The 243,793-nt window shown below is 51.6% G+C and overlaps 2 protein-coding genes across 6 annotated transcripts; one reads left to right on the forward strand and one right to left on the reverse strand.

Annotated features, from left to right (window-relative positions):
* Positions 1-4,862: 4,862 nt before the first annotated feature.
* Positions 4,863-8,867, reverse strand: FABP5 (fatty acid binding protein 5). The gene is made up of 4 exons (XM_079796660.1): positions 8,711-8,867; positions 6,322-6,494; positions 5,851-5,952; positions 4,863-5,105 (listed from the first exon to the last, which is right to left on the reverse strand). Exons 1-4 carry the CDS (start codon positions 8,787-8,789, stop codon positions 5,052-5,054), a joined length of 408 nt encoding a protein of 135 aa, XP_079652786.1. The 5' UTR covers positions 8,790-8,867; the 3' UTR covers positions 4,863-5,051.
* Positions 8,868-123,478: 114,611 nt separating this feature from the next.
* PAG1 (phosphoprotein membrane anchor with glycosphingolipid microdomains 1) lies at positions 123,479-239,993 on the forward strand. Of its 5 annotated transcripts, XR_013814916.1 has the most exons (9): positions 123,479-123,858; positions 190,168-190,255; positions 219,651-219,866; positions 220,616-220,667; positions 223,165-223,261; positions 225,985-226,565; positions 228,738-228,797; positions 232,887-233,986; positions 238,514-239,993. XR_013814916.1 is itself a non-coding variant. In XM_079795891.1 (8 exons), exons 3-8 carry the CDS (start codon positions 219,745-219,747, stop codon positions 233,229-233,231), a joined length of 1,257 nt encoding a protein of 418 aa, XP_079652017.1. In that variant the 5' UTR covers positions 123,479-123,858; positions 190,168-190,255; positions 219,651-219,744; the 3' UTR covers positions 233,232-235,493. The 5 variants fall into 5 exon arrangements, 4 of the variants coding, with proteins under 4 accessions (XP_079652017.1, XP_079652019.1, XP_079652018.1 ...); XM_079795891.1 differs by lacking the exon at positions 238,514-239,993 and having other exon boundaries at positions 232,887-235,493; XM_079795893.1 differs by lacking the exon at positions 238,514-239,993 and having other exon boundaries at positions 190,173-190,255; positions 232,887-235,493.
* The last annotated feature ends 3,800 nt before the right edge of the window (positions 239,994-243,793 follow it).

The following is a 243,793-nucleotide window of genomic DNA, read 5'->3' on the forward strand; positions in this document are numbered from 1 at the left end:
GTAGAAGGAGCTCGTATATCCTACCACCCATGATTCCAAACAGGAAGACAGTACCTTGCACCTCCAACAGGAAGGTGATTTACTTTACTACCCCAGCAGAAGGAAGATTTTCTTCTTGTCCAGCCACAAGCCCAGCCAATGGAAAACGCCACAGCTTAGCCAATGAGAAGGCATTGTTGTCACCCTGAACTCTTAATTTCCTCCAATGAACTTTCGTTTTTCTTTTGCTAATGACATCCTTGCCTAACCTTCCTTTCTAGAAAAGCTTTCCATTTTGTATAACTCCTCTTCTTGCTGGATTAAATGCTGCCTGAATCATGAATCATTTAATAAAGCCAATTAAACCTTTAAAATTTACTCAGTTGATTTTCGGTTTTGTAACACTTCACTTTCAATAAGTTTCTGTCACTCCGCCATGCTGTCTCCACTCAGGTCTTTTATAGTTGCTAGTCCCTCTTCCTAGCACACAATGCCCGCCCCCAGATGTTGCTCTCTCACATTCTGCTCATTTTCAGGTCTCAGTTCAAACATTACCTCTCTGAGCGGCTTCCTGACCATCCCACACAAAGTAGCTTCAACTCTACTCACTCATATCACCAGCCTTGGTTTGATTTTTTTTCTTGCTGCTTTTGTCACTCTAGGTCACTTGTTTGAATCATGCATGCTCCATCGTCTCATACTAGGATGTCAGTTCCAGGAAAAGGGACCCTGAGCCTGCTCTACGTTGTTTACCATATCATGTGTCACCAAAACTTTAAAAAAAGGTTCTTCAGAAATATTAAAATTCTCTTTTCAGACATTTTCAAAGTGTAGTGTGTAAGAGGAGGAGGGGGAGGTGGGGGAGGAGCAGGAGGGCTTGATCTTGGGTATTGCTCACAGCTGGTGACAGCTGACTGACAGACCAGAGATCAGGAGACCGTGATTTTCCAGTTGCTGCAGGTCAGTGACGCATCACACCACTCGCCTTTCACAATATTTTAAAACACGTGTCTCTCAGCTTTTTACACCAGCTCACCCACTTTATTAGTTCTTCCTACTAACTCACACCACACACGAGCACCAGTGGCAGGTGCTTTCTGAGAGGGGACACTGGAAGAAGGGAGCTGGGAGGAGCAGCACCCAGAGAAGAGCTGTGATGATGCTCAGAAACTTAAAGCTGAATTTCAAAGACAACAGACATTCAGAAGCCTTGACTGCTGAGCAGCAGCCTGGCTGAGCTGGCACTGTTAAAACCGAGGTGCTGAAAAGATGGCTCTCAAGCTTGTTAGGGTCATGGCACCAATTCAAATGCCAGAAATTTGAGAAAGCAGTTGAAGAGATGAAGACTAAAGGAAGCACCGCATTAGAATAAGTGCAGCCTATTCACACAGCAGGTGACAAAGGCTCGTACTGCTGGGAAGATCTCCCGGGGTGGGTCACCATCTCCACCTCCTTGGCCACTCCTGCTGTGCTCCAGGGCAGAAACCCACTGTTGCCAGCACATTTTCCTTTTGTGAGCGTTTGATATATGTTAAACCACCTCCCTCGCTTGAAGTAAATTGTTTCTAATCTGTGCCATGTTCCTCAGACAACTCAGGTCAAGTTCTGACAGACCTCGCCTGTGGGCAGACTACTCAGCAGTAGGAAAATGAGGTGCATTTGTTGACTGGAATTGGGCAAGGATTTCCTGGTGGAGCAGAGTGTCCCACACACTTGCTCAGGGACAAGGCTAAACCCTTACTCCCACGTCAAACATGTGTGTTCTATAGTCACACACACACTCTCCCCCTCCCCTCCCGCCCCGCCCCGCGTCTGCGCTGAGTAAAGGACTGACCGAACTGCTTAAAAAACACATTGAAGCAGAATTATAAAAGGTCTTAAGTGATATTAAAAGGTGTTAAACAGGCACAAAAGAAGCCATTAATTTATTAATGAATTTATTTAACAAATATTTATTGAGCATCTCCTGTTTGCCAGGTTGATTCCTAATTGAGTGATGGGGAGAGAGAGTGCTATAAAAGCAAAGTCCCTTCTTCACGGAGCTTCCTTCCCCCTGGGAGACAAATAATAAATAAAACACAAACAAGTAAATATACAGTCAGTCAGGACTAGTTTCAAGGGCAAGGGCGGCATAGGGGAATAGTGAGTCGGGGGAGGGTGTAGCCCTGATACACACTGTGGTCTGGGAATGACTCACTGCCAGGATGACATGAGGACAGACCTGCAGGAAGTGAGAGAGCTGAGGGAGCCTGGGCTGCATTTCGCCAGGGAAGTTCATCACAGGCCGAGGTGGTAGGAGGCGCAAAGGCCCTGCGCAGGAGCACATTTGCATCATCAGTGGCCAGTGGTTGGAGGAAAATGTTTGTGTGAGGAGAAAAAATCAGGAGGGGATGCTGAGATGTTGAAGACATGGGCAAGATCAGATCAGACCTCGGTAAAGATTTTGGCTTCTACTCTGAGAAGCTAATGGAGATTCTCACCAGGAGTGACATACTTTACGATGCTCGCTCTGGGAGAATGAACATGCAAACAAGGAGGCCAGCGGAGAGATGCTGGTGGGTTTTGAACCAGGATGGCATCTGTGGAAGAGATGAGAAGTACTCAGTAATTTCTAAATATATTCCGCAGATAAAGCGGAAATGGTTTGCTAATGGATTAGCTATGGCGTGGGAAAGAAAGATAAAAGTTGAAGATGACTCAAGGTGTTTAGCCAGGGAACTGGAAAAATAACATTCCCATGGATTGACATGGAAAATACAAGAGGTGTAGGTTAGAATAAAAAATAAGAAATTTGATTTTGGAAAACAAGCTATTAGTGTCTTGTGCTGTCCATCACTAACCATCAGTGGGATTCAGATTTACATTTTAATTAATGAAAGTTACATCAAAGTAAAAAATTCAATTCCTCAGTTGCACTCACAATATTTCAAGTGCTCAATACCCACTTGCGTGTGGCTACTGCCGCCAGATTGGACAGTCGGTGTCACCGAGCTTTTCGGTCACTGAGAAAGGCCCACTGGGCGCGCCGGAGACACGCAGCCTTCGCTGTGCGCTGGGCCCTGTGCCACGTGCTTCCTGTGCACATCGCACCGAATCTTCAGTCAGCTCCTCAGGTCAGGCAATGCCATATATTTACAAAGGATGTGACTAGAATTCAGAAGAGTGAAGTAATTTGCCCTGAGTCACACAGCTCTTGAAGGGCAAAAAGCCAGAATTGGATTTCAGGACTGCCTGCTTCCAAAACCCAAGCACATAAATCATCGCGCTCTGGTTTAGAAGGCTAAGCCAGTTTGAAATTAGATGTGACATCCACGGGGACCCGCCCACCAGGCTATGGGCGGCAAGTGTGGAAGCCCAAGAAGGAACCGGGAGAGCTGGGAGATCTGGGGCAAAGGGAGTCTCCCAGAGACCTGCGTGCTCAGAACCAACAGGACACGTTCCTGCGCTCACCAGTTCAGAGAATACAAAACACCCTCTGCAGGCCCTAGTTCATACCTCTGCCTAAGGGCCTATGGATGTTAAAGGGTTGCTTAGCAGAAAGAAGGGCTTAATTGACTCCAGGTAATATAAAGTTCAGATCCTATTCTACCCCATGATTCTCAATGGTACCACTTAGAAGACATCTGGAATGTACAGGGTGCTCGGGGTAGGCTGAGGGGGGCCATGGGCATTTTGTGGCAATGACTTTAAGACGCTGACCCCACAATGCTGCTGCAGCCCAGCACAACTTCTCCCCCACCGAGTCAGGGCTCCACATCGTGGGAAACATGGCCCTCGAGCAATGCCCGCTTATGACCATGAGCTGAAGGATAGAAGTGAGAACGTGGTGGGAGGCAGTGGCCCAAGACTTGTCAGAGAAACTGCTCCCCATTCTGCCGATGTGGGCTTGCCGTGTGGCTGGGGGCCGCTGCCTAGACTCACTTTTCTCAACTGAATCATGCAGAACACAATGGTGAACACCCATCTTGGGGGGCTCTGAGCACCACAAAACTCCGAAATATTGGCCCGGGGACATAAATATACTCTTGTCAGAAGCAGGACGAGGGGACGAAAGAGGAACTCTAGGATGGAGACTAAAATAACCAAGATGGAAAGTCAGATAGAGAAGCCGGTTGAGAGCAGCACGGTCCCATAAAAATATTGCAGGTTCAGTTCCCGACCACAATAAAGCAGTGGCGTCTGTCCTTAAACCTCATGAGCAACCTCTGCAGCTTCACTTTCAGTCCCACTTTCCGTCTGCAGCCCCCGCACCTCTCAGCCTCCCCAGGACTGAAGTGAGGGCCTTGCTGTGGTGAGGCTTTGGCTTGAGGGAATGCTGGGGCTGGGTTGATGGGTCCAGACCACTAACACGGCTACATACCGGCAGTCGGGCCCCTTCCCTTTCTTATCATTCCTATCAGCACCTTCAGTGCCCTTCAAGGGTGTTTCCTTTGCTTTCACAACTTGACTGTTTGGTACAAGAGGCCTCGCTTTCAGCTTATCTCAGCTTCCGACCTGCCTTCCTCCCTAAGCTTGCTCATTTCTAGCTTTTCATTTGAAGTGAGAGACGTGTGACTCTTCCTTTCACTTGAACATGTAGGGGCCACTGTAGGCTTATTAATAGGCCTAATTTCATTATTTAAATTACAAAGTGTATGTGGCTATTTTTCCATGACAACTGTCTCTGCCATGAATTTAAGATTCTTGAGTTGACACAAAGATCAAATAGCATAGGGCAAGCTTAAGTGATGGGTAGTATATCTGTCACAGAAGTAGCTCTCTAAATTACTAGAATGTAATTTTTATAGTACCCTCAAAGACTACCCCAGAATTTATGAAATTCATTATTAAAACTCATCCCTAATTTCCTATAAAGTTTTTTTTAAAAAAACATACAACAGCGGTATAGCATAAACACATTTATTTACTAACGAAATGGTCGATCTTAATTAAACCAACTCAGAAACAGCTGCAGGTAAAATGGTTGTGATAACTGAACACAGTAATGGGAAAAAGGCGTGGAGAGATTTGCTCATTGAACTGAGCTCGTTTATCCTCATGGCTAATTCCCGTCTGGAAGGATGATGGGATTTTTATTCCACTTTCTCATAGACCCGAGTGCAGTTGACATTGTTCATGACGCATTCCTGGGAGAGAGAATGATATTGAAGAGTTAGATTTTGCATCCTAGGGCAATGGTGGAAGTTAAGTGCTAGGATCAGAATCCTATGAAACATGTCATCTGTTTCACAGATGAAGAACATACATGTTAGGATTCCTGGGTTTGAAAAGCTAGAACCTGTTATTTTGCTTAAGACATGCATGTGTTTTGCTGAACGAATGTATAGATCTATAATATCTAAATTACTCATTTGGTCTTGACAAACAGTATTCCTCATTTTTAAAGTGTGTGTTTTTTTAAAAATTGATTTTAGAAAGAGGAAAAGGGAGGGGGGTAGAGAGAAACATCAATGTGAGAGAAACATTGACTGGCTGCCTACCATGTGCACTCCGACCAGGGATTGAACCCCCAACCTGGGTATGTGCCTGACCGGGAATCAAACCCACAACCTTTAGGTGTACAGGACGATGCTCCAGCTGAGCCCCACCTGCCAGGGCAGTATTCCTGTTTAAAGAAATGGAAAATGTATGCCCCAGAGGGCAGTTTGGTGTGTTGCCTCTGATGCTGGATAGTCACAGCAGGGCCCGGACTGGACCCAGCCCAGCAACACCACTGTCCATCACCTCTCTTTGTGGTTTTCAGTGTTCAGTGCTTAACTTGTCATGGTGCACTTTCCTACCGGCCTCGCTGCCCTGCTCATGATCAGCGACACACAGTTCTGCGAACTATGAACGCAATGCGATGCCCGAGAGGCCAGAGCCGGCACTTACCACCACTAGCTTCCCGCCCTCCAGCCGCCGCGTGATGGTGCTCTCCTTCCCGTCCCACTCCTGGTGCTGGACCAGCGCGCCGTTGACGAAGTTGCAGACGGTCTGCGGAGATAAAACGCACTTTTTAATTTTCCAGAGGACGTTACCGGGCAGTTCCCGTGACGCATAACCTCCTTGACCAACATTTTTTCAGCTTTTCCATTCTGGGTCTACTTCAAGCCAGTTTTACTCATAATATAGTTGATGCTTGTCAACCTAGATACACATAAGAGACACTCAAATGCTCATGTTCCTTAAACTAGTTTTACAAAGTAGACTAAGCTTTGGTCCTTTCACACTAGTTCATTAACTCAAGTCATAAAATAACTTGAGATGTATTTTATTCAGCAGCTCCTGCCTGTAAATGTGAGAATGTTATTCATACAATCTATCATTCTAGAAGCTTCTGTATCTGTGTAAGTGATGCCTGACCTGAGTTTTCCTGCCATCTGCTGTAGTCTCTTCAAACTTCTCTCCCAGGTTGCATGAGAACTGGGTGGTCTTCAACGTGCTCTCGGTTTTGACGGTGAGGTGTTGGCCGTCGGAAGAGATGACACAGTCTGGCTTGGCCATGGCGCCCATTTTCCGCAGAGCCATCCCCACGCCTGTGAATGTCAATCACACTCACTGTCAGGAGGACCAGAGTTCCGGCTTACAGAATGCAAGCTGCGAGCCCATTGCAATCACTGTGCTGGGTGTACCTCCACTTACTCACTTCCAAGAACTATGGTAAACACAGACCCCGTGCTCACCACGCGCTAGCACCAGACGCATACGGATTCACGGAAGCTTGAGACCACCCTGTGAGCGGCGATAGCACTGTCTCCGCTCTCAGATGACAAAGTGAGTCACTGAAGTCATCCACGCAAGCTCGCTCAGCTAGGAAGCGCTGAGCTGGGAACCAACGAGGCAGGCCGCATGGCTCCGAATCTCAGCTCGCGGCCCGTGCTCCGATGGCCTCCGGAACGCGCGGAAGCACCCGGACTTCTAAAACTGACTTCCTCAGTTCTGCTGGCATCGGGTGACAGGACTCCAGCACACAGTCCGGCACAGAAAGGCCCCTGGTAAGCCTGTGGTCGATACACTACACAAATAGCAACCGATGCCGAGATACTCCAACAGCGCAATGTTTTAAGAGGTAGAACAGCACAGTCGTGGTGGTAACAAATGAAATCTTACCCTCAGAAACAGAACATTTCATAGCTATGCAACTCAATTGCTACATCGGCATCATATCCCATTTGTAACCGGTGTCCTTCATTTACATGAAAACTCAGACCAGGACCAAGGCCCTATTTCAGATGAGGAGACGATAACCTACGCAGAAACGCGGGCTTGATGATGGCCATTCTGCCGGGCCTGAACCGCCCCCGGGAGCCCTCTCGAGCCCTCTAGTCTGCGGGCTGAGTTCCTCTCCATTCTCATTTTGGACACGGGCAGGGCTCTGCTCTCCCCACACCTTGACTGCCTTCCAGTGAACTGAGTGTGGCAACCCTCATGCCTCTAGAACCTTGGAAACACATTCGCGTTCAATGGACAGAGGATGCTTGGCCCTCAGACAGGGAGCACGCAAACGGCGTATTTCTTGGGTCTGAGTGCGGGACCCAGGTCACCTTGGTCTAGGTTTACGAGGAGAACAAGAAAACGCCGGCCTGCTGTTTCCCTCCCAGTCCCCTCAGTGCGCTCATCCCACCGAAGCGGCCGCGCACACTGTCTTGCACAGAGACTGCCGAGGGAGTTTCTGAAGGCCGCAGGGACGGTCACCCAGGGCTCTGAAGCCCTCCTCATCCCGCAGTGGCTCAGGGCTGGGAGCCCTGGCAGACAGGGCCCAGGCTCCGCCACTGCATCTCGCTTCCTGCTGGCTTGTGACAAAGACCCATTTTTGTTTGCTCATCTACCCAATGTCTCCACCAGCATGCAATCCTCGTCACTGGCTTAGGAAAGGGCAGGATTACGCACTGTTTGAGACAGTGAACTTGAACCTTCTCCCAGGCACCCGTTCGCCTAGGCTTTAAGGAGTCTGGGGCCTTTTGCAGGGCCACGCCCATCTGCATGCTGGTAGGGAGTCGCAGCGCTTCCCCAACAAAGACCACTCGCCCTCCACAAGCAGGGGTCCAAGCAGCGGTGCACGGCCACCCTCAGCACGTTTGGCCACCTGCCCGCAGTGGCCCCAGACACGCACCGCCACACGAGGTCAGCACTGCTGGCGCCACGCCTCTGGGGTCGGAGGGAAGGATGCCCCATGCCCCAGGGAGCTGCGCCGCGCAAAGAGCCGGGTGGGGGCGGGAGCTGAGCGGAAGCTGGGGCTGTATCGGGGTCCAGACCTTCTACAGGCACCGGCCGGGGAGAAGAGGGAGGGGACCGGCGCGCCTTGATGAACAAAAGATGCGGCAGAGTAGCAAAGGGTGGGGAAGGGGAAGGGGCAGTGGGTGCAGCCACTATGGGGCGAGCCAGGAGGGTGGCAGGAGGAGGGATTAGTGGTGGGGATAAAAAAAAAATAGCGGAAAAGGGTACGTAGCCGAGCGGGGTGCACCAGGCGGCGGGACATCCCCGGACTCCCGGGACCGCCGGGGCGCGCACGCCCTCTCTCCGGCGGCTGGGCCGCGTGGTGCAGCGCAGCGCGGGGACCAGGGCCGCGTGGTGGGGGCTGCGGGAGGGAGGGAGGTTGGCGGTGGCGGCCCAGCAGGTCCGCCCTGAGCCCGGAACGCCGAAGGGGACCCGGGACAGACGCGCGCGCGTCCACACACACACACACACACACACACGCACACACACACACTCGTACGCCACGTTGCGGACCCCGCCGGGCCCGGTGCCTCACCTAATTCCTTCATGTACTCGTCGAAGCCTTTGCTCTCCACTAAGCGCCATCTCCCTACCAGCTGCTGGATGGAGGCCATGGTGGGCGCGGAGTCGTGCGGGACGTAGGCGGAGCGGAGTGCGGTGATGCGAGCGTGGCGGGAGCCGGCGGGGAGCGCGGCTGCTTTATATCCGAAGCGCGGGGCGGGGCGGCGCCGAAGGGCCAATGGGAGGCGCGCCTCGCCGCCCCTGCCACGCCCCCGCCACGCCCCCGCGCGCTCTGGGGTCGGAGGTGTGGACCGGCTCCACCTGCCCCAGAGCGGGCTCCTCCCGCGGCGCCTGTAGGCGCGGCCCCGCTCGGCGCGCCCCACGCGCCCCGAACGCGGCGCCTGTAGGTTCTCGCTCCCCTTCACACCCGGGAAGCCAGAGGGTCGCCCGAGCGCGCCCGCCTCTCCCGGGCCCCAAGTCTCACCGCCAACCCCTTTTCCGTTTAAAATACCCGACGCGTGGATGAGCCCTCCGGCTGGGGCGCTGGAAGGGATCGATCCGCGGATTGGCTGCCTGATGGATTGACAGAGGTATTTGCCTCGCTCATCTCGGCTCCTCGTCACTGAACAACCCACATGCCACACCCTCCCGAAACACCTGCTCCCCCACCCGCAGGCCACCCGGCCCACTTAGGACCTCAAGGTGAGTATAGACCTGAGTGAGTAGGTGATTTTATCAGAAGGTGCGGCTTGGGTGGAGGTGTCCCCGGAAGTTCGATTTCCAAACGAAAACTCCGTAGGAAGTTTTAGCTTAAGTGCCTGTAGTTGCAATTAAATGTCCCCACGCGAGCATGTTTCCTTAGTGCACATTCCCAGAAGAGCGAGCCCTTCCATTTCTTCTCAACCCAGAGGCGTCAGACCCACGGCCTCTCCTCTTCCCCGGTGGCCACCACCATACCCTGTATCTGCAGGGAAGTCATACTGTTCAAGGTGTACGTGTCACCGGAGCTGACCCTGGGTCTCCGTGGGAAGGGTGGGGGTCAGGCGAGGGAGCTGCCACGCAGAGAGGCGGCTGCCTTGATGGACATTTGGTCCCGGCACTGCGCAGCCAGTAACGCTCCTCCTCCGCCCAGGTTTTGCTAACAAGTGTTACCCCAGTTTTTTAAAGAGGAAATGAGGCAGGGAAGGCTTGGGGAGTGCAGGGCCGAATCCCTGTCTAGTCCTTCTCGCCGCAGATCCTGTGAGGTAGGACCACACCCGGCGGCCCCTGGGCCCTAGCTGGTGTCATCTCCCAGCATGCCTCAGGGCATTTTCTGCCCTCCCCGGGCTCCCTTTCATTTTAAGTCCCTGCCCTAATTTTAGGTCACCCCAGTTTTCCTTTTGTGCTGTTTCCATAGTTCAGGCTTGGTTTCTATTTGTGTAGTGATGTTAGGTACCGTCTTGGAACTGAGCGCGCAGTGTGCACTTGTCTCAGGGCCTGCGCTGTGCTCTGCTGCTCTGAGGGCAGCTGAGGGTCATTGCTCAGTGTTGCTAGAACTGGCTTCCAGACGCCTGGGGGATAGTGGCTGCCCCACACACCACCACCCCCCCCTGCGCCCCTCCCCCCCCACACACAGGCAGCCACTGTGGGCTTGCACTTGCATTCTTAATGTGCCCATCCAACATTTTACCTGTTTTTGTATAGAATCCTATATAATAAAGAGGTAATATGCAAAATAACCCTCAGGCCCTCACAAGATGGCTGCCTATGACCAGGCCAGCAGGGAGGTTAGTGATAGAGAGGAAGACCAAAGGACTGAAGAAGCAGGCTGCGTGGGGCAACCAGGCCAGCAGGGGGGTTAGTGAGGGACGACCAAACAACTGAACAGCAGGCTGTGTGGGGCGACCAGGCTGGCGGGGGGTGGGGGTGGGGCATTAGGGTTGACCAGGCTGGTAGGTGGGGAAGTTGAGGGTGACTAGGCTGGCGGGGGGGGGGGCAGTTAAGGGGTGACCAGGCCAGCGAGGGGGGGGCAGTTAGGAGGGACCAGGCAGGGAGGGAGGGGGCTGTTGGGGGCAACCTGGCCAGCACAGGGAACAGTTAGGGGCAATCAGGTCAGCAGGCAGAGGCAGTTAGGGGCGACCAGGCAGGCAGGCAGGTGAGTGATTAGGAGCCAGCAGTCCAGGATTGTAAGAGGGATGTCCCAGATTGGAGAGGGTGCAGGCTGGGCTGGGGGGACCTCCCCCCATGCACGAATTTCGTGCACCGGGCCTCTAGTAAGGTAATAATAGCCAGGACTCAGCACTGAAATACTAAATTTTAAAGACTCATAATCAATCATGTTCCAGAAATATCAAAAGGGAAATGTCACTATAATACTAAATATTCAGGTGCTTAAGAAATAGTTTTTAAGCAGAGGCATAACCTGAAACTGAACTTTTAAACACACTTTTTGATGTGATAAGTGGAAATAATCCTTTTGTGGTTAAAACATACCCACAAACAAAGATAGAGGCCAACATGCCTGTGAGTGTCTCCCTGGGACAAAGGGCCTGGTGAGGGCTTTGCTACTGCGGGCCCTGCGCTCAGTCCCGCGCTCCGAAGCCTCTCATCGGTAATATGTGCACCGACAGGGGCTGGGGCAGATCATTTCCCATGTCCTGCAAACTCAGGTTCCCTTTCTTCTTAAGAGCAATGGCAATGGATTTCAAGCTCCAAAAAACAGCAAGCACTTCCTGGACCTGCTAACGAGAGTCCTGGTCTAGGCCACTTACCTTGAGCCCCGTGTAAGGCATAAGAACACAAAATGTGAAGACAAATCAGGTGACGGTCCTGTATGACTTGATGGGATGCTTGAGTGCTTCTTCTCTGGGGAAAGGGGGAGCATTTTCACCTGATTGAGATGAATTGCATTACAACCCAGGGCACAAGGAGCCGCCTGGTGGCCTGCCTGTCCTTACACACAGCACGGGGCATCTGGGTGTGAGGCCCTGCCTTCCTCCCCGCTGCAGGACAGTCACGCATTCTCTTCTGGATGAGAGTGGTTGAAAATCAGGAATTACCAGCAACTCTTCCCCTGGTCTCTCTAGAAAGTTTCCATTTATAAGAAGATGCCGTTTTACTTAATATCACCGAACCTGAGTTTTCTTGCCTGTGAAATGAAGATGGTAAGAATTACACTAAATGATTTCTTAAGTCCATGTCCCATGGCACTAAAAATATGCTCAGAATTGCTCTATTTCCACCTAGTGGCAAAGCGGAACATTCCCCGTAGGTTTTCTTTGATAGATGTTAGGAGTGTCCACACCGCACAGTCGCACACACAGCTTTGGTGTGTATTGTGTGGTTTTATTGAAAGACAGCTTCCCAGGAACAGCCTGCGTGGGTAAGTGTGCCTTCCACGCAGGTGGTTATGGGATGTAATCAGTCCCTAAGGACAGCAGGCGTGCAGCTGGTGGAGCAACAAACAGCAGCCCATTCAGCAAGTCACTGCAGCTCATCGTTCAGCAAATCTTCTCTCAGTACTTGGCTGGATTAGTCCAACGAGGGAGAAAATGAAAACGATCACTATAAAGCCAGACTTCTCAAATTCCAGTATGCAAAAACATCACCAGGGGTCTTGTTAAAACGTGGGTTCTGATTCAGTACATCCAGAGAAAGGAGCAAGATCAGCATTTCTAACACACTCCCAGGGATGCCAGTGGTCCCACTCGGGTCCGTGCGCTGAGAGCAAGGCTGTAAAATGCGCACAGGGCCCTGCTCCATCCGCTGGCTCCACTTCAGTGACCAGTACTTCCTGGTTCTACTCCAATGTAATACTATCTAATAAAAGAGTAATATGCAAATTGACCGTCACTCCAACACACAAGATGGCTGCCCCCATGTGGACACAAGATGGCCGCCACAAGATGGCCAGCAGGGGAGGGCAGTTGGGAGGGACCAGGTCTGCGAGGGAGGGCAGTTGTGGGTGATCAGGCTGCAGGGGAGGGCAGTTGGGAGGGATCAGGCCTAAAAGGGAGGGCAGTTGGGGGCAATCAAGCCTGCAGGGGAGGGCAGTTAGGGCTGACCAGACCGGCAGAGGAGAGAAGTTGGGGGAGACCGAGCCTGCAGGGAAGGGCAGTTGGGGGGGACCCAGGCCTGCAGGGGAGGGCAGTTAGGGGTGACCAGACCTGCAGGGGAGGGCAGTTAGGGGCAATCAGGCTGGCAGGGGAGCAGTTAGGCATCAATCAGGCTGGCAGGGGAGTGATTAGGGGGTGATCAGGCTGGCAGGCAGAAGCAGTTAGGGGCAATCAGGAAGGCAGGCAGGCGAGCAGTTGGGAGCCAGCAGTCCTGGATTGGAGAGGGTGGAGGCTGGGCTGAGGGACACGGACACACACACACACACATACACACACAAACACACACACACACCCAGTGCACGAATTTCGTGCACCTGGCCTCTAGTGTATATAGAAAAGACAGGAAATTGGATAAATGCTGCAAACACTATCTGACCCAATGCGTGGACTTTTAAAACATCAGCCTTAGGTCGGTATTTTTCTGTCTGCTCACCTGTCCCGAAGCCTGGTAGGAAGCTTCGAATGGGATGGGGAGGGCGGATAATATGTTATTGAAACCTAGTCTCTCCCTTAAATTTTATAACCAGGTTTTGGATCCTGACTCGTTCGGGCTTGTCTTGCTCTAGACATGCTTAGTATCCAGCTTGAAAACGGATCTTCTTTAAGACATTCCCACGTGGAATCAGTTCCAAAAGAAAACCCTAGTAAGGAGCTAGAGCCCAGATCTGCGTCTGGAGGGTTGCCTGTAGCAGCAGAAGCCCCAGGGGAGACAAGGGCAGGGGCCCGAGCTGAAGGCACACCCTGAATTCACTTCTAAATCCAACAAGGTCCGCAGCCACAACGAGGACTGGCAATAGCCACCAGCCATCAACGGAAGCTTGCTTTGAGTCGTTTGTGGTAATAAAATGATTTCTCATTAAAGGACTTGTAGAAATGGGGTTATTTTATGAACTTTGTTCTTTTCTTTAAAGCAGTTCAATTCTTACACAACAGGACAGTTGCCTAAATAATCCGTCCTAAATACACGCTTGCTAAATGACCTGGACTAGAGGCCAGCTACAGGGGAAATGAGACATTGCAAAAGTTACAGTAAGATGTGATTGGTTTCGCAAGAAGGCAGAAGGCAGGAGGCTCATCTGCATGTAAGATCAATCCATTGCCCTCACACGGATCTTCCCACTGTCCAATTTCCGTGTTATTATTAAACTTGTTGTTGGCTCATGGAAACACAGTGCAGAAGCATGTAGTGTGGGCTGACCTGTTCATACCTCATGTGGACAAGTTCAAAGTGTCTCAGGTCTAAAAACACAGCAACACGACACCTAAGGGGCACCTTGAAATGGAGCAGGACGAATTCTTAAAGGGCACCTTTGCCCTAAAAACACTGTAAAAGCAAAAAAACCTCCAAACTCGATTTTTCACTGGAAGAAACCAAATTCCTTTCGTCCGGATGGTACTTTCCCATTTTCAGCCTCCCTCCCATGCAAGAGTCCACGACTTAGCATTCTTTCCCCCAGATTTCTAGCACCATTTGATCATTTTTCTTTATTGATGTTTAGCCACAAGAATGAATGAATTTTCCAGTCAAATCTACAAAACCACAGGCTTGCTTGCTTCCGTGCTTTCTATCCTGATGGCTGGGCCTGCAGTTTCCTTTTGCCTGCATGAGCTTGTGAGAAGCGTCCTCAGAATGTAACAACCTGCCTAAACCCAACGTCAGACGTGGCTGCTCCGATCTCTGGTCCTCTGGAGCAGGTGGTGGGGCCCTATGATCCTCAGAGGCGGGCATGGAGCTTCAAAGGCGGTGTGGGGTGTTCTGTGTGCTCCCCTCACTGAGCCGGGAGGTGGATCCTACCTTCTGTCCACCCACCGCAGGCACCACAGCTCACGTCTCATTCACCGGCTCATGTCTGCACTGAGCAAACGCAAAGGGAGAAATTCCGCAGCGTGGAGTAAGGCTTTGTTTTACCCACCATGCATTTCCCCACACGCTCCTGCCTCTTGTATTCCTGAATTCCTCCTCTGACAGCAATAATTTCTCAATTATGTGACTCCCTGTTAATAACGAGAAACCAGTGTGAGGTTCCGATAAAGCACGTCTGTCTTCTAGGTTGGCTAAACACTGGGTGTTACTAGAGAGTGACCGTGGCCTTGGTGCGGGTCTATCTCCGAAGTGGGATGGAAGTATTTGTGCCACAAGTCCCACGTCTTGTCACCTACCCTGCGGCCTCAGGATTCCCGGGCCAGTGCCTTGCGCAGGGAGGTTGCAGAACTGAGCCTCTGATGCTTGCATGGCGGAAGCCGGGGGAGGAATAAGTGGTCACGGCGGCCAGTTCGCAGGGACAGGTCTGGGCAGTGCTTTCTCCCACTCAGAGCATCTTAAACTGAACGGTGTCGGATGAAGAGTGGTGAATTCAGTTCTCACTCATCCGGCAGCTCCAAAGCCTAAACTTCAAGTGAGGCATTAGGAGGGCACTCTCGTGGCATCCAGCGTAAAGGCTGGAGGCTTCCTTTCCCTCCCCACACGGCATCCATCACATGTGGCCCGCTCCTCTTGCCCAGCAGGACAGATTCCTTCCAGTCAAGGCGACCTGCAGCGGGACCTCCCAGTGATGATGTGGAGTCGGATCCAGCCCTCATCTCCAAGGGTGTGTGACCTGAGCTGCTACCAGCACGGCATGCATTTCTTTTGATTTTTCTTCATTTCACAAACATTAACATTTTTTCTGTTCTAGTTCAGCACATTCTGAAAATTCCCAGTATTAAATGTCTGAAAATATCAGATACATTTTATCTCTATAATGTTAAGTGAATTTTCCAAGACAGTACCACAGATAATTTGGGGGGGGGGGGGGTAGACGAGGGGGAGAGAGAGCAACTAGTCCTACTGCATTCAACTGGATCTGGAAACTCGAGATTTTGGTTGGTGTGATTGGACAGGCCATCTCTCTAGCCGGAGCCAGGTGTGTACTAAACGGATACAAAGTGACCTTCAAAACGGCGCCAAGCGCAGAGCCGCCTGAGGGGAGGCCTGCTGGGACGGGAGATCTGCTGGAAGAGGCCCTGGGTGAGACCGCGAAGCCACAGCCACTTCACACCAGCGGCCCCCGGGCTTTGGAACGGGCTCATCACCAGGATCCTGGCCGTAAACTGGCGCCTGGCTGTCCCCAGGTTTCTGGGATACAACTTGCGTTAGAATCACCTCCGCCAGCGCACAGGTCAGAACAGGGGCTCTCCAGCTCCCCAGAATTTAACAACAATAAAAATATATAGTTTTTTAAAAAGCAAGTGGGAATATAAATCTGAATTGGAAGAAAATACAGTAAGTCACTTCAGAATTGAGCAAACCCTTGATTTATTCCTTTCCAATAAACTTGAGTAGTGGCCCCCAATCTTGTGGAAACTCTCAGGTCCCCTTTGCTGTGAGCGGCGCGGCTGGGCAGGGCGCGTTGTGGAGGCCAGGCCTGGTTCTTGCAGGGCCCTCTCTCTCAGCCAGGCCTCCAGGGCTTGGAGGGAGCCCAACCAGCTCAGGTCACCGGTGCTTATTCAGAAGTGAAACGCGATCCCTGTGCCCACACCCGAGTCACACCATTGGTAATTGCATATGTTGGCAGTAACTCCTGCCCAGACCTGACCTCGGCCTAATTAGCTGTCACTTGAGCAGGCCTAGTATTCGTGCATCTTTAAAAGTTATGTAGTTGCATTGCTGAACATAGATTTGTGACTTGGATTCAGAACTGAAGGGGAATCTGAAAGCCCCGGTGTTTGGAGGGATTATAGATGTCTGCTACTTCGGCCAAAGCCCACAAAGGTCCCTCCATACAAATAGATCCAGTCCCGCCGTCTGGGGTTAGAGGCCTCCCTTCCCGTGTTTAGCAGCTCTTGGGGTGGCGGGGGACCCCAAGTCTATTGGAGAAGTCTGCTGCCAGTCATTTCTAGCTACTGGGCATAGTTTGACCCGCTAGCACAGCATAGAATGTTTCTGCTCACTAATTCCCCCATGGTGAGCCTGTAAGTATTGAATGATGATGGCTTATCTAAATAAAAAATTGCTTAGAGACCCAAATATATGTAAAATACTGAGAGAGAGAACTGTAAATAAATTCTGTAAAATATCTGTATACACACTTTGAATAATTACTAATTCCATGGGTTAATTCTGAAAAGAAACATCAATTGAGCTATCAACTGTTAAGTGTGTATACATTTAAAAAATATGTTTTTAGTGATTTCAGAGAGAGGAAGGGAGAGGGAGAGAGAGATAGAAACGTCAATGATGAGAGAGAATCATTACTAGGCTGCCTCCTGCACACCCCCTACTAGGGATCGAATCCAAAACCCTGGCATGTGCCCTGACCAGGAATCAAACAGCAACCTTCTCGTTTATGGGTCAACACAGCCACTGAGCAATACCAGCTGGGCGAGTGTATATACATATTTTGGGACACCTGTGTGTGTGTGTGTATGTGTAGAGAAAGAGAGAGAGAGAGAGAAAAAAGTGGTGTATCAATTATAGCAAAAATAATAGTGAAAAAGATCAATAACTCCAATCACATTTTGAATTTAGAACAAGCTGGATGCTTGGAAAAACCCAATCATAATGACCGAACCTTGGTTAACAAGGTTATTACAAAACATTCTGAACAAGAATCATTTCCACTCTACTTAGCATAATTAGAATATTTGCATAATCCAACTGTAGGTGTCACCTAAATGAAATCTTTGCAGAGTAAACAAAGACATTATCCCAAATTATAGGTTCACCAAGAATACCACAGATATTCAGTAATTATTTAAGTATTTTTAAATATACATTATAGGGAGAAATATTAAAATGAAAAATAAGGCAAGGGGAGTAACCTAAAAATGAAATGATTTCTATCTATTGGTATTTGGCCTGTGAAGATAATAGTTAATAAGTGATGATTATAGCAATACTAGTGTTTGGATTTTAAGTAGTTAGGGAGAAATTTAATACTGATTAATTATGCAATTGTTTGGCCTCAACCCTCCCTCATTCCTCAGGAAAACCATGTATGGCAGCCTCCCACTTTCTCCACAGTTTCAGTTACCCACAGTCAACCTGGTTGGAAAATATTAAATGGAAAATTCCAGAAATAAGCAGTTCATAAGTTTTAAATTGTGGGCCATTCTGAGTAGAGTGATGAAATCTCGCTCCGTCCTGCTCAGTGCCGCCCGTCCCGCCTGGTGTGACTCATCTCTTTTCCACCGTCTCCAAGCGGTAGGCGCTCCCCAGCGGTCCCTCTCAGCCAATGGACCATCATGGCACCATCATCGTGGTACCGCAGTGCTTGTGTTCAAGTCACCTTGATTTCATTTAATGACCCTGAAGCGCTCTAGCAGTGATGCTGGGAATTCAGACGCCACTGAGAAGCCTCCAAGTGCTTCATTTAGGTGAAAAGGTGAAAGTTCCTGACTTAATTGGGCATTTTTATCATCTCACATTATCACAAGCACAGTAAGATATTTTGAGAGAGACCACCTCCATATAACTTTTACACTGTTATACTTGTCCTATTTACTTACTAGTTGTCATAAATCCCTTACTGTGCCTATTTTATAAAGTAAGCTTATCATAGGACTGATGATAGGTATGTATGATGAGGAAAAGCATAGTGTATATCGGATTCAGTACTATCCACGGTTTCAGGCATCCACTGGGGGTCTTATCTCACAGGTAAGGCGGGATGACTGTACCATAACACTATGTGTCACATAAACCCACAATTTGCTCACTATTTAAACTGTAACAGGGCCTTTTAGGTTTCTCAGAGAAACTTTTTAAAAAGATGTCATAATCTTTGTGGCCTTAATCCCCTTTGTCTTTGCTTGAATTGAAAAAGATTATCTTAGAAAGATTATTTAAGCCTGGCCAGTGTTGCCCAGTGGTTGGATATCGACCTCAGTATTAGGAGGTCACAGTTCGATTCCCAGTCAGGCAACATGCCTGGGTTGTGGGTTTGATCCCCAGTTGGGGGCGTGCAGGAGGCAGACAATCAATGATTCTCTCTCATCATTGATGTTTCTATCTTTCTCTCCCTCTCCATTCCTCTCTGAAATCAATAAAAATATATTTAGAAAAAAGAAACTGAAAAGACAAAAATAACAACAAAAGCAAACAAACCCTAATGGTGCCCTTTAATCATTTGTCATCGAATTTAAAATGAATAATGTTATAATGAAAATATGTGCCATGGGCTGTTTTCAGACTCAAACTCCTGGACAAATTTTGCAATATAACCTGTACTGTGGCCCCACCCCTTCTGCCAAGCAGAGAGATGGAAGATTTCCCAGAATAAGGAAACTGTGAGAAATTCTCAGTAAATGGAGGTGGGGTTCTTTGAAAAATCCACTGTAACATCTCATGACAAAATATAGTCAGCTTTAAATATCCACAAAGTGAAAAATAAATTTCAGGTATATTTCAATTATTATTCAAGTGTAAATGAGTTTCCGGTTAAGCCATTCCAGACAAATAAGACTTTTTCTACCCTGAAGAAGTAGCCTCCTAGAGGCAGGGAGAGGCTGAGCCGCCCTCACCTTTCCTAGTGCAGGTTTTCCCACCTGTGCAACATCGAGGGCGGGGAGGGAACGGCTCTCTGTGTGCACAACCAGAAGGCCCACTCTTTCAGCCTCCCGTTTACACACGTGTTGCCCTACCCCTGTGCACACGTGCAGGAGGGCTCCTGTTCTCCTACCCAGCCTCCACTCTCGCTCTTCTTTTCCCCACCAACCAGGGATTTCTACCACTTCTTGAAAAAAATTGCCAGGGTCTATATCAAATGTCATCCTACAAGTCAATTAAGTCAACTGGTGCATTGAAAGCAAGTGGCAGAAGACAGCTTCAGTAGACTTGACCGTGAAAACCTCCCTTACGTGTCCTGGTTCTGTTTGGTTTTGGTTTTGGTTCACTGTCATCAGACTCCTGAAGGGACAGCACCATTCTGCATGTGACTCCATGGGCTGAAGAAAGGGTAATTAAGAATATTGGTGCTCTATTAGAAATTACTGACCATTCTTATAATTAAAAAACAGCCGAAACCGGTTTGGCTCAGTGGATAGAGTGTCGGCCTGTGGACTCAAGGGTCCCAGGTTCGATTCCGGTCAAGGGCATGTGCCTTGGTTGCGGGCACATCCCCAGTGGGGGTGTGCAGGAGGCGGCTGATCAGTGTTTCTCTCTCATCGATGTTTCTAGCTCTCTATCCCTCTCTCTTCCTCTCTGTAAAAAATCAATAAAATATATTTAAAAAAAAAAAAAGAAAAAACAAAGACCCCCTAGAGGTTGAAAGTGGACATTGTGGACAAAGAAACGTTGGGCACTGGAAACAGCATGGAGGCTCAGCCTCTACTGATCTTCTAAGTATGATTCAGTGATGACATCACCTCCACCTCCTGGAGGTCCCTGAGGCAAGTTGGAGGATCTCTTTGAAGGCTACAAGTTTAACTTGCTGGGTGAGTTTCTCCTTAACATAAGTAGGAAGAAAAATTATATATCACAAATAAATTCAAGGATATCAATTCTCTTCCATTCTCCACACCACCTCCACACTCTCACTGAGCCTTTCAAAAAAAAAAAAAAAAAAAAGTAAAAATAATGGATCTATTTCATTTTGCAAACTTGTTTCCGGAATTGTCCCTGGCAGCCAGGGTTATCGTAGGTAAATGATCAACTCTCACAGGTTTTCACTTAAATAACTATACTGTAGGTAGAGTTTACAAGATTTTCTGAAATAGGATGATTAGGATGCATAAGGCACTTTTATAAACGTTTCTGACCTACTTAAAAGAAATGGGTCAGAAGTCCTAGGCTCCTGTGTTCAGCTCAATCAACGCTGCCTTCTGGGGTGGTGCCGGCAGCAGTGCTGGTGCGTCCAGATGCTGTGATAAGCGCGCGACCAGTTAGGAAGATCCCAGTGTTCCTTTGGCTGTGACCACAGCACAGTGTCCAGTGGCACCTTCTCAACGGCTGACTTCGACCTGCTCTTTTCAAACCAACTGACCCAACAACACTAAGATTTAAGATTTTTAAATAGTTACCCATGCGAGCATCATGCTGGTGTCCTGCCACATGATGTTAAATGGTCTCAGTTCACAGCAAATTCCAGAAAACGCTTCCAGCCAGAGGGATACCCTGGCAGGAAGGGCGGGCTTCACAATGAGAAGAGTCTGAGAACACAGCTGAGCCATCGTGGTGGGTCGTATGCAATCTCGACGCGGGACAGGACAGAGGTGCCGCTGCCTGAGCTCCCGCCCTCATGAACAAACATCCAAAGTTCGGACTAGAATGCTGAGCAGGAGCCCTCACTCCGGGCTGGTAAGATTGTGAATTAGAACGACGACTCTGGAATTCGGCTTGGAATTATCTACTAAAGTTGAGCATTTACACCAAGAGACCAGCACAAGATCGTGTTATTGGAATAGCCCCCCAGTAGCACCACTCATTGTTCAACCGTAGAATGGACTTCCCAGATGATGCATTCATACCGTGGGATAGCACCTGGTAATGGAAATCAAAGAGACGGCTACTTGCAACCACTGGGGTGAATTTCGTAACATAATGTTGAGCCATTGGATCCAAACACAGATTAGAAACCTGAATGCTCCACTTATAAGAAATTCAAAAATAGGTAAAACTAATGTATGGCGTTAGAAGCCAGGAGAGTGGTTTCTTCTGGGCAGGAGAGAAGGAGAGAAGGAGGACCACTGGGAAGGGACGGAGAGTGCTGGCCAAGTTTGGGGTCTGGAAGATGACCCCTCGGGGTTCGTGCTGTGATACTCCCGGGCTGTCCTCACACGGTTTGCCCATCTTCTCCGGCTGGGGCTAGGCATTCATTAGGAATGTTGTTTAAAAAGTACAAGCGTTAGTGAAAGAACCATGAAATGCCTTAACTGTCTCAGGACAGACAATAAATGGCTCAGCAAAATTCTACATCTATTACTAATCCTGGCTTATAAAGCTCCTCTTAAAGGGTTTTAATTATCTAGGGGATCTCTCACTTAGAGGAGTTTTCACTTTGTCCATTTTAACCCGGCTGCTGCGTGCAGAGAGCGTAGGTTTTTATTTCATTCTCAAGGTTCTTATTCTGTGTTCAAATGTTCCAAAAGCAAAGTCTTAGGCCACAAAATGACTGGTTTATCTCAAAGTGTCTGACGCTGCGATGTTTTGTGGCCCCTGATATGTTCTGACGCTAAACTAGCCGATATGCCCCTAAGGCATGCTTGGTACTACAGTGCAATGGAGGGCATCAGACCCCTCCAATGACTGCACCCGAACTTGAGCAGAGGATGCCTGAGGAAAAGGGAGAAGAGGGAGCCAGGCATCAGGTGGGCCAAAGGAGCATTACTATGAACAAACACAGGGACAGGAAGGGAAGTACAGCCTTCCGCTTACTCAGATAATCCATGGAAGGCTCACATAGAATAGGAATCAGTGTCTAGCGTGTTATAGGTGAACTTGGACGTCACCTGGATAGCCAGCAGGACACGGCCTGAGCATTCATATCTTAAAGCTTCAGTGTCTTAACTGTAAAATGGATATAATTAGAGTTTTAAAAAATTTCTTTGAAATAGTTTAATTCTAAAAAAGATTTTCATTAGTTTCTCTCTGTGTGGTTTATCCATTGGTGGTTGTTGTTTTTATTATATATGTTTTATTGATTTCAGAGAGGAAGGGAGAGGGAGAGAGAGATAGAAACATCAATGGTGAGAGAGAATCATTGATTGACTGCCTCCTGCACGCCCCGCGCTGGGGATCAAGCCTGCAACACGGGCATGTGCCCTGGCCAGGAATCGAACCGTGACCTCCTGGTTCATAGGTTGACACTCAACCACCGAGCCACACCGGCCGGGCTGTCCATTCGTTTTTTTACATCTTAAAAAAAAAAAAATCACTCTGCAGCTACTGGTGGGGGTGGGGATTGTGGAATTAATACAAATTACTTTCCCAGAGTATCCTTGCAACCATGTCATTGGTCTTAGGAGCTCTGAATTCCATTCCAATCACTCCCTGTTACAACCACAGCTTTCCAGGTAAAAGAGATTTCTTAAAACAAAGAATAATCTTACCTGTTCCTAAAACTTCCTCCAGATTTTTTTTATTTTTTTTTTACCTAAAGGTACTGACATAATTTAATTAATGTGTGTGAAACTACAGTGCTCCAGAATCTGAAATGAAAGTAATTAAAATAAAATACAATACCATTTTTTAATGTCATACTCTATCACTTTTGTTTAATGTCAAGTCACAAGAGATATTTTTCGTCTGTTAATTGCATTTTACATGCCCCTCATCATTGGCCTTGAAGCAATTACATTTTAGAGAAAAACTACTGAAGCAAGGAGTAACGTCCAAAATAGTCCCTTTCCCTCAATGACATCTCCAACAGATAAATGGCTACTCACAGTTTATTCTCCTACAGCCATTCTACTCTCAGAAATTTAGATAAAAGACTGAGGGGTTTAGAGAAAGGTTTGTATTTTCAGAATATTTATGAAAATGTAACAAAAAAAAGCTGCTTGTTTCCAATACTGTGCTATAGAAATGATCCTTTACACAGAGCTTACATTGTTAGCACACACTCCTAGTACAACGAACTAAACAATTCATCAATCTTTGTTACCCTTCATCCATGTGTCGCATGAACCACACTGTACTTGTCGGTTTGTGGCTCGGGGATTCTGCATAGAGTTAGAGTTCGCTGTACTGACAGAGAGGAGCTGAGAGTCTGACTTCTAGTGATAACTCTAACCTGTGATATTCCTGAATGTTGGGTTGAGTCACATGAAACCGCCATATGTGACATTCAAAATGGCCGGGCCCAGGCAGCTTCATACACCACAACCAGACAGCTGTGGGCTCCAGGGCGGCCTTGGGCTTCCTGAGAACATCACAGGGCTCTTCCCCTGTTAAACTGATGTGAGTAGATGTTTTGCAGCCATCGTCTCGCCCAGGGCCATCTGCTTACTATCCTCACCTTCACCGGCCCACTCCTTTATCCTTCGACGGGACAGTGTCTATTACATCCACCCAACAGACACTCTCCAAAATTACTGAAGACCACTCAGGAAATCGCCAAATCCAGCAACCCTTTCCTGTCTGTCGCCTTGGAGATGTGGTCACTCTCTCCTTTCACAGTTCCTTCTTTCATGACTTGTTTATCTTTTATTTATTTATTTTTAAACACATTTTTATTGACTTCAGAGAGGAAGGGAGAGGGAGAGAGAAATAGAAACATTAATGATGAGAGGGAATCATGGATCCTCCTGCACGCCCCCCACTGGGGATTGAGCCCACAACCCAGGCATGTGCCCTTGACTAGAATCGAACCCGGGACCCTTCAGTCCGCAGTCTGATGCTCTATCCACTGAGCCAAACCAGCTAGGGTCATTACTTATTGACTTATCTCTACATTTTCTTGTCCATTCGTCTCCACTTTCTTTTGCTCACCTCATCTTCACCCTTAGCAAATGACCCCTTTCTGCTTTCTAGCCACTAAGACACTCACATGTGACCACTCTTCTCTGTCCCCCCTCCCCCATTCCTTCTTTTCTGGTACTCAGTTTAGAGGGGCCCTGTTCCTCCACCATTGACCCCACCTTGCTCTATCCCCTGCTTCCACCTGTCCCAGGGACATTGCCCCCCTAGCTTGTCACTTGTCCACACCCTCAACCCCTTCCTATAGGTTCTTTCCCCTCAGTATAGAAACTTGCTTGATTTTCTCCTATGATACAAAGAAAATAACCCCATGTCACCTTCTAGCTACTGCCCTGTCTCTCTTTTTGTCATTCAGAGTTAGGCTTAGGTATTCTAACTTTTCATCTTCATCTCTTATGACTGTTACTACCTGATGTCTCAGGTTGGGCCTGCCCAGAAACAGAACTTGATGGGAGTCTTTTATTTGAAGACAATCCCAACTAGGGGCATGGGGATGCGAGCCAGGCACAGAGAGCCCATATGGATGTCAATGCACTACTACTGTGGGAAGCTGGGATTTGAATCTCATTGGGAGCGTTTGAGAAACCAGGTTTCCCCTCTTCAGGGTGGGAATACTAGGTACTTACCCATCGACTCTCATCCTGCATCACTGATGGCTGCTTTCGGGGTGCTGACCCTGGTGCTTCCAGCCAGCTTTGGCTTGCATCTGTCTGTCTGATGGGCATCTCCCTGCTCACAGGTGCAAACAGGACTATTGACACCTACTCCCTCCCAGGGACCCCAACTCTGGCTTCTCTATGCCTGACAACACCAGGCTTCCAATTGCTCAGAGCAAAAACATCGGGTCATCTTTTACTCCCCTTTCCTCTCACGCCACAATCAATCAATCAATCAACAAATCCTATTGTCTCTACTTTCAAAATAGATCCAGAGTGCGGCCATTGCTGTCCACCCAGCCCTCGCCACGGTCACTGCTGGCCCGAATGAGCCTTCTCAGTGCTGGGAGCTGGAGCGACATGGCTGGAATATGTCAGGTCAGGTCGCTCCTGCACAAAACCCCTGAAGTAGGTTCTGCTCTCACTCTCCGTGAAAGTCAAAGTCACGTCATCCGCTCGCATGGCCTGTGTGAGCTGGTCCCTGTGGCCCCTGACCTCTCTCCTTCCACGCTCCCTCACTTATCTGCCGTGTTCCCGGGGCTCTGGGCGCGTCCCCACCCCAAGGCCTTTGCTTTCCCTGTCCCTGCCACTCGCTGCCCTGCCTGCAGCACTGGCCTCCTACACACCCCGCTCCTTTACCTGCATCTGGTCTTTGCACAAATGTTATTTTCTCAGTACGGACTTCCCCGAGCACCCTCTTTAACATTGAACGCTCCTACCTCTGACCTTCTCTGTCTTGCTTTTCATCCTTACTTGTCTCCATACCACCACCTAAGTATACATTTTATTTCTTAGTTTTATGATCTATCTCTCCCCACTAGGATCTGGCTTTCAGGTAAGTCGGCTGCTTCAGTCCCAGCACCAGGCAGTGCCTGTTTATAACTAAGTGCTCCCAACAGCTTCCTATCGCTCTCCTCAGCCTGCAGCCCAGACCTCAGAACAGACTAGGCGTTTGATAAATGCTGTTGAACGGATCAGTAAATCTGTGATTGATCAGATAGCTAAGCTATTCTAAAATCTCTGTAAAGGTAACTCCACTCTCTATTTCTGGTCCAACCCTTCTTCCAAACCTTAAACTTGCAATGCCAACAGCTGCTCGTCTCCGCCTGGTGGTGTAGCACCTCCAACTCAAACGGCCTAAAGTTCACCTCATCTCTGGCCACTCCCCCAAGCTCAGCCAGCTTTCTAACTTTTAAATTCATGCCTAAGACTTCCTCGTCCCTCGGTCCTGTTATTTTTGTATCCGCTGGCTTCTTTACCGCTAGTGATCAGCCCTGACAGTGTGCCCAACAAGGATCTCTGTTTGCCTTTCTCCTGTGATTCTCACGGCAAGGCCCTCACCAGACCTTGGCCATCTCTTATTCTGTCAATTCAGTCATTCAGTTCTCCGTCCTGCTCTTCAGACATCAGCAGACCTTTATCGAGTCCCCATGGCCCTGTGTGCCTGCTGGGCCTGTGTTGTACAGAATGTGCCATAGAAATGGTTTCCTTGATCAGGACAAATGTCACTTTGTAGGACACATTGATATGGTCTCTATGTTTCAATGCTTTAAGTGTATTATTAACAGGAGTTTGTACAACTCGGTTACCAAAGCCAATTTTTTGAATCCAGGCCAGTCAAACCCATTTCTATCTTCCTGGGTTGAAGGCAAGTGTCTAACACAGTCCACTCCCACAGTGGGCTGGCCCTTAAGCCTGGGAGTGCATTCCACTGTGTTTTGTTAACGCACCTCCTTTGCTGACAGTCTGGACAATGACGATGAACCGTCTGTATGCCTTTTGGTGCTGTGGTGAGGGACATCAGATCAGTGACTAATGTCCCTCAGGTCTTCCTGTGACCACCTATGACATGTACCCGAAGGCCAATTTCAAGAAACGCACCAAAGTATCCATCTGTGGCCTCATAGTCTATATTATTAGATTTATTCACATGCTTCTCTCCCCAGAAGCTTATATTTAATGAAGCAGGATCTGTGTTGTAGTAATTGTGTGTGCCTTCAACATTGCTTGGACATATTGGGGAGCGGGAGTCGGGGGGGGGGGGGAGGTCTGTGAATGTTGAAAGTAATAGAATCAAGTTACAGGCTACACTCATTTCAAACATATCATATAGCTGTTTTGCATTAGAAGGAACTGTACCTAACATGGACAGTAGGGACTATACATGCAAATCATATTTTACTCAGGAATGAGTCAAGAGGCCATTCTTTCTTGGATTCAGCCAAGGAGGGAAAACATTCCCGGAAATTTAAGAATTAGGATTAAAACACCAGCTCCCTCTGTTGGTCACTTTAGAAAAGGCATCACCTCCCAGAGTAAACTATTGATTAAACTGGGAAAAATCAATGAAGACACATTTGAAATGTAACCTATCTGAGACTGCTCTTCTGAATATCTAAGAAGAAGTAAAGCACACGGCATGGACTGGCATTTCATACAGTGTCTCCTTCCCGCTGATTACAGTGCCCGAAAGCATCTGTGTTTGGAGGACTGGTGATAACGGAGCCACAGACAGAGACTCGGGGCTCTTTGAAGATAAGGGCTATGGAGTTCAGGCTGCAGGAGCCTGGCGGCCCGAGTCACCGGAGCGCTCAGAAAGGTGGCCGCTGGCTGCAGCCCGCGGCACGTGTGAGGCAGTACGCCGTGTTGGAGCCAAGAATTCGCATTTATCACATCCTGGGAGCCAGAACCCTGGAGCATGCTGCCACATGCGATCTACCAGACAGCGGCCGGAGGTGGGAGAGACGGAATCTCAGCCTCCCAGACCCACCTGATCAGAATCTTCTCTCTGCAACAATCCCTCCGTGATCCGCGTGCCTGTTCTAGCAAGAGGCATCTAGCCCTCCGGCTTTTTCGGGAAAGGGCTAGAGAGTAACTTTAACCTTACGGACCCTACAGTCTCTGCCACAACTGCTCACCGCTGCCATCTTAGCACTGCGGCAGCCGTGGCTGAGTGTGGCTGTGCCCATAAAACTTTATTCACAAAAACCAGCAGTGGGTCTGGTCCACTGGTCGCAGTGCAGTAACTTCTGGCTTAGAATGTGTGGGGGCTGTTTTAAAGGTAGCTTTACCTCCTACAGCTCCTGTGTCAGCAGCTCTGGGATTGGCCCTGCATTTGCATTTTTAACAAGCACCTGAGCAAGTTTGGGTTCAGGTGGTCAGCAAGCCAGACCTTGAGAAACACTTTCAGCCATCCTTTCCCCTTGCAGTATTTCATCATTTTACTGGGATTTGTGATTTTCCTTTAAGTCGCGCATAGAAAGAAAAATTTAATTGTTTGATCTATTCTTCTTTTCAGCAACACCTCCCAGGTTGTTCCTCGTGCTTCTCACACGAGGGTTGGACGGGTACGAGTTGTTTGTTTTTCCCAAGCGAGCAAACTGAGCACTCTAGGGCAGTGGTCGGCAAACTCATTAGTCACAGAGCCAAATATCAACAGTACAATTGAAATTTCTTTTGAGAGCCAAATTTTTTAAACTTAAACTTCTTCTAATGCCACTTCTTCCAAATAGACTCGCCCAGGCCGTGGTATTTTGTGGAAGAGCCACACTCAAGAGCCAAAGTGCCGCATGTGGCTCGAGAGCCGCAGTTTGCCGAGCACGGCTCTAGGGAAAGCTGGCTTCAGAAGCGGTCCCTGCTCATATGTCCCAGAAGGAAGGACAAACTGCAGGCACCTTTGAGCATAAAAACTCATTACAGAAGAAATTAGAAGCTCTGCGAAGAACGATTCCTCTCCTTTACTGCTTCTCTAATTTCTTCAAGCCCAAACTCAATGTCTCTAGCTCAGCTCTCCAGGGAATAGTTTTATGATTAAAGAAAACAAACAAACACCGGGCAGTTACTGTCTTTCGAGTCTCTATCAAAGGGGAAAGGGAGGGATACAGACAGCTGTGAAGGAGCTTGGTCCTCTTTCTCTAAATGGCTAGCTGTTTCTTTTATAAAAGTAAGGTTTGGATTTACCTTTTCATCCCAACAATCCATCCCTTCTCAGTACTGGAAATTGTTGACAGCTTTAAACTTCGCAATATGTTTTGGGTTTTTGTTTATGCTCTTTGAAGAGGGAGCATTTTAAAGACTTGGATTTCTTTTTAACAACGTGTGCGTTTCTTTAACAACTCTGGATGGAGCGTATTATAGAGCTATCCAAGTCTTAGAGCATGGAAACAATACTTACACTTTAGGAATCCAAAGTACAACTTTTGAAGACTTAAAAAAAAACCTCAAAAAAAATAGAAAAAAAACTTCAACACACTAAATTTATTCAAAAAGTTGATAAAGTTTACATATGCAACTTTAACTGTAATTTGGGGAAATATTTCAATGAAATAGTAAAAAATTGCAGACTCCTGAGTCTGATAAATATGAAAAACACTTTATTATCCTAATATTTATTTATGGAATAAATACAGGGAAAATTCAGATAAAAATTAATGAAATATGAAACAAAGGCAATAAAGGTGAGAACTATTCTGAAATTTAGAAGCCAATTGTAATTTTTTAAAAATTCCAAATTAATTAAAATGAAGAGGTAAATTTTTAAAAGAAGTATTGAATAAACTTTTGGATTATGTAATAATCAAATTAGTGAAGAGGAGTAAATTATATCAACACGCTGAAAAGAGATATAAGTTTCTTGTTGATTTTACAGGAAATACCAACATTGACTAAGATAACAAGATCCATAACATGCTACTACCAAGGGGTCATTGATAGAAATGAATATTGAATATTGTAATGAATATTGTCACTGCAGGAGTGTTTGAAGTTGGTCACTGGCTGGGTGAAATGGCCGTGCCCAGGAAGCTTACATTTGTCATATAAAGAAGTAACAACGGAGCCATGACTGCATAATGGGGAAGGACAGCCTCCTCAGTAAATGGTGTTGAGAAAACTGGACAGCCACTTGCAAAGCCATGAAACTAAATTACCATCTTACCCCACACTAAAAATTACTCCAAATAAGTTAGACTTGAGTGTAGGATCTGCAATTATAAAACTGGAAGAAAACACAGCGATGTGCTCCTTGACAGCAGTCTTGGTGATTATTTTTTTTTTTTTTAGATCTGACTCCAAAAGCAAAGGCAACAAAAGCAAAAATAAGTAAGTGGGACTACACCAAAGGCTTCTGGACAGAGAAGGACACTATCAGCTAAATAAAAAGGCAACCTACTGAATGGGAGGAAATATTTGCAAATCATATATCTGATAGAGGGTTAATATCCAAAATATATGAAGAACTCATACAACTCAACAGTAAAAAGCAAACAATTCAATTAAAAATGGGCAAAGAATCTGAATAGATATTTTTCCAAAGACATAAAGATGGTCAACAGGTACATGAAAAGTTGCTCAACATCACTAATCATTAGGGAAGTGTAAATCAAAACCACAATGAGATGTCACCTCACACTAGTTAGAATGGCTGTTAAGGAAGGAAGGAAGGAAGGAAGGAAGGAAGGAAGGAAGGAAGGGAGGGAGGGAGGGAGGGAGGGAGGAAGGAAGGAAGGGAGGGAGGGAGGGAGGGAGGGAGGGAGGGAGGGAGGAAGGAAGGAAGGAAAGAAGGAAGGAAGGAAGGAAGGAAGGAAGGAAGGAAGGAAGGAAGGAAGGAAGGGAGGGAGGAAGGAAAAGTATTGGTAAAGATGTGAAGAAAAGGGAACCGTTGGGCACCGTTGGTGGGATTGTAAATTGCTGTAGCCACTATGGAAAACAGTATGAAAGTTTCTCAAATAATTAAAAGTAGACCTATCATATGATCCAGCAATACCACTTCTGGGTATTTGTCCAAAGAAAACAAAAGCATTAACTTGAAAAGATATATGCAGCATTCCCACAATAGCCCAGATATGGAAATAACCTAAATGCCTATTGATGGGTGAATGGATAAAAAAAAGACGTGATTTATATATATTATTCAACCATAAGAAATAATGAAATCTTGCCTCACTGGTGTAGCTCAGTGGTCGAGTGTGGACCTATGAACCAGGAGGTCACGGTTTGATTCTCCGTCAGGGTACATGCCTCGGTTTTGGGCTCGATCCCCAGTAGGGGGTGTGCAGGAGGCAGCCAATCAATGATTCTCTCTCATCATTGATGTTTCTATCTCTCTCTCCCTCTCCCTTCCTCTCTGAATTCAATAATAATCCTCTCTAATAAAACGGTAATATGCAAATTAACCATCACTCTGCTACATAAGCCACGCCCACCAGCCAAGCCATGCCCACCAGCCAATCAGAGCAAGTATGCAAATTAACCCCAATCCAAGATGGCTACAGCCACAGAGAACAAGGTTTCCTAGGTAACAGAGGAAGCCAAGCTTTCTGCCAGCCGTTGCAGGCCTAAGCCTCCACTCAAGCTACAAAGTTTCAATTATAGAAGGTAAACAAATTCATGTGACCCAGTAATCCCACTCCTGGGAATATATCCGAAGAAACTAGAAACACCAATCAGAAAGGATATATGCACCCCTATGTTCATAGCAGCACAATTCACCATAGCTAAGATTTGGAAACAGCCTAGGTGCCCGTCAGCAGATGACTGGATCAGAAAACTGTGGTATATCTACACAATGGAATACTATGCTGCCATAAAAAAGAAGGAATTCTCATCATTTGCAGCAACCTGGATGGAATTGGAGAACATTATGTTAAGTGAAATAAGTCAGTCAATGAAAGAAAAATACCACATGATCTCACTCATTTATGGATAATAAAGAACATTATAAACTTGAACAAAAAGATAGATACAGAGACAGTAAAGCATCAAACAGACTGTCAAATTACAGGGGGAAGGTTAGGGAGAGGTGGGGGAGATAAGAGATCAATCAAAGGACTTGTATGCATGCATATAAGCATAACCAATGGATGCAAAACTCTGGGGGGTGAGGGCATATATGGGAGTGGGGTGGGGGGGCAATGGTAAGATATGTACACATATAATACCTTAATAAAAAAATTGAAAAAATAAAAAAATAATAAAAATATGCCCATCAAAAAAAAACACACAAAAAAAAACCCCAACACATTCAAACAAATGGTGGCAGAATGGAGCTTGAGAGAGCAGGCCAGGGTTGCCGGCGGCAACAGGAGAAGCAAAGCTTTCCGCATACCCTGGCCGGGCCCACCTGCTTAAGGCAACAAAGTTTCAATTGTAGAAGGTGAATTAACTGCCACAGAAATAGCTGCCACCCTGGAGGGAACAGCAGGCTTGGCTCCACTCCAGGCTACAAAGTTTCAATTGTAGAAGGAAAATAAATTCCAGATACCAGGGCCTCCTCTTGGGTCGCCAGGGTGTGTGGCTGGCCTGCAAACCACCACAGGCCCCTCGCTCAGGCCGCCCCACACCCCAAGGGAACCCCCACCCTTATCTGTGACACCCTTCAGGGCAAACCAGCTGGCCCCCACCCCTGTACCAGGCCTCTATTCTATCTAATAAAAGAGTAATATACAGATTGATCATCACTGCAACACACAATATAGCTGCCTCCATGTGGTCAAAGATCCTGCCCCCATGTGGACACAAGATGGCCACCACAAGATGGCCAGCAGGATAGAGCAGTTGGGAGGCACCGGCCTGCAAGGGAGGGCAGTTGTGAGGGACCAGGCCTGCAAGGGAGGGCAGTTGAGAGGGACCAGGTTTGCAAGGGAGGGCAGTTGGAGGTGATCAACCCTGCAGGAGAGGGCAGTTAGGGGTGACCAGGCTGGCAGAGGAGGGAAGTTGGGGGCAAACAGGCTGGCAGGGGAGCAGTTAAGCATCAACCAGGCTGGCAGTGGAGTGGTTAGGGGGTGATCAGGCTGGCAGGCAGAAGCGGTTAGGGGCAATCAGGAAGGCAGGCAGGCAAGCAGTTGGGAGCCAGCAGTCCTGGATTGTGAGAGGGATGTCCGACTGCCCGTTTAGGCCCGATCCTGGTGGGATCGGGCCTAAACGGGCAGTCGGACATCCCTCCAGGAGTCCCAGATTGGAGAGGGTACAGGCTGGGCTGAGGGACAACCCCCTGCCGTGCACGAATTTCGTGCACCGGGCTTCTAGTAATAATAATAAAGAATAAAATCTTGCCATTTGCAACAACAAGGATGAATCTTGAGGGCACTATGTTAAATGAAATATGTCAGACAGAGGAAGACAAATACTATTTGATTTTTCTCATATGTGTAATATTTAAGAAACAAAAAACCAAGATCATAGAACTGGTTCGTGGTTGCCAGAGGCAGGGTGGGGTGGGCAAAATGAGTAAAGAGTGTTAAAAGGCGCAAGCTTCTGGGTATGAGGTAAATGTGCCACGGGTTGATTGCACATACAGGGTGGTGACTACAGTTAGCAATACTGCAGTTCATATTTGAAAGCTGCTGAGAGAGTAAACTTAGAAGTCCTCATGACAAGAAAAAAAAATTTTGTAACTGTGTGTGGTGACGAACGTTCAGTAGTGTTATTGTGATGATCATTTTACATTATTTACAAATAGCAATCAGTATGTTATACACCTGAAATTAACATAATGATATATGTCAATTAAAACATATATAGAACCAAAGAGTATGCAGCCAGAAATAGTAGGCAAGTATTGTTATAGAGTTGTATCACAGTTAATTAATATGAGAAATTATATTATTTTGTGAATTTTGCGATGCTTGAGGTATATGTCAGCTTTCTAAAATGTGTACTTTGTTGGGATAGTTTTCCTAATTGAAATAAATATTCATTTTTGTAGCTAATTTTGTAATTTTACTATTTCTCCCCGGTTGTATAAGTTTCAACCCAGAGAACCTGGATCTGCCCCGGGGTCTGAAGAATCCAGATACGAAGGGTCAAGAGAAGGAAGTTGAGGGGCCTCACTTTTGAGGGACATGTCAGATGCCAACTGACCCCTTCTGGCAGCTGCTGGCCCCCTTCCGTGGCCCATTGGGTCAGGAGAGAGCTGTGGGCCTTTTCGTCGTATTTGCTACAACTGAAGGTGGTTACAGCAACTGCTGTCTGCCTGACGCGGGACAGGAGAGCCGCTGGCTGCAGGTAAGGGATGAGCACAATGACCGGCCAAAGGACGAGTGTTGAGTAGATTGTGAGGGGATGTTGCCTCTTGAGCTTATAGAAGAGCATGTGCGAGGCAGAGCAGCAGCATGCTAAGGCGTTAAGAAATAGGTGTTAGCGGTCCCCAGTGGGCCGTGGTGACAGATTTTCTGTGCAGCTTGGTTATCTACTTGAAAGGTGAAGCCAGGAGACATGTGGTCGGAGTTTGCATAGCCAGGTCCAGCTCTTCTGTAAGCTGTCTGTTCTTTGGGGTGGCTTTCGGCAGAGGGGTTGCTGATGAAGGTGACAGGTGAGGTCAAGCACCTCCCTGCACAGGCCGCCCCAGCAGCCTGCCCTGACCCCCTGATGCCTTGCTGCAAAATAGTAGCTACAGGCTGTATTTGTTGCTAAATTATTTCGCTTGTTTTGTTTTGTTTTGTTAATCCCTTAACATGGGCCACCAAAAATTTAAGAACTATAAAGTGTGTATAAACACCAACGGCTGAGAACCACAACACTATGAAGACACTCTTTTGAGTTCAAATGTAAGATTTTACTTTGTTTGGAGAAATTATCTCGAGATGCCTTCAGTCCACGGTTCTCTGTTCTATAGTAAATGCTGAATTTTACAACATCACCCAACACAACACCATTTACCACACACTGCCCTGTAAACCCTGAGGTTTGTTTTCTTATCTTTTTGTAATTCCAGTGCCAGACTTAAGCTTTGATTTCTGAGGCATCCACTTCAAAGAGGCACCCGCTTCAAAGCCAGCTACCTCAGTAAGCAGGTGGCCAGCCCAGGGCCAGAGGCAGTCTCCCGCGTCCTGGCCAGGCACCTTTGCTGCAGACGTCCTGGTTGATCTCAAAACTGACCCTCTGGGCTACTTGGTTTTCGTCTCTTCCTGCAGTTTAAATTTCTGCTCTTAAATTTACCATTAAATTTGAAATTTACCACTAAAGAGTGAGCCCTCAGAGGCCTGGCCAGATGGTACAGTTGGTTAGAGTGTCGTCCCAATACGCCAAGGTTTGCGGGTTCGATCCCTAGGGCACATACAAGAATCAACCAATGAATGCATAAATAAGTGGAACAAGAAATCAATCTCTCTCTCTCTCTCTCTCTCTCTCTCTCTCTAGTCAATCAACAAGCATTTAAAAGAAAAGAGGGAGCTGGCAGAAACCCTCGGCCCCCAGCCTCCACCCCAATGAAAGCAGAACCCCAGGCCCATGCCATTGGTCCCTCTCTCTCTACCTGGGGTCTCGCTATGTGGTCCCAGTGACAGGGGCAGAAATAGAATATTGGGAACCAGCTAGAATTGTAAGAAATATTAATCATGCTCTGTTAACTGTGACTGTTTTGTCTGATTAAAGAATGCACATGGGACCTGGGAGCTCACCTGGAAATGCGGCCCAGCCTCCCCATTTGGAGCTGCCTGTTATCATGGAAAGATGAACAACCGTGTTGCAGAAACCAGAATCGCCAGCCCTTTGAAGACCCCAGCCCTTTGCATATCTGTGAACTGCCCATTAGCCCTTTTGCCTACTTCCCCACGTAATCTTTGTCCTTCTACCAATATAAGCTGCCGGCTTATGGGGCTGAGAGCAGATTTGTGTGGATGACCTGCTGCTCTCCCCTGCTGCCGCCAGGATTGGAATGGATTCTCATATAGGATTCAACCCTGTCTCTGCTGAATTGGCTCAAGTAGTGACAGGCCGCATGGACCCTGGATTGTCAGTCACACAGCTGTGCTGTGATTGCCCGGCCTTGTAAGTGATGAGCCTGCATCTTCTCAGTGTCCTGATGGGTGCAGCTGAAAAAGACTTGCAATCATAACCAGAACCACAGGGCTCCACTGGTCTTTAATAGGCTGAGCCCAGTGCAAAACTCACACCTGGTAGGTCAGGCACTGGGCAGTGATGGAGCTTTTTTATCTGAGCTGGTCAAGCTGGTCTCAGTCAGCACCCGATGGCCAGTGCTCTGGGGCAGACCAGGCTGAAGGAATGCAAGTATGTTGACTCTTCTGGAAAGGACTCGTCTTTTTATGGAAGTAAAATCACTGCCTAAGAACAGGAATGGGAAAGAGAGAGAAAAGAAAAAAACAAAACGAAAAGGAGCCGAAGAGGGAATGCCCGCAAGGTAAGCGTGCAGGCTAGTCGCCTGTCCTTCCTCTGGGCTGCTGCTGTAAAGCACGCGGTTCTTTCTCTCCGGGGACCTGACACTTCTAACTGATTGACACCGTCATCCCGGTGCGTTAATGTATTTTTTCTGCTGATAGAAACAAACATGCTTTGCAAGTGGCTTGGGGCCACATTGGGAACAAAACCAGAGCGTGGCTAGGACCTCAGGGCAGCTGAGAACTCACTGGTCTCACTTCATGATTTTGCTGAGAATCAGGCAAGATCTCATCCTCTCTCTCTAGTTCATTAAAATGTTTTCTGTCCCATTTTTTAAAAAAATCATTAAATAAGCAACACCACACTTTTATTTATTTAGACAAAATCCTCTGAAGTTATTTTTGAAAACCGATGAAGGTGTAATTGAAGCTCCTACTTCTAAGAGACAAGCTTTGCTATTCGTAAATCTCTTCGAGGTGAGCACAGCAGGAGCCGGGCCCAGTTGCTGGAAGCTAATTCCAGCATGTCATAAATGCAAGAAGTTTCATCAAAAGGTTGATGGAACCTTGAGGATTGCCTGCTGGAAATGGCCAAGGGCATTTCTCCACACTAAAAGATTTGCATAGATGATTGCTTGCTGCCAGACAGCTGAGGGCATTTTAATCTACATGTTATTGCCTCCTACTGGCCAAACACCTGAACAGCTGTAGGCAGTTCCCCCAATCTGACAATGGATTCTGTATACTAAACCTTGCCTTTGATATGACTATCTACCTTGCCTTAGGACAATTTGTGTTAATAAAAAGCAAGGGGTCTAGAGAGACAAGAGGACTTGGTTTCTTTAGCTAAATCTTCTCTGGCCCCCCCAAATGCCTTCCAAAATTATGTTTTGTCTCTGGACTCTTGATTAATTTACAACCACCCTTTTTCCAGATTCCTGAACCCTTCTAGATGCTGGACAAGACCCCCAGCACCCAGTCTCCGTTTACGTGTCATTTTCTGCGCAGCTAATAGCCTGCACCAGTTACGAGCACGTCACTGCAGCATGGCTGGCCGCTGTTCAAAGCTGATGGAAGATACTTGCAACTTAAAGTGTCAGGAAAGAGGGAGAGAAGAATGAACAGCGTTCCCTGTGGGAGGACAAGAACCCTGGTAGGAAAGAATTCTGCAACTATGCCCTCTGCATTGCTTACCGTGCCTCAGTGTCACGCGGCTTGAAGTGGAGGTTTTGCTCATGACTTAACCTGACAGTTAAGATGCACCACCTGCTGGCTCTTCTCAGAAAATGAAAGTCACTGACTCTCCTTTCAAGGATGGGAGAGGAGGAAACTGTTTATTGAGCATTGCATTCCTTCGGCCTGGGAAGTCCAGCCAAGCAGAGAACCCACAGGAGGAAAAAGGGGGCCTTTCCCAGGAAGTGGGGGCACAGGTCCCCAGGGCTGGCTGCAACAAGGAGCAGATGGCCTGGCAGCATGGGGACCGGGCCAGCAGGCAGCTAGAGAGAGTGCTGCCCATGCCTGCCGTGGAGAAGCGGTTCCGATCGGTTAGGCAAGGCAGAGTGGTGACTGTGATGCCGTGTGCAGCTCCGGGATGAAATGAAATGGCAGAAGGCGGAGGTGAGGGTAAGGTGGAAAGATCTCAGAAGCCTGAGAAAACAGCTATGGTTGCTAAATGATCAAGACTGTGGATATTTAAGATATAAGGACCCAAATAGTATACGATCCAGTGATTCTCATTTTTTAAAAAAAGTCTGAATAGCCACTTTTCCAAACAGGACATTCAGATGGTCAACAGACATTTGAAAAATACTCAACATCACTAATCATTAGAGAGATGCAAATCAAAACCACAGTGAGCTATCACCTTATACCTATCAGAAAACTTATCAATAAATCAACAAAAAACAAACAAGTGTTGGCATGGGTGTGGAGAAAAAGGAACCCCCATGCGTCACTGGTAGGAATGAAGACTGGTGCAGCCACTGTGGAAAACAGTATGGAGTTCCCCCCAAATTAAAAATGGAACTGCCTATGACCTAGCGATTCTACTTATAGATATTTATCCAAAGAAAACAAAAACACTAATGTGAAAAGACATGTGCAAACCAGTGTTCACTGAAGCATTATTTACAATAGCTAAGATCCAGAAACAACCCAAGCACCCACCAATGGATGACTGGATAAAGAAGTATTGGTAGCCCTAGCCGGTTTGGCTCAGTGGATAGAGCATCAGCGTGTGGACCAAAGGGTCCCGGGTTTGATTCTGGTCAAGGGCACATGTCTTATTTGCAGGCTCCTCCCCTGCCAGGGCCCTGGTCGGGGCTCATGCAGGAGATAACCAATCAATGTGTTTCTCTCACATCAATGTTTCTCTCTGTCTTTCCTCTCTCTTCCACTTTCTCTACTAGTAAAAAATCAATGGAAGCCCTAACCGGTTTGGCTCAGTGGATAGAGCGTTGGCCTGTGAACTGAAAGGTCCCAGGTTCGATTCTGGTCAAGGGCACGTACCTTGGTTGCGGGCACATCCCCAGTAGGAGGTGTGCAGGAGGCAGCTGATCGAGGTTTCTTCTCATCGATGTTTCCAACTCTCTCTCCCTCTCCCTTCCTCTCGGACCCAGACTGGAGAGTCTTTCTTTAAAAAAATCAATGGAAAAATATCCTCAGGTGAGAACTAACAACAACAAAAATTTTTTTAAAAAAGTGGTGGTATATAAATGCAATGGAATATTGCTCAGCCATGAAAAAGAAAGAAATCTTGTCATTTGCAACAACATAGGTACAAGGTATTAAGCTAAGTGAAATAAGTCAGACAGAGAAAGACAAATACTATATGATTTCACTTATATGTGGACTCTAAAATAATTATAACAAGCTAAATGCCTAAATTATAATAATGCTAAGTATGCCATAGCATATTTATTCAGTGAAATTTAGCCTTTTTAGAATTATGTTCTTAGTGTGCATGTAGCATAATGTGAAAATATTTATAATATGTTAAATATAAAAACCAGGGTATATAACTGCAAATAGGATCACAGCCACATAATAAAACAACATTCAAAGTACTGAAAAAAATACATCAAATGGTAATAATTTTGGGGTAGTGGAACCATGATTTTTTTTTTACTTTTTAGTCATTTCCAAATGTTCTTTAATGAAATCTATTCTTCTTCTTATGAAAATACTAGAGGCCCAGTGCACAAAATTCATGCACGGGTATGGTCCCTAGGCCTGGCCTGCGATCAGGGCCATCTTTCCCAGCTGCCCGCAGCCGACCCGGGCCCCCGCTGCCACCCATCCCCAGTTCCCCGTTCATTCACCATTGGGTGATTGGAGCCTGCTGGCTGAGGGGAAGAACCGAGAGGTCGGCCGTTCCCGCTCACTCGCTGGCCCCGCCCCCACCACGGGTAGCCCTCTGTGTGTGGGGTGATTGGTGGGGCGGGGGCCTTGGCCCGGCACCACCCACGTCTCCTACCACCCACCCCCAGTTCCCCATTCGCCATCGGGCGATCGGAGCCTGCCGGCCAGGGAAAGGGACCAAGAGGTGGTCAGTGCGCCTCTAGTGACTGGTCAAGCGGTCGTTCTGGCTGTTCCGCTGTTAGGGTCAATTTGCATATCACCCTTTTATTATAGAATAGAGGCCTGGTGCACGGGTGGGGGCCAGCTGGCCTGCCCTGATGGGGCCTCAGATTGGAGTGGGGGCCCCACTGGGGGGCCGGACTGGCTGGGGCAAGCAGCTGCGGTCATTTTAGTCTCTGGTTGTTCCGCCGTTTCGGTCGCTGGGCTTTTATTATATGAGATTACTTAATTTTTTAAATCCAAAACATGAGGCCAATTGAGTCAATGTACAAGAGTAGCTGCTAGGGGTCACTCAGCTTTTCTTGAAGGTTGCTCTAAGATACTTGCTAAGCTTCCGTTTCAATTCAGCAGGCTTTGGTGGGGCACCTTCGGGTGTGGCGGGGAGACACAGAGACAGAGGCCAGTCAGTCAGTCATGTGGCTGCACACCCCGTTCCCACGGCATCCACCTCGGACCCGGACTGGAGCTAAGGCCACGTGGGACTGAACTTGGCCTCACACCACTGGAGGAGGGTGGGCGAAGCCATGTGAACTGGGAGTTAAAGACTGGGAAGTGTGCAGATGTGAGGGAGAATATTCCAGAAAGAGGAAGGAAGGCATTAAAGCGCATGTGGAGAAGTGATCTGTCCACTGTGATGGGAACCGTCCATGCGCGGCGAGGACAGACTTGAAGTGAGATGCGTGTGATTGCAGTAATGCACTTGTTGGCCCCTACAGAAAGCCTGACTACACCTGACCCTCTTCCAAACTTTAAACAACACACACTTAACAAACCCTCAAATGCTCAAAGGTCCATAATCTGTTTCCCAGGCTTTGGCCTATTTTTGTTTGCCATCCTGGACTTGCATAATTACAGTTATAAATATAACAACAGCATCAAATCTTTACCCAGGGCGGACCTGGGCCAGGCCCTCTGCGAAGCCTTTGCCATATATTATCTCCCAAGAGCCTCATGAAAACCACAGGAGGTCGGTCCTTATCCCCATTCAACAGATGGAAAAACTGAGGCACAGAAATAGTAAATGATTTTACCAACGTCACAAGGATAATAGGGAAGAAGAAAGGACTTGTCCAAAACTAATCACATGATTCATTAAAATTAACTCAGAGGCTGAGGCAACCAAACGAGGTAGGGCCCTATGGTGTAGTTCAGCAAGATGGTCACTAGGTGGCAGAACCAGCCTAGTTTGCACGTGTGGACTGGGGATGATGGGTCTTGGAAGCTGTTCTGGGATCCAGTAATGGTTAGAAATAGCCCTTTCCCTTCAAATTAGGCCGTTTGGGACAGGAAGAACACTCTTCTCTACACAGTGAAGTCTTGAAAGGAAAAATTTCATTTTCAAAATCCAGAATCACAAAGTATTTCCCACGTTACAGAAACCTATAATCTACAGAAGAAATCTGGAGAGGGTGTGTCTTCTCATGTTTTTCTTCCACAGAAGAGGGAGCCACAGTCAGCTTGGTTTACTTAGCTGAAGTTCTCTCTGCTTTTAATGGCCATGCCTTTGCCTGCTGCCATAAAGTGGATGGAACAGCTTTCTCTCCAGGAAAGGAACACGCTGCAGGGCGGACACCATTTGTCTACCCTGGGTTGACTTTTCCACTTTCCTTCACCTGTCAAATTGGCAACTACTTAACTTAGGTTAAATAGGCATAGATATATAGCAGGGAGAGTTAAAGAGGAACATTGTCCAAAAGATCAATTTAACAGGCAGAACCCGACTTTGTCCTTTGTCATCTGTTATTCAGCTCAGTCTGGTTGAAGTCAAAACTCAAGCAATCAGTTGCTCAAAGACCCACAGTCATTCTATCTGTTAATAGCCCTGACCCTGATGAAGGTCACAATTACAGGATTTCCTGCCCGACTTTTCGGGGTGTAGAGATCAGAGGGATGGCCCTACAACCCTGGTAATGAAACACAGGCTGTCCCCAGATCACCGGATACTGGACCTCGTGAGAAGAAAGGGTTCATGACGGGGACGCCCTCAACGTCTAAGGGACGTGTCAGGCCAAAGCGCATCATGTTCAGATCACAACTGACCCACCCGAACCGTAGCAGCCTTGACTCCCACTTCCTGTGTCATAGACAGACCCTAACCCTGCGGGACTCACACCCCCGCTCTTGCCCCCAGTCCTACTTCAAAGGAAAAATCCTGGTCAGAACACATGCCACTGAAGGACACAAAGAAGAGCTTGTAGTTCCAACATGTGGAATGAGGAGACGCATTCAGAGCCGCGCAGGGTGCAGCGGGGCCTCTGTCACCCACATCCGGAGGCTGTGCCTTCAAATGGGAACAAGTCCCTGGCCTCCTCCTTCTCCCCTTCTTCCAGCGGGAGGGGCACCTCCATCTCCGGATCAGATTCCAGGGACTCATGGGGATGCGTATGTATTTATCACAGTATATACCTGATCAGCCTTAGGGAGTCTGATCCATATAAAATGAAATTGTGTGCACTTTGATGAGCTCAGACAAATGCATATGATTGCAAACCCACCACCAGGAGAGTGAGAATTTTCAAGACTCCCAAAATTATGCATTCTCATTAAACGCGGACTTTCTCCCGCCCCTGCCCCAGGGTCTCAGCTCCTGATAACAAATTGTCTGCTTTCTGTCACTCTAGGGCTTCTCTTTACAGACAAAGTAATGAAGTCATCCCCCATGTAGACTTTTCGCCTGGCTTTTTCACTCAATATAGTATTTTTAAGATTAATCCGTGATAGCGGATATATCTGTGGAGTATTTTATTGTTGTGCATATTTTGTTGTATGAACATGCTACAATTTGTTTATCCATTCACCAACACCAAACATTTCCTCCTTTTAATTACATGTAGGAGGGTGACATTGGTTAATAACATCATATAGGTTTCAGGGGTACAATCCTATGATACCTCGTCTGTGTATTGCATCGTGTGCTCACCACCCACAGTCTAGTCTCCCTCCATCACCATACATCTTCATCATCCCCACCCCCTCCCCTCTGATAACCTCTGTGCTACTGTCTGTGTGTGCGGGTTTGTTTGTTTGTCAAACATTTTCTTATTTTTGCTTTTCAGCTGGTTTCAGTGAAGTTGCTGGAGACATTGGAACAGAGGCCGGTGATAGCGCGTTTTCGTCTTGGGTAAATTAGGGCAGCGAGGAGGCCAGGCCACCTGGTAAACGCCAGTGTAACTTCGAGGGCCGAGCCGCAGCTCAGACAGGGATGTGGACGAGCAGGTAGCGCTTCATTCTAAACCCCCGTGGCCGGAATGTCTGAGGCAGGGCCTCTCCCACACGAGGGCGCGGAGCCCGGGCCTCCCCTCTGGCCAGTCGGCTGTTTACTGTGCTTTGTGTCCCTCCCAGACTGTGGGAAGGGTCCCAGCTTTTCATCTGAGCCTGAGAAGATAAAGCCGCCGAGCGCTGCTCCCCTCACGGTCCCAGCCCAGGAGCCCCGGCCGCTGGCTCCCCTGCGCGTTCCCCGCAACTCTGCCTGGGCCCCCGGAGCCGGGGCCACTCAGAAGAAGGCTGCCCGGGGCTTCCCTCCGTCAGTGTTTTGCCCAAGGGGACGTCAAGGTAGAAGGAATACTCACGGAACCGGATCCCCTCACCACGTGTTCCCAAGGACACCCTCAGACCCCAGCGGCCACCTGCCTGAACCAGCGTGCACGCAGGGACTATCCTTCTGTAGTTCCAGAAAGCAGAATCTGCAATATCTCAGGCTGAGTTCAGAATCTGGACTATCTGGGACTGAGAAGAGAAGCTAACAATAAAACAAATGCATAGGAAGCTATGGGCTTGATGACATTAAATATGAATTTCCCAGCGTCCACTCGGTGATCCTGAGAACTGCTCCCGCCAGGTGTGCAGCAGCGTGACAGTACAGACATGGCCTTGTTTTCACGGAGCTTCTTTTCTAAGGGAACAGGCGGTGACCAGTTCATCCATCCATAAGTGGGACACACACACACACACACACACACCAAGAAAAATGTTAGTGTCGGGCAAAGACTAAAACCAGGCTGCTGCGCAGGCAGGGGCTGGGAGGCCTCTCTGAAGAAGCCGCGGTAGAGAAGGTGCCTTCCTAGGACAAAGAGGCGGCTGGGGCACAGGCTCCAGGTCAAAGGAGCCCGGGAACAGAAAGACAGCTGCGAGGTCCTGGGCTGGGAGGGGCGTGTGAGGCGCGAGGCAAGACCGCCTCCACCAGGGCACTGCACACGCCACGCGCTGCCTCCAAGGCCGGCTTCTTGCCCTCGCAGGTGAGAAACACAGACCTTCGAAGAAACCTGAAGTTAAAGGGATTGAGACTGAGAATGAATTTATGGAAGTCGAGTGAATATTTTTATGTTCGATGAGCAAAACAGTAAAACTGAGAACGCTGTCTGGACTTCTAGAGACATCCCTGTCCTTGCCCCTCCCTCTCGCCACCCTGCGATTTTCTTATCCAGCCCCTCAGCTTCTCAGAGCTCTTCCATCAGGTTTATTTTATTTTATTCTATTCCATTCTCATTGCTGATGGAGTAGTTCATGAACTTTTGTCTGTGTTCCAATGTTATGCTAATTTATGCAAATGATAATTATGTTTTTGAGAAGTTGCATCCTGGGTGATACACAATATCAACATGTGAAATTTGAGACTAAATCACAACATAAACAGCACAGCGATGATTGATTTTCACAGGGCTGCATGACTACAGATCTCGCTGAGTAGAGTAAGCTGAAGGGCGTGTCCAGTCTCCTGGAGACAGTGGGTGGGGCCACAAGCTCAGATGGCACTGATTTTATTTTATAAGTTGGCCCTCCCAGCAATTATCACATATTTAATATAAATCATCATGGCTTACATGTGGCCCACAGAAGTCAATCTGCAAATATTAAACTGTAGTAGGGAATTTCCTGCTTAGAAGGGCTTACTTGATTGAAATTCCTAGAACAGAAATGTTATAATAGACAAGAGGCCCGGTGGACAGATTCGTGCACCTGTGGGGTCCCTCAGCCTGGCCTGCGCCCTCTCACAATCCTGGACACCTCAGGGGATATCAGAGGCCCAGTGCACAGATTCAGCCCAATCCCCGCAGGCCAGGCCGAGGGACCCCACTGGTGCATGAATCCATGCGCTGAGCCTCTAGTATGCATATAACATCTTTGGTTAATCTCTTCCCACCCTACCCTCTACCCCCTGCCTTCTGAGATTCATCAGTCTGTTCCATGTTTCCATGCCTGTGCGTTGAGTGTCTGCCCCCTGGTGGTCAGTGCATGTCATAGCTACTGGCTGAACGGTCAAACAGTCACTTAGGCTTTTATATATATAGATGGATCTCATTTCAAAGGAATATAAAATTACAAGATAATTGAGTCTGTAAAATTTCAGTTTATTCTCAATTAATCCCAACAAATTATAATTTTATTATAATAGTGATTTACTATAAACTGACATAGTCAAACAGTAGACTAGGAATATTCTTTCTATAGATATATTATACATATTAGTAAATATCAATTATATATTATGTAATTATGTTATATAATTTATTATATGTATTTAATTATGTATTATTAAATAATTATATAATAATATATAATTTAATCCTCCCAACAATCTTATGCAGAAATTGAGGCTTAGGAATATCAATTAACATGTCTAATACCACACTTTCCAGCGAATCCATGGCCAGGGTTTTAACCAGGTTGTCACAGTTCAGAGCTTCAGTTCTTAAGCTCCACACACTAGTCTCTCACTGTGGGGACCACCGGAGGAGGCTCTCTGGGCAGACGATTGCACACAGACTTGTAAAGCTGCCCAAGAAGGAAGTTCCATCTTCTGAGTGGGCTGGAGGTCCAGGTCCCTGTCTCTACTGTCTGTTATCCAACATGTTGGTTGAGCGCTCACTACATGCTAGGCACAGGAAACTACAGCAGCAAACAAGACACAGCCTCTGCTCTCCAGAGTTCACAGTAGGCAGACACGTGCGTTTCCAGGGCTGTCAGAACAAAAGACCACAAACTGGATGGTTAACACCAACAGAAATGTATTGCCTCACAGTCTGGAGGCCAGACGTCCAAAATCAAGGTGTCATTAGGCTCTGGGGAGGACCCATGCCTGTGGCTGCCACTCCGGGCTCTGCCTCCTCCTTCCAGGGCCTGTCCCCGTGTCTCCTCCCTTCTCTCCCCTGTGAGGACACGTCCCCGGAGTCAGGACCCACCCGGTAATCCAGATCCTCAACTCCCTGATGACAGGCTGGGTGTTGTACTGCATAATGACTGGAAGGCGGCGCTGGGAAGGTGATATTTAAGAAGAGACCTAAAGAAAGTGGCAGAGAAATCCTTTGGTCCCTAGGGTGTGGCGAGGAGCTCAGCTGCCTACCAGAACGTTCTGCTCCCCTGGCCCGCACTGCACCACATTTCCGTGCACCCTGATGGAGGTGAGGGCAGGCGCAGCCTGAACCACTCAGAGCGCCCACTTCTCCCCTTCGGCTTGCTGTGAGGGCGCACCCTCCCCAGCACCTTGGAAACCGCGTGCTGAGCGTGGCAGACCCCCCTTAGCCGGGCTTCAGAGTGCCAGCAGAGGGCAGCCCCTGCACTGCTGGCCTGCCCACGCCTCAGAGGAGGGGGAAGCTGGCCACTTGGGGCATCGTAGAATTTGGCATCAATTCGTCACAGCAGTTCTCATTCCTCGTGGAAGACACGAGGGAGGAGCAGTAAGGCAGCAGGAACAGCACGTGGTGCAAGGGCGTCGCTGATGTGAAGGGCAGCAGGACAGCCGGTGTGGCCGGAATGGAGCAGGCAATGAGGAACGTGCTAGAAGATGGGCCAGGGAGGCCTAGGAGCCACACCCTGTACCACAACAGGTCACCGTGGACTGTCGCAAGTTTGGAAGACGTTGCAGAATTTAACTGAGGGTGATGCAAGTTGCAAGAGTTGCACTGGAAAGAAAACCAGTTAGCGGAGCGTGGGCTGGAGCAGGGAGACCAGGGAGGAGGCATCTGCAGGAACCGAGCCAGAGCTGAGGGGGGCGTGGCCAGGCCCGCAGGCAGGTGATGGATTCGGTTTCAAAGTGGAACCTCCTGACTTCCTGAGAGATTGGGCATGGGGTCTGAGAGGATGAGAGAACTCGAGGGGACTCTAGGGTTTGGGGCCTGATTCACGGGAAGAGCCGAGATCCGCATACCCTGTCCAGGGAAGGCCGCTCTGATGCCAGCATCTCCTGTGCACAGCAGGTAAGGACACAGGCACCAGAGCCGGGGCAGCACCTGGCTGAGGAGTCCTGGAGGACCGAGAGCCGAGGCCGCCTGCTCCGGGCTGTCCCAGAGGGTGTGTTCGTTTTCCTTTAAGCAGTGGCGCATCTCGTCTATGCTGACACTGCGGGTTTTACTCTGTTGTTCTAAGTGCAATTAGTAGCTCCTGTCGGTCTCAAAAACAGGTCAGCCAGAGGCCGGCGCCATTGCTACCTAAGTATCCACGTGCTGTCTACTTAGGTATCTATGCCGTTAACTAGGAACTTAATATTTTCTGGAAACGATTTGATGCATAAAACATGTCTTCGAAGGAAAAGGCCGGTGGTAGTACCCACCCAGCCTAGAGCGTGGTCCCCGCAAACAGAAGGAACCGCAGGTTGCCACGACCTTTTTAGTGTAAACAACAGATTTTAGAAATAACTATCGGAGATGATTCCCTCTTGGTTCCCAGAAAGTGAAAACTCCTTGCAGATAAACACTGGACCCAATGTATGTTTCATCAGGAATTCTTTTCTCCAGATTCCTAGCCAGGAAACGGACATTATTCCCAAATAAGTGACGTTAGCCTTTTCTTACTGAGAAATTAAAATGCCCTTTAATATGTTTTTAAAATTTTTATTTCAGAGAGAAAGGAAAGGAGAGAAAGGGAGAGAAAGACCAATGTGAGAAACATGGATCGGCTGCCTCCTGCACGCCCCCCCACTGGGGCAAACCCACAACCTGGGCATGTGCCCCAGCTGGGAATTGAACCCGCAACCTTTCAGTGCACGGGATGACCCGCAACCAACTGAGCCACACTGGCCAGGGCTAACAGTGCCCTTTAGGTTTCAACACAAGATGGTTACAAAGTACATATATTGACAGGTGAGTTCATTCAGAGCCCTACTTTGCAGCAGGTGTAGCAGAGTTTTAAAAATGGAATCGCGCCAGGGATGTCCGGACACAGGGCCGAGCGGGAAGCGGGCTCTTGGGCCGTCATCCTCTGTGTCGCTGTGTCAGGAAAAGGAGCAGGGCCGGGCGAGCAGCACCTCATTCAACTCTTTCCAGCAAATGTTTACGCCGCAGCTAGCGGTGCAAGGCAAACCGCCAGCCACGCCACGCTGAGGACCAGCCCCCGCCCCGTCGCCGTGGAGAGAGTGGACACAGGCCCGGGTTAATGTCCTTTTCCCACCGTGTTGTTTAGGGCGGGCGTAGTGCCTTTCAAACAAGCCCCACGTGCAGAATGAACGCCTCCCAGCCACGGAGGCCCCGTTTTCTCTGACTTGACAGCCCAGAGTTGAGTTTCCTTTCCAGATCACGTTCTCCGTGGTCATGTGTGGCTACCGTGGCTTCCAACCGTGGCTTCTCCTCTCAGCCTCTTGTCCTCTCCAGGCGGCCACGAGAGGGGACAGCTCGTGTCGGCTGGCTGGGAGTGTTTGGTGACAGCTTTAGAAACGGAACACAGGACACATCTGTCCCCGCGTTCCGTTAGCTAGGGCTCAGCCCCACGACCACACCTCCCAGCGGGGTGAGACAGGCAGAATTGGGTGCCTCGGACGAAAAGGAAATGGGTTATGGACACCCCATCCCAGACTGAAACGTGGGAATCTCTGGTGTGGGCGGGACCTTGGCGACTGCCCTTTGCATGTGCTGTTGTATTTATAAGGACTCATGGCCCAGGTGCAGATAATGAACAGAAACAGAAGAGCATCTTGAAGCACTCGTATGAGTGTTTGCAATGGAATCTTTGTGTTCTTTCGCCAGCCCCTCATCACTCATTATGTCCAGGAAATGTTAAACATCCCTTCGATTCTGTCTTCAGACAGTAACCTTCTGGGCCCCGCAGCTCTGGGTTTTGTTCACCATCCCCAGTCTTTCCTGCCTCCCTGCTCTTCCTGGGAAATCCGTCATCTGGAGAACAAAGCAGAGGAGACCGGAGTGTGGGGGACGAGGTGCGGGTTCCTCAGCCACAACATCTTAGCTAAGTCTCCAAAACCAGGGCTGCCGGGGCCCTGGCTGGGTAGTCGGGTGGTTAGAGCACCGTCCCTGTACGCCAAGGTTTCGGGCTCGATCCCTGGTGAGGGCGCATATAAGGTAAGTGGAACAACAGTGAATGCATAGATATGTGGAACAACAAATGGATGTATCTCTCCTCCTCTTTCTCTAAAACCAACAAATTAAAAATAAAAAAGCACATGGCTGCTGAGAAAACTATCATCTTGAACCAATACTCGCTCTCACAGGTATGCTGGTTTCATTTTGTTGCTTTACCCCCCCCCAAAAAAAAAAATTTATGTAGATAATTTTAAGGTTAAACAAGGACAAATTCAATGTAAAGGTTTTGATTATGAAATTTCAGTAGGATAATAAAGTTCTTTAATTTCATTGTATTACAAAGGAGATTTTTGCGGTCAATGAGATTGGAAATGAAAGCTTCCGTCCATGGTCTGGAAGAAGCCCCTGCAGTCTGATCCCAGTCATCGCAGGTGCAAGTCCACACGAGGGCACGCACGAGGGCACACACGTGGGCACACGCACACATAAAGAGCCTGGCGCAGCACCTAATGCCCTCACCCCCGTGTGAATCGCCCTTTCTGACTGTGTCTACAGCACGTTGAGGCCCACACATTCCACTGTCGCCATCACCCAACAATGCATTTCAGGGTGAAATCAGCACCAGACGCTCTCCCTGAGCTCAATCCAGGACAGTTCCGGCGGCGGAATAGCAGGGACAGAGGCAACCTGGTAGAGTTTAGGTTAGAAGGCCTATCTATATCCCGGGCCATTGTTCCCATTTCCTTGGGCTCAACAAAAGGAGGCAGCTCCTCTTTGCGAGGTTCGGGGACGATGTGCCAACCCACAGCACTGACACAAAGAGCGAGTGGTGATGGATTGATGCTATAAACTTGTGTTCAAAGCTCCCTCTCACGCCAGCAGCATGCACGTCTCCGGAGAGCTGGTTGAAATGACCAACCTCGGGCCCCTCCCAAGAGCGACAGAATCCAGGTTTCACCGAGTTTGCACGCACCTTTGACCTGAGGATCGCTGTTCTGTGCGGCTCTGTCTTTGCCACCACTTCGTCTATTCATTTCTTAGCATGATCATCCTGGGAAAACCCGGCTGCGTTATGTTGCTATCCCTTTATTAGCATCACTCAGGGAGCACGTCGCTTGCCATGTGATCCACTCTAATTAAGTAGATCTATTAATTAGGACACAGATGCTCCAGCTAGGATGAATCTGGTTGATTTCCTGGGTGCAGAGAACTGAGGTGATTTGCGAAGGATAAAAACGTGGGGAGGAGGGCAGAGCTGGTAATCCTGATTTTTTTTCAAAATCCACTTGTGCTAAATATTTTCGAATATTTTCCTAGTCAATAATTGCAGCCAGTAAAATGAAATACTATCTTTTTGCTAAAAATTCAGTTTTTGAAGTTATGAAGGCAAAATTATAAATGAATACAGCATGGATAGTTATTTATTTGATTGGAAAATCCTACGGCATATACAGTAAATATATTTCCTAGAGGAATTAATACAAACTCTCCCAGGTACCTATGCATTTGTGTAAACCAACTTATGAATGCCAAGGATTATCAAAAATACATTAAAAAAATTTTTAATATTTTTTTGTTGTGATTTTCATGGAGAGCAGTATTCAAAAATTATAGACATACTTTAGTTGGCAGAGTACAACCCCAACCCCAACCATTATCCTGAGAGCTCTTTCAGGTCCCTAGCACAAGCCTAAGGCAACGCTACAATTAGCAGGAGTAAACGCTACTCCTTAAAAAATGGGAGCCCATTATCCTCATGACTGATGAAATCCCAAATGACCTGAGTGTTCCCACAGTACATCAAGGACGTTTCCGCTGTGAACGTGCCAAGTCCTTACCCAGGAACGTCTGAGGGAAAAGAGAACGTTCCCACAGTGGAACAGAGGAAACGCATGCTGAAGGCGAAGTCCTCATGTGCACTACGAAGCATGTGACCCACTTAATTCTGCGCCCTGGGGACATGCAACGCATCCGCAAAGCAGCAAAGGCCTCACAGGTCATACGTGTGGGGCGCAGATGGGATGTAAGGAGGAGGACGGAGGAATCCTGGCTGCGTGGCATCTTAACGAGATGAAACATCCTGTCACATCCTTACAGTTTATGGCTGTTGACGAGGACCACAGCCCCCGAGGGAGGAGGCAGAAATGCGTATTAAAGCAGCAGAGGCAACTGCATTTCCAAATGAAACCGCTGCCAGGGAAGGCTAGTAACAAAGAGCCGGACTGGCGTCCCCTCTCTTCGATTATAAAATGTATAAATGACGTCAAAGGACATTTTCTAATCGAATGATTTTATGAGCATAATCTTCAGGCACCTTTGTGGGCCGAGAGGCAAGGATCAGAGTTCCTTGTAAATTATAGCCTCTACGGAACTGTCCAAAGATAAAATCCTTAAAGGTCTCTCTCAGGTGGACAACCTGGGCAGGGAGTCTGAGCACCTGGGGGGACAGAAGGCACCCCCCGCCCCGCCCTGAGCCCCGTGGGCACTGATCCTCTCTCTCCATGTCTCCGACGGCACGAGTGATTGCCCACATTAGTTGCCTTCTCTGATGTGGGTGGGACCTTGGCGATTACCCTTTGCATGTACTGTGTGATTTATTTATAAGGAAACATGGGAGTTCGATGCCCATGTCTCTGAAGTGGCACTTCCCAAAACGAGTGTGTGTTTCTAAGGGGTGACGAACGCACGCACCGAAGATGCGCTTCGTGGAGGCCGTCCCAGGAGTTATAAACGGCACAGCCCTAATGGCTGTGGAAGGCGGCCCGCACTCATGAAATAATAATACCAGGCACTTAGTGTTCTCTGAGGAGCTCCGCGCACTTTACAAGCATGGAAATGCTTCTCTTTTTAGCAGAAGAGCCCTTTAAAAGTCTCCTCCTGAATGCTGAGCGAGATAAATTGCACTCGGTTCAGCAACTATTGCGTAATGCTCTACATTCCGTTCACTGTGCATCAAGCTGTTCATCTGAGCACATCTCTTTAAGGAGATGATGAGAATGTTTCCTGTTTTGCTTTCAGGGTATCTTAACTCATCCCTGAATTCTTATATCTAATTAAAATATCCTTTTTGCACGTGTTGCACGGATTAAGTAGACCACACAAGGAAACAGGCCACCGTTGAATTTTAGTGCGTGAGCAGTCATTGCAAGCGTGGCACCTGCGCGGGTTTCTGCCCTGGTGTCGCCCTGTATGTTCCTGAGAGAGACTGCGTTTGGGAGGTTGGCCAGTCCCTCCTTTCCTATGTACCGTGTACTTATTTTCTTTTGGGGGAGGGAAGAATCTAATCAGGTTTGTGGAGGTAACTTCATATACAAGAAATTTTTCCCTTTAACTGTACAGATCAGTGAGCTTTTATAAATGTTATAAAGTTATAGAGTTATGTTACCACCGACAAGGTATATGATGTTTTTATCATCCCCCAAAGTTCCCTCATGTCCCTTTGCAGTCACCTCCCCCACCCCCAGGGCCTGGCAGCCACCCCTCTGCTCTCCATCATTACAGTTTTGCCTCTTCTAGAATGTCATATGGAATCTGCGGTACGTGGTCATTTGAATCTAGGCCTCTTTCACTCCTTTCACTCATAATGTTCTTGAGATTCACCCATATGGTTGCAGGCGCCCATTCGTTTCTTTGGGTTACTGACTGGCATTGCGTTGCATGGATGCCTATCCAGGCACTCGTGGATGGAGTGTCTGTCTCCAGTTCCGGCAGTTATGAATAAATCGCTATAATCATTCACATCCAGATCTTAGTGTAGACATATATCTTTTTTCTTGGTTAAGCAGGAGTGGGATTGCTTGGCTACGTGGTATTTGTTCAATTTACAAGAAATTGAGAAACCATAGTCCGAAGTGGTGATACCATTTTGTTTTGCACCAGCAACGACTGCGAATCACAGTTGCTCAACATCCTCGCTCCCACTTACATTATCACTGGTTTTCATCTGAGCCATTCTAGGTCCATAGCGGCATCGCATTGTGGCTTCCCTGTGCCTCTCTCCGGTGACAGTGATGCGAGGCATACTGTCATGTGCTTATTGGTCATTTGTATTCCTTCTTTGTATTCCCCCTACCTCATTCATTGCTATGGAATTGTGAACTTCTTTGCTAAAGTATCTCTTGAATTTTTTCCCATTTTAAGTGTATTGTCTTATTATTACTTCTGAGAGTTCTCTAGAGTCTGGGTACCAGTCCTGTATCAGATGTGTGTTTGCACAAATTTGCTCCCAGTCTGAGACTTTTTTTATTTTCTTAAATTTTTTATAAGAACGAAAATTTGTAATTTGATGAAGTTTATCAATGTTTTCTCTTATGATGGATGTTCTCGTTTTCTTTTCCCATGTGCTCGCGTTGTTTAAAGACTGTCTGTCTCTTTACTATTATCTAAAACAGACCAACATCACTGCACTCTCCCTCTCTACCCCTCGCTAATTTACCTCACGTCAGGGAAATTCAGGCACTGGCCTAGCTTCCTCTCGCAGCTAAACATAGTCCCATGGATTGGTTGGCTGACAGCCACGCAAACTTTTTATTTTATAATTCTGGAGGTCAGAAGTGCAAACCAAAGGGGCTAACATCAAGGTGTGGCCAGGGCCTGGGGCCTTTCTGGAGACTCAGAGGAGTCCGTTTTGTTGCCATTTCCAGCTTCTAGTTGCCCCCACATGGGTTGGCTTATGGCCCCCTCCTCCATCGTCAGGGCTGGCAATGACCTGTCGAGTCCTTTTCACATCGAGTCACTCTGACCTCTTCCACCGCTCGCTTCACTTTTAAGGGTCCTGGTGAATACATTGGTTGTACCTGGGTAATCCCAATTCCCTCCCTCTCTCTCTCTCTTTTTTTAATTGATTTCAATGAAGAAGGGAGAGGAAGAGAGAGATAGAAACATCAATGATGAGAGGGAATCATTGATTGGCTGCCTCCTGCACTCCCCCCACTGGGGACTGAGCCCACATCCCGGGCATGTGCCCTTGACCGGAATCGAACCTGGGACCTTTCAGTCCGAAGGCCAATGCTCTATCCACTGAGCCAAACCGGCTAGGGCTCCATCTACATTCTTAATGTTTCCTTGCCACGTCACACAATATATTCCTAACAAGGACATCATTGGGGTCACTATCCTGCCTACCACTGGCAACTATAAGCATCTGTTTCACCATAACCTCTAGACTATCTCTTACAGCACTTAAGAGACACAGCACTTCCTGACCCACTTGCTCATCTGCCCCCAACCCTACGTTGTGAGCTCTTTGAGATAAGGGAGTACTTAAAACACACACACACACACACACACACACACACACACACACACACACACAAAACACCTCTGAGGCTGGAAATGAGAAGACATTTCCAACGGAGATAAACATGCCCCAAAAAGGTAGTCAAAAAATATTTGGTAGTTGAATGAATGAATGAAATTTCTTCAGATCAACCTGGTCTTGCTCACATGTATTTGCATCACACTATTTTATGCTGAATGGATTAAATCTAAGATCCATTGCTTATTTTCTCTATGACTGAGTTTCTGCATCAGATTTCCATTTCTGCTGTAACAAATAGCCCAAACTCAGCAACTTAAAAGGACACCCATTTATTATCTCACAGCTCTGTCGTGCCGAAGTCTGGGCCGTCTGCTCAGGGTCTCACGAGGTCAAAATGCAGGTGTGGGCCAGCCGGGCTCTCCCCGGCGGAGGCCAGGGAGAATCCATTTCCGAGTTGTGGGACTGAGGTCCCGGTTTACTGGCTGGCTCTCAGCCAGGATCTGCCTCTTCTCAGAGGGGCTGCCTGCACTCACATGGTCCCTCCGTTTTCAAAGCTGCAAGAGCAAGTCTGGGTCCTTCTCACATTTAATTCTCTTGAGATTTCTGAACCTGCCTTTTAAAGGCTCATGTGATTAGATCAGGCCCATCTGGATAATCTCTATGTCTTAAGGTCAACTGACTTGGGACTTTAATTACAACTGTGACATCCCGTCCCTGCACTGCCTAGATTAGTGTCTGATTAAATCACCAGGCTTTGGGCGGGTGGGGGAATCTTTAGAATCTGCCTACCCTGGTTTCTCACTTAACCTCGCTGTACCTCGTCTCCCCTTATAAAAAGTGAGGGTGGGGTTCCCCCTACCTCATTCATTGCTATGGAATTGTGAACTTAGAATAAAGGGTCCCAGGCATAATCTAAACAAACAAACAGATAAACAAAAAAACAAAACAAAACACAGTCTTACTTGCTTTACCACCAGTAAAATTTTCCAATTAATTTTTATTATTTGCTTCCCTCGTTACAGGGAAACCAGGGCTGTGGCATGCATTCTCTTTACACCAGGACCTAATCTCATTCCTGATTTACTAAGGAATCTTCCTGGGTCTTCGACGGGGAGAGACCGAGGACCGAAGATGCTCTCACCAGTCGCTGACCTCCATGTGTGGGCATGAGCTAATCTACAAGACAATTGACCTGCTGATGGCGAGGTTGGAGCTTTAGTAGGTAAAAACCTTATAAAAGAATGAGTTGGATAGTTCTGCCTCCAGAAACAACCTCATTTTCTCATAGGCCTCTGGGTTCCTAATTATTCTGTTTTTCATGCAAAATGAGAAGACATTTCTAACCAAATAACTGTGGTTTTCCCAGTAGTCACTTTACATTCTGTTTTATGAAAGGAGATTTTAAATCACAAATAATTCATCCATTTATATATTAACAGTGATGAATTTATTTGGTAACTCTATATTTATGTAAAAATATTCAGGTTGATTAAAAATGTTAATAACTCACCTAGAATCTCTTTTTATTATTTGTTTGTTTATTTATTTATTATTTATTTACTAGAGGCCCGATGCACGAAATTCATGCAAGAGTAGGCCTTCCTTCCCCCAGCTGCCGGCACCGGCTTCCCTCTGGCACCCGGGACCCGGGCTTCCCTCACAGCCCCAGCTTTGTCCAGAAGGTCCTCCAGAAGGTCGTCCAGTCTAATTAGCATATTACGCTTTTATTGTTATAGACTAGGGGCCTGGTGCATGAAATTCGTGCACTGGGGGTTGGGGGTCCCTCAGCCCAACCTGCCCCCCTCACATACTGGGAGCCCTCAGGGGATGTCCTACTGACGGCTTAGGCCCGCGCCCCACAGGGAGCATACCTAAGCCGAAGTCTGGCCTCCCTTTGTGGGAGGCAACCGGGCTGGTCAGGGGAAGGCACCAGCCCCATCACCCCACTGCTGCAGCCACTGTCAGTCACCGCAGCCACCAAGATGATTTCATCAACACGGACTCCAGTCCCTTCACCAAGAAAAAATGACAACTTTCTTTAGGCATTTTCAAGATGTGTCTTTCATAGGATATGGATTTCTTTATTTATTTTTTATCCTCACCTGAGGGTATGTTTCCATTGACTTTTAGAGAATGTGGAAGAAAAGGGAAAGACAGAGAGAAACACTTTGATTGGTTGCCTCCTGCATGAGCCCTGATCTGGGCCCCGGCCAGGGAGGAGCCTGCAACCTAGGTACATGCCTTTGATCAGAATCAAACCCAGACCCTGCTGTCTGCAGGCTGAGGCATTATCCACTGAGTCAAACTGGCTAGGGCAGGATACGACATTTCTTAGCCCTCCAGCAGCGGACCTTCATTTTTTTCTCCAGAAGTGTGGTGGAAAAACCCTAGATCAGCTTTTTGGATTCTTATTACCCAAGTTACTAAGAATATTACCAGTGGCATACAGGGAGCTTAGCCAATGTGCAGTCAGAAAAGGTGTTTCCTCTATAGTTCACACCAATCAACGGCTGGGCCCTGCCCAGGCCTAAAGCCTCTGGCCGAAGCTTTAGGCCTGGGCAGGCCTCCCCAGCTCCCTCTGATCACCGGCTCAGCCCCTGCCCAGGCCTGCCCAGACTGAAAGCCTCTTGGGCAGGAGCGGACCCCCAGCTCCCTACAATCAATCGCAGGGTGTCCCTTCCTGCCCAGGCCGAAAGCAGACCCCCAGCTCCCTGCCCAGGTGATCAATCGCAGGGGGTCCGCTGGTGTACCAGGCCGAAGCAATCCCCAGCTCCCTGGGATCGATGGCAGGGGGTCTGCTCATGCACCAGGCCAAAAGCCAAGGCTTTTGGCCTGGTGCCGGAGCAGACACCCAGCTCCCGGCTTTCGATGGCAGGGGAGCTGGGTGTCTGATCGTGCACCAGGCCAAAAGCCTCTGGCGCCTCTTAACGGCCTGTTAGGCCCGCCCCCCGCGCCTCTCAACAGCTGGATAGGCCACCCCGAGTCCCGCCCCCCAGCCTCCCGCTGGCCCAATCGTGGGCGTAGTGGAATGATGGTTATTTGCATATTACCCTTTTATTAGGTAGGATTGCTTCTGTTTTGTTTTCAGAAAGGACAGTTGTATACCTCCATTTGTACAGGTTTTAAAAGGATTTTCCATTATTTCTTCTGGTCCTCACCACAATCCTTTGAGAAGTCCGATGACTCCTATTCTCCCCTTGTACCAGTGAGGAAATGTGCTTAAAGATCTCCGGGCAATTAAATTGGTTATCTCCATGTTAGCTGCCATGTGTTCTTTACTCAATGCAACGCAGCAGTTATATTTTAAATATCTCTAAGTTGGTGAACTCCTCTTTAAGTATAAATTATTTAGCCATGTGTCAAGCTATACTAATTTATTAATGTACTCTATTCTAAAAACATAAAAAGATAAAAGCCATACTATGGTAAACCTAAGAGATTTCATGTCTCCATGTAAAATTTTAAATTTCTATTTGTGATATATGTTATGATTTAAAATGCCATTATTATTATTAATATCTTCTTGTGGTAACTTGCAATATCTATTTCTTAATCCCCTGCTATGTTTAAATTCTAATTCTGAAAGCCTAATTTTCCTCCCGAAGTCCAGAAAGCTATCTCAGCCACACTAAGTAGTAGCATGCTGTTTTTGCAAGTTAATAAAAACTAGAGTGATTATATAATTTATCATGCAAACCAGGACACTTTTGTGATCGAGAGAAATGCTATTAATAATTACCCTGGAACAGCAGGCACAGCCCAGGATGCCCAAGGAAGCCAGGGAATGGAGTTCACTGTAAAAGAACCCAGTCAGCCCCTGGCCGCAAAGATTTTCAGTCTCCCCTTAAACCACCTACATTAAAGACGGGGAATTGTTCCTTCTCATCAGCCTAAACGGCCTCATCTCCAAAATTCTGAGCTCCATAATTTTCCTTTCCCTCTTTCCCACTGCCTCCTGGGAGACTTATCGGCCCCCTGGGGTCTGTTGAGCTGTCAGCACTTTGTCCTCCAGCTCCTGGGCCACCTCCAGGCACAGCCACGCCGCAGACCGCAGGCCCTTCCCCTGCCACACAGACTGCTCCCCACGGCTCACCGTTTCACAGAACTCTCAGTAGATCCTTGATCTCTCTCTTCTACACGGTGCCCTTCCATTGGACCAGCCTTTTTGTCCGTCACCCTGAATCCTTCCTATTATCTCTTCCCCTTCTAGTATGAGGCTGCTGAGCATCCATGAAAAAAAGCCACAAAACCAAGTTTGTTTTGTTTTTAGATTCAAACTGTTAATCACCGATCCCTCCTTCTATTTCCCAATCTTCCTTTCATCATTAATTAACGTGCTTTTTTCCCAGGCTCCTCAGAAATAAATCAGACGCAATCTCTGCCTTCCAGGAGAATACAGAAGCAGGACAGGTAGTCCCGGCACAAAAAGTGCAATTAGGAGTTACAGGAAGCTGGGGCCCTGTGGGGTCGTGATAAAGAACAGGACGACTCGAGAGGGATGAACAAACCGGAAAGACCGGAACGATGAATGGGCAGCTCCAGGGGCAAGGGGGTGAGATGGGGAGATGGCGGAATCTTCCAGGCAGAGGAGCATCGCCCGAAGGCAGGGAGGCAGGAAACAGCTGATGCCCTTGGCGGCCTGCAAGCGTTTCTTGGCTGAACTGCGGGCTCCGGAGGAAGCTGGAGAAATTTCACGCCGTGACAAGAAATTTAATCATCACACAGATGACAGTGGGGAGCCAGTAACAGCACGGAAGACCAATGTGGTTAGCATCGCCTTGTAGAAATATCGCTTTGGAGGTGAAGTGGAGGACAGGTGGAGGGAGGCAAGACAGGAAGACAGGAGCCTGTGGTAGGAATTGAGAGACTGTTGCAGATGTTTACCTGACAGGAAATGTCTGCAATAGGCCCCTACCAACAAGGTGGGGCAGAGGAACAGAGCAGTGGAAACTTCAGCATAGAGGACGGGGCCATTTGGGTTTGAATTAGCTGTGAGGGAGGACTAAGTGGCAGACTCATTGGCCCCCTAGGATCTGACCTGGTTTACTGGATAGGAGAGCGATCCAACAAATGTAGAAATGCAAGAGAAGTAACACACTTATGCGGGGGGGGAAGATAAGGGTTATAGTTGTATAGATACATTGGGTGCCTGTCCTAAGCACGGTGATGGGATGCTCAGATTCCTCTGCAGGGCTCTCGCCCAAGTCCAGCCCCCTTTCCACGGGCAGCCTGCACCCAATGTTGGTTAGTTGAGGTGTATCAACTTTTAAATAAGTTGTTTAGGGGAAGACGAGCTAAGAAAGAAGCCTGAGAACAATGTTTAGAGTGGTGATGGAATCAAGAGAGGGTGCAATTCAGGAGGCCAAGAAGGAAAGAAATGGCCAACAACGTCGAGAGAGAGAGAGAGAGAGAGAGAGATCCAATGAAATCAAGACTTGAAAAGCCTTTGGTGATGGTAATGATTAGGGGACCAGGTGGCACCTGGATGGACCATTCATACAGAGGGGAGATCAAACCTGGCTGCAGCGGGGTCATGGTTTGAAAGCATCAGCTTGGTTATGGGGAGGAGGCATTTGGGTAGTAGCTAAGAGGAACGCAGTACTGTGATTTCTGTGTGAATCTGTGGACATGCACAGTTTGTTTTAGTGTGGGACACAATTGACCTTGACCTCCAGGAGACCACTCCTACCCCCTCTGCTGAGTTGCTTCCTCCTCTGGCTCTTAAGATTTCACCTGTCCCTGTCTAATGTCCTATCATTTTCTTGCCTGTATAATATTCATGGACATGGTTTTTATATACTGTATTAGTGTCTAACACTTTTTGGGGAAATTTCATGAAGAAATTGCCTTTGAATCCTTGAAACTATCTTGAATCCCCTACACAGGGTACCCAAGAGTGGGTGCCCAATGAATATTTATAAGAAAAGATCATGAGTGACTCAACCTAGAAGAGAGGTGGATGTGTTGAGTCACCAAGGCGCCCTCCACTCTCACTAAGACCTTAATTTGAGGAAAAGTTGGAGAAATAGAAAAAGGAATTGTCACCTGTAGGGAAAAAATCTTATGGGACCAAGAGTCAGTAAGGTTGAGAGGCAGGCAGGTGTGAGAAGATTGCTTCTAAACGAAACAATCTTCAATTTATTTGGGTTCAATTTATTTTTTTTTAATTTTCCTAAACCATATTACATTTCTAATATAGTTGTTTTTTTTTGTTAAAAAGATGTGGTGGGACTCAGAAAATAATTGCAACTTTAGCATTCAGCACAGCCTCTTGATATTTCCTTCCAAAAGCAAATTCCAAATGGCCAGCGATAGTAGAAGGAAGAAAAAAACGTTTATATTCACTTTCTAAAATCAATGGTTCAATTAACCAGAAGCAGTACCTCCACTGTTTTACTAAAGAGTCTTTTCAATCATTTCATAGCACGCGCGCACACACACACACACACACACGCAAATGCACACACTCTTCAGGGAAATTAAAATTTCCTGTAGGTGGGTTCTCTTATTCACTTTTCTGCTAGGGAGAATAAATTTAGAATGATCTTGCAAATTTTGGAGTATTTCACACTGAGTTATTTTATTAGAGTTCAAGTTCTCTTCTGTATTTGGGCCTTCTGAGGGAAACAGAATTTATGAACCTAATTAAGTGTGCATATCTCCCAGACATAGTGGAAAAGAGGGGAAAATACAACATTTTATTCATTTTGTGATTCTCTTATCTGCACCTTTCCCTTGGCTTCGCATTTCTAATGGGTAAAACAAGAGTGATATTTGAAGCGAGCAGTTGTGACAAGGCTCAGCTGATAAATCAGGCAGTTAGGATGTGTAAAGAATATCAGGTAGATGCATTAGTTAGAGATACACGCTTGTACATGTAATTTTCAAATAAAATGAACGATTTTTCCAAATATTTTCGGACAATTTAAAAAGTTCCTCATCAAATATAATCTAGAGCCATTTTAAAAATTCACAACCTAAGCCAAGATTTATAATATTAATTTTTCTTTGTGATATTTAGAGAACACTAATAAAGTCAGAAATGATTAATAGTTATATTTTTGGTCTTAGGAAAAAACATAAAATGCCAAAATCTACTCTATTTGAATTAAAATATTTATGAAGAGTATGAGCTTGGAAGGCATAAAATTTGGCTGTAAGATATAGCTGCATGTCATAAAGCATGAAATATATAAAAGCATTTAGAATCTTTCAGAAGGAAAATAAATTGAGAGACGTTCCTTTACTTTGGGAAGACTTTGCCGGAACAAGTCAGAGGAGCGATGGTTATTTGAAAACATGTTACCAGCCTATCTTTCAAATCACCCGTTTATGTTGGTTGGGTTCAGATTTAGGCTGAAGAAAGGCACGCATCACCCCCTTTTTTCTCTCCCCAAATGCTGGACACCTTGCACTAGCCCGACATGGCCATCAGTGACCTGCAACCCCTCTAAAGCTCGAGACCCAGCTGATTTGGAGACACGTGTCTGTCCCAAATGAAAGCAACCTGCACACAGGCATGGCCGTGTGCCTTACTACCAACTGCAAGGGCCACAGCCCTGTTTCTATGGCGGCGTCCGTGGGCACTCTGACGGGGCGGGGGAAGGGTATGGGTGTGGGGAGGCAGAGGCTCTTCCATGGGAGGCAGCATCACGTAGACTTCCTCTGGGTGCAGAACCTCTATGCTGGCACATGGATGGGAATCAAGAAGGCAATTCTTCTCCAAAAGTGGGGGGGGGGGGCACAGCAACTGGTGCTTGACCCCCCAGCAGATCCATGTCCACTTATACTTGAGGAATTGTTCTCACTCTGGCTCCCACCACACGATCGACACCCCCTCTCTGAAAATGAGACCTTGGTTTATTTTCCTGAAACAAACAAAAAGAGTCAGAGGTGCAGTGGGGACTGGGGGACACTCAGATTCTGGGGTCTCAGTGGGCCAGAGCCCCTTTTTATCCCGAGTAGCAACAAGCAGCATTTTAGAGTCAGGAGGCCTTCAGAGGTCAAGTCCCTTTTGTCTTCACTGTGCCTGTCAGCTGGGGTAACTTAGCTCTGAAGAAGCTATCAGCACAAGCATATGTTAATTCACAAGCTGTAACAATTTCCCCATCCTTATTGTCATTTCCATTTTCCTGGCTTTTTTCACTGAATTTTTTTTCCTTATTCAAAATTTCTGTACCTCAAAATAACAGGCCTAGGCAAATCAATGTTTTAATCCATTCAGGCTATCTTCCAGTTTGACTATATATTTAATTTTTAGAGTGTGAACCAATAGTGCAGATTGAATTTTATGTTCCCTAAATCATATCTACTTTTCCAATGTGCTGTAGACTCTTACTTCTCATCTTCCCTTCCTTCTTCTCATTCCACTGGAACCCGATCCTTGGGCAGCTGTAAAGACCGCCCCGCCCCCACACTTTCCCTTTATCAATGCTCACACAATCATGGCAAATATCTACATACCCAAGCGCTCAGATACCCAAGAGCTTTTTACCCACTTGGTCCTACAGAAGTGGAGTCATTCTGTAAGCATGTCTCTGCATCTTAATTTTCTCACTGAATAATGAACATTTACCTCGGTGGGTATAGATTTAACTAATTCTTTCTCACGTTGCATAAAATCCACGCACAAATGTTCCACACTATATTCAATTAATTCCTATTGATGAGCAGTCACTGGCTTTGCTGACCTTCTACAAAAAGTCCCCCAGGAAAGACTTTTCTGAGGTGCATTCTAAGGTATCAAGGCTTTGTTTCTATATGCCATGTTCACAGAAGTAGAATTTCTAGGTTGAAGGGTAGTATCTGGGATTAGACTTTACCAGATTGCTTCCTCCAAAAAAGGGTTAGAATTCACATTTCCACCAGAAGTCTATGCTAATACTATTTCACCCATATCCTTGCAGGCACTGGATGCTGTCACTTTTAAACTTGACTAAAAGAATGAATAAGAATTAGTATCTCATGGCTAAAATTGATCATCTTTACACATGTACGCTGTTCAAGTCACTTGTATTTCCTTTTCTATGAATTGTTCATTTATAACTTGTTTTGCCTACATATAAACTTGGTTATTTTTTCTTATAAATGCTCTCTGTATATTATAAATATTAACCCTTTATCAGTGTGCACTGTCAAAGTTATTTTTGTTTTAAAGACATAATTTGCCATAAAGTATTATAAACTTTTTGTAGTAAAAATATTTTATCCTTTCTTTTTGACTTTTCTAGATTTCCTACCTTATTTGAAAGACCTCCCATTCTTTCTCCCAAACTTTAATTGTTTTATTATTTTATATAATTAATCCATCCCGACTTAATTCTTCCAGATAGATCTAAAAATTGACCATATTGTAATTGGGTAAACATAGATTTATACCAATAATTTGTTGAAATTAACAATCTATAACATTGTTTGTCTTATTATCCAGGATTATGGTATATGCCTTCATTTATTCAATCTTCGCTTATGCCTTTAAGGAAAGAAATACATAACTTTACTAATATAAGCCCTTCTTTTTGGTTAGATTTATGCCAAGATGATTTATAATTTTGTTTGCTATTGTAATTGAGATTTTCCCCCATTATATTTTCAAACTTGCTATTACAGGTAAATAGAAAAATGAATGATTTGGTATATTTCTCTTATAATCAGTCACCTTAATGAGCTCTTTCACTATACCTAATGATTTTTTGTTATTGCTTTCTTGCATTGTCAAAGTAAACAGCCATGTCCTTAGCATAAAATGATGATCTTACCTCCTCAAATTTCACAATTGTATCTCTTCTATATTCATTTACTTTTTTATCTTACTAGATTGGCAGACCAGTGAAAATACAAATGATTATGGCCATCGTTGTTTTGCTGTTTACTTGAAAGGGAATGCTAATTGCTTAGGCACTAAGTACCTTTGTTAAGAATGAGGTTGGCTACTGCTTGAGCAGAGCCAGATAAAGATAAAGAGAGGCATTAAGTGTGAAAAAATTATAATGCTGCCATTCAATATGTTCTTCAGAACAGAAACAGCATAAACTGTGGAAATACGGGCAAGAAATGCAACCATTCTGTTTTCTACAGATGACTACTTCAGTGGGTGTTTTGGAAATACTAAGTGCACTATCAAATTCTTTGGTTCTCCACATACATATTTAGTTGGCCTATTGAAAAATTCTGTTCTGAACTTGATAATATTCTGTGTCATGTTAAGAAAGAGTCCCTCTATTCCAAAATAACTAAGTGCTGTTGTTCAGAAGTTGATTTTGAATCCTTTTAAATGCCTCTTTAGCATCTATCAAGTTTATCACCTTTTTTACCTTTGATATTGATAAATTATGCTAATATATTTCTTAGTAGTCAACAAATGCCACATACCTTAATTAATAAACTCCATGTAAATGTCATGATTGTTCACAGTAATTTCAGGGTCAGTTACTTAATGACTTTACATCCAAAGAGAAATGGGAGTCTCTAGGTTAAATGCCCTTCCCCAGATAAACCAGGAGCCAGCTGGGGGCCCATGGCTGGGGTTGCTCCAGGACCCTTCAGAAGGTATAATGTAGTTTTCTGGTTGTGGGCTGAATCTACACTAATAAGAGAGAAAGATGCAAATTGATCATACCTCCACAATGCCCACCAGCCAATCAGGAGCGAGTATGCAAATTAACCCAACAAAGATGGTAGGTTAATTTGCACACACAGGCGCGGAGCGAAGACTGAAGGCTCCGGCCCAAGCTAAGACTGAAGATGACTGAAGACTGAAGACTGAAGAGGCTTGGCTTCTCCGCTGCCGCCAGAGCGAAGGCCTGGGTCCTGGGTGCTGGAGGAAAACCAGTGCCGGCTGCCAGGGGAAGGAAGGCCTATTGCATGAATCTTTGTGCAACGGGCCTCTAGTTTAACTATAATAACAGTAAATGGGCATGCTTGTTCTTTCTAGGTGACCCATTGTTGGGGCTTGGTCTTGCGACTTGGATTCACATTAAGATTCCCACCAGGACAGAATCTAGGGCATCGCCTGGGACTACAATGGTGAGAGCCAATCTGTCTGTAAGCATTCAATCATCATTAATGTGGAAAACTCAAAAAGAACACTTCTTGCCATATTGGAGCAGAGTTCATGACTATGGAGCTTGTCGCACTGGCACGTGAGCACCGTTGCCCATAGTCCCACAAGTTTCAGTGACCCTCCAAGGTCAAGTTTTGTCAACTCATAGATGGAAGTCATTCAAAGGAAGCCCAGGTGTGGTCAGAGCTTTATGGCTGAGTCGGTAGTTGACATGCACCCTTCTGAGTCAATAATGAACTCCAGCGGGCTGTTATCGGCATTCTAAGACTTTTGCAATTTGCATGGCTTGCAAATGAGACTCAGTCCAAATGATCGGTTGTAGTGGAGAGAAAACACTGAGCCCAGTTGTGACTACTTTTCAGAATTAATTGGCTACATAAGTTCTGTCAAGTTCTCAGGATTTTCTTGAGAAAAGATTTCTTTGGCTTTAATTTCTTCATAAAATTATATCTCCTTAATGTTATATTTTAACAACTGCTATTCATGCTTTAACCCCATACTTTTTAACTTAAAAAATAAAAATAATTTTTTTTATTACTTCTGTCTCCTTGGTAACATACAGGAAGAGAGAACAGGCCATGGTAGTGATCACATTGTGGGCTCAGATTTTACTTCTATGTTTTTGAAAAAGTGAATAGAAAAAATCATGGGCTATTCATTTAAAATAAGCTTCCTTAAAAGCCACCGTACATTAGTTAGTCTTACAAGCTTTTTATTTAAGCAAGAAAGTAAGGATGTGGTAGTATGAGTGGGAAGGAGTAAGGAGAAGCATCCGAAGGAAAAGGAAGTGTTGAATAAGAACCAGGAACAGCGCCATTAGGAAAGGACAACATAACTACACGTAGTGAAGCAGAGCACCGTTCTTCTAAAGAGAAGAAACATTCAAGAGCTTGCCTGAAATTAAGAAACCCTGTAGTTAAAATTAGTAAAATAATAGCTCTCTGACCAAACTTTCCCTTATTGCCCAGTAGACAGGAAATACCTCTGACGGAAGACCACTATGATTTCACAGTGCTGACCCATATTACCACTAACCGTTATCTATTCCTCACCTACTTCCATCTTGCAAAATAATAAGCCTTCCTTAGCCAATGATCTGTTTAAGCCTTCTAATAAATGCTGTTTTCATAGAATAACTACTGTGGACAATGTTGGAATTTGCATCCACATTTTTCCTTTTCTTGAAGTTAGTACTCATCTGAAATTTAATGTCTTAACCCATATAAGGTCCTTTGGTGCCTCAACAGTATTGGAAATGGGACTGGAGATAAATCCTTGATGAAATACAAGGAAGATGGAGGAAATTAACCTGGTTCCAAGATAAACCTCTGCGAAGTCAGGTAACAGAGCAAAAGGAGTGGAGATCTCAGATGAGGCCCGGACGTCCTCGGGGGTTAGATCCCTTGGGAGGGCCCTAATATCCAAGTGCTAGAGAGCAGGCGGAGGGTGAGGTCGGGCACAAGGTGGACACTGCTCTCTGGGACATCCATTCCTTGCAATAACCGCACAGGCGTGGTTAGTAAATGAAACAGCCTAACTCTTTCCTCCCCTCGCGGTGACCTGCGGAGTCTGTGACGTAGTGCCTGCTTTTCAGGATCGATTCAGGAGGTGATGGGAGGCGTGGAGGAGTGAAGACTGGCCTTCACAACTGGCCTCCCTTTTAGAAACGGAGAGTCTTCCTTCTGGGACAGTCCTTTCAATTCCAGACGGTGCATGTCACAGCATCTGGAGACACCAAGAGTCTTAACAGACGTGTCGGCGGTTAAATAAAAGATCAGGGTGGCAATCTCACAGAGGAGAGAGAACAAGCTTATTTTAAGTGGATATTTTTAAAATTTCAGCTACTGGTTCCACTCTTTTGCTAGTATATACCACCTGCATCAGTAGGAATTAACTCAACTATGCCAAAATTAGCAGAGCCACAGTTAACACATTTCTATGGCTCTCTCCAGTACCTATTCACTATGCTTCCTTCATCGGAATTCTGAAATTGGTCTGAAAACACCTTACAACTAGACTCTAACACGATGCAGCTTATGATGTGGTTGTAGATCCACCGGGAACAGAATTAAAGCATCAAACCCATTTTCTAAGTCTGGGGTGAAAGGTTAAGGGATTTACTAACATGCTAAACAAATCTGAGTAGTACGCCTTGGACAGAGAGATGAGGAAAGGCCTCAAACACCTGTCAAATCCTTTCCCCATTCCCAAAATGTTCTAAATAGCGTCAAGGAACTGCAGGAAAATTGTGAGGCTACACGAATAGCGATGAATCCATCGTGCCTGCCTTCCACTGAGGGTTTCCTAGCAAACACAAGTTTTCACGTCACTTCGTGGAAGGCGGAAGAGTAAGCCCAGAGTGTAAGCTCTCTGCATGCAGCAGATGGTGGAGCTGAGGTTCTGCAGAAAAAGAGATGGGCCCAGCTTCTCACACCAGCGGGAGAAGGGGGGTCACATTCACAGCCGGGAATCCAGCCACACTGCACGTTACCTGCACCGCTTTCTCTCTCTGAGAATGAAAAGTACGATATTGTAGTGGAATACAGAAACGTTGAATTTCTTCGGGAGATCTGGGCGCCCCTCTAGACGGTGTGGTGGGCCCCGTCAGTGTTCGTGAGAATGTCCACGGTCTCCGTGTCCATGGGAACGCCCTGCCATCTCCAGACGCTGGGCTCTGACCAAGGGGCCGATGGCAGCTATGCCATCAGCAAGAGCCCACATGTGCTCCTGCCGTTGTCTCCCCAGGCCTCTGCCGTGAAAACCAATTCCTCTGCCGACCTCATCCCCACAGTAAAGACAGGTGAGCCCACCGAGCCGGGCCTGCGCCAAAGCAGAGCATCCTGCTGCATCTGTCATATCGACCAACCCCGCTGGCCAGCGGACTGTCCATTGTTGGACAGCACCGAGATCTGGTGCTTGCGCAGTCAGAGCCGACCGGGCCAGAGAATTCTGTGGTCTAGTCTCGGGTCTGAAGACGGCTGACTTCCTTTCATGTCTGTTTCCTGAGCTGCTTTTGCTATGTTTAACCCACGAGCCTTAATCCCCCCCTGGCCATGTGGATTTGTGCCAGTCCCGATCCATTTCTCCAATTTTTCACTCGTTTTAGTTGTCTTTATCACGACTCCTACATTTGCAGCTTCCATTACCATAACGGCTGGGTCCCGCGTGATCGGCTCCTGCAATCGCCAGGAGCAATGCACGAGGCCCCGGGAGTGTGCACCGGGAGGCGTCTACAGACTTGCTGTCTGCACATTTTCTCCCTCCGCCACATGCAGAGGAAGACAGCTCAGACGCTGTTTGTTGAGGACAGAGTTATCCCTGTGAAAACCTAAGTTCCATGTAACATTTAGCAAAGCAACTGTTTTTTAAATGATGGAATCGGAGTAGAACCCTATCTGAACGAAGCTGACAGGCTACAGAAATTGCTTTATTACGCTGCAACTCACAGAGATGTGTCAAGTGAGGAAATGTACGTCAGGGGGTGTGATTCACACTTCAAACTGCAGGTCCCAGTCTCAGCAATACTGACATTTGGGGACAGAAAATGCTTTATCGCGAGGGTGGTTGGCACCATCCCTGGCTTCTTTCCACCCACAGGTGCCAACAGCTTATGACAAAACATCACTCCAGTTCACTAGCGTGGTCCGAAAATACCGCCCACATTGCCAACTGCCCCGGGCAGAAGTACCCCCGCCCGGCACGGCGGTCCAGGCTGTTTATTTTCATGTATCAACCGAAGATCCCTAACTCAGAGACTTCTTCCTTCCCTTCTCTCCCCGGTGACTTTGCTACTCCACCTGCTCCGCACACCCTCTCCGAACCAAAGCTTGTCATCTTTCCTCATGTCCGCCAGAGCCTAGGGAATGTTCCACTGCATTGAAGTCCAGTCACAGTGCAGTGGCAAATGCCACAGGAAGACTTAGGGAAATGAACTCTCATGCAGACAGGGCCTGGTAAATGTAGCATCAATTAGGCTAATGGTTTGGGTTAACAGTAGCTCTTGATGCCAAATCTACACAACGCAGTGACGATGGGTCATGTGTCTGAACCTGCATCTAGTCTTATTACGTAGATCTGGGCATCATCATGGTATGCATTAAAGTGATGTTTACCTGAATTTTATTTTTCTCCGTTGCAGAGTCCAGATGAGGGAGTTTCTCCACTGATTTTTGGAAGCTTGCACTCCACAGCAGCTACAATGAGAATGATGCGTGTAGACAGCGTAGGGTTTCTTGAATGCAAACACCATGATCACGTTTTGTTTTCCACAAAGACCCATCTCTTTTCTAAAGGACGCCTCCCGGCACGCAATATTTCATGCCGACATCACGGCTCTGCTGCACATTCTCTCCCACGGGAAGTACGGTCCTTGCTCACGTACAGCCCCAGGTCCTGTGGGGCCGTGAGTCCCTCTCCTTTCGCAATGTCAGCTCTGAGGCAGGTGTCAATGTTTTACGCACAGAGCGACACCACAGTTAAAACTGCTCATCTGGAGCCACCTGTCCCAGCAGAGGGTGGGCCCTCCTTACCAGCAATCTCAAGCCGGCAGACAAGTCAAGGGTGTTTACTGGAGAGCCTATTGGCGAGCTGGTCCCCACTATTCCCTCCAAGTCTAATTTTTAAACACTTTCGTTTTATTCAATTAAACGTTGACTTGTTCTTGCAAGGTGAGTGGTATGACAGCAATGCCTAACACTTATCACATACATTATCTCAATTTATCCTCCTGAAGGCCTAATAAATTGGGCATCACCCATTTTACAGACGAAGAAACTGAGGCTTAGGAAGATAAAGGTGCTCCTCCAACTCAGTGTCAAGGCAGAGATGTAGGGCCAGGTCGAATCTGCCTGCATCTTCCCTGCCCTGAGTGGTGGGGCAGAGCTCAGAGACACGGACATATGCTGAGGCTGCAGCCAAATCAAAATATACGGCCACAGGTGTTGCCGCACAACAAACACTCTCAAAACCCTGTGCCTGTACCACTTATGACAAAGTTCTATATTCGACAAAAAAACTGATAGTCAGTGAAGAGGACCATGTCAATGCCTTGCTACATACAATGAAACGGTGTACTCTAGTTCTTAAGTAATTATGCTGGTTTGAAACATAATTATTTTACATTAAAATACACAGTTAAATGAAAGAATAAAGCTTGATTTTATCTCTTGTAAAACAGCATATGCCAATTAGTGACATGGTTCGTGTGTATGTATTTGTGTGCATGTTTATGTATTTGTGTGTGTTACATGTGTATGTGAGCATGATATGATTAATAAGGTGTGAGCTTTGAGTTTTAGCTTTCAGATTCGTGCCTTTCCTTTCCATACCTTCTGAAAGACTTACAGAGAAACACACGGGACATAGATCCAGGACCTTAACTGCAGTGCAACAGTTCCCTGTTGGAAGTCAGAGAACTGAAAAGGAGATGGGTCATTGCAGGACATGTACCACTTGAGAGCTGGATGAGAAAGTGCAATGCTGAGGACAGCGCTAGAAACGCTATCCTATCTAATAAAGAGGGATTATGCAAATTGACCTTCACAAAGATGATGGTGCCCATAGTCACAAGATGGTGGTGCCCAGTCCCCTCAGCCCTGCCAGAGTCCCCCAGTCCTTTAAGCCCTGCCGAGGGGGGGGGGCGGGTGGCGGCAGGTGCACGGTGTGGCCGGACCTGCCCTCAGCCCCCCAGCCACCCAGGGCTGGCCCGAGAAGCAGGCAAGCCTTGCATGGCGGCTGCCCAGCCGCCCAGGGCCACCCGAGGCTCAGGTAACCAGGGTTGGCTGAGGCTTGCACTGCCGGCAGTGGCAGCAGCAGAGGTGTGATGGGGGCGTCGCCTTCCCCTGATTGCCAGGTTGCCTCCAGTCCCTGAGGGCTCCCGGATTGTGAGAGGGGGCAAGCGTTGCTGAGGGACCCCCCCTCCAGTGCATGAATTTTCGTGCACCGGGCCTCTAGTATCTGTATAAAAACGATGAAATGTCAGGATCCAGAGGAATTCCATAAAGCACCATCATTCACTCTGTGTCTTAGTTTATTGCATGAAATGCGTGCAGCTTCGGATCTGAGGCCTTTCCTCCTATTAAACCTACAACGGACTCACCTGGCCACAAGGCCTCTCTCCCATAAAAACAAACAAACAAACAAACAAAAAACCCCAAAATAATAAGCCTCCCCGTCCAAATTACATGGGTTAGCTTTCTCCATTACTTGGCCTCTCCTTAGCCCATATTTCCTGTTTAGTTTCAAGCTTTCGAAAGCAGCTTGACTGAGACAAGTACGTTCCTTATGGAGAACACAGAAAGCAGCCAATTCCCTCTGAGCACTTTACTGTATTAAATCCCATCCTGTTCCCAAAGAGATTGGAGACGACTTACAAAGTGATGTGCAGCCTTACAGCCGTGTTCCAAGAGCTACAGCGTCCGAGCCACAGAAAATACCAACAGCAAGAGGGAACTTTGTCGTGTGAGTTACTGGGAAAGTGAAGCTCCTCGGCCCTGATACTGAAGACTGTCAACAAGGGAACCACCTCCGGACTAGCTCCGCGGGTCCGGCTTTGTCTGCTGCAGCCCCTCCTACTGAGCCACCTCCAGTCCTCCCCGAGGAGCACGGGAGGAGCCACACAGAGGACCAGGTTTTGTGTATGGAGCTCGGCCCCGGGCCCACCCGCTCAGCCCCGCAGTCACACCCTGAGCTGAGGTCGCTGAGGTCGCTGAGGTCGCTGGACCAGCAGACCCTGGGAGGTGTCACTCCATTTCTCTCCCCGCGTTTACCCCTGGGGGAGGGTGTGGCTGCAGCCCTCCAGGGCAAGGACGAGATTCTTCGCTGCCTGATGTTGCTCACTGTGCCAATGCCAGCAACACCCCCCCACCCCCTCACACACACCAAATAAACACGTTTTATTACAAAAGCAGTCTGTGGGGAGAGCAGTCTTTGGCCATCCTTGCTGTGTGTGTGTGTGTGTGTGTGTGTGTGTGTGTGTGTGTGTGTGTGTGTGTCCTATTCTAAGCCTACTCATTGGAAACCCCCAATCCCAATCCCAAAGCCTGTAAATAGAATGAGACCTTGCAGGGTGACTTTGGGAAAGAGGTTGTTATGGGTGAGACCATTTCCCTCCCCAAACCCATGTGCTGAAGCCCCAACGCCCAGTCCTCAAACCTCATTGAGAGGCTGTCGTTGCAGAGCTAACCCAGCGAAGATGGGACGTCAGGGCTGGCCTCTCCAGGACCACGGGTGTCCCGATGGGAGGCAGAAATTGGGACACAGACATTCGGCGTGGAGGCACAGGGAGGAGCGGCCTCTCCTGCCAGGAGAGAGGCGGCGACAGACCCTCCGTCCGGCCTGGAGGGACAGACACGCGGGCGCCTGAGCTCAGACCCCGCCCAGAGCTGTGGCGATGCTCGGCCGCTCAGACCACCTCATGGGCGCCTCTCGGCCAGGGCAGCCCAGGAGGTGGCCTTGTTTGTGTGTTTTAACTTGCAGCAACCAAGTGCCTTTTGAGGTTGTCCGGACTCGTTGGGGTAAGAGTTGTATACATTTACTCTCCGTTTCGGTGTGCAGCAAACTATGAAAACTATAAACAGAGGAGGCTCCGAGGTCAGTACCGAGTTCCTACTCACAGGCTCTGTAGCGGGGTTTCCAAGGCAGCAATGTAAGCGCCGGTCCGTCTGGATGATAAAACGTATAGTCTCACGATCATCAACAGCGTTGTCTGAAGGTCCACTCAGTGGCTGTTACTGTTCTAGGCGCTTTGTGTTCAACACTAATCCTCTCAGTTGCACTCGGAGACAGAGGTCCTCCCCATCCCTTCTGCTTTGCTCACCGCCCTTCCTTCCTCCGCCCTCCAGCCCTTCGCTGGTAACCACGGGGAGGCCCAGGCTTCCTCGGGCATTTGCCTGAATTGCATCCTTTAAAAGCTATTTTCTCAGAAGCCTCTCATTCTCTCCAGTTTCTTCCGCAAAACGCTGCATGTTAAAGATGACGCAGCCTGAAAGTCTTTCATGCATGCAGGTCTGTATCTTCCTACAAGTCACGTATTTCAGAATCACCATCAATGATCTTTTAAAATTCTGATGCCAGAGCCCAATTCCAGGCCTGGCGAGTTAGTCTCTGCTGGTTGGTCCGGGAGTCTGCATTTATAAACAAGCTTCCTGGAGAATCTGCCACACACTCAAATTTGAGAACCAGGGCCTATTTTGAAAATGCCATCTGATTTTCCTAAATAGTAATTTAATTGATGCATTCGTTAACTAATAGAGACCTTGTGTATTTATCTTATTGGAAGAGCCTTTAAAATGACAAAGGAAAAAACATAAAATTACAATAAATGTTTAAAAACCAAGGCAAATGTTTAAAAACCAATGTTTACAGCTGACAGTAAAGGAAGACAAGAAAGCAGGCCCTGCACTCAACACCGGCCGGGACCACCGCCCGTCACCCTACCGCTCGCCCCTTCCACTCAGTGTCTCCTCAAGGAGGATAATCCCGGCGCGTGGTTACTGACCCTGTGGGTTTCCCCGGTTACTTCACAACGCTGCAGCCCAAGCTACACGCTCAGGTATTGACAATGAGGTCTAATGGGCCAGGAAGAAGAGAAGACTTCATTAGAAAAGACAGCTTATTTCCATTATTTCAGAAAATCTCCCGTCTGACTTCTTGTAGCTCAGTGGTTCATAGGAAAGGCTAAATAATGGTGAGTTCCTGATTGGCGACCCGAGGAGGCACGGCGTGGTCCCCACCTCCAAGCAGCCTCCGGGAACCTCACCCCTGGTGTTCACACCGGCGTCTGGTCCCCCCGGGCACTGGCCAGGCTGGCATGGCTGAGCAGCCGGACAGACAGGAATGATGGGGCATGACTTTGAGGTCATAAAGGACTGGTTTTCTCTTGCTGCCACCTGGGGTCCCTCCTCTGGAGGAGGCCCTGCTGCAGGATGCTGAAGGAGTCCCCGGAAGGATCCAGGGGGGCAGAACCGAGGCCGCCTGCCCACAGCCAGTGCCAACGTCCCCCTCCTGGGAGCCAGCCCTCTTAGAAGCACAGCCTCCAGCCGCCAAGCTCCCAGATACTGCATCTCAGCCAGCGTGTCTGCAAGCCCGGGGGACCTCAGACCAGGACTCCGCGGCTCAGGGACCCTGAAGTCCTGGCCCACACAAATGGCAAATAAAATGAAATGCGTATTACTGCTTTCGGACATTTGTTACATAGCAACAGATAATCAACTCGGGCATAAATGCAATGATCCCAGCATCTGCAAAATGCTGCCATAGCATTTGACATTATTCATCCATCCTCGCTCAGCCCTCCAAGTCCGGGTCCCACTCTCTCTTTTCCACCCTTTTTTCAGACAGCCCCTTCTCGGTCCCCTTTCCTTTCTTCTTTCTCCCATGGCTCAGCCATGTCCCCTCCCCAGAGGCCTACGTTCCATCCTCATTGGTTCATTCATTTCACATCGAGCACCCATTCGCTCTGTGAGGATGGGTTTCAGATCTCCGTCCCTGAAAGCACCACATGTGCCATCTTGTCTGTAAACTCGACTCTCTCTGATTGCACCTCCACGCATGGGGCCGCGCTTCTCTCTGTTAATAAACCATCAGACTACTGGTTCTCTAACTCTTCGTCCAGTTTCTCCTAACTCCCCTGTCTGATCTCTAAATTTTGTGAATTCGTGATTTATAATATCTTCAAAATTCCCTGCTTCTTCCCATTCCTGTTACCGTGTGATCTCGTAAGTGCAGTGGCCCCGTGAGGCGATGCCTGTGGTCACCAACTCCTGCTCTTCGTGACCAGGAGCCCTTCATTTGCACTCCTCACGCACGTGGCTGTCAAACAAGCTTTCCAGGCCCGACAGCCACTCCTCCTCCACTCACTGTCCATGGCAGTCCCTCCTCCCCACCCTTATTCCACTCCTCCTCCACTCATTGTCCATGGCAGTCCCTCCTCCCCACCCTTATTCCACTCCTCCTCCACTCACTGTCCATGGCAGTCCCTCCTCCCCACCCTTATTCCACTCCTCTTCCACTCATTGTCCATGGCAGTCCCTCCTCTCCACCCTTATTCCACTCCTCCACTCATTGTCCATGGCAGTCCCTCCTCCCCACCCTTATTCCACTCCTCCTCCACTCATTGTCCATGGCAGTCCCACCTCCCCACCCTTATTCCACTCCTCCTCCACTCATTGTCCATGGCAGTCCCACCTCCCCACCCTTATTCCACTCCTCCTCCACTCATTGTCCATGGCAGTCCCTCCTCCCCACCCTTATTCCACTCCTCCTCCACTCATTGTCCATGGCAGTCCCTCCTCCCCACCCTTATTCCACTCCTCCTCCACTCATTGTCCATGGCAGTCCCTCCTCCCCACCCTTATTCCACTCCTCTTCCACTCATTGTCCATGGCAGTCCTTCCTCCCCAACCTTATTCCACTCCTCTTCCACTCATTGTCCATGGCAGTCCCTCCTCCCCACCCTTATTCCACTCCTCCTCCACTCATTGTCGATGGCAGTCCCTCCTCCCCAACGCTTATTCTACTCCTCCTCCACTCATTGTCCATGGCAGTCCCTCCTCCCCAACGCTTATTCCACTCCTCCTCCACTCATTGTCCATGGCAGTTCCTCCTCCCCAACCTTTATTCCACTCCTCTTCCACTCATTGTCCATGGCAGTCCTTCCTCCCCAACCTTATTCCACTCCTCCTCCACTCATTGTCCATGGCAGTCCCTCCTCCCCACCCTTATTCCACTCCTCCTCCACTCATTGTCCATGGCAGTCCCTCCTCCCCAACGCTTATTCTACTCCTCCTCCACTCATTGTCCATGGCAGTCCCTCCTCCCCAACGCTTATTCCACTCCTCCTCTACTCATTGTCCATGGCAGTCCCTCCTCCCCAACGCTTATTCCACTCCTCCTCCACTCATTGTCCATGGCAGTCCCTCCTCCCCACCCTTATTCCACTCCTCCTCCACTCATTGTTCATGGCAGTCCCTCCTCCCCACCCTTATTCCACTCCTCCTCCACTCACTGTCCATGGCAGTCCCTCCTCCCCACCCTTATTCCACTCCTCCTCCACTCATTGTCCATTGCAGTCCCTCCTCCCCAATGCTTATTCCACTCCTCCTCCACTCATTGTCCATGGCAGTCCCTCCTTCCCACCCTATTCCACTCCTCCTCTACTCATTGTCCATGGCAGTCCCTCCTCCCCACCCTTATTCCACTCCTCCTCCACTCATTGTCCATGGCAGTCCCTCCTCCCCACCCTTATTCCACTCCTCCTCTACTCATTGTCCATGGCAGTCCCTCCTCACCAGCCCCTTTTTCCATTCCTCCTCCACTCATGGTCGATGGCAATCCCTTCTCCCCAGCCCTTATTCTCGCCAATCCCTTCTCCAGTTACTGTGTTATCTTAATACTCCTCAGCAGGCTGGAATTTCACTCCCACCCTATGTGCCAAATACAGATGTTCTTCCACATTCCTTGCCCAGTCCATCATTAATGACCTCTCTCTGCTTAGGCACATTGCCTAAATCTCTGCCATGGGTCATAACACACTTCAAATCTCACATTTCTAGTAGATTTTCCCTGATTGCTCCAGTTCACAAAATGTTGTCAGCGTATGTATTTAAAGGTACAATGAATAGAAAGGTAATATTTGTCTGGAATTAAAAGAGAATGATACCAGGCCCTGGTCATGTAGCTCAGTTGGTTAGAGTGTGGTCCCTGTAGGCTAAGGTTGTGGGTTCAGTCTCTGGTCAGGGCACATACAAGAATCAACCAATCAATACATAAATAAGTAGAACAACAAATCGATGTTTCTCTCTCTTTCCCCCTTCCTCTTTCTATAAAATCAATTGATACATTTTATTTTAAATTATCTTTAAAAAAGGGAATGATACCATCTATGACAGTTCCATTTTACTTGCTACTTGATGCATTCTACACTAATAAAAGAGAAACATGCAAATTAAGTGTCACTCCGCTACGCCAAGCCACCGGCCAATCAGGAGCAAGTATGCAAATTTACCCAACCAAGATGGCATCAGGCCACAGAGCTGGAGCAAGCAGGAGGCTTGGGTTGCCCTGGCAATGGAGGAAGCCAAGCTTCCCTCCCGCCCTGGCTGGCTCTGGTCTCTACTCAAGGCTACAAAGTTTCAATTATAGAAGATAAATAAATCCTAGATTCTTGCTTCCAGCTGGCCCTGGCCTCCGCTCAAGGAGGCGCTGAAAAAAAAGAAAAAGAAAAAGAAAAAAAGGAGGGGCTGGGATCTTGGGTCACCAGGGGATGATCAGGCCAGGATGGGATGGCAGGGGCCATTGGGGGTAAGCAGACCAGCAGGGGGGCCATTTGGGGGTGAGCAGGCCATCAGTGGGTGTCAGTTGGAGGTGACCAGGACAGCGGGGGGGCAGTTTGGAGTGAGCAGGCCAGCAGTGGGGGCAGTTGGGGGCAAGCAGGCCAGCATGGGGGGGCAGTTGGAGGTGATCAGGCTGGCAGGGGGGCATTTGGGGGCAAGCAGGCCAGCAGGCAGAGTGGTTAGGGGCAATCAGGCAGGCAGGCAGGCAGGCAGGCAGGTGAGCGGCTGGAGACAGCAGTCCCAGATTGTGAGAGAGATGTCCGACTGCTGGTTTAGGCCCAATCCCTGTAAACCGGCAGTAGGACATCCTTCAGGGGGTCCCAGATTGGAGAGGGTGCAGGCTGGGCTGAGGAACACCCCCCTGCCCCGTGAAAGAATTTCGTGCACCAGGCCACTAGTAAATAACATATACCTTTGTATTTTCAACCAATGAAGATCTAGCTTAGCAGAAATCAGCTGCAGTAGAATGGCATCACTAGAGACCACTGGACATTCCATAATTCTATCTGCAGTTGTGAATGAACGATGGTCATTAATAAACCGGTCTGACCAGATCATGCCCAGATAACTGTGTCAGAGTAAAACTGTTATAATTTAAAATAGAAAGACTGTGGCAGGTGTGTGTGTGTGTCTTGCTTAAAATACTTTATCAATAAGAAAGAGCACTGTTATCCTTCTCATAAAGTTAAAATAATTTCACATGTCTCTGCAATCCCTAAATGCTAACTCTAAGGGCCAACCCCACATTACAGTGTTTCTCTGACAACACCAACACAGGACATCAACCAAAGTGCAGCGAGCACCTCAAAAAGTCATTTATAATTCATCCAACCCCAAAGGACTTTGTCACATTTACGAGTCTCTTCTCCCTCCATAGATGGCGTGCCCCTGGAAGTCAGAAACCAGGTTCAATAATTCATTCGATACAAGTTTACTCAACATTCGTTCATAAATGATTCATTGAAAGATGTGAAGCCAAAGTGTTTGACGCACCGTTCTGAGTTGCAAGCAGTAGAAATCAACCCTGACCAATTTAAAGCGAAAACGAAGACTTTATATTGAAAAGCCATTGCTTTTAAATGCACTTTATATAGATCTCATGCTTGTTACTCAATATTTTATCTTTCTTGCTGAATGGAGTTTTTTCCTTCCCTTTTATCAAGTACATAAAATTCATTTCTGTAGACTATTTACCCAAAACCTAACTATGTTATCTTATTTTGGTTGGTCTCTGAGTTTCTGTCCTGAAACCTGACCTGTGTCTGTGTTGAAACTTAACTTGGATGGATCCAGTGTTCCTTGAAGTCAAGAGCGACAGCAGGCCTTTGCGTTTCATACCTGATGCAGCCTGGACCCAGACCACATCTGCTCTGAAGCACCGTCCATCCCAGTCAGGGGGTATGGAGCAGCGCTATGATTGCTGTTGACTTGTCCAAATCTTTTCCAGAATTGAAAACAATACTCAGCTGTTGTTTTTATTATTATCATCAAGCAATCCGTGGGTATCCTAGGAGCAGATTTACTATAGTTTCAGGAAAGGAAATATGTGGTTTTTTAAAAAGTTTCAATTATTCTGGGAAGTGACCGCCACACATACCTCACACTCCATCGAGTCTTTGAGCAGCTGGGATCAGAGGCACTAGCCACAGGGAGCCAGGAATGTACATATCGGAGAGAGGCTGGAAGAATCAGACAAGAATCATTGATCCGAGCTAAGGCAGATCGGTGAATTGATGACAGCATGCACTTATAAATCACCGTAGTCTGAAACCAAGCAAATAGGCAATAATCCAAGGGCAGTGGGGCAGTATTTAATAGAGGATGAAAAAAACACACACACATCCGTGGCAGAAAGACTAGGCCTCAGAAACATCATAGATAACTCATGAATGATGAGAAACAAATTGCCCACCAAAAGAGGAAGGAACCAGCAGGAAGTCTGATGGGCCAGTATGCGCTGTTAAAATGATAACTGAGAGTTAGGGAGAAACATGGAAATGTATTTATGAAATGATTCTAAGTGAATAAAATATATGACAAGGACTACATAGTCAATATTATTTTTTATAAAAATCAACTACACATGGACAAAATACTTAAGAGGTTGTGAAGAAATAAATATTAGAGAGTTAGGATTAAGTTAAGATGAAGAAAATCAATGTTTCGTTCACTTGACAAAATTTTAAAATTCTATTAAGATGTGAGTTTAAGAGAAGGGCACAGTGATGGCAGCTGGAGCCTCGATAACTGAGGGTGGTGTCACGCCAAGGCATTGACACGCCTCCTGGTATCACGAGTGACAGAAGCGAGGACTGACTTACTCCTACGCATGCTAAGTCCTTAAGCACACCCAGTCCTCGGCCATGACCTTTTACGTGCATGTGTGTGATTGCATGTGTCATTTCTTACATGCAGGAGGAAATGGGTGAAATGAGAGTAAGTGCTGTCTATGGAGAGAGAGACAGAGAGGTGTATTTGCACCGTTCTCTCTGGGAGGATGTGAAAGAAATACACGTGGCAACACCTGCCCTCAGGCACGGAGACTCTCCTGAGACAATGACGCTGGGCGTTCCTGGACTGGGAGGCGATTCGCTCTGCTGAGCCACGAGGACTGCCTAGCGGGGGGCTGGCTGGGGGCTAACCACGGAGGCCGTGAGGAATGGCCCAGGGCCTGGGGAACAGCAGCACTGGGAACAGAAATGTGATGTCACCCGTAGAAGGTGCGTGGGTCGCCCAGAGGGTGAGAGTAGGAAAGGACAGGAGTCAGGCTTGGCCTGGATGGAAGGAGGAGGAACAAGAGGTGCTAGGGGTGAAACAATGAACAGCACACGTGGCGGGACCCAAGGATAAGGTGACCAGATTTTAACATTGGTAAAGCGGGACACCATTGACCAGAGGGAGGGGGGGCGTTCCTTGATTAAAAATTTGGTCTATATGGAGCAATAAAAATTTTCATAGAACGTAAAAATAGTATTGTAATATATATTTTTTAAATTTCAACATAAGTACAATTTACAAATATAATAAATAAAAAATTATGTATAGTATTATTTTATTCTTTGGCATATTTCTCATTTGAGTGAATTTTTTTTTTAGTAGATTGCTGTCGTTGTTTAAAAGGTCATGAATTTGCCGTAACGTAAGTCGTAAGTGTCACTTTCAAGGCCGGCGCTAGGCTTTTTGCCGCCACTATAAAATATAAATAATACAAGTACTGTCTGCTAAATTCAAGAAAATGTATGTATTTATGAAATAAATAAATTCCTTACCTAAATTATCTGAATAGCTGATTTGTAATGACATCACTTGTTTAACTAGCTTACTAGCACGCAGTACGATGTGTATCGTCTGAGAGACAGTTACAAAATGTTTTCGTCGTTGCCAATCCCAAAAAATGCCATTGTTCATTAAGTCCAAACAATGGTGGTCGAATTCTAACAACTATCAACAATGCGATAATCAGTTCTCAACAATTATTTATTATTAAAGTTTAACATTATAAAATTAACAAAAATAATATAAAACTCATTTCCTGGCTAAATAGCCACATGGTCTCCGAAAACCGTCTATTCCCTTCCCGTTCTCCCGCTGTTCCCTAGCTTGTCGTGCATTCTTTCCAAAAGTCGGGACTTTTTAAAATGCCAAGGGACGCGGGACAAATTGTTAAAAATCAGGACTGTCCCGCCAAAAGCGGGACGTCTGGTCACCTTACCCAAGGAGCAGTCCATGCAGGACAGGCAGGGACACGGGCAGAGGAAGCCAGGCGGGCGCGGAGGGGCCGGGGACACGTGAGGAAGTCGGTACAGATTCAGGCCAGGTTCCAGCAGGAGCCACGGCCAAGCTGAAGGGCTCAGCGCCTCCGAGCAGCTCCTCCCACGGCCAAGGCTCCCGCCGGGCACACCGCAGGGCTCCCACTGGGGCACGCTCCTGGGTTGGGGAAGGTACCGGGGAGAGAGATTTAGGGTCCTGGTACAGCCACATCATAGTGGAGAGGGGCCCGCGGCCCTGGGCGCCCAGGAGGGACTGTCCCCCTCGGCGGCTCCGCGCCTGGTTCTGGTCACTGGCTTGGCAGTGGGACGGGCAGCCGGGCTCCGGGCTCCGCTCAGCTCCCGGCCGCGCAGCTCACAGCACGTGAGAAAGCTGGTGAGGAAGAAGAGGGTGTGTGGGCCCAGACAGGGGGTGACAGCTGTCCCCACGGCGGTCCCCACGGCTGTCCCCACGGCTGTCCCCACGGCTGTCCCCACGGTTATCCCCACGGCTGTCCCCACGGCTGTCCCCACGGCTGTCCCCACGGTTATCCCCACGGCTGTCCCCACGGTTATCCCCACGGCTGTCCCCATGGTTATCCCCACGGCTGTCCCCACGGCTGTCCCCACGGTTATCCCCACGGCTGTCCCCACGGTTATCCCCACGGCTGTCCCACGGTTATCCCCACGGCTGTCCCCACGGCTGTCCCCACGGTTATCCCCACAGCGGTCCCCACGGCTGTCCCCACGGTTATCCCCACGGCTGTCCCCACGGCTGTCCTCACGGCTCTCCCCACGGCTGTCCCCACCGCTGTCCCCACAGCTGTCCCCACGGCTGTCCCCACGGCTCTCCCCACGGCTGTCCCCATGGCTGCCTTCACGGCTGTCCCCACGGTTATCCCCACCGCTGTCCCCACGGCTCTCCCCACAGCGGTCCCCACCGCTGTCCCCACAGCTGTCCCAATGGCTGCCTTCACGGCTGTCCCCACGGTTATCCCCACGGCTGTCCCCACGGTTATCTCCACGGCTGTCCCCACGGCTGTCCCCACGGTTATCCCCACGGTTATCCCCACGGCTGTCCCCACGGTTATCCCCACGGCTGTCCCCACGGTTATCCCCACGGCTGTCCCCACGGCTGTCCCCACGGTTATCCCCACGGCTGTCCCCACGGCTGTCCCCACGGTTATCCCCACGGCTGTCCCCACGGTTATCCCCACGGCTGTCCCCACGGTTATCCCCACGGCTGTCCCCACGGCTGTCCCCACGGTTATCCCCACGGCTGTCCCCACGGCGGTCCCCACGGCTGTCCCCACGGTTATCCCCACGGCTGTCCCCACGGCTGTCCCCACGGTTATCCCCACGGCTGTCCCCACGGCTGTCCCCACGGTTATCCCCACGGCTGTCCCCACGGTTATCCCCACGGCTGTCCCCACGGTTATCCCCACAGCGGTCCCCACGGCTGTCCCCACGGTTATCCCCACGGCTGTCCCCACGGCTGTCCTCACGGCTCTCCCCACGGCTGTCCCCACCGCTGTCCCCACAGCTGTCCCCACGGCTGTCCCCATGGCTCTCCCCACGGCTGTCCCCATGGCTGCCTTCACGGCTGTCCCCACGGTTATCCCCACCGCTGTCCCCACGGCTCTCCCCACAGCGGTCCCCACCGCTGTCCCCACAGCTGTCCCAATGGCTGCCTTCACGGCTGTCCCCACGGCGGTCCCCACGGCTGTCCCCATCGCTGTCCCCACGGCTGTCCCCACGGCTGTCCCCACGGTGGACCCCACGGCGGACCCCACGGCGGACCCCACGGCGGACCCCACAGCTGCTGTGGAGTCTGTCCCCCGAGGTGCTGTGACCAGGGCACCGCATGCAGCTGCTGCCTGGGCATCTGAACCGCAGCTCCTGGACATTGGGAACCAGGGAGTCTGTTTGGGGCTGCCCTGTGCGTGGCAGGGGTCAGCCTTCCGCACTCCAGGCCGTTGCCTTCGCCTGGCCGTGGCCATGAGGGATGCCTGCCAGCACCGCCGACTGCTCCTGGGGCCACCCCCTTCCGCGGACACCAGTTCAGCCTTACCTGCGAGCAGCACTTCACTTCCATCCATCAGCTCCTCGCCCACATCGAGGACAGCACCCCCGCCGTGGGCTCTGGGCTTACACGAGATGGGGAACACCAAGCACGGAGCAGTGCCTGACACCAGCGTGTTCACTGACGACACCAGGCCTGGCCGGTTTGGCTCAGTGGATAGAGCATCAGCCTGCAGATGGAAGGGCCCCAGGTTCGATTCCCGTCAAGGGCACGTACCTCAGTTACAGGCTCCTCCCCAGCCCGGGCCCTGATCCGGGCACATGCAGGAGGCAACTCTGTCTTGCCCTCTCTCTTCCACTCTCTCTAAAAAATCAATGGAAAAATATCCTCTGATGAGGATTAATAATCCTATATAATAAAAGGCTAATATGCAAATAGACTGAATAGAGGAACAACCGAACAACCAGTCGCTATGATGTGCGCTGACCACCAGGGGGCACACACGGAACATGGAAGGCATCGGTGGCAGGCATCTGTAGCCGGCAGCAGAGCGCAGAACATCGCGGGCATTGGCCGTGGCAGGATGGTAGAGCAGGTGAGCGGGGGTGCCAGAACAAGGTGGGGTGCTGGTCACTGTCATCAGGGTGAGCCTCTGGTGGTTACTGAAAATTCTTTGCTCCCATGCGCTGCGGTCCCGCCTGGCACTCGCACCTGCTGCTGGCACCAGCCCCACTAGCACCCACTGCTGGTGCTGTAGCTGCTGCTCGCAACCACTGCTGGCACCTGCCGCTGGCACCGATCGCCCAGCACCAGCACAGATCGCTCAGCCCGATCAGCAGGTGCAAGCGGTGGCTGCTGGCTCTGATCACCCCTCAGGGCTTCTCCACCTCCCCCTGCTCCTGAGGGGTGATCGGGGCCAGCAGCCACCTCTCACATCTGCTGCCGGCGACAGCCCCACTCGCACCCACTGCTGGCACCAGCCCCAATTGCTCTGCACCATCAGTGGGAACAGCGGGGCTGGTGCCATCAGCGTGTGTGGGAGCGGCAGTGGCGGGAGTGGGGCCGCTGGCAGACAGGGGACCAGGGGCCATGGCGGGAGGGGCCGGGCAGGGGTGCAGAGGTTGGGCCAGCCGAGACCTGTCCCTGTGCTCACCGCAGCCTCATGGCCCATAGTTCCTTTCAAGGTGCACGAATTCATGCACTGGGCCCCTGGTCCTATATAATAAAAGGGTAATATACAAATTGCCCCTTAGGGCGGAATGACTGGGAACAACCAGTTGCTATGATGCGCACTGACCACCAGGGGCAGATGCTCAACGCAAGAGCTTCCCCCTGGTGGTCAGTGCACTCCCACAGGGGGAGCTCAGCCACAAGCCGGGCTGACGGCTGCGAGCGCAGTTGCAGTGGCAGGAGCCTCTCCCACCTCCTCGGCAGTGCTAAGGGGGAGTGGGCCTAAGCTGGAAGGTGGACATTCCCCGAGGGCTCCTGGACTGCGAGAGGGCACAGACCGGGCTGAGGTATCCCCCCCACACCGAGTGCACGAATTTTCGTGCACCGGGCCTCTAGTAATAATAATAATAATAATAATAATAATAATAATAACAACAACACCAGCATTAAGAATAATGTCAAAAACTTTGTACTTTACAGTGAGTCTTTTTATGGCTCAAATTCAAGGTTTATTTTCCCTTTCTCTGATGAAAAATAATGATAATAAGGTACTTATCCCTAATATTTGTTCCAGCAAATGGATCCGAGGTTGGTCTCAGTGTGGTTAACCTAAATGCAAAGGGCTGCTATCAGTCACTTTGATCTTCTTCCATCACCAAACACCAGTCAACGCTCTGAAGTTCGCGGTGACTGCGTGTCATTTCGTTGTAGCTACGTGAACGCAGGGTGTGAGGGGGATCAGAGAACTCTGCTGTGAAAGAGAGAAGGAAGGCAGGATGCTGCACTTGAGAGGAGTCTTGCCGGATTCACCCTTCAGTGTTCTGCAAAATGCGGATTTCAAGTGCACATTTCCTAAAACCAGTCCTTAGCATAGTCTGCCGCCGCAGCCTTAGAGGCATGAACGCATTGGGTTTATCAGCATACACTGAATGCCGGCATGCAGACACCGAGATGGATTTAGGAGATTGTTAATGACTCGTCATGTAGAGTAATTAGATCTCTGTGTGATCACAGCAACTGCATTAGCAACAAGAATTAGGCACCGATGCCGATGCCGTGGAAACCTCTCAGAGACAGTCATCGGTGCATAAAACGGGCGTCTGCAGGCTTCTTCCTGGCCTTCCTGAGCCTTGGGCAGCAGCTGCGGCCACCTGCCCCGAGGGCGGTTGGCAGGCACGGACGCAGCCCTGCCAAGCCCTCATTTGTTTGCACTGTCTTGGCCGGAACTCCCAGACACTGAACATCTTTGAAACGTGCTTATCTCTCCCTTCAGGGGTTGTAAGAGAGAAGTAAAACAAGATAAGCATGAAAAGTACGATCATGAGAAATGGTTTGTGGCTTCTGCTCCTGTGGGTTGGAAACTTCTAGAGGGTGTGTCCTTCTGCCCACAATGGAGTCATTGTTCAAGCGACTGACGACTGTTTAATGTGTCTTCCGACTCTTCAAGTGCTGGTGCCCGGACTGGTCCCTGTCCATCCCAGGGCCCGCACAGAGCAAGCACTGAGAAATGACCGGCGAGGGCATGAGTGTGTGCATGAGTGAGAACAGCAGCCACTCCAGCCCCCCAGGACTGGGGGGCCAGGCCCCAAATCAGTTATGAGCTTAAAATACCAGCCTCAGTGTGACAGGCCGCCTCGGTGAGTGCCACGCCTCAGAGCCGCAGAGCCTCCCAGCGTGGTGCAGCCGCACTAGAATAGACGCGCCCTGATGCGGCAGGAAGCGAGGCAGTCAAGTGTAGACCCTGCGATGCTCAGAGCCATGGGGCATGGACCAGGTCTGCACCAGGGAGGCCAGGCAGGCGTCCAGGCCCCGAAGCGGAGAAAGATGCTGCCAGAAATTTCCAGATAACTAGGACAAAGGGCTGGTGTGTTGTTTTTCCACTTAAATTAATCCTATAATTGCCCCAGTTCTCCATTTGTCTCTTCAGGTTCAGATAGAGCTTCGGGTAACGTGACGGGAGGTGGAGGCCCGGGGGGAGAGACGCGGCCAGGCACACGGAGGAGCCTGTGCCAGAGCCCGGGCGGCGGGCGGGAAACGATGAAGCAAGCGGGCAGCCACGGAAATGATGGGGAAATGCGTGTTAGGACCTTACAAATGAGATGTTTGCCATGGGAAGCATTTGGTTTGACCTTTATCAATATTTCAAAAGCAAATCCTTGTAGATCAGCAATTTTCAACCTTTTTCATCTCATGGCTCACATGCACTGATTAATAAAATTCCATGACACCAAAAAAATACATTTTTTGCCATCCTGACCAAAAAAAAAGTATAATTTTGATTCATTCACACCGGATGGCCATTGTTGTGTTGGCTGCTGTCATTGTTTATTTGACAATCTAAGGGCAAAGAGTCTGGTGCCCTCACTAAACAGGCAGGAGTTGGGTGTTTGAACAATCCGGAGGCTGCCATTGGGAATGCGATGCAGACCCCGGCTCCGGGGCATTTCTGCGGGTGTTGGCTGCAAAGAGGCTTTGCTGTAAGAATGCACGCTGGGAGCTGAAGGGAAACAGCGGCGAGGGTGAACTGCTTTTAAAAGTTAAGCTTAAGTAAGACGACTGTCTCCCAGCAAATGGTTTTGCACAAGAAGAAATCAAATTACGGACAGCAGAGCCCCACGCGGGCCCCTCTGCTCTGAGCTGCGCTGGACGTGGGGAAGCTGGAGCCTTGCGGCTTCCACTCTGTCTGTCATCTATCATCCCGCGTCCGTCATCCCGCCTCCGTCATCCCGCGTCCGTCATCCCGCGTCCGTCATCCCGCATCCGTCATCCCGCGTCCGTCATCCCGCCTCCATCATCCCGCCTCCATCATCCCGCCTCCATCATCCCGCGTCCATCATCCCGCGTCCATCATCCCGCGTCCGTCATCCCGCGTCCGTCATCCCGCGTCCGTCATCCCGCGTCCATCATCCCTCGTCCGTCATCCCGCATCCGTCATCCCGCCTCCATCATCCCACCTCCATCATCCCGCGTCCATCATCCCGCCTCCATCATCCCGCGTCCGTCATCCCGCGTCCGTCATCCCGCGTCCGTCATCCCGCGTCCATCATCCCTCGTCCGTCATCCCGCATCCGTCATCCCGCCTCCATCATCCCACCTCCATCATCCCGCGTCCATCATCCCGCGTCCATCATCCCGCGTCCATCATCCCTCGTCCGTCATCCTGTGTCCATCATCCCTCGTCCATCATCCTGCGTCCATCATCCCTCGTCCATCATCCCGCGTCCGTCATCCCGCGTCCATCATCCTGCATCCCTCATCCCACATCCATCATCCCGCATCCGTCATCCCGCGTCCATCATCCCGCATCCATCATCCCGCGTCCATCATCCCTCGTCCATCATCCCGCATCCATCATCCCGCGTCCATCATCCCGCATCCATCATCCCGCGTCCATCATCCCGCGTCCATCATCCCGCATCCATCATCCCGCGTCCATCATCCCTCGTCCATCATCCCGCGTCCATCATCCCTCGTCCATCATCCCGCGTCCGTCATCCCGCGTCCATCATCCTGCATCCCTCATCCCACATCCATCATCCCGCATCCGTCATCCCGCGTCCGTCATCCCGCGTTCATCATCCCTCGTCCATCATCCCGCGTCCATCATCCCTCGTCCATCATCCCGCATCCGTCATCCCGCGTCCGTCATCCCGCGTCCATCATCCCTCGTCCATCATCCCGCGTCCATCATCCCTCGTCCATCATCCCGCATCCGTCATCCCTCGTCCATCATCCCGCGTCCATCATCCCTCGTCCATCATCCCGCGTCCATCATCCCTCGTCCATCATCCCGCGTCCATCATCCCTCGTCCATCATCCCGCATCCGTCATCCCGCGTCCGTCATCCCGCGTCCATCATCCTGCATCCCTCATCCCACATCCATCATCCCGCATCCGTCATCCCGCGTCCGTCATCCCGCGTCCATCATCCTGCATCCCTCATCCCACATCCATCATCCCGCGTCCATCATCCCTCGTCCATCATCCCGCGTCCATCATCCCGCATCCATCATCCCTCGTCCATCATCCCGCATCCATCATCCCGCGTCCATCATCCCTCGTCCATCATCCCGCGTCCATCATCCCTCGTCCATCATCCCGCGTCCATCATCCCTCGTCCATCATCCCGCGTCCATCATCCCTCGTCCATCATCCCGCGTCCAACATCCCTCGTCCATCATCCCGCGTCCATCATCCTGCATCCCTCATCCCACATCCATCATCCCGCATCCGTCATCCCGCGTCCGTCATCCCGCGTCCATCATCCCGCCGCCTGCCGGCCTGGGCGCGGCAGCCAGCGTGCGCTCCAGATCACAGCGGAGCACAGCAGACACCTAAACCCGACAGAAAAATAAACAGGGAAAGGTCTGTAAACCGCAACCCCACTGCCAGTCCGAGGATCTGGCACACGAGGCTCACTGGCGTCTCCATTTTTCCTCTTCACAGAAAGATGTGGCCGATTAGGAAGATCAAACCTCATTAAATCTTTAACCTGGTTTTCCTTTTTAATCACTAGAAGCCTGTCTATTTTCTACGTGTGCTTTTCTCTTCTGGAGCGAGGCCTGTCCCTGCTGTGAGATGTCAGAGACGAATGGGGATATCGCTTCTGGAGGTGCTTGAGCCACAGGAAGATGGGCTCAGTCTGCCTGCCTTGGAAGAATTCACCATGGAAGCCAGAGAGCAGGAAAGAAATGAGTGAGAGGAACCAAATCGGACTCAGGGTGGACGCCTGGCCACAGGCAGGGCCGCTGGCTCACTCGGGCCCGGCTCCTGGGCCCAGGAACGCCTTCACAGACTGAGCCAGATGAGGGGCAAGCATAAACGGCTGTTCCATTAGCTAAATCACCTGCCACGTGCTATTTTCCCTCACACTCGTCTCTCCCCCAGGCCTGAGTTCACACACTGTTTGTAAAGCTGATGGGAAAAGCTCACGCATGTAAAAAGTGGTCTTCAGAGTCGGGTCAGTGAGACTGTGTGAGTGACTTTATACACCAAATCGCCAACGGCATTCTTTACTTTAAGTTTCTTTTCATTGCCCAGGAAACGCTTTTTCCCTTCAAAGTTCTCTGTTATGAGAAAGGAAAAGTGTGCTTTCAGAGGTTTCACAGGTGGAATAATTTACTGCTAAATTCTGTTGAAGAACTGGTACCAGAAGTGTTTAACTCTCTCAAAATTTTGTTGAGCATGCCCCCACTAGATCTATATAAAAACATTTATAAACATAGACATTTTAAAGATGGTTTCATAAGAGAAGCGGCATTGCATCCTCAGAAGAGGTAACCCCGTATCTAAGAGGAGTTGTTTATGGTTACCATTGATGGACGTGAGCCGTAGCTCCATCACCTGCCTCTCCCTCCCGGGTGCCCGGGGGCTCTCGTGCCCGCGTCCGCCTGGGAGACGCTCACACTTGGACCACCAGATGCTGTGTCTGTGTAATCCCATCGCACTGGGGCTCGGTGTTCCCCACGAGGGCCTGGTCACGTTCAATGTGAATGAAATTGAGGGGGTTAATCTAATTCTCTTGACTAAAACTTGGCAGAACTAAGTGTTTTATAAAATGAGTGGTCTATTTTTACACACTTGAATTTCTTTATTTGGGAATTTGGGTCACAGTATTGCTCCAATAAGCAACATCTTGGGAATATCTCTTTTCATTCTTGCCAGTTTCTCTTTCGCTTTGAGTTTTTAAATAAACGAGCAGATTAAAGGACTCACTGTTGTATTGCTACTACTGCTACAGTTCCCCAAATTTCCTTAAGACGGGGATTATGGTGAACTAAAATTGAAAACTTATTATCTTTTTAGTTATTATTGTTGTCTACATTTCAAACACTTTAAACCATACTTCCTAAAATAAATCCACTGGGAAAATGTTTACATGTGTAGATGCTCTCTGTTACTGTATGGGGAAATTATTTTTCAGAATGATTCTGAATGATCACACACACACACACACACACACACACACACACACACACACATACACACACACACGGGACTTTTTCCGCAGCCTAAGAGCCTGTAGCAGGCTGTCCGCCCTATACCTAAGAGTTATCTTACTAGTGAGTGCGAAGGACGGGAATGCGATCTTCCGGGCACATCTCCTTTAACTCCAAACACGTCCGTCAGCACCCATCCTGCTCTTGCAGTGAAAACTCTGTGATATATTTAAAAACCAGACACAAGCAACTTACAGAATCGTGTAGTCACTGCGACGTGACCCACCGTATTTCTGATTAGGTTTAGTCCATCCTGTTCGAGGCGATTCAGTTCATGCCCGTCTTGGAACGGCTTCGTTTCCTTCCACGTTTCAGAAACGGCTGCAGCGGGGGAGGTTTTCAGCGGCTACTCCCCTAACGGGAGAAAGTACATTCTCTAACGTTCAAAGGGGCCTATTCTTGGTTTCATTCTAACTAATTTAATGATGTTAAGATGAATCTTCTCCACTCCTTAGAGAAGTGGACATTGCAGATGAGGGAAGACAGATGTATGCGCGCATTTATGGAGCTGTCAATCCGGCAGTGAAGGCGCTGGGCCGGGGGCATGTGCAATGCATGGCGTTAAGCCTGGGATTACCCAACAGCCTTGTCGTAAGCCATTTCCCAGGGGAAGGGAGTGCCCTTTCTAAGGGTGGAGGGTGGATGTCACAGGACTTCTGCTCCAGGCCGTCTGCTAATGGTGACACAGCGTTGTTACCCAGGCACCGCCCGTCCTCGTTGCTGACCAACCTCTGCGGATGTAAGAAGAAACCATCAAGGGAGAGCATCTCTCTTCTTCAGTGTTACCTGCCTCTCCCTTCCTGCCCTACCAACTTCCCCCTTTCTGAGGCACCTGCTGCCGACACCTCCTTGCCGGATCCCCCGCCGACCACAGAAAGCTGTCCTGGCAAAGCCTGATGCCCTCAGAGGTGCCTGGATGTGGCCTCACCTCCCGAGCTCCACAATCACCCCCAATGCACAGCAGTCCCAAGCTCAGGTCCCAGAATGACCCGGGGTAGCATTTCCTCTTGGGGTTAAGCACATTTCCCAGAGGCCAGTGAAGGAAGCTGGATTGGGGTCGCCGCCCGGGCATTAGAAGCCAGAAGTGGGTCTGGGTTCGGAGGAATTTTAGCCACTGACAGCAGCAGGACTGGCTTGACTTCCCAACTGTTGTGAGTCAATAGTGAAGAGAAAGGTCATAAAGATTAATCATTCCTGACCATAAAGCAGGCGCCCTGTTCATTGGCAGCCAGATCCTTGCCAATTCTCTCCCCTCCTCGCTTCCTTCACTCGCCTGCTGAAGAGTGAAGGCATCAGAGGGGAAAGGGGGTGGAGGGGGTGGGGCAGAGGCTGGGACACTGAAAAAGCTAGTTTCATATTCTCATCTCCAGCTGCCCGACTTCCGGTTCCGCTGTCTTCCACCAAACACTTCCCTATTTTTACTGAATGAACTGGAACGTTCTTGAAGGATCTTTGCCTATTTCATAGTATCTCACTCTTAATAGAAAACTGCATCATCATTTTAAAAAAGAAGCAGTAAAATTATCACTTTAAACTTGGTCCCTTTTAGAGGTTTTGTAACACCTTCTCCAGTGGCCTCCCCATATTGCATCTGATTTTTGTTGTTGTGCATCAAAACGGAGGGAGATCATTCTCCATATTCATTATTCAGACAAAAAATAATAATTAGTGGCCTATTCATGGCTGAAAATGGTGGCCCTGTAGGAGAAGGAGGGGAGGGGCTCATCGCCCCAGGGTCCTGCATCCTGGCAGGAGGAGACGGGGTGACCCCGGGCTGTAAGAGGGCCCCCCCCCTTCCATCTCGAAGCACCTGACTCAGGCGCTAACTCTGTGGGGGATTTGGACAGGCACCAGCACAGCAGGGACAAGCAGCACGCCCATTCTGGCCTTTTAGCCGCACACAGGGACGCAGCAGCCAGGCGGGGGGCGGGCGGGCGCCCAGTGGCACGAAGCACATGTGGTCACGGCCATCCTGGCCTCTAGTCCGTTGCTCTGCACGGTTCTCTGTGCTGATTAGGAGATTGTTAATGACTGAGCGCTGCATGTTGATGCGGAGAGAAGCAAGAGAGAGTCTGCATACAGGCCTTTCCGGGCACTCAGAACACTTCACTTCCCCTTTGTTCTTTTCTGGTTTATTTTTTCAACTTCAAAAGTCACGTGACTCACTTATTTTAAACTTTTTTTTACATAATATTTTAGGCAGGATATTTGATGGGGTAAGCACGCGCGCACACACACACACACACACACACATTTAAATTAAATTAGGAATGAATTTCTTCTTAATCGAGCCCGATTCAAACACTCACAGTGCTATGTTCCGACTGGGGTGCAGGTATTGATGTAAATGGCCCAGCAGACACAAGAGGCAGGGGTTTTGCTGAAAGGCAGCACTTTGATTCAAACTGAGGCTCTTCAATGGCGGAACCTCCATGTTCTCTGACAAGAGACTTGGGTTGTGGATACGCCTGAGACACCGAGTGTCACGCTCACTGCCACTCCCAGGCCCCTGGCATTTTTGCTTCTGCCTGCCGCCGCCAGGCTCGGTGGAGGGAAGCCTGTGCTGTGATGAGGGCCACCGGGGGGCTCCTGCACCGTGGACAGGGCTGGAGCGGCGGGGCACCCGTCTTGGGGACACTCGTACATCAGTGTCCCCGGCCCTCCGCCAGCTAGCTGCAGCGGGGCCACCCCTCCACTCTGGGCGGGTAGGGCGAGCTGGTGGATGTGCCCAGGCACCTGCATTCTCCCCACATTGATTGAGTGCCAAGTGTGCCGGCACGATGCTGGGGACTTGATAGAGAAGCGTCTTGAATCCTTCAGCAACACTGCGAGACAGGCTTTATGACTATTCCCATTTTAGAGACCCTGAGACTGAGGCTGAGGACAGTAAGTTACTGGCCCAAGCTCACGTGGCCAGAACAAAAGTTACCCTGAGATTTTAATGCTCTTAACCTGGGTAGCCGTCCCTGCTCTGGCCTGGTCCAGGCTGCCCCCCATGCGGCCACACGGCTGAGCAGGTGGTTGGTGCCTCAGGAGGCGGCCCAGGGCCTGTGGGCAGAAGGCCTGCGTTCACACCACCGCTCCATTTCTTTCTAATGTTCCCTAGAAAATGGGGAAAGTTAGACTTAGGGCCAAGGGCCCCTGTAGGAATTGTATCAGCTGAGCGCGTGGTATGTAATAGGCGCTCCATTAGTCTGATTCTTGGGTGACTGACTTCTACAAAGAAGGCACGTTTGTCTGTTTTATACTCCTAGTTTCTCCTTAGAGAGCAAGTCGGGGACATCTCAGCTCGTCTGTAATTGCAGCTCGGCCACGTCTCGTCTGCCGTTGACAGCCATTCTCCACTTTACTCTGATCTTAGCATTGGCCCCACGCCGCGAGCTCACGCTCTCAGCCAAACATCTGCACCGTGTCAGGAAGCAGGCGCTGGGCCCAGCGCCCCAGCAGGAACTCGGGGCGGGTGGTTGGTGTGCCCTCGCTCGTCAGCGAACCGTGCCCACGCTCACGTTGCAGGCCCCCATTTCCTGGGCCAGGCCGCGGGGCCACACTGGCTTCCTGCGTGTGGCGGTTTGGGGCTCCTCCCAACTTCCAGCGCCCATCTCAAGAAGGAGGAGGCGGGGAGCTGGGGTGCAAAGAGAGGTTGCACATAACGGTGCAGAGGTAGGGGTGACGACGGGAGAGACAGGAGATGCAGCAAGCCCGGACGACCCGGGCTTCCCGGAACGATGGGCTGCCTCTGCAGCCGGGAGGCCCGCGGGGGGCCTGCTGTGGGAAGAGGGGCCACGAGGCTCCCCAGCCTTTGTGCCGCCTGGGAAAGAAAGCTGCACGGACCCTCAGAGCAGGCCCTTTGCACGTGCTCTCTCCAAATGCTCTCACTCGGCTGTGCCGCTGCTGCTGCTCCAGCGCCTTCTCTGACTTCCCTATTTAAAGCCTCGTTATCACCCCCACATATTGTGACATCTTTGTAGCACCTTATCGCCACCCGGACTCAGATTGCTCATTGAGCCACTCTCCTCTGATTTGTCCCCTCCCTCCGGAGTGCAGGCTTTGCTGCCGCCTCCCCAGCCCTGGGTGGCCCAGGGCATCTTTATGAACTAAGTGAGCATTACCAGTGACGCTTCACTCCCGCTTAGGCTGTTAATTTCCTCCTTATTCTAGAGCTCCACTCAGATATCTCATTTTTATTCAAAACCAAATCTCAAAACTTCAGTTACAAACCTTCCCTTCGGTTCCCAAGAGAACCAGGATGGTTCCCATCTCAAGGTGTCTGCAGGCGGTCCCCTCTGCCCGGGACAAGCAACCACCGCACAGCCCTCCTTCCCGAACCAAAGTCAGTGTCAAAGGACTTCCCTACCACCCGGTCAACCCACCTCATTATCTCCTATCAGAGCAATCTGGATGTTTTCTTTTTCATGTAACACTATGTTAGTTTCGGGTGCACAACATAATAATCGGATATACGCCTGTACTATGGAAGGATTACCACAGTAAGTCCAGCTAACATCGGTCAACGTACATAGTTACACACTTTTTGTAACAAAGGTTCACACTTCCAGTTATAAGTACATCCTGGGGCTGTGATGTACAGCACGGTGACTACAGTTGCCCAAAGCATAGATAGAGCTTAAGAGTTCTCGTCGCAAGAAAAGATTGGATTCCTTTTGTTTTTCTTTCTTGACTCAGCTGTTTGTTTCTTATTTGTCTCTCCCCACTGGATTCTAAGTTTCATTAGGGTGGAGACTAAATATTTTATGTTGTAACACATGTTTAGGATATGGCACAATGCCTAGAACAGAGTGGGTTCTAAATGAATTCTTGGATGGATGCATGCATGCAGGGAGAGATGGATGGATGAATGGATGGGTGAATGAGTGGGTGGATGAATGGGTGGATGTATGGGTGGGTGAATGGATGGATGGATGGGAGGGTGGATGGATTAAGGGAGGGATGGATGGGAATGGATGGATGAATGAGTGGGTGGATGAATGGGTAGATGTACGGGTGGATGGATGGGTGGGTGGATGGATGGATGGATGGATGGATGAATGAATGGGTGGGAGGATGGATGGGTGGATGGGTGGATGGATGGATGGATGGATGGATGGATGGATGGATGGATGGATGGATGAATGGATGAATGGATGAATGGATGGATGGATAAATGGGTGGATGGATGGATGGGAGGATGAATGGGATGGATGGATGAATCATGGTCTAAGTCAATCTGTCCACATGTGGATTAGGAAACAAATCTTACTTCCAAACTTATTAACAGCTATAACTCCTCACCTCTTTTAATTTCTAGATAGACTATCCCTCTGCTCAAGGACCAGTTAAAATTCTTCTTCCCCCCTGAGGCTTCTCTAAACCCTTCAGCCACAGTCATCATTGCCAGATTCATTAAACTCACAAACTGGTGCTAACTGGATAGAAAGATGGATGCAGCAACTGACCTCAAAGAGGTCTGAGTATTTATCACACACTTCTGAACTGGAGTGTAATTTACATGTGTGAAGTGAATCAATGAATGGGCCTCATCAGAGCTTTGCTGACCTCTCAACTCCTCTTTTGTCATGCTACCAACCTCAACACATAGTTTTTCCCCATAATCTTACTGGGAAGGCTCGAGAAAGATCATTTTTCCAGAAGAACCCAAAGAGTGATTTCTTCCCAGAACAGAATTGGTGCTGGGAAGTGAAGTAGCTGGATTTGCCCTCTATTGATTCATTACATTTAAATAAGCTTCCCTTTTACGGAAACATAACATTTTCTAAGCCAAAGGCAGTGTTTTTAATTAACCACCCTGTGCAATGACATCCTTTCATGGGCTCACATAACTAAGTTAGTCTGTGTCCTCTTTCTCCTGTTAGGCTCTCCTGGTCATACATGGCCACACTGCATTGGTGTCCTCACTAATTTGAAACCAACTTCGAAATCAAATCTAGATTCCTCCCCCTGACCCTTTGCTGCAGCCATTACACCTAATTCTTGAAAAATAGTTTTGTGTCTGTAGTATTCAAACAAATAGCTAACATGTGGGAAACGCAGTCAACATGTTGGCGGATTTGTCTGTATGATGCTCCAGCTGGGTTTGGATGCTTTTTCCCTGTGTTAGAGACAGGGCGCAGTTGTTTTGGCTGTGTTTTGGCATAATTGGTAAGCTACCAACTTTCTGTAATGTCTCCCAGCGGTTTTCTTTCCAACGCTATTTTTATCGCCTCTGTTTCAGGCTCCTGTTCGAGCTTCTCCTCCTCCTCTCCCCCCTGCCCATCCCGACACAGTGACCAAAGGACTTCATCTGTGGAGGCTCCCCATCCGTCCACCTGCAGAGAGCAGACTTTAGGGAGCTCCTATCCACCCTCAGCTCCTGTAACATGCTGTTCCATTTCCCACCGAACTGAAACCAGCCTGCTGGTCACTCTCTGCATCCACTCTGACTCAGCAGGCCAGTGTCCTCGTGAAATCCTCCATCGAGTCCCGTGCATTCCCCCTCCGTCCCCTGCCCAGCCCTAAGCCCGTCTCACCGTCCCCCCGGACAGTCGAGTGAAGACGCAGCCACGTCTCCCCTGTACTTAAGTCCATGATGACTGCACCGCTCTCCCAAGTCAGCAGACAGAGGTCTCCTGAGCAGTGCTTCTAGTGTATTTCAACATAGGAACAATAAAGGGCTATAAGCCCTTTGTATTTTAAAGAATTCGTTCCCGGATTGCATCTTTGATATGACTACAGAAGCTAAATTAAGGAAATAATAAAATCTGACTCTATATCCATAGGAAGGATATAAAAAAGAAAATTCAGTTTTTCTCAAAGAAAGTGAATGTTGGGAGAGCATGTCAGGAGGGCATGTGCTCGGTCCATTTCACTCTAAAGCTGCCTCGTGTCCCCCACCAGGGGGGAGAGAGAGCCCATGGCTCTGGTAAATGAGCATAATGACTGTAGTTACAGGACCCAGCGGAGGAGGAGGTTTGGTTGCATGTTGGACCAGATCTCAAAGTGCATGTGGTTTCCTGCTAGAAACTTAATTTCTAGTTTCAGAACCGTGCAGGCTGGGCTGCCTAGACTTCCCGTGTCCCTCTCTGATAGCATGCATGTGAAAACAGAAAGCAGGAGACACGGCTCAGCCGAAATACACTGAGTGGCCAGGTTATTAAGATCTTTTTTTTTTAAAATATATTTTATTGATTTTTTACAGAGAGGAAGGGAGAGGGATAGAGAGTTGGAACATCGATCAGCTGCCTCCTGCACACCCCCTACTGGGGATGTGCCCACAACCAAGATACATGCCCTTGACCATAATCGAACCTGGGACCCTTCAGTCCGCAGGCCGACATTCTATCCACTGAGCCAAACCAGTTAGGGCTTATTATGATCTCTGAGTACATAATAATCTGGCCACTCAGTGTATATCCTATATAATAAAAAGCTAATATGCAAATTGTCCTCTTGACCAGGAGTTCAACCAGCAGATAGGCTGGCCAACCGCCCATGTCCCCTCCCCCTGGCCAGGCTGGCCGGACCCCACCCATGCACGAATTCATGCACCGAGCCTCTAATACACACACACACACACACACACACACACACACACCACACACACACACACACACACACACACACACTGAGTGGCCAGATTGTTATGTGTTCAGAAATCATAATCTGGCCACTCTGTGTATATCATATTGTGTTTCAAGTGTCAGGGAAGAGAAAAAGGGGTGCCTGGCAGCGTTTCTCGCTATCAGCCACTGGTGTGGCTAGAGACGCTTTGAAATGAGCACCTACTTGGCAGGCATGATCCAAGCATCTGGAGAAGACTGATGTCCTACAAACGGCCAGGGAAACATCCACACACTGCACAGGCCACACGGACAGTGATGGAACCCTTAGTTTCAGGCAGTTTAAGGACAGCCATTCTGAGGTCCTGGAAATGGGGTCTTTCCACCAGGCTGCCCTGCTGCAGGGGGGCCAAGGGGAGGTGTCCCGTGAAGCATGATGGCTGGCTCATCAACGGGTCCTTTGGAACGCTGAGCAAATAAAGCCTGGACCAGCCACTGCACACGGTCCAGCCCTTGTTTGCTCTGCCTACGCAGGGATGAGCACGACTGTTAAGAATCTCCCGTTGGCTTGGAGCTTTAATTATCGCAGGTTCTGGTATTTGGAGAGGGGGTCAGAGGTGGTCAATGCTTTCTTCTATTCTGTAGGTCACAGAGAGGGGCCCACATGTGGAATAAAATTGCATCAATTTGAGTAGCAATGTTTTGGCAGCAAGATACAGCTAAAGGTTATGCTGGTGTTACACGGAGAACATCACATGCGATTTATGACGGCAGCAGAGGCATGACCTTGAATTACAATGAATAGAGTCGGTTGGCTATTAAACATGTATAGTGGTTAGCAAAACTGCATTTGGTTAGACAAAGATTTGGGGATCATTTCTAATGGATCGTGGATAACGGTTCTAATACAGCCAAGGGCATTTTTTAAACCTGGTTTATAATATCCACTCTAACAGGCCCTCCGGGCATATGGAGGGCAGCCCACAGGATTGGAATAGGTCAGATTGTCAAGAGAACCCATGTGGATGTTTATCGGGAAAACCCTGATTTAATGGAAGTGGTTTGTGTCATGCCCTGAAAGACAACAGGTTTAGATTTTTCTGAATCAAAAGGAAGCAACGTTCCAGAGCTTTCCGTTTCTTTATGAGACTCTGCCACTTCCGGTCCTTAACTACAAGACAACTCCTCAATTCCCAATCTTGACGTTAGAGTAAGATATCCTTCCTTATGCCTGAAAGGCAATTAATGGCAATCCCAGAGAATGGAGAGATGTTATTGTCACTGTCTTTAAAGTGTTTTTATAAGAGTGTGTGGGTGGGTTTGAAATGGGTTACATCAGATCTGAGAGACGTCCCGGGGATCAAACAAAAAGAAAATAGAAGTAATTATCATACTAAGGAGTAACGATGTGTTTTCAAAGCGTCCTAGTGTCTTTTTTTCTCAATGTTCAAGATACCTTTTTAAAAGAAAAGAAAATTTTATCCCCATTTTCAAAACTAGGAATCAGATATCTAGATGTGGAAAAAAACTTCATAATCAGGGAGTGTAAATGATCAGAGATTAAACATGGTGCTTTGAAACATTCTTTTGTTACCATTTCAAACAAGCATTTCTTTCCAAAGGCCTTCATCATGAAATATTTAAGGGACAGCTCTATGAAATAGTCTAGTATAGCCCCAAGGTCCCCTTCCCACGGTACCAACACCTACCTCCACGTTCATTCTTCCCCCAACACTATCCACCCTACTTCCCATGTCACATAGTAGGCACAGGTGTCAACTAAAGAAAAGGTATATTTATGTGACATATTGAGGAAACATTTATGTTAAGGTCATTAAATATGCAAGAAATGTTCCTCAATGACAACCAAAACATTGCAAACAAATGAGATAGTTCCCACTATCAGAATCACAACATTGTTTAAAATTAATAATAATCAGTTTTCACAAAGTTGTGAGTAAAGGGAGATCTTACACCATATGCTGGTAAAAATATAAGTCAGTATAACTCCCTATTGGCAGTGTCCATTTAAAAATGTAAGTATGCTGTGTGTATGTGTGTACATATATATGCATATATCACATGTACATATTTAGGCATATAGGTACACAAACATACATACATACTATGCAGTACTATCATATGTACACATTTAGGCATATATGTACACAAACATACATACTCTGTCGTACTGTTTTCCTCAGGGGGAAAAGATGCACGAATACAGAAGGTATTGCTTTCTGAAAGGATTTGCTGTAATATATTTTTAATATAAAAAGTTGCCGACTATTATATATGAGATTATACATTTAGTAAAAAGCTATGTATGTTAAACTAATAACTACACATATCCAGGACCTGTTCATACTACAGTGCTAATAGAAGGGTAGTTATCTGAAGGGTTATGTCATACTAGAGGCCCAGGGCACAAAATCGTGCAGGTAGGGTCCCTAGGCCTAGCCTCCATCTTCTGCCCGTTCGACAGTCCCCAGGCTGAACACCGCCTTTGCCGCAAGGCCGTTGGGATCACCAGCTCATCTCCAGCTGCACGGGGGCTCAGGCCTGTGGGAAAGTGGGCGCCGGTGACTTCACCTCCATGCACGTGTGCCGGGCCAGCCACTGATGGAACACGCTGCCTGCTTGGGGCGCTCATGCGGGGGCCACCCACCACCACCACCACCACTGCCACTGCTGCTGGGGCTTGAGGCGCTGACAGAAGCACGGGGCACACCCAAGACCTACCCACCCCAGCGTGAGCAGCCCCGAGTGGGCAGCGCGTTCTATCAGCGGCTGGCCCGGCACACGTGCATGGAGGTGAAGTCGCCGGCGCCCGCTTTCCCGCAGGCCTGAGCCCCCGAGCAGTCGGGAATGAGCTGGTGATCCCAACAGCCTGACAGCCAGTCTGGTCCTCCCACCATTCACCCCGATTCCTCCGTTCACCATCGCTGATCCCTCGGAGCCTGTGGGCTGGGGGAAGGGACCAAGTGGTCAGCCATTCAGCCTGCTCACCAGTCCCCAGTCCCACCCTGCCCCGCCCCACTTGCAGGCAGGGGGAATGGTGAGGGAGGGAGGGAGGGATCGAGAGGTGGTCAATGCCACCTCATGGTGACCGGTCATTTGGTCGTCCTGGTCGTTACGGACACTGGCTTTTTATATATAAAGATTACTTTACATGGTAAAAGCAAGGTTAATTTTAACTTTTTTGTATGTGCTTCTCTATGTTTCTCAAATTGAATACATATCCCAAACCATATTATGTCTTTGAGAAATACGTGGATAAGGAGTGTTGGCATCAAACAGGCATGTTTGGGCCCTGGGTCCATCACTTGATGCTCTTTAGGTTTTCTCAGCCTTGGTTTCTGCTATAAAATAATGGTAAGCTTAGTTCTTATGCCGTGAAATTGTAAGAGTTAATTTGCAGGATAACTCCTGAAAATGCTTAGTGCAGTAAGGGTTGCATAGGAAGCTCACAAGGTATTAGTTTTGGTTATTATGTTGCCTTCAATGTCCAAGTTCAGCTGGCCGATTGGATACATTTTAACCCTTTGCACTCGCTTGCTTTTTTCTCGATTCCTTTATTCTACTCGGGATTTAATTTTTTAAATACCCCAGATTTTACAAAGCGCGGCAGTAGAATAAAAAACTGGAGTTTCTTTTCATACAAACTTATTTATTTGGATTTTTTTAATATTTCAAATTATTGATACATTCAAAGAGTATAAAAAGAGCTGCTACCGATGCTAACCGTGTCGAGTCACACTCGATATCTGAGTGCAAAAGGTTAATCCCAGTCAGTTGTTGAGCCAGGTAGCATGCCAACCCCCTAGTTCTCTTAAATTTGATCTGCTCCTTTGTCTCCCTTCTTCAGTGGAAAACGCTTGTCTGGTCCCTATTCGATGGCTCCGCCCCCTACGCCACCTGCGCTCCCCAGTACGGCTCATTGCCCTGGAAGTCTAGCCAGAACTCAGAACCACGCCCTCCTTGCCCTCCATCGTCCTTGCCCCCTAAATGCAGGCTGAGTCTTGCTTTTTGCTGGAGATGGACCGAGGAACGCCTATACCTCCTGGAACGTCTATGAAATGGACATGACCATTTTTTAATTGCACAGAAAGCGTCCTGTGACCACAGAAACATGCCCAGGAACCCTCATTGAGCTGTTTAGGGCTGACACAGGGAGATGGATCCCATTTTGGAAAGCATTTGAATATGTTCCTTAAAATAGGGAAAGGAAGAGTCTCACTGTTAGTTGGAACCCAGAAGGGAAGACCCCCCCCACCCCCCCACCCCCCCACCCCCGTCCTCGGCCATCGCCACGGCCGCCTCAGGAGCGCCCAGAAATTGCTCTTGGTCTGCCTCTGTGGAGACCACCCATGCTGACGCGAGAGGAGCACGTGGGGGACGGGAGGAATAAGTGCTCTCTGAATGACAGGGATTTAATTCTCGTGTCTTCTGGGCAAACGTGATTGACGCTACGTGATTGACTGCTCAGCTGCCATTCCTCTCAGCAACCTGTGGGCTTGGAGCATCTTCACGGAGGACCTGGGCGATGGCAGACAAGCATGTTTGCTTCCTGGCTGCAGCGGGAAATGATCCCTGGGATCATAAGACGGAGCATCTCATCGCAGAAAGGAGCCAGGAGCCGGGCTGCGGGCTGCGTCGGGGCCCATGATCCCGGAGCTGTAGAGGTCACCGTGCCTCCCCCCCTCCCCTGCTCCCCCCGCCCCCGGGCTGGGAAGCGCCTGCTGGTAGCCAAGTGCTTTCACACAAAGGACTTCATGCAAGGAAAGGAAGGCAGCCATGAGGCCCTTCCTGAGAGGAATGAGTGTCACAACATGGAAACCACCCCTCGGCGGGTCCCCGGGAAGCGGGAGCCAGACAAGGCAGCCACCTCAGTACCAACGCCCACTGCGCCCGCCTCCGTGTTCTCAGCACCGCCTGGCTCGGGGCAGGCATTGGCCCGTATTTGTTGAAACTGGAATAAGATGATAAATGGACCTTCTAGCTCCCAGGTGCCCTGTGCCATTTCAACGCTTTGCCACCTGAGGCAAAAGGCTTATGACTATTCGGGGCGTAATGACTTCCCTTTGCCTCCGATTCCATCCATCCCGCCGCCCAATGTGGTTCTGCCCCATCGTCCCCTCTGTCCGGCACCCGCCGGGCCGGGCCCTGCCTGCGACACAGCCCTGCCTGAGCCCCTCCCACACCATCCTCCACAGCGAGCACCCTGCTTCCCCCAAGACCTCCCCACGGCGGAGCACAGTCTTCTTGTTTGTCTTCCAATAGCTCAGATTTTCAATTAAGTGCTTATCCAGTGACGAGGACCAGGCCCAAGAGCCCAGCGCGGTTCTAGCGGAACCATTCCTGTCCTCCAGATCTTTGAAGAAAGACAAAGCCAAGTAGAATGAAATCCAGGCCAGGAGCCATGTGCACCGTGTCAGGGGGAGCACGTGTCTGTACGGCTCGAGTCAGATGCTTCAGGGCGTCTTCGTGGAGACGAGGAGGTGGGGAGCATGCTGAGAGCCAGAGGAGGGGCGGCCGGTGGGCGGGACCCGCTGGCGGAGCGGGGAGGCCCACAGAGCGGCGTGTGAAGACGCCCTTGTCCAGGTCAGCAGCCTGGGGGTGGGGGGTGCACATCCTTCTGTAGCCCCGGGGGGCTGCGGCAGGCTTCCAGGCGGGAGCGACAGGGCGGGCGGGTAAGGAAGACCATCTGGTGTGGTGGCCCCAGGGAGGAGCCCCGTAGAGCAGAGACGGTTGACAGCCTCCAGCGGTCATGCCGGGGCTCACCCCGTGGGGACCCCCCCCCTCCCCCACCGCCCTTCCTGCCTCAGGGAGCTCTGCGAGGGGGAACTGCGTCCCGGATTTCCCGCCCGTCCTCATGCCCGTCCTCCGGGCTGAGACGGCCCCTTGCTTCTCATTCTCGTCCAGGTGTCAGGTCTGCCGGCAGCCGGAAGCGCCCCGGCCCCTCCTGCTCCCCCTCCTGTGTTCTCCCTGGACAGCACCCCAATCCACGCGTGCACACCCCTGCTTCCTGGGGGACAGGAAGGTGAACAGCCTGACACTTTAGGGGCAATGCCCAGATTGGCACATCCGGGCAGAAGGGGGAAGGGAAAGGGGTGGGAAGACTCTACAACAAAAAGAGAACAGCTTTGCTTCCTCTCCCGCAGCGTCCTGGGGGAGCGGGGATGGTGCTGAGGCCTTGAAACCACTCAGTGTCTGTCACCCGTGTGTGTGTGTGTGTGTGTGTGTGTGTGTGTGTGTGTGTGGTGGTGGGGGGGGACCGGTGGTCTGTCCCCGCTGAGCGTCGTGGTGCCGTGTGCCTGTGGCCGTGCTTACAGTAACTTAGTGGGATTCACGGGTACCTCAGGTCCAGGGAGTGCTGCTGAAAGTGGGAAACGTTCGGCCCTTTTACTGACCTGAATGGCAACGGGAAATAACATTTCGCACGGTGAAGGTTTCCTAAGTGACAACGCCAAGCCACTCAGTCACAGGCTGTGGCGCGACCCCGACGCGTGCCCAGGAGTGCAGCTAGACTTTCAGGCCTTCCACTGATATTCACACACGAAATCATAGCTGGGAAGCCATCGCTTTATGATCGTGTTTAGTAAAATCAGGAGCAATCGTTTAAGAATACTGTGGATGTTTGACAAGAGAATGGTAGTTATACTAATAAGGCCAGTTCAGTAGTTTCCGAGCACGCTCTCTAAGTTTTGACAGGATACTTTTAATATCCGACCTGAGCAGCATTCATCGCGGACTTCCTCTTCTGATGTCCTCTGTGCCCATTTGTTTCCCTATAAACACACACATATCAGCGATCAGAGTGAAATAATGTGAATTTATAGGCCAACAACATGGGGTCTTGAGCAGATCTCAGCTACTCTGATTTGATGAGAACAAAAATAATTGTATATTTAAGAAAAACTGTGTGGAACCACAAAAACTACGGCACATCCAAGCTGACTGTCTGACAGCGTAACTAAATGTTTCGAAATCCACAAGAACTTGATAGTAATTACCATTTCTGCTTAAATATGGCTTTTTTTTTAACTGAAAAAGGGGGCTTTCTGTTTATGCCTATGATTCTTCCTAACTCGTGGCGTTCACGTTGGCTTCCAGCTTGTCTCCATCCTCACATCCTGCCAAGGCTCCTGTTTATCATCTTCCTTTGAAGTGAAGGGGCCTTGCAGATGAGAGAGATGGCACGGCCTTGTCCTTCCTGCTGCAGAGTAAACACGGTGGGGGGGGGGGTGCTCATCTGATCAGCCTGTTACTCTGAAACAGCGGCCCCCACGCCCCAGATCCAGGTTCTCTGGGAAAGAGCAGGCCTCCCAGCCGCTTCGTGAACGATGCGGGAAGAGGAATGGCGGGCTGCCAAGTCCACATTCCAGCAGAGAGAAGCCCTTCAGAATCCCACCCGGACGGGTGCTGTTATCTCCCGCTGTCTGCTTCCTGTCTGTGATGAGGGTCTGGTTCCCAGCCGCGGCCCTCACCACTGGCTTCCGTCCTGCTCGCTCCAGCGGCTCTGGCAGCAGCGCGGGCCGTTGTCCTCCGGGGCAGGGGACGAATGTGGATGTGGGATCAGAGGTGCAGGCAGCCGTTTTGTCACCACGAGACAAAGGCTGGGGGAACTACAGGACACCGGCCTTGACACCATTTCGCGTCTGAACTCATCCCCGCAGCCGCGCACCGTTAGTGAGGAGAATGAATTCCTGTGTATCCCACCATGGCGCCCCCTTCAGAGCCTGCCTTCCCAGCCTCGTGGCCTGGACCTTATGCCTCAAGTTACAAAGCCTACTCACCGTCCTGCAGGCCCGCGGCCGTTTCACGATGGACACAAAACCCTTCCCTCCCCAATCCTGCTCGTCAAAATGACAGCTCATATGAAAAACCTTCCCCAACCGCCCCCCCCCCCCCAGCCCCCACGTTCCCTTAATGCTTTACGTGAGCTCATCCTTCCCAAGGGCCCAGGGATCCTTGAGAAAGTGGCTCAGCTCCTAGTCTCTGAATTACCCAGGACCGTCACTCTGCTCCCAGAACCTAACTCGGGCAGGAAGCACAGGGCACGTGTTTCATTGTGAAATTTTACATTTTCCTGACTGCTCTGACAGACAGACTGCTCTGACAGACAGACGGCCTCAGCCATCTCAGGCCCCCATCCCCCAACCCCCAAGGCTTCCTTTAGTTCTCTCTGAAGTCACGCCCTCCCTCGACCAGGTGGGGGAAGACACACACTGCCACAGGGATTCTGAAGGAGAGATTTATAATAACAACTAGGGGCCCAGTGCATGAATTTGTGCACCTTGAAACGAACTGTGGGCCGTGAGGCTGCAGTGGGCACAGGGCAGGTCCGTGGCGTGCAGGAGCAAAGAATTTTCAGTAACCACCAGAGGCTCGCCCTGATGGCAGCGACCGGCACCCCACCTTGGTCTGGCACCCCCGCTCACCTGCTCCACCACCCTGCTGCAGCCAACGCCCACCATGTTCTGCACACACCCCCTGGTTGTCAGTGCACATCATAGCGACCAGTTCTTTGGCTGTTGGGTTGTTCAGCTGTTTGGTATATTTGCATATTAGGGTTTTATATATATAGGTTACAATTTTAAGTTTGTGTGAATTTTGATCTGGCAATTCCACGTGTGGAGAGTTGTCCCAGAGACATATCATTCCAGTGGGTTAGAGCATTGCTTATAACAGCAAAACCTGAAGACCACTATGTAACGCTATCAAGAGGTTAAAGGAACCATGGCATCCCATTGAAAAAGCGGGTACTGTACCACTGCTCAAAGAACCAGAAAAATCTATGTATGGTGGCATGAAAAAAAATCAAAATGAGCTCCAAGCTGTGAGCATCGGTTCGTTCTGAGGCTGGGACTCTCCCTCTCCAATTCAGGTGCCATTGGTGTGGGTTTCTATGGGCCATTCAGCTGAGTATTCATTCATGGTCAGGGACAAGCTGCCTGACAGACAGTCCTTCGCCGGTGTGCGTCCGGTGATGGGCCTCCACAGGGTAGCCTCCGCACAGAAACAAGAGGCAGAGTCGGTGTGAAATGCGGGGCAGAGGCTGGGGGTGGCGCCGAGACTGGAGGTTCAGGGGAAAGATGTGATGAGAACCGTCCAGAGCCGGGGCTAGCTGCCTTGTGAGAGAGTGAGCTCCCCCTTCGTCCGCCTGTGCAAGTGAGAGACCTCAGTGTCCCTTTACACGTCTCCTCCCTCATCCCCGAGGTTCTTGAATGCATGCAGTTTCCTCTGCCTCCTCAGCACCGCTCTGGTCCAGGTAACCAGCCTCTCCTGCTCACCTAGTCGCTGCATCCCTGTCACCTGGCAGGCAGAATTTTGGCCCCCATGACCTTTGCCCTGATAGCACACCTGTGAATAACTTACCGTACGTTACAGTAAGGGCCTTTGCAGATGTACTGAAGGTTATCGAGGAATTGGACTTTAAGACAGTGGGGTTATCCTGGACTGTCCGGGGACGCCCGTGGCCGTCACATGAACCCTCAGAGGCAGAGCTGCTGGCCCGCTGAAGGCAGGAGAGGGGCTAAGAGAAAGGGGCAGAGATTAGCGGCGAAGAAGGACTGGGCCTGGCAGCCTGGAAGACGGGAGAGGCCGGGTACAGACGAGAGAAGGAAGGGGATCCTGCCAGCGGCCCATGAGCCTGCGGAGAGCCTCAGCTCCAGGGCTGCCACGGCTCCTACCTCGTGAGACCCACACGGAGAGCCCGGGGAGCCACGCTGTGCCCGGGCCTTTCCGCTATGGAAGCCGTGACACTGTTTTAGCTACTTAATTGATGCTCATTTGTTTCAGCAATAATAAAAAAAACTAGCGCAACAACCCCAGCCCGCCTCTCGCCTCTCCTTCCCAACACAATGAGAATAGCATCTTTTCTCCAAAATACCAATCTGCTCAAGATGCACCCGTTAATTAGCGACCTACAGCGCGCTGGAAACACCGTAGTCTCCTTGCTGTAGCCTTCAAGTCTGGCCTGGTTTCAGCTCCCATGGGCCTCTCAGACCCAGCCCCGAGCCCCACAATTCATCCACTTGGCCTCCCTTCATTAACTCACACTGCCAAGCCCCCTCTTGCCCCAGGGCCTTTGCACAAGCTGTTGCCTCTGCCTGGAATGTTCTCCTCTCTCTTCACATTCTGGCCACTGCCCGAAGTCTCTCCCGACCCCTCCGGCTAAATCAAACATGGAAAGTACAGGTTCCTGTGGGATTACACGTCTCTCTTTCCAAGCAATTGTCATGGTTACAATGGTTTGTGTGATCGCCTGACGATTGCCTGGCTCCTACACGCTGCTGTGACCTCCACAATGTCAGGAGTGTGTCTGCATTTCTCACCGGGGTATCAGCACACATGGATACCTTCCTGTGTGTCTAAGACACAGTCAGTTCTCAGTAGTTGTCATAATGAGTTCTAAATAACTGAACCAACGAGTCACACCGAACCGATGAGTTGGTGCTCCAGGACAGAACAGATGAGGAACCGCAGCCCCAGTAGAAGCTGAGTCACGTGACCACACGGTATTCTACCTGCCACAGGACTGCATGAGGTTAAGCGCTCTGTGCCTATGCAAAGTGTGACAACTGTCTTCTGGTTTTACATCACCAGGGAGCCTGGGTTTCTCAATGAAAATGCCGGCCAAAATGAGCGCATCGTTTCATCATAAATATGTCCTGTCTCACAGGTAATTTTAAGAACTATTTAATGGACGATAACCAAGTGGAAGACACTATACTATGTGTCCCAAAGGATATAAACATGTCCTTGATTATTAATACATCCAATCTGTGTACTGAGCTTCACACTTCATAAAAATATAGTTCTGTGCACATTACCTCCTCTCATCCTCACAATAACTTTGTAGAGCACTTGCATGCTTTTTACTGCTTTTTTCCATTCAGCAAAGATCAAATCAGAGATTCACTGCTCGGAAGTTAACTGACATGTGAAAGTTCGAGAACGTGGAAGTGACATCACTCCATCTCAGGTCTTCCTGGTGCACGTCCAGTTTTTAACAGCACAGGCTTCCCAGGTAGGAACTAAGCTTGCACTTCCCTGTGTATTTCCTCCTCTCCAACCCTACTTCCTGGTGCCCGGCATGTGAATGCCTCATGGGCAACCATCAACCACACCTGGAGTAATTTCCGTTTATGTCTGCCGCCGCTCATTCCAAACAGAGACCACAGCCATGGTGGGCAATCAATCATGTGTGCACACAGACTGTCTACGTTACTCTCACACTTCACGTGCCACGTGTAATCCGTTACTTATGTTTTAAGCTCCTCAGGTTGGAGAATATAAATTTCTACATAAGAAGCATTCTATTTATTATTTTTGGATTGGCTTTAGAGTATGCTCTTGTTAAGAGGTTAATAGCTACAGGGGAAATTCTGAGAGATGCGGGGGTTTTCCTATGAATTTGCATCATGATACCACAGATTAGCATGGACAGGGTCTTACCCAGAATGACTAGGATGTGGTCAGCACGTCAAGATGAGCTGAAAGACAAACTTTGTTCAGTAGGAGCGATGCTGGATGAGCTGGGAAATCCCACAGGAGTTCCGCAGGCTGTTTTAGATCACTGTTCCTGGGACAAGGACATAGTCTTGCCTTATAGTTACTTTAAAATAAATGATTTCATTTGGGTTCTTCTAGTATGTTCTATTTTTAAAAAGAAACGTAAGAGTAAAATTAACAAGTCAAAGGGCACAGACACCTTCTTTATAAGTTTTACTTTTCCCTGATTGTTACATTCATGCATGCTTCTGTAGAAAATACAGAAAGTACAGAAGAGTGTCCCGAGGGAGGGAAGAAATTTACTTATAATGGCCATTGTTCTGCCCGGAGGCAAATATTGTTAACATCCTGAACTTCCATCTCCATAATACTCCTGTTTATTGTTATCAGTTGAGATGAAATCTAGATTTTGTCTACTTAACATTGTGTATTTTTTCACCAGCCTTTGTTTCAATGCTTTTAGTTAAAGGTGCTACTTGTCTGCATTTCAGTTCAAAGTTTGCCCAACTGATGAAGCCACTGTCACAAGTTTGGCATGGCCTCCCTTCCCTGGTCCTTCCCTTAAACCCGCAGATGCAGAATACATATCAATCCCATTGCTACTATCGCTGCTTTTACAAAAATAGAAGCATACACATAACTCTAAACAATACATCATCACATTTCCCAATTCCCTTCATATAGATCCACCTCGTTTTATCAATTAACTGCATAGTATTTCATAGAATGGACATACAATAATTTATGAAGCCATCTCGATGGACATTCAGGATTCTTTCCCGTGATAAAAAGCAAAGCAATAGAAATAAGAGTGTATATATGTATTTAGATAATGGCACTTCAATTTGAGAAAATATTTCCTTGCTAACAACTACACATTTAACTAACAAATATAATTGGGTTCTTTCCATTGTTCTCCATGAGAGCAGATCCGTGTTTTCCAGCGTTTTACTCTTTTGCCCAAACAGCACACCGAATGTGGCAAATAGAAAGTTGGAGTCAAATAACCACGTGCTGAATGGAGCTGAACAGACGCTCCTGTGGGGCCTGCAGTGAGAAGGGGTCAGTGGGAGCCGTGCCGCGTGGCGGTCAGGGGGACACCAGAGTCCGGGCCTGGCCAGGACACCCAGGAGCCGCCCCTGCACCCGCTGGACCAGCAGTGGGCACCCTTTCCCCTTCCTTTTTTCTTTACTTATAAACTGAATAAGTGGCTTGCTTCTCATGTTGCCTAGACATGTGTTTGATTTTGATTTGCATTTTATTCTTATCAGATGCCTGGTAGTAATAGTATAATAAGACCCTTTAACATCAAAGTCATATATTAAAGTCTGTTTGTAATTGTGAGAGTGTTCATTGGCATCTCTTTAGAGCCCATTTCACATGCAGAGGATGAAATTAGTACTGAGTTAAATTCTTCCCACTCATTGCCCGAGTCCAGGGTACTCAGCGTCCATGTGAGAATCAGCTGTGCCAGTCCACAGCACCCCCGGGGGGCACCCACAGCGGCCGATGAACACAGGTGCTGTGGGGAGTCAGCAGAAACCAACCCAGAGGCCTGGGGGTAGGGTCTCCTACTTCTTGAAAGCCTGATATGAAGGGCTCTCAGTGACTAAGGCCTCTTTTCCCTCCCTTGAATTCCAAATACATTAAAATGTAGAGAAGTTAGGCAGATGGAGGCCACGACAGAACGTCCGTTACCGATAAGGATGTTATTGGAGGATTTGACTCGACAAATCCATGGGCAAGTAGGCATCACAATACAGCCCTTCCCCCCCCCCCCCTGCGCTCTAGAATGAGGGGTTCCCTCTCTCTACTGCGGGGGGGGGGGGATGCTGGGCCCCCCAGCACCTCCACCTTTGGGAGCAGACCAGTCTCTGTAACCAAACCCCAGAGGCCGAGCCCTCGCTGCCTACTTGCAGCACACGCCTAAGGGAAGAGCAGGGCGCTGTCCACCCGGCTCTGCCTCTGACCTCACCCGCTGGGGAAGGCCCTGCCCTCCCGCTGGGAACCAGTACAGGGGGAAGGGAGAGCAGACAGGTCAAGCTGGTGGAGCCCCTCTCCAGGGAGGAAATTGCCAGGAATGGGACAGAGGAGCCCCCACCCCCACCCCAACCTGCCCACTCCTGGAAACACCCTTTAGTTGTTGTTTTGCTTATCTACACATCGTTGCCTTCCACGGGACTCGGGTTTTGAGAGAGCAGACCACCATGCATCCAGCAGCCGCCTCCACAGAGACATGCTCCTCACCGCCCCCCCTCCACCTGTGAGCACGAACACCCGCCAAGCTGAGGCGTTTCCGGGGGTAGGAACTAGAGGCCCTTGCTGTAAAACTGGGTTTGGGGTCTAGATGTTAAATCCTTAACCAGTTTACAGTGCATTTTGGAATAAAGCCCCTTAGTTGATTTAGAAGACAGCAGGGACATTCAATTAGTCCATGATTCCACGCACACTTTTTAAGTTTTCACCACATGATATCTTTTTCCTGCTGGCATACGTTTTAGTAATGTATTTATTCAAAGCATTTGTTGAAGACTTTCAATGACATTTATGAGTTTCGGCAACGATCCAAATCTTATAAGGAAAATATTATCCAGCCCATTTTACAGACGAGGGAATTAAAGTTCAAGCAGATCATGTGATGAAGGTGCTACACAGACAGGGAAGGAAAGGCGCACTTGAACCCGGGCTCCGCAGCTCACGCAGGCGCCCCCGGCATCCTGGCTCTTTACGCAGTGTCTTCGCTGAAGTTACTCGTGGCTGGAATCCTGGCTTCTCTGTAGTCAATTCTCTTTATACCCACAGCAAAGGACACACAGTAGGTGTCAGTAAGCACTGAAATTCGGGTAGGTAGACTACTGTAAAGTTCTAGGTAGGGAAACGCATAGAAATGGGCCCGTCTGAATGTGTCATTTTATAATTTAGGAAATGAAGGCTCTACAGCAGTGGTTCTCAACCTTTCTAATGCCGAGACCCTTTAATACAGTTCCTCATGTTGTGGTGACCCCCAACCATAAAATTATTTTCGTTGCTACTTCATAACTGTAACTTTGCTACTGTTATGAATCGTAATATAAATATCTGTGTTTTCCGATGAAGACATCTAGAGAACTGCTGCTGCAGAGCCTAAGACCATCGGAAAACACAGATATTTACATTACTTGTGGACCTGAGCCACGGGGCCTGACTGCAGCGTGTGGAGGTGACCTGCTTCTTGCTAGCCCTGTGGCCTCGGAGGAGTTGCTTGGCTGCGTGTGCCTCGGCTTCTTCATCTGTAAAGTGAGGAAGCGGGGTCTCACACTGTCTTGTGAAAATTAGTTATCGACACGAGACACACAGAGAAAACATTATTGATACTGGTTGTTATTTGACCACTTTCCAGGTTCCTGAAACTGTGCCAAATACTAAAAATCAGGAGCTTTATTCACCTGATTATTAAATACTAGAGGCCCGGTGAACGAAATTCGTGCATGGGAGGTGTGGTGTCCCTCAGCCCAGCCTGCACCCTCTCCAATCTGGGACCCCTCGAGGGATGTCCGACTGCCCATCGGGATCGGGCCTAAACGGGCAGTCAGACATCCCTCTCACAATCCAGGACTGCTGGCTCCCAACGGCTCGCCTGCCTGCCTTCCTGATTGCCCCTAACTGCTTCTGCCTGCCAACCTGATCACCCCCTAACCACTCCCCTGCCAGCCTGATTGATGTCTAACTGCTCCCCTGCCAGCCTGTTTGCCCTCAACTTCCCTCCTCTGCCAGACTGGTCACCCTTAACTGCCCTCCCCTTCAAGCTTGATCTCCCCCAATTGCCCTCCCTTGCAGGCCTGGTCCCTCCCAACTGCCCTCCCCTGCTGGCCATCTTGTGTCCACATGGGGGCAGGATCTTTGACCACATGGATGCAGCCATCTTGTGTGTTGGAGTGACGGTCAATTTGCATATTACTCTTTTATTAGATAGGATAGAGGCCTGGTGCATGGGTGGGGGGGCAGCTGGTTTGCCCTGAAGTGTGTCCAGGATCAGGGTGGGGGTTCCCTTGGGGCATGGGGCGGCCTGGGCGAGGGGCCTATGGCGGTTTGCAGGCTGGCCACGCCCCCCCCCCCCCCCCCCGACTCAAGCAAAGGCCCTGGTATCTGAGATTTATTTATCTTCTACAATTGAAACTTTGTAGCCTGGAGCGGAGCCAAGCCTTCTGCTCACTCTGTGTCGGCAGCCATTTCTGTTGGGGTTTATGTATCTTCCATAATTGAAACTTTGTAGCCTTAAACAGAGGCCTGGGCTGGCCAGGGTGTGCAGAAAGCTTGGCTTCCTCCATCGCCGGGGAAACCCAAGCCTCTCTCCGTGGCCGCAGCCATCTTGGTTGGGTTAATTTGCATACTCGCTCCTGATTGGCTGATGAGCGTGGCTTGTGAGTGTAGTGGAGTGATGGTTAATTTGCATATTACTCTTTTACTAGATAGGATTAACTAAGATGAGTGGTTGCTACATTTTACAAATGAGACAGAGAAAATTCACAACTTGACCCATTCCTAGCACGTGGCAGTGGAGGAATGGACATCTGGTGACATTCCCCAGAGCACACCCTGCTGACCCGATGGAGGGGCTAATCCCACTGTCAGCTCCATCTCCTGCCACAAAGAAAAGCTGCTTTGGGGTCCTGTATGTAGACCATCTGACCATATCAGCCCTATTTCAGGAAGTCTAGATGGGATACTGCTCTGACATTCCAAAAGCTTGCATTTACTCTAAATGGCTTTCAAAGGAGAACCCCTGGCCTCCCCTGGAATTAATTGTTGCAAAAACTAATGCCAGGCCACATCTGCAGCCTTCTGCTGGAAGGTCGTAGCACGCAGGTGTCTCCCATGCAAGAGCACGCGCAGGGCACACGGAAGCTTATATGGCACTGACGCCCAGGGTCCGGAGGTGCGTCGCTGTCTGTCGGGCGTCTCCAGGGGCCTCTCTTTGCTGCACAATGGCCACTGCGTCACCTGATCTGTCTCGCTGAGAAAGGGTCCCAAGTAGTGGCTATGGCAGTCTCCGGGAAACAACCATTCCTGCAGTGTTTGCAGTGTGCATTGGTCAAGATGCTCGGGAAACGTGTGGGGAACCAGCCAATCAGGCCACGCTTATCATTGGGTCCCTGAAGTCCTCGGCACTGGGCTGAACCAACCTGCACGTTCCCTCCACGTGCTTGAGGGGAGTTGAAAGCTCTTAAAGGGCATGATCACACGCCGGCAAACAGGATGGTACAGTGACGGCCGCCCCCTGCCTCCATTTGTGTCATTTCCAGATATTCTGTCAGTAATAAAGTAAGAGTTTGGTGGTTAGAAGGGTGAGTAATTGCTTCTGCAGAGTAACATTAAACCAGATCAAATGAAACGAGATTCTTCTCTCTGTTCTCCCATCTGAAATTAATTGTTGGCTGGTATCCCCATCGCCATTAGCAAGTCCTCCGTCTGTGAAGTTCCTGCTGCGATTCTGATTTATAGCACGAAGAAGACTCCAAGAGAGAGTCCAGCGACAGCCCAAGGGGGAATTCCATTTTAACCTGCTGGATAAGCAATACAGCCATTATCACACTCTTGAGATTGTTTTTTTTAAATGTTTCTTGTTTCCATTTTAGCCAATACTGCAAGTCTATTTCTTATCCTTTTTAGGCGTGTGTATCTTACATTGTTAAATTCTTAACCTTTCCTATCAGTTTGAATAATTCACTGACTCAATCCGTCGAGAAGCACTGGGTTAACTGTTAGTGTAAGCCCAGGCGACATGAGCGATTCTGAGACGGCGACAAGCACGCCGTGCGGAATAGAAGCTGATGGAGCCCCAGTGACAGCCTCGCTGTCTAGCCTCGTCCACACGGTGGCTGCACCTGGAAATGACCAGCAGCCCTTGGAGCCTGAGGAGGCTGTGGTCAGTGAAGGGACGGGCTTGGACACCCAGGCGGGACGGGCTTCTAACCGCAGGTCTGAGCCTCACGTGCTCTGAGGCCTGGGGAAGATGCTGACCCGCCGCGTGGCTTTGCCTGCTTGTGATATAAGGAGCTAAAGGGAGCATTAAAGGAATGTTCAGGGAGATAAGGCTATTAAATCGGCATGAAATGCAAAGTGTGTATCATCATCAATAAGTAGTTATTTATTTGCACATTGTTATATTAACCATAAAACAGGTCATTAGTACTTAGGGTTTTTAAGGCAATTCATTACGCATCATTTGAAATACGAAGACTGAGAAAATGTGGACTTGACTCCCAGGAGCCGACAGTCCACCTGGCCGATGGGATGCACATCCTAACACCTGTTGATTCCTTCACCGACCGTCAATCCACGTTGCAGGCTGACTGATACGGCCGCCATCACCGGGTATAATTGCTCTCTTCATCTTGAGATGGTGATGTCACTTCTGCTCTATGCTAACAACACTATAAACAAGACAAAAACGTGTGTGTGTTCTGAAATTCACCTGATACTGTGTTCTGAAACCAATTTGCTGACACCAACTAGGCGTCCTGCAATTCAACTCAATTCTGAAACTAACTAACTGGAGTTCGGGTCAGATCCCACAAGTTAAAGGGCGAGGCCCCCAAAGACTGCGCGGACGCGCGGACCTCAGATGCCAGGGGCAGCGGGTCCTCGGGCTTCCCACGCTGCTGCTGACTTGGCTACACATTCGGAGGTTCCGGGGCCGTCCTGCAGATTCAGTGATTCCCCGGAATGACTCCCAGAATGCAGGAGGCGCTGTGCTTACGGGTACCGTTTGATGTAAGGAATACAAATGAGGCACGTGAGGATGTCCGCAGGGTGAGTCTGGAAGAGGGCTGAGTGTGGAGCTTCTGTCCCTGTGGGTCAGGCACACACCTGCCCAGTACACGGACATGTCCACCCACCAGGCAGGCCCCCCCCACCCCCCGCAAGCCTTGGTGTCCTGGGCTATGGGGGTTTCATTACGAAGGCTGGTTGATTAAATCATGGGCCCCATGACTGACTCAGTCAACCTCCAGCCTCCTTCCCAGCCTAGAGGTCAGGGGTGGGGCTGAAGGCTCCAACCTCCTCCTCGCATGGCTGGGTCCCCTCCACGTCGCAGTAGCATGAACTCGGGTGTGGTCCAGATTCATTAGTGAGGAATATCATAAGACACTGCCATCACTCAGAAATCCCAAGGGTGTTGGGAAGCCTGTGCCAGGAACCAGGGGCAGCTGAGGAGCAGAGCCACGTGGGTGACAGAGTAGGCATCACAGAGGCTCACAGGAGGAGAGCCTGCAGCAGGGGGGCTGGGACCATCGAGGTCACCTTCGTGAACGGGGTGAGGTCTGAAGCAGGCATTAGAGTATGGCTGGTATTTTCAGGACAGAGGAGAGAGAAGAGCTTGAGTTAAAAAACAACAGTGAAATGCAAAATTAAGAAAGTACAAAAGGAAACGAAGCAATGAAGAGCAAACCATTGTGAACAAAGTAGGAAATTCAAGGTGGGGTGTAGTGAAAGATAAAGCAAGTAATAATCACTCCCAATTAGCCAAGCCTCCTTTAATCAAAAAGTCCAATCATGGATTTTCAGAAAAATTCTAATTAATATGGACAAAGAAAACTACTACCAGATTGCCTGTAACTGGGCTCACATTGCTCTTAAAAACAACCCTTTAGAATGGTACTGTCGTTGGTTGAATACTGAACATTCCTTGAATATGTGATTTGGACAAAGTATGTCAAAGGAATATAAATAATGCTTTAAATTGCTGTTACTAGCTCTACAAACCAAAATAATGTCCCGGGCCCAGCAGTCCCCTCGCATACATAAACAACACGCCTCTACTCGGCCTTTCTTTTCCCGCCAGAGAAAGCAGCTCCCACGGCTTCAGACAGCTGTCCCGCGAGTGTGAGTGTGACTGACAGACGCCACCGGGAGCACTGGGCCCACAGATCACCGCCAGCGCCGACATCTGGCTCTGCTCGCCCTCTGTCAAACAGAGCTTCATTTTCCTCGGACTTTCCAGAAACAGGAAATACCACACGCTCTTCGGTGGAATTCAGGGCTGGATATTTCTAAAACCAACGGCTGCTTTTACAAGACATCTTGGCGCGAGGGTTTACTTTATGGCTTTGCCTCTGGGAATTCTTCTCTGTCATGAGTTGCTGTGAAATCGCCAAGGTCCCCTGCTTCTCTAGGATGGCGCTTTGACCCCTCCCCCAAAGGCTGTGGGTGAGACCCCGAGGGTCTGACCACCACCGCACAAGTAACATCGCAAATGCCAGGAGCTGTGTTGCTGCTCACAGCAGGGGCTTGGCCCCCTGCCAAGTGTGTGGACACTTCACCAGCCAGCGCCTCACTGGCCTCGGCCAGCTGGCCAGCCGCCCTCTCCAGAAAGGGTCCTCCCTGGGGGAGTGGGGAAGGAGAGGGTGCAGCCGAAAGGGAATGCTTTCCTTCCTGGGGACAGAAAGGGTGTGCTGGCGATTCTCAGAGAATGGAATAGCTGCTATTGTGATGCCCGCGCCGCAGGGCGGACCCTGTGCGGGCCAGACCGTGGGCAAACAGAGAGCAAGCCTGTCCTCAATGTCCCTCCAGGAGGCACGGGACCGAGAGCAGGAAAGTCCATTTGCCGAAGAGCGGGTGGGAATGGAAGAAGGAGGTGGAGGACCGCGGGCGGGAAACGGCAGGAACGCTCTGGCCCTGGACCCTCTCACAGCTCTAGCTTCAGCGGCTGCGCCACCAGCTTCTCTGAGGAGGAGACGCTCTTAGCGTTACGCATCTTCCCTCCTCCAACCTGAATGTTGGTTTGTTAGCTGGTAAATGATTTGTGATTGATGAAACAGCTTTCTCAGATGCTTACTTACAATTCAGGTTTGCAAGGATCACATCACGTGGAAATGATAAAGGCGGAATGAACAGGGGGCCTGCGGACTCTCCGCCCTCACATGAGCACCACGGCAGCCGGGCAGCCACGGACCACGGCAATGACTCAGGCACCAGTGTAAGGGGTGCAGAGGTCAGGATGACAGGAGAGTGGGCGCATCCATTCCTGTCTGCGATGTGGAGACATTTCCTTAAGGGTTCTCTGTCTTCACTTCTGTAAGCACAGCACTGCCTCTCTTCCCAGTATCATCTCTGCCTCCAGGAGAAAGATCTGGAAGGGCCACGTCCAAGCCTGCCTTCTCCTCGGCAGAAGTGTGAGACCACGGGGTCACATTAACAAGCTTTGTCTTGATCTCCCCTGAAAGCCTTTGCGATGTGACCTCCGTCCCCAGAGAAGCCCCGAAGTGACCCTTCCGCCGCCTGCCGGGAAGGAAAGCACTCTCTCAAGCACTACAGTGACCATGCTCCCGTGACACTGGGAGTGAGCACCCGCAGACGTCCAGCTGCAGGCCAATTCCGGGAGAGAAGAAGAAAGCTCCCCTGACAAACAACATTTGTTAGGCACCTACTATGTGCTGAGGCTACTATCACTCTGTAATAGGTCATCAGAGCAGCAGCCATGTGATTCCAGTGACAGATGGAGATGCTGGGAGAAAGCCAGACAACTCTGTCTGGTTCCCTCTTTGCCCCTGGCCTCCCCCAGCCGCTGCCTTCTGCTAGTGGGCAGCTCGGTTGGGAGGGAGGGGTAGGTAATACATGTGGATTAGTATTGAATGTACATTTATGTAGTCGTTTTTAAAGCATTTATCTATTTACAAGGGATTTGTAATCTATGTATTAATCTCTGATCATTCTTTCCTATAGATTAAGTCAGGCATGGGAGGAGCCTTAAGACTTTAAGTATAGAAAGTGCTAAGCCACAGGTACAGTTTCAACTGCTATTTCTCATCCTGGTCACAGTCCCTACTTCTCCCACCCGTCTCAGAGGCTGAGCCCAGTGCTCAGCAGCTCTGCTCCTCGCCAGCAAGGCCACGTCTTCCTCCTCGGGCCCCCAATCCTGCCTTTCCCACCCCCAGCCTGCTCTTGCCTCAGCACCACTGGCTTTCAGGCTTGGAGTGACAATGGTCACTAGAATAACTTATTTGTGGGATTTTAAACATATTTAGGCCCTAGCTGGTTTGGCTCAGTGGATAGAGCATCAGCCTGCAGAATGAAGAGTGCTGCGTTCGATTCCGGTCAAGAGCACTTGCCCGGGTTGCAGGCTCTATCCCCAGTAGGGGGCGTGCAGGAAGCAGCTGGTCAATGATTCTCTCTCCTCATTGATGTTTCTCTCTCTTTCCCTCTTCCTTCCTCTCTGAAATCAATAAAAACATAATTTTTAAAGAAACATATTTTGGAGCAGGCCTGAAAACCTAGGTCATGTATGATACTGACTGCTCTAAGTTCTAAGCAAAGTATTTAGAACAAATAATGTAGAAGTGAACATTTGCCATTCAGGCACTTTGTAAGTGTCCTGTGCTAGGGCAGGAGAAGTTGGGCTTTCCAATAATGCTCAAAAGTCTCCCAGGAGAAAAAGACAATGCCGATCTCCCTACCCTCCCAACCCCAACCACATCCCACCACGGGTTTGCTTACGGGATCCAGAGAAGTTACGGGCAGCTGCAAGTGTTCCAACAAGGCAAACTTTGTCGTGAGCCATGTCCAGAACCAAGCACAACTGTATGAACATGTATGGTGGTTTTTCCCCCAGAAAAATCAAATCCCAGTCTCCACTTTGGTCTCAGCCTTGCCAGCCACCTTGGACTCCCCACAGTTCTCTTGTCTGGGTTACGCATAACTATCAAATAGGCAGAGGTTGGAAGATTTCATGTCAAAGAATCACTTTGAGTGAAATGGATGAAGAAATGTAATTAACAAACAGGGAGAAGTTAGGGGCCAAACTTCTCCACTCAGTGATAAGCCAGTGACTATTAGCAGGAAGAGTTCAATAAAATTCTCTGCTAGGCACAGCTTCCTGAATGAGCAGAGAATGGGTTCATTGAGTTACTAGCCTCTGTACACTTGAAATTGTATAAAGAAACTAGAGGCCCGATGCACGAAATTCAAGCAAGAGGCTCGGCCCTCGCAGCCCTGGCTTCATCGGGAAGGTCGTTCAGCTGTCCGGTCTGATTAGCATATTACCCTTTTATTATTATAGATTCTCAGCCAAAGAGCAGGCTTTGCTGACCCATAAGCAATACAGACCTCAGAGGGGGAAAAAATGTAGCTGTTCTTCCAGACAATATAGCGGCTAATGAGAAACAAATTCAAAATCAGACACAGTCAATATTGACACAGTCAATATGAATCCAATTGAACACATTTTGTGTGTTTAATGCAAATAATAGTGGCTCAAAATACAACGGCAGTGGGACATACTAATTCACTGTTTATATAATTCAGTCATGGATCTCTTAAAGTCAACATGCAAATGAATTCCTATACTGGACAGGTAAATATTCTCATTGGAGTTTCTAATACCTAAGCAAGCAGGCTCAATTCTTCTCCCAAAAGTTCCGGCAGGTCTATTACACACTCTTTGACTCTGAAAAAATTTTTTTCTTATTAAAAACGAATAAAATTCCAGACCCAGCTCCCTTGTCTACAGAGATTCTTTAAGTTAGGCATTCTTTCATTCGTTTTTAATTTCCTAATCACACGGAAGAGCAGCTCTAACCGAAGCGTTGCAGTGGCTGCAGAGATAAAGGGAGGAGGGCATAGCTCACAGTGCAGCATCCCCAGCCAGCCTCCCGATCCGGAGATTGCACGGAGACAACACCGCTTTCCTCCGGACCCTCACGCAGGCTGGGGGCAGAGGCCACAGCGTTTACCACTCCCGCCACTCTGCTTCTGCCCAAGGGGAGGCTGGGAAGTACATTTGGTTCTCATTACAGTGGCAACTGTTGGTATGAAAACTCGGCAGTGTGAGTCTCCAGTAGGTGGCTGGGAGGGGAGAGCAGAGGAAAAGGACGGAGGCCTGAGGTTTCTGTCTGGGCTTTTGGCCCAGATTTTTGTCTGCATCATTTGGCTTCTCTGGGCCAGGATCAAATGAGGATGGCAACGACACCTGACTCTCGGAGCCTCTCGGAGAAGCCTGCGCGAGGAAGCTGTGGCTGCAGGACCCGATGCTCTTAGGCGGACACTGTGCCTCCCAATTCGTGGAGCTGCGAATCTAGGGTGAAGACACAAAACGCTCTTCCTCCCTACAAGAATGAAAGCCTTTCTCACTCACAATATAGGCACAGCCTTGAAGGATGTGAACCGTAAACGCAGAAACGATCTTCTTTGTAAGATCCGAGCCACGGTTCTCCTTAGTTATAGAAGCCATACCCAACATCCAGATGTGTACTCTTGTTCAATTCCACTGTCTGTGCAAGCCAAATAATGTGCAGAGCGATCTTTTTTAAATCTGTAAAATGGGCATAACAACTTTTTAGCTAAGTTGCAAGACGGCTGTGAGACTTCAGTGAGGTGAGGTATGTGACGGGCCATGCATTCATAAGCTCTTGGACCTTGCATTTCACCCTGTGCTGCGAGGAGAAGGCCCAGCCTGGTCCCTTCTTCTCCAAGGCGTCTCTCTAGGCTCCAGGCTGAGTCCAAGCTTTGTTTCCTCCTCCATCCCCTCCCCCCTGCAATGCACCCTGTCCGACAGTACAGCCGACAGCCCTACTCCGTCCCTCCCTCCTAACCAGCCTTCTTCTCCAACCAGCTCTCAACTCCCTTTAATGATACGTATAATGAATGGATGTGTTTAATATAACATATGCTTTCCTAAGTAATGCATAATAGCTGTAAAAATTTTGGCTAGCCAGATAAAGCATCTGTTGGATGCGGACCTGGCCTAAGTTCCACACCTGGCTCGGCTCTTCTCGCTGCAAAAGCCTATTCCAAGTCCAGGTGGCTGGTCTCGTATCCTGAAGTTTGGTGCCAACAACACCTACAACAGACTCATGTACAATGGAATTCCAGAGCCCCACCTTTGCCCCGAGTCTGAACCGCAACCACTGTGGGTAGGGCCTGGTCATGTGCTCTGCATTTTTGAAAAACGACTCAGGTGATTTTCCACAGACCAAGGCTCAGAGGCTCTGCTCCGATTCCAGAGCTCAATTCAGAAGCGAGGATGGGGCAGTCCCGGCCTCAGTGCGGGTGCAGGCTGAGAGCCTGTGGGAGATGAAGACTCGCCGCTTACACCCAGACCTACTGACTGGAACCTGCAGTTCTGCCACAGGAGGTTCTGCCACATGAACTGTTTCAGATGCTCTGCTGTATCCCCTGGGAAATTTTACAACCTACCGATACCTGGGCCCCCCCCAAAGATTTAGGGGGTCAGCCAAGGCAGCGGGCTCTTAACAAGCTTCCCAAGATATTATTATGTACAGCCATAATAAAGGGCCACTGAATTCTAAATTCCAGCCTTTTTCTACTTTAAATAATTTTTATTTTTCAATTAGAGTTGACCTACAATCTTATATTAGTTTCAGGTGTGCACCCCAGTTATCAGATATTATGTAACTTACTAAGTGATCACCCCAATAAATCAAGTACCCACCTGGCACCACACATAGTTATTACAATATTGTTGACTCTATTCCCTATGCTGTATTTTACAACCTGTGATTATTTTGTAGCTACCAATTTGTACCTCTTAATCCTTTCACCTTTTCACCCATCCCTAAATTCCAGCTTCTTATTTTTAATCTTTATTGTTCAGATTATTACAGATGCTCCTCTCCTCCCCTCGCCCCCCCCCCCCATAGCTCCCTTCCACCCTTTTCCCACCCCACCCCAGGCCCTCGCCCCGCCACTGTCCTCTTCCATAGGTGTAAGATCTTGAGTTAAATTGGCCTCTGTGGTCTTGCCCAGGTCTAAGGCCCACTTAGAGTGCTTTTAAGGGACAACAGACTCTGGAGACAAACAAGTTCAAACACACAGTTTCAAGGTCACCAAAACCAACGCCACACGTGGTGCGCCCCGCGCCCCTGCCTTTCCTATCCTCGGATCGCCCCTCCCTCTCGGTAGCTCCGCCCCTCTTTGGTAGCCCCTCCCCTCCCTGGTAGCCCCACCCCCGGGTAGCCCCGCCCCCCGGTGACGTGCCACCTGGGTCCGGCTCATGCGCATTCGCGCCCGCGCCTCCCGGCCGCTCCTCCCCGGCGCTGTCATTCTCCGCGGCGCGGCGCCCAGTGCGGACTGCGGTGCCCGCTGCCCCTCGCCCGCCCCTCGCCCGCCCGGGCCGGCTGGCGAGCTCGCGATGTGACCGAGCCTGGGAGCGGGCGGGCGGCTCTGCGAGCAGCAGCGCCTCGGCTTCTGTCTGGCCGCGTTCCCTGCGGAGCCGCGATTCCCTCGGAGCAGGAGACGCACACCAGGGGCTCGGAGCGCGCACCCCGGGCCCGGTGCAGCCGCCGCCGCCGCCGGGCACCGCGGAGCCGAGGCGGCTGGTGCAGAGCGGGGCCACCGGCCGCGCGCAGCCGAGCGCGGTCCCCAAGAAGGCGCCCAGTTCGCTGCGTCCCCGCGAGTTGACTGCAGTTTCCGAAGTTGGAGGGAGCCGTGCGGAGGCGAGGTTGGTTGTTATCATCTTCGGGGTGTGGGAAGCTGGGGTGGCATCTCTTGTTAGCCGGGCGCCAGCTTGGGGAGGTCAGGGTGCCAGACGCGGACACACACACGCGGGAGAGGCCGAGGCGCAGCGGCCGTGCCAGCTGGACACGTGCAGCGCGAGGACAGGTGCTCGCGGGCACCGCGCCCGCTGCCCAGGGCACATTCCCAGCTTCTCCGCGGTGTGTGCGCGGGGGAGGGGCGCAGGGGCCGGTCACCTCTGTCCTAAGTCCTGGGGAGCCTCCTGGTATATCCCTGGGTGCCCTGGGTCTTTGGGGATGGGAGCTAAGCCCCAGGCTTCCCGCGCACCCCACTTCTCTCTTCCCCTCGGCAGAAGTTGCCAACGTCTCCAAGAACAGCCCAGGTTTTTAAGGGGGAAACAGCTTGTATGTCAGCCCGGCGTTTTGTGCTATAAGGCGAATGACATGGGAAATCTGCTGTGTTCTGTGATTTCATGCCCTTTAAGAATGTGAGCAAGTCTCAGAGGAGCAGCTTACAGATGACACTTGGGTTTCTCTCCGACGTCCTGCGCCTCTTATGTAAGCCTCCGCGGGGCAGCCCTGGCTCCCGGGCAGCAGCTGTGCCGCCCGCTGCATGTGTTCTGGGGTCCAGCTTGAACAGCGTTTCATGAAAACCCTGACAGACACTCAGCGCGCTCTTCAGGTTGGCGTGTCTTCCCCTGACAGGGAGCAAGCGAGCAGAAACCCAGCACATTTTTCAAGGCAGCTCCAGGAATTAGACAGCGTCGTGTTTTAAAATAGCATGCACTGCCAGAGAGCCCGCGGAGGCCTGTGCACACTCCCCTTTGTTTTAGAGAAAGTGAAAATTGGTCCTGCCAGACAAGTGTGGAGTCTGAAAGTTAAGAGCTCTGAAGGGCTTAATTATCCTAATAAACAAAGAGCATGATTTAGAGGTAGCTGCCTTGTGCGCTTTGAAGGATAGACTTTTTAAACCTTTCTTTCTCATCTCTTCCCTAGAGATTCCTTCTAAGCAGATCAGTAGATCTTCATCATTGATGTTTAATATTTGAGTTGATCAAATTTGTAAAAGGATACTCTGAAGTACCATATAGTACTGTGGTGACTAAGACAGTGAGTATTAGAAATAAGGAGACTATTCAGATTATTTAATTTAGTAGTCATTAGTTTAACCAAACAGATAGCCTTAATACTGCCCTAATATCTATCTACTAGTATCTATCTATCTACTTACCTACCTACCCACCTATCTATATTTTTTAATTTGGACTTATAATAATTGTTTAAATCAAAACTCATGGGTACATTTTAATGTAAGACTTATTTGGGTAATCTTTAGAAAAAGAAGCACATTTATTTATGGTATTCCAGCATAGAACAAGATGAACTAGTTATAGATACTTCATTTAAAAACATATAGTTTCTTTGAAGAGTTCTAAGAAAATACACAAAGTATTATTTCAAAGCTTGAAAAGTTGGTCTAGTCAACACACTGTGGTTGTGAGACCATCCATGGCTTATATCTGAAAGAGATACACCCAGGATTGGGATCCCAAGCAGGTCGACCCCCAAAGCAACTGCATTCTTATGGGGAGGACGGAGCGGGGCAGGTACCTAAATTCTGTGCCTGTCATCGTCTGTGAAACGGGATGACAGCAGCTCCTCCCTCACTGACTTGGGTGAGGATTCGATGAGTTATAGACGTGAAGCTGTTGAACCAGTGTCTGGCCCATGAAACTGGGTAAAGCGGTCAGTCTTAGGAGAGGAAATGGGCACCTTGGACGACACTGAATGACGGCTGACGCAGGTGAACAGTCAGTTCACGTGTATAACAAGGGGAGGGTATAAGCATTTACTAGACACCTCTCGGCGAAGCAGACTGGCTGGGGTTTGACTCGCCGTCTCCCACGATTCCTCTCGGAGGTAGGTGACTCCATGTCCGCTTTAGAGATGGGGAAACGGAAGCTCAGGAGATCAAGTAGTAGAACTCAGAGTGGGGATCTTAGCCCGCGTCTGTCGTTTCAAACCCTGTTGTCCTAAAGCTGGCTGCCTCAACTTGCCCAGTGCTGCCTCCATCTCCCCTCCTCTCATCCTCGCAAGAACATAATGAAATAAGTGCAATATTATCTTCACTTTACAGGTGAGGACATTGAGGTTGCACATTAAAGTATGCAAAGTGCTAAGCAGCAATCACAGCCTCGTTCTCCGCGACGGGGAGCTTTGCTGTTATCATAATCAGTGTTTGGTGACTGGCCCCTCGCAGGCGAGCGAGGTGCCAGCAGGTGCGGGGGTGCGCCCTGCAGTGTGAAGTGACTCTGTGGCTTTTTACTTCCTTCTTGGTCTGTGGGGCAAGTCAAGGAAAGAAAATGAGTATGAGGTTGCAACTCACAGTGGAGGATGGGGCCCCGGTTGGTTTCCTGCCTGCAGATGGGGCTGCGCTGGTCCAGGTGGGCTAAACCGCGACGGAAGCAGCGATGCACCAGCAGTCATGCCATCTCCGGCGAGACCAGTCCCAGCGGAGAACTCCCAGGGCAGACCGGGAGCCCTGGCCGGTGCCGCACTCTGCACTGTTTGTTCAGAACTGAGATGGCTGCGCCTCCCCTTAAATAAGCTTCCTCTCGGCCTTTGCACCTGGTCTGGGAGCAGCGGCGGGGCCCGGGGGAGCAGCGCTGTGTCGAAACTGGTCACAGCCCGCTGGCCATCCTACCTGAGCGCCCGCGGCTGGGCCTGGTGGGCAGGCCCGGGCTTCGTGGCTTTCTTCCCTGACCATCCAGATCCTACATCATGTTCTGGCCCTTGGTCGACACTGCCTCTCTTTTCTGGGCATTAAAATTGAATTACTGTATGAGGCACATGGCAACAGACCACTCACAGACTGATCTAATATTAATTACCCCTCTGAGCTGATGCGACCCACCCCTGGGAGTACTTCCGGAGAAGTTCCAAGCCGGCTTTCTCTGTCAGAAATCAAAACGCTCCGTGCGGTGGCGGCAGTTGGCGATGCTGTGTTGCAGGCCTGAAAGTGGCTAAGAGAGTAGCCCTCGCAAGTGCTCAGCACAAGAAAGGAGGATCTGTAGCTGCGTGGATGCTACCTAGACTTGTGGTGGTGTCACTTCTCAGCAGATACAAGATCGATGCATTAGGTTGCACGCCTGAAATTAATACACGTATGTTAAATACCAATTATATCTCAAAATAAAATAAAAGACAAGCTCTCTGGGAGGGAGCTCAGGGGAGGCCTCCGTGTGCTGGGGCCGCGCGGCCGCAGGGGTGCCCGAACCCTGGCTGAAGCCGCTGAGGCTCGCCGCAGCTCTCTGCTTGCCCCTTCTCTTCGGAGTGCGCAGACCGCGTTTCCTCGGTCAACACTTAGGGTCCGATGCTCCTCTGTTCTGGGTGGTTCTGTAGTAAAATCTCCCCGGCCCCTTTGTCACTTCAGCCGGACCCACCCTGACTTTTAACCAGCTCCTCAGAAAGTACATGTGGTTCTGTGCTCTTTCTTGTCTGGTCCTCGCCTTGTTGGCTTCTCTGTGGCCACCTCCAGACTTCCCACTCGCTCTCCCCGGCGCCGCTTCCTCTGTGTCAGCATGGACGGAGCGCCGGCTGCCCTTCACGCGGACATAAAGGCACGCCTTGCTCCCTCTCTCCCCCGTCACCTACGACTCTGAATTGTCTGCACGGTGAGCTCAGGGAGTCGGGAGCTGATTACATTGCACACATCCCTGAGCTCTGTGCTGGTGTGTGTGTGTGTGTGTGTGTGTGGGGGGGTGCTCTATACAGGTTTCTGATTATACAGGCCAGCAGTTCCTGTGCACATGGCAGCGCGGCCCTCAGCCGGGCACTGTGAGCCTGAGGGCACAGGGTGGGTGTGGGCGGCAGGCAGCTCCGAGTGTGACTTCTCTGCCGCATGTCCAGGCCTCCCTGGCTGTGCCTGGATAGAACGGGAGTGATCGCTGACATGGGACTCACCCGGCCGGCTGTCGTGCTAAGAACTCTACCTCAGCATTTACTTCCGTTCTCAGAGTGAACCTTGTATAGCAGTGACTTTATTGTCCTCTTTCGCAAAAGTGGAAATTGAGGCCCAGAAAGGTCAGCGCACTTGTGCAAGGTCACACTAGTGGGTTTTGGAGCCGAGGATGGAGTCCGGGCTGTCCGAGAGCCCTGGGCTCCTTACACAGCACCTGTTGTCTCCGGTTGTGGAGCCTCCGTGGCATTAAACTGTTCATGGGTGTCCTAAGTCGTGCTCCTAAGTGGTCCTACACTGTCTTAGTCCCTGCATTCCCTGGGACAGGGCCGTGCCCACCGGCCTGCCCACGGCCAGCAGCGGGCATTGACCGTCATCGCCTGTCTCCGTGGAGGAAGGGTTTAAGCTCAGTCCGTGCCATGAGCTTAGAAGAGAAACCCAGAGGTGCGTGCTGTGAAATCGGAAGCACCAAGCCAGGGGCTGGTCCTGGGACACCCCGGAGGGCCGTGCTAATTGAGCTGTTTATCTGGGTTTGGGGTCACATACTTGCGTCACTCTCCTTAAAGGAATGGAGAAGTGTAGAGGCCTGAGATTTTCTCAAGTGACTAAAAAAAAAGGGGGGGGGGGAGGTTATGTAAGTGAAAAAAGGTCACAACCAACAGTGCCATGAGTCATTCCCAGGGAGACTGAGGCCTTTGCAGTGAATGAACGCGCGTGTCTGGCAGGTACGGCTGCAGGGTGTTGCTGGGACGGTGCCTCCCTCTGACGACAGGCAAACACAGAGTCTGAAACCCACCGGGAATGTTCTCAGAACCCGGGTCCTGAGCTCCACCCCCCAACTTTTTTTTAAATTTTGCTCAGGAGCCAATATCCATTCAGTCAGTGATTCCTATCCCAGGGTTTGAGTTACTGTTGTTTGATTGGTGTCATATTTTAGCGTATCTTGTGAGGTCTCATGCACTCGCCCTCCTTGATTCTTTAGGGCTGTAGAGTGACTACTGAGGGAAAATTCCGTATTCTAATTGCAGGCTATATTCGGAGGACAGGGAGGTTGGCCTGACTGGGAGCCTCCCCGTAAAATGCAGAGCCCTGGGAACCTTATGGAGTAGCCGGGTTAAAAAAAAGGTTTTATTTGATCAGCAGCAGCTTTGCACGTTCCTCTCTGATCAGCCGCGTTCTCGGGCGTCTGGTCCCACTGTGTTCGTGACGGGATCCCCGTGTTCACGCCCTCGGCTCGCTCAGCCCTTCTCCCCACTCTGCTCCCCCTGTGTGGCTGCTGGTCAGCCGCTGCCTGCACTGCTGGGAACCTGACGGGGCAGCTCACGTTGTAAGTCAGTCAATAAAGCTGCACACAAACCATGTTTAATTAACAAAAATTCCAGTCCGTACCATGGCTGCCCTCAGGACGCCGCCACCTCTGCGTTCCCTGTGGGAGCTGCCAGCCGAGGGCCTCACTGTTCTCCCCACACCTGCCACCCGCCCAGGGGGCCGGCCTCTGCTCCCCTCCTCAGTCCTCAGCCACCCCCCCGCCTCTGCTCCCCTCCTCAGTCCTCAGCCACCCCCCCCCCCCCCCCCCCGCCTCTGCTCCCCTCCTCAGTCCTCAGCCACCCCCCGCAGTGCAGGGCAAACCCAGGGGCAGTGCAGTGTCTTTTCTGCCCGCACCAGGTCCCTACCCGTCTGCAGATCTGCCACCAGGCGTGCTGCTGGGCGAGGCGGCCTCAGACAGGAAGGTCCCCCCTGCCCTGGGAACCTGGGTCTCTGGAGGGGAAGAGACCAGAGCTGGGTGGGCACCAGGGCGGGAAGTGCTGGCTCCGTGGGGTCCCTGGCCCCAAGGGGCTCTCCCTGAGGCTTTGGGGCTGGCTGAGGGTGGAAGGGAGGTCGGAGGGGAGCAGGCAGCGATGGGAGCGGCTGGCGGACACTGTTCTTACCGAGGGAGCGAGTACAGTGGCGTGAAGGTGCCAGAGAGGGCGGCTGACTGCGACAGCTGGTCCATGTGGCTGATGCGCGTGGCGTGGCGGGCGAGGCTGGAGGTGCAGAGTGAGGCTGCAGCCACTTCAGGAAGGGGCGTCGATGGCTGTCCTTTTAGAACGATCACTCTGGTGTTTTGTAGAGAATGGGGGCCGGGGGCAGGTGGCGGGGGGGGGCGTGCAGAAGAGAGAAGCCTGCGGGAAGCTGTGGAATCCCCATGCAGGGTTAAGGTCTGAACTCAGACTGGTGGGTGGGGGAGAAGGAGAAGGGGTGTCCACTTTAGGGGGACTCCCAGGCCTCTGGCTTGAGGAGTTAGATGGACAGAGGGGCCCTTGGTCCTGGACGCAAACACAGAGGCGGCACGGTTTGCAGGGGAAGATGATGAATTCACCTGCGGATGCGTGGATGGGGCGCCGGGGCTGAGCCAGGCGGTGGCACCAGCCTATGGCTCTGGAATTCAGGACCCAGGCCGAGCGGAATCGGGCTCACTTGGGGGGGGGGGGGGGGAGGATGCTGTTGAGACGTGCCCTGCCGGGGAGCATGCACGGGCGCAAAGGAGATGGGAGGGTCACGTTCACTGAGCGGGGGTTCTGCCAGGTGCGTGGACACGGAGCGCAGGAGCCCAGGCAGAGCGGCTCCGTGGGCTGGAAGCCGGCGCCGGGAGCGGGGCGGGGGGGGGGGGGGTGGTGGTGGTGGTGGTGGTGGTGGTGGTGGAAGTGACAGGCAGGGCAAAGGGGAGGGCTGACTGCTCCCTTGCTTTGTCCCCACAGGTGATGGCTGTTTCTCCGGTGGCTTTCCGTGTCTGAGACTGTGTGGAAGTGGGGGGCGGGGGGTAAAGGAAAGGAGTGAGCAGCACAATCATGAATGGAGGGCGATCTCAAGCTGCTTATAGGACAGAATTGCCATTTCTTGTTTTTTCACTCATTTTTTCTCTTTCGTGGAGAAAAGTGGGCACTTGGTAAACTGGGAAGAATGCAAGAGTCACCTCCGCGGTGCCCCAAATGCTTGGTTCTCCGAAGCCGCCACATCTCACTGCACGCGTGCATGCGCCCCCCGAGAGGGGACGTGGCAAAGGGCGATATTTGACAGTTTATGGAACCTAGGCTTCCCCAGGCCATAGCGTCCTTGGAGGTTTGGACCTTTGAACCAATCCTTGTATCGTTATTAATGCGCGTCTTGGCCCGTCGGTGTATCTGGGGTAGATTGAGCGCAGTGTCCTATCATTTTCACTGCCTTAAAAAGCGGCCTCGTGATGTTATAGACAGACTGGCGCGTGGGGCTGTGTTCTAGCTGACACCATGCCTCTCAGTCCTTGCCCACCTGGCCCTTTAATTTGACCCAGGGAGCTGAGGCAGGTTCAGGTGACTGCGCAGAGACGACAGCGGAGCGGCCGAGCTCCTGGGACCCCCCACGGCGAGGTCGGGGTCTTGCCATCCCATCGCAAGGCCTGTGTCTGCGTGAACAGCTGCTCAAGAAAAACCAGGGGGTGGAATATTTAAGAGACTTTTTGATTAGTCTTCTTGAAGCACCAGCATCTACCTGCGATGGGCCAGAGGTTACTTATGCAAATGTATGTGATTAAGTCAGACTGGGGGACAGTCTTCTCACAGATGAGCATCTTATTTTTTCATTATCTTAAAAGCTTTAAAAAAGCATCTGAGTTATAAAATAAAAGGATTGCATATTCTGAACTGCAAAATTACCGCAGCTAAACTTGCTGTTTGTGCTACAAGGGAAATTGATTTTTTAGTTTTTGTGATAGGTGCTGTGCATGAGAAGCATGGCGTGTGCAAGTGTGTGTGTGCGTGTATATGAAATAAAAACCAGCCCAATCAAGTTTAATCTATCGGCTCTCCTTTTGTGATATTATTCTCGAATTCTCCAAATACATTAAGTGGTGGAGCTTGCTTTGTCTTGCCAAAGCAGCTATCATGTTACCCACTTAATGCCAACGAGTTCAAGCATTTGCCTTTTTCTTAAGCAGTATAAAGTGATACAGGGCAAATCTGAAGGGTTTATTTTAGTTTTATAACTTGTATTTGGCTCCTGATATCCTATAATTTTGATTTAAGTAACGTTGCTACTGTTGAAGCAGAGATTAGCTGTTCATATACAGTAGTATTAGAAGCATGAAATGTAACTTGAGTTTTGTGACTGAAAAGTTTATGATGCTACATTTTATTTATTTATTTATTTATTTTTATAAATCTTTATTGTTCAGATTATTACAGGTGTTCCTCTTCCCCCCCCCCCCAATAGCTCCCCTCCACCTGATTCCCCACCCCACCCCATACCCTTACCCCCCCCCGCCACTGTCCTCATCCATAGGTGTAAGATTTTTGTCCAATCTCTTCCTGCACCCCTCAGACCCCCTTCCCCCTGAGAATTGTCTGTTGCCTCCCTTTCTATGTCCCTGATTCTATTATATTCACCAGTCCATTCTGTTCTTTAAATTTTTTTTATTCACTTGATTTTTAGATTCACTTGTTGGTAGGTATGTATTTGATGTCTTTTTGTTGTTCATAATTTTTACTTTTACCTTTTTTTCTTCTTCCTCTTCTTAAAGAATACCCTTCAGCATTTCATGTAATCCTGGTTTGGTGGTGATGAACTCCTTTAGCTTTTTCTTATCTGTGAAGCTCTTCGTCTGACCTTCAATTCTGAATGATAGCTTTGCTGGGTAGAGTAATCTTGGTTGTAGGTTCTTGCTGTTCATCACTTTGAATATTTCTTGCCACTCCCGTCTGGCCTGCATAGTTTCTGTTGAGAGATCAGCTGACAGTCGTATGGGTGCTCCCTTGTAGGTAACTAACTGTTTTTCTCTTGCTGCTTGTAAGATTCTCTCTTTGTCTTTTGCCCTTGGCATTTTAATTATGATGTGTCTTGGTGTGGTCCTCTTTGGATTCCTCTTGTTTGGGGTTCTGTGCGCTTCCTGGACTTGTAAGTCTATTTCTCTCACCAGGTGGGGGAAGTTTTCTGTCATTATTTCTTCAAATAGGTTTTCAGTATCTTGCCTCTCTCTCTTCTTCTGGCACCCCAAAAATTCGGATGTTGGTACGCTTAAAGCCGTCCCAGAGGCTCCTTACGCTATCCTCACACTTTTGGATTCTTCTTACTTTCCGCCTCTCTGGTTGGGTGTTTTTTGCTTCCTCATGTTCCAGATCTTTGGTTTGACTCTTGGGGTACGGTGATCTACAGTCGAGTTTCTGTATATTCTTTATTTCAGACAGTGTATGCATAATTTCTGACTGGTCCTTTTCCATTTTTTTGGTATTCTCATTAAGGTCCTTGAAGGTCTCTTCAAGTTTATCAGCGGTTTTTAGAAGATTCTTGAGTAACCTTATAAATGTGGTTCTGAACACTGTGTTGTCCATTAGTTTACTTTCCTCCATCTCTTCTATTCGTGACCTGCTTCAGTGTCTCCACATTTTGGCTGCCTCCCTGTGTTGATGGAGTGGCTTTGTGTGGTCAGTGACCTATAGGGGCTGGTAGCTCAGCTTCCCCAATCTCCCTAGGTGGTTGCTCTTGGTACCCCCCTTTGTGGGCTGAGTGCAAAGTCTTGGTGTTGTTAAGCCTTGATTGCTATTGGTACACTGGGAGGATTTGACCTCCAGGCCAATTGGCTGGGAGGATCAGCTGTGTCTATGCCGGGAGACAGCCTTATTCAACTAGACTTGCAAAATTGTAAAAGCCTCTGTGCTCAGCTTGGATGGGGCGGAGTTTCAGGGTGGAGCCTACAGCCTTGGCTTCCCGTCAGCCCCGCCCTATGAGGTTCCTGGGTCTCAGTGTCCCTCTGTACTCCCTGCAAGCACCTCTGAGAGAAAGGCGCCCTGGAGTTTCACCTGCTGCCAAACAGTCTAGTCTCTCCCCCAATGAATCTGGATTCCCAGATTCTCTCCCGGAACTGGGTTTTAGTGCACTCGGAACTGGGGCTCAGCGCAGTCCAGAGCTTTTGTCTCCTTCCCGCTAAGGCAATTCAGCGGCACAGTCAACAGTCTGTCCTCTGCGTGCATTCCCGTGCACGCCTCCGGTGCTCTGCCTTTCGCCGCTCCCCTGAGTTTCCGCCTTACAGACCAGATTCCCCCAGTATGAGCCTGGGTCCCCAGGGTCTCGTCCGGAACTGGGTTGCAGTGCAGTCGGAACTGGGGCTCAGCGCAGTCCAGAGCTTTTGTCTCCTTCCCGCTAGGGCAATTCAGCGGCACAGTCAACAGTCCGTCCTCTGCGTGCATTCATGTGCGCGCCTCCAGAGCTCTGCCTTTCGCCGCTCCCCTGAGTTTCCACCTTACAGCCCAGATTCCCCCAATATGAGCCTGGCTTCCCAGGGTCTTGCCGGGAACTGGGGTTCAGTGCAGTCGGAGCTGGGGTTCAGTGCAATCTGGAGCTTTTATCTCCTTCCCGCTAGAGAACGCCGGCCAGTCACTCAGCCACCCCGTCCTCTCCGGCTCTGTCCTCCCCGCACGCGGTCGTGCCCATGTCTCTGCCCGTGTCTCCGTACCTCAGGCTTTTACGGCTCCTCTGATTTTCCTTGTGGCTTTCTCTTTCCTTCTAGTTGTGGGCGTTTCAGTCAGCCAGCTTTCCTGTGGTTCTGGATGATGTCCGTTTTGACTTTTAGTTGTATTTTTGGTTGTGCGAGGCTGCAGATTAGGTGTTTACCTATGCCGCCATCTTGGTTTCTCCTACATTTTATTTATTTTAAGTTCATCTTTTGCTTCTTTATTTTTATATTATATTTATTTCACACAAAAAAAACACCTACGAGCCTTACTAAATGGCAGTTTCCGGATGAAAGCAATTTCTAGCAAGTGGCAACATGCTGGTACCCAGCGCTTATCCTTAAACCTCAATTTCAAGCTTCGTGGCGCCAATTATGCATTTTAGCTTTATTAGGAAAATTTGAATCCACAAGGGCTTATGCATTTGTGACATTCAGTGGTTTGACTTTTTGTTATTAGTGCTGACTTTTTAAAATAATCACACATTTGCACATTTTATACAGTTTATTAAAAATGTTAGGGGACCATCAGAGTTGTAGTAATTACCTTTACACATGGTATATTGTGGTAGCCTCGCTCCGTGTGGCTGGGAGATCACAGTATAGGTGTATGCAATTGAAATAACAATATAAAGTAATGTGGTATTTTAGATATGATTTTGTATTTATAATAATATGTGAAGAAACTCAAATGAAGTAAAATGAAAATTAATTTGGTCATTTCATGCCTCATGTGTCCCCATTTCATCCAAAAGCAAATATGAGCATCCAGGGCTCAGTGGTGTTCGGTCGAGGCTCACGGTGCTGACATTCCTCTCAAGATGAAAACCTAAGCTGCGTTTTCTACTAACCTGTCCATGAGTGTGTATTTTAATATTATGTCACAGGAGTTCTCACTCTCTAAAAAGAGTAATTAAACTGCCCTTTTCTCTTCCTATTGAAGTTTATTCAGACATTTCTGTGTTGTGTGTACTTGACATGAGAGAACGTCTAAATTAGTCATCTAATTTGAATATCATAATTATGTGTGCAGTGAGGGCTTGATTGACTAGGGAGCGTTTGCATTTTAGCTCTTAGTGGATTTAGGAATTACATGCTTCATATTTCAAAACCTGCTTCTGTTTACCAATAGGCACACGGAGACAAATGTAATCATTTTAACAAAGAGAATTTAAAAAGATATGCTCCCTTTTCCAGTGTTAGGAGTTGGCACATACCTGTCTACTGAAGCGTTTTCTTCCATGTAACAGATCGATAAGAAATGTAGAAATGCCTGGAAGCTAGCATGGTGTCGCTTGTAGTGCCCAAATGGTTGGTGTTGAGATTAGAAATATATGCCTTTGTTTTTCTTTTTAAATTTTATTATTTTTAAATATATTTTTATTTCAGAGAGGAAGGAAGAGGGAGAAAGAGATAGAAACATCAATGATGAGAGAGAATCATTGACCGGCTGCCTCCTGCATGCCCCCTACTGGGGATTGAGCCCTCAACCCAGGCATGTGCCCTTGACTGGAATTGAACCCAGGACTCTTCAGTCTGCAGGCTGATGCTCTATGCACTGAGCCAAACCAGCTAGGGCTACTTCTTTGTTTTTCTAAATAAAAAAATAAAGATGCTTCTGAGTAAAGTATTATGAATCTTGATAGACATTTAGACATCAGGATAGTGCCAAGAATATGTTCTCTTTGCTTTATTATATAACTGTAGGCCCAGTGCACGAAATTCGTGCACGGGTAGGGTCCCTAGCAGCTGCCAGCTGGGGCTGCTGCTGCCAGCCGGGGCATGGCTGGCCAGGGGGAGGGGCCGCAGGTGGTTGACTGGCTGGCCCCACCCCCTAGCTGAACTGCTGGTCCAACTCCCAGTTGAGGGGACAATTTGCATATTAGGCTTTTATTATATAGGATAGTCACTCTGCCCAAATTATACATCTTGAACTTTAACCTCAGTGTGAAATGCTCAATATCGCCAAAGTAGAATTGAAACCAACAATGTGGAGTCTCGTGAAAAGCATGCAATTTGGGTAACAGCTTTTCAGGCTCTGGGCTGGGGTGTCTGAAACAGGGTTGCTCAACGCGATGGCTGCAGAGGAAAATGAAACACTGAAGTGTTCAACTGATGCTGAATGTAATGGTTTCTGCCACCACAGTTCTTAACCTTTCCAATGGGCTGAGTTATTTGCTCACAGTAGCAGGTCAGGAACTGAATTATTAGAGAGCTTTTCTTTTAACAAATATTCAGTAGCATTTTCCAGCTTGTGCTCCTGGATACAACTCATAACAACGGCCCAGTGTTTCCCTCTGCTGTCTGGCAGCCCCGGGCTGTTTGGCACGGGGCCCCTCCTTCTCGTATGTATTGTCCCAGCTCCTCACATCCTCACAGTGGTCAGCCTTGGCTGAGAACGAGCCTTAATGTTCACAGTTACAAGGAGAAGGAACCAGTTTCTCCCTGTAGCCCTCCCTGTCATGTGCCAAGGCCTGTGGTCACAGTCACCACTTGCTAGCCGTACGCTTTTCCTTTCTCGGTGTCTCACTGGCTTCCGGAAGCGGAACAAGGCTTCGCTGAGATGTGAACCCGTCAGTTTGGTTCCATCTGCCTTACACTCTCTTCAGAGCTGTGGTTCTCAGCCAGGGCGATGTGCCCCAGGGATGCTGGGCCCTGTCTGAAGGCATCTTTGGGTGTCACAGCTGGGGAGGTGGGGGCAGCTGGCAACCGGTGGGGGAGGGAGGGGTGCTGCTTTCATTCTGTGCACAGAACAGCCTCCGGGGAAGAGGCTGGCCCCGAGGACTGAGGTTGAGAAGCCTGATCTAGAAGGTAGGGAATGTCGGTTAAGTTTGCTGTATACTGTTTAAGCAAATGGAGATGTGACAGGTGACTCTGGTGAAGAAATCATTGCACGCGATGCATTCGTTTATTGAACACCTACTAGGTCCTGAATACATGATAGTGAAGACTGTGGCATAACCCCAGAGCCCAGGAGTTTACACTCTTTGCAAGATGACTGGAAAATAAAATACTGCTGCTTGATACAATAAACCCTTTGAGAATTCAGCTTTTAGAAAGGTAATAGGTAATTAGAGGGCCTGCATAGTATGTTAAATAGAAATCATTGAGATTTCATTGGCTAGATATGGGGGAATATCTGAAAGAAATCATGTTCTCTGTCCAGATGTGATATTAGTCATTTGTGGGTGAAATTGCTCATTTTTCCTTGTAATCATTAATAGGTCCCATTTCTTGCCCACCTCCTCATTTCCACTGGTATTAATTTGAAATGTCAGGAAAATACCAGGCGGTGTTGACAACTGGGTGTTACTTTAGAAATTTAGGATATTCATTTCTTTTAGCATCTTCATTGAGGTATAATTTACATGCCATGGGTCTCCCGTTTTAAGTGTATAATTCCATCCGTCTTACGCTCTCTTTAGAGCTGTGGTTCTAATGTGATTTTTAATAAACGTACAGAATTGTGGAACTATCAGCACAACCCAGCCGTAGGATTTTCCCATCGCCCCCAAAAGATCCGCTGTACCCATGTGTGGCACTGTGACGCCCACAGGCAGCCCGGGCCACACTGACTTTCCTGTCTTTTTCTCTTTTATGTCTACACTAGAGGACCGGTGCACAAAATTCGTGCAAGGTGGTGGTAGTGGGGGGGAATCCCTCAGCCCAGCCTGCATCCTCTTGCAATCCGGGACCCCTCGGGGGATGTTGGGCCTAAACGGGCAGTCGGACATCCCTCTCGCAATCCAGACGCTGCATGCACCAGTGACCATACTTTTCATGCAGGTGAAAGGCATCTTGCTGTTGTATGGGCAGCTACATTGTTCTGCCCTGATGATAAAAAGTAGTACATAACATGATCCTTCTGGGGCAGTAGTACCATTTTCCCCATCTGATGGGTGGAAAAACTGAAGCAGAGAGAAGTTAAATAATTGGCTTTGTCACACAGTTGTAAGTGTCAGAATCAGGGCTGACCCCAAAATGTGCAAGCCAGAGTCCATGCATGTCATCGCTGCATCATCCTGTTTTTTCAGTGCTAGAGTAGCCTTGCCAGGTTTTAATTGTTAAATCTAAGAGACTGTCCCCAATGTATAGGGTAGGGTCCCTCGGCCTGGCCGGCGATCAGGGCCATCTGTGGGCAACCGGCGGGCGGGGCTATCAGAGGGCCCCCGCTGGCACCTGCCTTGGCTGGCTGCCTGGGGCTACCCACTGGCCGGCCCTGGCCCCTGCTGGTAGTCAGTGCGTATCATAGCGACCGGTTGTTCTGCCATTTGGTCGATTTGCTTATTAGAGTTTTATTATATAGGATTTCCATCCCTATAGATCTGCCTTTTAGAAAACCTGTGGACATTTCACTTGGAACATTAATTTTTACACTTAAATATAGTTAGCTACCTTCTTTCTGAAGCTCAGCACCACATTCACATTTGTCATGTAACCTGTGCCACAGCCACGCTGCGGTGAGGCGTGGGCGTGGGGAGCTGTTGGAGCCACAGGATGGGTCAGGCAGGACACGAAGAGGAGAAAGGCCACGGGGTTAGGGCAGCATCGGGGCCACGTTTCGTGTGCGGCATAGGAAAAGCCTTCTGCAGCTTTGTCCTGTTTTGTTGCCGGTGAATCTGTCCACGGAGATAAACTTATAGAAACGAGTGAGAAGCAGAGGCCGGGCGAACACCTGCCCGATGTGCGGAGAGAATAGACGATTAAAGCCAGAGCGTTTCCCTGTCTGGGGATTGTGTCAGCTCAACAGTCCCTCAGCCAAAAGCAAACCCTTTGGGGCCAAATGTCTTTGAGAATTCAGCTCTTAGAAAGGTAATAGGTGTGTTTACTGGACGTTCGGTAACACTCCCACGGGATTCAGGAAACACAGTAGTTTCTGTGGCGAAGGAGATGAATATTCACATTTTGTTGGATAGAAAAAGACCAAATATCCTCATGTCCGTTCAGGTCCATTTTTTGGAGCAAATTTATTTGTTAGCAGAGGAACAAAGAAACTCTGTTTTCAGAAAGTTTTGCATTTCAAAATTGTGGATAAAGGTTTGTGAACCTGTCCCAGTTTATCCCAAGATATTTCATTTCTAATAATCGTCCCATCCTCTTCCTGTCTCCTGCCCTCTGCTCTCCCGTCTCCTCTGCCTCTCCTCACCTCCCTGCCCCTGCCCTCCCTACACACTTCATACAACTTAGCCATCGGTGCACTTGTCTTTCTTTCACATCATTACCTTCCCATCCGACTTCACAAATGCCAGGTCTGCTGTCCCGTCTGGGTGGGAGGAGGCAGGTGTGGATGATGGCCAGGCCCGCATGCCCTGTGGTTGTGGTTTCACCCTGCTGTAGGCTGCACTGTAGCCTGCTCACCTCCTCCAGCCCCCAGGCCCAGGGCCCCAAGAGACGGAAGGAGTTTTGTTGGGTCAAAAAGATGTCCTTGAGCCCAGCCAGTGTGGCTCAGTGGCTGAGCATCATCCCATGCGCCAGGAGGTCACCAGTTTGATTGCCAGTTGGGGGCACATGCCCCGTTTGGATCCCTAGTAGGGGGAGTGCAGGAGGCAGCTGATCGATATTTCTCTCTCATCAATGTTTCTATCTCTCTCTCCATCTCTCTAAAATCAATAAAAACATATTTTAAAAAATTAAAATAAAAAAAAAGATGTCCCTGAAGAAAATTCCTCCGGTAACGATGATAGCTGTCATTCTAGGTAGCCCCAAACACGTGCGTGGTAACCTTCACACCCATCACAAAACCATGGGCTGTGAGACTGAGCAGCTACAGGAAGAGATAAAAACCAAGGCGGAGAACCCACGAGAGTAAAGTCTCTTGAGATGAAGATATTTAGAATTCAAGGAAGATAAGGACATGCAGAAAACAGCACGGGCTCACAAATTAGAAGCAGGACACCCGTCCAAAGCAAGACATTTCAGACTGGTTCCGAATTGTTAAAAAGTCGGCATGATCGCGTTCTATAATTTGCCCAGTGGTAATTCAGCAGGCCTCCTTCATCTTCGCCATAAATTTCACCTCCTGGTTAACTTTCAGATTCCTTGGTGGCACTCCGCAGACTGTAACTGAGGTCATGGGTGTTAGCTGGTTTCCACACACTCCGAAGTAGCTACACACCCACCGAGAAGGGGAATGCGTATTTCAGCCCATGTGTGGAATTCGCTTTTGTTTGCACGTGCGTGCTCACGCCCTTGGGCCCTGTTCCTTAGGCAGAACACAAACAGGTAGGGGACCCACGTGCCAGCAAGGAGACACAATGTCCGCAGATTGGAGGGAGCTACAGAGATGTTGTGGCGCCAGCGTCAGAGGACAATGGTGCGCTTACAGGGACACCAAGAAGTGCCTTAGGAGGGCTGGGACCTCGCCAAGGCCAGGAGAAGTTCTTAAAGAGCGTGAGTCGGAAGTCAGCCAAGTGCAGGGGTGGTGGTTCGGATGCTTTAACGGGCACTCAGGTGTCGGTCCTGGGGTGACACTGAAAGTTCTTAATTGCTTCAAGTGGGACACCAACATTTCTGTCTAAAGACGACTTGTTGCCATGGTCGTGGAACAGGACTTCATCTCGGGTGTCCAGGCCACCTCCTGCCCCAGCCGCAGCGACAGTGCCCTCTCGGGTCTCACAGCCTCTTCGCAAGCATCGTTCTCTCTCCTAGCTCCCAGCTTGCAAGACCTGTGCTCGCCCTATCTTGGTTTTGCACCTGTCTCCTCTCTTCCTGAGTGTGCAGACATTTCTTCTCGTTACCACGTTTCCTGCTGACAGCCCACAGGGCCTCCTCGTGGCACAGTGAACGTTCCTTCTCATTTCCAGAGCCCCCACCCTCTCCGTGCCCTGCTGGTGTTTTCCCTCTGTTGGGGCTGGGGAGACCCCTCATCCCTGTCCCCTTGGTCTCTCTCCCTCTTTCTCTCCAGCTGCCTTCCCAGCCCTGGTTCTCCATCCTGGCCCGTGAGCCCATCACTGGCAGCGTGGATACACAATGATGCCAAGGCCCGCCCCGTGATTGTGACTGACGTGCTCTGGGGGCCTCGACCTTCGTGGTTTTTGAAAACTTCCCGGCGATGCAGAACCACCGGTTTAGAGGTCATGACCCCTACCCACCATCTGTCGTGTAGACAGTGTGTCCTTGGGGAAGGAGGCACAGGGAAGTCAGAAGAGGAAGGGTGGGAAGAGATTGGATAGCTTCCTCATCCCTCTGTTTACTTCGTTAGTGACACCGACACCCACTCACTGGCGTGGCACCCTCTCCCCCTTGGCCTGGGCTCCCATCAGTAGATCCCAGGCAGTCACGGTGGCCCTGTGCCCCATCAGATGTACTTCTGTCGTGAGTGTCACGGCTGGGGAGCCACCGCTCCTTTTTGTGGGTCGCCCAGCCTGTGTGGAAATGGGAAGATCTCCTGCAAAGTCAGAAAACCTCTGTGGCTCACGTGTCTTAGGAGTGAACATGGCCCTACTCTCAAGTCCACGGCCCAGGACCTCCCAGCTCAGGACCAAACCACGCATGCTTACTTCTGCGGGCTCTTCTGCTCTGAACGAAAGTTCAGTTTTGTTCCTTAAAGGGAGAGGTGAAGCCGCAGGGGGAAAACCCACATGCAGGGGACAGACTTGGCCTCACAGGTCTTCCTGGGTCTCCCTTCGCCTTGTTTCCATAGAGAAGTTAGGAGTGTTAGGGGTAGCTTTTCCCCATCACCCACAGACCTAGAAAACCATGCTAGGCCTCACAGGAAATTAGGGTGCTTTCAGTGGCCATGAATTATTTATTTCTTAAGAGCCTCTTGAACCAAGAGTTGCAAAAATGACGTTGAGGAGGTGGCGGGGGGTTGCGGAGGGAAAAGCACCCGGATAATTAGAAATCTTATTTAAAAGCTGCTTGAGAACACATTTGCTTCAATCAATCACCTGCCCGCCCTCGTCCGAAAGTGCGGGGAAGGTTCGGCTTTATTTTCTTCTGTTGATAGGATACTGGGTGGATTTATCTGGAAGCCTTAATTCCATCGGAGAGGTGCTGTTGGCCTGACGTCTGCCCGTGTTCGTTTGTCAGGGCTCCCGGAACAGAATGACGCGGGCTGCGCTGTGTCCCACACGACGGTTCCCCACGCTCTGGAGGCGAAGGCTCGGCAGGGTCCTCGGGCCTCTGTCCTTGATGCGCAGAGGGCTGTCCGCTGCTCTTCACCCCGTCTCTGTGTGTCCTGGTCTCCCTCCCCTCAGGACACCTGTCGCGGTGAATTAGGGCCCGCCTTGCCTTTATGACCTCATTCTACTTAATTACCTCTTTAAAGTCCCCTCTCCAAGCACCCTCCCATCCTGACATGTATGAATTCTGACAAAACAGGTTTCAGCTCTTACACCCCCAACCCCCTAGGGAATATGTAGGGGGAAGAGCATGAAAAAAGGGCAAGAAGAAACTCTCCCAGAGCGGGGTGTCCTCCGCCCTGCGCGGCCACCCTCTGTCCGTCCCTGCAGGAGGCCCAGGGGGCCGGGGGGGCACAGGTGGCATCACCCAGGCGCCAGCCCCCACACTGCACTCAGCTGTGAAGTCCCTGAAGAAAATTCCTGACTCAGATGTGTTTGGACGAGCTTCCTGGACAGGTGGAGGGATGTCCCCTGAACCCGATGTCCCGCGGCGGTGGCAGGCCCTTGTGTCTGCAGACCCCACCGTGACGTCCCAGTGTAGATCGCGGCTTTGGAGGCTTCAGAACGAAGGGGAACACCGCTTCCCGGGGTGATTCTCACCCGCAGCTCCCGCGGCCTCCATGGGCTGCGTGTCCAGGGGTCACAGCTGCGGCTCCCACGGACCCATGGGGCTGCGTGTCCAGGGGTCACGACTGTGCACAGGTTCCCCGGCCTCCATGGGCTGAGTGTCCAGGGGTCACGGCTGTGGCTTCCTGGCCTCCATGGGGCTGTGTGTCCAGGGGTCACGGCTGAGGCTTCCCGGCCTCCATGGGGCTGCGTGTCCAGGGGTCACGACTGTGCACAGGTTCCCCGGCCTCCATGGGCTGAGTGTCCAGGGGTCACGGCTGTGGCTCCCACGGCCTCCATGGGCTGCGTGTCCAGGGGTCACGGCTGTGGCTTCCCGGCCTCCATGGGCTGCGTGTCCAGGGGTCACGGCTGTGGCTTCCCGGCCTCCATGGGGCTGCGTGTCCAGGGGTCACGGCTGTGGCTTCCCGGCCTCCATGGGGCTGCGTGTCCAGGGGTCACGGCTGTGGCTTCCCGGCCTCCATGGGGCTGCGTGTCCAGGGGTCACGGCTGTGGCTCCCATGGCCTCCATGGGGCTGCGTGTCCAGGGGTCACGGCTGTGGCTCCCATGGCCTCCATGGGGCTGCGTGTCCAGGGGTCACGGCTGTGGCTTCCCCGGCCTCCATGGGGCTGCGTGTCCAGGGGTCACGGCTGTGGCTCCCACGGCCTCCATGGGGCTGTGTGTCCAGAGGTCACGGCTGTGGCTCCCACGGCCTCCATGGGGCTGCGTGTCCAGGGGTCACGGCTGTGGCTCCCACGGCCTCCATGGGCTGCGTGTCCAGGGGTCACGGCTGTGGCTCCCACGGCCTCCATGGGGCTGTGTGTCCAGGGGTCACGGCTGTGGCTTCCCCGGCCTCCATGGGGCTGTGTGTCCAGAGGTCACGGCTGTGGCTCCCACGGCCTCCATGGGGCTGCGTGTCCAGGGGTCACGGCTGTGGCTCCCACGGCCTCCATGGGCTGCGTGTCCAGGGGTCACGGCTGTGGCTTCCCCGGCCTCCATGGGGCTGCGTGTCCAGGGGTCACTGCTGTGGCTTCCCGGCCTCCATGGGGCTGTGTGTCCAGGGGTCACGGCTGTGGCTTCCCGGCCTCCATGGGGCTGTGTGTCCAGGGGTCACGGCTGTGGCTTCCCGGCCTCCATGGGGCTGTGTGTCCAGGGGTCACGGCTGTGGCTTCCCGGCCTCCATGGGGCTGTGTGTCCAGGGGTCACGGCTGTGGCTCCCACGGCCTCCATGGGGCTGTGTGTCCAGGGGTCACGGCTGTGGCTCCCACGGCCTCCATGGGGCTGTGTGTCCAGGGGTCACGGCTGTGGCTTCCCGGCCTCCATGGGGCTGTGTGTCCAGGGGTCACGGCTGTGGCTCCCACGGCCTCCATGGGGCTGTGTGTCCAGGGGTCACGGCTGTGGCTTCCCGGCCTCCATGGGGCTGTGTGTCCAGGGGTCACGGCTGTGGCTCCCACGGCCTCCATGGGGCTGTGTGTCCAGGGGTCACGGCTGTGGCTTCCCGGCCTCCATGGGCTGCGTGTCCAGGGGTCACGGCTGTGGCTCCCACGGCCTCCATGGGCTGCGTGTCCAGGGGTCACGGCTGTGGCTCCCACGGCCTCCATGGGCTGCGTGTCCAGGGGTCACGGCTGTGGCTCCCACGGCCTCCATGGGGCTGTGTGTCCAGGGGTCACTGCGGTGCACAGGTTCCTAAGCCGATGCTTTATTACTTGGTGCCGGCGGTCAGTCTCACCCTCCGTTGATGTGCGGGGCTCAGGCCACCTCTGGGGTGTAGCCTACAAGACAAAGGCTACATATTGAAGTAAAATGTCCCCGTCTGTACCTGAAGTTGCATGGGAGTGAAAGAGGAACTTCGGGGCAATCCTGACAGGAAAAGAAGGCTGGAGGTTTGAGTGCAGTTTAGAGCGTGGCTCTGTGGTGTGGTGAGAGCACGTGGGGATGCTGTAGGAATCCGTCTGTAAGGTCTGGGACGTAGACACACGTGGCCTAGAGGTAGTTAGTGCGTGCTGCCAGTTCCTATCAGCAGCCATCTGTGATGTGGAGTCACTGATTTCTAGACGTTGGGACCCCCCTCAGGCCTTTGGAAAACGCTCTGTATGAGGTGCCCCGCTTTGCCTGCCTCCCAGCCCGTGGGCTCCTGGCTCCCCAGGGAGGGCGGGCCGAAGAGAAGGGACGGAAATCCCCAGAGATTGTGAAACGTTTGCTTAGCCGGAGCTCGCTGGGAGAGAAGCGGTTGGGGAATTCAAGATCACTGACAGTGATACCTCGTTGCAGTTCACGGAACGGCTATGACAAGTGTTCCACTTGCGCTTGCTACGTGTGTTTGTTTGTTTGTTCGTTTGTTTGCTTTTGGCCTTAAACTTACAAATCACTCGGGCAGCTTGGGGCCCTTAGGAAGGAGTTGGTATGTGACTGTGCAGAATCACACCCAATTGGAAGCCCTCTGCCATAGGAGATATCGAGGAGTTTGTTTTTTATTTAAAAATGAGGTATTCAGGCAACACAAGCATCTTCGTGTTTAAGGAGATGGCTGGTACTGAGGACTTCGAGCTCCACATGTACTTCGTCACGGACTGTCGGTATGTCTTCTTAGGAGCCCGGGCCCTGGATGACTGTCCACACGGCTTCTCGCACTCGTCCTCTGTGAGAGTCAAGTCCGTAGCACGTTTCCATTGCTGAGCCGAATCCTGCTGTACGAAAATTCCACCATTGGCTTAGCCCGCCTCCTGCTGAGGGACATTCGGGTTTGTCTCGCTGTTCTCTTAGGAACACTGTACTACGAATACTTAGGGGTTTCCTTTAAAACAAGAGTCAGCAGACTTTCTCTGTAAATAACCAGGCACTAAATACTTTAGACTTTGTGGGGCAGGCGTGATCTCTGTTGCTTGTTCTTTCTTTTCTTTCTTACTTACTTTTATTTATTTATTTATTTATTTATTTATTTACAACTCTTTATAAAAGTAAAATCCTATGCTTAGCTTGTGAGCCATCGTCTGCGGACCCTTGCTCTGAGCTCCATGATGGGGCATGGAATCGCTCACCATCAGTTATGCCACAGTCACTTTAATGGGAAACGAGAGACTTTTTAACACAGTCCCATCCGTTTCTCCTTCGACCAGCAGTACCTTACAGTGTCCAATGAGCCTCATCCCCACCGCAACCTAACGCTGTTATGTTGGTTAAATTGCTGTCAGGTGGGTAAGAAGCGGGATCTCACTGTGGCTCTCAGCCAGCATGTCTGGGTACCTGCACAGCTGGGCACCTGCACATCTGGGTACCTGCACATCTGGGCACCTGCACGTCTGGGCACCTGCACGTCCAGGCACCTGCACATCCGGGCACCTGCACGTCTGGGCATCTGCATAGCCAGGCACCTGCATGTCCGGGCACCTGCACGTCCGGGCACCTGCACGTCTGGGCATCTGCACGCCCAGGTATCTGTATGTCCAGGTATCTGTACATCCGGGCACCTGCACGTCCGGGCACCTGCACAGCTGGGCACCTGCACATCTGGGCACCTGCACGTCTGGGCATCTGCAACGTCCGGGTACCTGCATATCCGGGCATCTGCCCAGCCGGGCATCTGCACATCTGGGTACCTGCACATCTGGGCATCTACACAGCCGAGCATCTGCATGTCCGGGTACCTGTATATCCGGGCGTCTGCCCAGCCGGGCATCTGCATGTCCGGGTACCTGTATATCCGGGCGTCTGCCCAGCTGGGCATCTGCACAGCTGGGCATCTGCACATACGGGTACCTGCACAGCCGGGCGTCTGCACAGCCAGGCACCTGCAGCAGAGACTCCTCTGGCACACGAGCCACGCTGCCAGCTTGTGGAAGCCTCTCTCTACCTTTTGCCGGTTCTTGTTGGACTGTTTGCATTTTCTTGTTGATATGTAGGAGTTTTTACATATTCCAGATACTATGCCATGCTATTATGTGGTTCAGATATTTTCTCTTAGTTTTTTTATCCATTTTTTCTTTTTTTTTTAATGGGATGTCTTTTAAAACAACACAGCTTTATTGGGATATAATTCAAATATCATAAAGTTTTCCCCTCTAAAGTGCACAGTTCTGTGCTTTTTTAGTATATTCTTAAAGAACAGCTTACCTTTAAAGTAGTTCAATTTAGTAGTCTCTTATAAAATAATATATTTTTAAAGAATACATGTTTTTATACATAAAATATATATACGTAAAGGAGGAGAGGTTATATCTTTTTGTGTCGTTAGAAAATCCTTTGACTCCAAGATTGTAAGAAAGAATTATTACATATTTTCTTAAAGTTTTATCATTTTGCCTTTTATATATAAACTAGAGGCCCAGTATACGAAGTTGTGCATGGGTGGGGTCCCTCAGCCTGGCCAGCGATCGGGGGGCAATCGAGGCCATCTTGCCCAGTCCTGATAGGGGCCTATCGGGGCTGGCTGCCTGGGGGGAGGGACCACGGCAGGTTGGCTGTGGGAGCGCACTGACCACCAGGGGGCAGCTCCTGCGTTGAGCATCTGCCCCCTGATGGTCAGTGCACGTCATAGTGAGCGGTTGACTGGTCGTAAGGTTGCTTAGGCTGTTATGTATATAGATGTTTCATTTACCTGAAACTGATGTTTGTGTATGGAGTGAGGTAGGATCTAATGTTACATGGCTAACCACTTGCTCTAGAATTTTTTTGTTGTTAATCCTCGCCTGCGGATATTTTTCCATTAATTTTTAGGGAGAGTGGAAGGGAGGGGGAGAGACAGAGAGAGAAACATGAATGTGAGAGACACATTGACTTGTTGCTTCCCACACAAGTCCCGACTGGCGCCAGGGATCGAGCCCGCAACCAAGGTACATGCCCTTGACCTAAATTGAACCTATGACCTTTTAGCCTGTGGGCCAATGCTCTAACCACTGAGAAATCAGCTAAGATTGCTCTAGTATTTTTAATAATTATATTTAAGCATTTTAAGAGAAGATAGATGTTGATGATTTGTTCTTAGATTAGGAGATATAGATACTTGGAAATAGGCCTAAGTAAATACTCACAGTCACATACACATATATGTACTTTTTCTTCTTCCCTCTCAGAGATAATAAGAACCATTCCTTTGGGCCTGAACTGCTTTAATGTAATGCTGCCCGAGGATAGGAAAGTAAACTAGATGACTTTTCACAATACTCTCAGCCCCAAACTTCTTGTTAGAAGATGTGATTGTTATTAAATAGGGTAAAATCTTGTTATTCAATAGCCCATATAAACCAGCCAGATGAAAAAATATGACTTGTAAAAGGAATTAGAATTTTATATTATTTTTAAAATCATAAAACAAAGCAAGATAAGTGACCAAAATGCATGCTTTAGTTTTAAGCATTTGAAGACTCACGTGTGCCTGACTGCATTAACACTTCAGTTTGTGTATGAAGACGGACTCGGGCTAAACAGCCCCAGACGTAGTCAGCCTGCTGGGTCTCTGCAGAGAGCGGCTTTGCCACCCCGCTCTGTGGCGATGCTCTCGTGCCCCGCTCACACCAGGGGAAGTGGCTCCGCACCCTTCATTCCTGCCCAGGATGAATTCTCCTCCATGGGGACAGGTAGGGCCCTGAGCTCTGTCTCGGGGGCAGGCTCTGCGGGGCCAGAGGCCTTTGGCCTTGCACCCCCGAGTGCAGAATGGGCCATTGTTCGATGGGTCCTGGTTGCTCGCAGAGCACAAAGCACCTTTTCATGATCTTGATGCTTCTGTGGGTTAATTTTTGTGCTGCTTGTCACTTGGCTGTTAGTTTTCTTTCTAGGATCCTTTCTGCCGGGTTAGCTGTGAGTCAAGCTGGCTGATGGAGCTTAATTTTGCTAAATCTGCAGAATGGCTTGTTAATCCTTATTTTACATTCCACGGAGCACTGTACCATGCAGCCTCCTTCTGTTCACCCAACGAGGAGACGATGCCTGGGAAGCGATAAGGCGGCGAGTTTAGAGTCGACTCTGGGGAATCGCAGGGGCTTCCACCTGGCAAATGGCATCCGTTTAGAACCCTGACTCCACAGAAAGGCCCAGTTACCCCAACTCGGAGCTGCCTTGGGGCGTTTTAAAGTGCCTTTAGCAATTTGAAGGTTATTCTCATTTACATATTTCTTACTACTTGCTGAATCTTACTTGATTCTGACACGTCAACAACATTTCTTCGTAAGGGTAACCTTTCAGCTCGAACCCCCTAGAAAGGAATTCTGTTGAAAACAGACTTCATCTCAGTGTGTGGTAGCTGAGCCTTGGCCCCTCTGTTCACGTCGCCTCAATGAAGGGCTGGTTAAAGGGACACAGGTGTAATGTTGGGACCCGTCCTCCCTGTAATGTTGACTGTCACCCTTCCCACGCATCAGTCCTCTTAAACCCTACAAGGGGCTGTTTGGGAGAAGGGCTTTCGGGTAAAGCAGTGTAATCACATATAGACCTGTGAAGCCCTTGTTACAGACGCCTTCAAAGAATTACAGAAGTAGGAGCAAAACTAAAAACCTCAGTATCCCAGATCATGTACTGCAAAACCTCACCCACACAGAAGAAGTCCCTTCCTTTCTTTTTCTTAAATTATCTTGGCATAAAATATTAAAATCGCCCAGCCAGTGTGCTCAGTGGTTGAGCGTTGACCTATGAACCAGAAGGTCACGGTTCGATTCCTGGTCAGGGCAGATGCCCAGGTTGCGGGCTGATCCCTGGTGGGGGGCGTGCAGGAGGCAGCCAATCAATGATTCTCTCTCATCATTGATGTTTCTATCTCTCTCTGTCTCTCTCTCCTTTAAGTCAATAAAAAAATATTTTTAAAAAGAGTTAAAATCACGTAGGTATGTTTGAGCACATTTAAAACATATTCTTTGTAGACTGGTTTTCTCTGCCGTGGCACAGTTTATAGTTTTCCTTCTGGGGGCTTCATAAGGATTTGAAACTTGTTTCATGTAATGTTTTCCTACTTGGTGGAGCTTTTTCAACATCGTAATATGCAATTTCCATGTTTGATAAGGTTTCTAATTTTAACCTCAAGCCTCGAAATGGAAGGACAGACCTTTCTGCTCTGGGCAGAGGCGTCCATCACCTGCCTGTCCCTGTCATGGCCCCGACCTCGATGGGAACCGAACACGAGAAGACGGAACGGTGCGGAGGAGGCGGAGCGGTGGACCTCGGCGGCACCGTGACCCGCGGCCCGCTTTGCTCTTTGCCGCACGTGTCCCCGCCTGGAGTGGGGAAGCCGGCAGCCCGGGTGCGCCAGCAGAAACAGACCGACAGTGACACCGGCCTGGCCTCCCGAGCCCAGGGCCAGGGAAGGGGCACCTGCTGTGTGGCAGGAGACGTGGCCCCGCTGCCGCTGAGGCTGACGGGCAGCAGGGACGAGCCCCTGCCAGGCCGTGCCCACTGGGGGTGCCACCGAAGGCTGAGGAGGCGACAGCCAGGCCTCTGATGTCTGCTGGGGGGTAGCCAAGTCCGCCAGCTCCCCCCTGTGTCGGGAACCACACGAGGAGGCTGCCCTTCGCGGCCCGGCACCTGTGGGGGGTCAGTGGGGACCCCTGGGGCGGGGAGGGCAGCCCTGGGACACGGGACCAGCGCCAGGTGCGATGGGAGCCTGGGCACCGGCACAGCCTGCCTCTCCCGGGCCCAGCGGGTCTGAGGAAGGCAGGCAGCGGAGACCGGAGGCTGACATAAGACCGGGAGTCTCGTCACAATGCACCCAAATGTCCGGGTTCATACCAGGAGCCAGAGAGAGCGCAGCGAGGGCGAGCCCTGCGAGACCAGAGGTGTCGGTCACCGGGGAAGCTGTCACAGCCGTCACAGCCGTCACAGGCGGCTTCCCAGAGCAGGGACAGAGATACGGGTGCCTGGGGAAGCTGGAAACCTCAGCAAGGACGTCAGAACCAGGGGCCACAGCAGAGACAGAGACAGATCCGTGGATGGGCCGCGCGTGAGGTGGAGGGACCGAGGGAGCCCGGTCCTGGAGGGCAGGACAGCAGAAGCCGCCCCCCTGGACTGGACGGAGGGAAGCCCGGACCAGCCTCAGGGACGGGCTGTCCCTCAGGCCCCAGCGCTCGTCCCGGGAGGCCCAGGAGTGGGGGAAGAAGAGGGAGGCGCTAGAAAAGTACTTGAAGAACGGAGTGGCTGCAAACCTGCCAAGTTTGGCCAAAGAGATAAATGTCCAGATACAAGCTGTTCCTGAAGACGTCCCCCGTGTCATTCCCGGAACCTGCACGCGCATTGCTGTACATGGGAAAGGGGCTGACAGAGGTGGCTCGTTCCGGTGTGAGACCGAGAGGGTCCCTGTGCAGCCTGGGGCCCCGTGTCAGCAGGAGCCGTGGAGGAAGGGTGGCCGGAGGCCGGCGAGGAGGTGAGGTGGCTGGCGCAGGCCCGGGTGCAGGCAGGAGGCTGGGCAGGGCTGGGAGGCGGTTCTCCCGGCGCCTCCCGCTGGTGCCGGGTCTCTGGCTTCGGGTCTGAGGGTCGTCAGTGTGAGAGCCTCCCGGCTGCGGCCTTCGTCCCGCTGGGCTGCGGAGACTGGTTCCTAAGCCACAGAACGAGGTGCTGGTTTGGGCAAAGACGCAGGAGCCGGGACACAGGAAGGCCGGCGTCCCGGGCGCTGCTGAGCAGCTCTCGGCCGTGTGTTCCGAAAAGAAAGAACGAGCTTGACCCGTCTCACGTCTTTCACAAAAGCTCACTCCCAGGGGGCCGTGGACTTCAGTGTAAAACAAAACGACGAAACTTGGGAAAATAGAGGAGCAGATCTTTGGGACCTGGAGGTAGGTTAACGTTCTTACACTTGACACCCAAAGCATCATCTGTGAAAGGAAAAGTGGGTGATTGGACAGAACCAAATTCAAACATGGGTCTGCAGGAGGCCCTGCTGAGAGGAAGGAAAGACGGATAAATGGGGAGGGAGGCCTGTGTGTCGCTGCTGGTGTCCTGGCCGAGCGAGACCTTACTGTGCGTTTCAAGAAGTCGCCGCTGGGGAAGCTGAGCAGCGGCACGGGGGACCCAGGGGGCAGCGTACACCCTGCGAGGGGCAGTGTTTCTCCCACGTCTCCCAGGGGCCCGGCCCGAGCGCCTCCTGGTCCCAGGGCTGAGGGGGGAGATGGAGGAAAGGCCCCGCAGAAGGCAGCTTGCCCGAGGAAAGCGTTAGAAAGCGGTTCACATGGATGGACGGCGTGGGGCCCGGCACGGTTTCCTTAGAGCACGCAGGCAGAAGGGGACGGGCGCTCCCAGGACCAGCATCGTCTGAGGAGAACGTGTGGAGACGAGATCATAACCGGGAGTTGGCCGGTTTTTCCTGCTCACGGAGCTGAGGGAGGCGGCCTATTTGCACAGAGTGGGTTAGGGTTGAGGGACGACTGACCCTCGGGAGGATGAGCAACCCGGCCGAGTCTGTGAGTGGAAGATGGTGCGTGGGGGTCAGATTCCAGGGTGGAGAGGCTGCCGGGACCCACCTGTGGACCCCTGTCCGTCCGCTGCTGGTCCGGGTTATCCCTGTCCAAGGGAAGGTCGGAGAGGCCGAGACCTGGCGAGGGTCTCACCTGACCAGGTCGGCGACGACTCAGCTTATAAAGCTGCTGCTGGGAAGGGCGACACTCGGGACTTTGCAGGCGGAAGGGAGGCCGTGGAGAGGAGAGGAGAGCCTGAGGGTGCGGGAGAGAATACAGGCGGAGAGGGAGGGCGGCCGCGGTGCCTGGGCCATGCCATGTGTTGCTGTGTGTCTGCCCCCTGCCCCCAACCAGCCGTGCAATGTTGAGCAAGTAACTCATCTCTTGTAGTTGGGTTTCCTCGTCTGTAAAAGGAGGTGATAATTGGCTGTCCCGTCGGGCTGTTGTCAGATGACAGGTGCCTCGGAGGAGCCTGGACGGTGTGGTCAGCCGTCGGCGTTGGCGGCCGGGAGGGAGGCCGGTGGAGGACAGAGCCGGGCGTGCTCTCTCCCGCGCCCGCTCTCAATGCTCCCTTTCACGAGGAGCAACATCTCTGCCGGTGCCTCCCCCTCTGCCGAGGGCTCTTTTCCTCTGCGCCCCAAGGCCATCTGAAACAGGCTGTGTCTCCGCAGTGAGGAGGGAGCCTGGGAAGCAAGCTCCACAAAACGAGGCAGGATGAGGAAGGGCCGCGCGCGCCCCGGGACCCCTCCCCATGGGGAGCGTTTCCAGAGTCGCTCCGGGGGCCTGTCTCTAACCTTCGGGGTTTCTTCATCCCGAGTGTTTCATCTCAGGCGTGTTGTCTTCCCACTGAACCCGAATATCTGCTCATCTCCCCATTCCTCCGTTTATGACTGTGAACTGCCGGGCGCCCGTGGTCTCACGGGCCGCGGCCTTCGTGCTCATCCCACTTCCCCGGGGACCGGGGCCCAGAACCTTCCTGTTGCCAGGAAGTGGGCTGACCTCCGTTCCTTTTCAGCAGTTTGTGTGTAAGGTCTCCTTAGTAATAGAGTCAAATAGTTTTGCGGTTGATTTTACTAAACAGATTAAGAGTGTCGGCCACCTTATCTCGGCGAGAGCTTGAGAAACGACCCACCGCAGCTACGTGAGCTCAGAGGCCTGGCGCTGAGTGGAGAAACGGGGTGCGCTCATGCCGGAAACCGATCATTGAAAGGGGCTCCCACACGCTCAGGAGCCTTCCTGCTTCTGCGGGTCCTGTTTGCCGAGTTGTGCCATGCAGTGCCCTCCCAGGAGAATATGTCAGGCCCGGGTGTCATGGGTCCAGGTTAGTGCGTGCGGCTTCATCTGTGTGGCCAGGCCTGGGAGGGCGGCATCTGTGTGGCCAGGCCCTCCCCCTGCAGCGACCGGATGGGAGATGCACAGTGCATGTAGGAGGCGCCTCGTCCCGCCCAGGAGGGCCGGGAAGGGAAGTGAGCACCGGAGTGTAGGAAGGCTACAGACTTTGAGGACGGGAGGGTGGTGGGAGGAGCTCTGACTGCCTCCTACGCTCCAGTATCATCTCTTTCCTGTTCCTTCAGCAACCGCGACGTTATCTGTGATGCGGGGGCTTGTGGATACGGGTTAGGAAGTCACGCGGAGCACGTGTGGGGACGTGTCTCTGTCCTGTCTCTTCCCTCCTCCTCCTCACACTGATCCTTGTCTCAGACCTGACTTCCCCCTGGGTTGCGGAGCGGAAGCTGGACGGGGTTTCCAGAAATCCTGCAACGTTTCTGGTCTCCTTCCCCCTCTCTGCTTCTTTACGGGGCATGGGGGGATAGGAGATCCGACAGAGAAGGCCCCCAAACATTCCCGGGGTCCTTGTTCGTTCCCTCCTCTCCTCCTCCCTCCCACACACACACTGTGGGTCCTGCTGAGGGGTGTGTGTGTGTCTGTGTGTGTGTGTATCTTTGTGTGTGTGTGTCTTTGTGTGTGTCTGTCTGTGTGTGTGTCTTTGTGTGTGTGTATGTCTTTGTGTGAGTGTGTGTGTGTATGTGTGTGTGTCTGTGTGTCTGTGTGTGTTTATGCGTGTGTGTATGTCTTTGTGTGTGTGTGTGTATGTCTTTGTGTGTGTGTATGTCTTTGTGTGTGTGTGTGTGTATGTCTTTGTGTGTGTGTGAGAGTGTGTGTGTGTCTTTGTGTGTGAGTGTGTGTCTTTGTGTGTGTGTGTATGTCTTTGTGTGTGTGTGTGTCTGTCTGTGTGAGTGTGTGTGTGTGTGTGTGTGTGTGTGTGTAGGGTGCTGGTAATTAGGGCTCCAATAGAAAGGAGGTGGAGAAGCAGGACCGACGTGACGGAAAGCCTTGGAGTTCTGAGGAGGGTGGTCAGAGGATTCCGCCCTTGGCCTACAGTGATCCATGGTCCCGAGAACTTGTTCTAACATTTCAGTGCACAGCAGATTCTCACCAATGAGGTCAGAAAGACCGCACAAGCCTTGAGCGGTGAACTCTAATTGAGCAGGAGGGAAAGGCGAGGACGCAGGTAACAGCCGGCATAGCATTACCCAGGGCCAGAGTCACAGCTCAGGTGGGCGCCCTAAGTTAGCAAAGCCCTCTCACGAGTCAGCAATTCGTAGCGAGGTGGGGAAAACTACACCCCTGTCCTGGAGGTCTACTTTAACAGTACCCCCTCAGCTGCAGCATCTAGAGACGATAGGGAGGGGTGAGGACTGTGGCAAACAGGGAGCACACAGGGCGACTGTTGAATGGGTTCCTTCGTCGCTGCTCTTTGAGGATTTGGAATCGCGAGGTGGTGCTGGTAGAGTTTGCATCTCACTTATCACACTCGGCTCTGTTCCCAGGGCTTCACACGCTGATGTCAAACAACCCCACAGACTCAATGCAGGTTCCCTCAAACCCGACACTTCAACCAACCCATGACAGGCAGGTGCGGGCACCGGTATCTTCCTTCATCTTCCTGGTCTTTCCAGGTGCCCTTTGCACCCAGATGACAGGACGGTGTTCTCTCTGGAGGGTGTGGCCGCCGCCCTCGGCGCTCTGTGGTTTGGGCCTCCACCCTCGGCGCTCTCTGGTTTGGGCCTCCACCCTCGGCGCTCTCTGGTTTGGGCCTCCACCTCGGCGCTCTGTGGTTTGGGCCTCCACCCTCGGCGCTCTCTGGTTTGGGCCTCCACCCTCGGCGCTCTCTGGTTTGGGCCTCCACCTCGGCGCTCTCTGGTTTGGGCCTCCACCTCGGCGCTCTGTGGTTTGGGCCTCCACCCTCGGCGCTCTCTGGTTTGGGCCTCCACCTCGGCGCTCTCTGGTTTGGTGGCCTCCCTGGAGGTTGATGGAGAAGTGGCACCGGCACGCTGGCCTGTCTGTCTCCAGCTAATCTAAACGTTTGGCTTTCAGCAACATTTTCACATTCTTTTAAACCTTTACTCCCAAACTTGAGTTATTGATTTAACTCAACTTTTATGTTTTTAAAACATGCCTTCATCATAGTGCTTTAAAAAAAAAATAGCCAACACATTCCTTTCTGGTTTCTAAATAGGCATAAAAAACATAAACAGTTGTGGAAAAATATGGAGCCCATCATTTCATACCTGGAGAAATTAATCTTTTTTCCAGAAAAGTCACCCTATGTTGGCTGGATGCCAGTTGGCATTCAGATCTGAGTCAAAACAGATGCCTGCCCTGTGCAGTCTGACGGAAGGCACACAGTCAGTCTAGCCTTTGGAAAATATTAGTGGTGCAAGTGGTAGAATTTGAATGTTATCGAATACTCTTTCCTAACCACCTTCTGTGGTCTGCTAAGGGGAAACCCACAATAAAATTCCCCACGCGAAAGGCACGGCTCCAGCCTGATCCGAAGTCTGTAATGTGGCCAGACAGAGGCTCCGTGGAGGGGGCCGCATGGAGGTACCCAAGTTCAAAGCAGCAGGGACGAGCCAGCAGAGCAGCGGCAGCTCACAGTGTCGAAGAGTTTTCAAAGAGTTTTTCCTTCTGCTTGGAGTACGTGCCCTCCAGGTTTGAGCACGGGAGCTAGCACAAAGGAGCATTCAGAGGAGGAGGCTGTAGGGATGGCCGGTGAGTGGCAGCTGTGGCTACACCTCAGGCCTGAGATGTGCAAACACGTGGGATCCAGATCTCCACCGAGCAGTGTGATCCAGTGCGCACACCGCTGTGTCTCCCCTGGCAGGGCGCAGTGCACACACACACCACTGTATCTCCCCTGGCAGGGCGCACTGCGCACACAGCTGTGTCTCCCCTGGCAGGGCGCAGTGCACACACCACTGTGTCTCCCCTGGCAGGGCGCACTGCACACACACACCGCTGTGTCTCCCCTGGCAGGGCGCACTGCACACACACACCGCTGTGTCTCCCCTGGCAGGGCGCACTGCACACACAGCTGTGTCTCCCCTGGCAGGGCGCACTGCACACACCGCTGTGTCTCCCCTGGCAGGGCGCAGTGCGCACACCGCTGTGTCTCCCCTGGCAGGGCGCACTGCGCACACCGCTGTGTCTCCCCTGGCAGGGCGCAGTGCGCACACCGCTGTGTCTCCCCTGGCAGGGCGCACTGCGCACACCGCTGTGTCTCCCCTGGCAGGGCGCACTGCACACACCGCTGTGTCTCCCCTGGCAGGGCGCAGTGCGCACACCGCCGCTGTGTCTCCCCTGGCAGGGCGCAGTGCACACACCGCTGTCTCCCCTGGGGAGGGCGCAGTGCACACCACCGCTGTGGGCTGGATTTCCAGATCCGTTCCTGGGTCTTGTGTGTGTGCTCAGGTGCGGAAAGAATCCTGCCTCTGGGCCAAACGAACAACCAGTGTCCTTGGCGAGCTGCAGACCCACAGAGAGCTCCCAGGGAAACACTCCTAAAGGGGGAGCGGGGGCGGGAACCCTGACCCTGCTGGAAGGACGGGTCCCTCAGCCTTCCTGGGTCTCGTCCGCAATGATGTCCTGGACCTGGACGGCCCTCCAGGCTGTGCCGCTCAGCCCCTGACGTGCACACAGGTCGCCCAGGCAGCCTGTGAAATTGCGGCTTGTCATTCAGCGGCTGGGGTGGGCCCCGCGGGCGGCTCCCCCACAGGCCCGGGAGCCGCTGCCGGCCCGGAGCACGTGTGCAGCTGGCTCTGCGTGAGCTGTGCCCGCCCGCATGAGCTCCGCGCACGCAGACGGCGCTCCCGGGCAGGTCAGAAGGACGGAGGTTTCAGGAAACATGCCCTCCACGCTGTCATCGCTTCCCAACCTGTGCACGGTCTCACGTGCTTCACAAGAACTGCCCGGCGAGGGCCTGGCGCACGGACAGCCTGAGAGGTGAGCGCAGAGACAGTACCTGTGCCTCCAGGGCCGAGCTCATCGATCGAGCAGGCGCGAGCACGGAGTAGGGCCTGGGAAATTTACTTCCTCACAGCTGCTGTTCCTTTCAGTCTGGGAAACGGAAAAGGTCGCCTGTTTGTCGTTTTTCCTTAAAAACAAGAGGTTTCTGTTTCTCTTTTACAGCTGGGAGTTGGGAGCGGGCAAGGGTCCGTTTCTGAGGCTTCCTCTGTTGTTGTTGTTGATGTTTTGTTTGTTTCAGCCTCAATATCTTCAAAAGAAATATGATCAGCCCACGTGCCTAGCCCCGCTGAGCACGTGCTGTGTCCTGGCCGGGTTTTGTGTCACTCGATGCTGAGTGTGTGAACACAAGTTAATTAACTTCGGCTCTTCCTACCCCAGGGCTCTGGGTCCATCGAGTCCTGGGGGAGCCGAGGAGGCAGGGCCACTATCTCTGAATAGTGGGGTTAAGGGATGCAGAGAAGGAAGCTGGTCGGTTCAGATCTCGCAGCAATGAGCCCACGCGGGGAGGGTTGTGTTCAGTTCTCTTCCCTTGGACACGTGCTCACCTGACCCGAGGGCCGTGGCCTTGGCCAAGGAAGGGGCCAGGCGAGTGGTCACTGCCAGCGTCTTCTCCTGACTGGGGCCGGTCACCCACCCACCAGAGGTTGCTCTCAGGTGCCCAGGCCGATGGCGGGTTTGTTATAGCCATCGCCGTTTAGCAGAGCGATGTCAGGTGGGCTCTGTTCATTGATTTCTTCAGCTGAGAAACAGCTAAAAGAATGATCGCAGCTCTAGAAAATGGTCACATCTAACCAAGCGTGTCTGTGTGAGAGATGGGGTTGGAGACCATTGGTTTACACACTCGTGATTCAGTAGACACATGTAAGATTTGGGAGTAGCTGTGTGTGCGTGGGGGGGGAGGGTGCCAAGATGCACTGAGCACTGTACATGGCCACACCCTTAGGTGACAGCTGTGTGTTATGCAAAACGGTGTGTGTGAGTGAGGTGGTTTAGGAGTCAGGAACGCTTGGGCTGCGTTAGCGTAACCTTTCCAAGCCTCAGTCTCCCCATCTGTAGCACCAGCATCAGGTAGCCCCAACGCCACGAACTCTCGTGAGCATCCCTTACGTGAGGGCGTGTGAGGTCTGCACGCCGGGCGGCTCACTGCTGGTGGCTCAGTCATCACGGTGAACGATGACGGGCCACAGCCTCCAAACCATTCGGGTCTTGAAAGAGAAGAACCAGAGCGTCCCAACGGGGTATTTTTGTGTTATTTCATGTGTGACTACTGGTGCAGGAGTTTGTGTCTGGGTTGATAGAGATGCCACGCTCTGTTTATTAGGAATAAAGCTGTTGTTGAAGCAACACTTGCTCAAATTAGCCTCAGCCTCCGCCTTCATCCTGGGGTGTCGGATACCACGGTGTTTCCTTGCTTTATAAAACCAGCGGCTGCTCCGGTACAGAGACGTAAAACCCCGAGTGTGTGTGGCAGCAGGAAGCTAAGCCTTCTAAAAAGCCGCAGAGGCGGGGGCCTCCATTCTGCATTGGTGCCCCGCGTAGACCTGGGGGCACGTGGGCTCGTGCAGGCTGGTCGAGGGCCCTCGGTGCCCCCCAAGGCAGGTGGGAGGGAGGGGCTCTCGGAAGCAGGCTGCATTGGCCTGCACGCGGGTGGGGGTGGGGGTGGGGGTGGGGGTGGGGGTGGGAGCCAGGCGCTCGGAGTGGCGGTGTCCCTGCGAAGTGGAGTCTGCAGCCTCCAGCCGCACTGCAGGGGGCGGAGCCAGGTGTGAGGCCGCTGGATGGGACCCAGGAAGCCAGCACGGCCAGTGGAGGGGGGCGGCAGAGGCCAGGGAAGCCCGGACCTCACCAGGCGAGTCAGTGCACCTTTCCACGGGGCGCCTGTGGCTCCTGGTCACGTGGGGTTGAACCAGCTTGGTAAGCCCGTTCGTTCTTCCTGCAATGTGTGTGAATCATCTGTTAAAATGCAGATTTCAGCGGGTCCCCGGGGTGTCTGAGTATTAAATCGGATGATTGACATCACACAGGCCCGAGAAGAAGCAGGTGCTCGGTACCTGTCCCTCCCCCCTGGGCCCTTTCTGACAGTCCCATCAAAACGGCTGTCTTTTTCCACAATTCGAAAGTTTAGATGTAAACATTATTAAGTCGCCATTCATGTTAGGCCCGTGATTCTCACCTGGAGAGCGGTGCTACCCTCTAGGGGACATCTGTCAAGTCTGGAGACGGTTGTGGTTGCGAGCTGGAGGTCAGGGAATGCCCTCAAACCGAGACCCCCAGCCTGGTGCCGGGGCTCTGCGCTCGGCACTGGTTACCGCCGGCTTCTCCACCGGATGCCACGGGAAAGAGAGACTGAGAAGGATGCAACGGGCGGGGGACCAGCCGTGACACGTGGGAGGACCCAGCTGCCAGCTCCCAGGACCCACTCCCCTTAATAAGCACACGTCCCCGTTGAAAACCCAGCGGTTTGTGCCGTACCCATTTCTGTGTGAGTTGTGTAGCCCATTAACAAAGCAAGCAAACACACACTGGGAGAGGCGAGGAGAGCGGGGGCAGGGAGGGTGCTGCACGCAGGGCCCCGCCTGTTCCGTTCTATTCTACCCCCTGCTGTACACATTGACGACAGCCCGCGTCTCTCTGTACTGCGTCTGCTGGGGCCTTGGTCTCCTGAACGGGTCCCCACCGTCTGCAAGTTTGGACAGCCGGAGGGCTGTCAGTGTTCAGGAAACAGCGTTAGCAACATTGCAACATCTCAGCGTGTTTCTCCGCCTTGGCCAGGTGCTGTTCTCACACGCGGGTTTCTGGTGACCTCGTTCAGAGCTAGAAGTGCATCTTCCTGGCTTCTAAGTGGTGGGTGTGCAGGGAGGGGTGGAGACCTCTCAGAACCCTCCATGTGTGATCTTCGTTGCTCCGCCTGGTGGGGTTGTGGGTGGGGGGTCCTGAAAAGGCAAAGAGGAGAGAATCTCCGTTGCCTTTCTTTGTAGCAAGTGGACCCGTGGGGGATGTGGCGTTTACCCCTTTCCTCCTCTCCTGGCCTGTCATCTCCCTCGCTTCTCCCGCAGGCTCTGGCCACCTGGGCAGGCGTCAGGGGATGTGGGTGGGAGCCCTGGAGAGGGCGACGTGGCAGGTCAAGCAGGGGTCGCACCTTCCTGTGAGCGTCACTCTCTCCCTTCGGTCTTTCTTTTTTTAATATATTTTATTGATTTCAGAGAGGAAGGGAAAAGGAGAGATAGTAACATCAATGATGAGAGAGAATCATTGATTGGCTGCCTCTGGCACGCCCCCTACTGGGGATGGAGCCTGCAACCCAGGCATGTGCCCTTGACCGGAATCGAAGCTGGGACCCTTCAGTCCTCAGGCTGATGCTCTATCCACTGAGCCAAACCGGCGAGGGCTCCCTTCGGTCTTTCTATCTAGCATTACTTAGCTTTTTCTTTCTTCCTACTAAATAGGTCCTTTCCCCCTTTGAACTTTACCCAGAAAAGAAAGAACACGTATTGCTTGCCGCAGCGGCTGTTTTTCTGAGACTGTTCAGCCTGGGTGCCAATGCCTGGTGCTCCCACTTTGCATATTGGAGGATGCGCCTTAGATCCATGGGCCACAGAGTCGGACTCGAGGTCTGAGATTACGCTTCTCGGGCGTGGCTCTCACATCCTCCGGGAGGAAGTGATCTGCAGGTGACACGGTTTATCTTCAGCACAGGAAGCCATGCTCACAAAAGCATAGCATGTTCCAGGATGAAGGCACAGCATAGCGTGGCTCCGTCTGCTGTGACGGCTACCACACAGCTCGGGGCACCGGGCCTGGTCCCCTTTCTCCGACAGGGCTGTCGTCTTCCCACCGCAGGCGGCTGCTTTTGTTCTCGGCCGTGTCACTTGTACAACTCGGGGGGTCCGTGTTTGCGGCATGTTCATCCTTAGTTACCGTCGGGGTCTCTGAGAAGGAGGAGGGACGAGGCAGCGGGTCAGGACCAGGCTTGGGCACAATTACTAACCATTGAGGGCACGCGGTCCATGCCATGGTCCTGCGCTCCTGCATGCGGGGACCTGGGGGTCAGACACAGTCCGTGAGTGCTTTAAGAGCAAGTTCTAACTGTGGTTTTCCACCATTCTTCTTTTATAGTATTCAAGGGCTAAACAGTAACTAAATAATTGTCTGTGAGTTGCTTTCTTTACTGCTCAGACTTCAGTAAGTAAATGAAAAGAGAATCATTCCGCCGCTAGTGGTGGCCGTTTTCATCCGGCGCGGTGTTGAAGTTGTCTCCCGTCCCGTCTGCCCACACTGCGGGGCTGTTCTCTCTCAGCCCAGCCGCGTGTGAAAGCTGCTCTGGCCGCCGTGTACGGTGTGCTTTACCGGGACTCCGAGCTGTCGGACTGCGGACACACAGCTTGGAAAGCAACACGTCTCACGGGAACTACCTGTGGTCCGGTGTTGAGTTTGTGCTGTGTCTTCTGCCACCAAGACTGAGATGCCCGCGGGCCCGCTGCCCGCACCGCGGTGTCCGGCGGTCAGTGATGGGCACGGTCTCGGACTTCTAACACCCGCGTGGAGTCGGGCCAAGTGCCCGCCCTCTCGGCCTCCTTCCTCGGCTTTGAGACGGAAACGACAACTGGGTAGCCTCGTGGATTTCCAGCTCCAAACAGTGCTCACCGCACCGCCACCAACCAAAACTCACGAGGCTGCGTTTCCCTGTGACTGTCAGTGATGGTAGCGACCTCATCGGTGCTGAGAATGCACTCGTGTCAACATTTCCTAATCCCCTGGGGTCATCTGTGAGCAGAACCAAATCCAGACAACAGTCATCCCACCTACAGGAACAAGTCCACACGGAGACGTCCTGCGTTTGATTTTAGCGACTCGCTCACTACGTGGCTGTGGATCTGTAGGAGGAACCCGAGACTCTGAAGCACTGTGCCCACCGCTTCAAAAGACTTGCCGGCCTCCGGCACCATGACCTGCTGCCCGTCCCCGGTCCGGCGTCACCCACTCCTCCCGTGGACGGGAGGGCGGGCATCTGGCCTGAAGGGTCCCCACTCTTCCCAGAAGGAATCTCGTCAATAGGCCCGTCTTCTGAATAAACCTTCCCCGAGCTGACAGCTCCTTCCCTCAGCAGAGCAGCCCTTTTCCCCTCGGGGGAGCAGGGGGCTCCCGCGGTCATTTTGGATTCCATCCAAGAGGACTTTCTAGAGTGAACCTGACTCCACGCACAGCCTGTGCTCGCAGCCAGCTCAGGCTTCCGGTCAGCGCGTAAAGCGCCTTCCCTGACCTCCCACCTTAGGCCAGAGCCTCAGTCCCCGATTGAGCACTCTGTTTCCATGCGCTTCCCTCTCCGCTGCAGCTGCCCGCCTCCCACGTCCCTCATGGGCTCGTAGTCCGGGTTAGGCGGGAACTGGAGTCCGCGTGTTTCGGAACAGGTCTCGGACATTCTGTCCTGGAAGCCCCGCGCTCTGGAACTTCTGCAAAGCCTGTATTCTACGCTACTTTTCTGTGCACGGCTGATTGCCTACATTTTACTGAGGATATTTTTTTGCCTTAAAAAATAATTTAACCCAGAATTTTCAGTTTGCTCTCTGCCAAACATTTGATTATGTTCACTTGTGGCTCCCAAGCAGCTCTCAGAATTAATATGTGCACAGTGAACCCGCCTTCTCCCCACCCTCCCCGTCCCCTCCTTACCCCCGACCCCTCCTCGCCGAGTCAGTGCCTCAGTTAACGGCCCCACTGTGACCCATCGCTCAAGCAGAAATCTCCACCCAGCCTTGCGCCCTCTGCCTGCAGTCCACGGCAGCCTCTGGGGTTAAGATGATGTGCGAACGTCCAGGGGCCTGGCCGTGGCGGGGTCAGACGTTCACTGCAGCTCACAAGTGTGGGCCTTCACGCTCCTCCTCTCCTCCACCCCCGGTGCAGCGTGGTCCTGGCCTTCCCGGCTCCCGGGTCTGTGGCAGGAGGGACTCGTACGGATAGACAGCTCTTCCCCGCAGACAGCCCACTCCGGTGCACACTTTCAGGGTGTGAGCCGCCCCCAGGGCCCTGCCTCCTGCCCCTCCTCCGTCGTGTCTCACTAGCACGAACGTGGCGTGGTTTTCCAACACCTCCCGTCGGTGCACGTGCCGTCCTCACCCGAGAGTGCTCTCGCCCCTGCTTTCTTATAAACTCAGTGCACCCTTCAAGGTCTGCCCGTTCCCATGGGCCCGAGAGCCCTCCTCCGTCCGGCTGCCTCTGCAGTTGTCGGTTGTGCCTCTGATCACCGCGGTTAACTGCCCACTGGCTGCCTGACCCTCCTCCACACGCTGCCTGGAGGGTAATTCTCAGACCTGACTGGTTCTGCACCTACAACATCGAACGCATGCCTGGCACGCAGTAACACGAGGGTGCTCGCCTGTCCTTCAGTGAGTGTATCTCCGAAACTGTAATGAAAACAGGGTAGTGTTTGTGAAGAGGGGTCTCAGCTGGGCTTCTCGCTGATATTTATGTATTTATTTTTAATATATTTATTATTGTTTTCAGGGAGGAAGGGAGAGGGAGAGAGACAGAAACATCAATGATGATAGAGAATCGTTGATCGGCTGCCTCCTGCACATCCCATACTGGGGATCGAGCCCACAACCCAGGCATATGCCCTTGACCGGAATCGAACCTGGGACCCTCAGTCCTCAGGCCGACACTCTATCCGATGAGCCAAACCGGCTAGGGCTTCTCTCTGATTTATATACGAGCTTTTTTCTCAACAGTAATGTTTTGCCACGAAAACCAGTGGTGGCCCTTCGCCTTCCCCCGATGTCAGTGCCGCTCCGGTGCTGCAGGCTGTGGGAACGTGTCCTGTGCCTCACCTCCACCGGGAGATAGATTCGGCAGGATCCTCACCACCTTTGGTGATGACAGCAGTTACTTTCATGATGTTCTCAGCACTGAGATCACCCACCCACCCATTTCCAGGCTCCTGGCGTTGTCTTGGCAGTGAGTTCCAAATTCCCAGGGCTGTTCGTTGCACTTTTCAGAAAGACACACAATGACTGAGGACAGACAGCATCAGGAACAGCTGGGGAGGCAGGACCTTCATCCCCATCAACACACAGTGTTTCCCGAGAGGCCACAGTTGACACAATTAGCAGTGAGCCCTGTCTTTGAGGAGCTGGAGGAAAATAATGGGATTCGTTTTTTGTTGTTGTTAGTCCTCACCCAAGGATATTTTTTCTATTGATTTCTAGAGAGAGTGGAAGGAGGTGGGGGGGGGGGGAGAGAAACATCGATGTGAGAGAGAGACATCGATTGGTTGCCTCCCAAATGCACCCCATCCGGGGCTGGGGATCAAACCTGCAATCCACGCTCCCTTGACCGGGAATCGGACCTGAGACCCTTCGGTGCTTGGGCTGACAATCTAACCACTGAGCCACTCTGGCCAGAGCTGGGATTGGTTTTTAATTCCAACCGATTCTGAGCAGGAAGCGCCATGGCTTTCCAGGGCGGCCCCGTCATCAGAGGTGCCCGCCCTGTCAGAGCTCCGGCCACCTGTGGGCCCGGGCACAGGCTCAGGTGGAAAGGAGATCCAGAGCCCCGTGTGCGGATTTCAGCCTACGCTGCTGGCATTTTTTAACCAGTACATTCTGGTAGCAACCTGCTTGTGCCCTAAAAAAATGCCCAAGAGTAGCAAGAAGGAGTTGAATATCAATGAGCATGATGATGTAAATCCTAGCCATCTCTAGGCCAATAGTCAACAGAATCATTGTAATCAGTCTGATGAATCTTTGCCTTTATCTTTGTTTTGTTTTTGTTTTGCTATCCTCCCATTTATTTTATGTGTGTTTTCTGGATTACAAAAGCAATAGACATATTCCCTGCAGAAAGTTGGAAAATACAAAACTCCCAAGCAAGACTAAAAGCTTCCCAAAGACGTCGTTGCCAAAAGAGAGCCATTGCCGGCATCTCAGTTGACATTAGCCTGTAGAGTTTTCCGGAAGCATGCATACCTGTAAACCGTTTGTTATGAAGTTTCGCACACACGAGAGAATAAATTACGCAGTCAGTTCTCATTGCTCACGATCTATATTCACAGAGGATCAACGTTTTGCCGCCATCGGTCCATCCATCCCATTTCTCTCTTTTCCTTTTTCTTCGCCGGGAAGTATCAGCTACTACAGGAGCAGGGGCCCTGATAACCCGAGGACAAGGCCTCACTTAGCTTTTAGTGGGAAGCAAAACGGAGGGCTTACTCCTCGGATTGCCGTGCGCCCTGGGGACAAAGAGCCTTAAAGCCCAAGCCCATCGCCTGCTGGATGGGTATCAATTTTTCCTCTCCAATCAATGATTCCCAGGAGCAGGTTTTATTTATTCATAAACGAAGATCATGTCTGGCAGGAGTCAGAGCAGCGTGCGCCTGTGGTGCGGGCGCAGTGGGCCAAGCTGCCTGGGGCCCAGCGGTCCGTGTCCCGAGGCAGAGGGACCTCCTGAGCCGGGAAGCGGGCCTTGCTGTGCTTCCCTGAGACGCAGGGCAGTCCCAGCGGCGGTCACCGCGTCACTCTGGGCTCCAGGCGCCGTTCCACGCGGGCCTCCGTGCAGTGTGGTGCGAGGGGAGCGTCGGGCGGCTCCAGCCAGCAGCCAGCGCTGAGACCCGCCGCTGCTCACGGAGGACGCCTGGTCCTGGGACCGAAGCCTGTGTGTGGCTTTGCCTCGCCTCGCAGGGAGCCTGGGGGGGGGGGTGTTTCTTCCCCGGGGCAGTGGGCAGGAGTGTGCTCCCTCGGGTGCTTCCCGCTCGGAGGGCACCCTGGGGAGAGCTCAGGCATGATGAGCAGCTCCCGGGCAGCGGGTCCAGCTCGCTCTGATTCCACAGTGTTCTCTCTCGGTTGGTGTATGTGTGCATGTTTCCTGTTTCCTTTTAAGATAAATTACTTTTTAAGTGAATGAATCAAACTCATTTTGACGCCAGTGACTGTTAGTGATGAGACTAAATCGCTTCTCCGCTTGGCCGTCTGTCACCCTCCCCACCAGAGTGTCCATGGCCGCACTCGACCTCGGCATCAGCGCCCCTCCCAGCGCCCCTCCCCAGAAAGGCCTCCCGGGGGCTCAGGGACCCCTCGGCTCTCTCTCTACTGCGTCTTCTCCCCCCTTGTCATTTACTCTTCCATGCCTTGGTCCCTCCTCACCCGCCTCCGCCCGTGCCCGCAGGGCTGGGGCAGCCTGGGTCCCGGAGGACTCACCGTCCCGTTCTCTGCGTCTTCCCCTCGTGCCCATGCGGAGGCCGTTTCGTCATCACGGCCTGGAACCTGCTTTCCTGCCCCCCTCCCCCCCGCGGAGGCCCCGGGCTTCGCGCTCTGCATGTCTGCCCGACCCAGCGGCGCCCTCACTTCCCGGGGTGGCACCTCAGGCTCGGCGATGGCACAGCTCTGCGTGTTACCGTGATGGGCGACTGGGCACGTGGGTCCCCTCCAGTTTCCCACCAGCGATGGCTTACGAGGGATTTTGAGAGAGGAACACGGACACGGACAATTTAAGAATTACCCACGTGGCTGTGTGGACACGAGGCCCGTCGGACCGGGGTGCACGCCGGGATCCGGCTGGCTCCTTTCCCGAGCTCTTGGTTAGGTGGACGGGCGTCGCCTCGGAAGGAAGGCCAGCTCGTGTTGGTTGTCTTTCATTTCACCTTTGAGGTGCAGCCTCTTGTGCGCTCGTGGCCTGGAAGCGTTAAGGACCTCCTGTGTGCTGGGTTCCGACAACGTGGGGAAGCCGCCAGCCCGGCAGGCCACCAGCAGGGCAAGGCAGAAAGTCACGTGAGCAGGGGGTGCGTCAACGCGCTTTGTGGCCCTGGCTGGTGTTCTCGGTGGTTAGAGCGCCGCCCTCTCACCGAAGGGTTGCAGGTGCCATTCCTGGGCCAGGGCACGTACCTGGGTTGCAGGTTCGACCCCCAGGCCCAGGTGGCATGTGTGGGGGGAGGCAACCAATCGATGTGTCTCTCTCACATCGATGTTTCTCTCTCTCCCCTCCCTTCTCCCCTTCCACTCTCTCTAAAATCAATGGGAAAAAAATATCCTCGGGTGGGGATTAACAACAAGAAAAAGTCTTTTGTAAGGTCTATGAAGTCGCTCAAACTCTAGTTCTGCGAGAAAGTTATTTTGTTCCGTAGGTTTCTCTCCCAAGAAATTCTAAAGTGTCTTTTTTTATAAGATGGATTGTAGTCCATGAACGGAACCGCAGGAATTCTCACTTCTTTACTTTTGCCATCAACTTGCTGTGATTCACTTAAAACATAATCAGCCCGCGAGAGGAACACTGCGGCTCCGTTGCAGACCCGTTGGGTAGGGTGAGTGCCACCTACCGAAGACACAGCTCCTCGCCGGCGCTCAGGGGGGCTGGGCGTGCAGGGCCCTGGCCCCACCTGTTTAGAACGTCTGAGTGGAGGATGAGTTCTCCTGGGGCAACGGCGGGAGAGGAGCGTGGCTTCCTGCTAATGGGCAGTAATTTGAGTTCAGATCTAATGCCAGGGCTCGGGGCAGAAACACAAATATTTACTCATTGAATTCAGACTAACGATCAAGTCCTTTATACTTTTAAAAAATGGGCGGTTATAAAAATACTAAGGCTTTTTTAAAATATATTTTTTATTGATTTCAGAGAGGAAGGGAGAGGGAGAGAGAGATAGAAACATCAAAGATAAGAGAGAATCATTGATTGGCTGCCTCCTGCATGCCCCCCACTGGGGATCGAGCCTGCAACCCAGGCATGTACCTTTGACCAGAACCGAATTGAGGACCCTTCAGTTTGCAGGCCGGGGCTCTATCCACTGAGCCACACCAGCCAGGGCTGTACTAAGGCTTTTTAAGGGCGTCAGTGTGCTGTAGTGAGGCCTGTTGGCAGCCCGCAGGCGCCTTTGGAGAGGTAAGCACAGTTCTAGATGCCCTCAGAAGGCCACGTGCTTGGACAGCTGTGCCTGGGACTGCAGGTAGCTGCAGCCCCCCACCCCACCCCGAGTGGGCCCAGGACGCTTTGGTGTGTATCTGTAGCCCCCAGGAAAGGACCCTGACTTACCCCTGCAGCAGGGGCCACGCATAACTTTTTGGGCTGTACATCCTGGTCTTTCCATCCCTGGCGCTAACATAGCTCCCTGGGTATAACTGACTTCGCTGAATCTGGCAGCCGTTTTAAAGCTGGGGTGGGATTCGGCGAAGGTTAGTGTCTGGTGTGAGACCGACTCAGCCCAGTAACCTGTGTGACCGCCCTCAGGGTGACGATGGTAACAACGGCCACCATGAGCGGGCTCCTCCTGTGCACCGCGTGCAGGAAAAAGCCTCGCCCTCTCCCCAGCCCTCAGCCTGGCCTCGGGGTGTGGGCAGGACTGAGAGCCGGGGTAGGAAAGGAGCGAGAGGAGTCTGACCTGAGGCAGTCGCCAGATGACTGCTCTTTAGCACCAGGCTCTGGGAGCTGTGATCGTCATGTTGCGGTCAAGGGGACTGAGCTCACAGGTGACCTACTCACCCTGTTCCACGCACAGTGAGACCAGAGCCAGGGTTGTGAGCCATCTTTCTGACTGCAGACCTTGTATAAAGTGTGTGAGTTTAACTGAACGGAACAGAAATTCAGAATTCCACGTTTTCAATCTTTCGCTCGTGCTCATTTGCCTTCCACGTTTCCTTCCCAGGGATCCTGTGCCCCCCTCGGCTTCAGTGGTCCTTCTGCGGGGGCAGACTGCGGCCTGCGAGCAGACCCACGCAGACGCCTGCTTTGACAATAACGTGTTACTGGGATCCAGGCACGCTCGTTCTCCAGCTGTTGAGCGTGGCTGCTGTTGAGCGTGGCTGCTGTTTGCTACAGTGGCGGGAAGGACTAGCTGTGATGGATCATATGGCCCTCGGAACCCAAAATAGTCACCCTCTCGCTTGTTACAGAAAGTGCTTGCATGCCCTGGTCTTACTCGTTTCTTGTGACCTTTCTCCTGAGACCTTGACTCCTGAATTTAGCCACCCACCAGAAGTCTTACCTCCATGCCCACACCCACCTGGAAATCCATATTTACCAAACTGCTTCCTGGGTCTATTCCCCACCCTACTGGACTCCGCCATCTGAGTTTCCCTCCCTGTTAATGGCATCCCCTGTGCCCAAGGTGCCTCTCTTCTTCCTATTACTCCTGCCTGACTGTCCCCAGCCCCAGGGTGGTCCCCTGACCGCCCAGAGGACATGGACATCATGAAGACGGCAGTCTAGGCTTTTAAACAGCCGGTGCTCACCACTTCTATTCTCTGCCCCCTGCACGCAGGCCAGAAGCTGCTTTCACAGTCCCGCCGAAGTTGCCATAAGTACATTCAACGAGGAATGACGTGCTGTGTCTCCATAGTGAGCCACGGAGAGATGGGTCCATTTCTCACCTTTAGATCCTGCCTCCAAGCAGGAATGTAGGAATGCTAAGGAGTCAGAATATTGTCAGATTTGTGCTTCTGCTCTTTGGATACACTGACGACAGCATAACTACGTGATTGATTGAGTTGCCACTGTAAAATATTCATCATTGAGGTTTTAAAATTAAATCTCTGTCCTTCTGCAGGGCCTCATTGGCAGGGGCTGGGGAGTTAAAACTGTAACATTAGATTTCTGTTTTTTTCTGGTTCATCCAAAGAACATACTCAGATAAATGCATTTTCATGTCATCAGTATTATTTGAATATTATTTTAAAGTTCATGATATTGTTAGCTCTGAATTCTCTCTTATGAATTTAAAATTATGTTATAGTAACTGATGACAGTCCCACACGAGCACAGTAAAAATAAACAAACTTTGAAATACAGAAGGATTAGTGAGGATGAGAAGACACTGTGTCAGAGTACTCTTGTTCTTGGTGCTTGCTTTATCCAGTAAATATTTGCATCGTACTTTAATTTCAGTTTCTCTATCTGGAAAGTTATGTGGGAGCAGCCCACAACGGCGATGTTTATAGTACTTAAGTCAAAAGCAGATGCCATAAATTAATTCTAATCTTCTGAGCAAAGACATTAGCCTTTGTATAACATATGGATTTGGGTTTGTTCATACAAAATAATCCAAAGAATAATAGTTCCCGATGCTCGCTCAACAGTGATCATGAAAGATTAATATTTTCCTTCGGTTAATGATTATGTAATACACTAATAAGCTTCCCCGCCTCCTCCCTGAGATTGAGATTATCTGTAGGCTTTCAAAGCTGTATTTTGATCAGACATGTAAGGAAGTGATGTAGCTCAATTAATGTCAAATTAAGGAGGATTTTTACTTTCTGACTTAGAGTAACATGCCACCCACCATCCCACTTCAGAAAAGCTGAAATGCTTAGAGCGGGGAGGTCAGTGGTCATGGACGTTCAGCTAAGTCATCGGCTCGGTGTCCTGCTGCTTGGCTTGCTCTTGCGGCGGAGGCAGCTGCTGCTCTCAGCGTTTATTTCACTGTCCTGGCTGCTGGGGGCGGGGGGCGGGGGGCGGCAGACCTCCCACCTGAGCTGGGGGGCGGCATGTGAAGTCCCACTACACAGACTCACATACAAATTACGTTCACGTTTCAATGAATAGATTCCTGTAGGTGGATAGCCTCAGCCCACGGCCTTTTTCCAACGACTCGGCAGTTTGGGGCGGAACGAAGAGGGGGAGGCTCGTGCAGAAGCGTGGCCCTGGTGGAGACCGTGTGGAGAACATGCGTTCCAGCCCCCTTCATGTTTACCATGGGGACGATAACCCCTAATTTGTAGAAGTTGCAACGAATAGAAATAATATTTGCGAAGCACCTGGCCGGCGGTAGATGCCTATGAAATTGTGGTGGCAGTGGGCCTAGGTGTAAAGGTAATAATAACCTCCATGTTTGAGGCATGACGCTGGTCGTGTGGTCACTGTCTGTTGGGAGTTCTGAGGTTGTCCTTGGCACTCACAGGTGCTGCGCCTGCCCGGTGTGGGAAGAGTGGCCTCGGTCTCGGTCCATGAGGGGCTCTTCTTCAGATGCCGTGTTTCCTGTCAGATGCGACGGTGACTTGGCGGCATTGAGAAAAGGGGGCAGCAGTCACCGTGCAAGTAATCATGACAGCACATTTTTTTGAAAGTGAAAATTTGGGAACCATTTGCCTCAATAATGAGAAAGCGACTAAGGCTATAAAAATATATACTACTGTGTCATTTTTTAAATGACATGTTTTGCAGTCTGTTTTGAAACATGGAAATGCATATTTGACATAATAACTGAAAATGGTACAAACAGTATTGCTTCGCCGATGGCAACTTTGGGAATGCTTCTGTGAAATGGAAGATGAAAGGAAACTTCTCACTGCAGTAAACATGGTTTTAACATCCACACTTTCTCTGTTTTCCACAGAGTTGGTCAACTTGGTAGGAACTGTTATGACATATCTGTCGTAAGAATGTAGTCACCTTCATTTTCTCTTTCTGATGAAAAAGTGGGTTCCGTGGCTTAACGTCAGCCTTGAAGATGGACTTTTAGGATAAACTTACTTTGTAAATTAGGCCTCTTCTGTGTTGTGTTTTTTTTCCCCCTGGGTTGCCAAAATCTTGTGTTAGCTACAATAAAACAAAGAAGGTCAAGGGTTGAAGAGAAAATTTAGACTTTCAATTAACCCGACACAGAGAAATGCATAAGTAGATGAACCTGTCCAGTCATTTGCATGGCAATTGGGGTCCTGATGGTTTAAAAAAGTTCAGGTAGTTTTAAGGGGTACCTGACAGTGATTTGTATAGATCAGGACTTCTCTGTACTCTCCTTTTTCTATTTCCTCTATCGCATCTCCCAGGGACCCAACCCCTCAGCACGCACTTTGGAGAAGAATGTCGTCAAGCTGTGGGTGATGCTTCACGGGGGCATTAGTAAACCCCGGCGTCCACCAATATCAGACCCAGCTTAAGACTGGCACCGTGACTTACACGTTTCGGGAAAAAATGTTAAGGTTTTCAAATGTATGCATAGACCTATCTCCAGAAAAGTCTTGAGGTGAATGGGAAGTCCCAGGTGAGGGTGAGGTGAATGGGAAGGCCCAGGTGAGGGTGAGGTGAATGGGAAGGCCCAGGTGAGGGTGAGGTGAATGGGAAGGCCCAGGTGAGTGTGAGGTGAATGGGAAGGCCCAGGTGAGTGTGAGATGAATGGGAAGGCCCAGGTGAGGGTGAGGTGAATGGGAAGGCCCAGGTGAGGGTGAGATGAATAGGAAGGCCCAGGTGAGTGTGAGGTGAATGGGAAGGCCCAGGTGAGTGTGAGATGAATGGGAAGGCCCAGGTGAGGGTGAGGTGAATGGGAAGGCCCAGGTGAGTGTGAGATGAATGGGAAGGCCCAGGTGAGTGTGAGGTGAATGGGAAGGCCCAGGTGAGGGTGAGATGAATAGGAAGGCCCAGGTGAGTGTGAGGTGAATGGGAAGGCCCAGGTGAGGGTGAGGTGAATGGGAAGGCCCAGGTGAGTGTGAGGTGAATGGGAAGGCCCAGGTGAGTGTGAGATGAATGGGAAGGCCCAGGTGAGTGTGAGATGAATGGGAAGGCCCAGGTGAGTGTGAGATGAATGGGAAGGCCCAGGTGAGTGTGAGATGAATGGGAAGGCCCAGGTGAGTGTGAGATGAATGGGAAGGCCCAGGTGAGTGTGAGGTGAATGGGAAGGCCCAGGTGAGTGTGAGATGAATGGGAAGGCCCAGGTGAGGGTGAGGTGAATGGGAAGGCCCAGGTGAGGGTGAGGTGAATGGGAAGGCCCAGGTGAGTGTGAGATGAATGGGAAGGCCCAGGTGAGGGTGAGGTGAATGGGAAGGCCCAGGTGAGGGTGAGGTGAATGGGGAGCCCTAGTGCAGGAAAGGGGTGGCAAAGGAGAGGGGGATGACCTGCTCTTTGTCTCTCTCCTCTCCTCGCTCACCTCTGGAGACTGAGGGCCCTCGGAGGTGGATGTGGGGGGTGTTAGTCTGTAATGAGCACAAGTTCCGTCACGTTACAGCATAGGAGGCTGGGGCCAGGCGCCCACTGGCAGGTTGGACACCAGCACCTGCTTTTCTCACGGCTCCTCTACCTCACGCCTGCCAGTCTGTCCTGTTTTCTCCTGCAAGGAAAGTGCCTTCCCTCCCTGGACTGACTGCGCAGGAGTCGGCGTGAGGGCCAGGCTGAGGGGAGAGCCCCTCTCTTTCACTTCAGGACGGCCGGCTCCTCTCTCCCGGGTTTCATGACACGTGAGGCAGTGCGCTTCCCACGGGGCAGACTCAGGTTCACATGTGCGGTGAGGACTGCGGAGTGGTGCTGGGGCCTCAGACCCGGGTGACCACAGGTGCACGACCTTCCAGAAGGTTCTTCCCCAGCAGCCTTCTCGTCACGGCTGCTGTGGATGTTGACGTCTAAGCTTGTTCCGTGAGATGAATGCTGACATCTTGGTGCATGAGTGAGGTGGACTCATTTATGTGATTAAATCCTCATTTATCTGATAGAAGATTAAAGGCTTCATTGAAAAATGCCCACGGCTGTTTTTAATTTGGAGTCTCAATTTTAATTGAAACACTGTCATTCTGATTTGAGCATTGAAGAGTAACAGTGAAACATTTTTTTAAATTTCTAAAGTAAAGGATTGAGTTGTATTAATTTAAGGTGGTCTTCCCTAGTTTTGCTTTTATAGGAAAAATATTTGTAGACTTATTTCTGTTTTTCTCCACCTGTTAAACAAAGACAGTCCACTGAGCGTGCCATCCACTTCTTGGTGACTGGCTCTTCGTCAAATAGGACAGCCCGAGGGAGAGGGCAGGAGGCAGCCCGGCCCGCTACCTCCCAGGTGCCCCCTAACTGTGTCCTGAACCCCGAAGGGATGAGTCACGGCCAGGCATCAGCCATCGGTCTGGACCAGCCCTGCGGTCCTCAGGAACATCACCGGACCTCTCTGAGCCTCCGTTTCTCCAGTCTGGAGTGGGTCTGACAGTGTTTGCTCGGGTGCGTTAATGGGAGACAGAGAGCGCGTGACCACGTTGGAAACTGGGAAGGGCATTGGAGAAGCAATGGTCACCAGCATTGCTGCTGCGTGGTTCCTGCTGCTTGTCTGTGCCACGTGTTTGTTGCTATCGTTATTCAGTTAACGCTCAATAAATGCATATTTAAGTTTAAAAAAAAGATAGCCAACAATCAAATTGGAGGGAAATTAGTAGTTAGTAGTTTATCATATTAATTGGCCTCTAAAGCTTTTGCAGCACTGTGCTTATTTTGACGTCGTTGTAATCTTTCTGCGTTTACCTTACTTTTGTCTTCTCATGGGAAGGCACTCAGATGTATACGTAGATGAGTGGATCCTTGTTTCTCAGCAACATTTCCCATGAGTGGCTTTTTATGCTCATGCAGAGCTGTTTCATGGAAATGTGAGCAGAGGCTAAGGTGTCATGCATGATTTAGGTTTAAGGTGTAGGTAAGAACTTGGCTCAGAATGGATTACCATCTGCGCTGGGGGTGAGACCTGGATACACCACGTAATTCACCCTTCCGCGCGCTATGAATGTAGTGACATTGCATGCGCTGTGAATGTGGTGACGTTGCGTGCAGTGAATGTGGTGACTGACGTTGAGCGCTGTGATTGTGGTGACGTTGAGCGCTGTGAATGTGGTGACGTTGAGCGCTGTGATTGTGGTGACTTTGAGCGCTGTGATTGTGGTGACGTTGAGCGCTGTGAATGTGGTGACATTCCGTGCTGTGATTGTGAGGACGTTCCGTGCTGTGAATGTGGTGACGTTGAGCGCTGTGATTGTGGGGACGTTCCGCGCTGTGAATGTGGTGACGTTGAGCGCTGTGAATGTGGTGACGTTGAGCGCTGTGAATGTGAGGACGTTGCGTGCGCTGTGAATGTGGTGACGTTGAGCGCTGTGAATGTGATGATGTTGCGTGCGCTGTGAATGTGAGGACGTTGCGTGTGCTGTGAATGTGATGATGTTGCGTGCGCTGTGAATGTGATGATGTTGTGTGCGCTGTGAATGTGGGGACGTTCTGCGCTATGAATGTGGGGACGTTGAGCGCTGTGAATGTGAGGACGTTGCGTGCACTGTGAATGTGGTGACGTTGTGTGCGCTGTGAATGTGAGGATGGGTTGGCTGAAGTGAGGTCTTGTGGGTTCGGATGAGGAAACCAGTCAGCCTCAAGGTATCGTTTATTGGTTCTTGTTGCTCAGCGTGCAGTTACTTCACGCTGCAGGTCACCCACCTGTGTTAACTTTATGCCAACGCTGCTGCTAAGTAACCCCCAAAACGCCTTGACAGCCCTGACCAGGGGCTCAGGTGGTTGGAGCATCATCCCATACACCAAAAGGGTGCAGGTTCAATCCCAGTCAGGGTGCATAAGGGAGGCAGGCAGTCGATGTTTCTCACTCACATGGGTGCTCCTCTTCTCTCTCTCTCTCTCTCTCTCTCTCTCTCTCTCCCTATCCCCCCTCCCTCCCTCTCTCCTTTCCTCTCTCTCTAAAAATTCAATAAAAACATATCCTTGGGTGAGGATGTATTTTTATAGCAAAAATGCATTGTTAAAATCACAACCAGTGTCTGAGATCACAAGTGCCATAGTCCTGTTTTGTTTTGGTTTTCATTTCATATAATTGGACTAGAGGCCCGATGCACGAATGAAGATTAGTGCCAGAATGGGCCTTCGTTCCCTGGCTGCCGGCACCGCCTTCGCTCTGGCCGGAGCAGCCTTTCCACTCCAGCCCGGAGCTGCCTTTCTGCCTTCCCATGCTGCCCAGAGGCCAGGAGCAGCTGGGGTGGTGCTGAAGGCCTGCGTCATCGCCATGGCAACAAGGCAAGCATCCAACCCTGCCCCCAGCCGCTCGGCGCCTGTGCATGCACATTAACCTGCCATATTTGTTGGGTTAATTTGCATACTCACTCCTGATTGGCTGGTGGGTGTCACAAAGGTACGGTCAATTAGCATGTTGCTCTTTTATTAGGTAAATGATGATGTCTTCCTGATTGAAACTATTGAGTTTCTTTTACTATATGCTGGGCACTGCAATAAAGACCTGGGGGACAAAGGCTTGCGAGCCGTGGCCCGACACCAGGCAGAGAGAGGAGGCACAGGCTCACATCCGCTTTGAAGGCCACCTGGTCAGCATAAGGACACTTGCATGTGTGAGTGATGCTGGCGTCTTGGATGAAAGCACCGTAATGACACCCCCAGGACCTTCCCCAGTTTGGAAAAAAAATGAGAGACGATAAAAGGATTGGCAGTTGAGGCTCAAATATCACCTGATTCCTAGCGAGGGCCAGGTTGGGGCAGGTTGGCTGGTTGCTCTGGTACGGACCCCAGAGTGAAGCGGTCACACTGCGGGGACAGTCCTCTCTGTGGCCGATGGGTCAGCTGAGGTGACGGAGGGTCAGGGAAGAACTCATGGCCCAGAGGGAGCAGAGGAACAGCGCCCTGGAGGATAGCTCACACACCCACATCGCCCAGCAGGGAGTCCCCCCCTTGAGTGGAATAAATGAAGAGGTGGGCGGCCAGAGTGTGATCTGGCTGAACCCTGTCAGGAAAAAAAGGTTCACCCCGTGTAGGGCAGGCTGGTGGTGTTTGATGTCAGGGACTGGGCAGAAGGCAAAGAGCGAGCCTTACAAAGAAGGACTCTCGGGACTTACAGAGGCCAGGGGAGCCGGGAGGGATGGGGGCCAGGGGAGCCGGGAGGGACAGGGGCCAGGGGAGCCGGGAGGGACAGGGGCCAGGGGAGCCGGGAGGGACAGGGGCCAGGGGAGCCGGGAGGGACGGGGGCAGGGGAGCTGGGAGGGACAGGGGCCAGGGGAGCCGGGAGTTGGGAGGGGCCAGGGGAGCCGGGAGGGACAGGGGCCAGGGGAGCCGGGGCCAGGGGAGCCGGGAGGGACAGGGGCCAGGGGAGCCGGGAGGGACGGGGGCAGGGGAGCTGGGAGGGACAGGGGCCAGGGGAGCCGGGAGTTGGGAGGGGCCAGGGGAGCCGGGAGGGACAGGGGCCAGGGGAGCCAGGAGGGACGGGGGCCAGGGGAGCCGGGAGGGACAGGGGCCAGGGGAGCCGGGAGGGACGGGGGCAGGGGAGCCGGGAGGGACAGGGGCCAGGGGAGCCCGGAGGGACGGGGGCAGGGGAGCCGGGAGGGACAGGGGCCAGGGGAGCCCGGAGGGACGGGGGCAGGGGAGCCGGGAGGGACAGGGGCCAGGGGAGCCGGGAGGGACAGGGGCCAGGGGACCCGGGAGGGACAGGGGCCAGGGGAGCCCGGAGGGACGGGTGCAGGGGAGCCGGGAGGGACAGGGGCCAGGGGAGCCCGGAGGGACGGGTGCAGGGGAGCCGGGAGGGACGCTCCCAGGCAGAAGCTGAGCCTGGGCCGAGGGCTGGGGCTAGCGGCCTGGCCACGGAGGCTGGGGTCCCTGTGCAGGGGCCAGGCAGCCTGTCCTGGCCCACGCACGTTCAGAAGCAGCACCTGGAGTATTTCTCTCTGAATGTGTGTAAAGAGGTGGGCTTCCTTTATTGCATCCTTGCATATTGAATTCTGGGAGTATTTTTTTCATATATTTGCATGGTTCCGTCTATAATTTATCTTGGCTAATTACATTAATTATAGTATGTGTTGAACTCTGGCTAGTCATCAGATTTCAGTGGCAGAGTCTCATTGTTGGAGTGGGGCCTCCGGGAGAGCAGGCTGCAGAGAGGACTCACTCCTCCCTCCCGTGATAGAGTCTTGTGTGTGGTCACAGTGAATCTCCCTCTAGAAACACTGAGCCCTGAGATGGTTTTCAAAACTGAAGCTTACGCATGTGCCCGCCGGGGAGGGCCCGCAGCCCCCGCCCGCCGCCCGCTCCGATGGTTCACAGCCGCGGCTGGGTGGCCGGGTGATGGGCAGCGGCTGCGGTCGCAGTGAGCTCAGCACCCTGTCTCCAGAGCAGGGTCCTCACAAAGGGGCTGGGGCAGCGCCATCAGTCGGGAAGGGTTTGCCGCGTGGGCTGTGTTATTCCCGCCATTGCATCAGGTTTGTTCCTAAACGGCGTCAGTAAAAAGGGAGCACACCTCTCAGCGCAAGGAGTAAAGCAGGGTGTATCCTGCACCCCTAGACAGTTGTTTACTGACACCCCTCCAGCACCTGAACTTCGGAGATTGTAAGGGCTCCCTTCTGGGCTGTCCTTTTATCTCGGTTCCCTCCTAGCGCTCCCAGTTTTTGAACTAAGTGTATCTCGAACAGGACCGCAGAGAAAGAGGAGAATCGGTTCTTGGAGACAAGAGGGCAAGTTCTGGGTCTACTCCTGCGCTGTGCCTGGGCCTCGGGCCGGCAGAGTCCGGGCCGACACCACACCCGGCCCGCCGCTTGCTGAGGGCCGGCCCGCCGCTTGCTGAGGGCTGCCGCACTGGCCGGGGGCGGGTGGGCCTTTGCTGGCTTGCTTACTCATGCACAGCTCATTTTCTTTCCTGTATGGATGCTTGGCTCCTGAAAAGCGGACGTGTTTCCACCGCGATTCTGGCGGACTGGGCTGGGCTGAGTGAACGGTGCTGTTTTTTCTTAAACAGCTTTCTTGAGTTATAGGTCAGTCTCTGGAAGTGTTCAGCTCAGTGGCTCCCCATGTTCACAGTTTGGCAGCCATCATCACAGTCCATTTTAAAACATTCTTATAGGAAACCCCTCCCTCCTTAGCCGTCACCCCCTCCCCCTGGTCCCCCCTTCCATGCCCCCAGTCTGCCAGACTTGACAGTATCTGATGTGAATTGCATAAAAATAACGACAAACTGCAAATAGCCGCAGTCCCGTGTGGACGGTCCCGCTCAGCCGCTGTCAGGCGTGAGCCTGGGCCCCGTGCCGCCAGCCGGCCCCCTACGCTTGCCCTCGCTGCGCAGGCGGCGCTGACTAAAGCCTGCGGGACTCGCTTATGGCTCATAGCCCTGCGCTTCGGACAGTCCGGACGTTCTGCGTGCAGGGACTCTGCTAGGATACAAGGAACGGCTCTGCCCTCAGCCATGTCACCGCGGAGCAGAGGGCATAAATGCGCATAAACAGTAGATACTCTCCGTGCGCGCAGAAGAGACGCATGAAGACAGTCAGTTATGTGGGGAGGCAAATGGGGAAGGAAAATGCCAGAAAGCACTCCTAAAGGAGGTACCGGCGTGAGCTACGTGCAGTAATAAAGCTTGGGGGACGCTAGTGGGGGGTGGATTTAGGTAGAGCAACCAGTGTGTTCAAAAGCAGGGAGGTAGGAAGCCTCAGAGCCTTTGGACTGGAGAGATGACCGTAGTGCTCCTAGGACAGGGAGGGAGGATTCTGAGGGCGGGGCCGCTGGGTGAGGGGTGCCAGGTGCGTGCTGAGAGGTGGGACCCCACCCCTGTGGCCGTTTCCTGTGGCTGCTGTGACTGTGGACCACACGCTGTGGCTGAGAACCGCCGACATTGATTGTCTCAGTTCTGGAGCTGGAACTCCGGGCCGAGGTGTGGGCAGGGCCACCGTCCCCCCGGGACCTGTCGGAAGGGTCTTCCAGTTCTGGTAGCTCCACGTGGTCTTGGCTTGGGCAGCAGAGATAGGCATACCAGTGTAGCCGTTGTAACATTGTTTCTAACTGAGGAAAACCACCCCCTCTAAGTCTGCACTGGCGTGGAAATGCCCAGGTGTCTAGTATATTCATACCATTGAACGCGCTGTGGTTGAAAGGAGTAAGACGGCTCCACATACGTGTTAAAACGGAAAGCTCTCTAAGATGCAGGAAATGAATACAGAGAAAGTGCTGAAGAACGCCTAGGGCGGGGCCTCTCACCTATATTATAAAAACCCAGTGGTCCTAATGCCGTAACGACCAAAGACCCATCCCCAGGAGGCTGCGTGCGCGGCGAGGCACGCGTGGGTGGGAGGGGCTGCGTCCCGTGGCACCGGCGGGACTCTGGGGAGTCCTGCAGCATAGCGGGGTCTGGGGTCCCGGGTCTCGTACGATTTCCCACGGGTCTGGGTCTCGTGCGATTTCGCGCTCTGGGTCACTAGTAATATATAAAGAGCTAGGGTCTGTCACAACCTAAACATCTGGACAGGCGACCAAACACCAGGCTAGGGTCCCAGCCAGCACGGTGGGAGTCAGTCCTGGGTCCTGGCGGCCCGTGGCAGGAGTCAGTCCTGGGTCCCAGCAGCCCGTGGTGGGAGTCAGTCCTGGGTCCCAGCCGCCCGTGGCGGGAGTCAGTCCTGGGTCCCAGATGCCCACAGCGCAGCGGTGGGAGGAAGCTATGGGAACGGAGTCATGCTGTGATCGGACTGGCCTCTTGGCCCCTCCCCTCACCAGCAGGCTCCGGGGAACCAGAGCCATGCTGTGATGGGACTGGACCCTACCCGAGGGGTCCCGGATTGTGAGAGCATGCAGGCTGGGCTAAGAGACCCCCCGAGTGCCTCTAGTGTATATATAACAAAGAAAGAAAACTATTGCCTCTCCATCTTTGTATCTTCCCAGACCTTTAAAAAAAAGTGTTTACTCACCTCTCACCCTGTTCACCTGTAGGGGAAGGGGTCGGGCAGTAAGGTGAGGCCCCTTTTCATATAACATACCTGCCTGTATTCTGTGGCCTGCTCAGTAAGCGTGCATTGTAACAGGACTGGGCATTTGCTGTAACAGATGTCAGGAGGCGGCACCTGGGGCGTGGCCACCAAGGGAAGGTGATGAGCAGAGCGCGGGGAGGAAGGGAAAGGGCTGAGCGACCGGGTGAAGTGGGGACACAGGAATGCGGACTCTCACAAGCACAGAGCAGCGTTTTAACGAGGGAGCCGACCAAAAAGACGGGTATGTATTTCCTGGACCAGCAGTTTGTGAGTTTTGGTTTGAGAATCAGAGGACTGGCGCCTCTTCGGCCACAATCGGCAGACCCTGCGGCCTGATCATTGGAGAAAGGGAGCCCCGTGCGGGGACCCTGGCTCCGGCGGGAGAGTGTTGGAGGCCACATAACTTCCTCCCCGGACCTACAGCCAGCGCTTGAAGAAGAGCTCTCAGGGACATGACATCTGCAATGGAGGGAGACCTCCTTCCACCTGCCAGGCCCTCTCCTCTCCTTTCCCTTCTCGGCGACCTTCTCTCTCTCTTCCCTCCCTTAGCCTCTCTGCACATGTGCACACACACACTCACACACATACACACACACACTCCTGTGATACTAACCTGCCAACCTGGAGACAACAGTGTCAAGAAAAGGAACTAACAGGAAACAACGGCGTCCAAATCAGATAAGCACCTTCAAACGATGGCGAGGACAGAGCCAGCGACATCATGTGACAGTCCGTGGCCTGCATGTCATCAGACATGTGCATCCGGGAACATGAACACAGCAGAAAGCTCGCAAGACAAGTGGCAGCAGTAGTTCCAACAGCAGCTCGTGTTTTACTGTTTGTGGACAAGACGCAGTCTTACTCATTAGCGTGTTTGAGCCTCAGGCCGACCCTTTGAAGGGGAACCGGTGATTCCGGATCCTGGGGAGGAGGAGGTGTTCATCTGCACAAACACTCTGACGTCTGCTGGCCCACGCCGCACATCCCCGGGGACACCGATGTCTCAGACTGAGCCTTCAGACTGTCCTTCCAACACTTGTTTCACTAATAAACTAACCGGTGCTGTTGTCTGAGTGGAGGGTCCTTTGAACGTCAGTGGAAAGCTGGGTAAATGAGGGGGGGGAGAGCCCTTCGGTGAGGAGGGGGCACCAGTGACTAGCTTACAGTGTGAACATGCAGAATTTCATTTCAGGAGTGGTCATTGTTATGTCGTTACTCATGAGGCGAATATGTGGGGATGCTAACTCTGTGGGCTACTGCACTAAGCCATGAGCAGTGGACAGAGGCCCCGAAGTGGGTCTGGTCCCGGCCGGCTCCGAAGCTGTCCCGCCCGGCCCGCAGGTGCGGCTGATTGTTCACAGGAAGAGAGAGCCATCCATCCGCCGCTCACTGATCCACAGCAGGTGAGCCTCACGTCTCGTCTGAAGGAAGAAAGCAGAGAAATTGTCACCAAAGTCACCACCTGCTGGAAGGAGAAGCACAGTGGAGGCATTCACCGCTCGACCTGCACTTTCTAGACTTTTCGGACAGAGGAGTACACAACGGCAGCTCTCCCCAAAGTCACCCAAAAGCCACACTGTTCACAGAGGGCAGGAGTGAGACCTCAGGTGAGCTGAGCCCCCGGGGCGTCCCTGGCTCCTCGGGACCACGCTCCTGTCACTCCTGTCGCCCTGCCGCCTGTCCCTGCAGCATCATGTTCGCACGTCAACACCTGACCAGTGGCCCGCAGGCCTTGGGTTGCTGGTCCTCTTAGGTCTGACGTTAGTTTTGCACCTGTCTTACCCCTCCCCCACCTCCCATGGTGCTTTTGTATAAATTTTCTCACCTCCAGTTACCATGGCAACACCTGTTGAGGGCGGACAGAAAGGACTAGTTCTGCAGGGGTCTCCTTGGAAGGGGTCTCTCCCTCGCCGCACGTTGAAAGGGACTCCGGGCAGCTAGTTGCCAGTGCCATGGCTGTGATGCTTAATCCTTCTCCTTCTTCATTTTACCTCCATGGTGGCCTCTCCTTGCACCCCACGGACTATCCTTTCTCGTCTCTTCCATTTTTCTGTTCTCAATAAGGAAAAAGCGAAACCCCGGAAAACGCTTCTCTCTTAATGGACTGTTGCTTTGCACGCATCAGGGTTGCAGCTGTCAGGGCTGAGAGAGATGAAGCAGGAGGCGGCGCAGGAAGCACTGTTAACAGGAAGTGCCGGAAGGCTGGGCCGTGAGGACGGCAGCTGGGGCGGGAGCTCAGCCGCAGAGAAGTGCAGCCGAGGGTGGAGAAGGCAGGAGAGGGGAGGAAGCCCCTGGTTCCTGGCCCATCGCAGCCACCCCGCTGCCCCGCCGCCCCTTTAAAGGCAGTGCCGTGAGCATGCTTAGTGTCGTCTTCCTGCGCGATTCTCAGAAGGGCTGCGGATTGAAGTTTTAATGGAAGGAAAGGTCTCTGCTTTGAGGTTCATCTCTATTGTGTTGACAATTTATTAAACCCATCGTAGAATTAACAAGAAATCGTGGGCGTTTGTGTATAGGTGTGTTCGACTTTTTTTACCCTGTGGGTGTTAAATTGCTAACATCGGTCATTTGGACAAAGCGGACATGTGCACAATGAGCTGGATTAATAACTGGGCTGGTAAGTGTGTCCAGAGGGACCGGTCCATAACTGCTCGCTTCCTGGAAGAAGGCTCCGCCGCTGGCCCTAGTCCCGTCCCGTCCCGTCGGCGCTGGGCCTCCCTGGGCAGGACATCGCGGCTAAGGCTGGGAGGGGGGCAGCTGTGCCAGCCCCGAGAGGAACTTCCAAAAGCGTCTCAGCATTCTTGCAATGGCCCGAGACGGAGAGGGTGTGAGCGCCACCACCAATCAAATCGCAGAAACGCAGGCGGGGAGCGGTGGCTGGGCTCCATCACATCTGGAAGGAATTGGATTTGCTTTCGTCGCGTGTGAGACCCCTGGGTGGCAGCAGGTGACGCAGCCGGTGGGAAACGCTGCTGTGATCTCAGGCTTTCTGGCCGGGAGAACGCGTCCGCTCTGCTCTCCCCAAGGAGCTGCTGCATCGGCAGAGAGGCCCGTGAGCTTGGTCACGGGGCAGGAACACCCTGGCACATGTCAAGTCAATGTGATCCTGTCGTGTGTGTAGGGGTTGTGACTGGATTCTTTCACTCAGCATGTTTTCAAGGGTTGTTCATGTTATGACATGTATGTTGTTGGTTTTTTTGTGTGTGTTTTTTTTAATCCTTACCCGAGGATATTTTTCCATTGATTTTTAGAGAGAGTGGAAGAGAGAGGGAAAGACAGAGAGAAACATGGATGTGAGAGAAACACATCGATTGGTTGCCTCCTGCACGAGCACACACCCTTAGGCCAGGGAGGAGTCTGCAACCAAGATATGTGCCCTTGACCGGAATCGAACCCGGACCCTTTGGTCCGCAGGCCGACACTCTACCTACTGAGCCAAACCAGCTAGGGCTGTTATGACATGTATGAATGCTTCATTTTATGGCCAAATGGTACTCTTTTCTGTGGATATACCACATTTTATTTATCCGTTCACCAGTTGATGGGTACTTGTATTGTTTGCACTTTGGGGCTGTTATGAATAATGCTGCTATGAATGCATGTCTACGTTTTTGTATGGACATGTCTTTCATTCTCTTGGTATACAGGTAGGAGTGGGAATACAGGGTCCAAAGGTGACTCCTACGTTGAGCTGTTTGAGGAACAACCAGGCTGTTTTCAAGTTCCCATCAGCAGGGTATGAGGGTTCTGATCTCCCCACGTCCTCACCAACACTTGTCACCGTCTTGGACTTTTTTATTCCAGCCATCCTAGTGCGTATGAAGTGGTATCTCGCTGTGATTTTGGTCGGCGTTTCCTTGAGGACTAATGATTCTGAGCATATTTTCATGTACTTATTGGCCATTGTATATGGGGAATGTCTGTTCTGACCCTTTGCTTATTTTTGGTTGGATTGTCTTGTTATTACAAGAATTCTTTATATATTATAGATAAACATCCTTTATTGGGCATGACTTCCCCATATTTCCCCACGATCTAGCCTGTCTGTGCACTTTCCTCAGTGTCCTTTAGAGCAGCGGTCGCCAGCCGGTGGTCCTCGGACTGCTGGTGGTCCGTGAGGTCTGAAAGGTTGGCGACCGCTGCTGTAGAGCACACGCCTTTTCGATTCTGATGAAGTCCAGCGTATCTATTTCCCTTTTGTTGCTTGTGCTTTTGGTGTCCTATCCGAAACTCCAAATCTGAGCTCATGAAATTTACTCATATGTTTTCTTCTAAGAGTTTTGAGTTTTAGCTCTTAAACTTATTTGATCCATTTTGAGTAACATTTTTATATGGTCTCTACTTTATATGGTCTTTATATTAACTTTTAAACATTAAATTTATTGGGGTGGCATTGGTTTAAGTTGTGTCGGTTTCAGTGTACATTTCTGTAATCCATCATCTGTGTACTGCATTGTGTGCCCAGCACCCAAAGTCAGATCATCTTCCATCACCATGTTACCCTTCACTACCTCCCCACCCCTCCCTCTGGTAACCACCACACTGTTGTCTCTGTCCGTGAGTTTCAGTTTTATATCCCACATGTGAGTGAAATCATATGGTTCTTAACTTTTTCTGACTGACCTATTTCTCTTAGCATGATATTCTCCAAGTCCATCCATGTTGTCACAAATGGCAGTATTTCATCTTTTCTTACGGCCGAGCAGTATTCCATTACCAGTATGTACCACATCTTCTTTACTCATCCATCAAAGGACACTTCAGTTGTTTTCATATCTTGGCTACTGTGAATAATGGTGCAAGGACATAGGAGCACATATACCTTTGTGAGTAAATGTTCTCAAATTTATTAAATTTTTATGTAACTTTTTTAAGAGTCCAAATTCATTCTTTTGCAAATGGCAGAAGAACTTTCTCCCAGAACCTTCTGTTGAAAAGACTGTTTTTCCTCATTGAATGGTCTTGGCACCTTTGTCAAAAATCCGCTGGCCATAGGTACATGGGCTTGTTTCTGGAAGCTGTTTTCCATTCCATCGAACTGTATGTCTATGCTAGGCCAGTACCACACGTCTTCATTACCTTGTTTCCTGTTAATATTTTTAATTTATGAAATGCAATTTTGAAAATGCAAAATTATATACCACTTTTATGTTACTAAATTAACTGTCCCATCATGTATTCAATTCTTATTTCAGACTCTATTCCTATCTAATAATAGCAAAAGCATAGGTGAACATATTGCTGATGCATAGTAATAAGATTTGGCTTTTTTTTTAAAAAAACTTCTTATTTTTTTATTTTTCTGCTGCAGCAATTTGTTTTAGGTAACCAAATCTTTTTTTTTATCCTCACCCTAGGATATTTTTTTCCATTGATTTCTTTAGAGAAAGTGGAGGGGAGGGAGGGGCAGGGGAGAGAGAGGGAGAGAAAGAGATAGAAAAAAACATTAATGTGAGACACATCGATTGGTTGCCTCCTGCACGTGCCCAGACCAGAACCAGGGATTAAGCCTGCAACTGAGGTATGTGCCCTTGTCTGGAGAATCAAACCTGAGACCCTTCAGTCAGAGGGCTGATGCTCCAACCACTGGGAAAAACTGACCAGGCTAGGTAACCAAATGTTGCTCATGTTTCTACTGAATTCAGGAGAGTTCTCTGGGACTGACCGTGATGATGTGGGGAGTAGGGAGGTTTTCAGATGGAATCCTCCTGTCAGCGTCTGTGTGTTAGGGGGTCGGGGAGGCTGACCTGTCAGCATCTGTGTGTTAGGGGGTCGGGGAGGCTGACCTGTCAGTATCTGTGTGTTAGGGGGTCGGGGAGGCTGACCTGTCAGCGTCTGTGTGTTAGGGGTTCGGGGAGGGTGACCTGTCAGCGTCTGTGTGTTAGGGGTTCGGGGAGGCTGACCTGTCAGCGTCTGTGTGTTAGGGGGTCGGGGAGGGTGACCTGTCAGTATCTGTGAGTTAGGGGGTCGGGGAGGGTGACCTGTCAGTGTCTGTGTGTTAGGGGTTCGGGGAGGGTGACCTGTCAGCGTCTGTGTGTTAGGGGGTCGGGGAGGGTGACCTGTCAGCGTCTGTGTGTTAGGGGGTCGGGGAGGGTGACCTGTCAGTATCTGTGAGTTAGGGGGTCGGGGAGGCTGACCTGTCAGTGTCTGTGTGTTAGGGGTTCGGGGAGGCTGACCTGTCAGCATCTGTGTGTTAGGGGTTCGGGGAGGCTGACCTGTCAGCATCTGTGTGTTAGGGGTTCGGGAAGGGTGACCTGTCAGCGCCTGTGTGTTAGGGGGTCGGGGAGGCTGACCTGTCAGCGTCTGTGTGTTAGGGGGTCGGGGAGGCTGACCTGTCAGTGTCTGTGTGTTAGGGGTTCGGGGAGGGTGACCTGTCAGCGTCTGTGTGTTAGGGGTTCGGGGAGGGTGACCTGTCAGCGTCTGTGTGTTAGGGGTTCGGGGAGGGTGACCTGTCAGCGTCTGTGTGTTAGGGGGTCGGGGAGGGTGACCTGTCAGCGTCGGTGTGTTACGGGGTCGGGGAGGGTGACCTGTCAGCGTCGGTGTGTTACGGGGTCGGGGAGGCTGACCTGTCAGCGTCTGTGTGTTAGGGGGTCGGGAGGCTGACCTGTCAGCGTCTGTGTGTTAGGGGGTCGGGGAGGCTGACCTGTCAGCGTCTGTGTGTTAGGGGTTCGGGGAGGGTGACCTGTCAGCGTCTGGGTGTTAGGGGGTCGGGGAGGCTGACCTGTCAGCGTCTGTGTGTTAGGGGGTCGGGGAGGCTGACCTGTCAGCGTCTGTGTGTTAGGGGGTCGGGGAGGCTGACCTGTCAGCGTCTGTGTGTTAGGGGGTCGGGGAGGGTGACCTGTCAGCGTCTGTGTGTTAGGGGGTCGGGGAGGCTGACCTGTCAGTGTCTGTGTGTTAGGGGTTCAGGGAGGGTGACCTGTCAGTGTCTGTGTGTTAGGGGTTCGGGGAGGGTGACCTGTCAGCGTCGGTGTGTTAGGGGGTCGGGGAGGGTGACCTGTCAGCGTCTGTGTGTTAGGGGGTCGGGGAGGGTGACCTGTCAGCGTCTGTGTGTTAGGGGTTCGGGGAGGCTGACCTGTCAGCATCTATGTGTTAGGGGGTCGGGGAGGGTGACCTGTCAGCGTCTGTGTGTTAGGGGGTCGGGGAGGGTGACCTGTCAGCGTCTGTGTGTTAGGGAGTCGGGGAGGGTGACCTGTCAGCGTCTGTGTGTTAGGGGGTCGGGGAGGCTGACCTGTCAGCGTCTGTGTGTTAGGGGGTCGGGGAGGCTGACCTGTCAGCGTCTGTGTGTTAGGGGGTCGGGGAGGCTGACCTGTCAGCGTCTGTGTTAGGGGGTCGGGGAGGCTGACCTGTCAGCGTCTGTGTGTTAGGGGGTCGGGGAGGCTGACCTGTCAGCGTCTGTGTGTTAGGGGTTCACGGAGGCTGACCTGTCAGCGTCTGTGTGTTAGGGGTTCGGGGAGGCTGACCTGTCAGCGTCTGTGTGTTAGGGGGTCGGGGAGGCTGACCTGTCAGCGTCTGTGTGTTAGGGGGTCGGGGAGGCTGACCTGTCAGCGTCTGTGTGTTAGGGGTTCGGGGAGGGTGACCTGTCAGCGTCGTTGTGTTAGGGGGTCGGGGAGGCTGACCTGTCAGCGTCAGTGTGTTAGGGGGTCGGGGAGGCTGACCTGTCAGCGTCGTTGTGTTAGGGGGTCGGGGAGGCTGACCTGTCAGCGTCAGTGTGTTAGGGGGTCGGGGAGGGTGACCTGTCAGCGTCTGTGTGTTAGGGGGTCGGGGAGGGTGACCTGTCAGCGTCAGTATGTTAGGGGGTCGGGGAGGGTGACCTGTCAGCGTCTGTGTGTTAGGGGTTCGGGGAGGGTGACCTGTCAGCGTCTGTGTGTTAGGGGGTCGAGGAGGGGGACTTGAAACCTAAGGGAAGATGAAAGATGACTTGGGAAAGACCTGTGTCTGGCAAGCTCTTCACACCGAGAGCTGGTGAGGACCCTGCCCTCTGAGTGGCATGGCTGGCGGAGGGAGGAGCTGGAGCTGTCTTGTCTGGCATTTAGACGCATTAAAACCGAAAAGGAAAGAACGAGTAGCTGCCTGCATCGGCCCACAGAAGGCGGCCGTCCCTCACTTGGTAGCCGTCAGGGAAACAGCAGAGTCGCAGGTCCACGCGGTGCCGAGCGGCACGGGAGAGGCCGGCCGCGGGCCATGGCCACCTGTGGTCCCGGGACAAAGGCGCCGTAGGTGCGCGCCCAGAAGGCTCCGTGTTTGATACTGCGACTCCGGAGCTGCACCTCAGTCTGCTAACATAACGGAAACGTCCTGAGCCTGAGTCAATGGCCAGATGCTCCTAGGATATAAACACTTCCATTCATTCATTCACTCATTCATTCATTCTGCCCCTCCCCTGCTCCCTCTCTCAGCACCTATCATGGCGTCTTACCTGAAATACACGTTCCATGCCCGGCGTTTGCTGGAGGACAGGCCGAGAGCTGGAGAGGAGAGGTGCTCAGAGGACAGGCTGGGCGCCGGGAGCAGAGCAGGGCCGCAATGGCAGGTGGACCGAGGGGCCCGACGAGCCGGGAGGGCAGTGAAGGAGGGCACCCCTGGGGGTGTCCACTAGTCGCCTCTTCCCCGTGTCCTCCGTGGGAGGGCGGAGGAACGACTCAGGACTAAGAGGCCTGCTTGTCCTTCGGGTCCCACGGCTCATGCTGCACCGACATGCGCCTTTTAATAAGACATTTTGCCAGGAAAGCACAGCTCGCCTCCCCCCAAAGCATAAAGCCCCTGACTTGGGGCTCAGATAAGTTACCTGAATGTGATGTCACTACAGTAGCACAGAGGCCGTGAAACTGGGAGGCATATGGAGGGAGCGAGTGTGTATTTGATGAGACTGACTTGGCTGTGATTTTGGAAAAGACTTTTGATTCACTCTCAGTAGCTTTTCCTCGCTTTGCAGGAAGGAGTAGAAAGCCCGGCATTTGGCACAGATTTACAGTGAACAGGACAAGAGTCTTCCCCCTTCTGAGCCAGCTGCCTTTCCCTGACTCTCTCTCCCTCTTTGGTTGCAGGCCAGCAAGGAAGAGGGAGCTCTCGCAGCATTTCAGAGCCACGGCGCTGCCGGGCTGCGAAGAGTGCAGGGACACAGTTTTCTCCAAGGTAAACATCACCCTTGTACCAGTCAGCGGCACGCCGTTAGAGTTGGCCAGCCGCAGGGGGAGCGCACAAAGGCCCGTTGTTTAGTCTGCGAGGAGCCTGGGGTGGGAGGCAGAGGAGGCACATGGGGCGGCTGCCCGCCGGCACTGTTACCAGGAGCACCCGTCAGAATCTGGGGCTCGCTGAGCTGGGCTTATCCTGTGTGGGAAAAGGGAGCGGAGGGGACGGTTCTTAGAGATCCATGCAAACAAACGCCAGTGTGGTTCCACTAGACAAATAGCACTTCATCTTTTATGAGCCAAGAGTCAGGTGGTTCCCTCCAGAGGTTAAGATGAAATGCAGACCGTAGTCACGTCACATGGGGGGGGGGGGGGAACGCGCACCCGAATGTTTTACACCAACTAAGACTTGTGACTCTGACAGACGTGAGAGAGCCATGCGCTTCTTTAATGAAAACGCCTTTCGTCGGTCACTAACAATTGCTCCATGCAGTGTATGGTTTGGAAAATCATATTTTAATGCCGCTTTTGGGGGGAGGGGGAGGAGTGTGTGTGTGTGTGTGTGTGTGTGTGTGTGTGTGTGTCAGACGACAGACAGGCAGACGCACAAAGAGAAGTCTGAGAGCGTCACACTGTACATTTGGAGCAGTAACTGCAGGCGCCTCCTTCACGAATCGTGAGCTCAGCGGGAATACAGGCTGGGCAGAAGCAGCTGGATTCGGAGTCAGCTCCAGCGATCCTGAGTTAGCTGCCAATATTCTCGCACAAATTGCTGTGTCATTTCTGTGACATCCCCTGGGGCTGCTCCGTCTGGAGCTAAAAGCTGCTTTTGCTCAGCCCTGAATTATGTCTGATGAAACGCCTCCTTCCTCCTGATAAAGCTATCCAGGCACGCGCGCGCGCACACACTCACACACACAGAGAGAAATCTATGCTCCAGCTTAAAAGAAAGGAAACTTGTCAACTTTCCCTGTTGGCAGTCGACATACCGTTGCCATGTCTGGGTCCCTAGCTTGCTGGAAGGGAGTTCAATTGCGGTGGGGGGGAATCCTTCCAGCCTGGCTGTCCTTTCCTGCGGGGCAGAGGGGGGACGTCGGAGGGGGTTTTGCCGTGCGGCTGGCTCCTTCTCTGTTCTGACAGAGAGGACATTGTTCGCTGACAGGGCTGGCAGCTCTGTGCACACAGCACGGGCCAGAGCAGAGCAGGGAGGAGGCGCAGGCGCCGCAGCTGTGTGCCAGCTGAGAGGGTTAAAAAAGACCCTTTGCCAGCTTCTCATTGTGTAGATGCGGGTCCTGATTTGGGGAAATTGTTTCCTTGAAGAAACGTTTTCTTCACATTGCATTACGCTGAGAAAAGTCTGCGAGGTAGCAGCAGTGTGCCTGCTTTAATCCTGCAGTGACGAGAATTCGACCATGGCGTGTGGAAATACTATATAGTGCTCTCCAGGTCCATCCATGCTGTTGCAAATGGTAGGAGTTTCTTCCTTTTTACAGCAGCGTAGTATTCCATTGTGCAGATGTACCACAGTTTTCTAATCCACTCATCTGCTGATGGGCACTTAGGCTGTTTCCAAATCTTAGCTATGGTGAATTGTGCTGCTATGAACATAGGGGTGCATATATTCTTTCTGATTGGTGTTTCTAGTTTCTTGGGATATATTCCTAGAAGTGGGATCACTGGGTCAAATGGGAATTCCATTTTTAATTTTTTGAGGAAACTCCATACTGTTCTACACAGTGGCTGCACCAGTCTGTGCATGAGGGTTCCTTTTTCTCCGCATCCTCGCCAACACTTGTTGTTTGTTGATTGCCATTCTGACAGGTGTGAGATGGTACTGCATTGTCGTTTTGATTTGCATCTCTCAGATGATTAGTGACTTTGAGCATGTTTTCATATGTCTTTTGGCCTTCCTTCTGTCTTCTTTCGAAAAGTATCTATTTAGGTCTGTTGCCCATTTTTTGTTTGGATTGTTTATTGTCCTTTTATTAAGTTGTATAAGTCCCCTGTAAATGTTGAAGATTAAACCCTTATCAGAGATAACATTGGCAAATATGCTCTCCCATGCAGTGGGCTTTCTTGTTGTTTTGTTGATGGTTTCTTTTGCTGTGCAGAAGCTTTTTACTTTGATGTAGAGCATTAGGCTAAGAGAAATAAGCCAGTCAGATAAAGATAAATATCACATGATCTCACTCATTTGTGGAATATAATGAACTAATGAACAACATAAACTGATGAACAAAAACAGATCCAGAGGCAGAGAAGTATGGGTCAGACTGTCAAACCTCAGAAAGAAGGCAGGGTAGGGGGTGGGGAGTAAGTGATCAACCAAAGGACTTATATGCATGCATATAAGCATAACCAATGGACACAGACACTAGGGGGGTGAGGGCATGAGTGGGGGTGGGGGGACAATGGGGGATAAGGACACATATCTAATACCTTAATCAATAAAGAAAAAAAGAAATATATATATATATATATATATATATATATATATATATATATATAAAAAAGAGGTAATATGCAAATTAGCCGGGACACCGTAACAGTTACGACCGGCTCAGGAGGAGACTGCACGTGCAGATGGGTGGGAGGGGATTGCGTGTATGGTGAGGCAAGCCACGGATGGCGCAGGCCCGGAGCGGACACACACACAGCGGGGCCTGCCCAAGCCGCCACGGCACGGCGGGAGCAGGCCCAGAGCACACACACCGCGGCGTACCAGCAGTCCCACGTCTGCACATGAGCTGCAGAGGAAACACCTTTTCTGATCGCTCATTGGCTAAAGCTCCCGGTACGCCACTCACAGTTTCTTGGTAACTTGGGTAATAAGAATCCAAGAAGGTGATCTAGAGGGAAAAAAACAAGGTCCGCTGCTGGAGGGGCTAAGAAATGTCATATCCTGTCCTAGCCACTTTGGCTCAGTGGATAGAGCCTTGGCCTGCGGACCGCAGGGTCCGGGTTCGATTCTGATCAAGGGCATGTACCTAGGTTACAGGCTTCTCCCTGGCCGGGGCCCAGGTCAGGGCTCATGCAGGAGGCAACTAATCGAAGTGTCCCTCTCACATTGATGTTTCTCTCTGTCTTTCCCTCTCTCTTCCACACTCTCTAAAAATCAATGGAAAAATATCCTCAGGTGAGAATTAAAAAAAAAGAAAGAAAGAAATGTCATATCCTATGAAAGACACATCTTGAAAATGCCTAAAGAAAGTTGTCACTTTTTCATGGTGAAGGGACTGGAGTCCGGGTTGATGAAAACATCTTGGCGGCTGCGGTGTCTGGCAGTGACTGCAGCAGCGGGGTGATGGGGCTGGCGCCTTCCCCTGATCAGCCCAGTCGCCTCCCACAGAGGCCATGGGGAGCGGGCCTAAGCCGTCAGTAGGACATCCCCTGAGGGCTCCCAGATTGTGAGAGGGGGCAGGCTGGGCTGAGGGACCCCCCCCTCCAGTGCACGAATTTCATGTACCAGGCCTCTAGTACTTTATAAACTCCCAGCCAGGCACTGCCTTCAGGTGAGGCCCGCCCTGTGGGTGGTGCCATGCTAAGGTGGTTAGCACATGAAAGGCAGCCAGTGGGGCGGGAAGGCTCAGAGCCTGCGCAGCCTGAAAACTGCCCCAGCAGGAGTGGAGATCATGGCTGGCCCTTCACCCCCGCCTCCCAGCACAGGAACTGCGGACAGGACGCCGTGGTGCCTGGTGGCTCCAGGTTCCTGGAGACTCCTGTGCACGTGTGTGCGCATGCACGCGTGTGTGTTGCTTAGTGGAGCAGGAAAGGCTGCTGTCAGGCCGCAGGCTCCATGCTCACAGCCAGCAGGCAGGGGAGGTGGGACTGCAGAGCAGGTGCACCAGCCCAGCCCAGCCTCGCTCCAGGCCTGGCTCCCTAAGCTCAAAGGTGTGTCATCGCCCCAGTCTCCGCTGCATTCGGAAGGCCTGCCTGCATATGTTTACAAGAATTATTCACATAAATGGTGACTTTTCTATAAATCCAGGTGTGATGCTGTCAGGTACAGTGGGCCACAGGCCACTGCACACCTGTCAGCCGTGTCTCCTGCCCGAAGGGGGTGTTGGACAACTTCTTAAGGATGTTCTTGTACAACCCTTTAAAAATGTTTAAAGTACATTTGCATGATGATATTTTCAAGTAAACACACACACAGACACACACAAAGGAAAATTAACCAAGGTGTTACCGAACCTTTCCCTTTATTGTTTCAGTCTATTTCGTTCATTTATCTGGTCTGGCTTTGAAGCAGCTTTTATTTGATTATTTTTAACAGCCGGGTTAAGGGCTAGTGAGGGGCGTGGGGAGCTGGGCGTGTTTGCCGCTCCCGTCGGGCTCCGGGGGCCTGGTGAGTTTGCAGTGGCTGCCGGCCCGTCCTGCCTTGTTCCTTTCTGCTGGAGCCCACAGTGACCACTGGGCCCTGCCCAGTCCTTCACTTGTGCTGGTGACATCCTGGCTCCCACGGCGCGTGGCCGCGGTGCGCCCAGACGCGCGCCGGGGAGCGCCCAGGCAGCTGAGCCAGCGTGTGCCTCTCACATCGGGGCATGGATCCTGTAGCCATCAGGCCTGGCGTCTGGGAGTGGGGAGCGAGTGTCATGTGCCGTCTGTGTCTGTTATGAAAGGAACGTGTAGCGACGGGGGAAACGAGTGGCCACTGCTGACACGGTTCCGTTGGACGGACCCTGAGACGGCACTGACTTCAAGGCGAACACTGCCTGGGCCCTTGGCGAATATTCAGCCACTCAGAGAGGGTTCTGGGGCGAGGGCCCCAGCTGGTGCGCGTGGGCACACCGGCACTGGGTCGTCTGCGCCAGAGTCGGGCCGGGGCTCCGTGCGTCCACCGCAGGCACCCCCTGCACCGCCCCAGATCTGCCTGACGCGCACGTCCCTGCAGGGTCTAGAACACCCTGCCGTCCCCACACAGGACATGCGTGGTGCACTCGGAGTGGGTGCAGGTTCCGGCTGCGTGCTGCCCGCGGGCCTGCTCACCGCAGCCCAGGCCGCGGGGCGAGCTGTGCCGCGTCGCGTGCCTGCGTGGGGCACCTGCAGCTCTCGGGGGCCAGGGAGGCCTGGTGAGTTTGCAGTGACTGCCGGCCCGTCCTGCCTTGTGCCCTTTCCAACACCCTTTTCAGGGGCGGGTCCTGGACCTCCCGTCCTGGTCCTGCGAAGGTCTGAGGCCAGTGGTGGTCCCGACTGCAGGGACGTGTCCGTGAGATGCACGCGTGCCGTGCTCTCTCCCCCGCTGGGGGTGGACACAGCCTCCTGGGGCGCCCTTAGCCAGCACGCAGGGTGCTCGGGTGTTCATGGTGCAGCTCCCCGCATGCCCCACAGGAGGACAGAGGGTTCACTTATGGCCAGGCATGTTGGGAGACAGAGGTTACGCAGAATCAAATGGATTTGCTTGTGGCAGGTTTCTCAGAATGTTCCTGTGACTCCCCAAAGCCAGATGCAGAATGCCGGGTCCCTCGAGGCGGGAGCAATGTCCTGGGGGTGGCAGTCGGACAAAGTGACGGAGGGAGCCCACAGGGGCTGACGGTGGGGGTGCGGCCACTGGCGCGCTGCCACTGAGACCTTCAGCTCCATCCAGCGTCTTCAGTGAAACGTCAGGGGGGGTCCAGTGAAGCGTTTCAGTGGTGTGAACTCAGGGCAAAGGAACATATGAATGGACGTCTTTCCACGAAGCCACTTGGTGTGTGCGCAGCGCTACTCGTGAACTAGCTTTCACTTTCACCAGCAAGGAGGTGCCCGGGAACTGTGTTTGGCAGCTTGGAGAACGTTTTAGCGTTTGAATTTCCCTATTTACAGTACAGCGGCACGCAGTCAGGCGTTGGCACGTCTGTGAGGGAAGGCAGTGCTTCAACATTCTCTGTTGTGATCTAACAATTTATTTCAGGGTAAGAAGAATCAGTCTCATTTGGAAAATGTTTTATACAAATAGTAGAGGCCCGGTGCATAAAAATCCGTGCACTGGGGTGGCGGGGGGGCATTCCTCAGCCCAGCCTGCACCCTCTCACAGTCCGGGAGCCCTCGGGGGATGTCCACCTGCCAGCTTAGGCCCACTCCCCGGGGGAACAGGCCTAAGCTGGCAGTCAGACATCCCTCTGGCAGCCCAGGAGCCCTCGGGGGATGTTGGACATCCTTAGTGTTGCCGAGGAGGTGGGAGAGGCTCCCGCACCATCAGCCCAGCTTGTGGCTGAGCGGCGCTCCCCCTGTGGGAGTGCACTGACCACCAGGGGGCAGACGCTCAACACAGGAGCTGTCCCTGGTGGTCAGTGCACATCATAGACACCGGGTCGTTCCACCATTAGGGTAAATTTGCATATTACCCTTTTATTATATGGGATTGGCAAGAAAACTCTTAACTGCATTTCTGTGGATTTTTAAAATGCTGACTCTCCTAATGTAAATGATGACAAATTGCACAGGATTACTTCTTTCTTCTGCATTGCTGTAGTTCTGTGGTCACCGCCTTTGACTACCCTGAATTCTCACACGGCTCTGCCCCATGCTGTGCTTGTTAACCCACACGTCAGAGGCCCTGTTTCTGGGTCCCTCCAAATGTCCGTTTTTAACAACCTAACCTTCCTCTTATCCATAGTGTTTTACTCATAATTGAAATTCCAGATCACTTCATTCACATAGGCCCTTTTGTTTTGTATTAGAGAAAATGAGAACAGTAACTTGTAGGATTTTTCCCTTCATTGGCTGGAAAAAAGAAACATATTTGAGATATTTATATTCTCTCTCTCTCTCTCTCTCTTTCTCTCAACACGCGCGCGCGCGCGCACACACACACACACACACAGTCTGAACTATGCATGATGTGGTGCCCTGAATGGCTTCCTGAAACAAACCCCCCAAAAAAGGACGTCAGGCAAAAATGAAGGAAGTCTGAATTAATTTGAAATCTGAATAACAAATGTACCAATATTGGTTCACTAATTCTAACAAAGGTACCACGTTCATGTAAAAGTTAATATCAGACTAGAAAAAACACAGTAACTGTATTTATAACTAAAGTATCAAATGGATTCCAGCCTGTCTGGGAGTAAGAATTGGAGTAGAAAGCGATAACGATTTCTGCTGATGCCGAAGTCACAGTCACCTGTGAGCACAGCCATCTGCAGCAGAGGCTGGCAGAGCCCGGGCAGACCACCGGCCTGTCTCCCCGTCTTCCCCTCCCCTTCGCCGCCCCCCGCCCCTCCCCTCCCCCCCCCCCCCCCCCCCCGCCCATCCAGAGAGGCGAGGTCGCAGGCGCCGAGGCCCGGGCCCCGTTCCCAGGCCGTCGATGTCGGGAGCCCTGCTTGACCTGTTGAACCTCCACAAGCTTCACGTTCCGTTTCTGTGAAATCGGGGTCAAACCACATTTTTCCCTCGGGGACTCTGTGGTTTGGAAAATGCTGACTCTCCGAATATGCGTGGGAGGTCTGCTTGTGATCGCAGCTATGGAATTCATTGAAGATGAAACCTTGGCACGAACACATTTTACGTGATTACATAGTTTACAGCATAAGGGTAGTCGTTTCTCAGCACTTGTGAACTCTGCCAAAAAAGAATAGTCCCTGAAAATAACATTGTTGACATGTGAGAGTCATTTATGCATGAAGACAAGACCATAATTTTTTAAATTATCCACACTGAATCTAAACTCAAAATCATATTAAAACATTAAATTATTCCTTAATATGTGATAGTGTTATTGTTCATATGAGGTACATTTTCAAACAAAGGTTTTAGGTTAATATGCTTTTAGATAGGCTTAAATGCAATTTAGTTTGAATTTTTATTTAACATAATTTACAGTGTTAAGTGGAATCTTAATTTAGGACAATAACATTTTGAACATCTAATTATGTTTAAGGTTCTTGTGACATCTAAGACCCCACCACATGTTTATAGTATGCTTCCTGAGTTAATCATCAGAAAAAGTTACTTAAGTAACTTTAAAAGTATTTCTTAATTTCTTTTTTAAATTTTTTAATTACCATTGACATGGAATATTTTATGAGTTTTAGGTGTCCTTTTAGATTCCTTTTGAGCCAGCCATTGTCCATTATAAGAAGCTATTTTCTGGATTATGTTTATATTTCTTGTATTTCCTAGCTGTGGTATCTGGGTGCTGTGCTTTGCTGAGAGGCATAGAAGAAAGAAACCTGCCTTCGGGCTGCCTGAACGTTAGCTTCAATAATAGCCACTCGATGGTGGAACCTGGGGGAGGCGGGGGGGCAGTGAATGGTGCTTCTCAAGTTTGACTATCCATGAAGTCACTCCGAGGACTTTTAAAAGTCCCCATGTGCAGGTTGTACCCTAAACTGATGAAGCCCGTCTCTGGGGGTGCTTTTTAAACCTCCCCGGGGGCTCCTGCAGTGCGGCCGGGCTGACGGCGGGGAACGCCCAGGGGAGTCTTCTGTGGCAGGATCCTCCCACTCAGACTGGGTGGCTTGAGTGGCTATGGGCAGTTAAAGGGGGCAGACTTTCAAAGTGAAAGAAGTTCGCCAATATTAAGAAAGAAAAAGCCTGTCCCTTACCCTGCATCTCCACCCCACAGATGCCAGGAGACTTTGGATTCTGAAAAGATTTAGGGAAAGTCTCCCGCATGCCTCGGTGCCCCAGTGCTTGCTTGGCTTCTGTCTTGGGAATTTGGGGGATATTTTAGTTCACGTGCAGAATCAGTGGGAGCTACATGTATGGAGCACACCGGGTAAGCATCAGCTCTATGCTAACGCCACGTCTCAGCCAGGAAAGATAGAAGGTATTCACTTCAGAATAAAAATAAGAGTTCTGGTCTGTTAGGGCAATTCTATCTCACTGTAATTGGATATTTAATATTTTATTCAATAAACACTTAGCAAATATGCATACTACTCCAAAAATGGTTGTAAAATGCCAGAAGAGTTGTTTTCATTAATCCTCACCCAAGCACATTTTTTCTATTGATTTTTAAAGAGAGTGGCCGGGAGGGAGGAGAGAGAGAATGAGAGAGAGAGAGAGACAGAGAGAGAGGGAGAGATGAGAGAGACACATTGGTGGTTGCCTCCCACTTGCACCTGGACTGGGGTGGGGATCGAACCTGCAACCCTTCTGTGTGTGGGCCGATGCTCTCACCACTGAGAACACGCCAGGGCTGTATCCATTATCTTTCGCTCCCTGACAGGCTTGGTGGTCTACTCTAACATGACCATTTATTTAGCTCTTGACTTTGTAGTTGGCAATTTAGGCTGCACTCCTCTGGGCATTCCCTCTGGTGTCACCCAGGCCTCCACGTGCCACAGAGCTTGGCAGGGATTTGGCGATGCTGACCTCGGCTGGGCTCTCACCTGGCGGGGGCTTCTCTGGGACAGCCCTGATGGAGCTGTCGTCACGTGATCTCCACCCTTCACGGGGCTGGCCTGGGGTGCCCGTGGGGAGCTAGGTTACCCAGGGAAGCGGAGGAGGGCCACAGCTTGAGGCTCAGCCCGGACCTGGCTCCCCGCCCTCCTGCCATGCCTCTGGGCCAGAGCAAGTCAAGTCCAGCCTGGATTCCAGGGTGGGGAACTAGACTTCCCCCTGGACACGTGGTACAGGGAGGTCACATACACAGGGTAACGGAAGGAGGGAATTACTGGTTATTTTTGCCATCCACCACACGTGGGAAACTACTTCTGTCTTGGGACATTGAGGAAAGTTTCAAAGGTAGAAAATAAAAATTCATTTTTCACATTTTTAGGTGAAAGCAGTCACATGCAGTTTCCTTAGTGAAAAAGAATATGGAAACCGTGACTCTCCTGCATGTAGGAGATACGCCACACCCAGCAGAGCGCGGCGGCACCGCGCACAAGCCTTTTCATTTATGTCCAAAGTAGCTGGTACCGTGGCGACGACCAGCATGGCCCACGGGAGCTGCCACAGCCCGGGGGCTTTGCCGCGTGACCTCGGGCAGGGCGCCGCCCTTTCCCGCCTCTCCTGTCGGTGAAGGACAGGCCTTTGTGGCAGGAGCTTTGGCCGCCCAACAAGCCGCCCCACCCACCGCTTCACAGCTTAAAACAACAGCCATGCCATGGGTCCCGGTGCCGTGGGTCCCGGTGCCGTGGGTCCCGGTGCCGTGGGTCCCGGTGCTGGGTCTGTGGGTGGGCTGGCCCAGCCCCGCACCTGTGGCTCGGGTGCCCTCACATGTGTGTCTGTGGTCAGCTGGCAGCCAGCAGGGGACAGTGAGGACACCTGGCCCACACCCCTCGTCCAGCGGGCTGGGCTGGGTCCCGAGAGCGAGAGCGGGAGCGTGCGCAGCGGTGGTCACGGGTCCGGGCAGACACACTGTGGCTTCCACTCCGGTGCCCGGACAGTGAGCCCGAGGCCAGCGGAGCGCTCAGGGCAGAGACACGGCATCTCCTGCTGCAGGGCCGCGGGGTCAGGGTGCGAGGAGCGAGGGTACGAGCGTGTGACCCTCCACACCTGCCTGGACCTCACAACGACTTTACGGAGAGGAAGTGAAGGGTAACTTATTTTCCCGTGAGGCTCCGGGTAAAAGGGACCTGGCAGAGAGTGGGGTCAGTAAGTAAAAACGCTCCGTTTCCTCCCGTTAGAAATCAGATGTGCAGCCACAGTCCTTAGTCGCCTACTTTTAAGGAGCAGCGGATGGTCCCTGAGTGCTGCTCACGTTCTTTCCCTGCGGCGAGGGGTCCTGGGACAGGGAAGCTCCTGCCGGGCGTGCCCGTGTGCCTGGGCACAGAATCCAGGCATCGCCTGGCGGGCTGACGGGGTGCGGCAGGGCGCCCGCCCTCCTCACGGCCGTCCAGGGGAGAGACCGCTTAATTAATGTGAAGGGTCAGCTCAACACAGGCCCCGAGACCAGAAAGGGCAATACTGCAGCTCCACAAACACAAGAGGCCTTGTTCATGGGCAGAACCTGTTTTAAACCTATGCAAAGAGTGAAAGCCTTAGTAAATCTTTATTGGTTTCTTTCGCTCTCGTGTTATAAGTATTTTCACCAAAGCCCCATGTAGTTCCAGGTTAACCCATTAATTGCTCTTGGAGCCCATAAGTTGGGCTCAGTGGCGATTTCTTTATCTGGCAGCTAGGATACCTCTATCGGCGGTGTGAGGTGAGTCCAGAGAAATCTACCTTCTTTGAAATGAATAGAACATGGAAGGTTATCGGAGGACGTGTGGTACGGAAACCTGCAGATCCGCACTGAAGACGGTGGCCACTTCCGACAACTGTGAACCTCGACGCTCCTTAAGGGATGGACCTCTGTGTCCGCACCCCAGCCTGTGAAGCCCCAAGGCCCCCAAAACTGAGGCCACCTGCTTACAGGTGGCTTTTGAGCCCTGGCTCCCCATTATCCCGCAGTCCCGTTCATGAGCACAGAAGGGCCTCGTGGAGGAGTGGTGGAGACCTGTGGCTCCGTCCTCATCGCTGTCACTTTCTCCCTCTCTGGGGGGAGGGGGAGAAGGGCTCAGGGGAGGGGGGAGAAAGGCTGGCGGTAGCTGCTGGAACGCTGTGAGCCTCAGTGCCTGATTTCATCGGCAATAACACAAAGTCACATGGAACTACAGGGCAGTCCCATCACCTTTGCAGTCATCACGTTATTTATTAACAACCACACAAATACCGAATCCCAGAAATGTAGGTTCCGGGAAGAAAAGGGGCTGTGAGTTACAACGTTCCGGGCGGCCCATCGCAGCCAGGCCTGCCGGTGGCCTCGCTTGTGTTCCCACAGCCCGCGGTCACATCCGTAATCACCGCCTAGTTCACTCCAGCACACGCGTGCGGGTCCCCCTTCCCCTGAAGAGCCCCTGTCTGTGAACACGCGGCGTTTGTTTTTAAAGTGACGCTTTATGGGCCAGGGAAACACCCCCGCCCCGTCTGAGCATATGGTGGCCGGCGCTGCCGACGTGGCGAGTCTGTCTGCGCCGAGAGGTTTCTGCGGCACGCAGGCGTGTTGGCAGGGGAAGCGGGGTTTGTTGAGACTGGTGGGCCATCTGGGCTTGCTTTTCTAAATGGGACAGCTCTATTTATGGCTGACGTCTTTAGGGGGGAATTCCATACTTTTCTACATTTGTTTGCCACACTAGGAGTTGTATACAGGTTTCTGGACCCAAGATAAGAGAGTTTTATCCTTGCAACATATCTTATATTACTGCCAAGGTTTTTTTTTAACAAATAAAAATGAAGCATGAGTGTGTTGGACAAGATCTCAAAGATCCCTAGACGTTCTAAGATTTTTAATATTGTTTCTGCAAAGTATATTACACATTGTATATTGAGCACGTCTTCAACATGGTTGGAAACCCTGTTCAAAGGAAACCAACCCACAAACTCAGTGAGCATAACCCCTCTCATCCCTCACACTTTAGATGATTCGTTCACTATAAATACCGGTTCTGTGTCACACAAATGAAGTATTCACTCGCGTTCTCACAGGCTGACTGACTAATGGGCCCCTGTCCCCTCACCTTCTCAGACCTTAGGACTTTGTTTCTTGCAGGCGAGGCCACGTCTTGTAAGAGAATTGGGGGGTGAGAATGGTAGTTTGCCACAGTCCCACCCCGCGCTGTCCCCACAGCCAGCACGCTGAGTGGCGATCACTTCTCCTGGCTTTCTGCTCTGGTTTGCTTCAGGCGGAGTAAGGAAAATCAGAAGACACATTGAACAGGTCGTGTCTTTAGAGGGAAATGAGAAACATGGTGTTTCTCCGAGAAAGAGAAACCCTTTCCCTGTGGTTGGTGCCCAGCTGGCCGCCTGAGGTGGTGCAGTCCCCGCCAGGCCCTGTGGCCGAGCCTTGACCGTGGCCGCGGTGGGCTCCGCCTTCCTGGCGTGGTGAGGCCCTCACTGCGTGTGGAACCACATCTTTCTAACATGCTGTGTAGTGAAGACAGAATGTAAGATCTAGAGTAGAAGGCGTTCCTGGGCTGGGCTGGGTCTCGGGCAGCCACTTCATCTCTCCTGCCTTGTGTTTCTCATTTGTAAAACACCAGTAATAATTTCAAATGCATCAAATAGAAGAGCCCTGCCTTGAGTTTCTCACGAGATTGTGTAGCTACTCAAAAAGCAAAAGCTGTGAACATGTTTGATAAACTCAGAAGCATCACACAAAAATACGGTAATAGCAACAGCTGGTGTGAGCCATGGGTGCGGGACGTGGAGAAGGCTCCCAGGTGGGTGGACGAGTGGGTGGAGGTCAGCGGATGTGGGTGACGAACCACAGGGCGGGTCCGTCCCTGGTGCCCAGGCTCTGAGCTGGGCACGTCTGCTGTGGGATTAGCGTGCTGCGATCAGTGTCTTTCGTCTGCCATCAAAAGGGCTACGTCAGATTGACACAGTATGCTCCTTTATGTCCATATTCGTTCGTATTTTGTGCTCTTCTAGATTTGCATAACTGAACTTGAAAGTTCATAAGTGATTAAGTGGTGTTACGCTGGACAACTGAAACAGCTCTGTGATGATTTGTAGTAATGGGCTTTTGTGGAGACAAAGAATGCAGGTGGACCCTCCTTTAAATCGGACCTCAGACCTCACAACTGACCACGGCAACAAAACAGCACAGCCGATCCAGGCAGCCTGTCCGGATCCCGTGAGGCCACCCAAACGCGACCGCCGATGGCAGAGTGGAGTGCCTGCTGGCTTCCAGCTCTGGTGTGGTGTTATGCTCGGTTTTCACATTCTCATAGGAATGGCAGGCTTGAGTCAAGCCTTCACGCTAAGTGGACGTGGCAAGATGAGGTGTGGGGGAGAGAAACACACTGCCCTGAAGGCCCCTGGTCGGTGGGGGCAGGACCAGCGAGGGGGCGAGGTCCCTGAGCGGAGGAGGTGAGTGGGATGGAGCAGGGATGAGGGAGACCTTGGAGGAAGCAGCAGCTGCTTTATCTGACCTCACTTCCTGTGTCCTTCCAGCAGTGGGAAGCCATGAGAGGGTTGTAAGCAGAGGGCTTGGTGTGATCAGACAGTTTTGAGAAGACCCGTCCGGCTGGGTAGGAAGAAGGGATCGGCGGGCAGCATGTGAATAGGGCGCCAAGACAGGAGATGCTGGGGATTTGGACGAGGGGTGTCTTGGGTGCAGAGATAAGGACCAGCTGAGGGTGGGTTTGAAAGCGATCCAAGAGGCTGGGGTGTCCGATGAGAGGGTGGGGGCGGGGCTGAGAGGAGGTACATGGGAGGACCTGGTTGTGACCTGGTGCAGTTAGTGAAGGGCCCCATCCACACAGAGCGGAGCCCTGGGGGAGGCCTCTGTGCAGGGAAGAGGCTCGGCAGCACATGCAGAAGGCCCCCGGCGTGTAAAGAAGACGCCAGCAAGGAAACGTGCTGCGCTGTACGAAAGGGCCGAAAACTGACCCGAGAACAGAAATCCCGTCACCTCACCGGGAAGAGGGGAGCCCTGGGTGTCTTCCCGGACGTGTGGACCCCCCATGGCCTGTCCCTTCCACTCCTCACGTAGGCACGGTGACGGTTCATTGGCGCCAGATGGACAGTTATGCACGCCACACTAGAGATGGGCTCTACTGTGTCTTCTGTCCAGACAGACACACAGACACACACAAGCTCCCGGTGCTGAGAACGGAGCTCAGGGCCTGGGCAGGCCAAGGGGCAGAGGTTAAATAAAGCCCGTGGTTACATCGAGAGGCGGAATCCCATGTTTGGGAAGAAGGTGTCACAGTGGGCGCCTCCTCCTGCGTCACACAGCCCAGGTCTGTGCCCCGTTCACGTGCTGAGCGTCCTGCGTGGGCTCGGGGGCCCCGTCCTGGCTCACCACCACACCCTTGCCCTTTGCCCCAACCTGAGAGTTTGGACAGCCTTGGATGGTCCTTACTGAGAAATGCCTGTTGGTTCTGAGTTGGTTTTGTGACTGTCTACTGTGTGCATGACCTAGGTTTCTGGAAATTTCAAATAGACTTTTACTTGAAATTGAATACATTTTAAACAAATTTGAATTAATCACCTTTTAAAATAGCATTTTTCATAAAACATTTCTATTATTTCACAATACCACTCTTTTATAAGTACGGATTTATATATACTAGATTTGGTTAAAGCAAGATCCACCGTCTCACAGAACACCATATGTCATGGGCTCCCGGCATTTGAAGCAGCCGATTCTGATACGGAGAGGGATGGCATTTCACCGTCCGCATTCAGCACAGCGCTAATGAACTGGAAGTAATCAGGTATTCGCTGTGCATTCGAATGCTTCGGCTACATTGAGTTTTTAAAAGGTGCCGACTCGTCTTTAAGTTTGAATAAAGTAAGTTTTGTTCACACAGCAAGGGCCTTGCTTGTGTGGCTCAACGGTTGAGCATCGACCTATGAACCAGGAGGTCACGGTTTGATTCCAGTCAAGGGCACATGCCCGGGTTGTGGGCTCTATCTCCAGTAGGGGGTGTGCAGAAGGCAGCCTATCTATGATTTTCTCTCCACATCATTGATATTTCTATTTCTCTCTCCCTCTCCCTTCCTATCTCTGAAATCCATTTTAAAAACAACAACAAATATTTACAATAGCAAGGAAAGCAAAGAAGGACTAAGTATGTTTGGGTGCCTTTTCTGGGCCAGGGCACTAAACTATGCGTGTTTCACGTGACACGAAGGTAGCGGATGTTGACGGTGATATCAGCTATCCTTTCACACACTGGATGGGTCCCTGGAATCCTGGGGCCACTGCAGAGCCAACGAGCAGACAGGCACACGGCCGGGAGGCCGGCGGAGTGTGGTGTCAATATGGCTTGAAGAGCTGGAAATAGAGGTTGTGTCCAACTGTCGATCCCGTCTGTCAGTCAGTCAGATTTGTCCCCAAGACATCACAGCTGCCTTCGCAGCCAGCACTGTTGGTATCAGGTGATGACGATGCCAGGGTCAGATTACTGAGCAAGCGCCCAGGCTGCAATAAATCCTGCAACGCTGAGTGGCTGCTCTTTGCAATGTAACACCTGTCCTAAGCCAGACGTGCACGGAATGAAGGGTGCGAGAGACGCCCAACCTTTTCCACGTGCACTGAGGACCCTATGCTGACAAACATGGTGCTAACACCCTCCCCACCCCCCAATAAAGTGACCTACAGAAACCTCAACAGAAGGTTGGAAGTGCAAAGTCAGACAGTGATGTCTAGCTGCTTCCTGCTGGGAGCCAAGAGGAGCAGCCAGGATTGCAAGATTTGCAAATGGAGAAGCTTCTGGCAGAAGCCGATAGCCAGCCAGAGGTCAGCGAGGTACGCCGTGCAAATTGCTTTCTCCCCAAAGTGGCTGGCTCTGTGGGTCTAATTAAAATCCTAACACATGCATATAGGTTAAAATTACAATGTAGATACTCATTTATTATCTATTAACATTATAGTTTCAACCTTAAATAATACAAGACTATATGCCCTGGCCAGTGTGGCTCAGTTGGTTGTGCATTGTCCCAGGAACAGAAAGGTTGCTGGTTCAATTCCTGGTCAGGGCGCATGCCCGGGTTGTGGGCTCAATCCCCTGTAGGGGCATGCAGGAGGCAGCTGATATATGTTTCTCTCTCCCTCTCCTTTCCTCTCTCTCTAAAAATCAATTTTAAAAAAGACTACAACACTGTATTCGTAACTATTCTTGGTAAGACTGCAAAAATAATGCATTCACTCACTCGGTTATATTCTAGAAGTTACATTCTAGAGGGCATCATGCATAAACCGGTAGACCACTAATTAAGACGCTGTTGTGTAAGGGAATAGGAAGGAAGAGGGGTCCTGGGATCAGGCTGGGCTGGGGACGGACAGGAGGGCTTTTGAGGAGACTGGACACGCTCAGGGTGTGTGGCTGTGGACAGGAGGGCTTAGTGTGGTTGGTCAGTGAAAGCTTCTCTGGGAACATGATGCCTGAAGAGGACAGAAAAAAGGAAAGAGGAACCCGCTGTGTGATAAGCTGAAGATACACAGCATAAAAGACACAGGTGAGGACACACTGGATATGCTCAGGAGCAGAGAGAAGACTCCCGTGGGTTTGAAAGGTCATTGCCAAGGAGACCACGGAACCAGCAGAGGCTGGAGGGGTTGGGCCCGCCTGGCCCATGGCAGTCCTTCAATGAATGTTTGTTGCCCTAGCTGGTTTGGCTCAGTGGATAGAGAGTTGGCCTTCGGACTGAAGGGTCCCGGGTTCGATTCTGGTGAAGTGCACATGCCTGGGTTGCGGGCTTGATCCCCAGTGTGGGGCGTGCAGGAGGCAGCTGGTCAATGGTTCTCTCTCATCATTGCTGTTTCTCTCTCCCTTTCCCTTCCTTTCTGAAATCAATAAAAATATATTTTAAAAAATGAAAAATAATAATGTTTGTCAAATGTAGCTGAACAAAGTGCATTGTGTCCATGTGAGCAATGGAGATCAAGAGAGAAGCTTAAGAAGCCTAAAGCATAGAGAAAAGTGTGCTCATTTCTAGAACATTCTTTACAAGTTCCCATTTTTTACAAGAAGGTTTCCCAGTTAGCACATCCTCCTGCATCACACAACCCCACGACTATGCCCCTTTCATGGCACGGAGCTTCCTAAGTGGGCTCGGGGGCCTCGTCCTAACTCAGCACCACACACTTGGAGACACAGGAATGTATATTTAGATCAGCTTTGACATGCAACCTAAAGACCATGGGACGTGGGAACCAATAACAGACCTGAGATTGTTTTGCACTTCGTGTTGACATTTTTATATTTGAAAATACTTTAAAGTAATGCTATTTTAGTTTAAATAATCAATCATGTTTACCCATACATCTTTCAGATAACATTTCGAGAAATACAGAAAAATCCATCAGCATAATATCGCAGGCAGTGAGAGAACTCATGTGCTCTGAGACTGAGTCATGCTATCGCCAGCCCAGACTGCCTTCCTACGTAGACTCCACACATGCCTGGTTGACCAGGGTCCAAGGATAAGCCTGTGCACAGAGCTTGGCTTCATGGTTCCCAGCGTCCATATGTGTGGCAAGAGGAACAATGAGTTGTGTCTATCTGATGCTGTTACATCCTGACCATGCTGTGTTCCAGTTACTATCTATATATATAAAAGCCTAATATGCAAATTGTCCCCATGGGAGTTCGACCAGGAGACCAATCGCTCACTATGATGTGTGAGCGATTGGTCACAGAATGAAGGGAGGCCCCAGCTGGCAGCCGGAAGGCCCTGATCGGCCCTGATTGCCAGCCAGGCCTAAGGACCCTACCCGACATGAATTTTGTGCACTGGGCCTCTAGTAAGAAATAAGCAGCATTGGCCAGTGATGAGTTTAAAGCATGAATGAAGAGTCTAGCTGAGGGATTCCCAGCCCTCACAATCTATTCAGATGCTCTGGAGATACTTTACAAATATCCATGTTCAGACCCCCCCACCCGGCCCAATTCAGCCAACTTCTGGGGTTAGGCCTGGGCATCGGTGTATTGTCAAAAGTCTCCCAAGTGACTCTAACATTCAGCCAGGCTTGAAAACCCTAGTCTGATGCCAAGGAGTTTAATAATTCTCCACTGCCTTCATGATAATAGTTCTTTTGGTGTGTGGTTTGTTTGTTTGTTTTTTAATCTCTTTTTATTGATTTCAGAGAGAGGAAGGGAGAGGGAGAGAGGAATAGAAACATCAGTGAGGAGAGAGAATCATGGATCAGCTGCCTCCTGCACGCCCCCTGCTGGGGATTAAGCCCACAACCCGGGCATGTTCCCTGACCAGGAATCAAACTGTGACCTCCTGGTTCATGGGCTTACACGCAACCACTGAGCCGCACCAGCCAGGCAAGTTGGTTTGGTTTTAATCATCTCAGTCCTTGCACTCACCTCACGTCATCTGGATTTTTCTTTCATTGTTCCCTGAGCGGTCAGAACATCTGCTCCCAAAGGTCAATTCAGTGGGAAATCTTTTATTTTCCTGCCTGCCTGCCTTTTTCCTTTTCTCATCCTTTGCTTGTTTGAAAATCGTATCTTCCTCTAAAGCCTAATCTGCACATGGAGAACTTTTTAAATCTGTGAAGGACCAGCCCACGGGAATGAGTGGTGAAGGTCCAGGTAGGCGTACTGAGAGGTTAAAACCTGATTCTAAGAAGCATCAATGTTGTCATGATGAAGACTTCTATGAAAGATTCTTCAAAACGTACGAAATCAAACACTTGTAATTGGGGTTGGTGCAGAGAGAGGAAGAAAGATGTAGACTACAGTAATTGCTATAATTGAAGGATAATTACAGCTTTGAGCTTCCAGCCCGGCATATGAGCAGGAAGGAGAAAAGAAAATATGATTTTTGTATGTACAATTTAGTTGCTATTTTTTTTAAAAAGCAAACTAATTTGTCAGGATTTTAAAAATAACTCCTTCCAAGCACTAAAATCTCTGAGTTTACCACTCGGACACACACAGCTTTATGTACTACACAACAGAACAATGCCACTAACAGTTTACCAAAAAATGCAAGTGAACAAATCATGACAGTTTCTTATATTAGTATTTTATAACAGCCACCTTTCTATGACATGCATTTGTCTGTGGGTTCAGCTGCTGCTTAATGCAGCGTCTCACCCTGGCTCAGTTGGCTAGTCGTGGTCCTGATACACCAAGGCTTTGTGTTCTATCCCCGGTCAGGGCACATACAAGAATCAACCAATGAGCGTATAAATGTGTGGAACGGCAAATTTATGTTTCTCTATCTCATCAATATATTTGTAAAAAAGAAATTTAAAAAATAGATAGCCCCTCACTCATGACAACAGGACCATGTCAGCCACGTACAGAGGGGACAGTGTCCCTGTTGGCAGTGGGAGAAGGGCACCCCTCGGTGCATCTGAGAGCCACGCCCAGTCTCCAATGGGGGGAAGGTGCCAGATCACAGCTCTGTGAGAAATATGAAAGATTGGGCTTGACCTTTCACCCTACACCTGCCCTCTCGAATGACCGCGGTGGTAGGGCGCAGTCCTTGGGGAGCATTAGCTGGACTGTACTGAAATCTTGGGGGACTGAAGCCTTCCTCACTGGTGTCTATGGGTCCTGGCGGCAGAATCAAGGACAGATCAGTGATGTTCCAGAACATGTGAGATGGTTCTTACCCATCTCTCAGCACATCAGGACTGCTGACGGACCACGTTCCCAGCCCGGCGTATTCCTGGCACACTGCGCTATGGCAGGGTCCCAGGAAGGTGAAGTAGGGTTTCGAGTGCTTGGGCACAGGCCTAAGGAAAGTAATGTAAGAGAGACTGGGTCACTTTTAAATTAAGGTATAATAATGTAATTTTCTACAGTTAATGTTGAGGAATCACATAACCATTATAAATAACTAGAGGTCCGGTGCACGAAATTTGTGCACAGGTGGAGGGGTGTCCCTCAGCCCAGCCTGCACCCTCTCCAATCTGGAACCCCTCGAGGGATGTCCAACTGCCCTCTCACAATCCAGGACTGCTGGCTCCCAACTGCTCACCTGCCTGCCTGCCTTACTGATTGCCCCTAACCACTTCTGCCTGCAGCCTGATCACCCCCTAACCACTCCCCTGCCAGCCTGATTGATGACTAACTGCTCCCCTGCCAGCCTGATTGCCCCTAACTACCCTCCCCTGCAGGCCTGGTTATTCCTAACTGCCCTCCCCTGCAAGCCTGGTTCCCCCCCAACTGCCCTCCCCTGCAGGCCCGGTCACCCCCAACTTCCCTCCTCTGCTGGCCTGGTCACCCCTAACTGCCCTCCCCTGCAGGCTTGATCACCCCAAACTGCCCTCCTTTGCAGGCCTGGTCCCTCCCAACTGCCCTCCCCTGCTGGACTGATTGCCCACAACTGCCCTCCCCTGCTGGACTGATTACCCACAACTGCCCTCCCCTGCAGGCCTGATCCCTCCCAACTACCCTTCCCTGCTGGCCATCTTGTGGCGGCCATCTTGTGTCCACATGGGGGCAGCCATCTTTAACCACATGGGGGCAGCCATCTTGTGTTGGAGTGATGATCAAATTGCATATTACTCATTTATTAGATAGGATGGCTCACAAGAAGCTGGAATGAAGCCACTGGGCTTAGATTATTTAATCCAGTGAGTTGAAGCAAGATTTTAGTAAATTAATTTTTGGTCCTGAAAACACACCTTCTTGTTCCATTCCGTAAGCATATTTTTCTTGAACTTTTCCTGTATTAGAGGCCTGAGAAATAACTAAAGTGACCCTTTCAAGACCAGACCCCACTGTTGTTTCCCCCAGTTGTGTTTCCCACAGTGTGCATCTATTGCTTCTCTGCAGTACACACCTCGTCCTCTAGGGGCACCACACACAGGTCACAGTCTGCTCTCAGAACCAGAGCTACTCAACGCCCACTCCTGACTCCCTGGGCCAAATTTCCTTGAGTTCCCATGTCCCATTTTTGTTGTTGTTGCTAATCCTCACCCGAGGATATTTTTCCATTGATTTTTACGGAGGTCGCCCAGCACACCTTCCAGACCTCGCTGTGCAGGCTGGAGAGTCACCCCTGAGAGTCCCCCCTGAGTGATCGGCACCCCTCTCAGCAGAAAGCCCGGGGTGAGCCTGAGAACCTACTTGCAAATTCAGGTTCTGACTTAGTCTGGCCAGCGGTCACCCTGGCCTCTCCCAGCCCCAGGCTGTCCCCAGTAACACCGGCAGCAACGCTCTCTGACCATTTCCATCCCGTTTTTAGGAACCAACGAAAAGCATTTTGTCTGTCGCTTTTAGAGTATAAAGAAGTCATAATGTTTTTAAGACACAGCAAAGATGCGACGTAAAGATGGCCGTGGCGGGTTCAGTGCCAGGTAACAAGAGTGCCAGCGCGCAGCCCTCCGTGTGGCCGTGGTTCGTGGGCATCGGGGGCCTGCAGCGCACTGGCCTCCTCGGCGCTGCGTGAGACCAGGGCTTGCTCACTAGCATTCCTCTCAAACGGTTAAATAGCCACCTCGCTCTCCGTCCAAGTTCCCTTTTCCCAGGATGAGCCCCTCGGATGTGCAGTCTCAGTGGGGAGGGAGGGGGCTTGGGGAACGAACTAGGGTGCCACCCGACCGCAGTCCACCTGAGTGTTAAAACAAACCTGGTCTTTGATGGATCATGAGCCACGAGTAGAGGATTTGACAGGCATTTACGCCAAATGGTACATTTCTGAACCTCTCAGCGAAGAAGCAAGTTTGCTTTGTCCTGGGTTAAGTCTTTACTGCTATGAAAACAAGGCGGCTGAATCGCACGAGTCAGAAGCCACGTGAACGCAGTGCCAAGCATTGCTTCCCGGCGGGGCTATCCGGCCCTGTCCCCGTAAGCATGCCACACCCCACAGACGCCTGCCAAGCCAACGGGGCGAGGGCTCCGAGCTTCGGCATCCCTTTGAGGGGGGTCCGCGGTGGACGTGGGCTGAGAGAGAGCGGCTCACACAGGCCGGGCACCTGGGGGTTATAGGCACGCTGGGCTGGCCCCACCCCTCCATGGGGGCCGGGCAGTTTGCTGGAGAGAGAAGCGTCAGGACACCTGTGGCTGGTGGCCCCAGACAATGCACTTGACCGTGAGCTTCATCCATAAATAGATGCAGCAGCACCTCGCTCAGAGGGGCTGAGGATTAGGTAACGTGGCTGGTGGGAGAGCAGCGGACACACAGTATCTGCTCGCTTAGGTTTTCTCGGTGTTTCTAATTCCAAGCCTTTAGTCGGAACTGTGTGCAGCGACCTGTCCGGTCCCTGGGAGAACGCAGTGGAGGCAGGCAGGGGCCCCGGGCAGGCGGAGGCGGAGCCATGGAGGTCTGTCTACAGCCGTGTCCCTGTGCGATTCAACGTCATCTGAGAAAGGAGGAGTTTCTTCTCATTCTTACCATCTCTGAAGACCTGGGGGCGGGGGCGGGGGGGGCGCTGTGTTGGGGCTCCCAGGGGCTGGAGACGGCCTGAGACGGCCTGTGGGAAGTCAGGGGAACACAGCTTGGGGCCCGGGTGGCCAGTGCTGGGAGCCTGAGGCTGGGGGGATCCCGTACAGAAGGACATGCCGAGGGCTGGCCCTCCCGGGAGATGGCAGTGGCTTTGGGCGCGGGACGCAGAGGCCAGGCGCTGTGTCCCCTCCCCCCATCAAGATTACCATTAAAACAAAATAGGAAACTTGGGTTGTTTTTAGGTCAGGACAGGAGGAAAGCCCTCTGGGAAGTCTCCCTTGCCCATCAAAGTCGCTGACCCATTAGCTTTTCTGAGGCGGGAACGCCGTGGCAGCGATCAACTGTGTGGCTTCTGGGTGCCAGTTCACTGGTTTTGAAGACGAGTGACAGCCACGCAGGCCCCTCCCCCCGCCCAGGCCAGGGGCCGTTTCCTGTGTGGATCCGTGGTGGGGTCTGTGCAGCATCAGGGGACGCTGACAGGGCTGCAGGATTTATGTCCTGCTCCCCGGACAGAGGTCGGCGCCCTCTGCCTCCAGCTGCCGCGCAGGCCCGGCCTGGGGGCGGGGAGCCTGCAGGTCCTGCCTCGGTTTCCCTGAAGCTGCTGCAGAGAGGAGCCTCAGGGCCTGGCTCCCAGGGGTGTTGTAAGCAGCTCTGAAGGAGAAGCTCTGACCCTGGCTCCTGACCTCCCTCTGCTCGAGTATCCCGCCCCCCCCCCCCCACACACACACACACACTCAGGGAAGGAGGGGGTTGGGAGAACATTTCAACGACCTCATTCGGCAGGAAATCTTGTGCCTTGGGCGGAGGGGGGGTTGTAGACATTTGCTTGACTGATTCCCATGTTGACAGCAGCCCTGGCCACCAAGTTCAGTGTGCAGGCTTGCCTTAGTGGGAAGAGAAGTCTGCCTGACTGTAAATACTAGCTGAGCCCCTTGTGAGGGGGAGGGGGGTGCTGTTGGGAGGCAGTGGAGCCGGGGCCTGGGGCGCGGCCGGGTGCCTCCAGGACAGAGCTCAGCAGCACCTTGCTCCTTGCCACACTAAACGTGTTTGGTAACCGTGGCTCCGTGTCATCTTACCGCGTGGCCCACCCCCAGAGAGGACCAGGAAGGAGGCGTGCCCGCGGGGCTGGGCCCATCCGCGAGGCCACCGTGGAGGCGGTTTCTGTCTCGCTAATTACAGGTCCACCAGGTCAGCTGTGCCAGGGGAGTGAGTCACGGCTGCCCAAACCTGCTTCAAAGGAGCCGAGTGTCGGCTCCCACCGCCACTCCGCCAAATTCACTCCCAGAATTCCTGGGGTCAGAGCACCTGCCTGAGAGAGCGGTTGGCTAAAAAGCAGGTCGCTGCAGTTGGTCTGCACCTCTCCTTAATTCTGTCCGGTGTCTGTTTTCCTCCCTGAAGAAGTGGATTTTGGAGGCTGTTAGCCCAGGTTGATGGAGACCATTAAAACGACAAGCATACAATACAGCACAGGCAGCAAGAACAAGCAAGAACCAGGTCTCCCCAGGAGCCTGAGGAGCCGGCCAAGGATGGCGTTACACCGCCACCTTGTGGTTAAAATGCACCTGCTTGTAAAGTAAAAGGCATCGGTTTTTCTACAGATTGAATCACATATTGATTAAAATCATGAAATGAATGGATACGAAAGAATAAGAAAGTACTGACCAAAATAATTTCATCCAAAATATTTTAGTCCCAAATCATTATCCAGGCCAATTTTTTAAAGGATCCCCCACAGAAGTCCTACAACTTAATGCACTGACCTTTCTCGGGGTCAAATAGGAGTTCGCACCATAGCCTGAGAGCACATAAACCTGGGTTGGGGGCGAGCTGCCTCCTTCACAGCAATGCCACGTTAGTGTGAAGTGATAGTCTCGGCCGTGACCAGCGATGAGCCGACGGGGAGCCTGTTCTAGAACACGGAGAGCTGTGCACAGCTGGGAAACTGGCCCTCTGTTTCCTGACACTCCCACTCGGTGCCCACCTGGCGACTGTGTACACACGTGGTCTGACCGCAGATGTGTTTGTACTTTGAGGAGATGATGGCCTGTAATTGAATGCGACGGATGGCGGCAGGTAAGAACAGGACTGAGAGACAGGCTGAAGTATCACCATGAGCACATCAGGAGGGAGAGCCCCAAATCTTCGCACATTTCTGCTGGGATGGACTCGTTCTGGGGACTCAGAAAGTACCTTCCTGGTAGAGGAACCGGCAGGAAACAGCGTGGTCCTGGGGCAGTAAGGGTATCACGGACTCGGGGCCTTGGAGTGTCTTTCCCACGAGGCTCCTGGTCGATAGGGCACAGTGTGTGGTCTGGGGCAGGCCCTTCCTATCGGGTAACTGACCCCCCGGACACCGCGCCTCCTGTTTCCTTACGCTTCCCTCTACCGCTAAGCCTGGGAGAGCCTTCAGCGTGGGAAGGACAGTGTTCCCGGCACGGCTCAGATCAAACCAAAAGCAGGACCCTGAGCGCTGTGTTCAGCTCATGAATCTCTCCCCTCCCACCCACCCCTCCCACACACACACACACGGGGTCCAGCCGTGGAGAAAAGGCCAGAGCCTTCTAGGACGAGCCCTGGACCACTCACAGGAGGCCTCAGTCTCCTCCTCGCCAAGAAGGAAGAACAAGGAAGTCACGTGTGCATCTACACCGTGGGGGTCAGTCCAGCTGCACGGTGGGGGTCAGTGCATCTGCACACCTGGGGGAGGGCAGTCTGTCTCAGTGGGAGGTCAGCCACCAACATTTAAGGCGGCGCTGACCAGAGGAGTATGATCCCCCTGGAGGTGTGCTGAGGTCAGAGCCACCTGAGTGTGGCCCCTCCCAGGGCAGCTGGCCCCGCCCCACTCCTACCCCCTGGACTGTGTTGCTCTGGCCTGCCCAGCTGCGCGGGAGGCTCCTGGGAGCTGGAGGCACGTTGGCCTTGGCGATCACAGTGTATCTGACCGGGAAACGTGCATCAGATGATGATCATTCTCTTCACTGAGATTTTTGTCCACAATGAGAACTTTTTGGGGGAAAGTGTTTCTGTCGGTAGCTTTGCAGCCAATTCTAGTTGAAGGGGAGTAGCCAGGAGCTCAGACACATTTTTTTCTGAGTTACAACCTTTATTTAGGAGCCCGTTCTACTAGCTTTGATCCTCCTTCTCCCTACACTGTTCTGATCTGCCGGCACCTCACACATTTCATTGTACTCTGTTGGCCTCCCTGCGGGGAGAGAGCTCGACAGAAGAGAGAATTGAACAGAGGTGAGCGGGTGCTAGAGGCCCACAGCTGTCATGGGACCCATGCCTGGCGTTGCATTAACTCACACAGCAACTGTTTTCTCAGAACCTGCGCTTCCTTAGCAGACACCGGTGAACGCTGCCGTGCGACGGAGGAGGGATGGAGGAAGCAAGCACACGCCTGCATACAGGTCACCTGTGCCGTGCTTTCAGCCACGCGTAGAACTATCCCACATTGGATCCCTAGGTTGCCGCGACATGTGCTTGCTTGAGTGTGTCTCAGTAACTCACTGTGGTGCCAATTTGTAGTCTGAGTTTAAAGTGACTGGTTCATTGTTTCAACAAATCCTAAGAGAAGGGGCGGGGATGTCCGTTCGTTAGAGCTGCCTGGGGCACCCGAGCCGGGGCGCTGTGGCCGCCTGTGACCCGACCGTGACCTGTGACCTGACCGTGACCGTGTGTGGATTGTTTACAAACCACCTGGGACGAAGGAAGTCCCTCCTACTCCGGACAGGGTGCGTTTATGTACTGAGAGGCGGGGAGAGTTCCTGTTGATTCAAGGACTGAGGAGCACGGCCACCTTGTCTTCTAGAATTGTCTGTGTGCATGGCAGGTGTACGCAGTGCGGGGTTTTTTTTCTTTTTCTCCAGCTTTTTGTTATTAATCCTCAACCTTATATATATATATGGGAAATAGTTCACCTGGAGAAGATTTGGCCCCATTGAACCGCCTTTGCGGAAACGACTTTAGTTCCCGTTTCTCTGTGCGCTCCTGTGGCCACAGGCCGCCGAGTGCTGGCTGCTGGGGTTGCCAGTGATGGCGAGATAGGTGACAGCTCCTCCAGCAAAGCCAGTGAGAATGGAAACAGCCAGTCTTTTTCAAGAAAATATGTTTTTTGACTCATTATCCTATATAATAAAAGAGAAACATGCAAATTGACCGTGCCTCCGCTACGCTCACCAGCCAATCAGGAGTGAGTATGCAAATTAACCTGACAAAGATGGCGGGTTGATTTGCATACACAGGCGCAGAGCGGCCTGGGTCCCAGGAACATCCTCGGGATCCAGGCTGCTCCTAACCTGTAGGCCTGAGCGTAGGCCCTGAGCAGCCGGGGTCCCAGAACGCCCCCGCCACTCCGGGCCTATGGGCGCAGGTGCCAATCGGATGTTCCTGCCCCGCGGCCACTAGTGCATACTCCGGCGCCAAGCAGCAGCCCGGGTCCACGCCCCCCAGCCTGGTGCCCACAACGCAGGGCTGCTGGCCTGGGGGGCATGCCCCCCTGGGCCGTGGGGACACGCCCCCTAGCCCAGTGGACACAACGCAGGGGGTCCTCTGCGCATGAGCTGCAGAGGAAACACCTTTTCTTTTCTTTTCTTTTTTTTAAATATATTTTATTGATCTTTTTACAGAGAAGAGGGGAGAGGGATAGACAGTGAGAAACATCAATGAGAGAGAAACATCGATCAGCTGCCTCCTGCACACTCCCCACTGGGGATGTGCCCCCAACTAAGGTACATGCCCTTAACAGGAATCAAACCTGGGACCCTTCAGTCTGCAGGCCAACACTCTATCCACTGAGCCAAACTGGTTCAAGCGTAAACACCTTTTCTGACCGCTCATTGGCTAAGCTCCCTGTATGCCACCACTTGCAGTGTTCTCGGTAACTTGGGTTATAAGAATCCAAGAAGGTGATCTAGGGTTTTTCCACCTCACTCCTGGAGAAAAAAACGAAGGTCTGCTGCTGGAGGGCTAAGAAATGTCATATCCTGCCCTAGCTGGTTTGGCTCAGTGGATAGAGCCTCGGCCTGCAGACCACAGGGTCCGGGTTCAATTCTGATCAAGGGCATGTACCTAGGTTACAGGCTCCTCCCTGGCCGGGGCCCAGGTCAGGGCTCATGTAGGAGGCAACCAATCGCAGTGTCCCTCTCACATTGATGTTTCTCTGTCTTTCCCTCTCTCTTCCACACTCTCTAAAAATCAATGGAAACATATCCTCAGGTGAGGATTAAAAAAAAACAAAAAGAAAGAAATGTCATATCCTATGAAAGACACAACTTGAAAATGCCTAAGAAAGTTGTCATTTTTTTTGTGGTGAAAGGACTGGAGTCCGTGTTGATGAAAACACCTTAGTGGTTGCGACAGCTGGCAGTGGCTGCAGCAGCTGGGTGATGGGGCTGGCGCCTTCCCCTGATCAGCCCGGTCGCCTCCCACAGAGGGAGGCCAGACTGTGGCTTAAGACATCCCCTGAGGGCTCCCAGTCTGTGAGATGGGGCAGGCTGAGCTGAGGGACTCTCTCCCTGCCCCCTCAGTGCACGAATTTCGTGCACCGGGCCCCTAGTTATAAGATAAAAATATATATCTGTTTACCTTATTCATGAAACTTGAGATTAAGTTAGAGGCTGTTCCTTGTGAGAGTATTCTAGAATTGAGCAAGGAAATGTTCTTTAAATAAGACCTCTCTTATTTAAAGAGAGAGCACCATTCATCTGATTATATTAGGCTTTTTCAAAACCTGTGACAAGAACTGGGAAAACGATTCTGATCGTGTGCACTTAGAAGCAAGGTGGCTGGGACCCAGGCTTTGGAGCCAGAGGCCTGGCCTCCGCCTCACCTGCCAGTTAGCACCTGACACCTGGAGGGGAACTCAGCGTCTCTGCCCCTCACCTGCCTTGGCTGGAAACGGGGCTAGCAGAGCGGGGTGAGCGGAGCGGGGCGAGCGGCAGTGATTAGTGAAGAATGCATTTCGTGGAGGCGCGGCCCAGGCAGGTGCTAAGGTGTCCTGGGCACCGCTCCTGTGCTGCGCCGGATGTTCATGGCCTTGTTTCCCGCTGGTGCGTTCCTCAGCACAGACCCCCGTTCACCTGAGCTGTGTGTAGGGGTGTTTGGGGAAGCGCAGGGAGAGCCGGCCCTGAACATAGGCAGCCACCTACTCGGATAGACAACTGTTTTCGAGGTGACTGAGAGACATCCTATGGCCTTGACGGCACCGACCTCAAACCTCTGGAGGAAAAGCAGGTTAGGGGAGCTGGGGGCACGGTGGGGAAGACGTTGGGGAACGCCATGGAGTGAATGCTTTGCCTGGGGAGTCAGAGGATCCAGCACACGTGTGCTTGCTGTGGGCACTGTGTCCTACTGCACATGAAGGCACCAAGGAATCTACCCGCCAGCGTGCCGGCGTGATCAGACACCCCACCGCACACCCGTGCAGGCGCGGACGGTCCCAGCCTGCGTGTGCAGGAGAGGAGACGAAGGCCTGGACGGAGGGGGACGGAGGGGGACGGAGGTCCCGAGCCCAGAGCACTCGCCTCCCTGACCCTGACTCTGCAAAGCCTCCCTCGGCAGGACTGGTTAGTTAGCAGGTGCTGGCGCCTCGTCACCTGAGACCTTGTTTCACACAGGTCGGTCTCTGCGACGGGCACCGCCCTCGGCCCGATGCCACCAGGTCTGGAGGACTGACCGACTCACCAGCCGGCGCCACCTCCGGCTCCCGCCATGGGGCCCTCCGGGAGCCTGCTGGGCGGACACCTGCAGGTTGTCCTGTGGGGAAGTTTGGCAGCTGCCGCCACGTTCTTCCTCATCACCTTCCTCGTCTTCCTGTGCTCCAGCTGTCACAGGTGAGAGCCGCGCCCTCCCAACAGCCTCAGAAGAGACCCAACCCTGTCATTTAAGGGTCTGGACATAGCTTCCTACCCTGGTGGCTCTGTCAAGAGAAGCAAAGCTGGACTCTCCGAGCCAGGGAGCCCCTCCTGCCTGCCCAGTGGGACCCAGGCCTGCGGGGCTGGGACAGGGTGACCAGGACCAAGTGGGCCTTTGCTCCCAGGCCTGGGCAGCCCGCCTCTGTAGTTGTTGAGTCTCCCACGAGGGGGCGCTGTTGCCTTACACACCCGTGGGAAACGCGCGCTAGAACTGATGGCTTCCTAGCCTGTCCCAGTAAAAACAACTTCTATTTTTACTCTATGGACTTTTCCACAGACTGGAGGGAAGTACACATGACTCATCCTGAGAGCATGCCCTTCCTGACCTGCCAAAAGGTGTCTTTTGTTTGATTATTTTCTGAGGCCACTGCAGTGTGAGCCTGCAAAGCCTCCACGCTGAGCGAACAGGGGAGATGTCGGGGTTCTCTTTTTTTAAGGCATCACGCGCCCAGCGTTCCAGATACGATCAGTTTCTCCTCAGCATCCTGCCTCGGTCCTCTTGTGGGGACCCTGCTGGGACTCGCCCCTTCGCCCCCTCCCGCCCCCGCCTGTCCGGCTTTGCTTCCTTGGCAGTTAAACTGGTCCTGACATTAGGATGGGAAGGGGGTGCATGTTTGATTTTAGATGGCGAGTGTGATATCACAGGGACATCTTATTTTTCATTTCAGAGAAAAGAAGCCGAGACAGTACAGTGGAGACCATGAGAACCTGATGAACGTGGTGAGCCCCAGTGCATGTGTGTGTGCGTGTGTGCACATGTGCACCCATGTGTCTACGTGTGTGTGTACTCGCATCTTCATGTGTGTCTCCATGCATGTGTGTCTCCATGCATGTGTGTCTACATGTGCATGTTTTCAAACACCAGCCGCTCATCTAAGCGTGTTCCTACAAGCTTACAATTTCCTTCCGGAAAGAACAGCCTGAGTTCCAGCTGCCGGGCGGGTCCTTCCTGCCGGTGCAGACCCACCACGGCCGGGGGCCTGTGCAAGCAGCCAGGCTGCTGGGGGGTCTGACACGGGTGCAATTGTGCGGTGCTGGGAGAGAGGTCCTGAGGGAGCCAGGGACTGCGGCAGGGATGTCTCTTTGGTGCGTCCGCCCCGCTCTAGACCCCGCAATCGTTCGCTAGGGCTGTCGTAACGAAGGACCACAAATGGGGTGGCTTCACTATCCAGTCTGCTGCCTCAGAGCTCCGGAGGCCGGAATCCGAGGAGAAGGTGTCAGCGGTTGGCTCCGAGGGGATGTCACTGGTGGCTTGCTGGCCGTCCGGGGCATTTGCGGGGCCTCCCTCATCACATGGTGCCTCCCTGCCCTGTGCGCCTGTCTGTCCAAGTCCCCCCTTTGCACAGACTCCAGTGAGACCTCCTCTTACCTGGTTTCATCTGCAATGACCCTGCTCCCAAATAGGGTCACTCCTAAGGTATCGGGGCTGGGACTCCACAGGAATTTGGGGAGGATACAGTTCACCCCCTAACAGCTGGCCACCAAGCTAACGAGGGCCTGGGGGCCCCAGCACTGCAGGCGTGGCCTGGCCTCGCTGGTGTGCGGCAGCCCTCGGTGTCTTTCGGGTCCTGACCAGCCCCGAAGGCACTCCGGACCAGCTGGGGAGGAGCCGCCTGAGCGGCCTGAGCGGCCTGGTCCTTGCAGAGAGAGAGGAGGGTTCCGTGCTCTTGACCCGCTGAGTCATTCCAGCTGCGGGGGCCGGGCCACCCTCGTGTTCGCAGAGGCCCTGCCTGAGCCCCACGCGGTGCCCACGCTGTGCCCACACGGTGCCCACGCAGAGCCCACTCCCAGTCCCGGCGTGGCCTCACCGGCAGGCAGCACACATGGAGTCAGCCTGTTGGGGAGAGGGCGTAAGGCCTGCAGGCAGCAGGCGGGCTCCGCGCTCACCGAGGCGTCTCCGGGCTCTACCACCGGCCCGGCAAACCCCCAGGCAGACACGGAGCTGCTGGGACCCTCTCCTCCAGGGAGCCCCGGTGCACCCGCTGCCATCCTGGGGTTCGCAGCACACCCCAGCCTTTGTCCCGCCCCTTCTCCGCCTCTGGTTGTCCGGCTCCCGTGGGCCTTTCTCCTGGCAGCTAGGAGTAGAGGCGGGGGGTGGGCAGAGCCCCGGGGTGGTCATTCCGCCGGGTGGATTGTTACCGGGAGGCTCCCGCCCTCACACCTGACACCTGCTCAAGCACACCTCCCTCCTGTGACACTGGCATCTGTTCGCGGTCCCGGCCACCTCACACAGTGCCCGTCCCCTGGGCACCTCCACCGCGTGGAACGCTGAGTCCCACGGGCTTGGGGACCATGACGCAGCGTGAGCGACTCGCACTCCACTGTGGTGTGGCTCCCAGTCAGAGCCGGATGTGCGAGGCCAGCGGGCCAGCTCCCGGGGCCCTCGGCACCAGTGCGCTCCAGGTGGGACCGGAGCGGGTCCAGGCGGCCTCCTGGCCCCCACAGGCCACACGTTCCGTGACGGGCAGGGGCAGACCTGAGAGCCGTGGCTCAGGCGCCACGTGAGGCCAGCGGGGTATTTGTAGAAATGCATGAACTCCCAACCTGATGACCACCCATCGCCGTTGCTCGGCCTGCCTGTTGGTCTGTGCACCTCCACAGCTGAGCCCAAAGAAAGCCTTCGCTCCCCACACCATCCTCCCCTCCCAGGGCGAGAGTGAGACTCGGGGAGGCTGCGGACCTGGCGGGGTGTGCGCAGTCTCGGAGGTTGAGGGCGTTAGCGATCATTGCCAGGCAGACTGGGGTCTCTGCCCTCAGGTGACGGCAGCGGGCGCGCTTTCCCGTGTTGTGCGTGGCTGGGCTCGCCTTCCAGAAGAACAGTGTTCATAGCCCCTGGGCCCGGGGGACGGCTGTGCGGACTCCACTGTGACGGGCAGCTGGGGCTTCTGGTCCCACCTCACCCGGAGCGAGGGGGCTGACCCCTCACGGCCCACCTGGGCCCATCTGCAGACCCGCAGGTGGGCGGGTCCCCGGACCCAGCGATGCTGGGCCAGCCCGTCCAGCAGCGTTTCCCACCAGGACGCGGGGCCAGGAGCCCCTCGCCACACGTGGCTCAGAGCACTGGACGTGTGCCGCGTATGTGAGCAACTGACGCCTATTTAATTTCCCTTCATTTAAACAAGGTAGTGGGTGGGGCTTTTGTTGATGTTTCAGTTTTTAGAAAAAGGGGGGACTCCCCTCGGCCGGGCGGTCTGACCGCGGTGCGTCTCTCTTGCAGCCTTCGGACAAGGAGGTGTTCAGCCGCTCGGTGACCAGCCTGGCCACGGACGCGCCGCTCAGCAGCGACCAGAACGGCGCGCTCACCAACGGGGACAGTAAGTCCTCACACACGCCACACAGGACCCATCCCCCGAGATCCAGGGCTGCAGAGCCGTAGCTCACAGGCTCGCTTTTTGCACCAGTTTTAGCAAAAGTCGTCTCGCAGAGATGGGAAGCTGGGCGTGCTGTGGCTGGGGCGGCACTGCTGCCTCGCTCACCCTAGCACCGGGGCAGGTGGCTGCTCCCAGCGCCCTCCTCAGCCCTCCTGCTCCCGGGAGAGCAGCGTTACCGTCAGCAGGGTCACCACAGAGCAGCAGCCGGGTGGCTGGTGGCCGCTGCGCAGGTTTCCGTAACTTAGATCCTCAGCACAGTAAGGGGCCGCGTGCTCCTCCTCCCTGCCTCTCCCTGGGCCACGTCTGTTCCCACTGTCCCGCCTGCCTCTCTCACTGGGGACCTGGTCATGTCACTGCCCGCCTACCCCAGGCTGCTCTGTCCCGCTCAGCTGGTACTTCCACTGTCCCTAGATCCACCCGTGCCCTCACCTCTTTCACGCACCTTCTCTCCCTCACAGCCCCTCCCCCACAGCCCCTCCCTCATCACCTCTCTCCCTCACAGCCCCTCCCCCATCACCCCTCTCTCTCACAGCCCCTCCCCCATCACCCCTCTCTCTCACAGCCCCTCCCCCATCACCCCTCTCTCTCACAGCCCCTCCCCCATCAACCCTCTCCCTCACAGCCCCTCCCCCATCACCCCTCTCTCTCACAGCCCCTCCCCCATCACCCCTCTCTCTCACAGCCCTTCCCCCATCACCACTCTCCCTCACAGCCCCTCCCCCATCACCCCTCTCTCTCACAGCCCCTCCCCCATCACCCCTCTCTCTCACAGCCCCTCCCCCATCACCTCTCTCTCACAGCCCCTCCCCCATCACCCCTCTCCCTCACAGCCCCTCCCCCATCACCTCTCTAACAACCCCCTCCCCCATCACCCCTCTCTTTCACAGCCCCTCCCCCATCACCTCTCTAACAACCCCCTCCCCCATCACCCCTCTCCCTCACAGCCCCTCCCCCATCACCCCTCTCTCTCACAGCCCCTCCCCCATCACCTCTCTCCCTCACAGCCCCTCCCCCATCACCTCTCTCCCTCACAGCCCCTCCCCCATCACCTCTCTAACAACCCCCTCCCCCATCACCTCTCTCCCTCACAGCCCCTCCCCCATCACCTCTCTAACAACCCCCTCCCCCATCACCTCTCTCCCTCACAGCCCCTCCCCCATCACCCCTCTCTCCCTCACAGCCCCTCCCCCATCACCCCTCTCTCCCTCACAGCCCCTCCCCCATCACCGCTCTAGCTCACAGGCTGCAGGGACTGGGACGAGGACCCTTTGGGACCTTTGTTCTGCTGCACAGGTTGGGCATTTCCCTGAGGTCTCAGGCAGTGCACTGAGGGGCTGTGTTTGAACTTGGCATCTGAGTCTCGGGCACATCTTTGGGACCACTGTCCCGCTCCTGCCTCTCGTTGACAAGAGCCCCTGTGTGCGTGTGCGTGTGCGTGTGTGCATGTGTGTGTGCACGCATGCATGCGTGCGTGCGCGTGTGTGTGTGTCTGTCTGTCTGTCTTGCGCCCCGGGTGCAGAGCGCCCAGCTCGGAGGGTGGCGGCCAGTGTGCTGGCTCACGGGCGCTCAGGACTCCCTCACCAAGGCCACACTCCAGGCCCATCCGTCCCGTGACACGGACGCCTGCCCCGGACGGCAGAACCCCGGTGACGGCGGAGCCTTTAGAACGGGGGTGGGGAGTCCAAGGGTTGGGGTCCATCCTCACTTCCCTGGCGCCCCTCAGGGATGCTTTCTAACCCCCGCGAGACGGGTGTTCTTTCCAAGATGAGCTGAGCGCTGTATTCATTCCTTCTCTCACCTAGTGTTTCAGGCGACAGCTAGCGAGGTGCCTGCCACGTGCCCGACCCTCCCTGGGCCCAGCTAGAGCACCCAGCCTCGTCAGTAAAGAAAAACAGGCTAACATTGTCTAACAGGCTAACACACACACATGCACCTGTGAAAAGGCTACACATCACATAAAGCACATGTCAAGGGAGATGGTGAAGTCACACACGATAAATACGCATGGGTGTGGGGTATGAATGCATAGGGGAGCGTGCGTTTCCACGTGCAAACCCTCACACGTGGCATTTGGGGACCTTCCCGGCTGGGTCAGTGCCGAGGGTGGGACCCTGCTGAGCGGCGGCTGGAGCGCCCCCTTCCTGGCCCGCAGCTGCTCTCCGGCACCTCCTGGCCCTCCTGGGGCCCTCCCTCCGAGGTTCCCATCCGGGTTTTCCAGGTGGAGGTGGAAATGGGGCGAGGGAAGGAGACCTGGTGTGCAGGCCGCTCTGTGACACTGGTTAGGGCGCGTTTTTGCCCCATTATTCCCATCGCTTCTGCCAAACAAGGGGGCGCCAGGAGGGCCAGGGAGAGCGGGCACCAGACCTGCCCGCTGTTGGGGCGCCCACCGTTCAGAGTGTGGCCCGTGACCATCACTGTCACCCTCGGGCACAGGGCCTCTGCCTACAGGGTCCCCCAGGGGTAACCCGGGGGTAGAGGTCCCGGAGAACCAGGTGCATAGCCCAGACACTGAACGTTGTCGGGAGGACGTGGTGAACTAAGACAGCGGACTAACAGGCGGGCGCCTGGGCCTTGCAGCCCGGAGTCGCACACCAGTAAGCACAGCCGCGATTCCCTGAGATAACAGTAATTTCGGGGCGTCTTTCTCCCCTTTCCGTCCGCTGCAGTCGCCTCGGAAGGCAGTGCCGGGACCTGCGCGCAGCATTACGAGGAGGTGCTGGCCCCGGCCTCCGACCCGCCGGACGCCCAGGACGGCTCGGGGAAGCCCAAGGGCCACCAGAGCCGGGAGCTGCCCCGGATTCCCCCCGACAGCGCGGTGGACACGCTGGCCAGCGCCGGGGGTGTGGACGGGGACCCGGGGGCGGGGGCCGAGGGGCCCTACGAGGTGCTCAAGGACAGCTCGTCCCAGGAGAACATGGTGGAGGACTGTCTGTATGAGACCGTGAAGGAGATCAAGGAGGCGGCCGCGCCCCCGGGCAAAGCCCCCGGCGGCCGGCCCAGGGCGGCCCCCGCGCCCAGGGAGCCGCGGGCGCCCCCGGCCCCGGGCAGAGCAGACTTCGCAGAGTACGCCTCGGTGGACAGGAACAAGAAGTGTCGGCAGAGTGTGGACGCAGACAGTGCTCTGGGCCCCGCCCGGGACGCGGAGGAGGAGGCCCCGCCGCCGGTGCCCGTGAAACTCCTGGATGAGAACGAGAACCTGCAGGCGCAGGACCGGAGCGCCGCCCAGGGGAGCCGCGAGACGGACAAGGTGAGCGCCTGTGGCCGCCGGGGTCGGGGCTGGGCTCCTCCTGGCCGTGTTCGGGGAGACACACACACACACACACACACACACACACACATGTGTGCGGGGCAGGGAGGGACGGGAGCTGTGTTGGTATGTCGGCCCTCTTCCCTCCAGGTGGTGAAACACCGAACATGCAAGCTCATGAAAGAGCTCTCTCCCCCAGCACCGGGCACCTTTCCTGAATGTCTCCCCGTGTTTGTGTCATGTCGAATCGGGACCACGTGTTGCTTTCTCCCTTTTGAACCCGGGAAAGAAGGAGAGAGGCCCGCTCCTGGCCACGCAGTCCGCGCCCTCTGCCTGCCGTCTCCTCCAGAGGCCAGGCGGCCTCTGTCCTCTCCGGTCCCAGTCCTCAAAGCAAGGAGCAGGCACGGGAGACCACTCCTGGCGCCGCTGGTTATGTCCGCCTCACTTTGTGCTTTTATAAAATCCCCGTAAGAGAGGTTTTGTGAAAATTTCTGAACGATGGCCCGTCCCTCCCGTTCAGCTACTCAGCAGAGCCCTGAGTGCCATGGCCGCCAGCTTCTGGCTTCTGTGGCCTGGCGTGTGAGCACGGTCCGCTGGCATGCGCCTGTTTCCGTGGGATTTCACCAGGCGTGGTCTTCCTTAGGCAGCTGGTATCTATTTACTATTTTCTACCCAGAAAAAAGCAAGCTTGCTTCGTAGGTTTTGGCAGGAAGGTCAAGTAGGGGTCAGTCTGTCAGGAGTAGCCTTTAGACCCATCTGGAGTTCATGGTCAGAGGTGAACTCTGGCTCTAAGTCATTCCTCGCAGTGTTTGCGAGGGTTAGGGTTAGGGTTAGGGGTTAGGGTTAGGGTTAGGGGTTAGGGGTTAGGGTTAGGGTTAGGGGTTAGGGGTTAGGGTTAGGGTTAGGGTTAGGGGTTAGGGTTAGGGTTAGGGTTAGGGTTACGGTTAGGGTTAGGGGTTAGGGGTTAGGGTTAGGGTTAGGGTTACGGTTAGGGTTAGGGTTAGGGGTTAGGGGTTAGGGTTAGGGTTAGGGGTTAGGGGTTAGGGTTAGGGTTAGGGTTAGGGGTTAGTGTTAGGGTTAGGGTTAGGGTTAGGGTTAAGGGTTAGGGTTAGGGTTAGGGGTTAGGGTTAGGGTTAGGGTTAGGGGTTAGGGTTAGGGTTAGGGTTAGGGTTAAGGGTTAGGGTTAGGGTTAGGGGTTAGGGTTAGGGTTAGGGGTTAGGGTTAGGGTTAGGGTTAGGGGTTAGGGTTAGGGTTAGGGGTTAAGGGTTAGGGTTAGGGGTTAGGGGTTAGGGTTAGGGGTTAGGGGTTAGGGGTTAAGGGTTAGGGTTAGGGTTAGGGTTAGGGTTTTCCACGAAACCCGCTGTCAGAGCACCCCATAAGTGATCATAGTCGTGAAATACAAACAGCCTCACGTTTGCCCTTTGCATGGTCAAAGAGAACGACACGAATGTAAAGTGTCTGTCCGTGAGGGTGGGGTTCCCGGGACCAGGGGCGCTGAGGGTCCGGTGGGACTGGAGGCTGGCTCTGGAGCCTGAGCCCGGGGAGCAGAGAGGAAGGGCCCCGGAGAGGCGGACGCTGGGAGGGGCCCGGCAGCAGCCAGCGCAGATGGGGTGGCGAGGAGTCGGGAGGGTGGAGGCTGTGGGCTGTGGTTCAGGGTACGAGGAGGTCCGGTCTGTGGGGGCTGGGACATGAGCGGTGAGGCCGTGTGGAGGAGGGCCGTGGGGGCGGGCGGGAACTGAAGGCTGTTTGTTGAAATCGGGGAGAATGTGCGTCAGACGGGACGTGTGTGCGAGGAGCCGGGAGGGCGCAGCTGCCTCTCCGCTGGCTCTGATGTCCGACGGCGCGGGAATGTTTCTGTGACGCCTGCAAACTTAGGAACTCAGAATCCAGGCGCGCCATAAAGAAACAGTGTTTTTATTATCGATTCTTCACTGATGATCAGTCCTCCACTGACACCGATTCCAATACAAAAGTGGAAGAAATGTCTGCTACTGGCTACCCAGAAACATCAGAAAATGGGCTTCTTACGTGTGTATTCCTCTGGGGCTTTGCATACTTCCCTTTATTTCCTAAAAGTCATCTGGAAGCATTCTTATAGAAAGAGGCGTCGGCACACACAGGAGGAAGCCGGGCATCGACCTCACACCACCCCCGTTTCTGTTTTTCTCACAGAGGTTCAGTGCCCTGTCGTACAAGTCCCGCGAGGAAGACCCGACTCTCACAGACGAAGAGGTGAGTGTTGTAGCTTTCTAAAGAGAGTTTATTGATTTTTAGAGAGAAAGGGAGAGGGAGAGAGAAAGAAAAAAGCATTGATCTGAGTGCATCCATCAGCTACCTCCTGCACTCCCCCTTCTGGGGATCGAGCCCACAGCCCGGGCATGTGCCGTGACCCGGAATCGAACCTCTTGGTGACAGGATGAGCCACACGGGCCAGGGGATGGGATGAGCAACCACTGCGCCACACGGGCCAGGGGAGTGTTACAGCTCTTTAGTCACCAGGAAGCCCCTGTAGTCAGACCAGAGTCCCTCCTGGGTGCACCCGTGTCGCTGACCCTTGGCGTGAGTGGTTGAGCGCTCTCCGATGTGCAGCGGGAGCTGGGTCCGGGTGCTGGCTTGGCAGTGGCTCAGGTGGAGGGACTGGCAGGTGGGTGGGCAGGTCCGCTGAGTAGAGGAGACTGAGTGGGAAAGGAGGTTCAGGAAACCCGGGGGGTGGGGAGGAAAGAGGAATGAGAGAGCAACTTAGGAACGAGAGTTTGGTCGGCATTCCGACGTGCGCCCGAGGAGGAAGGCCATCGTGGGCTGGAAAATACAGGAAATTGGAACGGGGTGGGGTGAGGAGGGGGTTGACCAGCGGGGAGACTGAGGCAGCCGCCTCGGCGAGGGGGCTGCAGGCAGAGAGCGGGGCCCTTCTGGCGTGAGTTCCGGGCCGGCTGCGCCAGCAGTGCCGCCAACAAGGGCAGCTCGCAGGTTCTCCCCGCTCCGGCGAGGAAGCGCTGGTTGAAGGTGCAGGGAGCGTGAGTGGTAACGGCCAGCTCGCCTGGCTCAGAGCTGGGCGGCTGCCCTTGGACCGGCGCAGGGAGTTCCGTCTGCATGTGGAGGTGGTGGCGAGCGCAGGCAGCGCCTCCTGAGCGGTCTGCGTGAGGATGGGGCCGTAGCACTGCGGCCCGGGGACTGGAGCAGAGGCTTGCCCAGGGTGATGCCGCCACGCTCAGGGCCCTCCCCGGGGAGGCACCTGCCATCTGGCCACCTGGTTGCACAAGCCTCACCTGGGGGTCATCCTTGATACCTTCTCCTCATCGTCCTCAGATGCAGCCAATAGCCACGTCCCTCCATTCCTCAAACGGTTTCTTTCGTGTCCCGCCTCCGCCCCACAGCCCCCTCCTGCCTGGGCGGGCGGTCCCTGGCCTCCCTCCAGCATCCCCCACCCTGTGCCAGAGCCCCCCTTTGGTACAAGAGAATAGAATGTAGAAGAGACCTGGAAGCGAATCCTAGTAAAATAAACCAAGACCATGTGAAATTTTAAATTATGAGAACATAATCTACAGACTGAGTAATGAAAATGCAAGATTTTAAAGAGAAAAATTGCAAAGCTAGATACATTTTAAAGAGAAAAAAAAAATCAAAGCTAAGGCCTCGAAGAGAAACCGGTATGCAAAATAGAAACCATAGTCACAGAAGGCAGATATTCAAGAGGAATATTAGGAGACGTGAGAAACTCTTACAAGGAAGTTCACAGTGACCCTCTGCATGCTCTGCTCCTGTCCAGGGATGATATCAGGTTGCAAGTTAGTGGAGGAGCCTGTGATTGGTTAGAAGAGTTTCTTCCCGGGGAAGGACCTGGAGGAGAGGAGCAGGGCTGGAGGGGAGGGGCCGGTGTCGCCTTTACAGCGCAGGCTACGCTGTGTCTGTCCTGTGTGACCCCTGAAGATGAAGGTGAGCTTGCTGGCCCCCCATCACCGGCACCCACGACTTACTCCTTTATAAGCTGTCCACATTCCGGCTGGGACTACTTTCTGGATGAAAAGTTCCATGTGTTTGCAGTCACTATGAAAAGCAGACGATTTACTAGTATTCATTCTTCCTAAACTCAAAGAAATTGTGTCTTCATTCTGAGAGTCCTTTTTCCATTAGACCCTCTAAGGTGAGAATGTTCGGTGAACAGTCGTCAGAATAGTCAGACCACCCAAGACTGCTCCTGTGCCTAAACCTTCGGGTCGTCCAGGCCTGTGGGGCTGTCCTCAGCAGATGACCAGGCAGGACGTGGCCGTCCCGGAGGCCCGCAGCCAGCGGAGTCCCCCCCCCCCCCCCCCCGCCTGCCGCGGGGCCCTGTGGAGGCGGCAGAGCCCTCGGCACACGCAGGCCGAGCGCCTGTCAGGAATCAGGAAGCATGTTCCTTATTCCTGGGTGTTTGGATAAATCAGTCACGGGGCCAAGGAAGAATCTGTATTTCCAACCACAATTTTTAACAACAAAATAATAGCCCAGACCGTCTCTTAATCTGTACATCTGCGCTCCCATCACCAATGCAAACTAAGTCGCTCTCACTGTGGGAGCCTCTGTGGGGACGTTAGGGACACTGAGCAGCTTGGAGGACAGCCCGATCCTCACATAGGAAAGAGTTCCCATCACTGATTACCTCCAACTCCGTTCCTCGGTTAGCTGGTTGGAAATGAGAATGAATTTCTCACTGAAGTTTCTGTGAGCGTTTGCTTAGCCAGCAGCACGTGGTGAAACCCAAAGGAATGGGCCAGACTCTTACACACACGTGTGTGCGCTGCCCAGCAGAGCCCAGGACCCGACTCCGGCCACGCTGGGCAGGCCAGGCGAACCAGGCCCACTTCCTGGCTCTCACACTTAGGGCGACAGGCCGGCCGGCCCCAGGTCTCTGCCTCCGTGGTTCTGGGGACAGAAGTTGCCTTTCTTGTAAATTTCTGGATCCTGCGGCTGCTGGTTCAGTGCCCACAGAGTGAGAACCACTCGTCTCATGCGTGCTTCCTGCCTTTTTTGTAAAGCAGTAGAGCCCCTTTTCAGCTGAGAGAACCTTCCGATGTAGAAAGACGGCGTCCCTCCAGGGGCCTCGGGCTGCCCGCCACAGACCATGAGAGCCGGGTCTTCATGGGCTTGTGCCGACATGGCTGGTCTGCCTGAAGATAGTCTGTGTAATTGTTCTCTAGCAATGCGTGCCAGACACTGAAGAACCCACTTCTGGGCATTTGTCTGAAGGAAGTAAAATCACTGTCTCAGGAGGCACCTGCACCCACATGACCTGCAGCGCTGGTCACACAGCCGAGACCTGGGAGCAACCTCAGTGTCAATCTATAGACGAATGGACAAGAAAATGTGGATTTCATATACATGTCAAGTGTCCAAGTGGAATATCCAAGTAGGCATACACAGTGGATATTATCTACACTAATAAAAGAGAAATATGCAAATTGACCATACCTCAGTGAAGCCCATCAGCCAATCAGGAGTGAGTATGCAAATTAACCCAACAAAGATGGTGGGTTAATTTGCATACACAGGTGTGGAGCTGCCAGGCAGGGTGGGACACCTGCTATGAGGGGGAGGGCAGGGGGTGGAGGGAGCTACAGGAGCGGTGCTCCGGCTGGGAGCGAAGACTGCAGGCTCCCGGGTGGCCGGGAGCGAAGCCAGGGGAAGGAAGGCCTATTCTTGCACAAATCTTCATGCAACACGCCTCTAGTTCAGCCATAAAAGAAGGAAGTCCTGCCAGTTGTGACCTTGAGGGCATCTGCCAACTGGAGTTACCAGACAGGGAAAGGCAAATATTTTATGTTCTCAAATACATGTGGCATCTAAGAAAGCTGACCTCATAGAAATAGAGTGGGCTGGTGGTGGCCAGGGGCTGGAGAGATGGGAAGTGGGGAGATGTTGGTGAAAGGCTACACACTTCCGACTGACTGCAAGATGAACAAGTGCTGGGAGGCGGTGCCCAGCCTGGGACGCTGTGTCTGTCCTCCTGTGTGTTCTGTGCTCAGAACTGTTCAGAGAATAGAGCTTAAATATTACCACCACACCCAGAAAATGGTGACATGTAGTGGAGGTATTCTCTAACCTTATTGTGGCAATCATTTCACAACATAGATGTGTATCAGATTGCCGGGTCGTATCCCTTAACCTGACACACGTTGTATGTCGGTTACATCTCAATGAGCTGGGGGTGGGAATCTGATCCGGGCTCTCCACACTGGTTCTTAAAGGGACACACACACTGGGTGCTCAGTCTCCAGTTTGTCACTAAACGGGGGAGGGGCGGTCCGGCTTGAAGGGCTTCTATTTGACTGGCCCTCTGTCTTCTAGATCTCGGCCATGTACTCATCTGTCAATAAACCTGGGCAGTCGCTCAAAGTGCCCGAGTCCAGCGACACCTGCAGCCCAGGAGCTGCCCGGAGGTCCCCGTCGTCCTGCAATGACCTCTACGCGACCGTCAAAGACTTCGAGCAGCCTCCCAGCGGCGCGGGCACACTGGGCCCGGCCGCGAGGCCCCGGGAGCCCGAGCCCGACTACGAGGCCATCCAGGCTCTGAGCAGAGAGGACGAGAAGGCCCCCCTGGAGACCAGCGGCCTGCGCGGCCCCCTCCCGAAGGAGAACGACTACGAGAGCATCGGGGACTTGCAGCAGTGCCGGGACGTCACCAGGCTCTAGCAGCCCCGGCCGCGGATCGGGACAGGCGACCAGGCGCTGTCCCCTCCGCCTCACGTGCTGCTTCCCTGGCCGAGGGCAGTGAAGACTCCAGGACGGAACAGGAAGGCGCACACCTGGCTGCGCCCGGTGCACCCGCCTGCCAGGCACGGCCACACCCAGCACAAGGCCCCCTGTTCCCACACCCTCGACGGGTCCCAGCGTCAGGGGATACGCCGTTCGGAAGAACCAGGTTCCCTTCTGCTCTTGTGGCGTCTGCTCTGGTCCCCTTGATATCTCCCCCTTTCTACTGGCTCCTTCCAAGGAAACCGCCCACAGGGCTCGGCCTTTGCCTTCAATGCAGGTGTTTTCAGGTGGTGTTTTCAGATCTGTGGTCACCGCTACCGACGATCACCCAGCGTCTTCTGGGGACGCCCTCGAGGGTCTTGGGTCTCCGTGCCTTCTGACCCGGGCACGCCACGTCAGCAGCTTCTCCCAAAGGACTTGAAGTCACTTTTAGATGCTTTATTTTATTTTTCTAGCCAAAATGTCCCCCCTACCCCCCCGCACCCCCCAGTGTTTGAAACTTCAGAACCTTTGCAGTACTTGCGGTGAATGCTGTGGTACTTCCACACTTGTTGGAGCCCGGAGCCCCTTCCTCCGCACACGGCTGGATGCCGGGACGCCGCCTGGCAGGGCTGTGGACTTGACCGTGGGTCTCTGAGGATCTGTGCGGCCACACCAGCTGCGCTGGGCCTTACGTTCACGGCCACCCTAAGGTAATCTAGCTGAGATTAAAATGTAAACATTTATTTTTGTTATCTAAATTTATAAGATGTTTTATGTTTAATGCCTAATTTCTAGAAAGTGTCAGAAAAAAATGTATATTAACTATTTTGATTTTATGTACAATGATTTATACTCTCATTTTGAAAAATCACCACAAAGCACATAAGCTAGGTACTTACTGTCGTCATTATCGTTTTTCTAGCTAAGTATTTAAACCATTGAAGGTTTTTAAAGACTCAGACTTTTCAAATGGTACTTGGAGCCCTTGGTCAAAATCATCTAGCTCTCGCAGAAATCAGTGGGATAACCAGAAATGGTCGTTTTCGGTGGTTTGTGATGGGAACTGTGTAAAAATTTGAGATGGTGAAACGGGGACGAAGAACAAAGCCTGACTGAGGGCGCCTGGGCCGCTTCCGCAGGGCTGCTCCGCGGCGGGCCCGGGGAAGGCGGCGTGGTGAGCTGTCACCGGGGAGCAGTGTCTGCCGGATTCTCTCCCCTTCACTTTACAAAGCTCGGTGTTTGCAGTAACTCGGGTCGAGAGATCAGCCTGGTTTGAAGGTAACCGTCCCTGTAGAGGTTATGAGGCCAACTGTGGGACTTGCTCCCTTTTCATTCTAAAAGGAACCAGGGTGGGCCGGGCACAGCGACGGGGTGGCTGTGCAGCGGCCGCGGGCACCTGGGCGGGCTCGTCACTGGTGTGTCGTCACTGCTTACACCTTACAGTTCAGGATTTCATAAATCCCATCACTCTTACTGTACTTGTTGCAAAATCTGTGCTACAGTCTTTGAATCGGACAAAAGCCATGACTTCTTTCAAAAGGGTTTTCATATTTAAAGGCTACAGTTTAAATGTATGAAAGGTAATCCTCAAAAAAAATTTGCTGTATCGTTAAAATTCAACTTTGGCATCCATATTAGGCATTGCATTACAATAACTTGGGTTATGTTAAAATTATACAAAAAGATAAAAATAATTTTTAGGAAAACCTTTTCATCTCCTAAATCAGAATTATAAACTTATCTTGCCTAAAAATAGGATCTTTGTCTTTGTTCAGATATTTGTTACATTTAAAATAATTTTTCCGCTGCTTTGACTGTTTCTCAGATACAGTGAGCAGAAAGTGTCACCTGTTTGATGTGAAACGTTTGGGTCCGTGTTGTAGGTGTGTCCACATGCCGTGTCCCCTGCCCGCCCCACATCGCACTGTTCTAGCACACTCTGGAAGTTGCTGCTCTCCAGCAACTTACTGATTTATTTGCTCTCAAAATCCAAGAGTTCATTTGACTTGAGAGCTAGTTAGCAATAGGTAGTCAACACAAAGAAATAAAACGAAACCTCTGTTTCTCATAGTGGGTTTTCATTTTTTAATTGGAGCATTTACTAACTTTAACCAGTAACAAACCATATATATGTGAGATATATATCTATATCTATATATACATATGAGATCTATATCTATATCTATGTGTATATATATATATATATATATATATATACCTACATATAGATATAGATATAGATCTCATATATATGTTCTGGTGCTTAATTAATCAGGATACATCCTATTATCCTATTTAGTGTTTTGAATGTTTATTTTACTATTGTGAAGACTATCATCATAGAAGCAGGACAGAAACAATTCCCCAATAGCTTTCACTTGATAACAGTAGGAAAACCTTCTCAAGTTGCCCTCATTTAATTTTTCTAATGAATGAATGCAGATTTTAAATCAAGTCCATAGTTCCTCCAGCTGTACAGCAGTGGTACTCTAAGTAGTTCTATTGTCCACGTGACTCAGACAGGGGCTGGAGAAGAGATTTGGCCCAAAGCTCCAGGAGCCAGGACGGGCACCGCGAGGGGGCCCGCAGGTCGCAGGGCAGCGCCGCTCCGGGGGACCATTTCCTGCACTTTGCTCAGAAACCGCAGGATCCGCAGGCGCAGTGCAGGAGCTGTGGGAGGCGACTGCTCTGAGCTGACGGCCGCTGGAACCCCAGCTTCGGTGCAAGACTGCACCAGGACTCTGTAAAGGAGTCGGCGACAGCTCTCAGTGCTTCTGTGTCAACGTGACTCTGCAGGCCCCGGGGTGCCAGGCCCAGATGGGGCCCGGCCAGCTTCGGCGGGAAGCCATGGGTACGGTGGTAACTTCCCGCAAGTCCTGGCAAGCTCACTGCGCTGTGTGATCGGGCAGCGTTAACGTGTCACGTGTGCTGTTGATAAGCGATCGATGTGAAAATGGGAACCTGTGTCTGTGATGTCACATGCGGCTGCATTCACAGCGGCTGCATTCACAGCGGCATGGACCTCCCTGGGCCTGCGGCGGCGTCTTCCGCTCTGTGTTGTACCTTTTCTTCGCTAGGCTGTTTCTGACCAAGGCGCTGGGCAGGTGTTCACACTTAGAAAGCGTTTGACGAAGAGATCAGTCCAGAAACCACGATAAAAACCATGATGGAGTCTTCATCCGGAATCACCAAAGGAAACACTGAAACCATGGCCCCGGAGAGAAGGGATATTCCCACTGCTCTCTGTTTACATCCCGTCTCCGTATTTAAAAGGATTTCGTTGGTTTTCCAGGCTTTTCTTTCATTTAACCAGGAAATGGTAGTTCAGACTCCTCGTCATGCCAGATGAAATGACAAATGCAATTTTTGTTAAAAAGGCCATTTTTTCAAATCTTTTAATTTGGTGATCATTTATCTTAATGAGTTAGATTACTTCCCCCCCCCCCCCCCCACTCACCACTTACATATACATGGCTATTTTTTTTTTTTTTTTGATGTATTGGGCTCTGCATCTCTCAGATCACCTTGTGTACTGGATTATAAAGGCTGGTAATTGTTATTCCTCAGACTTCTGTATGTTAAAGCGGCAACAGTAAATTTTTTGATGTTACCTTTTAAATAATTGTGTGGTATTGATATGCCTCCTGTGTTCAGGAGAATTTTGAAATATAGCTGAACAAATAGGAATTTGCATTTCACTGTTCATGCATTTTTTTCCTCATAAAAATAGTTTCCCAAAAAGTGACTTAGTGTCTGTTAGGTGGCCCGATGGGTTTCATAATCCTCCTCTTACTCAACAGGTGTCTGCCGTGGTCAAATTGTTCAATTCACAAATGAGTGGGGAAGCTATTTTCAATACTGGGAATTTTTAAACCTTAGTTTTAGTTCAGAAATACCTGGGATTGGCTTCCACAGCTTGTAATGTTCCCGGTCCTGACCAGTTTAAAGATGGCGGGCAGGAAGGCACTGTTCTTCCCGTCTCCCGGGCTCCTCCTGCACAGGTGACCTTCTGTCACTTTGCACAACACGACCCTGAGCCTCTTTCCACCCCTCCCAGTCCGCGGCTGCTGGAAGGACGCCCTATGGCGCCCATCTTCTCCAACACCAGCCATGGCCCCTGCCTCCCCAGAGCCGGCCCCTCCCAGGTGAGCAGACAGCCCCAGCTCAGTTTCCGGCCCCGCAGGCTGCCAGGTGACGCCCAGATGCACCTGGGGAAGCAGATGCCGGTGGTCTTGCTTGCCCGCATCTCTCTTGAGCATGGTTGGCACTGAGGGGCCACGGAGAGGAACCTTTGCAGTTCTCTTGTGAACTTGAACTCGCAAATGCAGACACACGCTCCCCTGACCGTGCTCTCCTGGTGAGCTCGGCCCCCACAATGCACTGGGACAGGCCTGTCTCCCGGGGTTCCCGTGAAGGTCGAGCTCTGTGGTGGACCAGTAGGTTCCTGTAAGGTGGGACGCTGGCTATTTTAAGGGGAAAAACCCGCTTTTGTAAGGAGTAATCATTTTTAAAAACAAACTGAGTGTACCCTGTGTGTTTTGTCAGTTCTACCCAGTTTGAGCTCCCTTCCCGTCCCAGCATCACACTGGAGTTCCCGGCCATTTCCAGGCAAACTGGCATTGCCTGGCTCAGGCCAAGCCCAGGTGAATGGTGACACGGGGGCTGAGGGTCTGGACACCTAAGATCCACCACCTTTAGTTTGGATAGTTTTGTTTAGTGTTGATTTTTTGAAGTCCACTCTAAGTGAACTTAACACCGTAGTTAATTATCCAAATGGATAATCAGGAGTGCAATTTTCCCCAAATTAACAGAACAGATAGCTGCTCGTTCTCGTTATATATTTACCTTTAAAAGCCCACCACTGTACCAGTTCAGCACCCTGACTAAGACAAGGTGAAAAGAGACCAGCCCTGGCCCCTGGGGTCTGCGCTCCGACTGCCCGGTCACAATGTCTGCTTTTGTTTGTTGTGTTTTTGTTTTTTTAATTTTATTTTATTGTTTAAAGTATTACATATATCTCCTTTTTTTCCCCCATTGACCTTCCCGCAGCCTCCCCTACCCCTGACACATGCCCTCATCCCACCCCCCAGTGTCTTGTGTCCATTGGTTGTGCTTATATGCATGCATACAAGTCCTTCGGTTGTTTGTTGTTTTTTAACTCAACAAGTTAGAAACCGTGAGTTTAAAACAAACTCTTTTCTCTTTCTTGAGCTTAAAGAACATTTTTTTTACTTCAGGTCCTCACAGAGGTGGGGGAGGCTGACCCCAGGCGGAGTCTGCCTGAGGACTTTGGACATTCCTGGACAAGTCTGTATGTGTTCGGACGAGCCTGCCGCACTGCAGGCGCCGCAGCGCGCGCACCGTTACAGCCCGTTTGCACACGCTCCTCCTGCTCCGCTCCCGCAGCGCCCAGGCCCGGGGTGGGGCTGCTGCAGGGCTTGTCGCTCGGCGAGGAGCAGGGAGAACGGCAGGAAAGCCGAGCTGTGTGAACATCAACAAGCATTTGAGAGAGTTTGTCTGACTTTGACATTTTTTTCTAATTTTTTTTTTTCTGAGTCGCAACCACATCCTTGCTTCTGGGGGTGGGCAGGGCAAGGGTCAGAAGTAAAAACTGAACTGACACGGCCAAGGCTGCCTGCCCAACCCCCCTTGGTGTTTCTGTGTCTGGACAGTGCATTATCCCGACTCCCTGTCCACCACGGAGTCCCTTACGGAGGGAGCCATAGCAAGTAGAGAGGAGAGGCAGCTCAAAGACTTCATTATTGTGTCGGTATTTTCTTCTTTATCAACTCAGGAATCAGCCTGGCTTGTGGGTAGCATAATATGGCTAATTAAACTACACCGTGTAGGTCACTGGACACAGTCTTTCAACGGTTTCATTTAGAGGCTTCTGACTGCTTTAGCTGGGAAGAGAAGCCCCTCCTAACGGGGAAACTAACCTCACAAAAGACTTCCATAAACTCTTTCTAGAAGAGTGTACATCAGTCAGCGGCTACCCCCAGAGCATGTGTTTCTTGTCGATGGTATTCCAACAATTTTTATGGGAGAAAAAAATGCACATTTTTATTTCCTGGAAAAGTGAATCGGGGTGTTGAATTAAATTCTCAGAGGGCATCATTGAAAGGGAAGCATTGGCTTTGGAGATGAGCTCTTGGCTCTATGGTTCCTGTTCCAGCATCGACTTTACTGTGTGACCTTGAACAAATGAATTAACTTCTCTGTGCCTCCGTTTCTCCATGTACAAAATGGAGATAATGATACCAACCACTGCCTACCTCATAGGGATGTTATGGGGACAGATGGGACAATCTGGAGGAACACCAATGCTTTGAACTCTGGAAGAAGGTGCTACAGGAATTGACGTTGTATTGTTTTTACTGACCCAAGTATTCTGTTTAGGGCTTAAACAATAGCAATACTGTTAGTCATGTTGGGAGTGAGTGTCAGTTTCATGCATATTCACAGCTCTCTTCTGGGCCAGGCCTGGCCATCCAGCCAATCACGGTACCTGAGGACTGAGTGTTGTTTGTTTCCTGTGTTTCTGCCCGTAGTGTTTTATTCTGAACGTTCCCCAGAAGCTGGGGTTAACTCCTAATACCTTATTGTTTACATGTAATGGACCTTATGCGAGCTGTGTATCAAGAATAATTACAGGTAAATAGCAGGTACATTGTAATTAAGGCACTTATCAAATTGCCTTTGTTCTTTTTGTTTCAATAAAGGTCAGTTTTATATAAAAAGCTTGTTAAAACTCATTTGGTCTTTGAGAAGATCAAGGGTGGCTCATGTAGCCCAGCCAGCACGGCTCAGTGGTTGAGCCACGCACGACCTGTGAACCAGGAGGTCCCGGTTCGATTCCCAGTCAGGGCTTGATCCCCAGCTTGGGACGTGCAGGAGGCAGCCAATCAATGATTCTCTCTCATCGTTGATGTTTCTCTCTCTCCCTTTCCCTTCCTCTCTAAAATCAATAAAATATATATATATATATTTTTAAGTGGCTCATTTATATGCCCGTAGTGTATAACCCGGGTCTGGAATTTCAGCCACCAACTCGCCACCATGCCAGGAGGATGTGCCGGTGGCCGGGCCGTGCCGGGCGTGCGGGCGGGGCTCCCACACTCCGCAGAGAAGGCGCTGAGCTGGAGGCCAGCTCCGGAGCCTGAGCAGCTGCTGGGCTGCCCTGTGCTGTGTCCACGCAGGAAGTGAGGGGTCACCGTGCAGACCCCACCGGGCCTCTTGGGACCGCCAGGCCATGGCACCTTGGCCTCAAGCCCCTGCTTCCTTTTCCACCGTGGGGCCAGTTTCCACACAAACTTTCCCCAGCTGATGGTCCCAGCTCCACACTGTTCAAGGCTCAGAAAACGTGAGTTGGGTTTGGCGGGCCTGATCCGTTTAATTCCGGTGCATTCTTTCTTCCCACCGGCTGCAAATCAGGAGGAGAAGTGAACTCTGCAATTATACTAAATTGGAAAACTGGTGTTTCCACGGAAACACGACTAACCTGACGTGAGCCAAATCAGGCTCCTTGGACGTGGAGGGTCGCCCCAAAGTGCAGCGTCTCGCCCACTGACTTAGCTCCCTTCGCCCGCCCGTGGGCGAGGGACGGTGCGCTGTGATCAGCCTCCACAGTGGCGTGGCGAGACAGTGGGTCCTGGGTGGACGCGGTGACGTGGAGAGAGCCCAGGAGCCAACAGGAAGGAAGAACACCCGGAATGAAACGGATCAGGCCAGCAAAACCAATTCACATCTTCTAAATTGAGGTAAAAATAATTTTTCTCACTAAAAATATATCCCTTACTCTCTCCTCTTACTCATCCTCATTAATTACTGGGAAGCTTTTAAAAATGAAGTCTTTTCGGTTCTGAGATTTTTGTTGTCCATTGCAATGACTGTTAGTGTTTTGTGTTGTTTTTTTAAATAGTTTTTAATCCCTGGATGCCTCTCACTTCTTTCCTTTCATAACTGCTTGGATCCAGTGACTTCCTCATGCTGACCATCTACATCTTGGTACAAAGATTTCTATCCCTTGGCACCGGGGGTCCCACAGCGCCCTGGACCACGGCAGCCAGTGCATCCTGGGCCCGGCCTTACCGCGCTTCCTAAACCACGTGTCCCCTCACACGTGGGGGCCTCCGCTGAGGCCAGGCCTCGCTGAAGTTCACAGCAGACGCCGCCACGTGGAGTGGAACGCCCACGGCTGCCCAGGGCCTCCGCCTCCTGTCTCAGCGCCGCAGCGTTCTCTTCCCTCCAACCACGACCCACACCCCGTCTTTCCAGTTCCCCCGCAGTCACTCCCGCCAGCCCTCAGGAAGGTAACCGTCCACTGACGGGCAGTCAGAACCGAGCCCCGCATGTCGGGAGCTGCAGGCTCCACCCGACCGCTTCTCCGGACACTGGCCTCCCAGGGTCCGCACGCGAGCGCCCGTGAAATCCGTGCTCCACTCCCACCGAGTCCAGGCCCTTCCCTGACGCTGTGTGGGCACATCAATGGGCTTCTAGGTCTGAGAGAGCCTGCCCTCGGGGCTGCCCCTCTGCAGCAAAGAGAGGCCGGCAGGGCCGCGGCTTGGAGCCTGCCCGGTTCCTTCTCTTAGTCGCATGGCTGCGCGTCTCCTTCCGTTTGCAAAGCTCCACATCAAAGTGAGCCATTTAACCAGCCCCCCCACCCCCAGGCTGATCCCTGTTCCTTAAGTGGAAAACCCAGCGCCCCCCCCCCCCCCCCCGTGGCCCTAGAGTAGATGTCTGCGTAAATCAGGGCGGTGCAGCCGCTTCTCTGGGTCCGGGCCCAGGCGCTCCACTCCCCACCCACAGCAGGGAGCCGGGAGCGCTGGGTGCCGGCATCCTCATTCACTCCCCGGCAGTACTGGCCACCAAGCCAAGGACCCTCCTCCCTCTGAAACCGCTGGGAGAGCAGTTTTCCACTCAGCCTTCGTGTGCCGGGGCTGATGAGGGAAGGTTCCCACCAACCAGCTCAGTCCAGAGTCTGGGTTACCCCACCTGCCCCCACAAAATCCGTCATGCTCCATGAGCAGAAGGTCCACCTAATCCATCCGCCTCCGTGCAGGTGCCCCCTGGGGCCGGGAGAGTTTCCTGAGGCTGGTCAGTGAGGCGCCGGGTCTGTGGTGCAGGCAGGGCCTGGGGAGGGGGCTTGCTTTGGTGTCAAAGGCAGAACTCAGATCCCAGTGTCACTTACCCACCGCGCAGCCTTTGTCAGGTCAAGAGAACTCTGTCTCCCTCCGCCTACTCACCTGAAAAAGTGGGACCAAGGATTACACGAAATAACATACAGGAAAGTGCCCAACTTCTAAGCCACCTCCCCCCGCAACACCCTCAGTTCTCTTTGTTCCTTTCGTCAGAGACCCCGAACCTTCTCACGGGAACAGAAAAGATGCCGGTTCATCACCATCATGACTCTTCTGAAGTCTTTCTCCCCCTTCCCCTGGCCAGGCCCTACACAAGTGCTGGCACATGCACACACGCACACACATACTTACATAATGCATGCTTACATGCACATACACACATGTATACACGCACAGATACACACTTGTGCGCACATGCACACATGCATGCACAAATCTAAATACACACACTTGCATGCACATGCACACGCACACGCATACATGCACACATCCGCACTTGAACACAAGCACGCGCACACCTGACATTGACTCCTTCCCTAGGGCGGGGCCACCAGCCGCTCACCAGCACTAACGGCAGTCCTCAACGGGACCCCACGAGGGGTTGCCTGCTCACTTCAAGGTCTGGCTCAGGTTCCCACAAACACCTGCCCACTGCGCCCTGCTGGGACCTGCAGGCCGAGGCGGGGCCACGCAGACACCACATGGAGGCACTTCCTGTCCGGCTGGAATTGGCTCCTTGTTTCGCTTGAAGAGATGTCTTCCGCTGTCTCCCCTCACGGTGCTGTGGCTGCACTCCGGGCTCTCCATTCCGCTCCGAGCGAGCTCACTTCCCACGAGCGACAGGGGTGAGAGGAGCCCCTTCTCCCAGGGCCCCGGCAGGAGCGTTCGGGGTGACCTACACACCATGGACGTTACTCACCCTGAAGGCAGCAGGTTCTTACATGCGGGGCCCAGGAGAGGCACAGCCCTGGAAGCAGGGCAGGGCGTGCTGGCCCGGGCGGGGGAGCAGCAGGGAGGTGAGGCTCTGTGGGGACGAAGTCTCTGTCTGGAGAATGAAAAGGTGCTGGGGATGGATGGCAAGGATGGTTGCACACTCGTGCATGTACCAAATGAACCTGAATTGTTCCCTTAAACATGGCTGAAATGGTAAATTTTAGGGTATATTTTACCACCTGGAAACCAATCTCAAAAAGAGTCCTGATGCCCAGGTCCAACCTCTGCAGGTTCCGACTGAGTTGGGTTGGGTGTGGTCTGGACACTGAGAGTTTGTTTAACTCCCCAGATGACAAGGTGGCTTTGTAGGAACCACAGAAACCAAGGATCTTCAGGGACCCCTGGAGCCCCAGCCAAGAGGAAGCCCCTCAAACGTGGGTGATC

The sequence above is a fragment of the Cnephaeus nilssonii genome (genome assembly GCF_951640355.1).
Source record: "Cnephaeus nilssonii genome assembly, chromosome: 18".
NCBI classification, from domain to species: Eukaryota; Metazoa; Chordata; class Mammalia; order Chiroptera; family Vespertilionidae; genus Cnephaeus; species Cnephaeus nilssonii.

What these genes read in the sequence shown, in the direction of transcription:
- FABP5 (XM_079796660.1), bottom strand. Translation starts at nt 8,789, where the DNA reads ATGGCCTCCATCCAGCAGCTGGTAGGGAGATGGCGCTTAGTGGAGAGC. An exon ending in CAGATGGCAGGAAAACTCAG is followed by an intron (nt 5,953 to 6,321) that starts GTCAGGCATCAC and finishes TTATCTCCGCAG; the next exon opens with ACCGTCTGCAACTTCGTCAA. An exon ending in AGGGCGGGAAGCTAGTGGTG is followed by an intron (nt 5,106 to 5,850) that starts GTAAGTGCCGGC and finishes TCTCTCTCCCAG; the next exon opens with GAATGCGTCATGAACAATGT.
- PAG1 (XM_079795891.1), top strand. Translation starts at nt 219,745, where the DNA reads ATGGGGCCCTCCGGGAGCCTGCTGGGCGGACACCTGCAGGTTGTCCTG. An exon ending in CTGTGCTCCAGCTGTCACAG is followed by an intron (nt 219,867 to 220,615) that starts GTGAGAGCCGCG and finishes TTTTCATTTCAG; the next exon opens with AGAAAAGAAGCCGAGACAGT. An exon ending in CGCGCTCACCAACGGGGACA is followed by an intron (nt 223,262 to 225,984) that starts GTAAGTCCTCAC and finishes CGTCCGCTGCAG; the next exon opens with TCGCCTCGGAAGGCAGTGCC.